This window comes from Macaca fascicularis, chromosome 3 (assembly GCF_037993035.2).
Source record: "Macaca fascicularis isolate 582-1 chromosome 3, T2T-MFA8v1.1".
Classification (NCBI taxonomy): Eukaryota; Metazoa; Chordata; class Mammalia; order Primates; family Cercopithecidae; genus Macaca; species Macaca fascicularis.
The window spans coordinates 84,613,848-84,902,205 of record NC_088377.1 but is presented as its reverse complement, the minus strand read 5'-3'; the positions used below and the strand labels follow the sequence as shown (position 1 = coordinate 84,902,205).

The 288,358-nt window shown below is 45.6% G+C and overlaps 2 protein-coding genes across 3 annotated transcripts; one reads left to right on the top strand and one right to left on the bottom strand.

Moving 5' to 3' along the window:
- The first annotated feature begins 117,338 nt into the window (after nt 1-117,338).
- On the top strand, nt 117,339-262,898 carry ADCY1 (adenylate cyclase 1). Of its 2 annotated transcripts, XM_005551302.5 has the most exons (20): nt 117,339-118,124; nt 136,337-136,486; nt 156,160-156,278; nt 170,256-170,367; nt 196,326-196,453; nt 205,104-205,262; nt 207,406-207,547; nt 210,655-210,810; nt 222,980-223,174; nt 223,277-223,374; nt 224,874-224,958; nt 230,341-230,430; nt 231,323-231,576; nt 231,884-232,010; nt 246,934-247,050; nt 247,157-247,303; nt 248,024-248,122; nt 252,347-252,461; nt 254,503-254,627; nt 257,010-262,898. In XM_005551302.5, exons 1-20 carry the CDS (start codon nt 117,486-117,488, stop codon nt 257,310-257,312), a joined length of 3,360 nt encoding a protein of 1,119 aa, XP_005551359.4. In that variant the 5' UTR covers nt 117,339-117,485; the 3' UTR covers nt 257,313-262,898. The 2 variants fall into 2 exon arrangements, with proteins under 2 accessions (XP_005551359.4, XP_045245033.2); XM_045389098.2 differs by lacking the exons at nt 222,980-223,174; nt 223,277-223,374; nt 224,874-224,958; ... (7 more) ...; nt 254,503-254,627; nt 257,010-262,898 and adding an exon at nt 212,876-213,262.
- Nucleotides 262,899-271,834: 8,936 nt separating this feature from the next.
- Nucleotides 271,835-283,991, bottom strand: CCDC201 (coiled-coil domain containing 201). Its single transcript, XM_045389099.3, has 3 exons — nt 283,926-283,991; nt 276,649-277,155; nt 271,835-273,789 (listed from the first exon to the last, which is right to left on the bottom strand). The coding sequence occupies exons 1-3, from the start codon at nt 283,941-283,943 to the stop codon at nt 273,703-273,705; spliced, it is 612 nt and encodes a 203-aa protein (XP_045245034.2). The 5' UTR covers nt 283,944-283,991; the 3' UTR covers nt 271,835-273,702.
- Between the last annotated feature and the right edge of the window lie 4,367 nt (nt 283,992-288,358).

Genomic DNA, 288,358 nt, shown 5'->3' with positions numbered 1-288,358 from the left:
TCTATAACATCAATATCAATATGCATGGCTCTTCTGTAAAATTTGAGTCTGATATGCATGTTCCCAGCAGAGGTCTAACAAGGTGACACTCTGCTTTCTTATATCAGCTCTCTTGCTAATAACGAGTGTCTTTAGCATGATCTATTTAGTGCCACTTTTTTTCTTTTCTTTTTTTGCATGTTTGTGCTTTCTGTTGGTGATTTTACTGTTTAAAATGCCTCCCAAGTGTAGTGCTGAACTGTTGTCTAGTGTCCCTGGGAGCAAAAAGGCTGTGATATGCTTTAAGGAGGAAATAAGTTTGTTAGATAAGCTTTGTTTAGGCATGAGCTATAGTACTGGTGGCTGTGAGTTCAGTGTCAATGAATCAACAGTACAATAAGCTGCATCCAGAAAAAGGAAAAGGAAATTGACCAGTCTGTATGTGAGGCTGTTCTTCGAAGTGCTAAAGTAACATCTAGACTGTGTGATTAAGCTAGGGAAAAGATGGAAAATCAGCTAAATTTGTAGATTCATGAAATGACAACCGACTTTTTAAAAAGTACAGTGGACTGCATTGTTGTGAGGCTGAAAGCCAAAGAAATTTATGGTCATGTTACTCGGGGAGAGGAAATGTTAATCCTTCTCAGCTAGTGCTGGCTGACTCACACATTTCAAAGGCAATACAGTATGAAAAATAAACTTGCAGGTGAGGCAGATTCTGCAGATTAGGAGGCTGTGGAAGGTTTTTTTTTGATACCTGCTAAGTATTATACTAAGAAAAAGATTGTATGGAAAATCAGGTTTTAAAAGCTGATAAGATTGTCTTGTTTTATGAGGACATTGGCAAATGAACCCATATAATACAAATACCATTTTGGTTGATGAAAATGTTGTGATCAGAGGCTCTCAGGAAGTGAACTGTATGTTTCTTAAGAGCAATAGTTTAATATTTTCTAATTCAGTGTTCACAATGACTTTACAGAACATAAATATCACAAATAAGGGGAATAGATATAGTTGACATGGGAGTTACATCCTATATGTATGAAGAACTCCTACTACTCAATAATAAGAAGACAGCACATTAGAAAAACAGCAAAAGACTTGAGAAGACATTTTAAAATCAAACACTATGACCAATAGACATATGACGTATGTCCATTTTATTAGAGATGTGGGAGATGCAAATAAAAATCACAATGTGATACCACCGTATACCCACCAGAAGACTAACAGGTCACCTTTTAACAGAATATTTAAAACAACCTAAATTTTCAACTTTAGGGGGAGGTTGCTGAACAAATTCCTGGTACAAATTCCTGGTAGCCATATTGAACAGCTAATAATATGTTTATTTCACAGAAGAAAGGCTGAAAAGAAATATATCAATATATTAAAAATGGTGATCTTTGGCTGGCAGGATTAGAGGTAACTTATTTCCTTTATATTTTTCTCAAATATTTCAAGATTCCTCACATAAGTATAATTATTTTTGTTTAAAAAATTACATGTGCTACTTTCTGAAAAAAGAATGACAATTTTATCATTCACATTTTTCTAACTTACAAAGATATCTCTTGTTTTTCTTTTTATGCCAATAGCCAATTTGGGTGTCTCTGCAGGGTAGTTGCTGGCATGGAAATTACTTTTCAAATTAAAATTTAAAATGCATTATGAAACGTTCTAAATGAATTCTGAAAGAAATTGCCTCTTAGTCAAAATAAACATTCTGATTTCTGTGTCGTAATTCTGAATAATAATAATCTCATCACAGAAATAAAAAGAAAATTGCCTCAGTCATCGAACTGATAGAATATAGACAATGATAAACCTCCTGGTATACAGTAGAACTAGACAATTGATCAATAATCAATATTGGGCACACTGCCAGGGTTTTATTACCATATTTTATTGGCAATAAATATTCTGTCTTGTCTTCTTGTAGGAAATGGAGAAGAAAGGTAAGAATACAAAATTCATATTTTGAAAATTCAGATGCATTAACTGTCATCGTCATTGCTCTAAAGGAAGCTGAATGGAGTAATTCAATGGTGCAAAAGTCAAATCTTAGCTCTTGAACTGTAGCATTAACAGACACTTGACTTTCATAAGTCTCCTGTGAGATGTTCCGTCATTGACTAGTCCCTGCGTTTGACAGGGGCCTAGGGCTCCCCAGAAGGTGGGGAGATCTTACTCAAGGCCCCCTGGCCGACCGCCTGTAGAGCATCTCAAGACTGCACAATGATTATTTCCTGATTTGGTGAATCTCACGAGGCCTGTCTGCCGAGCTCCTAACTGGCTGACCGGTGAAGGGTGAGGATGCTGGCAGAGTGCACCAGCTCACAGACAGAACAGACTCTGCAGACTCACTGGACCACATCCAGGAGGGAGAGGCCATGGGCTTTGCCATGCACCATAGGAAGCTCCCGGTTCTGGTGGTTGGGGGGGGCGGGAGAAGGGATGGGGAGGGATGGAAGCAAAGTATTTTCCAAGATGATACAAATGAGAATTATCAGTTTGTCCTGCGATCAAAAAGAAAATAAATCTGAGTGAAATTTTGGAAATAAAGATGTATGGTCCACTATCCAATGTGAGATGGCAGGGTGGCCATTGAGGCTTCAGAGAGGGAAGTCAGACAGTTCCCGGCTCAGCTCGGTGTAATGGCCATGGCGGGGAGCATCAGGATCCTCCTGGATTCAGACCACATTCTCTCTGGGAGGGCTTGAGCAGAGGGCTGCCCCTGCACATCCACCCTGCAGGGAGAATCAGCAGAACCCATGGTGCCACCTGCACATCCGGCAGCAAGGGTCCCAAGCTGCTGCTGCATGCTTGTGATCTGCAATTCTGCTCACACAAAAAGATGTCCAGGAAGGGTTCTGGTGAGCAGACATGGGCGTTGAGCATGGAACTCCTCCGGATCCTCTGATGCCCTCTCATTATCTGGAGAACCTCCCCATTTCCAGCTGTCCTGCTGGGGTCTCCTGCAGATGGAGCTGCAGCTCAGGGAGGAGGCGAGACCCCAACAGTTGGAGCCTGCAGCGTGGCCCCCATGAGGCCACAAGCTGTGGGCTGTGAGCTGGTCATTGTGGACACTGTAGCCACCTTCAGGGAGGCAGCTTCCCCCTTGGCCAAGAGCAGAGAATGTACCCACTCTGACCTGGGATGGTTGTAAAGGGTGAGCTGGCTCAGCCCTGTGTCTGCCCCAGGGATATACAGCCTTTGCTAGAGAAGACCCAGTGTGCACAGGACATTGGTGTGGTGACTTTTGGGCCTAATGTTCTAATTTTTAAGTTGAAATTATGTTCTGTGATGTATAGACCTATTTATCTAAGAGATGGAGGCCCATATTTTTAGAGGTAGGGGATTTTAAAAGGAGTGAGAGACACCAGAAAACAACCACACAAAGCTATTGTTTGATGAAGCCACGGATTGTATTTATCTCACATGTGCACTGCACTGAGAAAAGCCTGCAACAGACTGGGAGGGTTTTGCCCAGCACGATGATGTCAGGCCCAAGCTCTCCCTGGCCTCTGGTACTGTGCAGGCTGCTAGAAGCTTACAAGACAGTCACCCACAGGATGTACTTCTTTGAGGAGAAATTCTTTTTTTTTTTTTTTTTTTGTTGAGACAGAGTCTCGCTTTGTCGCCCAGACTGGAGTGCAGTGGCCAGATCTCAGCTCACTGCAAGCTCCGCCTCCCGGGTTCACGCCATTCTCCTGCCTCAGCCTCCCGAGTAGCTGGGACTACAGGCGCCCACAACCGCGCCCGGCTAATTTTTTGTATTTTTAGTAGAGACGGGGTTTCACCGTGGTCTCGATCTCCTGACCTTGTGATCCACCCGCCTCGGCCTCCCAAAGTGCTGGGATTACAGGTGTGAGCCACCGCGTCCGGCCGAGGAGAAATTCTTTAATTAAAATTTAAGAAATGATCTGAGTATTTCTTAATCTGGTATTTCTTAAATTCAAAATGACAATTCAACATTCAAAGTGAATGACAGAAAGTTACGTGCCTGTGTAACTTAATGTCAGAGGGGCTCCTGTGTCACACAAAGCATCCTGTTATCCTTGTATCCGACATGGCAGTGCTGAATGTACCTGAGCCTGTGGTCCTGGAACGCAGAGACAGATAAAGAATTCCTCCACCAACCCCTCCCACATCCCTCCCCCATCCCCCTACTCCCTCACCCAACTTTTGTGGCCACTAAATAAAAGCCCCTTCCCTATGTGCCTTAGATGAGACTGGAGGTGCCCCTTGTTCGCCTAGGACTAGGCCAGAGCCAGACTCTGCACATTTCCATCTTTGCTGCATAAATGCTTTGCTGAGCTGCTCATGCCCGCTGATTAGTCAGAACAAAATGATTTTTAACCCCATGTTGTTTCAGCTTCTGTCTTTCAGGCCCCTGCACCTCGCCCCCTCCTCCCCCACCTTAACTTGAACCACTCAGGGGCCTCCTGAGCACACGTGACCTCGGGTCAAACCTTCTCTGATCTATGTCCATATTTGCCACCCACAGCCCATTTTCCCAAAGCAGCTCCTTCTAGCCTTATTTAGTCCTCTCTGTACAAGAAAAAATGACTTGCCTAACCCTTGAGTTTGTTCTCACCAAGTCTGGATTTGTTTTTTATGTGACAAACTTCGCTAGTTCTATGGCCTGTGGAAGCCCCAGTCTTCTTCTCCCAGGTCAGGTCTAGCCTGAGCACGCAGTGTAGGGGGCACAGTGAAAACACAGGCCGTATGCAAATGTCTGAGATAAAAAGCAAGCTGTAAGTCAAGCCAGCAAACATTTAAACAAAACATACCCTCTTCTCACCTTCACAAAAAACCTTCCCAATGACCTGAAGTCCAGGTTTAGATTTAGAACAGTAGCACAGCAACATAGGGGAGAAACAGCTACTCTCCCTGACCCATGGGCTCAGGAGGCCCCTAAAAGGCCTGGCCTGCAGGGGTGTGGTCACACAGCTCATGTGCCCTTTGGACATCAGCTGGACACGGCCACGCATGGCCAGCCCCGTAGAGGATGGGCCAAGGGGTCCTGCAAGCCATGGGGCTGGCTCTGGTGGTGAGTAGGAATTCTGGGTTCAGTGCTCAAGCCGAGTACCTTGGTCCACAGACTCGCTGGCCGGGAGAGGGTAGGCGTCAGGGACAGTGGAGCCCACAGCGGGCAGCCGGGAGGGGCTCTGAGAAGGGCTTTCTCCAGGCTTCTCCACCTCCTGGGCTGTTGGTTCAGGCTGTCACTGCACTTGTCATATTGACCTAGACATAAAAATCACCCTCTTTGAATTGCAGAAGCTAATGGATTTCCTCAAACAATCTTTGACCCCTGGATATATAAACAAGCTTTCACAGAGGGGCTGACCAGTCACTGGGGACAGGAGCCTTCTTCAACATTGTGTCACCCTGGTGGTCAGGTCCTGCTGCTGGTCTCACCTTCTGCCCGGCCCACGGGCTCCAGGTTCCTCGCGCTTTGCTCCTCCTGCGGTTGCTCTCCCTCCATTCCAAGAGGAAGACGATTCCCTTTGCTCAGCCCCATGTGCAGTATTTCAGGCCTCTCTCTCCAGGAAAACCCAGTGCCAAGAGGAGCTCTCAGGGGCTGTGGGGCTAGGGCAGGTGTTCACGTTTGACCTCAGGCACTTCCAGGGCAATCTTGCGAAGAGAAGGCTTGGGTATGCAGGTGGGGGGATTTGTCCTGTTGTGGTAGAGACAGCTGCTTTTCAGATTGTAAAGCCCATGCTGTTCCTCACCTTGAAGCTCACTGCAGTCATGGGAAACGGGGTCTCACAGAGGAGGCACGCGCTCAGGCCAGAGAGGCAATGGCCAAGCCCACAACCCTCGCAGCGGGGGTCAGGACTGTGACTGAGTCAGCAGGCACTGCTCCCCTTCCCTTGCCCCCCACCCTTGGCTCGGACATGTTCTTCCCCGTTGGATGCCATAAGAGGATTTTACCAAGTTCTCCTCAGATTATTACTGGCCGATGCCTTAACCTCCCAGGAAGCCTCTCATTCCCAGTCAGCCAACACTAAACCACATGCAGCTAATGACTCCCCAGATATGGAATTACTCTCCGTCAGCTGCAGGCCCTACCTCCAACCCCACCCTCAACTCTCCCGTCTCATCTACCTCTGGAGAGATGATTCCTTTGGAGAAACTCCTGGCTCCTCACTTGATGGCTCCTTTTGCTTGGACTGAGTGATACCAGGGAGCTGGAAGAGGTCCCCAGATGCCAGGGGACCTCGCCCCAGCTGGTGTCCAGCTCTTGACACCATCGCCAGAAGGAATTCAAGGATGAGTCATAAAATAGTGAAAGTACAGAGATTTATTGCAAAGCAAAAAGTACACGCTCCAGAAACGGGAGCGTGCGCGTGCTCAAGACAGAGTCGCGCCATGGGGCCTGGGGCTGCTGTCTTTATGGGTTTCTTTAACCAAGGGATGGAATATTCATGAAAATTCCTGGAAAAAGATGGCGATTTCTCAGAACTGTGGTGCTGACTTGATAGCATCACAGCCTTTTCTGTAACTGCAGTTGACTGCTCCATGCATTATTTCCAACTGATCATGAAATCTAAAAAGCAATAAACAAGTACTTACCATCTACATGGGAAAGGAAATTCATTTGCAAAACCCTCTTTATTCCCATGACAGAAAAAATGTAAAGTGAAAGAGGGAGTATAAGATACAGCAAACCTCAGCGTAAGATGCATGTGTCTGGTGACAAGAAAGGAACACAATGAAAATCTAGCAGTGCCAGCTCCGTGGGTCACAGGGCTCCCATGGGGCACACACCGTGAATGTGCTCTGGGCAAGGAGGGGTCTAAGGCAGACACCCAGAGGCTGTGGGCTGGGGCTCAGCTACCACCTGCCAGCTGGGAGTTACATTGTCACCAGGGCCCTAAAGAGACTGCCTGCAGGGTCAGATCCACAAGATCCCAGCAGGGGCTGGTGGAGACAGCCTAGAGCAGGTGTTCACAGAAGGAGAGAGCAAGGGGAAGCAAGAGGAGAGAGAGTGAAACAAAAATCCACCCACTCCAAGGAGCCTGCAGTCTCAAATTCCAAACCAACAGCAGAGGCAGAGGTTAACAAATCCGGAAGGCAAGTTCATTAAAATAAAGTTGAGGTCCGTGGTCAAATGGGTTCTCTTTTCTTACACTCTATCCATTGTGCAAAATCTGGCCACACTGCAATTTGCTTTGTATGTTCTTTCTAGTATATAACATTTTAGCAGAGCTTTTTTTCCCTCTGGAGATTCTTTTCCTATTCCATTCTGAAAGAGTGTAACGTGTTTTGTCCAAACCATTTCTACCCACGGAGCCCCCTTCCCTCACCTCCCCGTCCCTGTGAATCAGCACTGCCTTCAGTGGTTCCCACTCCTCTCTGGACCTAGGGGCATACCCAAGGGCAATCAAAATCCCACATTTATTGCTTCCCTCATTTTCAAGGAACTTCCTAAGAAAGGGTGCAGGAATGACTTCATTTCTGAAGCTCCTGCATGCCTGAAAATACTTCAGTGGACCCTCATGGTTGATTGATGGTTTGGTGGCAGAGTTCTAGGTTTAACTTTATTTAGAATGTAGAATTACTAGGGTGCATTCTGATGCCCCTTTGGCTCTCATTCCTTTGCAGGTGAGCTGCTTTTTTCTATGAAAGCTTCTAGAAACTTCTCTTCATCCTTGACATTTTCACAGTCTATTAAAAATTCTAAACACGTGGTTCCATTTCAATCATCGTGGGTACAGACAGGTTCCTTGTAGGGTCGGCTGGTAGGAGCCCAGGAAGTGTAGGTAGGGCTTATCTGGTGCTACACCCACTGTGGAAGCCTTGGAGCTCCCAGGAAGGAAGGTCCATTTTTTTCAAGGAAGAGTCCTCAGGTTTTTTGCCACGGGGTAAGTACCTCTCACAGGTGCCTCTCTTTGCAGAGGTATTGGGGAGTTGCCGGGGGCTCCACTTGCTCCACAGACAGCTCTCGAGTGAACCCCACTCCTGGCCTCCACTATTGCCACTGACCTTGAGCTTGGGAGCTCAGGGCGGTTTCTGGAAGGGTGTTCACTGTGTCTTCCTTGGCTCTGTCTATCTGTCCACTTGTGCCCTTCCAGGTAGGTTTGCCTGTCTTAAGTCATCCATAAGCTTGGAGACCCCTTTTCTTGCTTTGCTGCTGTGAGTTTATTCTTTTCTGTGCATTTATAGGGTCATTCACTGGGGTTTCAAGAAGGGTAAAAGCAAATGCAATATTAACTTTTAAATTATTGCTGGAAGCATAGGTAACAAAAACCCATCTCTTTATTTTATATTCCTTTGCTTACTAGTGAAATTTCATTTTTATTATATACTCACTGGTCATTTGTATCTCCTTTGGGACTTCACTCTCTATGTTCCTTGACAACTTTGGGACTTAATAGTTTTCTTAATAATTTGCATGTACTCTTTATATATAAAAAGTTGTCTACCTCTGTCATAATGTTTGCTACAAATGTTTGCTACAAAAAGTGTAATTTCAGAACAGTGGACTCCAGGAGAGAAAAATGATGGCTGCCAATGCGCTCCGAACATTCTCTGCCTTATCTGCATTTTAGTTAGGACCACAGAGCCGTTCATATATCCCCCGGAATTCTTCCCAAGCTGCTTGAGCACATCATTTTGAAAGCCTCACTCCACCTCTTTCTGATTCAGCTGAGCAATACAGAAACCAGATTAAACGTGGGTAGTCTGCATTGCCCAGAGAGAATATCATGTGCTCCCTTTAATTACTTGTTACTTAACAACTTGATCTATTTATGTTTATAGGAATCAGGTGGTGCCAATCTGGTTCATGAAAAAGCCACTTGATGGAGTTCCATGTAATTGCACATGGGCTAATTACATAAATCAGCTATTTGTGTTCCAAATTGAGCTTTGGAAGCTGCTTGAACTCCTTCGATTGTTCCCCACAAGCAAATAGAATTATACCCAGAAAGCCAAACTGCCTAAACTATTAGAGAGGTTGCCACATCATTACAGCCTGGCTGTCTGCCCTAAGAGTCCACACCTGAGCCTGAACAGCCCCCTCTGTCAAGGTGGGGGATGCACTACCTTCCTCCCAGAGTCACAGGGTGGATTAAATGAGATGGCCCATTCATCAGCCTGCTAGGGCTGCTGAAACAGTACTTCATACTGGGTGTCTTCAACAACAGGAATTTATTCTTCCACAGTTTGGGAGGCCGGAAGTCAGAGATTAAGGTGATTGCAGAGATGGTTCCCTCTGAAGCCTCTGGCTGTAGATAGCTGTCTCCTTGCTATGTCATCATATTTTCTCCTCTCTGTACATGTCTGTGTCCTAATTTCCTCTTAATAAGGGCACCATTCATATTGGGCTTGTGCCCACACTGATGACCTGATTTTACCTTAGTTACTTCTTTAAAGACCCTATCTCCAAATACAGTCACATTCTGAGGTGCCAGGTGTTGGACTCCAGCCTATGACTTCCTGGGGGGACACAATTCAGTCCCTAACAGCCTGTGGAATAATTGCTTAATGGGATTTGGTGTGCAGTTTGTACACCATAAATGTCTGCGAATATTTTAGAAAGTCTCCTTAGAAGGATGATGTGAAAAACACAAAAGAATTATCAGGGTCCCTCTCTCTGCATCACGGCCTCTGGGACAGTGGTTGTTGTTGAAGGTTTACCCACTGCTGAGAAAGCTTGCCTGTGGCATTTGGGGAGATTATTTCCTCCATGTAATGCCGGCCTAAATATTTGCTTTTCAGTATTAATCATCATGGCAGCTCTGGAGAATTTCGAAACAGAATCATCCAATCTTTACTAAAAGTGCACCAGGCCAAAGAAGATACACTGGAAGATGTTATGACCTCCTGAAATTTGATAACAAGAAAGGCCTTTAAAGTCCCCAGGACTTTAGCTCCTTTGTGGTGGGACTATGCTTGAGATAGAAGGTGATTAGTAAATATTGATTGATTGAATGAATACATCCAGACAAAGAAGACAGAGCGTTTGGAATCTTGGCCCACCCTGCTCACCTCCCTAGCTCCCAGTCTGGTGTGTCTTCATCATGGGAAATGCTTGCTGCATTGGCCAGAATAAGCATCAGAACATGCAAGAGCCCAGGTATGAATTCTGTTCTTGATTCACTCACTGACTTGATGTGTGATTTTAAGGCAATCCCTTTCCCAGTGTGAGCCTTGGTATTCCCATCTGGAGAAAGGGGTTGTTGACCTCTGAGGGCTTTCTAGCACTGACCGGAGCTCTGAGAGGAGGATGTGCTGTCTCAAGACAGAGGGTCTCCTGCTAGCGTGTTCTGGCCAATATTGATCTTCCTGTCTCCCGCTCCTACCTCAAAAAGCAGAAGTGAGCGGGTAAATGTGATACCCACCAACTTCACAACAAGAACAGGAATTGACTTATGTCCCCTTCCTATTAGGAACTTGATAGTTGCCTAAGGGGCCAAAACTTTGAAAACCCTGGGGAAACTGCTTTTGAATAAACGACAGCTTTCTGATTTTATTTAGTAGTAAGAGAGAAATTTTCTTGTGAAACTTGGACTTTGTTTTAGAAGAGTCTGTTCAATCCAAAAATGAGAAATCCTTATTTCTCTTATAAAAGCAACACATACTATGTTTCATAGAATATGGCCGTGTGGTGGGAGCTGGGTAACCCTGACTTAGGAGAGCCAGATGCCAAATAGGCAGGAATCTGGGGAGCCAATTGTTCAACACAGACACTATCAAAACTTAAGTTATATAAATAATAAATAATTTTTTAAAAAGGCAAAACACAGTCAAACCGCATCACTTTCTAATGATTACATTTTAATATTATCTTGAGCTAACTTTCACCTCTATTGCATGCATAGTGGATATACCATGTAATGTATCTGTAAGACTATGTGTGTGTCTGTCTCTCTCTCTTTCTCTCTCCCCTTGTTTTTCTGAGAGCTGATTGTTCAACATTTACCAATACACAACTGATTATACTACATAAAAACTTTACATCACTTCCTTGCTTTGAAACTTCCATTGGATTTTCCTTGCTTAGGAGAGAGAAGTTAATTTCCTCATTGTTCATTCTGGAATCTGCCCATATTGGCTTTTACTTCCTCCCTGAGCAACTATCCCAACATTTTTCCTTCTCTGTTTATACTCTTATTCTAGTCCCATAAACCTCCAATTGATATTAACTTCTAAATCTCTATCTCCAGCCTGGCCCTCTCACTCAAGTGCTAGTTGACCATTTGATATGGTATCCCCATTTGGATGTTTAATAAAAATTTCAACCTTTTTGGCCAAAAGAAAGTTGATTTCAAAGTCACCTTAGCCACTCACCCCCCACACGTATCTCATGCCAACAGATGGCATCACATTCACCATTTTTTTAAGCTAGAAGTTTAGGAATCATCTTTGAATCTTTTATTTTCCTCACCCCATATACAAAATTCATCAGCAAGTTCTACCAAGTTTACCTAAAACATGTATCCTGAAAACTGTCGTTTCTCACCATTTTCAATGCCATGTTTGTAATCCGTGTTATTCACCTCTTTTTCAGTCTTATTCATGCCACACTCTTCTTACTTCGGTGGTTTCTAAAGAGAAGTCCAATCATGACATCATGAACTGGGTATTTTCTGACCCACTGCAATGGACTGAATGCTTATGATCCCCCTAAATTCATATACAATCCTAGCCCCCCACTCTAAGGGTGGTATTAGGAGGTGGGGCCTTGGGGAGCTGATCAGGTTATACATTCCCTCATGAACAGAATTAGTGTCTTTATAAAAGAGACCCCTGAGAGCTGCCTTGCCCCTCCCATGATATGAGGACCCAGCTAGAAGGCTTCATCTGTGACCAGGAAGCGGGTCATCACCAGACATCAAATCCGCCAGTGCCTTGATTTTGTACTTCCCAGTGTCCAGACTGTGAAAAATAAATTCCTATTATTTGTAAGTTTCCCAGTCTATGGTGTTTTGTTGCGGCAGCTCAAACAGACTAAGATACACACAAAATCATAAAGTTGCACATGCACAGCATCACTCCTTCATGAAATGAAAGTGGTGCATATGTGACTGGGCCTAAGCAGACCTTAAAATCACAAGTAAATGACAGGACAAAGTGGCCCCAATGCCCATGGTCCCGACTGCCTTTGCTCTCCCAGCCTGTAGCTATGGCCTCATGGAGAGCTCCCCATGATTAGTTGACAGAGGAAGAGATGACTCAGGCCTGGTTTACAGATGGTTTTGCTCCAGCGCCAACCACAAGTGGGCAGCTGCAGCATTACAGCCCCTCTATGACACATCCCTGAAGGACAATGGTAAAGGAAAATCCCCCCAGTGGGAAGAACTCTGGGCAGTGTGCCTGGGTGTGGACTTTGCTTGGAAGGAGAAATGGCTAGATGTGCAACTATATACTGATTTATGGGATATGGTCAATGGTTTGACTGGATGGTGTCAGGGATTTGGAAGGTGCATGATCGGAAAATTAGTGACAAGGAGGTCCAGAGAAGATGTATGTGGATAGACCTCTCCGCATGGGAAAAAAACATAAAGATAATATGTGTTCCATATGGATGTTCAACAAAGGATGGCCTCAGCAAAGGAAGATTTGAATAATCCAGGGAATAGAGTGAGGCATTCTGTGGATACCAGTCAGCCTCTTTCCCCAGCCACCCCTGTTGTCTCCCAATGGGCTCATGAACAAAGTGGTGGCAAGGATGGGTGTTATGCATGGGCTCAGAAAATGAAATGGACTTCCACTCACCAAGACTGACCTGGCTATGACCACCACTAACGGCCCAATCTGCCAGCAGCAGAGACCAAACAGAGCCACTGTATAGTACTACTCCCTGGGGTGATCAACCAGCTTCCTGGTGGCAGGTGATTAGATTGGACCCCTTCCATCATGGAATAGGCAGCATTTTTTTTGTGTGTACTGGAATAAACACTTTGGATTTGGTTTGCTTTCCCTGCATGCAATGCATCTGCCAAAACTACCATCTGTGGACTTACAGAATGCCTTCCCTACTGTGATGGTATTCCACAGAGCATTGCTTCTGATAAAGAAACTCACTTTACAGCTAAAGAAGTGCAGCAATGGGCCCATGCCCATGGAGTTCACTGGTCTTACCATGTTCCCCATCATCCTGAAACAGTTGTCTGTTAAAATTGTGAAATGGCCAGTTGAGAATACAATTACAGGGCCAGCTGGATGACAATATCTTGCAGAACTGGAACAAGGCTTTCCAAGAGGGCTGAGTAAGGGCCCAACATATGATGCCATATCGTTCATAGGCATAATTAATAAGCCCAGGAGCCAAGAGATGAAAATGGAAGTCTCACTTTTACTCCTAGTGATTCCCCAGAAAAAATTTTTTCTTACTGTTTCCTCATCCTTATGCTCTGCTGGCCTAGAGGTCTTACTTGCAAAAGGAGGAAGAATTCCATTAAGAAAAACAATAACTTCATTGAATTGGAAGTTAAGATTACCACCCAGCCATTTGGAACTCCTTTTGCCTCTAATTAATAGGCCCAGAAGGGAGTTCCTGTGTTGGCTGGGATAATTAATCCTGACTTCCAATGGGAAATTGCACTTCCTTACCACAATGGAGGTAAGAAAGAGTATGTCTTGAATTTAGGAGATCCTCTTAGTACTACCATGCCCTGTGATTAAGGCCAATGGAAAACCACAGCAACCCAATCTAGGCAGGACTACTAATGGCCCAGACTCCTCAGGAATAAAGTGTTCATTGTCTTTATTTGGATATTAAGTGTGGTTTAAGATGGAAAAAAAAGTATGGTTTAACGAAGTATGTATGCATGCCAAGTTGACTAGGAGTGAACAACAATGCTTTATTTTATGTGTCAACTTGGTTAGGCCATAGTGCCCAGTTGCTTTGACAAACACTGCTTTAGATATTGCTGTGAAGGTGTTTTTCAGATGTGATTAACATTTGCAATGAGTAGACTTTAAGTAAAGCAGATGACCCTTCATAATGTGGATAGGCCTCATCCACTCAGGTGAAAGCCTTAGGAGCAGACAGGTTTCCTGAAGAAGAAAGAATTCTGCCTCAAAAGACTGTAATACATAAATCTTGCCTTAGTTTCTAGCCTGCTCTCCTGCCCTTCAAATTTCAGACTTGCCAGCATCCAGAAACATGTGAGCCAACTTCTTAAAATAGTCATTTTATTCTCTCCCTCCCGTTTTGTCTTTCTCTCTTATATTGGTTCTGTTTGTCTAAATAACTCTGGCTAACACATTAAGGAAAAAATCACTAAACTTGAATGATGTCAATAGAAGCTTCCCAAATAGTAATACAAAAGAAGGAAGAAGAAGAGGGAAGAATAAGGAAGGAGAAGAAGAAAGAAGGAGGAGAAAGAAGAAGGAGGACGAGGAGAAGAAGGAGGAATAGGAACAGAAGAAGAGGAAGGAGGAGGAGGAGGAGGAGAAAAATAGTCATGTAAGAATGTAAGAACCATGGGACAATATCGAAGGTGTAACATATGCATAAATGGGATACCAGAAGGAGAAGACAGAAAGAGGAGAAGGCAGAAATATATTTGAAGTAATAATAGCCTGAAACTTTACAACGTTAATGACAGACACAAAAACCTCAGGAATTTCTGAGAACATCAGGCAGAACAGAAGGGGAAAAATCCACTTTAGCTACAGATGAACAAGTATAAGAATTAGCATGCAAGTTCTGTCAGAAAACATGCAAGCAAGAAGAATGAGATATTTAAAGGATTGAAAGAAACAAAACCACAAACTCAGAATTATATATCCAGATAAATTATTTTAAAAAATGAATGAGAGATATAAAGGGTTTCCAAGAGAAAGAAAAAATAAAGGACTCATCGCAACCAGGTATGTCATGTAAGGAATGTTGAGAGGCCGGGTGCGGTGGCTCACACCTGTAATTCCAGCACTTTTGGAGGCCAAGGTGGGCGGATCATGAGATCAGGAGATCGAGACCATCCTGGCTAACACTGTGATACTCCATCTCTACTAAAAATACAAAAATTAGCCAGGCGTGGTGGCGGGCGACTGTAGTCCCAGCTACTTGGGAGGCTGAAGCAGGAGAATGGCATGAACCCGGGAGGCAGAGCTTGCAGTGAGCTGAGATCACGCCACTGCACCCCAGCCTGGGTGACAGAGCGAGACTCCATCTCAAAACAAACAAACAAACAAACAACAAAGAAAAAGAAATGTTGAAAAAAGTTTTTCAGAGAGAAAAGAAAGTATTTAGGTCAAAAACTTGAAACTACATAGAGACAGGAGGCCCATTGGACAAGGAATACATAAAGGTAAAAAAAATCTATTTTACCTCCTCTAATTGATCTAAAAAACTATTTTTAATCCCAAATTATAGTAATGATGTATTGGATGACTAAGTGAGATGAATGATAGCAATGGCAAAGGGAAAGGAGAAAAAAAGTGCTCAGTGGCTGCACTACACATGAAGCAGTGGAATAGTATTTGAAGGTAGGCTAAGACCAGTTAAAAATGTATAGTGTGATATCCAAGAAAACTATTAAACATCTTTTAAAGTATAAATTATATGATAAGAAGGGATATTAAATCCAATAATATAAAATGCTCAATTAAAACCACAGAAGGAAGCAAAATAAGAAAAAGAAGCAAAATGAATGAAAACAGTTAAAAAGATAGCAGATATCAATCTAACTATGTCAATAATCACTTTAAACTTTAATGCTCTAAGTACACCAATTAAAAAACAGATTTTCAGAGTGGGTAAAAACAAAGTGAAAACCAACTGTATTCTGCCTGTAAGAAACACACTTTAAATATAAAGATTCAGGTAATTAAATTAAAGGAATGGAATGGAAAAATGTCATAAGACTATAACTTATCGAAAGAAAGCTAGAGGAAGTATATTAATTTCAGACAAAGTAGATCAGATATTATCAAGGATAAAGACTTACATTCATTGTATAGTAAAAGGGGTTGATTTTCTGATAACCCACAAAAATGCTACATATGTATGCACCTAATAATGAATCAAAGATGTCAAGATACATATGGCAAAAACTAACAGAACCGAAAAGAGAAATGTACAAATCCAAGGAGGCTTCAGCATCCCTCTGTTAGTAATTCGTAGATCAAAACAGGCAGAAAATCAGTATAGCTACAGGTCACCTTCAGAGTGCAATCAACTCACTTGATCTAATTGAAGTTTACAGAAGTCTTCAGCCAACAACAGAATATTATTTTTTCTCAAACTCACATAGGACATTCACAAAGATAGATCATATTCCAAGCCAAAAAAACACAACCAATTTAAAAGAATAGAAATCACACAATGTGTGTTCTCATAAAACAAAGGAATTAAACTAGAAGTAAATAAATAACAGAAAGATACCTTCAAAAGATTTTCAAATATACAGAGATTTCAAAATATTCTTGTCTCAGATGAATTCATTGGTCAACTCTACCAAACATCTGAGGAACAAATTATACCAATTCTTTACAATATCCTCCAGAAAATAGAAGCAGAGGGACTACTTCCAAACTCATTATATTAAACCAACATTATCCTAATACTAAAACAAGATTAAGACATTACAAGAAAAAAGGAAAACACTATACACCAACATCTTTCATGAACATAGATGCAAAAATCTTCAATAAAATATTATCCAATTGAACCAAACAACATATAAAAAGAATTATATACCGTGATCGTGTGGCATTTATTCCAGGTAGTTAAGACTGGTTTATCATTTTAAAATTAATTAATGTAATTCACCACATCAACAGAATAAAGAAGAAAAATCACAAGATTATATTAATAGATGTAAAAAAATCATTTGACAAAATCCACCACCCATCTATGATGAAAAACTCTCAAGAACTGGGAATAGAGGGTTGGACTGAATAAGGAACATTTACAAACAACCCAACAACTAACCTCATAGTAAATACTGAGAAATTAGAAGCTTTCTTGCTAAGATCAGGAACAAAGCAAGTGTGTCCCTTCTTACCACTTCTTTTCAACATTGTACTGGAAGTCCTAGCTATTGCAATCACACAAGGAAAGGAAATAAAAGGTAAACAGATTAGCAAGGAAGAAATATAACTGCCTTTTTTTTTTTCGCAGATGACATGATTTTCTACACAAAAAATCCCCAAAAATCAACAAAAAACTAAGCAATATTATCAAGCTTGCAAAATACAATATAAATATATAAAAGTTAATCACTTTCCTACATACCAGCAAAGGACAAATGGAATTTGAAATTAAAAACACAGTACTATTTACATTAGCATATGAAAATAAAATACTTACACATAAATCTAATAAAATAGCTGCAAGTTTTATTTGAGGAAAGCTATAAAACCTTGATGAGAGAAATAAAAAGAGAATTACATAAATGGAGAGATATTCCATGTTCATGGATAAGAAGACTCAATATTGTCAAGCTGTCAGTTCTTCCCAACTTAATCTATAGATTAAATGCAATTTCAATCAAAATACCAGAAAGTTGTTTTGTGAATATGAACAAATTTATTATAAAGTTTATTTGGAGAGACAAAAGATCCAGAATAGCAAACACAATACTAAAGGAGAAGAACAAAATCAGAGGACTAACACTAACTTCAAGACTTACTATAGGCTGGGCATGGTGGCTCATGCCTGTAATCCCAGCACTTTGGGAGGCCAAGGTGGGCAGATCACCTGAGGTCAGGAGTTCGAGACCAGCATGGCCAACATGTTGAAATCTTGTCTCTACTAAAAATACAAAAAATTAGCTGGGCATGGTGGCAGGCACCTGTAACCCCAGCTATTTGGAAGACTGAGACAGGAGAATCTCTTGAACCTGGGAGGCGAAGGTTTCAGTGAGCCGAGACTGTAGCACTGCATTCCAGCCTGGGCAACAGAGCAAGACTCCACCTCAAAAAATAAAATAAACAAAATAAAGACTCACTATAAAGACACAGAAATCAAGACAGTGTGGTATTGGTGAAAGAACAGACAAATAGGTCAACGGGCCAGAGTAATGAACCCAGAGATAGATTCACACAAATATAGTCCATAGATCTTTGAAAAATGAACAAAGGCAATACAATGGAGAAGAAAGTGCTGGTGGAACAACTGGACATGCATGTGCAAAAAAATGAACCAAGACACAAATCTTACGCCATTCACAAAAGTTAACTCAAAATGGATCATAGACCTCAATGTAAGATACAAAACTGTAAAACTCCTAAAAGATAATATAGGAGAAAATCTAGATGATCTTGGGTTTGGTGATGACATTTTAGATTCGGCACCAGAGGCACAATTTATAAAGAAAGTAATACGCTGGACTGCATTAAAATTAAAAACCTCTGGCATACATAAGACAATGTTGAAAGAATGAGAAAAGCAGCCATACACTGGGAGAAAATATTTGCAAAAGACATATCTGATAAAGTACCGTTATCCAAAGTATGCAAAGAACACTTAAAACTCAACAACAAGAAAATGAACAAACCAATAAAAAATGGGCAAATACCTCATCAAAGAAGATATACAGATGGAAAATAAGCATATGAAAAGATGCTCAACATCATATGGAATTGTAAATTAAAAAGAGATACCACCATACACCTATTAAAATGGAAAAAAGTCCAAAACACTGACAACATCCAATGCTGCCAAGAATGTGGAGCAAGAGGAACTCCCACCCATTGCTGATGGGAATGCAAAATGGCACAACCACTATGAAAAACAGATTAGCAGCTTCCTACAAAACTAAAGATAGACTTACTATACAATCCGGCAATTGCATTTACCCAAAGGAAGTGGAACTTACGTTTATGCAAAAACTTGTATATGGATGTTTATAGTACCTTTACTGATAATGGCCAAAACTTGAAAACAACCAAGATGCCTTTCAGTAGGTTAATGGATAAACTGTGGCACATCTAGACGGTGAAATTTTATTCAGCACTAAAAAGAAATCAGCTATCAAACCGTTAAGTATTAGGTACAACTATGCCAATAAGGCAGAGGAAACTTAAATGCATATTACTAAATGAAAGAAGTCAACATAAAAAGGCTACATACTATATGACTACAACTCTATGAAATTCTGGAAAAGGAAAACTATGAGAGTAGTAAAAAGATCAGTGGTTGTCAGAGGTTAGGGGGCTGTCAGGGGAGAGAGAGATGAGTAGGTGGAACACAGAGGTTTTTTAGAACAGTGAAATTATGCTATATGATATTACAATGATGGATTCTCATTATTACACATTTGTCAAAGCCCATAGCATGTACAACACCAAGAGTCAACCCTAATGAAAACTATGGACTTCGGGTGATGATGTGTCATTATAGGTTAATCAATTGCAACAAGTGTATCACTCTGGTGCAGGATGTTGATTGGTGGTGGAGGGGGTTGGGACAGAGAAATGGGTAGTTTGGAGGGGATATATGCTTAATTCTGCTGGGAACCTAACACTGCTCTAAAAAATAAAGTCTATTTTTTTTTTAACTTCTAAGTAACACATGGATCAAATAAGAAGTTTTCAGAGAAATTTAAAAATATTTTGAATTAAGTATAAATGAACATAGGATGTAGCTAAAGTAATGCTTGCAGGGGACTTTTTAAAGTGCAACATGCTTGCATAATAAGAAAATTCTCCTCAGATCAATAATCTGTGTTACTACTTCAAGAATCTAGAAAAAGGAGAGCAAAAACCATCACCACCACCACCACCACCACCACCACCACCACCACCACCACCAGCAGCAAATCTCAAAGCAAGTAGAAGGAAGGAAATAAAAGACAAGAGCAGAATCAATGAAATTGAAAACACAAAGGCAATAGGAAAAATTAATGAAAACAAAAGGTGGTTCTTCAAAAATATTAATAAAATTGATAAACCACTAGCCACACTAACCAAGAATAAAAGAGAGAACACACAAATTACTAATATCAGAAATGAAAGTGAAATCATCCTTACTTGTCCCATAGCCATTAAAAGGATCATATGGAAATATCTTTAATGGCTCTGTGACCACAATTTGATGCTTTAGTTGAAATGGACAAATTTCTTGAAAGGCATGATCCTAAACTTAGCTCCAGAAGGAAAAAATAATCTAACTCTCTTTGTCTCTGTTGAGAGAAATGAGTTGGTTTAAAAAAAAAAAACAAAAAACTTTCAAAAATAAATAAAGCATCATGGCTACATGGCTGCACTGGTGAATTTTGTGAAACATTTAAAGAAATAACATGAATTCTCCACAGTATCTCCTATAAGGTTAAAGAGCAACAGTTTCTAACTAATTTTTTGAGGCTAGCATTATCCTAATACCAAAAGCAAATGGAGACATTGTAAGAAAGGAAGAGTAAAGACCAATATCTCTTCTGAATTTAGACTCTAAATCCTCAGAAAAATCACAAATTGAATCCAGCAACGTACAAAAAAGACAACACATCATGACCAAGTGGGATTCACTATAGGAATGCAAGGGTAGTTCAGCATTCATAAGTCAATCTATATAACTCATCATATTAACAGATTAGGGAGAAAACCATATGTTCATATCAATAGATGCAGTAAAAGACAAATAGCAAAAGAAATGGCACATTAAGCATTGGACTGTAGTTAATAAAGTTCTTCCCCTGGGGGTATGTGTTAATAATTTTGAAACCACTATAAATATACACTGGAAATGAAAAAGTAAGAAATAAAGAGTGGGTGTTGGTAGCTAAGTTTGTTACTGTTGATTGGAAAGGGAGGTTATAGGTAAGTAAGAGAAAGTGGCCAGAATGGTTTATGTGGAGTTGGAGTAGAGTTAGGAGCTCATGGATAGCTTAATTTAGATTCAGATCAACACACATAGAAACATTTACAGTTACGAGTCTATACATGGGTTAATATACACACATTTATTCCCTTGCTGATCAACTGAGGAAATCTAAATACAATGAAACTCTAGTGGCAATGAGCACACTTGGTGCCTAGATTTTGTGTTTTATACTATTCTTAAATAAAAGGAACTAGGAATCCATAGAGAAATGTCTGATTCTAGAGCTGGGGCAGGCAATATACAAAGTGAGCCTGAAGCATCTCCTAGTGACGGGAAGCAAGGAAGTGCTAACAATAACAATAATGACCATAACAGTGGAACCACAATGATGGGGCATGTCAAAGGGACACAGGAGCCTACTGAAAGAGCTACCAATGGCCAAGACTGGAACAACTTGGGCAACAAAGTTAGTAAACTAGTATTGAATTATAACCCAAAGTATAAAATAAATATTCATGAGTATATGTATATGCACACATACATAATATATACACACACGTATAACTTGTGTATGTATATTTATATAAATAAATGATCAAATGAATGAACAGATGAGGAAGCACAGGGAAATTTCTTACTCAGAAGAATCCCACATAATTTATGTAGATATTCCCCACCTGTGTTAGTCAGGACACTCCAAAGAAGCAGAACCAATAGGATGTGTACATATTGAAAGAGATTTATTATAGGAAATCGGCTCCGTGATTACAGAGGCTGAGAAGTCCCAAGATCTGCAGCCAGCAAACTGGAGATGCAAGAGAACAGACAGTATAAGTAATAGTCTGATGACTAGTAAGCTCAAGACCCAGGAAAAACTGATGTCTCAGTCCCTGTCTAAAGGCAGAAAAAGACATATGTCCCAGCTCAAAGTGGATAGAGATAGTGGTTGCCAGCGATTCAGGGGAGATAGTTGAATGGGTGAAGCACAGGGTACCTTTGGGATAATAAAGATATTCTGTATGATTCTGTAATGGTAAATATATAATACTATGGATTTGCCAAATCCATAGAACAGGAGTTCCCTTTTAATCAGAGACAGTCACCCTTTTATTTCTGTTCAGACATTCAATTGACTGGATGAGGTCCACCCACATTAGAATGTGATTCAAATGCTAATCTCATTCAGAAACACCCTGAGAGACAAATCCAGGGTGATATTTGACCAAATATTTGGGTACTCCATGGCCCAGTCAAGTTGTCACATAAATTAACCACCACAACCCTCAAGGAGGAGGAGCATAACTGCCACCCTTAAGTCTAGACAATGAATAGTTACTTTCTTCTAAAATACACATCATGGAAAGAATGGGGAGAGGAACTTTACAATGGAGAAACCTGACAAACATGACCTCAGCCAGGTGATCAAGGTCAACATCAAGGGTCATAAGTCATGTCAGTAGTATGTGCTCTTGATATGACGTGATGGGGAAAATGATACTTACCTTTGTGGTCTTCCATATGTGTCCTCCAAGCTGGGTTCTTGATGTGCAAAAAGCTCACAAACAGTCTAGAATCAATAGCCTGGCCTTCAGGCCCATTTGCATATCACATAACAGTAGCTTACACAGCAAATCCCAAAATTCCCTCTTTATTTCCTCTTAAATTCACTTGCTGTAAATTTTAAGTCCTGCTCCCTAATGTCTCCCCCAATGGATTTGGTGGGCCAATAAAGGCCAGGATTTCAGAAAGGGAAAAGAAATTGCCTATGATGGATCTCGGAATGCCCTCCCATACCAGCCTGGAAGGACAGTCTTAGAAGAGACTCACACAAAATCTATTTGCCATTTCTGCCCTAGCACCTGATTTACAGAGCCTTCCGCACCCCTGCTCCCTCTGCTTTAAGTCGTCTGGCTCTCCAGTGTTCCCTCCAGTCCTCCAAGGCAGAGCAGCTCTGGATGATCTCTGTCCTGGGTTTTGGCATTGTGTTTCCATGGAGGTGTCCATGGCTGCTACAGCATCACTGATGGACACGCCACACAGTTACCTTTTATAGCCTTGCAATTCACAGAGTCTCCCACATCTTTTGTTAATGAGCTACTGTTGAGCCACGATCTTTTTCTTTACTCTTTTACTTTTCAGTATGAAATTTTTCAGAAATACAGGAAAGTGGCCGGGTGCAGTGGCTCACATCTGTAATCCCAGCTACTCAGGAGGCTGAGGCAGGAGAATTGCTTGAACCCCAGAGGCGGAGGTTGTAGTGAGCTGAGATTGTGCCACTGCACTCCAACTTGAGCAACAGAGTGAGCCTCTGTCTCAAAAAAAAAAAAAAAAAGAAAAAAAAAGAAAAAGAAAAAAGAAAAAAGAAAGCACTGGAAAGTGGAGTGAATATGAAAATGAACATCCATAGACTCATCACCTAGATTTCATGAACACATTGCCCTGCTTACTACAGCTATTGTTTTTAACCAAAGTATTTTAGAGTGAATTACAAATAATGTGGCATTTTACCCCACTTTTGTTTTCTCCTACAAAAATTGAGGACATTTTCCTATGTAATCCCAATCCTTTTGTTCACACCCAAGAATATCAGCAAGCATTTCTTAATATTATGTAATACCCATTCGAAAATCACATGTCTCCAATTGTCTCCAAGATGTTTTTAAAATGTGATTTGGGCAAATCAAAGACAAAACTTTTGGTTGTATGTTTTCATAGCTCTTTAAAGCTAATTAATCTTTCCTTCTGCAACTCTTTTTCATTATGTTGACTTGTTGAAGAGACCAGGCCAGTTGTCTCATATCGAGTCCCGCCTTCTCACTGTTGCCATTCGTTCCTGCTGCAGTGTGTAACTGGTTCCCTATCTCCTGTGTTGCCTTTAAACTGGAAGTGAGGACCCCAACGACCTGCTGTGATCTAGTCAAGCAATTTAGGCAAGAAGGACACATAGGGAATGGATCATATCAGGAGCCATGCATTGCCTGGTGGCTGAAAATAGCTTAAAATATGCTAAAATAGCTCTCCGGGTAAGTTGCCAAACTGCATCCTCCATTGCAACATTGTCTTTCCCCTGGGTGTTGGCCAGAAATCTATGGGATGTGCATCTGGAACCCTGAGAGTATCCAGCATCCCATCAACCTCCTTAGCATCCCTGGATGTGCCTTGCTTACATCAATTATTTTGCTAGGAATGTTAAAGAGGATTTTCTTACTCTATCAATTCAGTTTATTAGCTGACCTTATTCCATAAGGAAGAATTTTATCTCATCTGCTAAGCCTATTCAGTAACCACAAATATAAATTCTGCTGGAAAGGTGGCACAAGTGCTTCATTCTCCTAATTGTGAATTTTCAGAGGAAAGAGTTGGCTTAATACTTCATTCCAACAGGCACCAGTTAGGACAGATTGTTTTTGCTCTCTTCTTTGAGAATTAATATGGGGTCATGGATTTCCAGAAATTGAACACGTTTTAGTCAGTGACAGCCATTATTTTTTCTAATGCCCTTATTAACCCAACTTTGATAGGGGGATCCCTGTTGAGCTGTCTCTTGCTTCGTTTCTCCATACTTAGTATTTGTGATGTTGGAAACATTTTGGGAGCAAATCTCAAGACTTTGCATTTATTTCAGTCAAATAGGATCCCTTGCCCAAGATTGTTAAGGTATCATTTTAGATCTGGGGCTGATATCCACCTTCCATTGCCAATCCCCACGTCACCCCCAAACCAACCCAGCTACTATCATTTGCAAACTTGCTGAGTTATTTCAAGACAATCTCAAGAGAACAAGAAAATGCAATTCAAGTTTATTCACATTGTGCAAAACAGGTTCAAAGATATGATTTTCCCTCAGCATTGTGAGAACTATGAGGTGTCCTTCAGGGCTGATTTGCCCCCAGGCATCACAGTGTGTAAGTCAAGGTGACAGGGTCAAGGGTGGGGTTCTTATCAATGGAAATAGTCTTAATTTGTCACATGAGAGTCATTCTGAAGTATCCCCAGAGAGTAATGGCTTAGACATGTGGCCAATTTGCAGAAGGCTCAGCTGGAGCTAGCAGGAGAGCCGTGGATCGCACCTTGGTCCCGAGAACTGCCCCACAGGGGGAGGCACGGGAGTCACTGTGCTTCCGTGAGATAGTGATGAGCAAAGAAGCAGGAATAGCAAGGAAAACGGAGGGGATCTTCACCTGGGAGTAGACTACCACTCTCTGCTGAGAATCTGCTGCCATGTTTAGAGTGCCCGACTAGACGCTGATTATAGCTCAGACACTGAGGGTGATGTCACATAATTTTTCCTGCAATCATACAACAGCAGCACTGCTTTATCTCCATAGCATAAGTGAGGAAAGGAAGGCACAGACATGCTCAGTAACATGTCCAAGTATCATAGCCAGAGGGTGTGGCAGCCAGAATCACCTGGCTCTGCTTGTCCCAAACACCTGCTCTGAAGGCCTCCTGTTTGATTGATCCCCTACACCATCCAGAGCTGATTTGGTTATCAAGAGGAACAGCAGGAAAGAGGAAAAGGAGGCAGGAAGCACTGTCTCTGATCACTCCATGCAAACTCACTTCTCAGAATCACTGCACAAGGAAAATAGGATTTCTGTCAGTTAAGCACTAAAGCATTGCAGCTGAAGGCCATCGCCTCACACCACTACCAGTGGCTCAGTTCAGTCACCTCCTGAGGGAGCTGTGGCTCTCCCCACTGCCTGCTCACCCCTGCAGGGAATCGATGGGAAGCACTTCCTTTGCTGGATGGCTCAGGGCTTGTTTGCAGCCTGCTGAGAAATTTTAGTGTTCTTTTCTTCTCATTACAACTACATTATTAGTCCTCGTAGTCCTGGTGCAAGCTGGGAGGAGTTCCCCTGATTATAGGTTATAAAACAGCATTTTCCCTCTAACAGCTTGAACGGCTTTCACAAAAAGAATTAGGAAGTTTGTTATTTCACTTGATGTGCCAAAATATGCCCATTAAATTCAGCAAATTGATAGAAAAGATACCACACACATCATCCTGCAGTCTGCATTTACAACATCACAATATTTGTATTCTAAAGTGTTGCCTGGAACGCATTCTCCATATTTGACTTTCCAGACCCGATTATGCACTTCATTCAGTTTTTATTTCTACTTTAGTATCAAAGCAGTCTAAGATTTTAAAATTGAAGAAAATATGTTTTCAAGTATGTTTTGAAATGTCATTAACAGTTCCCTTTGAAGACTAAATATGTTTTTTAAAATAAAAAGGGTGTGCATTTTCCAGGACGCTAGCCAACCTGCAGAATTTATCCTGAGCTCTTTAGGGTCTCCACTATTTGGCCACTTATGTCACACCTTTTATCTTTATCCCTTACACAAGGACATGCCATTTTTCCAGACACTGGTGTTGCCCATGACCTGATGTTAGGCTCTGCAATATTTTCAGATATCCGTGAGAGAAGAGCAGCACTCGTGGCTCAAATAAACAAGAAGTCTGGGGCTTTGCGCAGCAGCTCAGTGGTGTCAGGGCAGTTCTCTTGGCAATCTTCTTGGTTTGTTTCTCACAAGCCACAGAGTAGCCACTGCAGCTGTAGCCATCACATTACCTTCAAGGCAGGAACATAGCTCAGACCTCTGTCTACCTCTCAGTGCTCTCCAGACTCTGTCAAGTGGCTCTCACAGCAGGAAGGGCTAGAAGGCAGGTGCACCATTCAACTTTTGAAATACATGTGTGTATATATATGTATACACACATACATATATACACATACATATATACACACATATACACACACTATGTGTATACACACATACATATACACACATACATACATATGTGTATATATATATGCATATGTAAGTAAAATATTTTCAAAACTCTTGAGTTTTAAAATAGAGAAGAAAAAACTTCTGTGTTATGGACTGAATATTTACGTCCTCTCAAAATTCATGTGTTGAAGCCCTAATCCCTCAACGTGATGGCATTTGGAAGAAGAGGTGGGGCCTTTGGGAGGTAATTAGGTCAAGAGAGTGGAGCTTCCATGATGGGATTAATTTGTGTTTTCATAAAAGAGACACCAGAGAGCTCTCTCACTTTCTTTCCACTATGTGAGGACGGAATAAGAAGGCAACTGTTAGGGCCAGGCACAGTGGCTCATGCCTGTAATCCCAGCACTTTGGGAGGCTGAAGCAGGCGGATCACTTGAGGTCGAGAGTTTGAGACCAGCCAGACCAACATGGAGAAACCTCATCTCTACTAAAAACAAAAAACAAAAAACAAAATTAGCTGGGTGTGGTGGCACATGCCTGTAATCCCAGCTACTCCGGAGGCTGAGGCAGGAGAATCACTTGAATCCGGGAAGTGGAGATTGCGGTGAGCCAAGATGGCGCCATTGTACTCCAGCCTGGGCAACAAGAGTGAAACTCCCTCTAAAAAAAAAAAAAAAAAAAAAAAGAAGGCAGCTATTTGCCAGCCAGGAAGAGAGCCCTCAACAAGAACCAAATCAACCAGCACCTTGATCTTGGACTTCCCAGTCTGTAGACTGTGAGAAATTAAGTTGTTTAAGCCACTCAGTCTATAGTATTTTTTGTTATAGCAGCCCAATCTGACTAAGATATTCTGCATATACATCTCAGGGAACAGTCTGTCAAACTTTTTATTAATTTTTCCTAAATTAGAAACTTTAAGAATAATTTCTGCTCACATTTTAGGAAATGGATAAAACTCATTTGATTATCAGTCATGCTTAAGAACAGATTCAGGCTATTTTTTTTTTTTCTTAATATAAAGGCCATGCTTGTCTCTAGAAAATGCAGTGTAAGGAGAGAGGTGAAATTGGTGAGTTCTGTCAGGGCAGGGCTGCTGGGCTTAGATCATAAAAGTATTGATATTCATTTAAGTTCTTTCTAATTAGCTATGTATATATTCATTGATATAAAAGAAACATATTGCATGGATATATTTATACTAAGAATTATTCATCATTTAGCTGAAGTAAATTATAAGAATCTAAGTTACATACCTCTCTTTTATTACATTTTCTTGATGATTTGGTTCTCCTTAGCCATTTCTTGTTTGTAGAACTTGTTTTAAAAATTCCTTGCAGTGATAGCTCATTTTCCGTTTCTATTGTAACATACCTTCTATGTTGGTCACATCTACTTTAGTCACTCTTCTGCCCACTGGCTATCATTAATGAGAACAACTGTGCAACATGAGCATTCTGAGCTGGCACACTGAGCACACCCCGGCATAAAGTTAGCAACTCTGAAAACCGCCCTTGGGGTTCGATTTGTTGTGGTGCGTAATACCACCTCTTTAGTACAGCTTGCTTTTTCACTCTTAGAGATTCCATTGTCTCTCTCATTCATCAACTTTTGAAGATGTGGTCCACCACCAACAACCAAAAGGGAAGTCAATTTTTATTCCCTTTAACATTACACATGATGTTTCTGCTTGTTCCCGGGTTGGAAGAGTATTAGCAACATTCATGTAAAAGAAAGGAATTCTTAAAGGGATGAAATCCATTTCAAAGATAGTTATGGCGAATGCCATAATAATTATCCACTTTGAGCCAGAATTTCCTTTTCTGCTCATAATTAATGTTGTCCCTTTGAAGAACAGCCATGACACTTAAAGGCATAAATATTTCTTTAATGGTTTCTTTAATGTATTCACAAGTTCCTTTAGGCAATAGAGTCCTTCAATAACACTGTTTGCTCTTCTCTCAATTTGCATAATCTTATTGCTAAGGGGATATTGAAAACTCTGAGCAAGAAATAAGTAGGCTCCACTCAGTAAATTATTTATAAAGTCAAGAAGAAATTTTAGTGCCTTTTCTTCAGAATTAGAGTATGATTTCAGTGCTTCAAATAAACTGAGGAGTCTCTCAACTGAATTTGTTGAAGAGAGACAACAGTTTTTGAATGTGAGTGAATTGAGCACTACAGAATGCCCAGAAAATTACCAAAGCCCTTTAATTACTCAGTTCAAACAGCATTAATGCTGAAATTAGAGAACAATTTTATGACAATTACTTTGATGTCAATAGAAAGAACATCAGCTGCTGTTTGAGCAGCATTATGCAGAATATGGGCAGGACAGCCAACCCTGCCACAGAAGCATTTATTATGCCACTTTCAATAAACATTGTCTTCTGCACCTTTACACAAACATCCAGCAAAATGTGTACTTGTATTATTTCCATGAAAAGAAGTACCTTTTTTTCATTAACCACTAAGTCAATAAGAGCATCTCTGTGAAAATCTGCTAACATTATTGATGTCTGCTCTGAAAGATATCTTACTTGGGACAGCCATAGAAGCAAGCGTTTTACAGGGGAAACATATTGTATGAGCAAAGGGAATTAATATTTTTGCATTGTGATTACTTGGTTTTGCCTCTGGGTCTGTGCTGTAAAAAGGTGAGGTAGTTGGAGCTTTGATAATCTCTGTGATAGTAAATGGAGTAGTTACATATTTTATTATTGCAGGAGATTTTGTGTTGGCACTTGTAAATTTTCTTGCAATGTTGGAATCAGAAAATACTTTTGGCAGCAGTACGTTAAGGCAGTCATTTGAGCTGAAAGACTGAAGGTGATATACAGTGTGGAAGTCATCACAACTTCTGCAATTATTTTATCTTCATGTGAATTCCTGTAAAGCAAAAAAAAAAAAAAAAAAAAAAAAAAAAAGGTAGTTTATCACTTTCTTTGGTACTAGTTGAGGAAATCACACATCTCTTATGTTTATCTGTTAGCCTGTGCTAGTTTATGTCTGACTTTCCACTCTTTCTATATTGAATGAACGATTGCATCCTGAACACAGAGTTTTGTGGGGGCCAAGGCCCTTGGTCCCCTGGAGGTTTGCTGAAAATCACTGACATGAGGTAGATTAATTAATAGGAGAAAAGTGTCGACAAAAAGGAGTCAAACTCTAAAATGTTTGAAGAGATTTATTCTGAGTCAGATGTGAGGACCATGAGCCATGACATAGCCCTAGGAGGTCCTGTGAACATGTGTTCAAGGTGGTTAGGTGACAGCTTGGTTTTCTATGTTTTAGGGAGACATGAGACATCAATCAATACATGTAAAATATGCATTGGTTCAATTGGTTCAGTCCAGAAAGGTAGGACAACTTGAAATGGTCAGCGGGGTGTGGGGAAGGGGGAGCTTACGGGTCATAGGTGGATTCTAAGATTTTTCTGATTGGCAATTGGTTGAAAGAGTTGAGTTATTACCTAAAGACCTAGAATCAATAGAAAGGAGTGTCCAGGTTAAGATAAGGGGAAATGTGTGTGGAGACCAAGGTTATTATTGTATAGAGTAGATGGCAAATGTCTCTTATCAGGACTTAAAAGGTGACAGACCCTTATTATCTCTCCTGGGTCAGGAAAAGACCTGGAAAGAGGACAGGACTCTACAGAAGATAGATTTCCCCACAATAGACAGCTTTACAGGGGCATTTAAAAATATGTCAAAATATATTTTGGGGTAAAATACTTCGATTTCTTTCAGGGCCTTGTATCTGCATGTGATGCTATACTATAGTCAGGTTGGAATTTGGCATCTTATTGCTAAAAATAGTCTGTTTTTTTTTTTTTTTTTAAAGGCCGAGTCTCACTCTGTCCTCCAGGCTGGAGTGCAGTGGCATGATCTTGGCTCACTGCAACCTCTGCCTCCTGGGTTCCAGCAATTCTCCTGCCTCAGCCTCCTGAGTAGCTGGGATTATAGGCGCATGCCACCACGCCCAGTTAATTTTTGTATTTTTAGTAGAGATGGGGTTTCCCCATGTTGACCAGGCTCATCTTGAACTCCTGACCTCAAGTGATCTGCCTGCCTCGGCCTTCATTTTTTTTTTAATCTTGGTTTATTTTATTACTTTACATCTCAGGGAGTTCTCCTATCTAGAGAACAGATAAATATTTGCCTATATTTTCACCTAGATTATTTTATTTCATTTTAAGTTCCAGAATATGTGCAGAATGTGTAGGTTTGTTACATTTGTAAACATGTGTCATGATGGTTTGCTGCACCACCTATCAATCTATCACCTAGGTATTAAGCCCAGCATGCATTAGATATTTTTCCTGACACTCTACCTCCCAGCTCACCACATCCCCTACACCAGGCCCCAGTGTGTGTTTTTCCCCTCCCTGTGTCCATGTGTTATAATCATTCAGCTCTCACTTATAAGTGAGAACATGCGTTGTTTGGTTTTCTGTTCCTGCGTTACTTTGCTGAGGATAATGGCTTGCAGCTTCATCCATGTCCCTGCAAAGAACACGATCTCATTCCTTCTTATGTTTGCATAGTATTCCATGGTGTATCTGTACCACATTTTCTTTATCCAGTCTATCATTGATGGGCATTTGGGTTGATTCTATGTCTTTGCTATTGTGAATAGTGCTGCAATGAACATACATGTGCATCTATCTTTATAATAGCATGATTTATATTCTTTTGGGTATATACTCAGTAATGGGATTGCTGAGTCAAATATTATTTCTGGTTCTAGGTCTTTGGAGAATCACCACACTGTCTTCCACAATGTTTTAACTAATTTACATCCCCACCAACAGTATCAAAGCCTTCCTATTTCTTCACAGCCTTGTCAACATCTGTTGTTTCTTCACTTTTTAATAATCGCCATTCTGAAAGGCATGAGATTGTATCTTATTGTGGTTTTGATTTGCATTTCTCTGAAAATCAGTGATGTCAAGCTTTTTTTCCTATGTTTGTTGGCTGCATAAATGTCTTCTTTTGAGAAGTGTCTGTTCATGTCCTTTGTCCACTTCTTAATCGGGTTGTTTGTACTTTTCTTGTAAATTTGTTTAAGTTTCTTTTGTAGATTCTGGATATTAGACCTATGTCAGATGGATAGATTTCAAGAATTTTCTCCCATTCTGTAGGTTGTCTGTTCACTCTGATGATAGTTTATTTTGCTGTGTAGAGCTCTTTAGTTTAATTAGATCCCATTTGTCAGTTTTTGCTTTTGTTGCAACTGCTTTTGACGTTTTTGTCATGAAATCTTGCCGGTGCCTACGTCCTGAATGGTACTGCCTAGATTTTCTTACAGCGTTTTTATAGTTTTGGGTTTTGCATTTAAGTCTTTACTCCATCATGAGTTAATTTTTGTATAAGGTGGAAGGAAGGGGTCTAGTTTCAGTTTCCTGCTTATGGCTAGCCACTTCTCCCAGCACTATTTGTTAAATAGGGAATTCATTCCCCATTGCTTGTTTTTGTCAGGTTTGTCAAAGAGCAGACGGTTGTAGATGTGTGGTCTTATTTCTGAGTTCTCTATTCTGTTCCATTGGTCTATGTGTCTGTTTTTGCACCAGCACCATGCTGTTTTGGTTACTGTAGCCTCATAAAATGAGTGAGAGAAGTCCCTTCTTTTCAATTGGAATAGTTTGAGAAGAAATGGTACCATCTCCTCTTTGTACCTCTGGTAGAATTCAGCTGTAAATCTGTCTGGTTCTGAGCTTTTTTTTGGTTGGTAAGCTATTTATTACTGCCTCAATTTCAGAGCTTGTTATTGGTCTATTCAGGGATTCAACGTCTTCCTGGTTCAGTCTTGGGAGGGTGTGCGTGTCCAGGAATTTATCCATTTCGCCTAGATTTTCTAGTCTATTTGCATAGGGGTGTTTATAGTATTCTCTAATGGTAGTTTGTATTTCTGTGGGATCAGTGATGATATCCCCTTTATTATTTTTTATTGTGTCTAATTGATTCTTCTTTATCAGTCCAGCTAGCAGACTATCTATTTTATTAACTTTTTTTCAAAAAACTAGCTCCTAGATTCATTGACTTTTTTGAAGGGTTTTTTGTGTCTCTACCTCCTTCAGTTCTGCTCTCATTTTCAGTATTTCTTGTCTCCTGCCAGCTTTGAGGTTTGTTTGCTCTTGGTTCTTGTTCTTTTAGTCATGATGTTAGGATGTCAATTTGAGTTCTTTCTAGCTCTTTGATATGGGCATTTAGTGCTATAAATTTTCCACTCAACACTACTTTAGTTGCATCCCAGAGATTCTGGTACATCGTCTCTTTGTTCTCATTGGTTTCAAAGAACGTCTTGATTTCTGCCTTAATTTTATTAGTTACCTAGGAGTCATTCAAGAGCAGGTTGATCAGTTTCCATATAGTTGTGTAGTTTTGAGTGAGTTTCTTAATCTTGAGTTCTAACTTGCTCGTACTGTGGTCTGAGAAACTGTTATGATTTCAGTTCTTTTGTATTTGCTGAGGCATATTTTACTTCCAATTAGGTGATCTATTTTAGAGTAAGTGCCATGTGGTGCCAAGAAGGATGTACATTCTGTTGTTTTTGGATAGAGAGTTCTGTAGATATCTATCAGGTCCACTTGATTCAGAGCTGAGTTCAAGTCCTGAATATCTTTGTTAATTTTCTGTCTTGATGATCTGTCTAATATTGACAGTGCAGTGTTAAAGTCTCCCGCTATTATTGTGTGGGAGTCTAAGTCTCTTTGTAGGTCTCTAAGAACTTGTTTTATGAATCTGGGTGCTCCTGTATTGGGTGCATATATATTTAGGATAGTTAGCTCTCCTTGAATTGAACCCTTTACCATTATGCCCTTCTTTGTCAATTTTGATCTTTGTTGATTTAAAGTCTGTTTTGTCAGAAAGTAGGATAGCAACCGCCACTTTTTTCTGCTTTCCATTTGCTTGGTAGACTTGCCTCCATTCCTTTACTTTGAGCCTATGTGTGTCTTTGCACATGAGATGAGTCTCTTGAATTCAACACACCGATGGGTCTTGACCCTATGCAGGTTGCCATTTTGTGTTGTTTAATTAGGCATTTAGCCCATTTACATTTAAGGTTAATATTGTTATGTGTGAATTTGATCCTGTCATCATGATGCTAGCTGGTTATTTTGCAGACTTGTTGATGTAGTTGTTTCTAGTGTCATTGGTCTGTGTACTTCAGTGTGTTTTTGTAATGGCTAGTAGTAATGGTTCTTCCTTTACATATTTAGTGCTTCCTTCAGGAACTCTTGCAGTGCAGTCCTGGTGGTAATGAATTCCTTCAACATTTGCTTATCTGAAAAGAATTTTATTTTTCCTTTGCCTATAAAGCTTAGTTTGGCCAGATATGAAATTCTAAGTTGGAAGTTCTTTTCTTTATGAATGTTGAATATTGGCCCATAATCTCTTCTGGCTTATAGGGTTTCTGCTGAAAGATCTGCTGTTAGTCTGATGGGCTTCCCTTTGTAGGTGATCAGGCCTTTCTCTCTGACTTCCCTTAACACTTTTTCTTTCATTTCCACGTCAGAGAATCTAATGATTATGTGTCTTGGGATTGGTATTCTCATGGAGTATCTTACTGGGATTCTCTGTTCTCTGGATTTCCTGAATTTGAGTGTTGGTCTGTCTTGCTAGGTTGGGGAAGTTCTCTTGGATGATGTCCTGAAGTGTGTTTTCTAACTTGGTTCCAGTCTCCCCATCTCTTTCAGATACCCCAGTCAGTCATAGGTTCAGTTTTTTCACATAATCCCATAGTTCTTGGAGGTTTTGTTCATTCCCTTTCATTCTTTTTTCTCTGATCTTGTCTGTCTTATTTCAGCAAGATAGTCTTTAAAATTATTTAATCTGCTTGGTCTATTTGACTACTGATACTCGTGGTTGCATTGTGAAGTTCTCATGTTGTGTTTTTCAGCTCCATAAGGTCATTTATGTTCCTCTGTAAACTGGTTTTTCTGGTTAACAGCTACTGTGATGTTTTATCATGGTTCTTAGCTTCTTTGCATTGGGTTAGAACATGCTCCTTTAGCTCAGTGAAGTCTGTTATTATTCACCTTCTAAAGCCTTCTTCTGTCAGCTCATCTATCTCAACCTCAGCCCAGTTCTGTGTCCTTGCTGCAGAGGTGTTGTGATCATTTGGAGGAGAAAGGGTACTCTGGCTTTTTCAGTTTTCAGATTTTTTTCATTGATTCTTTCTCATCTTCACAAGTTTATCTACCTTCGATCTTTGAGGCTGCCAATTTTTAGGGGGGTTTTGTGGGGACTTTTTTGTTGATAATGCTATTGTTTCTGTTTTTCTTTTAACAGTCAAGCCCCTCTTCCATAGGGCTGCTACAGTTTTCTGGGGGGTCACTCCAGACCCTATTTGCCTGAGTCCCTCCTGAACCCAGAGGTGTCACCAGAAAGGCTTCAGAACAGCAAAGATGGCTGCCTGCTCCTTCCTCTGGGAGCTCTGTTCCAGAAGGGCCCTAACTTGATGCCAGTGAGAATGCGCCTGTATAAGGTGTCTGGTGACCCCTGTTGGGGGTCTCACCCAGTCAGGATGCACAGGATCAGGGACCTACTTGATGAAGCACTCTGGCTGCCCCTTTGTGGAGGGGGTGTGCTGTGCTGGGGGGAATCCCACTCATTGGAACTGCCCAGATTCCTCAGAGCTAGCAGGGGAAAATATTAAGTCCACTGATCTGTGGAGACCATGGTCGCCCCTCCTGACAGGGCCTTCACTTCAGGGAGATCAGATTTCTCCTGGCTGGAGTTCCTGAAATCCCCATAGGGAGACCCTGCCCAGAGAGAAAGGATGGGTCGGGTCCGGCCTAAAGAGGCAGTCTGGCCAGGATCTGCCACAGTCACTGTGCTGTGCTGTGGGGAATTCCTCCTCCGTCCAAGCTGCCCAGTCTCCCCAACACCAGCGGCAGAAAACAGCAGACTGGAGCTGCAGTGATAGCAGCCTTCCCTTCCCCCGGGAACTTGGTAGTCTCCAGCAGTCTCCAGCCAAGTGGCCACCGAGAATCTGCACAGCTCTGGGCTTGGGACCCAAGGCCCTGGTGGCGTGGGCTCATGAAGGGCATCTCCTGATTAGCGGATTGCACAGATCCATGGAAAAGGCGTGGTTTCCCAGGTGGGGTAGCACAATCCCTCACTGCCTCCCTTTGCCCTGTGCAGCTCCCAGGTGGGTCGCTGCTCCATCCTGCTTTTCCTTGCTCTCTGTAGGTTGTGCCAACTGCCTAGTGAGTCCCAATGAGTGAACCTAGATACCTTAGTTGCCAGTGAGGATTCACTCGCTGTTTTCATTCTTCTTGGTGGGAGCCTCCAACCGCAGCTATTCCTAGTCGGCCATCTTGCCCCCTCCCTCACCTCTGTTCTGTCATTCTTAAGAGCTTGGTTTTAATGTTAATGCTGGTCAGTTGTGCCTGAAATTCCAGAGGGAGGAGGGTATAATGAGGCACATTTGACACCCCTTTCTCATCATACCCTGAACTAGTTTTTCAGGTTTCCTTTGGAATGCTCTTGGCTAAGAGTAGGGTCTATTCAGGTGGTTGGGGGGCTTAGAATTTTATTTTTGATTTACGAAAGGCATACAATTTAATGTCTATACACAGGTGTCTTCAGAATGAAGACCCAGCATCTCAATGAAGTACAGAAGCTTATATACCATTTTGAGGTTATAGAAAGAACAGAGGCTTGGATCCTGGCAAAACAGGTTACGGGAGTGGGGGAAGAGGAATTCTATTGAGGTGCAATAAATGATTATTAGGGAGAATGATTGGATGGGAAACAGAAATTAACTTGTAAATGGTTCTCTTTGGTATTCGAATGATCCTTGGGGACAGTCATTATCTTGAAAAAGGTCTCTTCAGGTGTGGTCACATCTTGGTCTTCTTCTCTGCGATAATGTGACAACAGGGAGGGGAAGATAAATCATTTGTTTTCCATGGTGGCTGTGAACTTTAGACAGATAAAGGAACTTCAGCTTCTTTGGGAGAGGTGGTGGGGGCAGGGAGGGAGGTCAGCGAGAACTTGAGGCTTCTTCAGTTCAGCATCTTAAAGTGCCATGTTTGGGGGTATCATTTTCTGAGCCCCAACAGATTCAAAGTACTTTTTTTTTCTGTTTAGTAAATGTTCATTGTTCAAATAAGTTATCACAAAATTTACACTTGTGTTTTGGCATTTTTGGACTTCAATACATAAATAAAACATAGACTAAAAAAGACTGAGCTTCATAACCTCACAGCTGCCTAGGCACATCTATTACTCACAAGTCTGAACTCATAACTAATCATAAACAGGAGTTTGAACAGATGAAACAAAATGATTATGAGCTCATGAACTAAAAAAATGTTGAACTTGATGTTGGATACAAAAATATGGGCACTTCCCATTTGCCTGGCGGGGAGAGCTGTGTTTTTAGGGCTTGGGCTCCCAGATTGAAGCCAAGCTGACCTCATCTAGGGTTTTGGGGACCGTGGGCTTGGGCTGGGTGAACTGGAAAAAACAGCAGGTTTCAGGACTGGGGTTTATTGGAAGTTTGGGGTATCACCAACATGCTTCCTTTCAGAAGCCTGGCCTTGGATAGGAAGCTGGTCTTCAGAGCACAAGGACGGACCTGAAGTTAGCGCTGATTAGTGATGGTGACTTGTTCGTGACTTGGGGCTTTGGCCAAACAGCAGTCTTTTCCTTTCTGGAATATGAAAAATAAATACTTTTAATTCTTAGCCCTTCCTCACCTCCCCCCACTCCCCCACCAGCCACCATCAGCCACACCCTCAGGCAAGCTGTAAGGCGCACTCAGACCTTGGTTGTGAAGGTCTGGCTTTCTGTGAGTGGTGCCATTTTAGTGATTCAGACCTCAATTACTGTGGTGGTAAATTAGCTCTAACTGCCACATTTTTGTAATTTATTGGAAAAAAAGAAAGCTGAATACAGGACATTTAGGGCATCCTGACAAAGCAATACAGGATGCAGGGCCAAAGCATTAAATACAGGACATGCCCTGTATATACAAGATGCCAGGTTACCCTAATTTAGGAGTCTGTGGAGCTGAAGTGGGTCATAGCTTTTTTTTTTTTTTTTTTGCTTCTACTCACTATTTTAAGACAAATGTGAAGTTTAACCATGAAACAGACTTTCAGATCCCTGATTTCTAAGTGAGCCATGATAGAATGGCTCCAGACAGTTGACTAGACAGTGGGGTCTTCCCTGAACATGCTGAAAGGTGATGAAAGGACACCATGGTTGCAAAACTCCACTAAACGTCTCTCTTAACGCGACTGCTCATCCCCAGGCATCAGCCAAACTCCTGTGGGCAGCATGGCCGGGGCCCTTCCCACAGAGAACGGGGCCAGCAGCGTTCCTCTGGGGATCTCTGCTTCTAGGAGCCCCAGAAGAGCACCTGGCAGTGTGTAGTCACAGAACCCTTTGTGCAGTTGGTGATGGGCAGGTGTTTCCCATAGTTTCTATAAAAACAATTAGACTGTGAGAGAGTTTAGAGAAAGACTAGCTTCATGGCAAATATGTCAAATAAAAAGCCCTCACTTTCCCAGGAACACCTGTCAGAGAGTGATGAGAAAAGCTATTCACTTGGAAACAGAAACAAAAAATACACAACGTGGATGAGAATGAGATTAATGAGAGCTGTAGGAGCAACCAGGGACCTTCTGGGAAATGTCAGGAGGGAAAGAAAACCGAGAAGAGAGAGATAGGAGACACGTTCAGGGACAAGAAGGTGGAACATTGCTAAATGCAATTGCTTTTCTCAAATTAACATGTGGGCTTAATGCAAATCCAGATCTTTGAAAGTATTAAAAGTATTCCAAGTGAATGAACATTTGAGAAAATAACCTAAAGAAAAAGACAAAGCATATGCACAAGATTATCAGAGATTCTGGAACCAAATAGAAGCGATAAAAAATTCAAGTGGCTATATAGATAGTGCTGTTGAATTAAGATACACAAGCAAAAGTATGGACACTTAGACTAAAGGTAAAGAATGAAAGCACAGCAGTGTCTGAAACTTGTCAGGGTAACTTTCTCAAAAAGGGAGAGGGGAAAGATTATTTAATGAATGTATTTGGAATTACTGGATCTCAATCTTGGGAGGGAGCATAATGGGCTCTGTACCTTCTATCATACACTAAAATTAAAGTCAGCTAAATAAAAGAATTCCCTGGAAAAAAATAAGGCTTTAAAAAGTAGCAGAAAATATAAAATTACAGTCTCATGGAAGACTAAAATTCCTCAGCCTTGAAGCAATGGGAGGGATCACACAGAAAAAGTTAAACAGTTTTTAAAATAAGGATGTTAAATTATATGTCATTAAAAAAAGCCACTGAAGTCACAGGCATAGTGGCTCGAGCCCATAATTCCAGCTACTCAAGAGGTTGGGGTGGGAGGACTGCTCAAACATTTTCCTATAGCAATGAGGCCTGGAATTGAGGGTGAATGATATAAAAACATTTACCCCAAAATATATTTATTTGACATATTTTGAGATGGCTGTCACAGAGCCAGCAGACAGAAGTAGCCCTGCAAAGCTATCTTTTGAAGGGGGAAATTTATATCTGTAGCGCATCTGCAGGAAGCAGCTAGGTCTTCCCTTGTCCATATCTAGGAAAGAGTGAGTTTGATACCTTACACATCTGAAAGAAACGTGCCATCTATTCTTCAAAGGATGCAACCAGTGAGGTTTCATCTACATAACAAGACTGGTTGGCAGCCAGGCCTCCTCTTCTCTCCCTCCCATTACCTGTTTTGCCATTATAACCTGATTTACCACCATAACATGTTTTTGCCTGTGCTCTGGACTCCCATTCTTTCTGTAACCTCAAGATGATATGGAAGCTTCTGCACCCCATTGGTGAGTTGAACAATCACTCTGTGGTTCTCCCTGTGTTCACATTAATAAAATCTATATTAATTTTCTCCAATTACTCTGCCTTCTGTGAGTTTTCAGTGAGACTTCAGAGGGTAAAGGAGAAGTTTTTCCCTTGTTCCCTACAAGGGTCAGGCAGGTTTGTTCAGAATATCTACCTAGGGAATTTTCAGAAGTTGAGTTTCTTCAGTCATGTCAGGAAGACAATAATCCCTACTTTCTTAGACTTGTTGAGGAAATGAACACTAATGATACATTAACCTAAAGGGAAGAAGCTGAGGCAAACAATGTAAGTAGAGAGTTTATTGGGACCAGGCTTAAGGATTGCAACCCAAGAGCATAGACTCAAGTTGCCCTGGATATACACTCCAATTAGCAGCACTTACAAGTGGATTTGTAAAGGCAAAAAAGGGGGTCAGGGAGTGAACTGATACAAAGTTGTTTGCCAAGAATTCTCATTGGTTTACAGAAATAACATTTATTAGTGGTTGGCTACACATTGCTATTCTACAAGGTGTGAGTTACAGTGTCCAGCTTGGCATTGTTAGGTTAATTTATAGCTACTTGTGGCAATAGCAAGCAGTTCCAAGAGATGAAAACATAGCTCAAGGGGGAAGTAGGACATGATTGCTGTCTCATTTTAATGTTTCTCTGGGTCTGATAATTTAAAAGGACTTGCATTTCTCAGATAAAAGTTCTTTTCTTTTCTCATAACAAATATAGAGCATCTGACATACAGATGCTAAAAATAACTCTGATTATCACTACCACAAACACGACACCTGAAGCATTCACTGACATTTTTTATGAGAAGAAAACTAAGGATATGAATAAATAAACTTATCCTTTCCCATTTATCTTTTCATTCAATTTTTTCCTTCTTTATCTGTAAAAGAAAAGTGTAAATAGCAAACAATCATCTGTAAGCTGATCCACTCTTTTAAGATTTCCTAACATACAATTAAAGCATCTTTGAGGATGGGTAGTTCAAATTTTTTAAAGAACTAAAAAGAATGAAAAATTCTTGACACTTGTATTAAAACCTGTTGTGTTAGCCTATTTTTGTATTGCTGTAAAGGAATACCTGAGACTGGGTAATTTATAAAGAAAAGAAGTTTATTCGACTCACTGTTCTGCAGGCTGTACAAGCATGGCACCAATATCTGCTTGGCTTCTGGTGAGGGCTCAGGGAGCTTACAATGATGGCAGAAGGCTCAGGGGGAGCAGGCACATCACGTGACAAGAGAGGGAGCAAGAGAGCGAGGGGAGAGGCACCGCACACTTTTAAACAACCAGATCTCATGTGAACTAACTGAAGAAGAACTCACTCATCATCAAGGGGAGGATGCTAAACCATTCATGAGAAATCCACCCCCATGATCCAATACCTCCCACCAGGTCCCACCTCTAACATTGGAAATCCCATTTCAACATGAGATTTGGAGGAAAACAACATCCAAACCATATCACCAGGACACATCTCAGCTACTATGTCCATTGTCCATTCACATGTGTCACTTCAGAAGCAAAAGGCAGAGGTCAGCAGAGTGACCAGCCTGCCAACAGCCTTATTGAGGGCCCAGAAAGCCCCAGGGACAGGGCTGGATGCTGTGGGTACAGACCCATCGCCCTGACTCTGAAGGCTTTATAATCTCGTGGGCCATGTAAGGGCAAATACAAATTTAAAATAAGATGCAGAGTCTCCTGTAAAAGTGAGGGAAGAGACACACCACCTCCTTCCCTTTCATTACAGTATCTACTTTCTCTGCCACTTTCAATGTAGATAAATCTGTTTAAAAGCTAAAAAGCCTCTTGCTGGTTTTACAACTGTGAACCAAAAATAAATCCTAAGCCCCTCAACTGACTGAATGGGCCCCCTTTTGGCCAACGGGACCCCGGAGAAATCTGAAAAACTAAATTCCAGGCCACGATGGGAAGGGCGATTGTTAACACTTCATTATTCCCCTCTCCCTTTTGGAGTTTAGGCACAACTGATTAGCATTAAGGTTAAAATAGAGATCGTAAGACTGACAAAACACACTCTTTCTGGTAATAACAAATTATAATTAAGACCTAGGGCCTTGCAAGGCAAGAGTTAAGTCACACCCTGTAAACCATAAAATCTTTTTAAATGAGTTTTAAAAATTAACCTAGTACAGGCCAGGTGCAGTGGCTCATGTCTGTAATCCCAGCACTTTGGGAGTGCGAGGCAGGTGGATCATGAGGTCAGGAGATTGAGACCATCCTGGCTAACACGGTGAAACCCCTCTACTAAAAATACAAAAATTAGCTGGGCATGGTGGCAGGCGCCTGTAGTCCCAGCTACTCAGGAGGCTGAGGCAGGAAAATGGTGTGAACCCAGAAGGCGGAGCTTGCAGCGAGATCGCACCACTGCACTCCAGCCTGGGCGACAGAGAAAGACTCTGTCTCAAAAAAAAAAAAAAAAAAAAAAAAAAATTAACCCAGTACAATGTGGCTTACTGTCCAAGCTGACTCTGGTATAACATCACATGACAGCAGACCCTGAAAGAAATCAAAATATTTTACCCCCAGATTTATTTCTTTGACATATTTTGAAATAACTCTGCAAAGCTGTCTTTTGTGGGAGAAATTTGCATCTGTAGAGAATCTCCATAAATGCAGCCAGTTCTTATATTAGCTGTGAGTCTGACACATTTAAGGTCTGAAAAGAGGCATTGACCATCTATTTTCTTTGAAGACTGCTGCCTATAAGGCTTCATCTACATAACAAGGGCCTTGGCCCCCACAACTCACATGTCTTAACTCAAGCTTTCTTTCTATTGATTGCAAGTCTTTAGACAAAGCTCAACTCTCTCAACCAATTGTCAACTAAAGAATTCCTAAAACCCATCTACGACTTGTAAGCCCTTACTTTGAGTTGTCCCACCTTAGCGGGTTGAACAACAATGTACACCTTCCATGTATTGATTGATGCCTTTGCCTGTAACTCCTGTCACCCTAAAATGTATAAAACCAGGCTGTAACCTAACTGCCTCAGGCACACTTACTCAGGACCTCTTGAGACGGTGTTGTCCAGGTCATGAGCACTCATACTGACTCAGAATAAACCTCTTTAAAATATATTACAATTTGGTTTTTCTGTTAACACAGCCCAGGAATGCCCTTCTCAAAGACCTGGGAGCCATCTCTTTGTAAAGTCAGCATCCAAGGGAGATAGCATCCTATCTCCCAGTTTCTGTGGGAGAGTAAGAGGCTAACACTGGTGGGCACTGGCTCCAAGTTGCAAACATACCTCCTGTCATGAAGATAGGAGTTTTTTTGTTTATTTTGTTTTTGTGTTTTTAGAAAGCCAACTGCTAACTCAGATTACCCTTGCAATTACCAGGTAAATTAGTATGAACTATGTGTGACAAGTGGTGCTGTCAAGTCCCCTTACTGGAGGACAATTTACAATTTATCTGGACAACATAGATAGAGTGGGTTGTCTCTGCCTGTCTATATTAGGGGACAAGCATTCTCTCTGGCTTCCCAATCTCTTGCTAGGTTGCATATTATGTACACCACATTGCGGTATAATGCTTATTCACTAATAAAACAGTTTTCTTTACTATCTATGTGGATGTTGCAGGACTTTCTCCTTAGTTCAGCTAAAAGCCAGGTTCTTGTCACACGGCCATGAAAGATTAGGCTCGCAGACACTTTGATGGGTGAGAAAAATGGAATTTATTGGGCAAAAAGAAAAAAAAAGGGAAACAGGAACTCTCAGCAAAGCAAGTCCACCCTGGAGCAGGAGAGGCCAGGCTCCTGTCCCCTGCAAATGGTGCAAACTTCCTGAGGCTCCACCCCAATGAGCACTCCTCCCAGTGTGCAGGCTGGTTGGAGGGTCTCTGGTGGGGGGACCCCATTATACTTGGCTGTTTTCACAGAGAGGTTTTATGGTTTGGAAGATTTTTTTCTTAATCGTATTTCTCCCAAGTCATGAAGGGGTGCTGGGTGAGTCATGGTGTGCAGTAAGCACAAGAGTGGAGGGTTGCATGGTCATCAGTGAAATGAGAATAACAGTGTTACCCCCAGTGTTACAACAATAATTTACTTAAATAGCATATGCAGATTCCAGAAGCTGGGCCTGTGCTCAGGACTTGTGTGTTCCCAGTCCTCACTCTAGTATAGAAATAAAGGAAGATGACCCAGTGGAATGAGAAGTTTGGTCATGTCCCTGGAGTGATGGAACATGTGGCTCAGGCCATGGTGACTCCAAAACATGAAAGGATTTGATGAATTGGATCGCCGCTGGGCCCCACCAACACAGACCTGCCAGGACAGATTTTACCTTGTACTTTTTTCACTGGTATGAGCCTCTCTGTGCCTAGCTGTGCTGAAAAGGGGAAATGCAACAAAATATGAGCAAGGGAGATATTTTGGCATTCTTTTCTAAGGAAGCCAAAAGAATTGCTGATTTTACAAGGAAACTTTGGTCTCTGAAGATTTTAATGCTAATTTTGCAGATTTGGAAATCTCATAAATGACTGGAAATCTCAGTCATTTATGGAGTATTTAAAGCAAAATCCCAAGTTCTGAGAATTATTGAATCACAGACTTCCAAGCCTCATGAACTCTGAGTGAAATCACTTTTGCAAAGATTATGGCATTGAGAGAAGTCTAGCATGGCTGACTCCACCTTGCTTGTAGCCTCACAGGCTGTCTGTCCTCGCTCACTCCTAGGCATAGGCCAAGCTAACGAGAAGAGGAATTCACTTTACAGTTTAACTTTGAAGCAAGGATATTAATAGTTCTTCCCAGCCTGGCACGGTGGCTCACGCCTGTAATCCCAGCACTTTGAGAGGCCAAGGCAGGTGGATCACAAGGTCAGGAGTTTGAGACCAGCCTGACCAACATGGTGAAACCCAGTCTCTACTAAAAATACAAAAATTAGCCAGGCGTGGTGGCAGGCACCTGTAATCCCAGCTACTCAGGAGGCTGAGGCAGGAGAATCACTTGAACCCGTGAGGCAGAGGTTGCAGTGAGTCAAGATTGCACTATTGCACTCCAGCCTGGGTGAGAGAGTGACTCCATCTCAAAAAAACAAAAATAGTTGCTCCCTAAAACTGATCTGCCCTCCTTGTTTGGGGGCCACAACCACCTTTGTAAGACTAGTGAAAGGCCACAAGGTCAGGATTATGGGAGGGGCCTGAACTCTGCTAAAATGTAGGCACAGTTTCTATAATTTCTTACTGCTCAGGAGTCACACGGCCAAAGGTTACAAGATTTGTGACTTCCCCAATTGCTCCTATAGATAGCGTCATCATTGTAAAAGCTAGGATTGGTCTTTTGAGATGTTTTTCAGACTGATCCCATCTGGACTCATGACTCATGAATCAACTCGTCCTGTAGCCCCCAACCCAGGCAGGCTCTGCACATGAAGACCATTTTCCACACCCCTATGATTGCATCCCAAACTAATCAGCAGCACTCATTTCCTAGATCCCTGCCCACTAAACTATCCTTGAGAAATTCTGACCTCCAAGTCTTCAGGGAGATTGATTTGAGTAATAACTCCATCTTCCACATGGGCAGCCTCAGGATAACTAAACTGTTTCTTTACTGCAATATTACAGTCTCAGTGAATTGGTTTTGTCTCTGTAGTGGGCAGGAAGAAGCTGCCAGGGGATTACATGAACAAGGCCCATATCTGGGGCCAGGATTCTCAGTGCTGAGGTGGCTGGCTGCTGGTGACAATCCAGAGCATGACCTACCAACCTGTCTGTTATAAAAAAGAGAGCCAGGTGCCAGGGACAACTGGGCTTAAAGGAACGCAGTAACATCTGTGGCCAAGGAGAGGGTACTTCAGAACCAGCTTCTGAATCCCTATCCCTGGAAACATACAAAAAAACCAAGGGAAAACAAAACAGGTGGAAACTTCACAGCCCCCAAAGTAGAAAAAAATGCCCAGATGCCACATGTTCCATGGAATTCCTGCTAGATGCACTAAAAATGGGGCCAGACCAGTGGCTGGTCACATCCCTTCCCAGGAGTTGGCATATCCAGGGAGGTGTGTAGAGAAGGGACTGCAGAGGTCCACTCTTGGTCTCTCATTTGGAGGGAGGAGGTCAGGAGCCTGGCTGGACCATGGGAAACACCAGCTGCTTGAGTAAGATGACGGGTCTGAATAAACAACTTGGAATCTATTAAATGGGATTTTCAAATAAAGGATGGTGGTGAGTCTAGCTTGTAAGAGACTCAAATGTGCAGCATCCTTGTGAGAAGGGCACAGCAGTGTATGCTAAGCATTCTTAAGGAAATTAAGGGCACCAAAAAAGATCAAAAGGGGGTCAAAGCAAATACCTTGAGATGACAAAGAGGACAAAATGTAACAGAAGGAGTGAGAGGTGACAATGGGCTAGTAGCCCTCACTCTCAGCGCCTCCTTGGCCTTGGCGTCCACTCTGGTGATGCTTGAGGAGCCCTTCAGCCCACCACGGCACTGTGGGAGCCCCTCTCTGGGCTGGCTGAGGCCAGAGCCTCCTTCCTCTGCTTGCCGGGAGGTGTGGAGGAAGAGGCGCAGGCTGGAACCAGGGCTGCGCTCGCCGGCTGGTGTGAGTTAAGACAGGCGAGGGCGGGGGGCTAGGCGGCCCGACACACGGAGCAGCAGGCCAGCACCGCGGGTCCAGGGCAGTGAGGGGCTTAGCACCTGGGCCAGTAGCTGCAGAGGTTGCCCCACAGGGTCTCCCAGCAGTGCTGGCCCACTGGCGCCACACTCAAACTCTTGCTAGGCGTTAGCTGCCGCCCTGAGGGGTAGGGCTCAGGACCTGTAGCCTGCCATGTCTGAGCTCCTCCCCCTGCGGTGGGCTCCAGCAGGGCCTGAGCCTCCCCAAGGTGCGCCACCCCATGCTCCGTGGCTCTGGGTCCCATCCACAACCCAAGGGCTGAGGAGTACAGGCACTGCTAGGGACTGGTGAGCAGCTCCGCCTGCAGACCGGGTATAGGATCCACTGAGTGAAGCCAACTGGGCTTCTGAACTGGATGGGGACTTGGAGAACTTTTATATCTAGTGGGAGGATCCTATGTGCACCAATCAGCACTCTGTATCTGGCTAACCTATTGGGGACTTGGAGAACTTTTCCCTCTAGCACTCTGTGTCTAGCTCAAGGATTGTAAATGCACCAATCAGCACTCTGTGTCTAGCTCAGGGTTTGTGAATACGCCAATTGGTACTCTGTATCTAGCTGACCTAGTGGGGACTTGGAGAACTTTTCCATCTAGCACTCTGTGTCTAGCTCAAGGATTGTAAATACACCAATCGGTACTCTGTGTCTAGCTCAGGGTTTGTAAATACACCAATCAGCACTCTATGTCTAGCTCAGGGTTTGTAAATACAACAATCAGTACACTGTGTCTAGCTCAAGGTTTGTAAATACACCAATTGGTACTCTGTATCTAGCTAACTCTGTATCCAGCTAACTAGCACTCTGTGACTCTGTGTCTAGCTTAAGGATTGTAAACACACCAATCAGTACTCTTTGTCAAAACGGACCAATCAGCGCTCTGTAAAGTGGACCAATCAGCTCTCTGTAAAATGGACCAATCAGCAGGATGTGGGTGGGGCCAGATACGGGAATGAGAGCAGGCTGCCTGAGCCAGCAGTGGCAACCTACTGGGGTGCCTTTCCGAGCTGTGGAAGCTTTGTTCTTTTGCTATTTGCAATAAATCTTGCTGCTGCTCACTCTTTGGGTCCAGGCTGCCTTTATGAGCTGTAGCACTCACCGCGAAGGTCTGCAGCTTCACTCCTGAAGCCAGCGAGACCATGAACCCACCGGGAATAACGAACAACTCCAGACGCGCTGCCTTTAAGAGCTGTAACATTCACCACGAAGGTCTGCAGTTTGACTTCTGACAGTGAGACCACAAACCCACCAGAAGGAAGAAGCTCCAGACACATCTGAACGTCTGAAGGAACAAACATCAGACACCCCACCTTTAAGAACTGTAACACTTAATGCGAGGGTCGGCGGCTTCATTCTTGAAGTCAGTGAGACCAAGAATCCACCAATTCCGGACACAGGAACATGAGGAAATAAATAATACAGAGCAGCACTAAAAGCTCATTGATGGAGTGAGATACAGAAGGCACTCTTCAGAGAAAATTGGTAATATGTAAATAAAGTCTGGGAGGTTCTTTGAGATGGTGAAGAAAATGTCAAAAGTACAAAATGGATGAGATAGAAGGTGAAAGAAAAGAAAACAGAACTGCTGAGATCTCATATTGGCTCTCTTTGTTTCTAGACAAAAGAAAGGAAAAACAACAGACACAATATTCAATGATAACAATAAAAAACATTTTCTTAATTTGAAAAGTGCAGTGGGGAGTAAGAGCAGGTGTGGAGATGATGACTGTGGGGCTGAGTGGATGTTGGGTGGCACAGCGGGGGCTTGGTCACCATAGTGGACACCGTGGCAGGGCCAGGTAAAATCCCAGGGCCTGGGCTTCTGTTCTCGGCCCCCCAACTCCTTTCCATGTGGAGTGGCAGGTTGAGGAGGCTTGGATGTCCTGTCTCCTGGAGGTGGAATCTGGAGGATGGAGTGAGGTAAAACACAGACTAAGGGCAGCACGGTGCCTGGCACAAGTGACAGCCCAAGCATATAGCTGCTGTGACTTTCTGTCCTGGACACTGCCTGGCACTGCCCCAACAACATGGAAGCATGGGCTCTGTGAGGATGCACATTCCCTTCCAGGTCCAGGGCCCTTCCTGTCCAGTTCCTCTTTCTGCCCAGTTCCTCTTCCTGTACAGTTTCCTTTCCTGTCCAGTTTCCCTTTCTCACTAATTCCCCTTCCTATCCAATTCCTCTTCCTCTCTAGTTCCTTTTCCTGTCCAGTTCCCCTTCTTGTCTAGTACCCTTTCCTGTCCAGTTCCCCATCCTCTCCAGTTTCTCTTCCTGTCCAGTTCCCCTTCCTCTCTAGTTCCCCTTCCTGTCCAGTTCCTCTTCCTTTCCAGTTCCTTTTCCTGTCCTGTTCCCCTTCCTTTCCAGTTCCCCTTCGTCTCCAGTTCCCCTACCTCTCCAGTTCCTCTTCCTGTCCAGTTTCCCTTCTTGTCCACACCCCTTCCTGTTCAAGCCCCTTCCTGGTCTAGGGCTCAGCCTCCTGATCCAAGGCCCATCTCCCGCTGCCCCATAATCACACACACTTGTGTCAGCTGATCCTCAAAAGCACCCACCTATACCAGGGAAAGTGACTCAAGCTGCCTTCTCCTTAGCCAGGGATCCCTTCCTGAAGATGCTGTGGCCTGGAGCCTACATGGCTTGGGTCCAGATGGCCAACATTTGTCGCTTTCTGCAGTTTGTAAAACTTCCTTTATCTGGCCCTGCCAATGTGTCCACAATGGTGGCCAAGCACCCACTGTGCCACCCAACACCCACTCAGCCCCAGTCATCATCCCCACACCTGCTTTTCTGCACATCTGTGGCTCATCTTTCTTTCTGTGGTACTGGGCCTTATCTAGCCCCCTTTCAAGAGGGACCAGGCCCCTGTGCTCATCCAGGGGTTCACAGAGGGTGTGGCGCTCCAGTCCTAGCCCCTTCAGCAAGTTCAGCTAGCAGCTAGTCCCTGGGGAAGCTTTGTGGCTGCCTGTTCCCTCATTGATAAGAGTCAAGCCCTGGATGTCTGGCTCCCTGGGTTTCTGTCCACACTTTGGAAAGTGGGAACTAGATTCACCTCTGCAGGGAATAAATCTCAGAAAAAACCAGAAAGCCAGAACCTGGGGCTTGGCCTCACAGACACTCAGCTCATGTACTATAGCTCCTGTACTGCTGTTGCAACCAGGGCTCAGGGTATTGTTCTTAACATCATCATTAGCATTCTCACTCTTTTTTTCCCCCTGGCTCTTTTAGTTGCAAATACATATTATCGATCTTAAAGAAGTATTTTTTAAATTCACTGTTTTTTAATATTAGCAGCAAGCTAGCACAATGCCCAGATATTCATTCTTTTAAGTCTTCAAATTCCATTTATGTGATCTTATTGCTTTAGAACTAACTCTTAAAGGATTATACCCATAGTGACCCTGTGGATTTCTTTAAGTTGTATGAAATTTTAAGAAAGTACTTGTGGTAGAATTGAGCATACTTCCTAAGGTTCAATTTTTTTAAGACTTATTTTTTTAGAGCAGTTTAAGATTCATAGCAAAATTGAGAGAAAGTTACAGAGATTTCCTGTATGCCCCCTTCCCCAACACATGCACAGCCTCCCCCATTATCAATATCCCCAACCAGAAAGGTACATTTGTTACAGTCAATGAACCCACATCAATACATCATCACCCAAAGTCCATATTTGTCTACATTACAGTTTATTCTTTGTGTTGTACATACTGTGGGTTTGAACAAATGTATAACGACCTACATCCACCATTATGGCCTCAGGCTGACTTAAAAATCCTCTGTGCTCCACCTGTTCATTGTTATCTTTCCCTAGCCCTTGGTAACCACTGATCTTTCTACTCTCTCCACAATTTTGGCTTTTCCAGAATGTCATATAGTCAGAATCATCCGGTGTACAGCCTTTTCAGATTGACTTCCTTCACTTAGTAACATGCATTTAAGGTTCCTCCATGTCTTTTCACGGCTTGCTAGGTCATTTCTTTTAGTGCTGAATAGTATTCCATGGTCTGGATGTACTGTCATTTATTTATCGAATCACCTACTGAAGGACATCTTGGTTGTTTCTAAGTTTTCACAATTATCAATAAAGCTGCTATAAACATCCCTGTGCAGGTTATTGTGTGGATATAAGTTTTCAACCCATTTGGATAAATACTGAGGAACACAGTTGCTGGATTTTGTGGCAAGAATATGTTTAAGTTTTTAAGAAACCATCAAATTGTCTTCCAAGGTGGCTGTACCATTTTGCATTCCCACGTTCCCACCAGCAATGATGAGAATTGCTGTTCATCCACAGCCTCACCAGCATGTGGTGTTGTCAGCGTTCCACATCTTGGTCATTCCGATTTGGCATTTAATGAAAGTGTTACTGAAATGCAGGGGTTTGATCTAGGTCTTATTGCTTGCTGCACAGAAAACCAATCATTGAGGCAACAAGTATTGCCAGGGAGGAAGGCTTTAACTGGGTAATGCAGCCAGGAAGAATGGAAAGTCTCAAATTAGTCTCTCAGACGGACTAAAATTTGGGGGTTTATTTAGTGGGGAAGGCAGGAAAACAGAAATAGGAAGGGGTAAGGAAGCAATCATGATGAATGAGGGTCCTGGATGCAGTGATCTGGTGAGCTTCAGTCCCTTGCCTGAGGATTGGTTTCCTGAGGAAGGAACTCAGATGAGACAAATGTGAGTTTCAAGTTTTAAGATCAGGGATGGTTCTCTGGGACAATATTAGTTCTCTGGGACAATTGAGCCAGTTTCAAACTAAGTATTGTTAAAGATCAAAGAGTGTGTGCATTTCCTAGGTGCTTGTCCACTCCCAGGTCCGGCCTGTCAGGCTTCTTGGGACCCCTCAGGGAACAGTGGCTGTGCCCTACACACTGGAGCAAGTATCAACTTACATCTTTCCCCAGGAAACTGAGTTCCATGAAGACATTGCTTATATGTGGGTGATGTAGAAAAGGAATGAAGACAGATTTGGCTGACTGAATGACACATTACTGTCCCTGCCCCACCCCCATGTGGACCATTGAGGCTGACTCTGGCACTTGCTGGTATAGATAGCATTTTAGTAAATTTTCAGGGCTAAATCTCCAGAAACATTGGCATCTGGTCCAAGCTGTGGCCGCCAGAGGAGTCTGAGGGCAGGCCTGAGCACAGGCTCTTGGCAGCAGGCCAACTTGGTTACTGTAGCCCCCAGGCAAGGGAGCAATGGGAGGCCTCACACCCTTGGTTAGAGGGTTTAAATGTTTAAATGAATCATTCAAGCTCACATAGTGTTAAATGAAATATGTTCCATTCTAATGACAATACTGGAAAATACGCACACAGGCCCAGGAAGTTAGCTACACAATGTCCTTTTCCCAGGGGTTGCACATGCGAGGTCCCCAGGGCCAGGCTTGGACCACGATGAGAGGAGCAGGTCAGGGGGTCACTGTGGGCTGCACCGGGTCAATGAGACTTGCTGCCGTAAGAATTCGTCAGAATTTTTCAGACGCAACAAGAATCTAGGTTTTCATGTAAAAACTCACAATTGTTAAATAATTGCTCAAAAAACCCCACAAAACTTTAGAAGCTATTTCCATGGGCTGGGTTTGGTCCACAAGCCTCTAGCCAGCAGCCTTGGCCTCATACCAGGTCTGAACGGTCTCCCTGGACACCTGCTCTGTGTCCTCCCCCAGTAAAGCCAGAAAGGTGGCCTAGGTCAGGGGTGACTCAGACAGGAGCTGCAGGCACAACACTGATCACCCAGAGCACATGTTTCTGGGAGCACTCCTCCCGAGGACAGGAGAGAACTTTATTATGGGAGGGAGTCTTATCAGCATGCCCTCCCCTAACAGATGGAGGGACAGTGGTAGGACTTTAGGCCTTGGCCTCCCTGAATTCTCTCCCTCTGAGATGCACTTCCTCACTCCAGAAGAAAGGAACGTGGGCTCATGACACTCTATATCACAGCGTCAGAGCCTGGGAGGAAGTAAAGTCAGCAAAGTTGAGAAATGGAGAAAAGATGCTGCCGGGACCTACAGGTGAGCAGCTGCATGCCCAGGTCTGCAGTCTCTCGGGCTCACACCGCCCAGGTCTCAAGCACAGGCTGAAAAGGCAAAACGCTGCTTCAGGTGCCAGGTTAGCCTTGAGGGCATACAGCTTGACTAATCCTCATAGGAAGAGGCTCTACTGATGGAACCGGGGCCATGGGAGGAGGCAGGAGCAGCTTTGGCTAGGGTGCCCAGGGAATGCAGGCTTCTGGGCACACTGGGGAATGCCGGCCTCAGTGTAATGGGAAACCAAGATCTCCTGATGCACCTAGGCCTCCTTGGAGTGACTGTGAGCCTCCCATCATTATTACTGTGTCCGGCCTGGCACATAGATGCCTGTACCATCTCCATTGCCCGGGAGACTGGACACGGAGGAGGAGGGGTACAGTAGAGACATGGGGTGGAGTGCTGTGGGAGAAAAGCAGGTAGGGGCGAGTGACCCGTGGGACAGCTGACCAGGTGAGGGTGGGAGGTGGGTATGGGGAACAAGGGCCTGCAGGGGCATCTAGTGGGTGTCTCCCGATCACAGTGGCAGCATGAGAACACCTTAACTTGCACAGCACATCCAGGGTTCATGAAGTAGTTCTTCATGAGAGCCTTGGAACTTGGCTCTTTTAATAGCTCACTGCCCTGTGCTGCCCCACTGTTGACATAAAAGCAAGGCACCCCATTCATCTCTGTCCAGAGCCTGGAGGACAAAGTGTCCTGTTTAAGCTAAGTGGAGAAAATGTGTGTGTTAAACATCTGAAAGAGGTAAGGTTAAGGACACTCCTGCCTCGGAGTGCAAGGGGACACAACCTAGCATCAGGTGGCAGGTCTGCACTTGGCCACCTCTCCTCCTTTGGCCCCAGGCTGAGTCACTTTGTCTATATGTTGGAAGGGCTGTGGAAAGAGGTGTGCTCACTGCTGTGGCCACTAGCCTAAAAGCCTGCTTGGTGCAGCAATGCCCTGCTTCTTTCCCACCTCCCCTATAAACTGGGGGCCTCTTTGAAGGTCAGGTGTCCATCGGAATCAGACCCACCTCCCACTCTACCACGGCTTCACAAGGTGCTGATCCCAAGGAGAAACTCAGTGAATTTTCATCAAATTGGGTTGAGCCCAGTGGTGATTTTACTGAATCTCCAGAAAACCTGTCTCCAAAAGCTATTTGCCTCTTGAGTTCTAGGACAGAACTATTTTTAGTGAGTGTTTTGTTTTCTAAGGTGAATGACTATGGCAAAAGCCAGCTGGGGGCTTATCTAATCAAGATGCTCTTGTAAGTGTTTGTTCTAATCAGTGCTACCAACCCCATCTATTTGGGGAAAAAACCCCTCAGCTCCTTCCAGCTCTGAGCATCCCAGATGTCTGCAAGCGGGTCAAGAAGCCTGGGCCTCGGGGTCCAGGCCCCACTTTCCACACTGGCATCTCCAGTCACATCGTATGCTTTCTTTCTTTAAATAAACCCTCTCATAGAATCTTCCCTACGGAGGGGCCTGGAGATATTCTTGCTCACTCCAGTTCCCAAAGTTTTCATGTTTTCAGAAATGTCTGGATTACTGAGTGATAGAGATATGTCTACTGGCAGACACGCACAGAGACATATTTGTAATTCTCTTTCTTACCTCATTTAAGGCTCCCAATACCGTGTCAATCCCAAGAAGAAACATTTGCTGTGACAAAGACCTTGCTTGAACAGACATTAGGCTCCTATGAGCCCCATTCTCCACTAGGCCTTGTCCTTGGGCTTTTGTCCTTGCCAGGTCTGGTTTTAGCAAGAATCTTAAGCCAGTTTAGAGAGAAGCCTCCCAATCTTGCAATCTGATCAGGTTCCTTATCCTCTACCATCCCCCACGTGATGTCTGACCACCCTGGCTGTCTTCTGCAAGAATCCTGCTAGGTCAGTTTAGCCAGATCCCTGCTACCCTGATGTTTCCTCTTGTGATTTTCCATCCACTGACCCTTGCAACCTGCTCTTTGGGTATAGGTTCCTACTTGTCCCTACTGTATTCAGAGTTGAGCCCAGTTCTATGCTGACGTTTCTTTTCCCCTATTGCAATCATTTCTGAATAAAATCTGTTTTTGCCGCTTCAGCTACCATCCAGTTCTGGTCTTTCTTAACAGCTGTTAGGGCAGACATTGTATCCCCTGAGCAACCATTATGCCTTTTCGCTCAGCGGCATGTGCTGCTTGTGTGTTCCAATACCAATTCTCCCACACCAGCCAGTGTCCGACAATTCAATTCAAACCTGACACCAAACACGTGGAGTTAGTGCAGCTCTCACAGGTTAAAGGATAAAATCTCCAATAAGGCTGCCCCAGTTCAGACACCTGTCACAAGTGGGGTCCCTGCTTCTACTTGCCCACTGCAAATTCGTAAGTTCCCACAACAACTATTAGGTTTGCGAATTTGCTAGAATGACTCACAGAATGGTGAAACATGCTTATTTTCCATTACCATTTTATTATAAAGGATATAGATGAACAGCAAGATGAAGAGGTTGTAGGTGGGGTCAAGGAGGGTCCCAAGCACAGGAGCTTCTGTCTCCACAAAGTTGGGGTGCCTTACCCTCCTGGTATATCTACGAGTTCACCAATCAGGAAGCTCCTTGAGCCTGATGTTCAGTTTTTATCCATGCTCCCTGACACAGGCAAGCTTGGTTAAATCACTGCCCATGTGATTAAACTTGGTGTCTAGCCCCCTTGCCTCCCTGGAGATGGATTGAAGGTGAAAGTTTCAACCCTCCAACCATGAGCTTGGTTTTTCTGGCCACCAGCTCCATCCTGAATCTACACAGGGGCCACCAAGCATCATCTCATCAACACAACAAAGACAAGACACTCCTGAGGCCGGGTGAGGTGGTTCACGCCTGTAATTCCAGCACTTTGGGAGGCCGAAATGGGTGGATCACAAGGTCAGGAGTTTGAGCTCAGTCTCGCCAACATGGTGAAACCTTGTCTCTACTAAAAATACAAAAATTAGCCGGGTGTGGTGGCATGTGCCTATAGTCCCAGCTACTCGGGAGGCTGAGTTGGGAGAATCGCTTGAACTTGGAAGGTGGAGGTTGCAGTGAGCTGAGACCGTGCCACTACACAGCAGCCTGGGCAACAGAACGAGACTCTATCTCAAAAAAAAAAAAAAAAAAAAAAGACAAGACCCTCCTGCCACTCAGGAAATTCAGTGTTCCCGAATCTCTGTGCTGGGAAGCAGGGATCAGATATATTTAAGATTTTAATGCAGTTTAAGAAAGAGATAAAGTGTAAATAAATCAATTGCACTCATTTTTTTCCTTCCTTTCATTTTTTAAAATCTTCCTCCCTCCTTTTCTTCCTTCCTTTCTACATGATGCTTTTGAAAAATCAACTGTCCCAGTTTGAGAGGTGAGAAGGGCAGATTGACATCAATTTGTAGGAAGAAGTTTTAGCAGGCCACTATCTTAATCAAACTGTGTGAAATAGTTTGCAAAGATTTAAATTGCCTTAATAGAAGAAAACCCTCTAGGAAATGGAGACGTGACCCACCGCTGTGCTCTGCATACATAAAATGAGGATAACAAAAGTCTACCTCATTGTTAGGGCCTGAATTGTGTCTCCCCCAAATCCACATGTTGACGTGGACTTAAGAATGGACCCCAGGACCTCAGAATATAATCATATTTGTGGGCAGGTTCTTTAAAGAGATGATTAAGCTAAAATTAGTTCTTCAGAGTTGACCCTAACCCAATATAACCAGGGTCCTTATAGCAAGAGGAAATTAGGACACAGACACGTACAGAGGGAAGACATGAGGATACAGCAAGAAGGCGGCCATCTACAAGCCAAGGAGAGAGGCCTCTGAAGGAATCAGCCCTGTCAACACCTTAGTCTCATACTCCCAGCCTCTGGAACTGTGAGAAAAGAAATTCTGTTGTTGAAATCACTCAGTCTATGGTGTTGGCTGACTAATATTCTCACAGACCATTATGTGACCTGAACACAACAGATATGACCTATGCAGAACAGAGTTTGCCCTTATCACACCATGAGATGCTAGATGTCACTATTCTGCTGCTGATGGTGTTGTCCCTCCTCCTTAAGAGAGACAGGGGCCATCTGAAAATCACTGAGATCCTGAGTGGTTGGTAAACCCTGCTGTGTGAGGACAGGCCCAAGGCATCAGGAGCACTCTTAGGAGAGTGTCCTTAGACAGCAGACGGTGTGCAGGCAGATCTGGAGCAGATGTTCTAGCTGCATCCAGCAGGTACAACTAGGGCCACAAGGGCAGAAGCCACAGGGAGGCAGATTTTGGTGAAACTGTAGGAACACTGTCTAATAAATAAATCCTCTCCACAATGGAATGAGCCCCTGGTGAGATGGTGTTTCCCCAGGATAAGAAGATAAGCCAAGTTTGGTGACTGTTCAGCCAGCAGGCTGTAGGGTTACTCCTGCATTCAGCATGGTCATTTGCATCTAAGAAACTATGACCTGACATTTACAAAGTCCTATGTTTGCTAAGTGGACTTAAATGGTTTATATTAGCTTACATCACTTAGAGATAATATAATATTGAAGATACGGTTCTATATGTTTTCAGCTTAATTTTATTTCATTTCATTCTCAAGAGGGTTTAAGACTCCATACTGCACATTTAAGTTTTAAGTGTTCCTTACATCGACAACCTACCTGAATTCTATAAACACAAACTGATTTATCCACTATACTCAATGTTGAAAGGTTTTCTTTGTTCTCTGGTTTCTTTCTCTCTTTTTCTTTTACAATCCCTAAGGAAGAATGCATGAGATTACATTTTAATGTGATTAAAACCCTGGAATGCAGCCAGCAGTTTCTTGGAGGTAATTTTCGTGAGAGTCAAATCTAGAAGAGGTCTCCATAAAAAGCTGAAAGCCAGCAGTTTCTTGGAGGTAATTTTCACGAGAGTCAAATCTTGAAGGGGTCTCCATAAAAAGCTGAAAATAGTGAGGATTTTTGTGTTTTGATTTTTGATTAGCAATTGATTGTCTTATTAATTTTCTGTGCTTATCTTTCCCATGTTGTTATTAAACATGTCCCGCCCCACCCCCTTCTTGACACTTCAACTGGGGAAACCAGTTTCCCTGTCCCTGGTTATCAATCTTATTTTGAATTTCCTCTTGTTTGAGCAAAGACACATTCATCTACCCTCAATCTCTGGCAGAGATTTTGGATTTGGAGGACAAATGGGTGTCTTTAACAGAGAGTAATCAAAGTAGGTGTGGTCTTCTACAGGACCTGGCCCAGCCCCAATTTCTGTCTTTCTTTCCTAGCCCAATTCTGTGTCTTGCAGATTATTAATCATGTGTATTCATATCACTTTACTTTAATGCTGAACATATACAGGTATGTTTGGCTTCTTAGGTCACTTTCCTTGTCATTTTTGGAACTTCCTTGCCAACACTTGAATAAAATCTTCCCAGTACCACCACACTGCCCCACATACACACATACTGCCTTTTCCTTTGTGTTTTGGAAGGTAGGTACATATGTACACCTTCTCTGTTCTATTTTCTCTTCTGCTTCATTGATCTATCTGTGATCACACCAGTAGCCCATCCATTCGTTGATTATTTATATATTATGGAAGGCAACCCACCCCACATACCATCACTCCTCTTTCTAAAAAAATTTCTTTGGTCAACTGAATTACTTATTGTTTTCCTAGCAAACTTCTAGACAACCTTGCTAACAACTTAAAAAATCTCACTGTCATTTTCTTTGAATTCATTAAAGTTACATGTGAAATTAATCCAAGGAACGCATGTGGAAAAAGATAAACTGTATAGTAAATTGTGTTGGAACATGGACTAGCCATGTTATACAGTTGGAATCCATGTCTTATAACATCACTACAGATTTCATAGGGATAAAGATTCAAATGTAAAAATAAAAATTAAAAAATGTTGTGTTTCACTTATAGGTAAGTGGAGGAAGCACAGTCTGGTTGTCTGTTCCACTGAATGCAGCTAGGATGCCTGGACAGAGTGCATGGAGCAGTGACGAGAACCCTGTAAAGCAAATAATAGCAGATGAATAGGGAAGTAGATGAGAATTTGAAGTACCACTAAACCAGTGATAGGTTCCTGTTCTATTTTCTGCCTTGATATCCCCAAACTAAATTCAAAGCAGCCGAAACACCAGAAATGGGCACTGAAATGAGCAGGGAGAACTTCAGGAGAAGCCCTCTAGCTCTGACTCAAAGAATGGAAAAAGAAACTATAACACTCAGAAAGAGTGGGTGAAATCTTTCTACCATTTTCCTTTCCTTTTTTCTACTCTCCCATGCTCCAGCCCCAATCAATCTTCTAGTGTCAGAAGTGGTAGGAAGGACAACCACCATAGTAGCAGCCACGGTGGCAGCAGGAGCATCAGGGTCCCCATGTGTTTAAAACTCTGTAGAAAGAAAACTCCCTCCCAAATCAGAGGAGCTGGTATCCCAAGAGAGTGGGGAAAACTCCTGCTACATCTCTCCTTGGTCTTCCAGGACTTGACCCAAGATGTCACAAGAAGTGCATGACAGAGCAGAATAACCACAGCGTCAGGTTCCAAAGTGATATCAACAGGGAATCAGAAAGTACCAGGGAGTTCACAAACAGGGAGAGATCCATAACATTGTTTGTGAGTTTTGTGAACTCCTGGGTTTACTCCCATGCTGTGCTTACACGGACCTGACTCTAAACAACATGCTGAAGATTCTGAGACCTGAAATACGGGATAAACCAGTGCCCAAAACCCAGCCTGGCCAGTGGATGGCACACAGGTGGGACAGATCAAAACAGCACCACAGAAGCTTTGAAAATATAACTGACACCAACAATATGACTCACTGAAGGCAAGTTGAAACTTGTGGCCTGAACCTAACCTAATTCCACATGTTCAGGATACACTCCAAAATTACTCTGCACACAAAGAACCAGAAAAAATATCAATTTATATATGAAAAGACAATCAACAGAAGCCAATGCCAAAATGACAGAAATGATTGGTATTATCAAACAGACTTGAAAACTGCTACTATGAAAATGCTCCAAGAAGTAACAGTAAACAATCTTGAAACACATCGAAGGAAAGAAAATCTCAGAAAAGTAATAAAATGTAAGAAGGAGAACTGAAAGGGAATTGTAAACCTGAAAAAATGCAGTAACCAAAATTAAAAAATACACTGGATAGCAGAGTAGAGATGAGAGAAGAGTCAATTTCTAACACTGTAGAGAAAAAAGACTGAAAAAGAAGATAGTACCAGAACCTCAGTGACCTGTGGGATAATGCTACAAGGTCTAACATTTGTGCCTTGAGGTTCCCAGAAGGGGAGAAGAAAGAGGGTGTTGCAGATGTATCTGAGGATATAATAGCTGAAAACATTTAAAATATGGTAAAAGATCTCAACCTACAGATTTAAGCAAAGCAAACTGCAAACAAAATAAGCCCATAGAAACTCAACAAAGACATATCATAGAGACACTAAAGACAAAAAATTTTTGAAAACGCTTGTGAAAAATGATGCAGTACCTATAGGAAAACAATGGTTTAAATGATATAGATTCCCACCAAAACTATGGAAACCAGAAATAAGTGGAAAAACAGATCTGAAAGAAAAAAACAGTCAATCCACAATTCTACATCAAAAGGAGAATATCCTTCAGGGATGAAAGTGAAATAAAGACATTCTCAGATGAAGAGAATCTAAGAGAACTACATGCCAGCCAACCCATTCTAATAGAATAGCTAAAGAAAGTTATTTACAAAGAGCGGGAAAGTTACTAGAAGGAAATAGAACATCAGAAAAGGAGGGAATAGGCATGGTGGCTCATGCCTGTAATCCCAGCACTTTGGGAGGCCAAAGCAGGTGGCTTGCTTGAGTTTAGGAGTTCAAGACCATCCTGGGCAATGTGGCAAAACCCTACTTCTACAAAAAATGCAAAAATTAGCCAGGTGTGGTGGCACGTGACTGACTTGGAGGCAGAGGTGGGAGGATCACTTGAACCTGGGAGGTCAAGGCTGCGAGCCAAGATTGTGCCACTGCACTCCACCCTGGGTGACTGGACCCAGAGCAAGACCCTGTCAAAAAAAAAAAAAAAAAAGAAAAGAAAAAAAAGTGGAGGAAGAGCAACACAAATGGTTTATAATTGGGTAAATATAATAGCTTATTTTTCTCTTGAATCCATTAAAATGTATTGACAAAGAGATAAAAAATTACAACATTTCTAGATGCAATTGTCAAAGTGTGTAGATGTAATTTATAAGACAACAACGTACAGGGGAAAGACAAATGGGTTTCTATCATGATAAAGATTCTGTATTCCAAATGAAGTAGTAAAATGTGGATTCTAAGTGGACTGGAAAAAGTTAATTATGCATATTGTAATCCTAAGAACAAATGCTACAAAATATACAAAGAGGTATAATAAAAACCACAACAGATAATGGATTATTAAAAATGTTCAAATAGGCTGGCCATGATGGTTCATGCCCGTAATTCCAGCACTTTTGGAGGTTGAGGCAGGCAGATTGCTTGAGCCCAAGAATTTGAGACCAGCCTGGGCAACATGGCAAAACCCAGTCTCTACTAAAAGAAACAAAAAATTAGCTGGGCATGGTGACACTCACCTGTAGTCCCAGCTACTCAAGAGGCTAAAGTGGTAGAATCACTTGAACTCTGGAATTTGAGGCTGCAGTGAGCTATGATCATGCCACTGAACTCCAGTTTGGGCAAGAATGAGATTCTGTCTAAAAAAAAAAAATGTTCAAATAATCTACATAAGGAGGAAAAGGGAAACAGAAGGATGAAAACCACAAGAAACAAACAAAACAAGAAATAAAATGATAGATCTAAATTCAAACCTAGCAATAATTACATTAAATGTAAGTAGCCTAAACACAGCAATTAAGTTGACAGAGAATGTCAGAATGAATTTTTAAAAGTGACCTAATTGTCTGCTGTTTGGAAGAAACTGGCTTTAAATACTATGGTATATTTAAGTCTAAAGTGGAAGGCAGGAAAAGAATATCATATAAAAACTTCAATTAGGAAAAATCTAGTGACTGTATTGTTTTCAGACAGAGCAAAGATATTACTGAGGACAAACAGTGGCATTACATAGTGATCAAAAAGGGTAAATTTACCAAGAAAATGTAACAATCCTAAATGTGCATGCATTTAAAAAATTACAGAAATTAAAAATATGTGGAGCAAAAATGAGTAATAAACAACCTTGCAATTACAGCTGGAGATTTCAACCTTCCTCTCTTGGTAACTTATAAAACAAATAGAAAATCAGCAAGAATTTAAAAGAATTGAACCACACAATCAACCAATGGCATCTAATTGATATATAAAAGACTCTGTCACAAAACAGAATAGGAGCTGAGTGCACTGGTTTATGCCTGTAATCTCAGTTGCTCAGGAAGCTGAGGTGGGAGGATTGTTTGAGCCCAGGAGTTTGAGGCTGCAGTGAGCTATGATCATGCCACTGCTCTTCAGTGGAGGTGACAAGAGTGAGACTCAATCTCAAAAAAAGAAAAAGAAAAACAAAACAAAACAGAAAAACAAAATAGAAGAATACATCATCTTTTCCAGTGTCTGTGAAACATTCACCACAAAAAATCATATCCTGGGTCAAAATTAAACCTTAACGAATTTAAGAGAATTGAAATCATACAAAGAATGCTTTCTATATATAATGATATTAAACTAGAAATACCATCGTGGCTAACATGGTGAAACCCTGTCTCTACTAAAAATACAAAATATTAGCTGGGCATGGTGGTGGGCACCTGTAGTCCCAACTACTCAGGAGGCTGAGGCAGGAGAATGGCATGAACCTGCGAGGCAGAGCTTGCAGTGAGCTGAGACTGTGCTACTGCACTCCAGCCTGGGCAACAGAGCAAGACTCCATCTCAAAAAACAAAAGCAAAAACAAAAACAAAAAACCAGAATAAAAAACAGAAATAAAAGAGGAAATTCTCTAAATACTTGGAAATTAAACAATATACTTCTAAATTATCCATTAGTCAAAGAGAAAGTCTCAAGGGAAACAGGAAAATATTTCAAACTGACCAAAATTTAAAACATGTTAAAATTTGTAGAATGCAGCTAAACCAGTGCTCGGAGGGAAATTTATATGATTAAATGATTATATTAAAAAAGAATCCAGATGGTGGTGGCTCACATATGTAACCCTAGCACTTTGGGAGGCAGAAGCAGAAGGATCACAAATTTAAAAATTAGCTGTGCATGGTGGCACGCACCTGTAACCCCAGCTACTTGGGAGGCTGAGGTGGGAGGATTGCTTGAGCTCAGGAGGTTGAGGTTGCAGTGAACCATGACTGTACCACTACACTCCAGCCTGGGTGACAGAATGAGACCCTGCCTAATCTTTCATATTAGGAAAGTAGAAAAAGAAGAGCGAAATAAACCCAAAGCAAGTATTTTCCAAGTTAGCCTTATATCTTTTGTAAAATTTTTGGTCCCTCCTTAATAATGTTTCTACTTCCCCATCCCTGTTTTTATACTGCATTAGTTAGAAAGCCCAGGAAAAGTTCAGAATTTATTAGTGGTAGCAGATATTCTTATCTTATTGCTGATTTTGATAAAAATGTCTCCAATGTGTCACTATGAAGTAAAATGTTAGAAAATCATTTGAAATGGATTATTTATTATGATAAGCAATGCTTTTCTTCTATTACTAGCTCAAGAACATTTTTGAAAATTAAGAATAGATATTGAATTTGATTTTATTTATATATAATTTATTTAATTTATTATTATTATTTTTTGAGACAGGGTGTCTCTCTGTCACCCAGGCCGGAATGCAGTGATGCAATTACAGTTCGCTGCAGTCTTGACTTCCTGGGCTCAAGTGATCCTTCCACATTAGCCTCCTGAGTAACTGGGACTGCAGGCATGTGGCACCATGCCTGGAGCATTTTTGTTTTTCATTTTTCGTAGAAATAGGGGTCTTGCTATGTTACCCAGGCTGGTCTTGAACTCGTGGGCTCAAGTGATTTATCCACCTGAGCTTCTCAAAGTGAAACACAGGTAAATGGAAAACAATTCTAATATTCTTCCTCATTAAAAGAGAAATGATTTTTTATGTCTTGAGTAGAGGAGAAGGAGAAGGTGAAATGAGATGTGAATGGGAACAGAAGAGAGGCTGTTATATTTACAGTAATAATTTTTAAAAAATCATTAGGACAGTTTTGTACTTAAACTTGGTAAGTCTATTTGTTGCTAAGAGAACCTGTAGAATAATCCCCAAAATGTACATTTTTCTTTAGAGAAATTTCAATACCAAAAGAACAATTTATATGATAATCTGTAGAGAAAGTAATTGAGAAGTCCATTTGTAAAAATGATTGCAATATCATCAGCCTAATTTATATATTCTTAATACTTCAAAAGGTAATAAGCAATACTAGCCATCATCTCAATTTATTTCTTTGTTCACTATCTTCAGAGTGGATAAAGTCAGGTGTGTTTCAGAAATAGTCACAAAAGAAAAGAAACTTTAGAAAATTCATGGTGCAAGGAAAATGCCAACAGTTGGTATGAATGCTTAACTGCATAACTAACTGCATGTCCTTTCCTAGAACACTGCTGTCTACAAGACAGAAGGTTATGCTGGATGTGAGAGGCTTGTCATGGAGTGCTGAATCAAGTGCACCCATTGCACTGCCCATCATAAGAACCTGACAATGGACTGCAGCTGCTCTGCCCAGGATGCCATTTGGTTGAGACCTCCAGGATGACTGTGGCGTGTCTCAGTTTATTTGGGCTGTCAAAACACCACAGACTGAGGGGCTTAACCAGCAGACATTTACTTCTAACAGTTCTGGAGGATGGATCCCAGATCAAGGTGTGGGCAGATTCCTGGTGAGGGCTCTCTTTTGGGCTTGCAGACAGCCACCTTCTCACTGTGTCCACATGGTGGAGAGAGCAAGGTCTGGTGTCTTTTCCTCTTCTCATAGGAATGCTAACCCATAAACATTCCATCCTCATTATAACTGGTCAACTCTCAAAGGTCCCATCTCCAGATGCCACCACAATGGGAACTGGGGCTTCAGTGTATGATTTTGAAGAAGAGGAACACAAATATTCATCCCAAAACACAATGCATGCCCAGAATAAGGGTGTGCAAGGGATGCAGGGTGTGGCCGACAGCTGTTCAGCCTCCATGGCTTGCACTGACCAAGCTCTTGACACTGGAGGAGTCTGGACACCCACTCCAGATACTCTGAGTTCTTCAAAGGTGCCTGCCTTGCGTGGGGTGCCATCCTTTGCATGCCTGCAATGCTCATGCATAATTTGTTTTATGGTAATTCTTGATATGCAGATGTGTGAGTTTGCTAGGGCTGCCATAGCGAATTTCCACAGACTTGGTGGCTTAGAACAACAGAAATTAACTCTCTCACAAATCTGGAGGCCAAAGTCTGGAATCAAGGTCTGGGCAGGATATGGCTTTCTCCAGAGGCTCTAGGGGAAGATCCTTCTTGCCTCTTTCAGCTTCTGATGGCTCCAAGTGTTTCTTGGCTTGTGGCTGCATCACTCCAACCTCTGCCTCCGTCGTCACATGGTCTCCTCCTCCCTGTGTGCCTGAGTCCAAATTTCCCTCCTCTTATAAGGACACCAGTCCTTATACTGGTCCTTAACTAGTTACATCTGCAAAGACCTGATTTCCAAATTAGTTTATGTTCTGAGGTACTGAGTGGACATAAATTTTGGGGAGACACTGTCCAACCCCTGTAATAGGTAAGAAATGTTAGTCTATACTTCACCTTTTCCTAGGAATTTGGTCTTAGGTTCCTTAACCCATTTAACTAAGGTAACATGAGTGTAGCAAGGTAATGAAAGGCAGGTTGTTGCATTTATCTATGAATTTTTATAGTGTGTTTTTCTCTTCTCACTTCTGAATAATTTTCTTCTTTTTAAAGCTCCATCTCTTTTTCCTATTCATGCCCTGCAATATTTCCAAGGCCTGAGCTGCCTCTACAATGGACTCTTCTCCTGGCTTATAGCCTCTGAGTGATATTCTAGAGAAGAGGCCAGCAGGGTGGATAACAGGCACTCTCCATGGGGAGGGAGCTGTGGGAAGAGGCATCCGAGAACAGTGGGTGGCCCATATGGCCCACGCTTAGGAATGGCATCAGTGATGGATGAAGTTGGAGAGCAGACCAGGGAGCTGGATTTTGCTCACAGGTCTAGGCAGTTGGAGTCCCTGGATTTTTCTGGGAAGAAGCCTAATGAGAACTTTGAGCTACAGTTCAGGATACCTGGTATGGAGCAGCAGGGAGGGAGGGGAGAAACTCAAAGTAGGGCTGGGTGTTTGGGGGTTATTTGCTTAGTCCAGATGAGAATTGATGAGTGTGCAAGGTGAGACCATGACACCAGAGCAAGAGGTAGGGTGATGGGTGGCAGTGTGTCCAGAAAGTGTAACCCAATATGATTTGGTTAGGATTTCTGGAGAAAGGGAGATGAAGGTACATCTGCAGCATGGAAACATGGTCTGATGGCCCAGGGGGATAGTGGCAGGAGTGGGGCAGGTAGCAGGGGACACCAGCGGGGGCATACAGAGCCAGAGTGTGAGGTTAAACCTGCTTCTCTACGCACCTGCTGCATGACCTTAGCCCCAGCCATCTGCTTGCCAGAGGCAGTGGTGGCCCTGTGCTATGCCACATCCAGTGACCGACTGATGTAGGGATGACAACCTGCTTCCTCAGCCCAAGTGAGACATCTGCATGGGGCCATGTGGATTTTAGCTTCCTGTGGGGGGCTGCTAAGGTTTTTACTGTGGGGCCCTGGTGCCCTGGGAGTGCTGCATGGATCCGTTGCTCCCTCCTTCTTGCTTTTCTTCTCCCCTCTGCCAAAAGCAACCAGCACATGAGTCCCCATCTCAGAAGCAACTTCAGGGGCCACCCAGCCTGCACCAGGGCCTGGTAGTGATAATACTTCCTGGAATGTTGTGAGGCGAAACTGAGCTAGAGTTTGTAGGATACTGAGAACCCCTGGAGATGTAACTGACCATGGGCATCATTTTCCAGGTAGAGCTCTGGAGTAGGCAGACGAACATTTAGTGTGGGGCCACAGAAGGAGGTCTAGGAAAGAGGTAGTGACTCCCCTCCTTATGAGTGGAGAGGGGGCACAGAGAGTGATTGCTTTATCTCCCAGGTGGCCAAGAACAGAAGCCACTGATTTTCTTTGTTTGCTGTAGATTTGCAAAGCAAGGCAAGGGCAAGCGGCAACCATGTTAGAGCCTGCGGAGAGTGCAGGGGGAGGCCAGAATTAGATTGCAGGTGGTCACAGAGCGGAGGCCAGCGGGAAGTAAGTGCCAAATACAACATGGGGATGTTAAAAAATACACACTTAATTGCTACAGAAAGTGCTGTGAGAATCAGAACTATATTTGGATTGGAATGACTTATTGGCAAAATATTGCAGCAGATGTGGGAAGGAGGCTTAATTGGAGGAGTCTGCCTGTTCAGTTCCCAGAGATTCTGAGTCTGATGCAGTTTAATCTTTGCAAAATATAACATCTTTTAAAAGGTTGAGAGTGACAATATAAGCCATTTATAGTTGTTAGAGCAGCATTTTTCTTCTTAAGATAATTTGAAATAATCTCTAATGACTGGAAAAGAAAAGTGGTTTCTGGGAGAGGGGTGAAGGCAAAAGAATGACTAGAAATGACGTGCTCCATGTTATTATTTAATTTACCCTTCACACTGAAACCCCTGAAAATTAAATAATTTTGTTTTCCTTTTCAAAATGAATTAGACATCACAGAGATCCGGTGAAGAAAATTGATTCTATAATTTCTGATGAGAAGAAAACATTGCACTTGCGAGCCATAAAACTCTCTAAGCACATTTGCATGCATCTTTACAGGATATGGCAGTAAAGAGTGGGTTGTCTGCCCTGCCCCAGTTGTTTAAGAATTGCTTCATCATCCTGAAAGATGGACCCCCGAGATTTTGCTTCCTGCCCCCAATCCCAGCTGCAGTTGGTTGGATAACTGGGAGGGGTGGCACCTGACCAAAAGTACAATCTCATTGTTTCTGCTGGGTGTAGAGAAAGGGACAGGGAGTCCACAGCAGCCAGACAATGAGACTGCAGTAAACATAAAAGAAATATAAACTCTGGTCTGAGGGGTCTTCTTTAGACCTTTCATAAACCCCGAGAAGCAGAGAAAAATATGGGTTGCAGAAAGAAAAGAGCAAAACACATGTGCAAAGAGAAAAAGGGCTGAGAGGTGAGGAAGAAGGTCCCTTGGACTCTGGCTGCCTCTTCTTGCTGGTTACAGTCCATCCCCAGTGCATTGCTGAGTGTCTCCTGAGTTCCTTGAGAAACCCCACTCTGTCTATAACTTCTGCCCTCAACACTTTTGCTCCTAAGCCTATTTAAATTGGATTCTAGAATTTAGAACTTTCCAAAAAAATTCTTTTTGGAGACAAGGTCTTGCTCTGTTGCTTACACTGGAGTGCAATGGTGTGATCATGGCTTGCTACAGCCTTGAACTTCTTGGCCTCAAACTATTCTCCTGCCTCAGCCTTCTGGGTAGCTGGGACTACAGGTGTCTACCACCACACCTGGCTAATTTGTTTTATTTTTTGAAGAGATGAGGTCTTGATATGTTCCCTAGGCTGGTTTTGAACTCCTGGGCTCAAGTGATCCTCCCAACTCAGCCTCCCAAAGTGTTGAGATTACAGGCATGAGCAACTGTGCCTGGCCCCAAAAATTCTTAACCAAGCCAGAAACCATTCTCAGGACTGGGGCTACAGTCTAGACCTTAAGAGAGGTAGAGAGACCTTTGAATTCCTCCTGGACAGCCTGACAAGCTCTCAGCCTCTATCACAAGGTGGTGAAGTAAGGACTCAGGCCACCTTGACAGCAAAGTGTGCTGGGTTCTTCCTGTAGCCTCCATAAAGCATAATGGAGAAGAGACCAGCTCAAGGGTAAAACCGCTCAATTGAAGGAAGTCAGAGGGAGCAAGGCCATCAAACAAGGTCTGCCAATGTCTAGATCTAAGAATATACCCTGATAAAGTGTCAGACTCCCTGCTCACCCCTTCCTGCAGATAAAGCTCCAGCAGGCACCTGTAAATGGGTGATCCTGGTGACTAGAAGGGTCACACACTGGAATATCTGGAAATGCTAAGGGGATCCCAACTTCTAAGCCACGGCAAAGCACCTCCCATTGCTGACCCTGTCTCAGAGTTGGCTTCCTGGAGACCCAACCTGCAATAGTGATTTGAGGTCAGAGGCCTTCCCAGTGTACCACAGAATGGCCTGGAGGGCCTGTTAAAAAACATATTGCTGGGCCCATCCTTAGAATTCCTGTTCCCGTTTGTCTGGGGTGTGGTCCAGGATCTGCATATCTAACAAGTTCCTAGATGTTGCTGATGTGGGGAACCACATTTGAGATTCACTGGTCTAGACAAATGTGATGAAGCTTTTGATTAAAAAATAGCAGTACAAATGATTAGCACAGAAATACTGTGTAGGAGCAAGGGAACATTCTAGAAGGGAAGAGATAAAAAAACAGTTCCTCTGCCCTGTCTGTGGCCTGAGATCAAGACCTAGAAGAGAGAAAAATGGCTCCAGGTGGGTAGGAATAATGACCTGCCCCTCAGGGAGGGTCCAGTCCTGGTAGTTTAGAAATTAACAAAACAAGACAAGAATTTTTCCTTTCCTTTTATTTTTAATGTAATGGATACACACATTTGTCTTAGGTGTACAGTTTGCTAATTATTTTACTTACATACCTTGTACTACCGTATCAGCACCCAAGTGAAGAGCTATGGAACATTTTTATATTTTATGTCTCATTCATGTTCCTTCATCTCTCCAAAACCAAGTTAACTGCTGTTTGATTAATGTCACCATCGATTAGTAGTGATTGTTCTTTGAGTTCTCACTAATGTAAGCATACAGCAGATGCTCTTTATGCCTGGCTTCTTTTGCTCAATATAATCTTCTGAGACACATCCATGTGCTGCAGAAGCCAGTAGTTTACTTTTATTTTTAAAAGTTGTACAGTGTTGGGTTTTAAAAAACTTTTTACTTTGAAATAATTGTGGATGGACAAGAAGTTGCAAAAATAGTACAGGGAGGTCTCCTGTACCTTTCAGCTGGTTTCCCTGCTTGCATCCCACCTGACTGTAGAGCAATATCAAAACCAGGAAGTTGACATTGGTACAATGCATGTGCACATAGTTCTGTATCACTTTATCATGTGTGTAGATCCATGTAAACATTACCACAATCAAATTATAGACATATTCCTTTATGGGGATGATCTTTCTGTGCTATCCCTTTTTCTGTGAGATCCCTTTAATAGTCACAACTACTCTCTCCTTCCCACAACCTTCCCTAAGCCTTGGTAACCACTAATCTGTTCCCTATCCCTATAATTTTGTCATTTTGAGAATTATATATATGTAACATAATTATACACTGTAATTATATATTATAGAAATGGTATCATGAAGAATGCGATCTTTGGGTATGCTTCTTTTTCACTTGGCACAATGTCCCTGAGATCTTGCCAAACTATTTCATACTTTTTCACTACTGAGTAATATTCTGTGGAATAGATGAACCACATTTAATTTTACTGGTCACCTGTTGAAAGACATTTTGGTTGTCTCCAGGGTTGCGCTATTACAAATAAAGCTAATAATATTCATGTACAGGTTTTTGTGTCGACTTAAGTTTTTATTTCTCTGGGATAAATACCCAGGAGTGTGATTGCTGGGTTGTATTTTAAGTGCATGTTTAGTTTTTAAAGAAACTACCAAACTATTTTTCAGAGTAGCTGTATTATTTTACCTTCCTATCAGCATCATGAGAGATCCAGTCTGCGTCCTTGTCAACATCTGTTATCATCACTACTTTTTATTTTAGCCATCCCGATAGGTGTAAAGTGACATCTCCTTGTGGTTTCGATTTGCATTTCCTCTAGTGTGTAGAGATATCAAACATCTTTATATGTGCCTATTTGCCTGTGGAGTATCCTCTTCCATGATATCCTACCTCTTCATTTCTTTTGTCCATTTTCTACTCTTGAGTTTTAAGAGTTCTTTTTATGTTCTAGATACTAGTTTCTGTCAGATACACAGTTGCATTTTTTTTTTTCTTTGCACAGCTTATAACCTGTCTTTTAATCCAACAGTCTTCTACAGAGTTAAGGTTTCTAATTTTTATTGTTAAATTTATCCATTCTTCTGTAATGAATTGTGTTTTTAGTGTCAAGTCTGAGAACTCTGTAACAAACCCTAGGTCCTAAAGATTTTCTACTAAAAGGTTTATAGTTTTACATTTTGCATTTAAGTCTGGATCCATATTGTGTTAATTTTATAGAGTGTAAAGTATGAGACTTAGGTCAGTGTTTATCATTTTGCCTGTGGGTGTATAATTACTTTAGCTGCATTTGTCGAAAATACTATCCTTCTTCTACTGGATTGCTTTTACTTCTTTCTCAAAAATTAGTTGGCTGTACTTGAGTAGGTCTATTTCTGGGTTCTCTATTCTGATCCATAGATCTATGTGTCTGTCTCTTTGCCAAGACCACACCATCTTCACTACTGTAGCTATTATAAGTCTTAAAAGCAGGAAGAGTGATTCCTCTTGCTTTAGTTTTCTTTATCAAAATTGTTTTATCTATTTTTGGTTCCTTTGCCTTTCCTCGTAAATTTTAGAATAATCTTGTCCATATCTAGAAAGTCTTGCTGAGATTTTGATAGAATTACATTAAACCTGTATATCACTTGGGGTAGGAGTAGCATCTTTACTATATTGAGTTCTCCAATACAAAACACTGTATGTCTCTTGATTTGTTTAGTTAGGTTTTCTTTAACTTCTTCCACCAGAATTTTGTAGTTTTCAACATAAATGCTTTGTACATGTTTTGTTACATTTATACATACCTATTTCATTTTAAAACAATTATAAGTGAGCATTGTATTTTTAATTGGTTTCTATGTGTTCATCGCTAGCATAAAGAAATACAATTGATTTTGCATGTTGATACTGTGTTCTATCATGTTACTAAAATCACTTATTAATTTCTAAGTTTTTTTCATAGATTCTTGGGATTTTCTATGTAGACAATCATGTCATCTGCAAATAGAAATAGTTTTACTTTTTCCTTTCCGATTTTCATGCTTTTCATTTGCCTTTTTTACCCTATTGCTCCAGGTAGAACCTCCAGCACTTTGTTGACTACAAGAGGTGAGAGCAGACATCTTTGGTTCATCTGTTCTGACCTTAACAGAAAAGCATTCACTGTTTCACAGTAAGTATAATGTTAGTTTTAGGATTTTTAAAAAATAAATCCTTTTTATCAAGTTGAGAAATTTTTTAAAAAGTTGATAAAGTTCCTCTGTGCCTGTAATCCCAGCACTTTGGGAGGCCGAGGCAGGCAGATCACGAGGTCAGGAGATCGAGACCATTCTGGTTAGCACAGTGAAACCCCGTCTCTACGAAAAATACAAAAAAATTAGCCGAGCACGGTGGCAGTTGCCTGTAGTCCCAGCTACTCAGGAGGCTGAGGCAGGAGAATGGCTTGAACCCGGGAAGTGGAGCTTGCAGTAAGCCGAGATTGCACCACTGCGCTCCAGCCTGGGCGACAGAGCGAGACTCCACCTCAAAAAAAAAAAGTTCCTCTGTACTTTTATTTTTTTAGTTTTTACAGAAAATAGTAATGTTTTCAAATGCATTTTTCCGCATTAATTAATATGATCTTGTGATTTTTATTCAATAGCCTATTAATATGGTGATTATATGATGGAGTTTTTAAATATTGAACTACTGTTGGAAATCTGGATTAAATTCTACTTGGTCATAAGGTATATATTTTTAATATATTGCTGAATTCTGTTTGGTAATATTTTGTTGAGGATTTTTTGCATCTACGTGCATGAGGGATATTCATTTATTTATTTATTTATTAGGTTTTTTGGGGGGGAAGGTACTGTCATTATCTGGTTTTAGTATCAGGTTAATTCTGTCCTCATAAAATTAACTGAAAAGAGTTCATTCCTCTTCTATTTTCTTTAAAAATTTGTGTAAAATTGGTGATAATTCTTTAAATATTTAGAAAAATTCTCCAATGAAACTATCTGGGCCTGGAAATGTCTTTGGTGGGGAAGTTTTATATTACAAATTCAATTTTATTGATAGCTACAGGGCTATCAAAATTATCTATTTTGTAATGTGTGGGTTCTGTAGTTTCTGGTTTTTGAGATCTACCTCATCTACATTTTTAAATTCATGTGTATGGAATTTTGTAGTACATATTACTTTCCTTTTTGAAGACTGCGAGATCTGTGGTGATCTCTTATGTTTCATTCTGAATTTGGATAATTTGTGTCCTCCTTTTTCATCTGTCTTGCTAGAGGTTTGTTAATTTTACTAATTATTCAAAGACCCAATTTTGATTCATTGATTTTCTCTTATTTTTCTGGTTTTAATTTCATTAATTTCTCTTGTTTTCTTTACTAGTTTCCCCTCTCTGCTTTCTTTGGGTTTATTTATTTTTCTTTTCCTTGAGGTAGGAGTTTAGGTGCTTGATTTGAGACTTTCCTCTATATCAATATAAATGTGTAGTGCTATGAAGTTCTCTTTCAGCACAGTTTACCCTGGGTCCCACGGGTATGAATACGTTGTCTTTTTTTTCATTTTCACTCAGTTCCATGTATGCTTTTATATCCTCTGAGACCTTTTCTTTGGTCCGTTATTAACTTTAGAAGTGTGCTGTTTAGTTTCCAAGTGTTTGGAGCAATTCCTGTTATCTTTCAGTACTGATTTCCGATTTAATTCCATTGTGGTCTGAGAACACATTCGTATAATTTTTAATTCTTTTACGTTTGTTAAGGTTTATTTTATGGCCTCTTCTTTAATAAGTGAGAGATTATTTTGGCCATTATATTTTTCTTGAATGGTAAAATTCTATCCTTTATTTCACAGGTTTCAGGGTGGTGAAGTGTGACCCCTCTCCTGGATGAAGATCAAACCAGAGGATGGACGTTCATCCCTAGAGAGAGCACAGTGTGGTCAGTCATGGTGCCTCAATGCCCAAAGTCTCAGCACTTTGGGAGGCCAGGGTGGGCAGATCACTTAAGGTCAGGAGTTTGAGACCATCCTGGCCAACATGGTGAAACCCTGTCTCTACTAAAAATACAAAAATTAGCCGGGTATAGTGGCAGGTGCCTATAATCCCAGCTACTTGGGAAGCTAAGGCACGAGAATCTCTTGAACCCAGGAGGTAGAGGCTGCAGTGACCTGAGATCACAGCCATTCTACTACAGCCTGGGTGACAGAGTGAGACTTCGTCTCAGAAAAAAAAAAAAAAAAGAAAGAAAGAGAGAGAGAGAGAGAGAGCACAGAGCAATGGTGGTAGGGCTTTGTCTGTGGATGTGACCTTGGACCTTGGGCTGATTCTCATTATGGAAAGGTGGACTCAATCACAGTTAGAGGTAAGATGGTTGTATCCTGTTAGGTATGAGTGTTCACAAGTGCAGTCAGGGTGTGGACTGTAATGTACAGTTAATTATAGGCGATTAGCTTAGAACCTCCCTCACACCGAATTGTGGTGGGCCCCCAGGTGCCATCTGTGAGCCAGGTGGCTCCTTTCTGAACCTTGGCTCCTTGTTTGCTCTTGGTTTCTATGAGATATACTTGAAACTGATAATGAAATCCTTTCCCCTTTTGTTTTTTACCCAACTTAATTTGAGTTGCTTCTTGTAACTTACAACCAGAGAATCTCAACTGAAACAGATTTACTTTTCGTGGCAACCTAGTGATGTAGGAAGGCCAAGTACCAGCCTTAGTGAGCTGCCAACACTCGCACAGCTTCTAAGAGGTAGATCAGATACTGACTTAAACTCCATCTTTAGCCTACCACTCTTGTTTTATAATACTAAGGTTAGAGGGCATTTGTATTGCTATGGGAGGCAAGCATGCATCCCTCCTTCCTCACTAAGATAATAATAGAGAAGAGAGACAAACTAAGGCACCAAATCCTGCTTTAGAAAGGATTATTAGATACCTAGGTTATCTCCATTATATTCATGGTAGTCCATAATAGTCATTTAAGTGTGTGTGTGTGTGTGTGAGAGAGAGAGAGAGAGAGAGAGAGAATGCCACTTTCTCCCTTTGGCTGTCTATTAATGCTTCCAGTCTGCATGAAATACTATTTTCTCACCTACTCAATAAATGCTACTAAAGTGAATTTATTATTGATTAGACCAATTTTTAGCTTTCAGCTCTCCCAGATGCCCAAAGTCTCCCAGGAACCCCAGTAGACCCACAGACTCCAACAGTTCAATGGGGATCTCACCAACCCCAGAACAAGGCTCAGGTACCTACTGGCTAAGAAGCTCATCATGCAAAGCCATGCTAGCTCACCTGGGTATGGTCTGTTCACACTTACAACCTTGCTAGATTGGCAGCTCCCTGAGGCCAGAAATTGAGTCTCATTTACCTTTGCATCCCAAAAGCTAATATAGGAGATATTGGAAAATGGGGAATGAATGAATTGATCAATGAAGTAACCAATTGATGGTCAGAAGCCTGTTTTCAAAGGAGAAAGATGTATTATCAGTGAGAGGAACTTGAATCCAGAATGTCTCATAACACAATATTAAACTAATGGCTTTATAAAAATTCACAGTTAAAATTTTATATATATTAATTCATTGAAAAATCTACTCTGTTAAGAAGTAAGTATTATTTCCCTGTTCTACAGCTTGGGAGTATGAGTATCAAAGAGATTAACTGAGAACTCAAAGAGAATTCAAAAGAGCATCTGCACTCCAGCCTGGGCAACAGAGCAAGATTCCACTGCAAAAAAAAAAAAAAAAAAAAAAAAAAAAAAAAAGAGTAACTGCTGACTCCAAAGGCTATGTTATTTCTATGTTCTATTTAATCATACACTTCTGTTTTTTTTTTTCCCCCTAGCAAAATATTCACATTCACTTCCACATAAAATGCTCCTTTTCACTGGAAAAACTGCTACTCATTCTTCAAAACCCAAGTTGAATGTCACCTCCTCAGGGAAGTCAGACTCTGCCTTAACCTTTTTGCAAACTTCTACTTAACTGTATCTCATACAGACTGGCTACCCATCTTTCTCCATCTTTAAGCTCCAAGCTTCTTCGGTTCTGAGTTATGATGGATGCCGGCAGTCACTATTTTTTTTTTTTATTAAATAGAATGAGTCCATATATAGCTGATTATGAATATGAATATGGCTTGCTGGGACTAGATGCTGAGACTAGAACCCCAAATGCAATATTAGGCTCTGCTTCTGGTGAAGGTGAAGAGGTGACACCATTTTTGGCCCTGTGGGGCAGCCACAGCAGGGGCCTTGCCGTCAGGTACTTTCTGTAGGGGCACTGCCAGTGGGAAGATTTCCACAAAATGGGAATTTGCTCTACCTTCAAAAAAGAGGGTAGGGTAGAAAAGAGAAAGAGTGTGCTTAAGAGAGAGAGAGGACTTGGGGTAGGAGACAGACACAGAGGCTTCTTCTCACTCTCACTGCTGCTTCCTGAGCTCTGGCTGTCCCAGGCCAACACTGGAAAATTTGCCAGGTAGAAGACAAGTCACCTCGTTCTGTCTGACTCTTTAAGGCAAAATTAGCTCCAGGGGTGGAGGTGGCGATGGGGGGGGACACAGAAGGTGGGGCTCTGTTTTGGGTAAGGAAAATTTTGTTCAGGGCGAATCTCCTGACCACAATGGGCCAACGCCTGGTGGCTTCAGGATCAGGGGCTATCAGCTGCGGGAGCTGCTGGGTCAGCATGACAGGTAACTTGTTGGGGGCTACAGGGCTCATACAGACACAGGTAAAGCTTCAAGGAACACCGCTGGTCTTCTCTGTTTCATCCAGTAAAACCTTAGACATCTTTTCATAGGGAATTTAGGGCCAGCTTTAAGGACAAAGTCCCTTTATCATTGTAATTTTCCTAGTCTATTTTATGCATCTGGCTAAATCAGGGCCATGTTTTATAGCTTAAGTGTTTTTCCCTTTAAGTAAGAATTCTAATTCTGTATTATATTTATGAATTGTTTATAAATCCCTGCCTCAATGAGATGAGATTTTGTGACCCCATTTTCCAGTGGAGATTCCCAAGGCCTAAATAACAGCCCCAGTCAGGGGCTTGGAACTAAGAATGTCAGAATGGGGCTAGAGCTGGGCTTCCAAATGCAACAATCGGAATTCCCATCTGTAGTTACAACCTCGAGCTTCAGACAAAGATCAAGACTGCAATTACTGGATCATTGATTCAAAGCAGCAATCCTTAGACTCCAAATGAATTTACCTGATTCTCTGGTCCAGCTAGGGGTCTGGGAGCTTGCAGAGCCAACAGATTCACATGTCATTTGGCTGTCCAGTGGAAAGATGGGGAGGCCAAGCATGCACATTGTTTCATTCTTATTTACAATTTACAAGATTCAAAGCAAAAAAATTAGTTCAAGCAACCATCTTATATGAAAAATGGAATAAATATAGTGGAGTCTTTTATGGTTACTTCTTGCTGACAATGCTTCAGGCACTGAGTGTAATGAGACTTCTTGAAAGCTTAAAAGAAAAGGAAAACTTAGACACCTCCCCTCAAGTGCTGGACCAAGTGCAGAGTGGACTCTTTTTGGATGTTGTAGTCAGACAGGGTGCATCTGTCTTCCAGCTGTGTCCCACCAAAAATCAACCTCTTCTGGTCAAGCGAGATGCCTTCCTTGTCTTGGATCTTTGCCTAGAGGGATGGTAGAGAACCGTTCTTATTCTTAGAGAAGTCGCAGCCTCATGGGAAATGAAGATATTTAAATGGAGGATGCTCCACCATAGTTAACAGTTTAATAGAAAGATATAACAGAATATTAACAACTATTATCTATTGAGCAGTGACCATTTGCTGGTGCTGTTCTAAGCAGGAAAACATCATTCCTCATAAAGATCCTTTGAGGTAGGCTATTATGACCCCATTTTGCAGATGGAGGAGTGCTACGGTTTAAATATGTACCCCCAAAAGCCAGTGTTGAAAACTTAATCCTCAATGCAGCTGTGTTGGGATAAGCGACCCAATGGGAAGTGTTTAGGTCAAGAGGAGTCCACTGATTATAAAAGGGCTTGAGGCTGTGAGTTTCATCTCTTGCTTTCTCTTGCCATGTGATGCTTTCTGCTATGTTATGACACAGCAAGAAGGTCCTTATTATATGCTGCCCCTCAAACTTGGACTTCCCAGCCTCCAGAACTGTGAGAAATAACCCTCTGTTCTTTCTAAGTAAACCCAGTGGTATTCTGTTATAGCAGCACAAAATGGGCTAAGACAAGCAGTCAAGGCTCAGAACAGTCAATCGACTCGTTTAGGGTCATTTGGCTACAAGGGTTGAAGGGGTCTTGAGCCAGGCAGCACAGCCCCATGGCCCACACTCTTGACCACTGAACGGGAGCTACTCTGGGAATAGAGCTTGGGTGTCTGTGAGTTGGGCTCAGAGGATGGGGATCATCCATGTAGAACTCCCTAAGGTGAAGTTTATAAGCCAAGACTTTCTCAGATAGAGAGTGGGGTGAGGGTAGTGGGCAGTGGAGAGGTTAAGCCAAAATGATAGGTGGAACCCAGAGCATGATTTCCCTTTTGGGTCTGCACCTGGGAGTAGGGGACCCAGGAGGTCATATAGATCGAGTACTATAGTTAGGTATATGAGTGAATTTAGGAAAAGAGAAGCAATTAACATAATTTCCAGAATTTTTTCTTGGGTAACTGAGTAGGTGGAGGAATGATTTACTAGACTAAGACAAAACACAACACAACACAACAAATTATAACAAAACAGTACAGTTTAGGGGAGACACATGGGATTTAAATTTTGCAGACCAAATTTGAGAAGTTTTTGAGTTAACCAGTTGAAGAGTCTTTAGACACGTCAGTGGAGCACGGAGCACAGTTGAGGAATCTTCAAGGGGTGGCAAGAGATTTGTCATCATAGCTGCTGAATTTTGTTCTATGTTTTGGATGATTCAGCTATGAAGATCTATAAAAAGCAAGAATAAATAGACTGGAGAACAACAACAACAAAAAGCATTAAAAACGATAGTGTGAGCCCAATATGAGTAAATACTTCAGAATAAATGGGAGTAAATTCTCTCACATGCTTGAAAGAGCCCCATTACCTGGTTACTGGAAATGTCCTTGGAGGTGGTGTGCAGAGGAGAATGTAATAGGAAGCATTGGCTCTGGAACACTTTGTCAGTTAATTTGACTTTTCTATTAACCCAGACTTTTACCAGATGAAAACTGATACTTGAACAGTGCCTCAGTGCCAGCAGGGAAGCCAGGCAGGATAGCCCCTGATTGACTTGAAAACATTGATAACTCTTCTGGCGTTAGGCACAGAACAGACAGACTTGGGAGTGGACATTTTGCTTAGGAAAGGCCGGGCAATGGGGGAATGCAGGGCCCTGGAGAGATCATTTCAAACAGACATTGGAAAATAAAAATAGATCTTTGGTTTTAAAATAAAGTCTCTTTAAAATAGTGGTTATTTTGGGGAAAGAATTAACTGGAGAGATGTGAGGGAGCCAGCTGGAGTGCTGGGAATGTTCGCTATCTTGATTTGAGTGGTGGTTACATGGGTTTATATAAGTAAAAATGAATCAATCCATATTCTTACTGTCTACACTTGTTCCTAAAGTATTTAAGCTGTTATGGGCTAAATTTTGTACCCCTAAAATTCACATGTTGATATCCTAATTTCCAGTACCTCATAATGTGACTTTATTTGAAAGTATGGTTATTGCAAATGTAGTTAATTTATACTTAACTAGTTATACATAGTCAGGGTAGGTCCCTAATCAAATATGATTGGGGTCCATATTAAAAGAGAACATTTGAACACAGGTGCACATGGGAAGAATGCCATGTGAGGACTGGAGTGATGCTGTCACAAGCCAATGGACCACCAGAAGCTGGAGAGAGGCTTGGGATATATGCTCCCACATGGCCTCAAAAGAAACTGGCCCTGCCAACAACTTGGTCTTGAACATCTAGCCTCCAGGACTGTGAGACAACAACTTTCTGTTTTTAAGCCACCCAGACTGTGATACTTTGTTGCTGTTACTACAGCTCCAGACAAATAATAAACAAGCTATACCACCAATTTTAATAATGTCTAACAGCTTCCAAAACAGCTCCCTCACCTTGCTACCTACAAAGACGTAGTAAAAGAAAGATATTAATTATCCATTAAATAACTTACTGAAGATTGAGTAGTCACCACATTGGCTTCTTTTTTAGGCTTTGACATATTTGGTGGATGTTTAATGTGGACTCTTATTCTTGGGAGGTGTTTAGGAGTTCTTTGGTGCCCCACTGAGAAAATATACCTACCTACATTCCAATTAAGTCATTGTTAAAAGCTAAATTCACAGAGGTAAACATTTACATATTCTCAGCATGGGTAAAGATTTCTAGTTATAAAAAATGGTAAATAAATTAAAAAGGAAGGTGCATATTTGGCTACTTAAAAAGTAAAGACACTTTATCCAACAACAGCAAAATACATGTTCTTCTCATATGCACATAAAATGATATCTAGACTAGACCATATATTAAGCTGTAAAACAGTTCTCAATAATTTCTAAAGGATTGAGATCAAAATATGTTTTCTGACCAAAATGGAATAAAATTAGAAATTGACCTGAGAAAGAAATTTGAGAAATTCACAAATATGTGTAAATTTAGACATATTCCTAAATAAACAATAGGTTAAAAAAATCACAAGAGAAGTTAGAAAATACTTTGATATGAATAAAAATGAAAATCCAACATATTGAAACTGACGAGATGTTGTGAAATCATTGCTTAGAGGGAAATCTATACCTGTAAAGGCCTATACTTAAAAAAATTAATAACCAAACTGTATCATTCAGGGTTCTTCAGAGAAATAGAACCAATAGGATGTGTACATATACATATATATGTGTGTGTGCATGTGTATACATATACATATAAGCACACAAACATACATATAGAGAGGGAGAAAGAAAAAAGAGAGAAATTTATTTAATCCAATTAACTCACATGATTGTGGGGGCTGGGAAATCCAAAGTCTGCAGGGTGGACCAGGGTGGACCAGTAGGGTGGACCCAGGAAAGAGTTGATATTGAAGTTCAAATCCGAAGGTGGCATAGATACAGAATTTCTCCTTCTTGGGGGAGGTCAGCTTTTTAAATTTCCCCTAAAGGTCTTCAACTGATTGGATGAGGCTCACTTACATTATGGAGGATAATGTGCTTTACTCAAGGCCTATGGATTTAAGTGTTAATCTCATCTAAAAAATATGTTCACAAAAACATGTAAAATAATGTTTTACCAAATTATCTGGTCTAGCAAAGTTGATACATAAAATTAGTCATCACCCTAATATTCCACTTCAATAAACTATAAAAGAAGAGCAAACTAAATGCAGAGCAAGAAGAAGGAAGGAAATAATAAATATTTGAATGAAATAGAGAATAGAAAAACGTAGAATCACTAAAATTGAAATTTAGTTCTTTGAAAAGATAAACAAACTGACAAACCTTTAGCTACAATGACCAAGAAAAAGACTTAATTTATGAAAATCAAGAATTGCAGGCCAATAAATTAGTTAAGCTGGATGAAATGAACAAGTTCCTAGAAAAACACAGACTGACACAAGAAGAAAAGAAAATCTAAATAAATCTATAACAAATAAAGTAATTGAATTAGTAACCAAAAAACTACCAACAAACAAAAGCCTGGTGCCAGATGGTTTTGCTGGTGAATTCTATTGAATGCTTAAGGAAAAATTAACACACATACATTGCAAACTTTTTGGAGCCACTATTACACTGGTACCAAAACCAGATAGAAAAAAGAAAACTAGAGACCAATATTCCTTATGAATAAGAGGCAAAATCCTTAGAAAAATACCAGCAAACTTAATTTAACAGCTTATAAAAAGGATGATGCACCATGACCAAGTGGGATTTATTCTGGGAATGCAAGGATGGTTCAACATATGAGAAAATCAAACAATGCAATATACCACATTAACATAACACAAGAGAAAAACACATGATCATTTCATAATTACAGAAAAAGCATTTAACCAAATACAACACCCTTTCATAATAAAGCACTTAACAAACTAGGAATAAAAGGAAACTTCCTCAATATGATAAAGGACATCTAAGAAAAAACCCACAGCTAACATCACATGTGATGGTGAAACGATGAATGTTTCTCCTCTAAGGTCAGAAATAAAACAAAAATGTGTGCTCTTATCACTTCTATTCAACATTATACCGGAAGTTTTAGCCAGGGAAATTTAGCAATAAAAGAAATAAAAGGCATTGAAATTAGAAAGAAAAAAGTAAAACTATACTCTTTATACTTTTTGTTTGTAGATACTATGATCTTGTATGTAGAAAATCCTAAGAAACACACACATGCACACACACATACACACACAAACTAACAGAGCTAATAACAAGATGAGCACACTTGTAGGATACAAAATCAATGTGCAAAATCAATATAAATAAATGGGAATGGGAAGGCATTCTGTGTTCATGAGTTGGAAGTCATATTATTGTTAAAATGCCAATACTCTGAATTATCTACAGATTTGATGCAATCCCTAGCAAAATTCCAATGGAGAAATCAACAAACTTATCTGAAAGTTTATACAGTAATACAAGGGTCCAAAATAGCTCTAACACCTTAAAAAAGAGAAACAAAGTTATAAGACTTATAGTTCCAGATTTCAAAAAGGTATTACAAACCTGTGATAATAAGGCCAGTATGGCACTGGCATAAGGACAAATATTTACATCAATGGGATAGAGCTGAGAGTCCAGAAATAGACCCACATGGCTATGGTTAATTGATTTCAACAAGGGTGTCAAGGTAGTTCAGTAGGGTAAAGAATAGTCTTTTCAATAAATGACACTGGAACAACTGAATATCCAAATGAAAAATAATGAATTTTGAGCCTTACCTTACACCATATACAAATATTAACTCAAGTGAATCAAACACCTAAATGTAAGAGCTAAAACTATAAAGCTTTTAGAAGAAAACACAGATGTAAGTCTTTGTGACCTTGAATTAGGCTGCCGTTTCTTATTTGTTGGGAGCAGGCCCCCCAAAAATTGGCCATAAACAAAATCTCTGCAGCACTGTAACATGTTCATAATGGCCCTAATGCCCAAGCTGGAAGGTTGTGGGTTTATGGGAATGACGGCAAGGAACAGTTGGCCTGCCCAGGGTGGACAACTGCTTAAAGACATTCTTAAGCCACAAACAATAGCATGAGCAATCTGTGCCTTAAGGGCATGTTCCTGCTGCAGTTAACTAGCCCAATCTATTCCTTTAATTTGGCCCATCCCTTAACTAAAATAAGGGATGCTTTTAGTTAATTTAATATCTATAGAAACAATGCTAATGACTGGTTGCTGTTAGTAAATATGTAGGTAAATCTCTGTTCGGGGCTCTCAGCTCTAAAGGCTGTGAGACCCCTGATTTCCCACTTCACACCTCTATATTTCTGTGTGTGTGTCTTTAATTCCTCTAGCACCTCTGGGTTAGGGTCTCCCCAGTCAAGCTGGTCTCAGCATTATTTATGCCACCTAAAGCACAAATGTCCAAAGAACAAATAGGTAATTTGAACTACATCAAAATTTAAAATTTTTGTGCCACAAAGGACATTATTAAGAAAATGAAAGTCCACAGAATGGGAGAAATTATTTGTAAATCATATACCTGATCATTGTCTAGTATCCAAAATATACAAAGAGTTCTTACAACTCAACAATTTAAATAACCCACCTAAAAAGGATTTTTTAAAAAAATTACAGAATACAGCATTTTTTGTATTTTTTTGTATTTTTAATTTTTTATACTTTAAGTTCTAGGGTACATGTGCACAACCTTTTTTGTATTTTTTATTTTTATCTATTTATTTTGAGACTGGGTTATAAGACTGGCTAATTTTTGTATTTTTCATAGAGATGGGGTTTCTCCACATTGTCCAGGCTGGTCTTGAACTCCTGGCTTGAGGGATCCACCCACCTCAAACCCCCAAAGTGCTGGGATTACAAACATGAGTCACCACACCTGGACTAAGAAAGGATTTGAATAAACAGTTTTCCAAAGAATGTATGCAAATGGCCACTGGATACATGAAAAGATGCTCATTATCATTAGTGATTAGGAAAACTCAAATAAAAAGCACAATGAGACACCATTTCACATTGGGATGGCTATAATAAATGACAAGTGTTGGTGGGAATATGGAAAATTGAAACCCCTATTTACTGCTGGTGGGAATGTGAATGATGAACTCACTTTTGAAAACACTTTGGCTCTTCCTGAAAATATTAAACATATGGTTACCAGAGGACCCAGCCATTCTACTCCTGGGTATATGCTCAAGAGAATCAAAAACACAAGTTCATGCAGAAAGTTGTATACACATGTTCATAAAAGTATTAATCACAACAGCCAGAAAGTGGAAGTAATCCAAATGCCCATAAACTGATGGAAGGATAAATAAAATGTGTTATATCCATATGATGGAATATTATTTAGGCATAAAAAGTAATGAAATACCGACACTTGCTACAAGCCAGATTAACTTTGAAAATCATGTGCTAAATGAAAGAAACCAGACACAAAAGACCTCAGAACATACAATTCAACTTATATGAAATGTCCAGGACAGACAAATCCAAAGACAGACAGTAGATTAATGTTTGCCAGGATCCAGGGGCTGGGGAGAACAGCGAATGACTGCTAATGGGTACAGAGTTTCTTTTTGGGGTGATGAAAATAGTATGGAATTAGTGGTGATTGCAAAACCTTGTAAATGTACTAAAAACCACTGAATTGTATACTTTCAAATGATGAATTGTATGGTAAATATACATTTTATGTTAAATGGTAAATATCTTTTTAAAAAGTAAAGACCAAGTAAAATTAAAATGTAAATAACAAACCAGAAAATTATTCACAATCTTAACAACAAATAAAATGTTACTATCCTTAAGATACATAGAGTTCTGTTGAATTTTGTCTTTAAAACACCATATCTTGGCAAAAGACAAGAAAACATAGCAAACATTCTTACATAAAATGAAAAAAAATTAAAGGGTAAGAAGTAGATAGAGAAATATCTGTCTCACTAGTAAATTAGTTCAAATTAAAAAGGGATATCATTGTGGATGTTCTTATAGTTCTCTATTTTTAAAAAATATTTTCTGCACTGTGTATTAGTTTCCTATTTTAGAATCAGAAAAGTTCATTTAAAAGATATATAATGCAGTTAACCTAAGCCCCTGGAGAATGTTCAGGCTGCGGATTCATCAGCAGGCAGGAGGGGCTCTGATTCTACATGCCCTGGTAGGTGCATTACACAGGCAGTTCCTTTTAATACTATAATAGTATATCAACCCTCTCTTTACAGGTGGAGAAACTGAGATCCATCTCACGATGGAACTCACCAAAGGCCACATGTCAATAACTGGTAAATAACCTGGAAAGTAGGTTCAACTCAGAGCCGCCAAAGTCATGCTCCTTCCTGCTCCAGGAAGCACCAGGAACACCCTTCTTCATTTGTGCTGACAACATAACCTTAGAGATGAGGAGTCTTATCAGAAACCATTTGAGTCCAGCCATCCCAAAAGCCTCCTGAGCTAAGGCCAAAGGATAGGACCCAGGCTGCTGGAGGGCTCAGATGTAGCCGAAACCTGGCTCCATGAAGATGAAGAACCCCATAGCCCCTCTCACAGTAATGGAGGTAGAAGATAAGCAATGTACCACATCAGCAAGGAAGCAGCCCTTCATGTGCACCACACAGGTGCAGAAGAGCCCAGGAGAAAACTGGGTGCAAAAGGCCCTCGCTCTAAGAACCCCAAAAGGCCAGAATACCCACCACCAACTGTGAACAGAAATATTGCAGGAAAGATTAGAGACCTAGTGGAGACTGCCAAGGTACAGTGGAGTGGGGTGCTTCTTGGGGGTGGGGGAGTGCATTTGACAGGGGAGACCCATCAGGAGGGGATATGGCTTCACAAGAATCCTCCTCCTTATGATTGCCAGACCATGTGTGTGTGTGTGCCTGTTTGGGTGTGTGTGTATGTGTGTGCATGTGTGTGCTTGCATGTATCCATTGGAACCTACATGAGAGCATGGGTGCATCAATGGCAGCTTTGCATCAGAACACAGGTTTCTCACTGTCTGCGTGGCCTTGGCAATATCCATTTCTTTGGACCTCAACTTACAGACCCACAAAGTGGGGCTAAGGCTACTCCATCCCAAAACCGAGTGTGGATCTCCTGGGGGCAGGTAACCACCTGCACAGTGTTGTTCTGGTGTGAAGGATCCCCTGTCCTTGGGCCAAGAGGCTAAGAAGGCCTTTCCTGACTCTGTTATTTGTCTCAGAGAAAAGTCCCCATGGAGATTACAGGCGTGAGACCCCGCACCTGGCCAGCATACTTGCATCTTTACAGTTAGCCACATTAAAAAGAGGCTGGTGCAGGAGTGACAGCAACAATGTGGGGCCTGGGCTACCACTGTGGGACCTTGGGGAAGTTACCTACAGCTCTGTGACTCAGTGTCCCCATATGCACCTACCTCCAGGAACACCATGAGGACAGCATGAGCTATGATATGAAAAGTGCTCAGAGCAGGGCTTGGCACGTAGTGCAGGCTCTAAGTGTCAGTGACTATGATTTTTACTTATTGGAGAAAACATAGACATCTATATAGGAAGTCATATCTTCTCTACGCTGGATATTTTAATGTGCTTAGACTCATACTGAGTGTACAATTTTCTTTTTCCTTTTAACATTAATTCATAAAAGCCTGTCTATATAATTAATAATTTTAAGACTCTTGATGCACCAAAAGCTCTACATTTTCATCCATATAAATATATGAGCTAGAAAGTGTTGGAAGAACGAGTACTTCTCCCATGGAAACTCTACTCATCCTGTAACTCTATAGTATAAAACTCATTTAAATCATCAACATGACTCTTTGGGGTTATGCAAAGTATTTAGGTAAACATTAAAGTCCTTTCTCCAGCTTTTAAATCAATTTAGTGACATGAATTATGAGTCCTCTGTTCATTGGTGGTTGTGTGTGTGTGGATTGGGTCATTACGGTTTAATCCCAGCTGACCTGCTCAGAATGAGAGTAAATACATATACCACTGGGAATTTTAATAGGAAGAGTTATTGCTTCTATAATTACATAGCTATAAATAGAACAGATTATGTCTATCAAATAGAATTGCTAATTTTTATTCCTGTTCAGCTAATAGAAAATGCAAATTTTAACTATTTAAAAATATTTTCCCAGCTTTTCAATTAGATTTTAGTCCTTCTAATCTTTTAAACAGAGTAAGGAAATAGGTAAGATATAGGCTCTTTAAGCAGAAAGTTTATAACAAATATAGTGGGGATTCTTAAAGCGGGGTACCTGGCATCATATCATCTAGGAGATATTCTCTGGCTCCACTGCAGACCAACTAAAAGAGAAACCTTGTGAGAGCATAGGAAGCAATTCAAGTTTTTGCATGCCATCTAGACGAGATGATTCTGATGCTGGCTCACATTTGAGAAGCACTCTGAATTACAGCAAAAAAATTGGGGTAATATTCTTGGTTCTGTGATTCCCAAAATACATACATACATAATATACACTCATATAATACATACACACATATACAGACATATATAACACACTTTCATACATACACACACACCCGCATAACATACACATGCATAATACATACACATATTCATGTATACACACATGTACACAATCATACATAATACACACATACAAAAATAGTTTAAGGGTCTCTTGAGACCTTCACAGAACAGGTTCAGTCTGTGAATGACAGCCTAAACTTTTCTGCAGCTCAGTTTTTTTGTCTGTAAAAACAGAGTCATGCCAACCTGTCAGTTCTCTAAGAAACTAGATTTGCCCAGATTTTGAAATGGAACATCACTGAATCCTGGGGTCTGACATTGCATGTTATCCCATTCAGCCCCAACCCAGTCTGTTACTGGTGACCTTCCACAGGGTTTTGGGTCAGCCTGTCAAAGGCGTTTGAACCAGAGCAACTCTGTCTTGAATACGGACTGGGTAAAACAAGGCTGAGACCTACTGGCCTGCATTCCCAGGAGGTTAGGCATTCTAAGTCACAGGATTAGACAGGAGGTTGGCACAAGAAACAGGTCATAAAGATCTTGCTGATAAAACAGGCTGTGGTAAAGAAGCTGGCCAAAGCCCACCAAAACCAAAATGGAGATGAAAGTGACCTCTGGTCATCCTCACTGCTCATTATAAGCTAATTATAATACATTAGCATGCCAAAAGATACTCCCACCAGTGCCATGACAGTTTACAAATGCCATGAAAAGATCAGGAAGTTACCTTACGTGGTCTAAAAGGGGGAGGAACCCCTTTTAAGGGGTTCCCTCAGTTCCAGGAATTGCCCAGGCATTTCCTGGAAAACTCATGAATAATCCACCTCTTATTTAGCATATAATCAATAAATAACCATAAAAATAGGCAATCAGCAGTCGTCAGGGCAGCTCTGCTTATGGAGTAGCCATTCGTTATTCCTTTACTTTCTTAATAAATTTGCTTTCACTTTATAGACTCATCCTGAATTCTTTTTTGTGAGAGGTCCAAGAACCCTCTCTTGGGGTCTGGATTGGGAGCTCTTTCCGGTAACCTCTATTCAACATAGTACTGAAAGTCTTTACCAGAGTAACCACGCAAGATAAAGAAATAAAAGGCATCTAAACAGAAAGAGAAGAAGTCAAACTGTCTCTTTTTGCAGATGATAGGATTCTATGTTGAGAAAACCCCATAAGCTCCTAGATCTGATGAAACAACTTCAGCGAAGTTTCGGGATACAAAATCAATGTACAAAAACCAGTAGCATTTCTATACACCAACAGTGTCCAACTTGAGTCATGGGTATTTCCTCCTTCTTTTGTTAAAAACATGTTTGTGCATGTACACACTTATACTAAGAAGATACCTTCATTTTATTTCCTTTATCATACAACATAAGATTTATTGACTTCATATCAGTATTTAAGTATTGTTAACCTTATCTAATAATATTTGAGCTGGGGATTGATGCATTTCTGGTTGTACGAAGGATAGTTGTGATAGTTGTATTATGTCAGGCATAATTATGACCTTATTGTTGTCTTTATTTGAAGATTATATATGATCTCAGGAGATGTATATGGGTTCAAGTTGACAAGGGGTGGACTTGTGATGGTTAATACTGAGTGTCAACTTGATTGGATTGAAGGATGCAAAATATTGATCTTGGGGTGTCTGTGAGGGTGTTGACAAAGGAGATTAACATTTGAGTCAGTGGGCTGGGGAAGGCAGACCCACCCTTAATCTGGTGGGTACAATCTAATCAGCTGCCAGCAAATATAAAGCAAGCAGAAAGATGTGAAAAGGTAAGACTGGCCTAGCCTCCCAACCTACATTTTTCTCCCATGCTAAATGCTTCCTGTTCTCAAGCATCGGGCTCCAAGTTCTTCAGTTTTGAGACTCGGACTGCTTCTCCTTGCTCCTCAAGCTTGCAGCCAGCCTGCTGTGGAACTTTGGGATCATGTAAGTTAATACTTAATGAACTCACCTGTATGTAGATATATCTATCCTGTCTGTTCTGTCCCTCTAGGGAACCCTAACTATTACAGATTTTGGTAACAGGAGTGGTTCTAGAGGAACAGAATATTAAGGATGGAGTTCTTTCATTGATTTTGGGGTTTCTGGAGTTGGCTGCTTAATATGATTAGATCCAAAAATGTTCTGATAGTTCTTGGCATGAACTGTTCAGAGGCTTATGCAAAATAAAAGTATTTGACACTCCTGATCGCTTGTGAGAGGCTAGGGGTTTAGTGCCTTTATACATAATACCTTTGACCATATGTGGAGAACCAAGGAACATAATGAAGCTGGTTGGTTGCTCCTAAGTTCAGTGGACAAAGTGATGAAAGAAAGTGATGAACTCAGCCAGGCGCGGTGGCTCACACCTGTAATCCCAGCACTTTGGGAGGCCGAGGCGGGCAGATCACGAGGTCAGGAGTTCGAGACCAGTTTGGCCAATATGGTGAAACTCTGTCTCTACTAAAAACACAAAAAAATTAGCCGGGTTTGGTGGCACACGCCTGTAGTCCCAGCTACTCAGAAGGCTGAGATAGAAGAATTGCTAGAACCCGGGAGGTGGAGGTCGCAGTGAGCCGAGATTGTGCCTCTGCACTCTAGCCTGGGTGACAGAGCGAGACTCCGTCTCAAAAAAAAAAAGAAAGAAAATGATGAACTCAGAGATTCTGTCTGTTGGCTTCAGAAGCAGATACTGAGCCTCAAATCTGCTAAGATTGCCTGAGTGAGAGTCTTATCTCCTGTAGAGAAATCGCTGAAATTGTGGAAAAACAGATACAAGCTCTTATGAGAGTGGCAGACCTGCAACGAAAGGTGCACACTCAGCCTTGCCAGGCATCTACTGTTAAAGTGAGGGCATTGGTTGGAAAAGAATGGGACTGTGCAACTTGGAATGAGGAGGAGGACCCTGAAGAAGCTGGGGATATTGAGTTTGTAAACTCTGACGAAACTTTTTTACCAGAAGAAATAGCTTCCCCATCCCCAGTAGTGGCTACATCCCCTCCCCGACCCATGCTGTCACCAGCCTTTTCACATCTGTCTGAGGAGATAAACTCTGCCCTGCCTAAGGCAACAGTGATGGCCTCCCCTGGCAACTCCCCATATAGTTACCAGGCAAAATAATGTTGATTCTCCTCAGAAGCCACCCCCAACTCCTCTGCTTGCTTCTAGACCTATTACTAGACTAAAGTCCTGGTGGGTCCCTAGAGGTGAGGTTGCGAGTGTTACCCATGAGGAGGTATGCTACACTCAAAAAGAACTGCTTGAGTTCTCTAATTTATGTAAACAGAAATCTGGAGAACAGGAATGCGAATGGATATTAAGGATATGGGATAATAGTGGAAGAAACATAGAGTTGGATGAGGCTGAATTTATTGATTTGGTTTCACTAAGTAGGGACTCTGCATTTAATGTTGCAGCTCAGGGAGTTAAAAAAGGTTCTAATAGTTTATTTGCTTGGTTAGCTGAAATATGGATGAAAGGATGGCCCACTGTGAGTGAGCTGGAAATGCCTTATCTCCCTTGGTTTAGTGTAGAGGAAGGGATTGAAAGGCTTAGGGAGATTGGGATGGTGGAGTGGATTAGTTACTTTAGTCCTACTCATCACAGCTGGGAAGGTCCAAAAGATATACCCTTGACCAATGCCTTACAAAATAGATTTGTGAGGGCAGCACTTGCATCTTTGAAGAGGCCTGTAGTTGTTCTTCTCTGTTTGTCAGAGTGGGAATTGCAGTCACTCAACTACAAAATTTAAATACAATGAGAATAATTAGATCTGGATGTGGCAAGAGCCAAGTAGTGGCACTCAACTGTCAAAGGCAAGGTAGGCATAGCTACCATAATGGATAGCAAAGACAAAACAGCAATCAGAATAGTTTGACTCATGTAGAGCTCTGACTTTGGCGAATTAATCACAGTGTCCCCAGAAGTGAAGTTGGTAGGAAGTCTATTGCATTCCCACTTAATTTATATATGCAGAAAACTTAGATTTAATGGACAAAAGACTACTTTGAATTATAAAAACAGAAAACCATGGCCCCTCAATCAATTTCCAGACTTGAGTCAGTTTACAGACTCAGAATTCCTTGAATGAAGGGGAGGCTGGGTCCCCGTGAGGAAAGACCCACTACATTACCAACAATTTATGGAGTGAATCTTTCTCTCATCCTTCCCCAAGAAGACCTCCAGCCTTTTACTAGGGTAATTATGCACTGGGGAAAGGGAAATGATCAGACATTTCGGGGACTACTGGACAGTGGCTCTGAGCTGATGTTGATTCCAGGCGACCCAAAATGTAATTGTCCCCCAGTTAAAGTAGGGACTTATGGAGGTCAGGTAATTAATAGAGTTTTAGCTCAGTTCTGACTTTTAGTGGGCCCGGTGGGTCCCCAGACTCATCCTGGGTAATTTTCGCAGTGCTAGAATGCCTAATTGACATAGAAATACTTAGTAGCTGGCAGAACCCCCACATTGGCTCCCTGGCTGGTAGTGTGAGGGCTACTATGGTGGTAAAGGCCAAATGGAAGCCATTAGAACTGCCTCTACCTAGAAAAATAGTAAATTAAAAACAATATCACATCCCTGCAGGGATTGTGGAGATTAGTGCCACCATCAAGGACTTGAAAGATTCAGGGGCGATGATTCCCACCACATCCCTGTTCAACTCTCCCATTTGGTCTGTGCAGAAGACAGATGGATCTTGGAGAATGACAGTGGATTATCAGAAGCTTAACCAAGTGGTGACTCCAATTTTAGCTGCTGTACCAGATGTGGTTTCATTGCTTGAGCAGATTAACACATCTCCTGGTACCTAGTAGGCAACCATTGACTTGGCAAATGCCTTTTTCCCCATTCCTGTCCATAAGGCCCTCCAGAAGCAATTTGCCTTCAGTTGGCAAGGCCAGCAATATACCTTTACTGTCCTACCTCGGGGGTATATCAACTCTCCAGGTTTGTGTCATAGTCTTATTCAGAGAGATCTTGGTCACTTTTCGCTTCTGCACGACATCACACTGGTCCATTACATTGATGACATTATGCTGGCTGGATCCAGTGAGCAAGAAGTAGCAAACAACTGGACTTATTGGTGAGACATTTGCATGCCAGAGGATGGGAAATAAATCTAACTAAAATTCAGGGTCCTTCTACCTCAGTAAAATTTCTAGGGGTCCAGTGGTGTGGGGCCTGTTGAGATATTAATTCTAAGGTAAAGGATAACTTGGTGCATTTGGCCCCTCCTACAACCAAGAAAGAGGTACAATATGTAGCAGGTATATTTGCATTTTGGAGGCAACACATTTCTCATTTGGGTGTGTTACTCCAGCCCATTTATCAAGTAACCTGAAAGGCTGCCAGTTTTGAGTGGGGTCAAGAATAGGAGAAGGGTCTGCAACAGGGCCAGGCTGTTGTGCAAGCTGCTCTGCCATTTGGGCCATATGACCCAGCAGATCCAATTGTTCTTGAGGTATCAGTGGCAGATAGGGATGCTGTTTGGAGTCTTTGGCAGGCCCCCATGGGTGAATCGCAGCAGAGGATTCTAGGATTTGGGAGCAAGGCCCTGCCATCTTCTCCAGATAACTACTCTCCTTTTGAGAGACAGCTCTTAGCCTGTTACTGGGCTTTGGTGGAAACTGAACGTTTGATTGTGGGTCTTTAAGTCACCATGCGACCTGAATTGCCTATCATGAACTGGGTGTTTTCTGAACCATCTAACCATAAAGTGGGTTGTGCACAGCAGCATTCCATCATCAAATGGAAGTGGCATATATGTGACTGGGTTCGAGCATGTCCTGAAGGCACAAGTAAGTTACATGAGGAAGTGGCTCAAATGCCCATGGTCTCTACTCCTGCCACTCTGCCTTGTCTTCCCCATCCTGCACCGATGGCCTCATGGGGAGTTCCCTATGATCAGTTGACAGAGGAAGAGAAGACTAGGGCCTAGTTCATAGATTGTTCTGCACAGTATACAGGCACCACCCAAAAGCGGACAGCTGCAGGACTATAGCCCCTTTCTAGGACATCCTTGAAGGACAGCAGTGAAGGGAAATCTTCCCAGCGGGCAGAACTTCGAGCAGTGCACCTGGTTGTACACTTTGCATGGAAGGAGAAATGGCTATATGTGTGATTATATACTGATTCATAGGCTGTAGCCAATGGTTTGGCTGTATGGTCAGGGACTTGGAAGAAGCATGATTGGAAAATTGGTGACAAAGAAATTTGGGGAAGAGGTATGTGGATGGACTTCTCTGAGTGGTCAAAAACTGTGAAGATATTTGTATCCCATGTGAGTGCTCACCAATGGGTGACCTCAGCAGAGGAGGATTTTAATAATCAAGTAGATAGGATGACCCATTCTGTGAACACCACTCAGCCTCTTTCTCTAGCCACCTCTTTATCGCCCAATGGACCCATGAACAAAGTGGTCATGGTGGCAGGGATGGAGGTTATGTGTGGGCTCAACAACATGGACTTCCACTCACCAAGGCTGACCTCACTATGGCCACTGCTGACTGCAAAATTTGCCAGCAGCAGAGACCAACAGTGAGCCCTCAGTATGGCACCATTCCTCGGGGTGATCAGCAAGTTACCTGGTGGCAGGTTGATTATACTGGACCTCTTCCATCATGGAAATGGCAGAGGTTTGTCCTCACTGGAATAGACACTTACTCTGGATATGGGTTCGCCTATTCTACACGTAATGCTTCTGCCAAGACTACCATCCGTGGACTCATGGAATGCCTTATCCACCATCATGGTATTACACACAGCATTACCTATGACCAAGGCACTTACTTTACAGCTAAAACAGTGAGGCAGTGGACTCATGCTCATGAAATTCACTTGTCTTACCATGTTCCCCAAAATCCTGAGCAGTTGGACTGATAGAATAGTGGAATGGCCTTTCGAAGTCACAATTACAACACCAACTAGGTAACAACACTTTACAGGACTAGGGCAAAGTTCTCCAGAAGGCTATGTATGTTCTGAATCAGTGTCCAACATATGGCACTGTTTTTCCCATAGCCAGGATTCATGGGTCCAGGAATCAAGTGGTGGAAGTGGAAGTGGCACCACTCACCATCACCCCTAGTGATACACTAGCAAAATTTTTGCTTCTTGTTCCTGTGACATTATGTTCTGCTGGCCTAGAGGTCTTAGTTCCAGAGGGAAGAATGCTGACACCAGGAGACACAACAATGATTCCATTAAACCAGAAGTTAAGATTGTTACCTGGCCACTGTGGGCTCCTCCTTCCTTTAAGTCAAAACGCTAAGAAGGGAGTTACAGTGTTGGCTGGGGTGATTGACCCAGACTATCAACATGAAATCACTCTACTACTCCATAACAGAAATCATTCTACTACTCGTGCATGGAATACAGGAGATCCATTAGGGCGTCTCTTAGTATTTCCATGCCTTGTGATTAAGGTCGATGGGAAACTACAACAGCCCAATCCAGGCAGGACCCCAAATGGTCCAGACCCTTCAGAAATGAAGGTTTGGGTCACTCCACCAGGAAAAAAACACAACCTGCTGAGGTGCTTGCTGAAAGCAAAGGGAATACAGAATGGGTGGTAGAAGAAGGTAGTCATCAATACCAGCTATGACTACGTGACCAGCTGCAGAAATGAGAACTGTAACTGTCATGAGTATTTCCTTCTTCTTTTGTTAAAAACATGTTTGTGCATGTAAACACTTGTGCTAAAAAAAAACTTCAATTTATTTCCTTTTCCTTTATCATGTGGCATAAGATTTATTGACTTCATATTAGTATTTAAATATTGTTAACCTTATGTAATAGCATTTGGGCTGGGGATCGGTGTGTTTCTGGTTGTACAAAGGGTAGTTGTATCATGTTAGGCATAATTATGACCTTATTATTGTCTTTATTTGAAGATTATGTATGATCTCAGGAGATGTGTATGGGTTTAAGTTGACAAGGGGTGGACTTGAGATGGTTAATACTGAGTGTCAACTTGATTAGAATGAAGAATGCAAAGTATTGATCCTGGGTGTGTCTGTGAGGGTGTTGACAAAGGAGATTAACATTTGAGTCAGTGGGCTGGGGAAGGCAGACCCACCCTTAATCTGGTGGACACAATCTAATCAGCTGCCAGCCAATATAAAGCAGGCAGAAAAACATGAAAAGGCAAGACTGGCCTAGCCTCCCAGACTACATCTTTCTCCCATGCTGGATGCTTCCTGCTTTCAAACATCGGACTCCAAGTTCTTCAGTTTTGAGACTTGGACTGGCTCTCCTTGCTCCTCAAGCTTGCAGACGTCCTATTGTCGAACCTTGTGATTGTGTAAGTTAGTACTTAATAAACTCTCATATATATATATATATATATATATCTAGGCTCCCTTATATATAGATATAGATATCTAGGATCTCTTATATATAGATATCCTATTAGTTCTGTCCCTCTAGGGAACCCTAATACAAGGATGCAATCAAATTCACTATTATCATAAAAAGAAAAAATATGTAGAATACAGCTATCCAGGGAGGTGAAAGATCTCTACAATGAGAATTACAAAATGGTACTTGAAGAAATGAGGGATGACACAAACAAATAGAAAAATATTCCATGCTTATGGAGAGGAAGAATAAATATTGTGAAAATGGTCATATTGCCCAAAGCAATTTACAGATTCAATGCTATTCATATCAAACTACCAATGGCATTCTTCACAGAATTAGAAAGAAACTATTTTAAAATTCATGTGGAACCAAAAAAGAGCCCAAATAGCCAAGGCAATCCTAAGCAAAAAGAACAAAGCTGGAGGCATCACATTACTGAACTTCAAACTATACTACAAGACTAAAGTAACGAAAACAGCATGGTATTGGTACAGAAACAGACACATAGACCAATGAAACAGAATAGAGAGCCCAGAAATAATGCCACCCAGCTACAACCATCTAATCTTCGACAAAGTTGAAAAACAAGCAATGTGGAAAGGACTCCCTATTCAATAAATGGGGCTGGGATAACTGGCTAACCATATGCAGAATATTCAGACTAGACCACACCTTTCTTACACCATACAAAAATCAACTCAAGATGGATTAAAGACTTAAATATAAAACCTAAAGGTATAAAAACCCTGGAGGGTAACCTACAAAATACCATTCTCAAAAAGATTTTATAATGAAGACGCCAAAACCAACTGCAACGAAAACAAAAATTGGCAAATGTGACCTAATTAAACTAAAGAGCTTCTGCACAGCAAAAGAAACTGTCAACAAACAACTGCAGAATGGGAGAAAATATTTGCAAACTCTGAATCCAACAAAGGCCATTTAATATCCAGAATACATAAAGAACTTAAATTAACAAACAACCAACAACCCCATTAAAAAGTGAGCAAAGGATGAAAACAGACACTTTTCAAAAGAAGACATACCCATGGTAAAGAAGCATATGAAAAAACACTCAACATCACTAATCACTGGAGAAATGCAAATCAAAACCACAATGAGATACTGTCTCACATCAGTCAGAATGGCTATTATAAAATTTAAAAATAACATGCTGGTGAGGTTGCAGAGAAAAGGGAGTGCTTATATGCTGCTGGTGGGAAGTATAAATTAGTTCAGCCATTGTAGAAAGCAGCTTGGCAATTTCTCAAAGAACTTAAAACAGAATTATGATTTGACCCAGCAATCTCATTACTGGGTATATACCCAAAGGAATGTAAATCATTCTACCATAAAGACATATATATGTATATGTTTATCACAGCACCATTCACAATAGTAGGCATGGAATTAACCTAAATGCCCATCAATGGACTGGATAAAGAGAATGTGGTACACATACACCATGGAATACTATGAAGCCACAGCCATAGAACAGAATGAGATCATGTCCTTTAGCAGAGACATGGATGGAGCTGGAGGCCATTATCCTATGTGAATAAATGCAGGAACAGAAAACCAAATACCATGTCTTCTTATTTGTAAGTGGAAACTAAACATTGAACACACATGGGCACAAAGAAGGGAACAACAGACATTGTGGCCTACTTGAGGGTAGAAGGTGGTAGGAGGGTGAGGATAGAAAAATTGCCTATCAGATACTATGCTCACTACCTGGGTAGCAAAATAATCTATACACCAAACTGCTGTGACACACAATTTACCTATATAAAAAACCTGCACATGTAGCCCTGAGGCTTTTTTTTTTTTTTAAAGCATACTGATGGCACAAATAAGACACATAGACCAATGTAACAGAATAGGAAACTCAGAAATAAACCCATGAATATACAGTCAACAAATTTTTGACAAGGTGTCAAGAATGCACAATGAGTAAAGGACAGTCTGTTTAATAAATGGTGCCAAAAAACTGGATATCCACAAGCAAAAGAGTGAAACTGGACCCTTATCTTACATCATACACACACATCAACTCAAAATGGATTACAGACTTAAAACAAAACCTAAAACCATAAAACTATTAGAAGAAAACATAGAGGAAAAGTTTCTTGACATTGGTCTTGGCAATGATTTTTTTTTTTATTTTTTATTTGACACCAAAAGCACAGGCAATAAAAGCTAAAATAAAAAATGGAACTACTTCAAACTAAAAAGTTTCTGGTCAGCAAGCAAAACAATTTTACAAAATTAAACAATCAACAAAATTAAAAGGTGACCCATGAAATGGGAGAAAATATTTGCAAATTATGTATCCAATAAGGGTTTAATATCAAAATTTGTAAGGAACTCATACAACTCAACAGCAAAAACAAAACAAAAGAAAAACAAGCCAATTATAAATGGAAAAGGTATCTGAATAGACATTTTTCAAAATAAGAATACAAATAGCTAGCAGGTATATGAAAACATGCTCAACATCACGAATCATCAGGGAAATGCAAATGAACACCACAATGAGATACAACCTCATGCTTGTTATCAAACAGTCAAAAGATAACAAGTGCCAGTGAGGATGTGGAGAAAAGGGGACCCTTGTATGCTGTTGGTGGGAATGTAAATTGGCATAGTCATTATGGTTCCTGAAAAAGCTAAATATAGAATTACCATGTGATCCAGCAATTTCACCTCTGAGTATATAGCCAAAGGAAATGAAATCAGTATCTCAAAGAACTATCTGCACTCCTGTTTCTACTGGAGTATCATTCACAATAACATGAAATCATTCACAGTAGATATGGAATTAACCTAAGTGTCCATCAACAGAAGAATGAATAAAGCAAATGTAGCATATGTACACAATGGAATACTATTCAGCCGTAAAAAGAAGGAAATCCTGTCATTTGCAGCAACATGGGTGAACCTGGAGAACAGTATGTTATATGAGATAAGGCAAGCAGAAAGACAAATATTGAGTGATCTCACTTATATGTGGAATCCAAAAATGTTGAACTTACAGATGCAGAGAGTAGAATAGTGGTTGCCAGGGGCTGGGGGGAAGGGGAAATGAGGCAATGTCAGTCAAAAGGTACAAAGTTTCCATTGTGTAGGAGGAATAAGTTCTGGGGATCTAGTGTACAGCGTGGTGACTGTAGTTAATAATAATGTATTATATACCTGAAATTTGCTAGGAGAGTAGATCTTGAGTGTTCTCACTGTACACTCAAAAATGGTGACTATATGAAGGGATGGATATATCAATTAGCTTGATTGTGGTAATCATTTTGCTATGTATATATATTAAAACATGTACACGTGAAATAGATACAATTTTTAATTGACCATTATACCTCAATAAAGCTAAAAGGAAAATTTGTTTACTTGTTTTCTATTTAATTAATTCAGACTTTTCTTTACTAACATGGTTCTCATATGACATTTAAATTTATTCTATAGTTCTTTAACCTCTGAAGTTGGGTTCTTACCTTTTTTATTTTTAGCCTTCTTTCTTCCTATTTAAGTATTGGAAACCATAAATTTCTTATTAAGTACTGTTTCCATTGCATCTTTTAAGTTTTGATATTTTTCATTTATTTTTGTTCAGTGTTAAGTATCTATGATTTTTCTGTTATGTCATTTTGAGTCACGATTTATTTAGAAATGTGTTTAAAAATTACACATATGTAGGAACATCTCAGCAATTTTTTTTTTTATACTTTAAGTTCTGGGGTACATGTGCATAACGTGCAGGTTTGTTACATAGGTATACATGTGCTGTGTTGGTTTGCTGCACCCATCAACTTGTCATCTACATTAGGTATTTCTCTTAATGCTATCCATCCCCGAACCTCCCATCCCTTGACAGGCCCCAGTGTGTGATGTTCCCCTCCCTGGTTCCATGTGTTCTCATTGTTCAACTCCCACTTAATGAATGAGAACATGCAGTGTTTGGTTTTCTCTTCTTGTGTTACTTTGCTGAGAATGATGGTTTCTAGTTTCATTCATGTCCCTGCAAAGGACATGAACTCATCCTTTTTTATGGCTGCATAGTATTCCATGGTGTATATGTGCCATATTTTCTTTATCCAGTCTATCATTGATAGGCATTTGGGTTGGTTCCAAGACTTTGCTATTGTGAACAGTGGTGCAATAAACATATGTGTGCATGTGTCTTTATGGTAGAATTACTTATAATCCTTTGGGTGTACACCCAGTAATGGGATTCAGCAATTTTTTTTTTAACAAAATACATTTTAATTTTATTGTGACCAGATAACTGGTCTGTAGGAATCTGAGCCTTTGAGAGTTTTGAGGCTTGCTTTGTAAGCTAGTATCACATTTTTGTAAATGTTGCATATATGCCTAGAAGAATGTGCATTCTCTAATTGTGTACAGCACAGCTCGTGATACACAATAAATAAAACAAATTTGTTCACGGTGTTGTTCAAATCTCCATTATCTTTATTAATTTTTTGTCAGCTATATCCTGAGTAATTGAGAGAGGTGGATTGAAATACACCACTCTAATGATAGGTTTGTCAGTTTATCTTTGTAATTCTAACAATTCTTACTTCATATACGTGGAGTTCGCTCTTAGCTTGAAAGTTTAGAATTATTATATCTTCCTGACAAATTGAAGCTTTGGTCATTATGTTGTGAATTTCTGTATTCTTATTTCATTATTAAAGTTGATTTTGCCTTGTACTAATATTGCCAGCCAGCATTCTTTGACCAGTGTTTGCATTGCTTTCCTGTTTCTTGACGTGCAACGTGTGTGCGTTATTATCTGTAGAGCTCTTGCAAATAATATATTGCTTAATTTTGCTTGTAGCCCTGGGTATTTATCTTTTAGTTCACTGTACAATACAGATCATCTTTCTGGGTTCATTTTATTTTCCTCTTGGAGTACTTCTTTAGAAGTTTCATTATTGTAGTGCAATATTTTGGTACAATTCTTTTGGTTTTTGATTTTCTTGAAATGTCTTTGTTATGTTTTACATAATTTATTCTGCAAATTGCACAATTCTAGGTTGAGAGGTATTGTTTTCTCAGTTCTTTGAAATTATAATCCATGTTTTATTACTTCTCTTTGTTGCTGTCAAAAAGTTTGTTTTCAGTTCACCTATTGCTCTTGCATAGGTGACAAGTCTTTCTCTTCTGACTGCTCTTATGATCTCCTGTTTACTACATTCTCTATTGGTGGTTCACTTTTGTAATTACACCTTTAGTTCCTTAAAATGTGATTCACCATTATCTTTTTTTTTGAGACAGTGTCGTGCTCTGTCACCCAGGTTGGAGTACAATGGTGCCATCTCAGCTCACTGCAACCTCCATCTCCCGGGTTCAAGCCGTTCTCCCACCTCAGCCTCCCTAGTTGCTGGGATTACAGGTGCCTGCCACCATGCATGGCTAATTTTTGTATTTTTAGTAGAGAGGGGTTTCACCATGTTGACCAGGCTGGTCTTGAACTCCTGACCTTAGGTGATCTGCCTGCCTCAGCCTCCCAAAGTGCTGGGATCACAGGAGTGAGCCAATGTGCCTGGCCTCACCATTATCTTATATTCTCTGTCTGATAATTACAACATCTTGGGTCTTTGAAGATCTAAATCTATCATTTGTTTTTCTGCTGGCTGTCACTCTCAGTAGTTTGTTTCCTTATATCTTTGATTATCTCTAGTGTGTTTATCTTAATCTGTGGAGTACTGGGGGCCTAAATTTTGGATGCTTTTCCACAGAGAGTATTTAGGTTTCTACTGATAGCCAAGGGTACTTCTGATCTGATTCTCTAAGCAGATTCTTTCCTTTCTTCCCTCCCTCTTCCCTTTCTTAACTTTTGACAGGAAACCTTTTTTTTTTTGAGACAGAGTCTTGCTCCATCGCCCAGGCTGGAGTGCAGTGGTATGATCTCAGCTCACTTCAACCTTCACCTCCCAGGTTCAAGAGAGTCTCCTGCCTCCCAAGTAGCTGGGATTACAGGTGCACGCCACCATGCCCAGCTAATTTTTGTATTTTTAGTAGAGATGGGGTTTCCTCATGTTGTCCAGGCTGGTCTTGAGCTCCTGACCTCAGGTGATTAGCCTACCTTGGCCTCCCAAAGTGCTGGGATTACAGCTTGAGCCACCATGCCTGGCAAAAACTTTCAAACATACCAAAAAGTGGAAAGAGTTTTCATTGACTGAACCAATTCCATGAAAGTTATAGACACAGTGAAACTTCATCCCTGAGCACTTTAGCATGCATTGTCTAAAAATAGGGACATCAGTTCATCCTCCCAGGATCATTATCCATCTTAAGAAAATTAAGTCCACTGACCACTTAGTCATTCTCTAGTATCATTCAAGACCAGGCCATGCTCACATTTCCATCACTGTTCCCCAAAGGCTCTATTATGGGCTTGCTTATATAAACTGGGATCCAATCAAGATTCTTGGGTTGCAACTGGAGGTCAGTATGTTTCTTTTATTCTATAACAGTCCTCATGCCTTTTTGTATAAAATAGAAGGTTTTCTTTCCCTTCACACATAATCATCCAAATGGAAGTGAGTGGTCCAGGGCAGGCTCACCCACCTACATCATGGAATTCCATTCCTGGGTCCAAAGTGGTGGCTCCAGTTGTCATTTTCTACAGACATCAGGCAGGAAGAAAGGAGGAGTGGAAGAAGCACCCTCCTGCACCCCCTGCCCTCCAACAGTGGGGCCAGTCCTCTCCTCCTGAAACTGCCTTTGCAGATTACAGCAGTGAGAGAAGGCTAGCCTGGCTGACTCTACCTTGCATCTAGCCTCACAGCCTGGCTCTCCTCGCTCACTCCTGGGCATAGGCCAAGCTAACTACGGGAGGAATTTAGTTTATAGTTTAACTTTGAAACAAGGATGATAATAGTTTCTGTCTAAAACTGACCCCCTTCCTGTTTGGGGAGTGAAACTACCTTTGTAAAACTAATGGAAGTCTACAGGATTAGAATTATGGGAGGGGCCTGAATTCAGCTAAAATGTAGGCAGAGTTAAATGATAACCAGCCATTGTTTTCTAGCTTGCTTTTCCATCATCCTTTGCTGCTAAGAAGTCATGTGGCTGGTGGTCACAAGATTGGTGACTCTCCTAACTGCTCTTATAGAGACTAAGATTGGTCTTTTGAGATGTTTTTCAGACTTTTGCATTATAATGGCCAACTGACTCCACCTGAACACATGACTCATGACTCAATTGGTCCTGTGACCCCCACTCAGAGGCTGGCTTAGTGCACAAGGACAGGTTTTCTACACCCCTATAATTTCATCCCCAACCAATCTGCAGCACCCATTCCCTAAACCCCTGCCCACCAAATTATCCATAAAATCCCTAGCCTCTAGGTTCTCAGGAGGCTGATTTGAGTAATTACTCTCACCCTTTCGTTTGGCTAGCTCTGTGATTATTAAACCTTTTCTCTACTGCAATGCCACTGTCTCAGTGAATTGATTTTATCTGAGCGGCAGGTAGGAAGAATCCATCAGGCAATTACCCTTCTCCCCATGCCCACTTCCCTACAGTGGGGCTCACCTTCTCTTCTTCCCTTCACCCACTCTCTTGCCCCCTCCCCCCAGCGGGGCTGATAGTCTCCTCTTCCCCTCCCCTACTGTTGCCGTTGCTGCAGCTGACCCTCTCCTCTTCCTATCTCCCACCCCTCTCAGTGGCTGATCCTGTCCTCAGAAGGCCCTGGCTGTGACAGTCTGGTTTCCCTCACTCCCCAGTCTCTCAGCACTTCCACAAAGGTCAATTAATCACTTCATTTGAGAGTCACGCTCCCCTTTACAGATGAAAAGGTTGAGACCTAGAGATTAGGGTCTCACCTGGACAGGTGAGCAGAAAGAGGGTGTGAAAGTAAGTAATTCAAAATTCAAGCTGTTAAAACTCTAAATTATTTTGATTATGGGGCCTGAGTCATGTGACAACACCTGTAACCTAGGCAAATGCAAACTTTTGTTCCTCTGATTACAAAATTAAGTCTTTCTATTACCTGCATTGTTTTGAAAAACATTGTAAACGGCCAAAGGGCACAAGGAAGACCCCTTTTCTCTCTGCTGCTGATTTTCATTGTGGATTAACCTCTCTCTTACCTTTCTCACCCAAAACTTCACGGCTATCACATTGCGTTAAGATAGAATGCTAAGGGAGCCACGGTGGCCCAGGACAGTTGCACTGGCACTTGGGGAGGCGAGGCTACATGTTTGAGGCCAGCCTGGTCAACACTGATTAAAAAAAAAAAATTTAAAAAAGGCCAGGCGCAGTGGCTCACACCTGTACTCCCAGTACTTTGGGAGGTCGAGGCGGATGGATCACAAGGTCAGGAGTTGAGACCAGCCTGGCCAATATGGTGAAACTCCATCTCCACTAAAAATACAAAAAAATTAGCCAGGCGTGGTGGCACATGACTGTAATCCCAGCTACTCAGGAGGCTGAGGCAGGAGAATTGCTTGAATCCGGGAGGTGGAGGTTGCAGTGAGCTGAGATCATGCCACTGCACTCTAGCCTGGGTGACAGAGTGAGACTCTGTCTCAAATAAAAAAAATGCTAAATATGCTATATAAATATGATATTTTAATTTGGAAATAAAATGAAAACCAGTTCTAAAGAAAACAAACCACACGGGGGAAAAAAAAAAAGCCAAACAATAACTAATCAGTTTGTTATAACTCATAAACCAGCCTTGTATAGAAAATGTCGTGATGCTATAAAATTTCTTCATCTTCTTCCTATATAAGCAATAATGTTGCTTTTAACTTTGGAGCACTGACCCCATTTATCTGGAGTTTGTGTGTCCTGTTGTGGCCATCTCCAGCTTTTTGCTTCAAGAACTCTTTAAGATGGGATTCTGGCCCTTTTGATTATTTCAGGTTGGCAAGGTCAAGGGCAAATAATAAACCTGTGGAGTGTGCACTGGCAGACACTGAGCTTGGCAGATTTTCATAAAGTGAATGCCCCCTCCAAGTAACTCCCTCTAAAACTAAGATACAGCACCCAGGAGCATCTCTAAGGCCTGCCTGGCATGCTCAAGGGCACAGGTGTGTGGCCCAGGGCCAGGGGCACAGGAGGCTGGGGTTTTGGGGCCATGTTTCTCCCACTCCACTAGCCAAGAGCCAGCATGATCTGATGTTGCTGCATGTTTCAGGCCATTCTTGCATTGCTATAAAGAAATACCCATGCTGGGTAATTTGGCTCATGGTTTTACAGTCTTTACAGGAGGAATGGTGCTGGCATCTGCTTCTGGGGAGCCCTCAGGGAGCTTTTACTCAGATGCAAGGTGAAGTGGGAGCAGAGACCATCACATGGTAAGAGCTGGAGCAAGAGTGAGGAATGGGTGAGGGTGCCACACACTTTCAAACAACCAGATCTCATGAGAAATTATTCACCATCACAAGGACAGCACCAAGCAATGAGGGATCCGCCCCCATGACCCAAGCACCTCCCACCAGGCCCCACTTCCAACACGGGATTACATTTCAACATGAGATTTGGAGGAGACAAATATCCAAACTATATTACTGCATCCTTGTCAGCACTTCTGAATTGAGCCATTCTCCTGGGCACACATGTAATGGCATCTCCTTGGAGTTTTAATTCTCCCACGATGACTTCAGTAGCATTTTGACTCTTGCAGTTTCTCCCTGTGAATGTTAATTAAGGAGCAATAACTAACCAGTTACCCCCTGCCTGTGTGAAGCACCAGAAGAAAAGCTGGTGAAAGAAAAGACAGAGACTTTGTCAGGAGAAGTTTGTCAGGGCTTGGCAAAGGTTTGCATGAGCCAACCCCACTGCTCTGGGCTTCTATTCCTTTGAGTTGCAAGTGAAAGTTTTCTGGCAAATGCAATGGTAAAAGTATGTGCGAATATTAATAACATATATATACACACACATATATGTGTGTGTGTGTGTGTGTGTGTATGCGATCTTGGATTATTGAAACCTCTGCCTCCCGGGTTCAAGCAATTCTCCTGCCTCAGCCTCCCTAGTAGCTGGGATTAACAGGTGTGCACCACGATGCCTGGCTAATTTTTGTATTTTTAGTAGAGACGGGGTTTCAACATGTTGGCCAGGCTCGTCTCAAACTCCTGACCTCAGATGATCCGTCTGCCTCTGACTCCCAAATTGCTGGAATTACAGGCGTGAGCCACCACGCCCCACAGAAATACATATATTTGGTCTCTGTCCACACATATGTGTTTCCTGGCAAACAGTTCCTAGAACCCTTGGAATCTCTGAAGTGGTAAGTGTCTTTGTATTCTGATGAGACTACTGGTGGCTGGGGACACCTATATAGCTTCAGGATGGGGACTGGTTGCCAGGGGAACCAATCCTGTAGTTAGAGGGTTGGAACTTTCAGCCCTGCCTTTGAACTCTGGGGAGGGGAGAGTGGCTGATGATTGGGTTGATCACCAATGGCCAACTGTGTAATCAATCTTGGTTATATAATAAAACCTCCAAAAGGACAGAGTTCAGAGAGCTCACGCACTGGTGAACAAGAACACATCCAGGTGCTAGAAGGATGGCACACGCCAAAACTCTACAGAGACAGAAGCTCCTGTGCTCGTGTAGCAGGACGAGCCACAGACAAAACTCCTCAGACACCGAGTTAAAGAAGGAAGCGGTTTATTCTGCCGGGGGCATCAGCAAGACTCCTGTCTCAACAGCCGAGCTCCCTGAGTGAGCAATTCCTGTCCCTTTTAAGGGCTCACAACTCTAAGGGCGTGAACGTGAGAGAGTCATGATTGATTGAGCAAGCAGGGGGTACGTGACTGGGGGTTGCATGCACCGGTAATTAGATGGGAACAAAACAAGACAGGGATTTTCACAGTGCATTTCTATAAAATGTCTGTAATCTATAGATAACATAACTGATTAGGTCAGGGGTCGATCTTTAACTACCAGGCCCAGGGTGCGGCGCCGGGCTGTCTGCCTGTAGATTTCATTTCTGCCTTTTAGTTTTTACTTCTTCTTTCTTTGGAGGCAGAAATTGGGCATAAGACGATATGAGGGGTGGTCTCCTCCCTTACTTGGAACCCTTCCAAACCTCACCCTTCAGATCTCTTCATCTGGCTGTTCATTTTTATCTTTTCATACATCTTTTGCAATAAATTGGTAACTTAATAAATACACTGTTTTCCTGGGTTCTGTGAACCACTCTAGCAAATGATGGAAACTGAGATGGGGGTTGTGAGGGGTTGTGAGAACCTCCAATTTGTAATCAAGTTGGACGGAAGGTGTGGGTGACCTGAGGGCCTATTACTTGAGATTGGTGCCTGAAGTAGTGGCAGTCTATGGGACCAAGATCTTAACTTGTGGGGTCTGAGGCCAACTCCAGCTAGATAGTGTCAGAATTGAATTGAATTGTTCCACTCCAGCTGGTGGTGTGGAAGAAAACTCATACATTTTGATAACCAGAAATATTTTGTGTTGAGTATAAATATACAGTTGGGAAAAATAGTGGTTTTTTCCTACATACTTTGCAAGGACGACAAGTGATTCGGAGGGGGCCCAGTCTCCCATGGAGAACAGCAAGGTACATATAGAGAAGGCAAGGAACAGATCAAGAGTCCCCAGTGGGGGATGCAGGTGACTGGAAGGCAGGTGTGCTGGGGGAGGGAGTGCCCGGGGCTGAGATAGCACTGTCAGGATTCCACCAGGATTCCCATAAGTGGGTTTCCTGGCTGCAGCATTCCTCCAATGCATTCAAACACAGCATTTCTTTTTTTAGGGTTTTCCCCAGGACTTGTGTGCTGTAAAAACACACTCTAGGGGATGCTTTGAGGCACTAGGAAGTCATCAATTTTTTTAGAGCAAGAAATGGATAAGACCTTCTCTACATTTTAGGAAAAATGTGCTGGTTACTGAGTGCTGGAGGGAGAGGAGGCTGGAGGCAGAGGGCAACTGGCGGCAGCTCCAGAGGTCCTGGCAGGAATTGGCGAAGACCTGAATGAAGGCAGCAGCGGTGGGCAAGGGGCGGAGACGCACAGGAGGAAGCTATTTCAGGATACATCTATAGGACTTGGTGACAGATTGGGTATGGGGAGGAGAGGGAGGCATGGAGTGTGGCTGCCGGGTTCCTGGCTGGGGTTAGGTGGTGTATGGAGATGCAAAGAATCCAGAATGGGTTGGCTGGGGTCCTGGCTCCTATTCATCACATGCTGACATGGGCATTATAACGAACCTTCTATGTGATCGGAGCTGCCACCCTTTCCTGGCTCTTTAGCGTGAGAAGGGTCAGTTTAGCCAGAACCCTGAAAGCAGCCAGCGGGGACCACGCTGGACACAGGTCCAGGGACAGGAGTGAGGCTCTGCCGAGCCATCTGCTGAGACGCTGGCCCTCTCCATGAACCTCACGGCTCATCTCTCAGGTCCCTTCAGTGCAGCCACTGCATTTATACAGTCTAAGTCCCTTTCCCTTAAAGGAGATGCAACATTTATTTTAAAATCTTTCTGAGGTTTTGGTTTTCCTCTTAATCCCAAATGGCCTTTTAAGCTTCTGGCTCCTATATTTAACCTATCTAATGAGATTTCTTTTCCAGTAATTCCTGAAACTGGTAATCTCTAATTGGGTCAAATTCTCTACCCACAAGCCAGCGATTCTATTTTTAGTGCAAATCCTCAGGCTGAAGCTCCTCCGGCCTTTCAGACGCAGCTGTCAGAGCCGACTTTCCGCCGTGCTCCGCTCTTCCGAGCCAGACCCTATTTTGAATATTTTCCCAGTGCATTTCAGAGTAGGCTGACTGTCCGGCCCTCCTGGCCTCCTCTCCATCTTCCGCCCCCAGGATGGCTTACACAAATCCACTTAGCGCTCATCAGCTTAGGTCTCCAGTGTTACCATAAATAACTGAGTCCAGGCGGCCAGCTTGGGGAAAGCACCTGAGCCCTCCCCATTCCTGTTGCCTTTTGTCCCAGTTGTGGGTGATCCACCTGGGAGAAGGACACGTAACACAGCAGAAAGACAACCCCAGCTTCTGTTACCAAGAGCGTTGTTGACCCTGAAAGTCGCTGGGGATTTGGAGAATTTCTTTCTGCCGTCCTCATTTGGCCAGGGGACTCCGCCCATTCTGAGGATGCCTGCAGGCCCCCCAATCCTGCCCGCAGCCTTCTTGGGTGCTTCCAAGTGGGAAGTGGCCCCTTTTCCAAGCCCTGATATCAGTGTCCTCGCCAGTGTCAGATTTTACCGCCCTGGGTGCTGCTTGCTCTCCTGCCTCCCCACCTCCCCCTCCCCCACCCCCCCCCCCGCCCCCGCACTGTGAGCTCCTGGAGGGCAGGGTGGGCCCTGCCTCTAGCTCTGTGTCTCCGCAACTGTGCACAGTGTGTCCTAGGCAAGTAACTGACCTTTCTCACAAGGCTGCCCTCAGGGGGCCTCTGCCTGGGGAGACCCTGGCTCCAGCTCCTGTTTGAGATGCACACATCTCAGCTCAGCTTCAGGGGCCAGGGAGAGCGCGAGTTGAGTTTGGTATGGGTGTGCACGTGACTAGAGTCCCCCATGTTGAGCCGATTGCCAAGGGGACCAGGGCCAGGAAAGCCCAAGCCCTGTTTCTTTAAAAGCAAGGATGCTGGTGAGAAGGGAGGCAGGCTCAGGGTGTCTGTGGTTTCTCATCCCCTGTCCAGCCTTTCCCCCAGTGTCTTTATCCCTCAGCAGTCTCTGCTAAGCAACAGCCCTCCTCTGGGCTGTGTCCACAATGAGACTCTGCTCTCTCTGGAAGTTTCTTTCCCACTTCCCACCCTTACAGAGACACTCAAAAGGACACCAGACCAATTTCACCTTCACCTCACAAACCTCAAGTCCTGGATTTGGGAAAACATTCCTAATTTCAAACAATTTGACCACTGGTAGTCTCTGGATGTGGCTTGATTTTGATTCACGAAAATAGAGTCACCATATCCATAATTTTTCCCTTCTGTTGACTTTTGCCAGACTTTCCATGATGGTTAAGGTTATTGTCAACTTGACTGGGCCACAGTGCCCAGGTAAATTTGTAGTCAGACATTATTCTGTACATTTCTGTGAAAGTGTTTTGGGAAGAAATTCACATTTAAATCAGTGGACTTTGAGTGAAGTAGTGTGCACTCCTTAATGTGGGTAGATGTCAGCTGATCAGCTAAAGCCTGAAGAGAACAAAAAGACCAACCTTCCCCAAGGAAGAAGGAATTCTCTCACAGATGGACACTAGACTTGAACTGCAGCATGGGCTCTTCCCTGGGTCTCCAGCCTGCCAGCCCGCCCTTCAGATTTTGTACTTACCAGCTTCCATAATTACATGAGCCAATTTGGTAATATAAATCTATTTTTCCAAATATATATGTGTGTGTGTGTGGGTGTGTGTGTATGTATACACACATACACACATACACATATCCTATTAGTTCTGTTTCTCTGGGATGCCCTGACTAATATACTCCCCCTGTCTGGCAGACTCCAGATATTACCATAAAGCGTCCTTCCTGAGAGAGCTGTGTGAACATTGTTCGTAATCAACCAGGAGGTGCTGGAAGAAAGCAGGCAAGTTGTGGCCTGGTTGTACAAATTCTCCTGAGTGATGTGATGCTCAGCAGGGAAGGACCCTCGGGCAGCTGCAGCTTCTCTCAATGCCACATTCCCTGAGCACCTTTGGGCATCCTGGTCATGCCTGCCAAGAAATTGCTGTCCATCGAAAACACACCCAAACAGGATATGTGGCAAAGACTGGGCACTACTTATAAAGTCAGCAGTCATTCCCAAGACCATCTGGGTCAAGGAAAAGCCTGTCCCAAGAATCCACACTCAAGGCTGACATCCTTGATGGAAACTTACATAGAACATGGACAGAGATGGACCTCAGGAAGCCCCCTGAGGGTGATGTCCCCCCAGCTAGCTCCACTTTTTGACTGGAGGAGTCCTAAACAGATATACATGCCATGATTTCTAATTTGCAGCATCCCAGGGACCATACACCATGTTTTCCACCAGACAGGAGAGCTCACCTTCACACTCAGAAGTGGAGAATTGCAGTTCCTTAGCATACCTGCTGTAAATCTAATTTCTTTTGAATTTAGTAGAAAGAAATTGCAATTAAAAAGAACAAGACCAAGATGCACCTGCTTTAGGCTCTTGAGTGGTGTGTGACATACATCAGGGAAGACAGCTCTGCCTTAGGAAAACCCGAGTGGGCATGGGTGGGCTGGAATTACCTGCTGTCTCCACCCAAGAGTTGAAACAGAATGGAACAGATAGGCTTCAGGGCTCTGCATAAGGATAGTATCGGGATGTTAAAGTTTTTGCTGGAAGTTAAAGAAGCTGGTGCATCAGTAAGCCTGAAATGGGGCGGGGGGGGGAAAAAGAAAGGGTCTCAAAGGGACTTGTGGGACATCAGGGTCCTAGTGCACTGGGGCTATAGAGTCCTGGCAAATGAAGTCTTAGGACTTCCGTATCTTACGTTCAGTTTGAAAATATCTCCCCTGAGCAGTGCTGTGTTCCCTCTTTCTCTCATCCTTTGTGAAGTTTGCTGTGCAGAAGAGTTTTGTTTGCTCTTAGAAGATAAAGGAATGTTAGAGGATAAAGGGATGAGGGGAAGGTGCATGGTGGGAGAAGACAGGAGTAAGAGGCCATCAAAGAAATGCAAGCCCCACCCATTCTTGCAGATGTTGGGGACACTGGTTTTCTTTCAACACAAGGGAAAATCCTCTGCTGGCCCCAGGGGAGAAGGTCATGTTGTAAACCAGCAGGACTGGGGACCACAGAATGCTGGCAATGGCTACTCATGGAATCCTGGAGATCAGTGCCCTCGTGCCACATGGGGCCTGAGGTTCCAGAGGCATCTCCAGCTGTGGGTTGAGTGAGATCATATTTACAGTAATCAATCCAATGTCCAGCACTCAGGCCTGGCCTGATGCACAGTCTCTAGCCTCCACCATGGTCCCCATCCCAGGGTCATCCAGACCCTTCCACCCTGGCCCATGGCTGACATCCACTGCTGTGAGACTACTTGTGGTCTCAGCAGTGCAACACAGAAATTTCACAGGGACTCCAGCTCCGTGTAGGAGGGGAGAGAAGCTTCTGCGCACCCAGTGTCAGGGTACCATGCCCTGCCCCTCTGGGAATACAGGTCTCCCTGCTGCTGTTCTAGCCCTTCCTTTTTGGGGCTGAGAACTCTCACAGAACACAGCATGGCCTTGATAACTTGCAGCTCCTCATGCACTGTTATCTCCTAAATCCATTGCTGCATTCCCTCAATTTGCACCGCCTTACCCTGGTGCAGCCCCCACCCCCCCACCTCCCACATTTGGACCTTGGCAATAGCCTCCTCATTCAGTCTTCTCAGAGAGCAGCATGAGGGCCAGATGCTGACCAGCTGCCACCTCACCATCATGACCCCTTTTCTGCATGTTGGGGTGCACCCAAGCCATGCCAGAGCCATGCTCTTCTGGCTCCTTTCTCTAGAAGAACCGGGTATATTTATGGTCACATATTTAGGATTCTTGGGTTAGTATCTGCCTCTCCCACATGGCCAGGGTTCCTGATAGAGTGGACCCCCACCTGCTCTGCTCAGTGCTGTATTATAAGTGACAAGGACCATACATAAACTTCCTTCTACCAACAAGTTCTCCCTGTAAGGCAGGACACAAAATCATGTTTATCTGACTCCTGATGTCCCTTAGTCCAGCCTGAGACCGGGGCATGGCATTGAGGACAATGAGACCTCCAGGACCCACGAGCATTACCCGCAGTCACATGGAGGTGAATGGCAGAGCCAGCTCTGAAGGCCCACTCAGTCCTCTCACTCAGTCTGCTTCCCATGATGCAAGGGAACTCCACACAGTGCAAAACCGTGATGCTTGGAGTGGCTGAATTAGTGAGACCAGATCTTGCTGCCCTTATGCACACCGGCTGCTGCTGACTCACCTTCCAGCCCCTTTACCCAGTTGTAGCTCCTGCCTTTAGATCCGGGACCCTTCCACTGGGTTCCAGCTGCCTGGGTGGTACCCTCCCTCCCAGGTTCTAGGAGTGGAGGAAATGGGTGACCAGCAATCCTCACCATGGTCATGTAGCCTGGCCAGACCAGGCAGGGTGACCTGGGCCAGTAGCAGGAGTCACCACCCAGTGGCTCTCCCCAGACGCCAGAGCTGTGGGTCTGACTGAGCTCAGCTGTTTCCTGCTGATTGTGGACGTGATTCTGCCATTGCTGGCCCTTCTATTATGACAGCCAACACAGTCATAGTTCTGGATTAAGGTAGTTTGAGTTGGCGTTTTCTGTCACTTTTTGACTGAAGGAGTCCTAAACAGATATACATGCCATGGTTTCTAATTGCCATCTACAAGGGAATTAAAGACCCCTTCATTTGTCCCCACATATTCCAAGAGGAAATACTCAGAAGGGCTGGGTCCCACACTGTGTCTTGCATCAGATGAAGTCAGGTGTTGGGAGCTGCCCCTATGAAGGGAAGAGTTGGCGAGGAGGCTGCATCTTAGGGCCTGATCTGTCTGGGCTGAGCCTCACTGATGTCAGCTGGTTTCCAGTGTTTCACTGTTTTGAGCCTGTTGTCTGGATCATTTGATTACCTAGAAAGTGCTGTGACAAAATTAACTTTACTGACTATCCTATAGACACAAATCAACAACCTCTTTCCTAAACAGCCTCATTTCCACAAGTGGCTCAGAGTTAATCGACCATATAGAGGCTGCTGTCTCTTTTACAAATTCACAAGGGAAATTTGTCCCAAAAGACAAAGCGGGAGTGGAGTACGATACACACTCATCTGGAAGCCAAATGTCTGACCAAAGTGAGTGGAAATCAATGGGCTTTCCCACGACAGAAGCTGGTTAGCTGGCTTCCCTGGCTGTCATGGCTGCTGTCCAGATGCCTAAATGGATATATTTCGCTCTAAGAGTTTGAATGACACTCACCCATTTCTGTCTACCCAGAACACTGAATTGTTAGAGGAAAAATTGTTGACAGGGCTGGTTGCTCTGCTTTGTACTTTGTGCATATAAAGTACAGGCTCTGTGTGCATGCGGGCCTCTCTTCCGATGATAACCCTGGGGGCTAGGTGCTAAATTCCCAACCTACAGAAGAGGAGAAGCACAGAGAGGTTGAGTAACTTGCTAAAAGTCACAGTTTGGAGGGGTAGTGTTGAGATGTTAGCCCAACAACCCACCTCAGGGGTCCACACTCTTTTAGCCATGATATCATGTAGTTTCCCCTGTGGTGGCTGTGAACTGGATTGGATGGGCTGAGGCTCCATGCTGGGCCCACCCTGCACCACCTCCATGATCTGGGCAATTCATTTAGTTTCTACAAAGGCCAGGACCTTCAACAGTTATGGGGCTCCAATGCAAAGGTAGACTAGAGAGATTTATAAATGGTGAAAAGCCACACCCAGTGGTGTTATTATAGCAAGAAGCACTGCACAGAAAACCAAATACCACATGTTCTTACTTATAGGCGGGAGCTAAACATTGAATATACATGGACAAAAGGATAAGAACCATAGACACTGGGGACTGCTAGATGGGGAGGGAGGGGGACATAGACTGGAAAACTACCTATTGGGCACTGTGCTTATTACTTGGGAGATATCTGTACCCCAAACCTCAGCATCGTGAAATATACCCATGTAACGAACCTGCACATGCACCCCCCTGAATCTAAAAAAATAAGTTAAAAAAAAAAAGAAGCGTTGCAGTTATGTCTTGAATAAGGCACCAGCCTCCCATATTGGGGAGAGAGGGGGAAAGAACTAGAGCCCCCACCATGTGAACAAGCAGGCTCAAATTATCCAACGAGTTTGTTTTTATTGAGGAGAAGTGTATCTGTGGCTATACGGAAGTAATTGCATGCCCATTCTCCCAGATGTGCAGACACAATGTCGCGAATGATGGTACCCTGCTATTTGCTGGCCTCTGATGAAGGAGGCAGGTGCTCCCCCGAAGAGCAGAATCGCTCACTGTGGTCCTCACAGCACTCCCCTCCCCCACCCTTGGCTGTTGTTCTTTATTTACCCAGTGCAACACAAAACCTTAGCCAGGGTAGACTATATGTTAGGTGTATTTGTTGGCTTGGGCTGCCATACAAACCCACTGCAGACTGGGTGGGCTTACACAACAGACATTTACGGTTTTGAAGTTCTGGAGGCTGGAAGTCCGAGATCAAGGTGTCAGCAGGGCTGGTTGCTCTGAAGGTTCCAGGGGAGCATCTCTCCTGGTTTCTGGCAGTTCCTTGGCTTGTGGCAGTATTACTCCAATTTTCACACGGTGTTCTCCCTGTTTGTCTGTGTGTCCACATTTTTTATAAGACACCAGTCATATTGGAGGAGGGGCCCACACTACTCCAGTGTAGCCTCATCTTAACTAATTACATTGGAAATGACCTTATTTCCAGATAAGGCCACATTCTGAGGTGGGGGTTAGGACTTCAGCATATGAATGATGGGGAGAGGGGACCACAACTCAACTTTTGACACCCACTAAGAGGACACCTTGCAATCACTTCGTTGTATCTCAGATAATTTCCCTGTTATGCCTGGTGCAGACTGCCCATTTGAAGGCCTTCTTCTTCCAACCTGGGAAATGCGGAGATAGTATTAACATATTTACAGCTCAAGTCCATACCACTGACAATAACAATTTTCAATTCTTACCCCTCCCAGGGTTTAACAACACGAGTTGGAGGACCCCCAGATTCCCACCAGAATCTGGTCCTCTCTATGCCTTGGGGCCAGCTCCAGAGCATCTCTAGATCTCTGCTTCTTCATCAACAAAATGAGGGTGATAAAATCTGCCTCCCAAGATGCCATGGAGCATCAATGAGAACTACAGACATGAGAATGACATGTAAACCACACCACACCATGTAGCCCTGGATCCTTTATCAGGACAAGCATGTGTGGCAATAAGCAAAGGGTACTGTACCTATGAGTAAACCTCTTTCCGTCCAAACCCTAATCTAAATCCTTATAACCTCGTTTGAAAGCAATTGCTGCCAATCTTGCCAATGATTTTTTTTTTTTGTTTTTAAGATCATGGTTCACTGGAGCCTCAAACTCCTAGGCTCAAGTATTCCTCCCACCTTAGCCTCTCTTAAAACTCATTTGCCGCTGGGAATACAGATACGTACCATCACACTCAGCTAATTTTTAAATTTTTTGTTGAGATTAGCCTCCATATGTTGCTCAGGCTGCTCTTGTATTCCTGGACTCAAATGATCCCCCTGCCTTCGCCTCCCAAAGTGCCAGGATTACAGGCATGAGCCACTGCACCCGTTTGAATGTCATTCTTTGAGTGAGGACAGAGTTGAGAGCCAAAACAGGTAAAAAGAAGGTGCCATTTATTTGTAAACTTTGCACCCAGATAACTTCATCATACGTTTTTCATTTTCATGTAGTTTGATCATTTTTGGATATTGTTTAGCTTTTCTTTAATAAAATTGTTAGGATACAAAAATATACCACACCACTTAACAAGAAAATCTTCACTTCAGTCTTAACACTTGAAAAGAAAAATCTTCAGACTTTGCTACTATTTGGGGATAAGCAGGGGACTAGTGGATAGAAGAAGGTGCCTTCTCAAGTCAGTGACAGAGGTTGGGCCATGCCATCTTTTCAGAGCCAGTGCTGCCCTCTGAAGGCTTCAGCTCAAAGAGGGGAGGAAGACAAATGAACTGAAAATGAGGCTATAGAGCGGTGGGTCTGAATTTTCCTGGAAGACTGGGACTGGGGAGAAAGCCATGGGCTGTGCCAGAAGGAACCAGAAAGGTTTCAGAAAGGATGTTCTGTTGGGGATGCTATTCCAGGAGGAGGGACCAGCTGTCATCAAGTGTCTGCTGGGGGCCTTTGGTGTGAGCTACTGGGGACAAGGGATGGGAAAGTGCCCCTACTCTAGACAAAACCCAGAGGTGTCATCATCTGCAACTATTAAGTTGAAGTATATGAAAGAGTTGACATGTGACAACTTTGGCCCTTTTACAAAAATGGCAATTTTGTATGGTTCAACCTGACACGGATTCCAGATAAAATGGAAATGCCTCAAATTCTAATCTTTGTTCGGTATAACAACACGTGGAATCCCTAAGAGTCACTGGAATCCCTGGGGCATTTCTAAAATAGACCAATGCCTGGGCGAGATCCCTTAAATCCGGGTTTCTGGGAGTGGGGCCTTCTGCAGGGGGCCTAGCTTCCTGGTCTCCATGATTTCATGGGATCCCAGTTCCTGGTCTAGCCATACTGAGGGGATGAGAAGCAGCCGGGTAATGGAGGAGGCAGGGGTTCTTGCAGTGGCTACTCCTCTCCAGGCCCCCTGGAGGGAGCTGATCATCAGGGATCCTCACTGTAAGGGGGATGCAGGCAGCCTAGGGGCCTGTACCCCAGAGGCCGGCTGAGCACCAAATGACATCATGTACTTGAAGCACCAGCACAAAGTTGTCTCCCTCACAGTGAATGAATGTAAGCAGTGGAATTCGACTTGCGGGTTTTAACCCCCATGCGTCAGCGGGTCCTTTTCTCCCAATTGTCGTGCTAGAAGAAAACGTTTCGCTCTCTCTTGGGCAACGCTCCTCGTTAAGGCAAACAGCAGCGCCCCTTTTCCTTTCATCTCTTGCCCCATCTCTGCACCTACAGCCTCAGACCTTCTTCCCAGGACACAGCACTGCCAGGACCCCATCCTGGTTCAGTTCAGTACCCACGAGGAACCCCTCGGGCCGACTCCCGGGACTTTGTTTCTTGGACTTCACGCCTCCCGCCGCCGCCCCAGCACAGCTCCCGCAGCCCACACCCGAGTGGCGGGGGGTGGGGGGTCCCGCGTGCGCGTGGAAGGGACGTACGCCCCAGGCCTCCACCTTCTTCCTGACCCCGGGGGTCCTTGGACATCGATTCCCTGTCTCGCAGGGGCGATGGCCCTGGGTTCGAAGTTAGACGCGGGGCCCCTCTCAAATCGAGTGGCCTGGTTTTATTGAGGGGGGAAGGCACATATTTTCCAGGATTAACTCCCCCCGCAACAGGGCATTTCGCAGGATTTCAGCATTTTTGACTCCCCAGGTGACGCCAAGAGGGTGGGTTCCACTGTGCACGGTGGGGAAACTGAGGCTTGGAAGGGACAAGGCAGGTACTCGAGGTCACGCGGCTCCTCCGGCGGGCGGGAACGCAGGACCAGGAGTTGGGGCGCAGGCTGTGCGCGCCCAGGTTCGCGGCTCCCGGGGCTCGGCTGTCGCAGCGCGGTCGCCGCCGAGGACCGCGGTCGGGGCGCGGGCGGGCTCCAGTGCGCAGGCGCGGCGGGCGGGAGGGGACGCGCTCCGGGCGCGCGCGCGGGGCAGCCGGCGCCCCATCTCCGCCCGCCCCGCGCCCCGGCGCCTCGCCGCCCGCCGCCCGCCCGCCCCGGCGCCGCCGCCCGCGCCCCGGCGCCCCGGGCCGGCGAGGGGCGCGCCCGCGGCCGCGGCCGCTGCATGGCGCTGAGATGGCGGGGGCGCCGCGCGGCGGAGGCGGCGGCGGAGGCGGCGCGGGCGAGCCCGGGGGCGCCGAGCGGGCGGCCGGGCCAAGCCGCCGGCGCGGGCTCCGGGCGTGCGACGAGGAGTTCGCTTGCCCAGAGCTGGAGGCGCTGTTCCGCGGCTACACGCTGCGGCTGGAGCAGGCGGCCACGCTGAAGGCGCTGGCCGTTCTCAGCCTGCTGGCGGGCGCGCTGGCGCTGGCTGAGCTGCTGGGCGCGCCGGGGCCCGCGCCCGGCCTGGCCAAGGGCTCGCACCCGGTGCACTGCGTCCTTTTCCTGGCGCTGCTCGTGGTAACCAACGTCCGGTCCCTGCAGGTGCCCCAGCTGCAGCAGGTCGGCCAGCTGGCGCTGCTCTTCAGCCTCACCTTCGCGCTGCTCTGCTGTCCTTTCGCCCTGGGCGGCCCCGCCCGGGGTTCCGCCGGGGCCGCTGGGGGGCCAGCGGCTGCCGAACAAGGGGTTTGGCAGCTCCTTTTGGTCACCTTCGTGTCCTATGCCTTGCTGCCCGTGCGCAGCCTGCTGGCCATCGGCTTTGGGCTCGTGGTGGCTGCGTCGCACTTGCTGGTCACAGCCACCTTGGTCCCCGCCAAGCGCCCACGTCTCTGGAGGACGGTAAGTACAGCCGCGCACCGCTCATCTGGTCTCGGACACACTTGCTGGGACGATGCTGGGATCGCCCGGAGTCGGGCGCGCTTTTTCCCATGCGGCGGGTGGGGACACTGAGGCTCCGACTGGGGGTGTGTTCAAGGTCACTCCAGTGAGTTGGGGACGCAGTCGGGGCTGGCATCCTCTGGCCAGGGCTCTCTTCAGAGTTACAATCCACAAAGCGCCCCTGGCGTGAAGTGTGGAGAGGGGAGACAGGTGTGGAGAGAGAAAGATTTGGCCAAGGTCAGGGAGCTGATGAGTGGCCAGACGGCGGCCAGAGGAGTCCGCCGGTCTTTTGCCGCACCCATCCCCACAGAGGGACTGAAAGTGGGCGAGGGGAGGAGACCCTCAGGGCGGGCTCCCAAGGCCGGCTCTGCGCGCAGCGCGGGGCTCTTCTCCTTCGCACCTAGAGCGCGTGCGGGGCTCGCCTCCCCGCCCTGCAGACCCGAGGGGAGTATATATGGGTGGTGGGAAAGGACTTCGCTTCTTCCAGCCTTGCTGGCAACCATATTGTGGACATGCCTCCGGCCCAGAAAGAGTGGGGTTTGCCAAGGTCAAACACAGTCTAGTCCCTGCCGCTGCCACTCGGCGGTTGCCCTGACCCTGCCTTCTCTGCGCCCGAACTTTGTCACTGTCTTCCCAGTCGGGCGGGCGAGATGGTTGCAAGGACTAAGACGCTGTCTGCCTCCCGCGGGCTCTTCCTGGGCCCTGGAGGAGCCTGCTCTTTCAACTGCCGGGAGGTGGACGTGGACCAGAGGTCTTTTGCCCCACGGCAGGGCTTTTAGAGCTTCCATTTGTGCCCATCTCCAACAGGCCGCGGCGATGGGGATGGGGAGTGGGGGATGGGGAGATTTGGAAGACCCTGAGGAGGGTTTTGTTTCTGCCTGTAGCTGCAGTTTAGCAGGGGGATGGTATGAATTCAAATGGGGTGGGGGAGCCCATCTCAGGAAAGGAAGCAGTGGTGGGAGCAAATTGGGGAGAGGTAAGGGGTTGGAAGGGAAGCTGAATCCAGGGAGATTAGGGAAGAATAACTGGGGGGCGGTGGTGAGGAGTCCCACAGCCTGGCCCCAGGGGACCAGCACCCAAAGATCTAAGGAGGTGTCCTTAGACGGTGATGCCAGGGGCAGCACACAGAGGAGCCATGAGATGCTGAACCTGGCACAGGTATAGACACATCACTGGACTTGTGTGTTAGGGTCAGAGAGAGACCAGCATGTGCTCAACCCATGGGAAGGGGCGGGAGGGAAGAAGACAGGAGTACATGGAGAATTGTCAAAGAGGGCATCGGAGGAAGAGAGGAAGAGAGGCAGAGGTGAAGGGCAGAGGCACAGAAGGATGGCTAAAGGCTGAGGAAAGGGGAAAGGAGCCAGAGGACTGCATATCCTGGAGGAGAAGGAGGCTGGGGTTCTTCCACAACCTCTTCCACAGCCTCCTGTGGGCAGCACGTGGGCCTTGCCTGACCATTCTCAGGGGGCATTCCTGTATCTCCTACCGCCCCCACCCCCCATCTGTTTGTGTTTAGCCTGGGCCTCGTGCTGGCCCCCGCAGCCAGACCTGCAACCGCAAGACTCCCCAATCTGACCAGATGCAGGGGCAGCTCGGGAATAGGGAGCGGCTGAGCTTGGTCCCTTCCCAGCCACACTGCATTCTCTCTGTGTTATTACACCAGGGAGTCAGCTGGTGTAATAAAAGGCTGCATTATTGTCTTTCTCTTTTAAAATAAAGACATTCCTATATAGCCTCTAGTCATTTCTTTTAGAGAATTAAAGATTAAAAAAGAGAGGGAGGGAAGAGAGTCTGTAAAGGAGTTTTTGGACACAGCTCTGCCCCTCCCCCTGGGATAAGATGAGTCCCTATGACTGTCACTGTAGTGGGGAAGGAAGCCCATCCTGGGAGCAAGGATTCTTAGGGAGCAGACATCTGGGTACTCCTGCTAGCTGTGACTCCCTGGGCAATCCAAAGCCTTCCCTCACTGAGCCTCAGGTTTCTCACCTGTGTAAAGGGCAGAATGGCCCCCCTGCAGGGTTGTAGTGAAGACAAGCACTTCATATTGGAAAAGCACATATTGGCCTCTTTAGAATGTTCTATTCAAGTCCACATGTCTATACAGGTGGTAGTGATATTGACAAACACATGGGGATCAGTGCAGGGAAACTTACAGTGTGGGGAATGGGGCAGATGATTCCCCAGGGATTCCGTTTTCCAATTAGAGAATTCCAGGAGCCTGTGAAATCTGTCCTTTATGAGCTCTGCAATTTGGTGCTTGAGATGGTGAAGAAGACGGCACACACATTTACACAGCATTGATGTTTCTGCTGCTCTTCACTGCTTTACCATCCACCTCCTATTCGGACCTGTGCCACTGTGCAGTGCAGTCACTCACTGACAGCACCTTGTCCTCCGTACTGAGTTTTGGGCAGGTGGTAGCCATGCTGGGCATGGAGTGGATGCCCCAAAGAGGATGAAAGATGGAGTGAATGAACGAAGGAATCTTTGCAGGGGATTTCCCTCACTGCCTACATAGCAGGATGCTGCTTCAGAGTATGAGATCTCCACGGTGATCTCCTGGTGCTGAGCCCAGTGACTAGTCAGCCCAGTGGGCTCCAGAGTCAGGTTAACTCCGTGGGGCAAAGGAGCTCCCTCCCTTGAATCCCACCCCTTTCTCTGAGACCCAAATGCCTTCTTGTCAAGGATAACCCCAAGGAGGCCTGGAAAAGGCCTCTGCTTTCTGAGGCCTGGGTTCAAGTCCCTGCTCTGAGCTATGGAGAAAGTTCTTGTGTTCTCTTTCCAGAGCCTTTGCCCCTCTGAAGCAAGACTCTCAGGGTTCTCTAGAGCATTCATGTTCCACTTCGGGTGCACAGGGCTCTGGGAATGCAGCCTGGGTGCTTTGGGGCATCTGGTTCCTCTCCTGTAAAGCCCAAGCTGCCCCAGGACTCTGGGAGGCAGAGGAGAGAACTCTGAAAGCTAGCGTGCATGACTGTTAGCACAGGTGGAACTGAGTAGCTAGGGCTTAGCTCCTCCCCCGGCGGAGTGCTTCATGCTGATGTCCCTGAGCAGAGAGGTCTTTAGGGGAACAGCCTTGTTCCTACCTGGGCCAGCACTGAGGAGGTACCCATAAATCTAAATGGACAGAACTGAGTTTCTTTCCTCTCCCAGCCCCTTGCTTTTGGGTCACTGATTGTACCTATATGAGATACAATTCATTTTTATTTAGCTGAGCACCTGTCAGAACTGAAAGCATCCTGTTCAAGACATCCATGGCTGCTCACAGTCAGTAGTGGGCAAGGCCTGCCAGGGTGGGCTGTAGATCATGCGGGTGGGGTAGGGGTGAGTGCCAAGGAACATGGGGGATGAGGAAGGCGGAGAAAGGGAGACACTGGATGTCTGGGCTTGGCCCCTTGTGATGCCATTCACAGACTCAGAGAGCCTCAGAGGGAGTAGCTTGGAATCTTGGGAAAGGGGGGCCTGGGCAGGGCCCCAGTCCTTCCCACAGGGGTCCCTCTCCCACCCTGCACCCTGCATTGCCTGGGGAGAACCAGGGTGCAGCACATGTGTGCAAGAGGAAGACCTGGTCTCTGCCAGCTCTGAGCTTCCTCTCGTTGCTACTTTACTCTGCATAGCCTCGAAATACCCGCTTTTTGACCAGTGTGAATCAGGATGTTGTATTTTTACTTAATTTTTTTCTGAAGTAGGGATCCATTGCAGTGTGCAAATTATATGCTTTCAATTTGGTTGCTTATCAATGTAAATGAAATACATTTCAGTTTCTGCCGAGTTCTTGGCTGTAGGCAGGATAACAGAAATCACGATTATCATGGAGAAATGGGAGTCAGCTGAAATTTCCCTGTGCAGCTCCAGTTATGTCTGAGCTCTGTTTCAGAACCATGGCTTGGTTGCTTGGAGGTGAAACAACCTAACCACAGCATGCAGAATCGTAGAGCGCAAGGGCCCTGGATGACCTGGTTGTTTATAGCAAAGCTCGCGGCATAGGTGTGCGCTGGTGACACCAATCTGCCAGCCCTCAGGCTGTGCCCCATAAGCCTTTGCGCTCCCTGTGCCCACTGCCCAACACGCTGTCTCCTCCCAGTTTACCCATGCTCTGCCTCCCTTTCCCCAGCCTCTCCCTCTGCTGGCCCTACCTCCCCTGCGGGCCCCTCCTCTGGCTGGGCCTTCCTCTGCAGCTGGGATCCTCCTCCCCCACCAGCCCCTCCCGCTGCTGGTCCCTCCCCTGGCTGGGCCCCACCTCCTGTGGCTGGCCCCTACTCCCCCACAGACCCCTCCTCCACTTCCCCTCCCACCCGCCCCCTTATCTTTGTGGCCCGCAGCCTGGTCCTGTCACCATGGAGTACCCATCTGCTGCGCATCCATCTGCCTTGGTGGAGCCACTGCCTACAGTGACAGGGCTAGGGTTAGAGCTGGGTCAGGGAGGGTAACAGGTGGGTTGCTCCTCCTGGCACAGGGGTCAGACTGTGTGAAGGCAGGGAGTGGGCTTCCCTGCCCCCTGCTGTGTGGCAGCCTGGTGACCTGAAGGTAGTCTCCTTGTCCTTGCCTGGACACTCTTCCTGAGGTCAGTTTTGCTGCTGTCCTGGGCATGGCCACCACGTTCCTGTGCTCGCGAGTCTAGTTTCAGTCCTGTCTCAGCTTTGCTGCTCCCTCCAGCTCCACATTGCCCCCAGACCTGTGTTTAGTGGTTAGGGAACAACAGCAGGGGATATCCATGCCCCTGGAACCTGCTCCCCCCTTTTTTCTCGTAGGGGTGGGTGGTTCCCCTGGACCATTTCCCTTCACCCCCCGGCTTATCCTCCCTCAAGGGCTGTTAACTTTAATTTAAAAAGCTTCCAGAATTGCCCCTGTCAGGGCAGCTGGGATGAGGGTGAGCAGGAAATGGGTCTGGACAAAAGAGAGGGAGAATGGTCCTGGACATTGGGCCAGGGGCTCCCATTCACTCCACCTCTGAGGTGGGCTGGAGGGCCCAGGGGCTTTTCTCTGCCCCTCCACAATGTGCCCAGCAGGGGCTGCACTGTGGAAGGAGTCCTAGACCCGTGCTGAGTCTGGTCGCACTGATGGACTGAGGGGCAAGGGGGCAGCTCCTTCACGGACCTGAGAAGAGCTGGGAGCAGACACAGTGGGTGGAGTCTGCAGCTGCTGGGGCCTCCCTGTCTCTCTTCGATGGTTCCCATGACCCCACAGTGTTTAGGTGCCAGGCTTGAGCTGGGGGCTGGTTTACCGGGGGAATAAGACCTCCCTTCCTCTGAGAAGCTGCAGTCTACTGGCGAGACCCTGGTCAATAACTCGGACTGTAATCCTGCAGGGGGGAATATTCAGGTGACCTTTGAAGGTGTACACAGGGGACAGACCAGGCCTAACCGCTTGAGGTGGCTTCCCTGTGGACTAGGCGCTCAGCCAGGATCACTGGACCAAGCACAGGGCTGTGAGCGAGCGAGAGTAGTGGGGCGAGTCCCACAAAGGCCCAAGTGGGGCAAAACCACACTGTGGACTTGCCCTTTCTCCCAAGAGCAGTGCTGAGTGTGGCCACAAGGAGGTTGGAGTGGGCTGAGGGCTGTGTGAGGACCCGAGGGGACCACTTAGACTCCAGTCGGTGGTGTCTGCTTGCCACTGTCACCACTGGCTTTTAGAGTTGTTTGCCTGCCCTTTTGGGGTTCATGGTGGTTTTAGGTCGATGTCCCTCTCCTGTCACATCTCTGAGGTTGAGAGGGCCAGGAATCAACTCCTTAGGTTCACAGGTTCCTGCAGATGCCCAGAAATGTCCTTGGACCATTTCCTGACTCAGACGGAAGAGGGTGGGCATGTGAGGTGGGTGACTCTCCTGGCATTTCAGTGGCTCTAGTGTATCTGTGTGACTTTGGGCTTGGGATGATCCCCATGCCTCAGTTTCTCCCTCACCAAAGGGAACAGTAGCTCCCTCCTGTGGTTTTGTAGAACAGATACATCCTCCAGTTAATATGAATGGATTATGCCTGGGAGGCGTTCCCTGTCCTCTCCACACTGTTCTGGGCCCAGTGAAGTGGGACCTACCCCTTACTGTCACTTACATACATAGCTGTATGTAGCTGATGACCTACTAGTTAGTCTCTGACTTAGTAAAACTGAATAGTTGCAGTGAGGTGCTGGTCTTGCTCAAATGTTCGGAGAGACCCCCAAAATGCAGGTGGCTGGCATAGTGTGTTCAGCCCAAGTGTTCTCTGCCAAACTGTACTAGTGGGAACACCCTGTGGAACAGCCCCAGTCAGAGGTGGCCATGCGTCCACAGTGGAGACAGGCATCCCTGTGGCCATGATGCCAGGCTGACCCCTTTTCAGCTGGGTTTTGAACCCCAAGCAGCATGGGGGCTGAAGTGGCAGGGGCAGGGGTTTGGGCAAGGGTTTGGTCAGGAGAAGCAGCCTGGCCACCTAGCCATGTCCACATAACCCCCTTGGGGAGTTCACACCACCACAGGTCCTCTCTTTACCCTGAGGGGCTGAGCAAGGTAATGGGAACAGACCTTTCCTGTTCTCCATGTAAGCATATGAGTTATATCCATCCCTCCTCTTTGCATGAACATATGCAAACACACATGGTCATGCATAAACACATGCTCATACACACACATAAACACACACACACCCATACATGCACGTACCCACACAAAAACCCTCCCAGATGCATACACTCACGCTTATTCTCCCCCCAAACATGCATGCACATAATCACACAGAAACTCACACTTATAAACTAGTGCATACTCACACATCCATGCCCACTTGTGTGCATGCACTTACATATTCACATGCACCCTCACATTCATTTTATACCTACACACTAGCTCACACACTCCCACAGTGCACTCACAAATACATGCATGCTCAGCCACTCACATAGGTTCACACACAAAGCAATGCGCATTTGCACACTGATACAGTAAGTGCACTGACATGCACACTCGTAAACTAATGCACACTCACATGCTCACGCTCACCTACGCTCACTTCACTGTTACTAGTATGTGGGTCTTATGAGTAGATGTGCCATCCTGGTCTCTGAGGGAGGGCAGCCTGTGCCCTGTGTCTCAGCAGCACCACCACAGAGACCTGGGTTGAAGCCCAGTTCCCGCACCTCCAGCTCAGTGACCTTGGCAATCCCAGAATCTGGCCTGTGAAGGGAAGCCAGGCTGCCAGCCTTACCTGCATCACGGAGGTGTAGTGAGGGCTGGTGGGAGGGCAGGCGTGTCTACATGGGACTTGGGAGCTCTGGAGGCAGGGACAGGCTAGGACTCTAAAGCCTTCCTTAGGGAAGGGAGTGGGGCTGCCTGCCACTTGGCTGTGCCCCTCTCCAGTGCAGGCCAGGGCAGGCACCTGGGGCTGGGGGGCGGGGTGGGAGGCCTGCCTCTACCACCCAGTCTTCCTGTTCTCCCTCCCAGCGTTTCTCCTCTGTCCCCTTTAACCCTTCGGCTCCTTGTGCCCTCTTCAGGCTGACCTGGGCTCTTTTCTCAGTGGAGCATGGGGTGTCTTCTGCATTATTTTGCTAAGGGGGTCCCATCTGTCCTTCTACCCCATGCGTGTTTCCTTCTGCTGTGCAGAGATGCTAGCCCCAGGAAGGATGTAGGAGGTGTGGGAGAATCCCTGGGGGCAGGGCAAGAAGAATAGGAGCCCACCGCCGCGGCCCATCTCTGGCTTTGTGCTGAAGGCAGCGCAGACCCTGGAACAATCCCATCTCCCTGGATTAAAGGGATGGCAGGAACTGCTTTGATCTCCAGGCTTTAGTGTTCACTCTGCCTTCAGTTTGGGTTGGGAAGAAAGCCTGGAGCTGAGAAGAGCTGTCTGCTTCCCAGAGCTTGGGTGTGACTTCATAGAGCCTGAACACAGCTCTCTGGGTGGGGCTTCTGTGTGGGCATGTGCCTGTGTGCACACATGTGCATGTGGATACGTGTGACTGTGTGTACATATCATGTGTGGATGTGTATGTTTGTGTGTCAGGGCATGCCCATGTGCATGTGTGCATGCATATGTTCTTACATGTGCATGTGTTTTCATGCATGTATGCTTGTGTGTGCATACAAGTGCAATAGCATTGGCAACATTCAGAGGAACCTGGGAGCAGGTGGACAGGATGCTGCCAGCAGTGTGATGGGGTCCCCAGAAATGCTGGGAGCCCTACAGTACAGCCTCCGAGCCCCATAGAGGAGAAAGTCCATGCTGGTGCACATTCTGAATCTGAGTACAACTTTTTGTTTTGATTCTAAAAATACAGAGCAGCTCTTTTATCAGAGTACAGTGTTTCCTTGTTTCCTTCTCCGAAGTAGACTCTTCTCTGAAGTAGATTCTTCAGCCTTCGGGAAGTGGCTCAGCCTGAGAAAATACAGATGCATTGTGCTTGACTGGCCTGGCTCCCCGGTGCTTGGCCATCTGAGTGTTCTTTTATTTTCCCCCTTCTTTTTTTTTTGAGATGGAGTTTCGCTCTTGTTGCCCAGGCTGGAGTGCAATGGCATGGTCTCGGCTCATTGCAACCTCCGAGTCCCAGGTTCAAGCAATTCTTCTGCCTCATCCTCCTGAGTAGCTGGGATTACAGGCATGCACCACCATGCCCTGCTAATTTTGTATTTTTAGTAGAGATGGGGTTTCTCCATGTTGGCCAGGCTGGTCTCGAACTGACCTCATGTGAACCACCTGCCTCGGCCTCCCAAAGTGTTGAGATTACAGGCATGAGCCACCACGCCCTGCTTTTATTTATTTATTTATTTATTTTTTTGAGACAAGGTCTCTCTCTGTAGCCGAGGCTGGAGCGCAGTGGCATTATCATGGTTTACTGCAGCCTTGAACTCCTGTGCTCAAGTGATCTTCCTGCGTCAGCTTCCAGAGTAGGTAGAGCTATAGGAGTGCACCATCATGCCTGGCTAATTTTATTTTTTGTAGATACGGAGTGTCACTATGTTTCCCAGGCTGGTCTTGAATTCCTGTGCTCAGGCGATCCCTCACCTTGGCCTCCCAGAGTGCTGGGATTACAGGTGTGAGCCACCATGCCAGGCCCTGAGTGCCCTTTTCTTACTGACCTGGTTCACCTGATTGCAGTCCTGCTGCATGTGGCACACCCTGGCTCTGGTGACCCCCACTTCCCAGGAGCACTGATGCTTCTGATGGATGGGGCATTGTTGTTTACACAGCAGGTGGCACGGGGCCCAAGGTATCACATGTCCGAGTGTGGGGATGTCAGACACCCACTGTGGACAAAGAGGATGGCCACTTCACAGCAGGGCTGTGCCTGGGACAGAGCCCCCTGCTGCCCCCTGCTGTATATCTCTAACTGTGGTCCTCTGGCTGTCTCTTGCCCACTAGCCCTAAGGACTCACTTGACCTCTTGTCCCTGGACATGGTCCTTCTAGTGCCCTTCCCTGGCAACTGGGCTCAGTGCTTTCTCGCTAAACCTGTTTAATACTGCATTCTTTAACCCCCATGCGCCCCACCTACCACACAGTCTGGAGTCAGGTCTAGGGGTCCCAGCCTGTGGCCAGCATCCGGTCTTTCCATGTGAAGCATCACCTGGTTACACTCAAGGAGGGCTTCTCTCCCAGCCTGTAGGGGCACCTGTGGGTTTTCTCAGCTCTACTGTCTAGTCTCTGGAAACAGCATTATTGTAATAAGCATGTAGCTGATGAGGGCGAGTCTGCTTAGGAGGATGGTGGAAAGTTCAGGAGATGCCAGGCAGTTGCAGGCATGCGCTGGGAGTCAGGGCAGCCTGCTCTGGAACATTCTGTTCCCCAGGGAGCATGTGTCAGTGAGCATTCTGGTTGGTCACCTCTGTGTGCACCATGTGCTGGCCAGTGCAGTGAGCCGGTGCTGGAGCCACGTTCAGTGGTGATGCTCCCGGAAGTCATGAGTGCCTTTGCCTTCATTCCCCTGTAAGAGGAATAGCCTCTTCTTAAGAGAACGCTTTGCCTTTCTGAAACAACCGTGGCCTCAAAAAGGGATCTTAAATACTTGTTCGTTGAACTTGTTTTCTGTGACAGCTGTTTTCTCAGATCCTACCTACCCTGCAGTGTCAGTAATTAACTGAAGGAACACATTTTAGGAAACATTGGCTTAGCCTGAGGATTTTGAAATACCTCTGAGAGTTAATTTTTAAAAATCTGTACCTGCAGACATCAGAAATGTTTTATGAGCGCTGATCATGTCCTGGTGCTAGGTGGGATCTCATCACTGGCAGGGTCCTGCTGGGTGGGTACATCTTTTTTTTGTTTGTTTTTAAGATGAAGTTTTGCTCTTGTTACCCAGGCTGCAATGCAATGGCACGATCTCGTCTCACTGCAACCTCTGCCCCCTGGGTTCCAGCAATTCTCCTGCCTTAGCCTAACCTCCTGAGTAGCTGGGATTACAGGCATGCGTCACCATGCCTGGCTAATTTTGTATTTTTTAGTAGAGATGGGGTTTCTCCATGTTGGTCAGGCTGGTCTTGAACTCCTGACGTCAGGTGATCTGCCCACCTTGGCCTCCCAAAGTGCTGGGATTACAGGCATGAGCCACCATGCCCGGCCCAGGTGGGCACATCTTTTAGGCCAAGCGCCTTGGCTTCAGTTTGTTCAAGGGTGAGAAATGGGCAGTGCCTGAGAGCTCAGCTGATGGTGTGGCTCCTTGTGGCTGGTGTCACAGGTGCTGTGGGTGGGAGTGGACAAGCTGGAAGTGGCGCTGTTCTGAGGTTCTGGTGTCACCCTCTCTGGGAGGCTCAGATGGTCACTGTGTCATTCATTGATCTTCTGGGCAGGGATGTATTGAGACATGTGGGGAGCGGACTGTCTTTGATGGGAGCTGTCCCCAGGGTGCTCTGCCGCCTGGGGGCTTGCATCTGTCTTACTAACTTCCCTGCCTTGTGTTCCTCACTTTCCTGCTAGTGTCCTCATGTCAGATTCTACCAATCTTTTCTCCCTCCTAAGCTGACCTCGCGAGTGTGTATGACCCGGGAGGGGAGACTGGGCTGGCTTGGAGAGGGGCACCATGGAGGAACAGGCTGCATGCGGCCCTAACGCCGCCTTGGAATTGAGGTGCCAGTGGTTACACAGGAAGCACCGAAGATGGCTGCTTTTCCAGGTCCCCGTGAGAATCCTTTCCTAGGTCTGGTGAACATAGCTTCACGCGTTAGAAACCTGATGATGGGAGCTCAGAGAGAGCCTGTCAAATTCTTTAAAAAAAAAATTGTGTTGTTTTATTTTTATTATGGAAAATTCAAATATACACAAAAGTAGAGAGACCAGCACAGTGATTTCTTGAGTACTCATCACTGGCTTCAACAATTATCAGCATTCTGCCGGCCCTGTTTCAGAGGATGCTAATTCTAAAACGCTTTTATTAATTCAAACACCAGAAGCTAACAAGCAATTACGTTAATTTAAAAACCCGCTTGTGTGAGACACTGAAGAAGCAGCCATGGTTTAAAGAGAATGGCATCACACCAGCACTGAGCCGCTGGTAAGCACCGTGGAGGGACTGGGTGGTGTCCACTGGGGGCTCAGTCAGGGAGGAGGGCAGAGGGACCACCCCACCATCCAGACACCTGGGAGATGGCAGGCTGATCGCAGTCTGGGAATTCACCAATGAGAACATGCCCAGTGCTGTGCAGGGAGCAGTTGTGTGGAGTCAGCTCCTTTGCTGGCCTGTGGCCCGAGTGCTGTTAGTTCATGTGAGAAAGCACTCCCTCCAGTAGGCCCCCAGACTGTGCCTACACTCACGCTCTGCTCAGGAGAGGCTGGTTTGGAGGACTGTCCTGCAATGGTTCTCCTGTCCCCATGGATTGTCTGAATGCCACCCAGGCTGAGGGACTGTGCTGGGGCAGCCCGGGTGATGGCACATTGAAAATGGGAGCAAATTCAATGGAGAGGTTTTCATACCCAATAGGAGTGATCTTGGGGTGAGAAGGGACCACCCAGACTAGTCCAGGGATCAGGAGGCTGCTCTGTGAAAGGAGGGAAAACCCTCTTGGCCAAGGGTGCAGTGAGGGTTGTAGGTCTGAGAGCATGCTCTGCCCAGAGCTGTGGCATGGCCAGGGCATGTGCTCGCATGTATGTGCATGGCATGGCAGACAGGTCAGAGGTGAGTACAGGGCTCAGTGGCTCTCTAGCGTGCCAAGGAGGTGGCGCTCCATCCAGTATCTGGGATGATGGGAGTATCTCACGGGGACTTTGACTATGGCCTGATTGTGGGTTGTGTCAGGCAATGGGATTAGAGAGAAGTTGGTGGCATAGGGGTGTCAGGGGCAGGACGCAATGAAGGCTTGAAAAGGACAGAGAGAGAAGATCAGGGGACTTGTGGGTTTGGCTTGGGCAGTGGCACCTGTCTCTGGAGGAGAGGAAGGACAGGTACCTGGGGGTGTGGGATGATGATGTCAGATTGGGATACTTTCTCCAAGGACTGTGGGACATCTTGGGTTGGGGGAGGGGCGCAGGGCTCCTCCAGGGTGCTAGTCTAGTGACCACGAGTGGTGTCAGCCCAGTGACCATGATGGATGCTAGTCCAGTGACCCTCCAGTGTCTGATGATTTTCTCTTGGTTAGACTGGGGTATTGGTTTTCAGCAGGAGGCCTGGGAGGACACACCCTCACTGCATTGTGTCAGGGCACATCTGTCAACAGGACTCATCATGGCCAGAGCTGGCGGTTACTAGCTGGCTAAGGTGGTATTGGCAGATTTCTCCTCCGTAGAGGTTTTCTCTTTTCTCTTCCTTTTCCATTTTGTGCTTTTCCGAAGGAAGTTACTGTGCCGAGCCCATACTGAAGGAGTGGGGAATTTACGTTCTTGAGGGCGGAGTAGCTATAAATGATTTGGAATGCTCCAAATTTTTGCCTATTCATCTGTTGTCCTTCATTTACTTTTTATTTAATCATTGATTTATATCAGTACTGATGTTTATTTTATACTTTGGGTTACAATTCAATACTGCTTTGTGTTGCTCAAATTGTTCCAACTTTGACCATTGGGAGCTCTTTCAGTTGGCTCCTGTGTCCTTTGACACTCCCCTTTCCCTTCATTTGTGTGTGTGTTTGTGACACTTGCTTTACTTTCTGGCCCTGCAAGGTGCTCCAGGCCCATCTGCTTGATTAGCAGATATTTTCTCTGCCTGAGCCCAAGAATCAGTCATTTCTCCAGGGATCCCAGTTCCTTTTATTGGAGAATTTTATTAAAGACCATTACCTGGCCTCCTGGTGTCCTCATTGCTCCTGGGGAGCCATTGCTTCTAGTTTTCTCTCATTAGGTAGAGCTAGAATGTATATGTGCACACACATTTCTTTTTTTTTTTTCTTTGAGACGGAGTCTCGCTCTGTCGCCCAGGCTGGAGTGCAGTGGTGCAGTCTCGGCTCTCTGCCAGCTCCGCCTGCCGGGTTCACACCATTCTCCTGCCTCAGCCTCCTGGGTAGCTGGGACTACAGGCGCCGCCACCAGGCCCGGCTAATTTTTTGTATTTTTAGTAGAGATGGGGTTTCACCGTGTTAGCCGGGATGGTTTCGATCTCCTGACCTCGTGGTCTGCTTGCCTCAGCCTCCCAAAGTGCTGGGATTACAGGTGTGAGCCACCGTGCCCGGCCTACACACATATTTCTATAAACATTTGCATAGGTACCCTCATGTGAATTAAGCCAAACACGAGTTCATTCTGGTGCCTCAGAGTCTAACCTGCCTCCTATAGCGAGGAGCCGGCCCTGGTGATGTTTTCAGGTGGTGCACAGTCAAGTAGAGATGCCCCAGGGTCTGCAGACAGGTCCTGTTCCTCCTGGTTGCCTTTTCCGTGCATGCTGGTGCTCAGTCCAGCTGATTCCCTGGGAAGCCCTTCTCTTCCCGGCTATCTGGCTGAGTTAATCTGGCCCATGAAGGTTTCTTCAGGGTGTTTCCAGGTGCTGGCTCTTTGGCCATTGGGGGCTCTTTCAGTTGGCTGCTGTGTCCTTTGACACACCCCCATCATTTCGTGTGTGTGTGTGTGTTTGCGTGTGTAATGCTTTCCTTTCTGGCACTGCGTGGTGCTCCAGGCTCACCCTGATACCTCAGAGTCTAACCTGTGTCCCACACAGTGTCCTTTGTTGGGTTTCTCCTTAGGTCTCCTTGATAACTTCATTTGGTAGGTACTACAGTTGCCATCAATCTGCCCATCTGTTGGATGGAGAGACTGAGGCACAGAGGTGGTGTGGGCAGCAGGCAGGGGTAGGGCAGGGTGTGACCCTGGTGAGGATACCTGGATTCCTGTCCTCACTTGCAGCCCAGCACAGCCCTTGCTGGGGTGAGGGCCTAAACGGGTGTCCATACTGGGAGACCAGCAGGCCGGTACCACCCAGGGCCTGGCTGGTGTGGGCAGCATGTGACTCTGGGGCACCATGTGGTCAGGGAACGTGGTGATGGTGTACAGATGGCCTGGGCTGGGCTGGGCTGGGCTTGCATCCTCTGCCCCAGGAGTGACCAGCGGGCTGTGGTGGGGAGGCCGCCTTTCCCCCTGCAGCCCCTGGAGCCCCCATCTCTGAGTAGCTCGTGGTGACCCGAGCCTGCCTTTCTTGTCATTGTGACATGTGCTAAGCCATATCATCATTGCCTTGCCCTGGGCGGGACATGCATCTTTTGGACCTAAATGCCCCTCTAACGGTGAGTTCAGAGAGCTTCATGGAGAGAATCGAGAGTTCCAGACCTTGGGGACAGGTTTGGAACTCTCAGTTCCAACACAGTGGATGCATTTGGTGGTTGAGGATGCTCATCTGGGAAAATGCGGGGGCATGGGTGTCTCGGCGGGTGAGCCCTGTGCTCATGGCGGTTGTGGAGCACTTGGCAGATGACACCCAGCCCTACTGAAGTGTCCTTTCTGCAGCAATCCCTTCTCAACCACCCTCCTCCTCCGTGGGGTTTTTTGTTGTTGTTGTTGTTGTTTTTTGTTTGTTTTTTGAAGGGAGGCAGTGTCCAGCTCATAGAGGACTGGGTTGTTTGATGGTGCTTTTCCTTTCCAGGGGTCACGGGGGTCTGAAGCTTCCAATGTGAGTGTTGGTTTCATTGATGACAGTGCCCTTCAGATAGCCCAAGGGCAGGTAGTGATGGTTCCCATTCTAGTGAGGACAGATTGTAGTTAACAGAAATGGGGAGGCAAGCTAATGGAAAGAGAGGAGCAGCTGGTTCCCTCTGAGAAAGGGTTCCCCGGGCCCTGGGAGGCCTTGCAGGCACACCTCCATGTAGAGCAGAGATGAGGGGGACCAGCCGCCATTCCCCCAAGCCTCCACGGGCTGCTACCCTACACGGAACAGCTCTGATACACATGGGGAGGGTCGGTCATCGTGACAACTGACCTGCCAGCTGTGCTATGTCCCCACCACCATGGACTCCTTGTCGTACACTTGTAATCTAAGCCCATTGTGCTCCAGGAGGAAACCAGGGGAGAAAGGAAGCTAAGATGTGGAAAATCTCCAAGGGAGGTTTTGTTGTTCCTAATTATCATTTTTGCTTTAAGGGCTGGAGTCCACCTGCCTTTCACTTCCTTTAGAAAGTGGGTGGGCTGGGCGCGGTGGCTCAAGCCTGTAATCCCAGCACTTTGGGAGGCTGAGGTGGGCGGATCACAAGGTCTGGAGATCGAGACCATCCTGGCTAACACCGTAAAACCCCGTCTCTACTAAAAAAATACAAAAAACTAGCCGGGCGTGGTGGTGGGTGCCTGTAGTCCCAGCTACTCAGGAGGCTGAGGCAGGAGAATGGCGTAAACCCGTGGTGCGGAGCTTGCAGTGACCAGAGATCTGGCCACTGCACTCCAGCCTGGGGCACAGAGCATGACTCCGTCTCAAAAAAAAAAAAAAAAAAAAAAAAAAGAAAGTGGGTGGTGGCCTCCTGTGCAGGCCCTTCTGCAGACCTCGCTGGCTTAGCTTTGGCAGCTCCAGTGCCCCACATGTCCTTTGGCCCCTGGGTCCTCCAGCTCCCTGCTCCGGCCCTGACCCTTTCCAGACATCCATGGTGTTCGGTGATTCTGAGCACTGAGCACACCCTAACATGCTTTGCATTTTGTTTGTGGAAAAAGCCAGATCTCAATGGTATCCACATCATGATGACAGCTCTGTCAAATGCACCGAGAGGGAAGCTAAATGGCCATGTTCAGGTACTGTGGAGATCTTCAGGGTCATAGTGGAGATTTCAAGGTCACCTTCTTGATACTGAGGGCCTGGGAGATGCCATCCTATTGGATGTCTTGCTGCCTTCTCTGACCCCACACAGGCGACAACTATCCCATTTCTGGCTTGCAGAGGCTGTGGTCAAGGTGGCGCTGTCCAGCAGGGGCAACTTCCTGCGTGTGCCTTTGCCAGTGAGTGGTGTTTAATGTCATCAGCCCCACAGGGTCAGGTGGGGGTGTGTCTGATGTGTGTGGGGAGATGTGCTGGGTGAGGGTCAGGTCCCCTGTGGAGGTGTCAGACAGAGGATGGCTGTCAGCTGGGGCCCTGCAGATTCGTGTTCCCCGTCCTCCCTCCCTGTCACCTCTTTGAGAGTGGCTCTGATGTTGTTTCCAGATTACATGTGACCATTGGTCCTAGGTTTGTTTTCCAGCCTCCTGATGGACATGCCTTTGAGGCTATGTCATACACCTCGGGTTTGAAGGTGCTCCAAATCTGTCCTCTCCTCTCCCTGTGGCCCCTGCCCCTGATCAGTGTCAACTCTTCTGCCTGCTCCTCAGTCCCAGCATCCAATAGGTGGCCAGGAGCTACCAGGTCTCCCACCTAAATCCGTCTGGGGGCTCCAGTCTTGCTGCCTGTAGCTTGGCCCCATCGGGGTGACACCCATCTCTACCGTCTCATGGTTCCACCTCCTGGACTCTCTTGGCTCCCTGTTAGGCGGCAGCTGCTCCCCACACTACTGGGTGAGTTGGTTTTTGATTTTAGTTCTGTTTCATAGTGTGTAGCACACATTCACATGTGGGGGTGTTTGTGGTTAATCCGTGTGAGATAGTGACAGCCGGAGCCTGCAGGTTTCTGCTCCCTGGGGCACAGGTAGAAATGCCTGGGCTTAATCAGACATAGAAATTCTCCAATTTTGCAAGTGACCAAGGGACACCCGTTTCATACAATACTTACAAACTGCAGCCCCTCTTCAGGGCCTCTGGCAGGACATGCCATAGCCCTGCATGGCTCGTCAGAGGGGCCTGTGTCCAGATGCAGTGGTCTGCAAGATGTAGAGACAGACCAGATGAGACCGGTGGCAGGCAGTGGGGAGCGGAAAATGATAGTGGAGGGGAAACCTGGGTCAGGCTGGCGCCAGGTGCCTGATGCTTGGGTCTGAGCCTGGTCCTGAGCCTGGAGCGTGGGTGCACTGCTAGCGCTGGCCTCTTCTCAGGCTGGCCCGTTCCTTGTGTCTCATCTGTTGAAGTTGAAGTGGGGACAGGACTGAGGGAGTGTGCAGAGACCGGGCTCTGGACACTGCGTTTCCCCATCTTGTGCTGGTGCTCACTGTATTCCCAAATCAACATCCGGGCTGGTCTTTTTTTTTTTTTTTTTTTTTTTTTTGGTGCGCTCACCTTTCCTGAGTCTTTCCAGAGGAGTTTGTGCAGGTGTTGTGGGAACAGCCACTCTACACATATGTATTCTCCAAGGGTCTTGGTTTTCTGAAGCTGCTATAACAAAGCACCACAGACTGGGCACCTTCAACAACAGAAACGGATAATCTCGCAGCCGGAGGCCGGAAGTCCACGATCAAGCTGTGAGCAGGGCTGGGCTCTCCCGAGACCTCGCTGCTGGGCTGCAGACAGCCGTCTTCTCTCTGTGCCCTCACAGAGTCTTCCCGCTGCCTGTGTCTGTGTCCTCATCTCCCTTCTCATAAGGACACCAGGCAGATTGGATTAGTGCCCACCCTGATGGCCTCATTTTAACTTAATTGCCTCTGTAAAGACCCTGTTTTCAATTAGTCACATCCCGAGGTCCTGGGGGTTAGGACTTTATGCATTTTGAGGGACACAATTTGGCCTTGATACTAGGCCTGGTTACTCCTTGTCCCCTGACATGCTGTCTCACGGCCACCCGAACAGGGTGAGGACGAGCTCCTGCCTAGCTGGCTCCCTGTGTCCCTGGCCCCACGCCATGGGTTTGGCCGCGGGCAGTGTGGCTTTTGAAGAGCTCTTGCTATGTTCTCGGGGCAGCCTGGGCCCTCTTCATGTGTGTGGGATGTCAGGCTCTACATGTTGCCTCCTTCTCTCCCTGCAGCTCGGCGCCAACGCCTTGCTCTTTGTCGGTGTGAACATGTATGGGGTCTTCGTGCGGATTCTGACTGAGCGTTCGCAGAGGAAGGCGTTCCTGCAGGCCCGGAGCTGCATTGAGGACCGACTGAGGCTGGAGGATGAGAACGAGAAGCAGGTCAGTGGCTTGGGCCAGTCAGCCTAGAGGGCTTGGCTGTGGTGCTGGGGAGGTAGAGGAAGCTGCCTTCCTGGGGCTCAGTTTACCTTGTGGTGACATGGGCCACAATTCCCAGTGGTACATGTTGGTATTTGAGGCTGTGGAGGAGATGCCCTGAGGTTTTATAGTTAGCAAATGGACAGGCAGGCTGGGTTTGCTGTCCATGGGATAGTGCTGGGATGGGGCTGCTCTGGGGACAGCATTTGGGCGCACTGACTTCCGGTTACAGCTGGAATAAGTCAGCTGCCCAGGGAGGACGAGGCAGGTCCTGGCTGGGCCTCGGGTGAATGTGACCGTGCAGGTGGCCGTGACCCACTGGCCTGAGGCTCCCACCAGCCCTGCCCTTGGCTCAGTGTGGCCAACCCCAGAGCATGCTGGCACTTGTGGAAGGCAGAGGTGCCCTTGTGCTGGCAGTTGTAGAAGGGTCACGGTGGTCATGATACAGCACCCACAGCCCTTGGGGTTGCTCCAGTGGCTGGCATCACCCCATTTTCAGGATGAAACAGCCACGAGGGAAAGAGCAGTGGCTTGGAGGGAGCCATGCTTAGGTTCCCACCGCCCTCTGTGACCCGTCTTCTGTGCTGCCTGTCTGCTGCCTGGGGCCTGTGCCCAGCATGTGGGCTTAGGAAGAACCATCTGGGAGCCCCTGGGATAAGCCTGGCACATTCCAGGTTCCTCCACTGGAAGGATCTAGACTCTTCCCCCAGACTTGGGGCTCACAGGCCTCTGTGACACCGAACTGCTGATGTCTCAGGCCTGTGGCTGACATGTAGGATCTCTTTCTCAACTATGTGAATACAAGATATTATACCAAATATAAATGTAAAAAGTTACAAACACATTTCACGTATAGACATTGTTGCGATCCCTAATAGTTACAATAAAAGTAGGATATAGTTGAGAAATAGATCACATATGTATGTTTAGGTGGTGTGTGCATTGCCGTGTATGTGAACATGTAGGAGGGCATGTCCATGTGGATGATATGTGGGCAGTGGTACACGTCTGTGTATATATGTACATGTGCGTCCCTGTAGAGATGCATGTGTGGATATGTGCACATTTGCCTTTGCCTCTGTACATGTGTGCATGTGTGTCTGTGAATGCCTGTGCTCATGTGTATGTGTGCATGTATGTGCCTGTCTGTACATCTGTGTGGTTGCATGTATGTGTGGTTTTGTATTCATGTAGATGTGTGTGTCTGTGTGGGCATGCCTGTATGTCTGTGTGTGTATGTCTGTGATATGCAGGGATATGTGTATATGCCCATATGTTGATGTGTTGTCTATGTGTGTGCATGAATGTGTTGGTGTGTGTATAAATTGAGCATCTTTCGAAGCTGAATCCTGAGCATTTGCTCTTAGACTGGAGTCGGTCACACTGGGAGAGATACCTCCTTTGTGCTTTGTGACAGGTGTATAGCCTTGTTTTGTTACCTCCATAAAATCCCAGAAATGAATCTTTGGAAGCCCTGTTCTCCCCTTAACTACATCCTCCGTAGTGGAGAAGGCAAAGGCTCTTTTCATGGGCCCTGCTTGTGTGCATTTCCGAATCATCCTTTTCTTTTCCTCTTTTATCTCCCTCCCATCTCCTTTTCCATACCTTCCTTTCCTGCTTCTGTGTAGGTCTTTTTTCATTTATTTTCTGATGTTTGCTGCCTCTCCTAAGGACTCTCTTTCCTCCCAGTACTGTCTAGTCTAGCCTTTGCTGCTTGATGTGCAGCATTTCACTGGGTTTTATAACAGCTCTGTGAGCAAGGGATTTTTTTCCTCAGCCCTATGGAGGAGGCAGTCCACACTCAGAGAGGCTCAGAGATGTGTCCAAGTTCTAACTGCAGAGCGTACGTTCTTAAGCAAGACATTTTCAAAATGTCACCCAATCCAGTTAACCCAGCCGAATGCTATTTATTGTTCAGATTTTGTCTTTATGTGTATTTTTCCCACGTGATTGCCGTTTTGGTGTGTATGTAATTTTATTTTCTGTCTTTTTGCTTATCATTTTGCACAGACATAGCTACTGATGTGATAAATGTGATTTAAAACATCTGCTTATTCTTCCCGTTAATGCATGTTCTGCAGTGTTCTCAGTGTCTGACATTTAGATACCACGTTCTAAAAGAGTTTTTTCTTCATGCATATGAAGTATTCACTGAGTAACATTTTTAGCAGTGTAAATATGTCATTTCTCTCCCAAGTTTCTGAGGTATTTTCCCAAACTTGTGCTCTTTTACATCTTTATAAGTGATGTCTGCTTACATTCTGCTGTCTATAGCAGCCCAGGCCAACGGGGAGCCTGTTAGGAATGCAGATTGCCAGGCCTCGCCCAGCGCTGTAGGTGGGTTGGGGATCTGATGAGCTGCTCTGCAGTCCCTGTCTTTCTCCCCTTCTCCCTCTCCTTCTGCCTATTGGTTTCCGCCTTTCTCCCTCCCTGCCTCCCTCTCTCTCTGTGAGGACTTGGCACCTCCTGTTTCCCCTGCCCCTTTCTGTTTACTAAGGCTGACAGCAACTCCTTCATGCTTGTTCACCTTCTGTATTTCTGTGTGACTAGTATGCTCCAACCCTCCATCCCGTTATATTCTGACTTTCCTGGCAGTCAGATGAAGTGCTCATTGTATAACAGAAACACTGATGCCTCATCCCCACGTTTCCCCAGGTCTGTTCCTCTAGCTTTGCTTTTCCTTGTGTAAAAATTCAATCTTTTGTGTTTTCAAATGGAGGGATCATCTTCCTTCATGATTTCCTCTGTTGCTTCAAAGCTGAGCTGATGTTTTGACACCTGAGCGCTGATTGAGGACATGCCTTCCGTGACTTTACCAAGTGTATCCTCAGACCTCAGCTGTCCTGACTTTTGCTGTATTTTTCCTGTCGATTCCCTTTGAGCCTGCAGAGTTGTATCTCACAATAACTGTCTGCCTAGATGGGCTGGTAATCAGCTTTCAGCTTCCTCCTGGCCACCTGCTGCCCGATGTCAGTGCAAGGAGCCTTGTCTCTTTGGGATGGCAGAGGGGAGCACTTGGGGCCCAAGAGGGCCCTGCCGGCTCTTGGGTCTCTCAGGGACACAGGCACTTTGTCCCTCAGCATCTGCCTGGGGACTGCCTGGCCATCCAGAGAGCCTGGAGGTGGCCATGGCAGCCCTGCTCAGGCCTAACTTGTGTCAGCATGAAATGCCAGTCTCCTGAATGACAGGTGAGGGAGCCTTACCATGTGGCTAGTTGTGAGCATCTGCCTTTCATGTTTTAATTCCATTCATGACACATTTCCGTTCAATACCTGTTCCCAGAGCCTTCCGCAGCCACTTGGACCATCCAGGCAACACAATGAGTGATAGGAGAGGATTGGGGGATGCCCTGAGGTTCTGAGAGGGGAGATGGGGGGATATGAACTGATTCTGCGGGGAGATCCAGGGAGACACACCTGGACCTGGGAGAGGATCTGGGTGTAGACACACGCTAGTCTGGGAGGGCTTCTGGGTGGATGTACCCTGGTCCTAAGAGGGGATCTGGGGGACACACCTTGGTTTCAGGATGGGATCTGTGGGGGACATACCCCAGTCCTGAGAGGGATTCTGGTCAGTGTACCCTGGTCCTGGAAGCTGAAGTGGGCATCACTGGTAGGAGGCGGTGGAACGCAAGGCATGTCCAGAGGGACTGGAAGATGTGGGCTGAGTGAGGTCGAGTCGAGGGGAGGCGTGTGGGCAGACTCTGAGCCTTATGCTCCCATGCACAATGCTTTGAGGGAAATCATTTCATGTCCTGTGGCCTCAGCTGGAAGGAGATGGCTCTGGCTGGTGGAGAGGGGTCAGGGCTGGCTTCTGTGTGTCTGTGCTCACAGAGGGGAGCTCCTGAGCCTAGCGGGAAAGAGACATCCTGAACACGTTTTGAGGGTCAGTGCACAGGCAAGGGCACGGAGGCAGGGGAGCAGACACATTGGGGAGTTCGGCGGTGGTTTTCTTTTTGTTTCTTCCTGGGGGATGAATGCATAACTCAGAGGCACCGTGGTCAGCGGCTTTGTGAGCAGGGAGAACATTGTGCTCAGTTCACAAAACAGGAGTTCGGCTCAGGAGGCTCAGAAAACACCTCCTAGGGATGTGCCTGTGGACAGGTCTGCACTGCATGGCCCGCGCTGACTGCCTGGGTTTACAGGAGAGCACAACGGGGGACTGCTATTCTGAAATGCAAATTCCTAACATTAAAACCTCTCATCCTGTCCCAGCTGAACCAGTTTTGATCCAGGATGGGAACTGATGGAACAGATGGAGATGGCTGTAGCAGCAGTGCCCTTGCTCCGAGCCTCCTGGCAGTGCCAGGGGTGGAGGCCGCCGGCTGTCACGCTCTTCTCCACTCTGTTTACACATTGGCTGCCTCTGTTCCCCAATGCCAGATCGTTCTTGCCCAGTTTGATAAGTTATGTTTCAACACCAGTAGTAGCGTGTGCTTCACCTTAAGCCCTGGGGAGCACCTCTTAATTTCCTGGTTTATGATGCCAGTGTTGGCTTTTACCAGCCAGGATGCATCCTTGGGTGCTCTGTGCCTACTTACTGCTAACTTTTGCAGCAACCCATGAAGAAGGTGACAACAGATAACAGCCAATAGGAGCTTTCTCCTTTCCCTCCTGTACTGTTTAGTTCCAGTAGCCTGCGGTTGCCCTGCAGAATCTTTGAGGCTTTAAGGGTCTGGTCTGCTCCTGCTGAGGCAGGTGCCAGTCTCAAGGGGCTAGGCTTCTGCCAGCATTCTTATGAGGGGAAATACTACAGTAGCTCTCACTGTCCTCTCCTCTACCTTCTCAGGGCAGCCCATAGAACAAGAGGCTCTGGAAGACAAGGGTGGGGTGGGGAATGGGGGCTTGCCTGTTTCATTGCACTACTTCCTGTCTGTCTGGAAAGTTGTCTGCTGTACTTAGGAAAGGTTTACCTGAATTGTCAGTGTGCCTGAGACTGATTCCTTTCGGGGGATTTGAATGAGCTAAAATGACCCCTTCTCTCAACACAGCAAAACAAAGAAACAGAACAAAGGGTCACCGTGGGCCCCTGCCCTTCATCTGTCCTTGCCTGCAGGGTCTGGGCAGAATAGAAGAAGGTCAAGGTACCAAGATGTTCTTTCTGAGTTGTCAGATCTCTTTAAAATTAATTTCAGCCCTCTGTATCATGGTTAGAAATGTAAGGACTTTATTCTGCTTAATAAATCTGAGAACTGTGTCCCTGAAAATTTAAATAACCCAGGAAAGATAACGGAGCAAATAACAGAGTCGCCAGTGGCAGAGCCAGGGTGAGCCCGGGATCTTCCAAGGAAAGCACGTGGCTGTTTCTTCCTTTAGTGGCCACAGACTTCCTCAGCTAAAAAATGCTCACACAGACGTTTTAGGCTTACAAATAACCCAGCTAAAATGCTCCAAAGGGGTGTGAAGGTTCTTTTAACAGGGCTTTTTCTGTTTCTGAACAAAAATGTCAAAAGTTGTTTTTTTGAAATAGAAAAGCCTTAGAGAGACTGATCAAGAAGAAAAAGAGCAGACACAAATAAGGAGCATGAGGGATGAGAAAGGCTGCAGATAAAGCAGGGATTAAAAATAGATAATGGGGAAATGCTGAGAATAATTTTATGCCAGTATATTTGAAGAGAGACAAAATGGCCAAATTTCCAGAAAAAGTGTGAGTTACCAAAGATGATCCCCAAAGAAAAAGAAAGCCTGAAAAATCCTGTAATTATTAAAAAGATTGATTCAGTAATTTATAAGCTCATCAAAAAGTAAACAGCAAGCCCAGATGGTTTTACAGATGAGTTAGACAGAACTTCAAGGAAAACGCAATTCCAATTTGATCAGTCACAGCGTGGAAAGCTCGCTCTCTGAGCCCAGGTCGAGCTGGCTGGTGATTAGGGAGGACAGAGCTCGGATTCCCACATCTCACAGAGGCCTGTCACGTGGATGGCAGGGAAAGCCTCTCTCTCAGTCCTGTTTTCATTAGCGGTTTGGCTTCTTGGTGTTGAAGTGGATTGGGTGGGCGTCGGGTGGACGCTTGGTCCCTGCCCTGCTGCTGTTTCATGCACCAGGTTCTAGGAGCGAGGGGCAGGGCATGCTGCCTGGTCGGGGCGACGTGGCTCCTGTGTGCTGTCAGCCCTCTGCCATTGCCAGGACACCCATGCAAGTGGAACTGAGGTCCAGGGTGTCTGTGATCAGTATCAGAGGCTCTAGAATGCTCCCGGCTCCCAATTTGTTGGTCATATGCTGGGTAGTGGAGGTGACCTGCTCCATGGCCTTCTGGAGCAGCCCCTGCCCAGCCTCCTTCCTGCCTTGAATGCCAGCATCACTTCTGGGGCCGTCAAAAGTGGTACTGGAGGCATCCCCCTCCTGCATGGATGTCACACATCTGGCTCCATGCTGAGGCATCCTGTTGCCCTGTGGCTGGCACAGCCTGCTGGGTTCTTCAGTCTCCTTAGCTCTCCAGGAGCACCACATTGGGCCCCCCAGTCACCTCCTTCTGCTTGGTTTTTGTGGCTTGTGTGGCATAGTTTGCTCTGTATCAGCTCCGGGAATCCCAGAGTCTCCTCCCTGTCATTCTGTGGCCAGTGCTGCAATATTGTCGAGGAAGATGCCGGAGCTGGTTGTCGCCTTGGACTGTCTGTGGGAGGCTCTCTGGCATGTCCTGGGGGACTGTGAGGAGGTTTGTGGGGACCTAGTTGTTTGCCACATGTGTCTGGTTTTTTTTTTTGCTTGTTTGTTTGAGACAGAGTCTCATTCTGTCACCCCGGCTGGAGTACAGTGGCATAGCTCGACTCACTGCAACCTCTGCCTCCCGGGTTCAAGCGATTCTCCTGCCTCAGCCTCCCGAGTAGCTGGGATTACAGGCATGTGCCACCATGCCCAGCTAATTTTATATTTTTAGTAGAGATGGGTTTTCACCATGTTGGTCAGGCTGATCTCAAACTCCTGACCTCCTGTGATCTGCCCGCCTCAGCCTCCCAAAGTGCTAGGATTAAAGGTGTGAGCCATCTTGAGTGGCCTTGCCACATCTGTCTTTTTCCTAGTTTGTTTGAAGTCTGCATGGCAGATGGAGGTGGTGGCCAACGTGTGGCTCCTGGACACACTGGTCTTCTTGGTTCTCCCTGATGGAACAGCCCAGGCCCAGAAGCCACATGCCAAGGTATAGAGCCCAGGTGTGGCTGGGAGAGGAAGGGTCCCTGAGCCTACCAGGGCCTACCTCCATGCTGATGAGGACATGGGATCTGCTGTGCTGTGGGCATCTGGTAGTCTGTGAGGGAGAGAGCAGATCTGCTACATGTGCAGCCTGGCCCTCTGATGACTAGGGAACTGGGCCCAGCTATGTCTAGTATAGTGACATGAAGTGACCCATGGAGGGGACCTCTGACAGGGTGAGGGACTCGGCACACACAGCTGCAGGCTGCAGGGAGCTTTGCAGTTTCCCACCGGGCTTTCCTGGAAGAGCCCGGGGAGCAGAGCCGCAAGTGGGGGAGAGCAGCAACGGGAAGGCAGGCTCTGACCCCGCCCGCTGAGGAAGACAGAGCTCAGAGAGCCTGTCTGGAGTAAAGTGGCCCCTTGGGAAAGCACGTCAGTTAGAATATGGTTTGGCTGCTAGTAACTGACCTGGAAAATGGTGGCTTAAACAAAACAGAAATTGTCTTTCTCATGGGCAGAAGTCTGGAGGGAGGCAGCCCGGGGCTGGTGTGGTCAGCTCAGGCTGCGTAACAGAGACAGGGTGGCTGCAGCAAGAGAAGTGTATTTCCTCACAGTTCTGGAGGCTGCAGAGTCCAAGATGAAGGTATTGTCAGGGCTGGTTCCATCTGAGGCCCCTCTCCTTGACTTACCGATGGCCATCTTCTCCCTGTGTCCTCACATGGTCTTCCCTGTGTGCACACACCCTTGGTGTCTCTCTGTGTCTCCTAATTTCCTCTTAGGAGGAGAAGAGAAATGCAGCCACATTGGATTAGGGCCCACCCAATTACCTCATTTTAATTTAATACCTCCCTAAAGGCCCTGTCTTCAAATATAATTGCCACATTGGGTGTTAGGGCTTCAACCTATGAATATGGAGGGGAGGGTCTATTTAGTCCATAGCAGCCACAAAACAACATGTTATTTTATTTCAAATAAAAGTCAAGTGTATGATTTAAAAATAAGGAGATGCTGCATGTGAGTCCTGGATGAGTGTGCCTGGAGTGGTGAGTGCACAGCTCTGGGCTCCCTGGATGGCCAAGTGCAAATAGAAGTACACATCGCCACCCGTGTGCAGCTGGTGGACAAGCAGGCCTGGGCTGGGGGACGGCCCCTTCCTGCTGGGTTTCCTCCCTTTCTCCTATCCCCACTCTTACTTGAGCTGCACGTGGCAGGAGGCAGGAGAGAGGATCCTGCCAGATTCTCAGCTGGCTCTGATGGACTGTGGCTGGGCAGCTCCCTGACTGGCTCCAGGCCTCGGATCCACCAGCCCTGAGTGTGGCTGGTTGTGGGTGATGAGGGGCAGTGCTATCTATACCTGACCACACTGCACCCTTAGCCTGCTCCTCTGCTCAGGGCCTGCTGTCCACCCTGGAAGGAGACTCCTTTTTGCAGCACTGCCACAACTTTAGAGGCCGTTATTGTTTATTTTTTTCCAACCTCCTTCTGGTTTGTCTCGTTGGTGATTTTACCTTGCAGAACGATGGTTGGTAGAGGCGCAGTCATGAGTCCTCGTTAATAGGTGTGTAGTGAATGAATGCGATAGAGTGTGATTGGGGAATTGATCCTGTAGCTTCCTTGGCCCAGCACTCCCAGCAGTGGCCTCTTTGTGTGTGCATCTCATGCACATGCTTTTGTGACCTTGCCAGTCAACTTGGGGGTGAGAGGTATGGGTGAGGACAAGTGGAGATGGCCCTCACTTTCCAGAAGTGTCCTGCCTGGAGTTGGTGCTAGGAGAAGGGAAGGGCCCTGAACCCCACCAGCAGTGTGGATGGAGGACACCATGGCTGAGAACACTCACCAGGCTTGGGGCAGCGTGGAGGGTACCAGGCTTGGGGCAGGGCGGAGGGTACCAGGGCTGTTCTGGCTGTAGAGATGCTCTCAGAAGTGACCAGTGCCAAGGCTTCAGGAGGCGGCCTTGACTGAACTGAATAGGGACGTACTATGGGGAAGAACAAGAATGATCAGGGCTTTGAGGGACGTGTAGGGATTTGCCAGGTAGAGGCAAGGAGGTGGGAACTGAAGGAGGCATTCAGGCAGCAAATTGAGGTGGAGGTGGTCACAGGTCCTCGTTTGGTGAGCGTGAGCTCTGCCTTCCTTCTGCTTGGAGAGGATGGGGATATGGGCTGGAAGTGCAGCTCCACTGTGTGGTAAAGACCACTTGGGGGCTTCAGGGTGTTCATGGCCCCCAACAAGGGCCTAGCCTGAGGTCTGTGTCTTTCACAGCTGGAGAGCACAGGGTGAGAGGCATAGGAGGTCACCCTCAGCGTCCTCCTCCTCTGCCTGCACCCTGTCCAGGAAGCCCTGTATCCCTGAGTTCAGCTTCCTCTTCCATCATATGGAGCTGGCCCCTCCCAGAGCCCTGGCTGTTCCTCAGATGCCATTATTAAATCAGAATTCCAAAAATAATATGCAGCTATTTAAAGCACACACTCAATTTGTTATCCTAACAAGGTAAATGGAACAATTTTGAGTTCTCATCATGTGAAGAAATTTATCAAGAGAAAGAAGACTTCCATTTAAGTGATGCAGTATGGATTTTTAAACAGGGCTAGCCCACGGACAGCACCTTCTCAAACCACTACAGTTGTGATTTTTTTTTTTTCCATTTTTTAAACATCTTTATTGAGTTTATATACCATAAAGTTCAATTAAATAAACTTTGTTCAATTGAATAAAGTTCAGTTAAATGCTATTTCCTGTATTTTAGAGCTATTATTATATAGAATTATACAAGAATCTTAATCTTATTACACCTTAATCTTATTTCATACATATGTCAAATGATCTTATGAAAGAAAATTAGTATACAATAATCTAAATTTAGGATATTTTTATTATCCCCCAAAGATACCTTGTATTCATTAGCAGTCATTCTCCATATATAACCACACCTACCCTCCAGCAAGACGTAGGCACCCGCTAATTTATTTTCTGTGCAGTCACTCTCCATATATAACCACACCTACCCTCCAGCAAGACGTAGGCACCCGCTAATTTGTTTTCTGTCTCTATAGATTTACCTGTTCTGGACCTTTCATACAAATGGAATCGTATAATAGGTGATCTTTTGTGACTGGCTCCTTCCACTTAGCATAATGTTTTTGAGGTGCATCCAGATCTTAGCATGTTTTAGTATTTCATTCTTTTTTATGGACAAATAATATTCCACTGTATGGATGCATCACATTTTATTTATCTGTTCACAGTTGATACATATTTGGGTTGTTTCCACTCTGACTATAATAAGTAATGCTGCTATAAAAAATCACGTGCAAGTTTTTGTGTGAACACATCTTCATTTCTTTTGGATAAATACCTAGGAGTAGAATTGCTCGGTCTTGTGGTAACTCTATGGTTAGCATTTTAAGGAGCTGCTCGACTGTTTTCTAAAGTGGCTGCACCATTTTCCATCCCTACCAGGAATATGCAAAGCCTCTAGTTTCTCCATATTCAGAGTCTTTTTTTGTTAGTTAAAATTAAACTGTTTTTATTTTCAACTACTTGTAGATTCACATGTAGTTGTAAGAAATAACACAGAGAGATCCCATGTGCCCTTTACCCAGCTTCCCCAATGCCAACATCTGCGGAACTGTGGAGCGATATCACAACCAGGATATTGACATTGGGACAGCCAAGATATGGAACATCCATCACCCTGAGGATCCCTCTTGTTTTCTTTAAATAGCCACACTCACTTCCCTCCACAACACCTTCATTCTGAAGACCTGGCAATCACTAACCTGTTAACCCATTTCTATAAATCTGTAATTTCAAAAAGTTCATATAAATGGAATCATACAATATGTAGACATTTGGGATTGGCTTTTTTTCACTCAGCATAATTATTTGGAGATTCATCCATATTGTTGAATATATCAATATTTGTTTCTTTTTATTACTAAGTGGCATTCTGTGGTGTGGTTATATCACAGTTTGTTTAATTGTTGGCCCATTGAAGAATGTCTTGGTAGTTTCCAGCTTTGGCCTATTAGGAATAAAGCTGCTATGAACATTCATGCACAGGTTTTTGAGTGAACATAGGTACTAATTTTTCTGGCACGAATACCTAAAAGTACAGTTGCTGGGTCATATGGAAGTTACCTATTTAGTTTACTGAGAAATAGTGAAACTTTCCCAGAATGGTTGTACCATTTATGTACCCAGCAACATATCCATGTCTTTTGCCTACTTTCTAATTGGATTTTTAAAATTGCTGGGCCTTGAGAGTTCTTTATATGTTCTAGATAACAGTACTTTTTTTGGATATGTGGTTTGTGAATATTTTCTCAAAGCTTGTAGTTTATCATTTCATTCTTTTAGTAGAGTCTTTTTGAGAGCAAATATTTTTAATTTTGATGAGGTTTAATTCACCAATTTTTTCTTTTGTACTTCTGGTGTCAAGTCTAAAGACTTTTTGCCTAGCCTTAGTTCTTATGTGTTTTTCTAAAAGTTTTATATTTTACGTTTAAATCTATAACGTATTTTAATTTAATTTTTGCATAAGGTATGAGGTTTAGGTGAAGAGTCATTTGTTTTTGTTTATGAATGTCAAGTTGCTGTAGCATTTGTTGAAAAGACTACCCTTCCTCCATTGAATTACTTTTGAACCTTTGTCAAAAATTTGTTGTGCATATTTGTGTGGTCTATTTGTAGATTCTAGATTCTGTTTTATTGTCTTATGTGTTATCTGTCAACCAACTTCACACTGTCTGGATTATTTTTGTTTTATAACAAGCCTTGAAATCAGGTAAGCTGATTTCTTCTACCTTATTGTTCATTTTCAAAATTATGTTAGGTCATCTTATTCCTTTTCCTTTACATTTAAGTGTTAGAATAATTTTGCCTATAGGTACTAAAGAATTTGCTGGGATTTTGATAGGATTTATATTAAAACTGTATATCGATTTGGAAAGGGTTAACATCTTTACTAAGTTGAGTCTTCCAATCCATGAACATGGTATGTCTCTCCATTTATTTAGATCTTCTCTGATCTCTTTAATCAGTCTTTTACAGTTTTTAACATACAAGTCCTATATATGTTTTGTTAGATTTATACCTAAGTATTTCATTTTTGAGCAACAGTAAATGATATTGTATCTTAAATATCAGTGTCCATGTGTTTATTACTAGTATATAGAAATGTAATTGACGGCCAGTGATGATGAGCATTTTTTCATGTGTCTGTTGGCTGTATGAATGTCTTCTTTTGAGAAATGTCTGTTCATATCCTTTGCCCACTTTTTAATGGGGTTGTTTGTTTTTTTCTTGTAAATTTGTTTGAGTTCTTTGTAGGTTCTGGATATTAGCCCTTTGTCAGATGAGTAGATTGCAAAAATTTTCTCCCGTTCTGTAGGTTGCCTGTTCACTCTGATGGTAGTTTCTTTTGCTGTGCAGAAGCTCTTTAGTTTAATGAGATCCCATTTGTCAATTTTGGCTTTTGCTGCCGTTGCTTTTGGTGTTTTAGACATGAAGTCTTTGCCCATGCCTATGTCCTGAATGGTACTACCTAGGTTTTCCTCTAGGGTTTTTATGGTATTAGGTCTAACATTTAAGTCTCTAATCCATCTTGAATTAATTTTCATATAAGGAGTAAGGAAAGGATCCAGTTTCAGCTTTCTACTTATGGCTAGCCAATTTTCCCAGCACCATTTATTAAATAGGGAATCCTTTCCCCATTTCTTGTTTCTCTTAGGTTTGTCAAAGATCAGATGGCTGTAGATGTGTGGTATTATCTCTGAGGACTCTGTTCTGTTCCATTGGTCTATATCTCTGTTTTGGTACCAGTACCATGCTGATTTGGTTACTGTAGCCTTGTAGTATAGTTTGAAGTCAGGTAGCGTGATGCCTCCGGCTTTGTTCTTTTGACTTAGGATTGTCTTGGAGATGCAGGCTCTTTTTTGGTTCCATATGAACTTTAAAGCAGTTTTTTCCAATTCTGTGAAGAAAGTCATTGGTAGCTTGATGGGGATGGCATTGAATCTATAAATAACCTTGGACAGTATGGCCATTTTCACGATATTGATTCTTCCTATCCATGAGCATGGTATGTTCTTCCATTTGTTTGTGTCCTCTTTGATTTCACTGAGCAGTGGTTTGTAGTTCTCCTTGAAGAGGTCCTTTACATCCCTTGTAAGTTGGATTCCTAGGTATTTGATTCTCTTTGAAGCAATTGTGAATGGAAGTTCATTCCTGATTTGGCTCTCTGTTTGTCTGTTACTGGTGTATACAAATGCTTGTGATTTTTGCACATTAATTTTGTATCCTGAGACTTTGCTGAAGTTTCTTATCAGCTTAAGGAGATTTTGGGCTGAGACAATGGGGTTTTCTAAATATACAATCATGTCATCTGCAAAGAGGGACAATTTGACTTCTTCTTTTCCTAACTGAATACCCTTGATTTCTTTCTCTTGCCTGATTGCCCTAGCCAGAACTTCAGAGAAATGCAAATCAAAACCACAATGAGATACCATCTCACACCAGTTAGAATGGCGATCATTAAAAAGTCAGGAAACAACAGGTGCTGGAGAGGATGTGGAGAAATAGGAACACTTTTACACTGTTGGTGGGATTGTAAACTAGTTCAATCATTATGGAAAACAGTATGGCGATTCCTCAAGGATCTAGAACTAGATGTACCATATGACCCAGCCATCCCATTACTGGGTATATACCCAAAGGATTATAAATCATGCTGCTATAAAGACACATGCACACGTATGTTTATTGCGGCACTATTCACAATAGCAAAGACTTGGAATCAACCCAAATGTCCATCAGTGACAGACTGGATTAAGAAAATGTGGCACATATACACCATGGAATACTATGCAGCCATAAAAAAGGATGAGTTTGTGTCCTTTGTAGGGACATGGATGCAGCTGGAAACCATCATTCTTAGCAAACTATCACAAGAACAGAAAACCAAACACCGCATGTTCTCACTCATAGGTGGGAACTGAACAATGAGATCACTTGGACTCGGGAAGGGGAACATCACACACCGGGGCCTATCATGGGGAGGGGGGAGGGGGGAGGGGGGAGGGATTGCATTGGGAGTTATACCTGATGTAAATGACGAGTTGATGGGTGCTGACGAGTTGATGGGTGCAGCACAGCAACATGGTACAAGTATACATATGTAACAAACCTGCATGTTTTGCACATGTACCCTAGAACTTAAAGTATAATAATAATAAAAAAATATATTATAAAAGATTACTGTGAAAATTTTACTTGTACCCTAGAATATATATGAACAAAAAATAAAATTTTAATTAAAAAAAAAAAAGAAATGTAATTGACTTTTGTGTATTGATCTTGTGTCCTGTGACCTTCTGAACTTAATTACTTATTCTAGGAATCTTTTTGGTACAATTTTCTTTTGTTTCTGCTTTTGTAACATCCATTGTATTTCCCATATAGACCATCATATTACTTTTATTTCTTCCTTTCCAATCTGTATGCCTTTTCTTTCCTTTTCTGAACTTACTGCACTAATAAGACTTTCCCATGAGATGTTGAATATGAGTAATGGGAGCCAACATCCTTGCCTTGTTCCCAGTGAAAGCATTCAATGTTTGACTATTAAGTATAATGTTAGGTGTAGGCTTTTTCTGAATATTCCTTATCAAGGAGACGAAATTTTTTTCTATTTTCATTTTTCTGAAAGTTTTCATCATAAATAGATGTTGAATTTTGTCAAATTCTTTTTCGATATCAATTGCTATGTGTTTTTTTTTTTTTATTCTGTTGATGTGGTGTGTAGCACTGATTGATGTTTCAATTTTGAATTAGCATTACATCCCTGGATTAAACCCCATGTGTTTGGGGTATATACTTCTTGTTGCATATCACTGAATTGCCATCTTGTAAAAGATTTTTATATCTATATTTCTAAAGTGCATTTATAGTTCTTTATTTAGTCATTCTTATGATGGTTTTTTTACAGTCTTGATTAGTTATTTTGGCATCTCTGTCTTGGTATTGATGTGTGTTGACTGTCTTTGTTCACTTGATGAGCTTGTTCTAGTTCTTGGTATGATGAGTGATGGTTTGCTGGAACCTAAGCATTTGGAATGTTATGTATGAAGCTCTGTATGTTATTTGGACGTTTTGTTTTTGATGATTTTCTGTGACATGACTCTGGCTGGGAAAGGAGGGCTGCTGTCTCTTTACTGCCAGATGGAGTTACAAGTTTAGGCTCCACATTGGGCCTCTGTTGACACCATGTGGGGAGGGCTCCTCACTGCTGAGCAGGAGTGAGGGTTCTAGTCCCTCATGGTCCCCACTAATAGCACCTGGCTCGTGGGAGGAGAATGAGATCCCCTTGGTTCCCACTGACTCAGAGCTGGGGGATGCTTGTTATCAGCAGGTGGAGAAGAAAGGCTTGGCTCACTCTGGGAGTGGGTGGGGCTGGGGCACAGAGTTTTCAGTGTCTCTGGCCTGGAGTAGGTAGGTTTATGTCTGAAAGTTTTCTTCTTGTGAGGCTGCCCAGTCCTGGACCTTTGGCTGAAGAGAGGTGCTTTTGTTGTGTTTTCCTTTGGTCTGTGCCTATTGGTGTTGCTGACTTGACCACCTTCTCCAGCACTCAGTCTGGCATATGTGAGGCTACAGAAACCTCAGGAACTCACCTTTATGTCATTTCTTGGTCTCAAGATTTCTGCCTTCTTCCCTCTGACTTTTAGTCTTGCTTGTTTGATGTGTAACATCCAGGACTTTCAGTTGTGTTCAGCAGGAGGAATAGGGAAAAATACTTCTCCATGTTCCCAGAAGTAGAATCTTCACAATTGTCACTGAAATATCTAGTTTTTGTTAAGAGTACATTTAAGTCAGTCACATTTTGATAGTCAAGATAAATGCGTTAAGATTTTTATATAACCTTCATAGGACACTGGGGTACTTTGTATGACCCATAGTCATATTAGCTTTTATACTTTTGATTTCTGGGTTTTTAAAGTATTTTGTTGGCTAGAGCTTATTGACATGATCTGTTCTTGGCACTAATGTTTACTGCTGCTTGGGCCTTGAGGGTTTTGAGATTGGATGTGCATTTCAGGTGGAATATTTATAATGTGAATGAGCTATTTCATCTTTTTTTTTTTTTTTTAAATCAGAAATGAATGCTGAGTCTTATCAGATGGCTGCTTGCTTCCTGTGGGAAAGGGTTTGTACCTTAGTCTGTGGTTATTAACTTATATTGGCTTAGGTGCTGCTGCAAATCCAATGGACGGAGCTAATGCTGAGCCCTTGGTTGGAAATGCAGTTGTCCTTAGGAATGTCATGTGACAGTGGCTTACAGAAGTGACATAGCTCTTTTTGTCTTACATATACATTCCAGGGTAGGCACTTTATGGTGGTGCGACAGGTGTGATCCATGAAACCCTCAGCAGTCTCCATCCAGCTCACCACCTGTGTCCCTAGTGTGTTGCCTTCGTCTTCCTAAACCAAGATGGTAGGTGGAGATCTGGCTGTTACGACTGTGTTCCCAACAACAGCAGGAGAAGAAGGGAAGAGGGACAAGCTGTTTTTTTTTTTTTTAATTTTACCCTTCATGTTAGATTGAGGGTACATGTACAGGTTTGTTATGTGAATGTACTGTGTGATACTCAGGTTTGAGGTACGATTGATCCCATAACCCAGATACTAGTACCCAATAGCTAGTTTTCAACCTTTGCCTCCCTCCTTCCCTGTCTCCCCCTTTTTGGAGTCCCCAGTGTCTGTTCTTCCCATATTTATGTCTATATGTATCCAATGTTTAGCTTCCACTTATAAGTGAGAACATGTGGTATTTGGTTTTCTGTCCCTGTGTTACTTCAGTGGCCTCCAGCTGCATCCATGTTGCTGCAAAGGACATCATTTCATTCTTTTTTATGGCTGCATAGTATCCCATGGTGCATACGTACCACATTTTCTTTATCCAGCTCACCATTGATGGACACCTGTGTTGATTTCATGTCTTTTATTGTAAATAGTGCTGTGATATACATACACATGTATGTGCCTTTTTGGTAGAATGATTTATTTTCTTTTGGATATGTACCCAGTAATGGGATTGCTGGATTTGATGGCAGTTCTGTTTTAAGTTCTTTGTGAAATCTCCAAATTACTTTCCACAGTGGCTGAACTAATTTACGTTCCCACCAGCAGTATATTCCCACCAAATGTTCCTTTTTCTCTGTGGCTTCACCAGCATCTGTTGTTTTTTGACTTTTTGATAATAGCCACTTTGACTGTTGTGAAATGGTATCTCATGGTGGTTTTGATTTGCATTTCTGTAATGATTAGTGATGATGAGCATTTTTTCATGTTTGTTGGCTCCTTGTATTTCTTCTTTTGAGAAGTGACTGTTCATGTCCTTTGCCCAGTTTTTAATGAAGATTATTTGGTTTTTGCTAGAACAATATGTTTTTAAGGAACATTTCCAAAGTTTCCACATGACCTTTCAAGTTATGTCTCCTTGGCCATATCTAGCTGCATGGGAGGCTGGAAAATATGATCTTTATTCCAGGTAGCCAAGAACCCCAGTGAAAATAAGGGGCTCTCTTGTGAGGCCAGCAGTGGAGCAGGGCCACTGGGGACAGCCAGCTGATGGCTGGGTAACTCTGCCACAGCTGGTTCTTGCAGCACCCTATGCCACGGCTGAATAGTCCACGTGAGCTCCAGTCTCCCATGCTGGGGGCCATGTGCAGGAAGTTGGGGTGTGTGCCAGGGGCTTCCCAGCAGCCTTTCTTTCCTTCCTGGGATCAGCGCTTGTGACTCTGAATGCTCCCCCATCACCTGTCACATTTTTATTCTCCTTGGAGTTCAGTATTTTGCATTTTTCAGTTCCTCAGATATTGTCATCCCCTGAGCCAAGGTGGGCGCCAAGGTGGAGGCCACGTGGTGGCTGCGGCAGAGCTTCATGGGAGCTACTTGGGGGCTATAGTGAGGGCTCGGGTGGGGACTGCAGTGGGACCCTTGGTAGGGGCAGGTTCTCAGTGTAGACCTTGGCTTTGCTTAGGGCACACCTCCAGGCCACAGACTCTGGGGCCAGGACTCAGGCAGCTGAGACATAGACTTAGCCCCACTTGGCATCAGGCAGGGCTGGACCTGGTCTTTCTCCTCCGGAGTTTATGTGGAAGTAACTTACCAGGGGAAACTTCAAGTGTACCAAATTTGTTCTCCCATTGTAAAATGGGCTGTGCACATGGAACGCTATCTGCCATGTGGAGCAGAGGGGTGGGGCCCTCATGGCCAACTGGGCTTTCGGGATCTGGGTGGCTATTTTCATTGTGGCTGCTCCTGTGGCCCCTGAGTGTGAAGGTGTCTGGGCACCTGTGCTCCTTCTGAAAAAGTCACACAGGATGGCGGCTGCTCCTGGGTCAGGGATGTAGCCTACGCAGGAGAGACTCCCAGGGCTGTGCCCGGCAGGCCTGCGAGGCTGAGGATGGAGAGGAGGCGGAAGCGTCTCAGTGCTGGGTGCCTGCGTGGCTCCTGCTGAGGCTCCTCAGAGGGAGGGAATGCTGTTGGCACTGAGCAAGGCAGGCCGCTGTGGAGGGGCTCGGAGCCGGAGGGCACGATGGGAGGGGTGGGGCTTCTTCCCCTCTCCAGCCTGTTTCCTCGCTTGTCAGTGGGATGTTCTACCTGATTCTACGTAAGATTTAAACTCTGCTCTTTTGCTTTTCATTTCAAAGCAGATGGGAGGGGCATGGGAGGGACTGAGGGATGAGTCGGGGACCCTCACACCATATTTCTGGAACATGGTCTCTCAGACATAGGGGTGTGCCCAACAGGTCAAGGGCCAGCTGGGGTTGGGGTCAGGGAACATCCAACTGGAGGATGAGAATCAAAGTCCTACTTATTCCCTCAGTCCAGACAAGGAAACTGAGGCCTAGGAAGGGGTAAAGACTCTCCAGGATGGCATAGTTTGTTTTGAAAAATCCAAACATTTATTCTTTTCTCTTGGGGGAAAAAAGAAAATGCTTGACTTACACAGCTAAGGGAGAAATAAGAAGACAAAAACCAAGAAAGAATGCCACATGGTCCCCTGGGCCGCCTATCTATGTAAGAACAAGGGGACTTTCTGGGTACCTCAGGAGGACAGCTTGTTTCTTTAAGCCAATGTGGAAGACTCTTTCTGGGGTGTTGTTGGAGCAGTAGGGGGAGGGAGAGAGACCAGGTTGGGGCCCTGGTGGAGACAGCAGTGTTTTCGCAGCTGTAACCCTGCTGTTCGCTGAAACATAGGTCAAGACTCAGCAGCGTGCCCAGGGAGTAACGTGAGGGGCGCAGCAGGGAGGCCTGGGTGTTGGGGAGGCTGTGCCAGCCCTGGCTAGTGCTCCTGGAGGGAGTTGCTTGTTCAGTGGCAGTCCAGGCCTGGACGTGGGCCTACCCAGGCTCAGAGGCCAGGCACCCTTACTAGGGAGGGTGAGGTGAGGAGGAGTGGAGGGAGGGGGCCCTGCTGTCTAATCCGGTCCCTTCTCTTCTGTCCAGGAGCGGCTCCTCATGAGCCTCCTGCCCCGGAACGTTGCCATGGAGATGAAGGAGGACTTCCTGAAGCCCCCTGACAGGATTTTCCACAAGATTTACATCCAGAGGCACGACAATGTGAGGTAGGGCTGGTGCTGACCCGGCACAGCGGGGAGCCTGGGAAACTGAGGTGTGGAGGTAATGGTGAAGGTGGGGAGGTAATGACAGAAGTGGGGAAGGAATGGATGGAGGTGGGGAAAGAATGGGGGTGTGGAGGTAATGGTGGAGGTGGGGAAGTGATGTTGGAAGTGAGGAGGTGATAGGTGGAGGTGAGGAGGTAATAGGTGGAGGTGAGGGGGTGATAGTGGAGGTGTGGAGGTGGTAGTGGAGGTGAGGAGGTGATAGTGGAGATGTGGAGGTGGGGAGGTGATGTGGGAGGTGATGGAGGAGGTGAAGGGGTGATGGTGGAGATGGGGAGGTGATGGTGGAGGTAAAGGGGTGATGGTGGAGGTGAGGAAGTGATGGTGGAGGTGAGGAGGTGATAGTGGAGGTGTGGAGGTGATGTTGGAAGTGTGGAGGTGATAGTGTAGGTGTGGAGGTGAAGGGGTGATGGTGGAGGTGTGGAGGTGTGGAGGTGACGGTGGAGGTGTGGAGGTGATGGTGGAAGTGTGGAGGTGATAGTGGAAGTGTAGAGGTGAAGGGGTGACAGTGGAGGTGAGGAGGTGATGGTGAAAGTGGGGAGGTGATGGTGGAGGTGAAGGAGTGATGGTGGAGGTGGGGAGGTGATGGAGGTGAAGCGGTGTTGGTGGAGGTGGGGAGGTGGTGGTGGAGGTGAAGAGGTGATAGTGGAGGTGGGGAGGTGATGGTGGAGGTGAGGAGGTGATGGTGCAGGTGTGGAGGTGATGATGCAGGTGAGGAGGTGATAGTGGAGGTGGGGAGGTGATGGTGGAGGTGGGGAGGTGATGGTGGAAGGTGAAGAGGTGATGGTGGAGGTGGGGAGGTGATAGTGGAAGTGGGGAGGTGATGATGGAGGTGAAGAGGTGATGGTGGAGTTGGGGAGGTGATGGTGGAGGTTAGGAGGTGATGGTGGAGGTGGGGAGGTGATGGTGGAGGTGGGGAGGTGATGGTGGAAGTGTGGAGGTGATAGTGGAAGTGTAGAGGTGATGGTGGAGGTGGGGAGGTGATGGTGGAGCTGGGGAGGTGATGGTGGAGGTATGGAGGTGGTCTTGGAGGTGCGGAGGTGATATTGGAGGTGTGGAGGTGATGGTGGAGGTGAGGAGGTGATGATGGAGGTGGGAAGGTGATGGTCGAGGTGGGGAGGTGATAGTGGAAGTATGGAGGTGATAGTGGGGGCGTGGAGGTGATGGTGGAGGTGGGGAGGTGATGGTGGAAGTGTGGAAGTAATGTTGGAGGTGTGGAGGTGATGGCGGAGTTGGAGAAGTGATAATGAAAGTGAGGAGATGATAGTGGAAGTGTGGGGGCTGATGGTTGAGGTGGGGAAGTGGTGATGGAGGTGATAGTGGAGATGATAGTGGAGGTGCAGAGGTGATATTGGAGGTGTGGAGGTGATAGTGGAGGTGAGGAGGTGATGGTGGAGGTGGGAAGGTGATGATGGAGATGGGGAGGTAATAGTGGAAGTATGGAGGTGACGTTGAAGGTGAGGAGGTGATAGTGGAGATGTGGAGGTGATGGTGGAGAATGGGAGGTGATGGTGGAGGGGAGGAGGTGATGGTGAAGGTGAGAAGGTGATGGAGATGGGAGGTGATAGTGGAAGTATGGAGGTGATGTTGGAGGTGAGGAGGTGATAGTGGAGGTGTGGAGGTGATGATGGAGGTGGGGAGGTGATAGTGGAAGTGTGGAAGTGATGGTGGAGGTGTGGAGGTGATGGCGGAGTTGGAGAAGTGATAATGGAAGTGAGGAGGTGATAGTGGAGGTGTGGGGGTGATAATGGAGGTGGGGAGGTGATGGTGGAGGTGTGGAGGTGATGGTGAAGGTGCGGAGGTGATATTGGAGGTGCAGAGGTGATGGTGGAGGTGAGGAGGTGATGGAGGTGGGAAGGTGATGGTGGAGGTGGGGAGGTGATAGAAGTATGGAGGTGATGATGGAGGTGTGGAGGTGATGGAGTTGGAGAAGTGATGATGGAAGTGAGGAAGTGATAGTGGAGGTGGGGAGGTGATGGTGGAGGTGATGGTGGAGGTGGGTAACTGATGATGGGAGTGAAGAGGTGATGGAGGAGGCGAGGAGGTGATGGTAGAGGTGGGAAGGTGATAGTGGAAGTGTGGAAATGATGGTGGAGGTGTGGAGGTAATGGCGGAGTTGGAGAAGTGATAACGGAAGTGAGAAGGTGATAGTGGAAGTGTGGGGGGTGATAGTGGAAGTATGGAGGTGATGGTGGAGGTGTGGAGGTGATGATGGAGGTGTGGAGGTAATGGTGGAGTTGGAGAAGTGATGATGGAAGTGAGGAGGTGATAGTGGAGGTGTGGGGGATGATGGTGGAGGTGGGGTGATGGTGGAGGTGATGGTGGAGGTGGGTAACTGATGATGGGAGTGAAGAGGTGATGGAGGAGGCAAGGAGGCGAGGAGGTGATGGTGGAGGTGGGGAGACAGGGGGAGTGTGTACAAAGGGTCTCAGTTGTGAAGGCAGATGTGGTCAGGAGGTTCAGGTGGACAACTGCCTAGCAGGGAAACAGGTCCCACGTGTAGAAGGGCTGTTGGCTTCTTGGGTGATGCATGTTACAGTTATCTTTCCCATTTCTTATTTCAGTATGCTTACACTTCCTCTGTTGACTGGAGAGGGTAAAAAATATCTGTCCCTAAAACTGGCTTTGAGCAGTGACATTTTGGGCTTCAAATTTGCCATGTCAGAATAGTAGCTGAGCATTGAGCTAGTTGGTGCCAGGTCTGGGATATGTGTGCTCTTCTGTCTTACTCTATTCATTTCCTGATAGCCCTAGGAGGCAGGGATTGTTCCCATTTTATAGGTGAGGAAACTAAGCCTTCAGAGTGAACCAACTTGCTTTAGACACTCTGAGGCTTGTTTGTTTTTAAAGATTCTGTTTAAAAGTATTTATTTTATTAAATTGTGAATTCCATTTAAAAATAATTTTCATGCAAGTATAATGTGCTTAGAATGGTCGAGTGTTGCCTATTTGGGATTAATGCTTTACGTAAATATCACTGAGGTAGGAGATGATGTTTGAGGGACCTGAAGCACTTTCCTTTTCTGCTGTTTTTTGCTGGCCCTTCTGGGTGTTGGTGTCAGGCCTCTCTGCCCATTTGGCCTCTGAAGATGCAAAAGGTCCATAGAAACTCTCATTCTTTCTTATGTTGAGCACCACAGACTGGGTCCCTGCAAACCAGCCCTCATTCATTGGAAATGAGTTGAGGTTTGTGGGTCTATCAGAGTCAGTCGTCGTTGTATGCCAAGCCAGTATGGCTAATTGCTGTCTCGTTGAGAGCTCAGCAGTCACTGTTCTGAGCACACGTGTTCACTGCCCATTGTCATGCTGTTAAGTAAGGACCCGTGTTGTCCTCCTTTTGCAGAGGAGGATGCTTAAGCAGTGTGGGGTGAAGGCCCAAGTGGGTGGAAAGTAGCTGAAGAGCCAGCATTTGAGCCCAGCATGACTGCAGAATTTGTGCTCAGCAGCTCTCTGCTAAGTACTTGGTTCTGTTTAATATCATCATGCTTCTGTGAACTGCTGGCATTGTCACCTCCATTTTATAGATGAGGAAATTTAGGTTCAACAAAGTGAAACGTATGTATGACTCCCTGGCCAGTGAGTGGCAGGCTGGGACAGGACCTGGGATTAGCTGACACTAATGTCTGCCTTGACTTTTCTCATTTCTCTCACTGCCTCTTGTTACAAAATAAGGAATGACACACTGACCGAGTCCCCTGATGGGAAGAACAGACCACCAGAATAATCCTGGGAGCACCTCAAGGGGAGCCAGAGCCTCTCCATACTGCAGGAAAGGCATCAAAAGTCAAGAGCCTTTTGACAGCTAGAGCTGGCAGACATCACTGACCCTTTCCCCTGCTCAGCATAGAGTGAACTGATGAAAAATCTCAGCTCTAAGCTTCCCTCTGGGGAGAGAAGGAGTCAGTGTGACCACTGCCCCAACTTTTATGGGGCTGCCCAAAGAACAAGCATCTGTCTCTCCCCTGGATCTCTTGATAGGTCTTGTACAGTCGGGCTACCCAGGAGAGAACAGAGGTGGTAGTTTGGGGTGATAGATACCATAGCTTCCCCCCGCCCCCCGCTCAACACAGAGTGAGCAGACAAAGTTAACAGCTGCCTGCTTTTCTCTCAGGAGAGAAAGGGTTGGTAAAGCACCAGAATCTGTGGGTGATTGGTGAGAGTCTTCTCCTGTACAGGGCCAGCCCATGAAGACTGAGAGAGGTACCTGCTTTGTCTAAATCTCAAGGCACCAACACAGAGTTAAGGAAGATTACGAATTAGACAAAGATGTTCCAAACAAAGGAATGAGATAAATATACAGAAACTGACTAATGAAACAGTTATATAATTTACCTGATAGATAATTTAAAATAACTCCCATAAAGATGCTCATTGAGGTCAAAAAAATAATGCATGAACAAAGTGAGAAAATAGAAAATATTAACAAGTGCCAGAGAACATGGAACTGAAGATCACAATTACTGAACTGAAAAATTCACTAGAAGGATTCAGCAGAATAAAGAACCAATGAACTGGAAGACAAGTCACTGGACTCACTGGAAATAATTCTGTTAGAGGGGCAAAAGGAAAAAGAAATAGAAAAGACTGAAGAAAGCTTAAGAAAGTTATGGGAAATCATTAGTGGACCAATATACACCTTATGGGAGTTACAGAAGAACAGTGAGCAACAGGACCAGAAAGTTTGTACACACACACACACACTTTATATATATATATTTTTTTTTCATCATATATTACATATATGATGTAAAAATGTATTGTTAAATATGAATATATATACACACACAGTGAAAATTTCCCAAATCTGGTTAAAGAAATGGACATGCAGTTACAAGAAACTCAGATGACACCAAATAAGATGAACACCCCAAAATTCACACCAAGATACATTTATCCAAATTCTCAAACGTCAAGGACAAAGGAAGAATTTTGAAAACAGAGAGGAAAAAGTGACTTGTCACATACCATACAGCCAGCATAAGATAATGGATTTTCCAGCAGAAACCTTGCAGGCGTGAAGGGAGTGGGATGATATATTTCAAGTGCTGAAAGAAAAAAACTGCTAAGCAAGAATACTATGCCTAGCAAAAGTCTCCTTAAAAACATGAAGGAATAAAGACCTCCCCAGACAATTAAAAGCTGAGGAAGGAAGTTCATGACCCCTAAACCTGCCTTACAAGCAATACAAAAGGGAGTTCTTACATTGAAATGAAAGGATGCAAAACAACAACACAATAGCATAAGAAAATATGATACTTATTGGTAAAGATTTATACATCAACAAATATAAAATACTGTATTACTGTAATTGTAGTGCATAAATCACTTTTCATTCTAGCATAAAAGTTAAGAAAACTAAAGTATTAAAAATAACTGAAAGTATCTTAAAATACATACTATATGAATAAATAGAAACTGTGACAACATAAAATAAATTATGAAGAAGTTAAAGTGTAGTGTCTGTATGTGATTGAACTTGTTATCAGCTCAAAATGGACAGTTATAGTTTTTATAAGAACCAAGGTAACCACAAAGAAAAAAATAGCTATAGAAACTACACAAAGGAGAAAGAAAAAGGAATCAAAGCACATCAAAGCAAAAAATTAACATAACACAAAGGAATTCAGAAAGAGAGGAAAAAACAAATAAAGAAATCCAAGACAAATAGAATACATTTAACAAAGTTACAATAGTAAGCCATTCCCTATCAATACTTAAAGTGTGAATGGATTAAACTCCTCAGTCAAAACACATAGCATGGCTGAATGGATAAAAACAAAACCAAAACCAAGCCTAACTATATGCTGTCTATTTAAGGATGTACATAAACTGACAGTGAAGGGATGGAAAGAGATAGCTCATACAAATGAGACCCCAAATAGAGCAAAGATGGTTATGCTTGTATCAGAAAAAAAGGGACTTTAAGTCAAAAACTGCCAAAAGAGACAAGAAGTCTTTATTATGATAAAAGGGTCAACTCTCAGGAAGATAAAATAATTGTAAATATGTATGCATTCAGCATAAAAGCACCTATGTATATAAAACAATCATTGACAGAACTGTAAAAAAAAACAATAGTAGTAGGAGACTTCAATAGTCTACTTTTGATAACAGACAGAGCATCCAGACAAGATCAAAAAGAAAGCAGAGGATTTCAATAGCACTATAGACTAAATAGACCTAACAGACATATAGGGGACATTACAAAACTCAAAAAGCAGAATACACATTCTTCTCAAGTGCACTTGGATCTTTCTCCAGGAAAGGTCGTATGTTAAGTCACGGAACAAGTCCTCACAGTTTTAAGAATTATATCAGATATCTTTTCTGATCACAGTGGGATGAAACTAGAAATTAATAGCAGAAAGAAAACTGAAAAATTCACAAAAGTGTTGAAATTAAAAACACATTCTTGAACAATTATTTGGTCAAAGAAGAAATCAAAAAGGATATTAGAAAATACCTCCAGGCTGGGCATAGTGGCTGACACCCGTAATCCCAGCACTTTGGGAGGCTGGGGTGGGAGGTTTGCTTTAGCCCAGGATTTCAAGACCAGCCTAGACAACATAATAAGACCTCGTCTCTACAAAAAAATTTAAAAATTATCCAGGCATGGTGGCATGTACCTGTAGTCCCAGCTACTCAGGAGGCTGAAGTAGGAGGATTGCTTGAGCTCAGGATTTCAAGACCAGCCATGAGCTATGAGCACACCTCTCTACTCTAGCAGCCTGGGTGACAGAGAAAGACCCTATCTTAACAAAACAAAACAAACAAACAAACAAAAAAACCTGAAAATACCTTCAAACAAAAGAAAATGAAAACACAACATACCCAAACTTAAGGGATGGAACAGAAGCAGTAATAAGAGGGAAGTTCATAGCAATAAATGCTTACATTAAAAAAGAAATATATCAAAGTAACAATATTAACTTTGCACCTCAAGAAGCCAAAAAAAAGAAGAACATATTAAGCCTAAAATTATTAGAATGAAGGAAATAACAGAGATGAGAGCAGAAATAAATGAAACAGAAAATAAAAAACAATATTAAAAAATGTACAAAACCAAGAGTTGCTTTGTGAAACAGTAAATAAGATTTTGACACGTTCTTACCTAGACCGAAAACAAAGAGAGAAAACTCAAATCAAATTGTAAATGAAAGAAGAGATATTATAACTGAGGCCACAAAAATGAAAAAGGATCATAAGAGACTACTGTGAACACCAACAAACTGTATAACCTAGGAAAATTTGAAAAATGTCAAGAAACACAACCAACCAAGATGAAGTCATTAAGAAGTAGAAAGTTTGAACAGACCTGTACATAGTATGGAGATTGAATCAGTTATCAAAACCCAACAAAGAAAAGTCCAGACCCAGATGGTTTCACCAGTAAATTCTACCAAACATTTGAAGAATTAATGGCAGTCTTTCTCCAAGTCTCTGAAATTGAAGAGGAGGGAACACTTTCAAACTATGAAGCCATCATTGTCCTGATACCGAAGTCAGACAAGAACACTACAAAAAAAAAAAAAAAAAAAAAATAAATTATAGGAAAATATCCCTGATAAATACAGATTCAAATATCCTCAGCCAAAATACTAGCAAATGCATCCAGGATCACATTGAATGCATCATACACCATGATCAATTGAGATTTATCCCTGGAATGCAAGGATAGTTCAACATGCAAAAATCAGTTAGTGTGATAACAACATGTTAAGAGAATAAGGAATACAAATCATGTGATCATCTCAATAGATGCAGAAAAATATTTGACAAAATTTGACACCCTTTCATGATAAAAATTCTCAACAAATTAGGATTAAAAAACCCCTCAACAAAATAAAGGCTATATATATGACAAGCCCACAGCTAGGATCTTACTCAATGATGGAAAACAGAAAGCTTTCCCTCTAAAATCAGGAACAAGACAATGATGTCCACCCCCACCACTTCTATTCAACATAGAACTGGAAGTCTTACCCAGAGCAATGAGAAAAGAAAGAACAGCAACAAAAAAAGGCCTCCTAAATGGAAAGGGGAAAACTAGGAAGCAGAAGGAAAACAGGCAACCCATGGGAGGGGTGAGTGAGAGTCTTTCTGCAACCCAGTTTCCCACTGGAGATCCAGGCAATAGGAGGGCACCTTCACCCTCCTAAGTTTTGAATCCATCTTAGGAAGCAGCTGGGAGGCCATAAGCAGGAACTGCTCCAGGGAGGGAACTTGCCCTGGGTCCCACACCCATTCTACAACCTAAGTGGCTACAGCAAGATGCCATTTTTTAAATCCTAGCTTTTAGCAGAGTGTGCATTGTTTTGGGATCCAGCAGTGCCAGTCATAGGCATTCAGGAAACTTGGGCTATTTGCTTGTGGAACTGGAGCAAAGCAGGGGTGGGCTCCTGCAACTGTAACTGAGAAGCAATCATGGTGTGGTCTGCAGCCACTGGCACTGGCAAGCAGGCACCACTCCTGGGGCTTAAGCAGGATGTGAATTGCCACGGAGTCTTGGTCTTGAGTTGCGTAGGGGCTCGTATGGCCTGGGGCTGAGTTGCTGGCTAGGCATGGACTGCCCGGGTCTGAAGGGTTCAGCTGTGACAGGTGGGCCTGGGATGTGAGAGGGATGTGTTTACCCCATCTGCTGGCCAAGGCTGTGACTGCTGGGGCTGACCCCACTTTCCCCATGGCAGGACCAAACTCAGAATTTGATAAATGAATTCAATCAAGTTGGAGAACAGAAAATCCATGTACAAAAATCAGTAGCATTTCCATACACTAGTAATGTATGAGCTGAAAAAGAAGTCTAGAAAGCAATCCCAATTACAGTAGCTACAAAAAATAAAATAAATATAAACAAGGATGTAAAAGATTTCTACAATAAAAACTGTAAAACGATGAAAGATATTAAAGAGGACACATAAACATTGAAAGACATTTCACATTCATGGATTGGAAGAATATTGTTAAAATGACCATAATACCCAAAGTGATCTACAGATTCAGTGCAATCTCTATCAAAATGTCAGTGACATTCTTCACAAAAATAGAAAAAAAAATTCCAAAATTCATATGGTACTACAGAAGACCCTGAATAGCCAAAGCAATCTTGAGCAAAAAGAAGAAAGCTGGAGTCATTGCATTACCTGGCTTCAAGATATACTACCAACCTATATTAACTAAAACATCATGGTACTGGCATGAAAACAGACATATAGACCAATAGAACAGAATGGAGAACCCAGAAGTAAATCCATGTAATTTTAGCCAACTGATTTTTGACAAAGATGCCAAGAACATACATTGGGGAAAAGACAATCTGTTCAATAAATGATGCTGGGAAAACTGGGTATGCATATACAGAAAATGAAACTAGACCCCTATCTCTTACCATACACAAAAGTAAACTTAAAATGGATCAGACATAAATATAAGACCCAGACTATGAAATTTCTAGAAGGAAACATAGTGGAAATACTTCAGGATATTGGTCTGGACAGATGTTTTATGGCCAAGACCTCAAAAGCACAGGCAATGAGATAAAAACTAGAGAAATGGGATTATATCAAACTGAAAAGTGTCTGTACAACAAAGGAAACGATCAACAGAGTGAATAGACAACAGGAGAATGGGATAAAACATTTGTAAACTATTAATTTGACAAGGGATTAATATCCAGAATATACAAGGAACTCAACTCAATAGCAAGAAAACAAATAATCTGATTTTAAAATGGGTGAAGCATCTGAATAGGCATTTCTCAAAAGAAGACATCCAAATGGCCAATAAGTATGTGATAGAATGGTCTACATCACTAATCATCACGGAAATGCAAATCCAAACCACAATGAGAATCATCTCACCTCAGTAAGATTGGCTGTTATCAAAAAGACAAAAACAAATGCTGGTGAAGATGCAGTAAAAAGGGATCTCTTGTACTGGTTGGCGGGAATGTAAATTAGTACAACCATTGTGGAAAATAGAGTAGAAGTTTATTAAAAAGTTAAAAATAGAACTATCATGATCCAGCAATCTCAGTACTGGGTATATATCCAAAAGAAAATAAATCCGTATGTCAAAGAGATATCTGCTCTCCCTGTTTATTGCAGCACTATTCACAATAACCTAGATGTGTAATCAACCTAAGTGTCCAACAGCAGATGAATGGGTAGAGAGAATGTGGTATATTTACAGGATGGAATACTATTCAGGCATAAAAAATGAAATTCTCTCATTCATGTCAACATGGGTGTGCCTGGGTGACGTTATATTAAGTGAAATAAGCCAGTCATAGAAAGGTAAATACTGAATGTGAGCCAAGATTGAGCCACTGCAATCCAGCCTGGGCTACAGAGCGAGACTCCGTCTCAACAACAACAACAAAAAACAAAAACAGAAAACAAAAAACAAAAACAAAAACAAAAAAACTACATAGTCTCGCTTTTATATGGAAGCTAAAATAGTTTATCTCTTAGATGTAGGCAGTGGAATAGTGGTTACTAGAGGTTGGGAAGAGTAGGAGGAAGGAAGCCATAGGGAGAGATTGGTTAATGAGTACAAAATTACAGGTAGATAGGAGAAATAAGTTCTATTGTTCTATAGCATGTAGGGTGACTATAGTAAACAATAATTTATTGCACTTTTCAAGTACCTAGAAGAGAGGATATTTGAATGTTATCAACACAAAGAAATAATAAAAATTGGAGGTACTGGATATCCTAATCACCCTGATTTGATAACTGCGTGTTGTATACATATATTGAAGTAGCACACCATAACCCATAAGTATGTACATTTATGTGTCAGTTAATATATATATGTGCATATATACAAATATGCAACACATATAAGTAACAAAAAAGAAGGAAATCTTGCCATTTTCAACAATATGTATGGAGCTGGAGGACATTACTGTAACCTAAGTAAGACAGAAATATCTGCATGATCTCATTTGTATGTGGAACTAAAATAGTCAAATTCATAGGAGCAAAGTAGAATGGCGGTTGCTAGGGAATGAAGGCAGAGGAAAATGGGGTGATGTTGGTAAAAGAATACAAAATTTTAGTTAGGCAGCATGAATAAGTTCTGGAGATCTAACATACAGTGTGGTCACAATATTTAACAATACTGTATTGTATACTTGAAATTTGCTCATGCACAGGTAGCTGTGCAGAGGTAATGGCTATTTTAATTACCTTGATTGTGTCAATTATTTCAACCTATGTAGGTTTATCAAAACGTCAAATTGTACACCACATATACACATGAGTAAACACAATTTTTATGTCAGTGATATCTCAATAAAGGTGTTAAAAGAAAATGTGTTATGTACATAAAATGAAATGTTGTTAAGCCTTAAAATGGAAGGAAATTCTTCAATATGTGACAAAATAGATGAAACTTGAGGACATTATACAAGTGAAATAAGCCAGTTACATAAAGACAAATACTGCAACATTACACTTATATGAGGTATTTAAAATAGTCGAAATCATATAATTAAAGAGTGTCTTTGTGGTTATAGGGTCTTGGGGGAGGAAGAAATGGGGAGTTACCAGTCAGTGGCCATGAAGCTGTAGATATCTGCTGTACAATATTTTACCTGTAGTCAACAATAATGTAGAGTACACTTTAGAAAGAATTAGTGAACTTGGTAGCTCAGTTGAGATTATCCAGTCTGAAGAACAGAATGAAAAAAAGGATGAAGAAAATGAAGAGAATGTCAGAGACCTAAGGGACACCATCAATCGTATCAGTACACACATATTGAGAGTCCCACAGGAGAGGAGAAAGAGAAAGGGGCAGAAAGAATATCTGAAGAAATAATGGCCATAAATGTCCCAAAGTTTTTGGAAAACATTAACCTATACGTCCAAGAAGCTGAGTGCACTCCAAGGTGGGTAGACTCAAAAAGACCCATACTGAGACATGTCATTATCAAACTGTCAAAAACCAAAGACTTGAGGACAATTTTGAAAGCGGCAAGAGAAAAACGACTTACCATCTACAAGGCATCTTCAACAAGGTTATCAACTGATTTTTCATCAGAAACCAGGGAGGCCAGAAGGCAGTGGAATGGCATGTTCAAAGGTTGAAATAAAAAGATAATTCTGTATCCAGCAAAAATCATAAGAGCAGCACCTGCTGTTACCATCACGCATAATCCTCTTCTCCCAGTGTCTGTGTGTCCCTTTCCCCCGCTCCCCTCCTTCAGGACCCCCATGAGCAATCCTAGTTGACATATACACAGGTCCATATCTGACTTCCCTGCTTTTCCATAGTTAGTTACATGTGTCACCTTTGATGCTCTCTGAATGTTTGCTCCTTCCCTGAATAGAATGGAGTCTTTCTGAGGGCAGTGAGGTTTATTCAGATCCTTTTTTTTTGAGATGGGGTTGTACTGTGTCTGCCAGACTGGAGTGCAGTGGCATGCTTCGGCTCACTGCAACCTCCACCTCCCAGGCTCAAGCGATCCTCCCACCTTAGCCTCCTGAGTAGCTGGGACTGCAGGTGCACGCCAACACACCTGGCTAATTTTTGTATTTTTTGTAGAGATGGGGTTTTGCCATGTTGCTCAGGCTGGTCTTGAACTCGTGGACTTAAGTGATCCACCTGCCTTGTCCTCCTAAAGTGCTGGGATTACAGGCATGAGCCAACATACCCTGCCATGAATCTTATTCACTGCTAAATCCCAAGCACCTAAAGCAATGCCAGCACATATAGCCCTCAATAAATATTTGTTGAATAAGCAAGTGAATAAATGAATTAGAATACTTAGAAAGTATTATAAATGATTATAAATAATCACTGAGCTCTTACTAGGGGCAAGGTATGACCTGAACTCTAGTCTTATTTCCATTTTACATGGCGGACATGCAGAACAGTTGGATAAGTTGCTGTCAGTGGTGAAGCTGGATAGTGCCCTTTGGAGTCCAGGCTCTGAACCCTGTCCCCCTCCTGCCCCTGCTGGCTGGCCCATCTTTGGAGATACCCTGTGTTGTGAACAAAATAGGTCATTTTCTTTTACTTTGCGTTTATTTCCTATAGTGGTGCTGGGGGCGTTCTGGGTTCAGGAAGCCTCAAAGTTACAGAAAAAGCCGAGAACACTTTGAAAAAATGTGATTAAATGATTGGGACCCTGTGGAGAGATATCTTAAAGCTACAACATTTTTACAGACAAAAATATACAATTAAATTTTTTTTCTGATATTTTCAAAGAGCATGTTTTAATATTGCAAGAAGAGAAAACAATTGGAAACATCTTTTTAAAGTCTTATTATTCCAGAAAACATGAAAGTTCTGCCCTGTGGGTAGACACTGTGTTGTTTAGGGCTCACCCCAGTGCTATCATAAATAGACACTCAGTACATAGAGGCTTTGATGCAAGACAGTGTGTTTCCTGCTGTCATTGCAGACTGAGGGGGCGGCCCCTTTGCCCAGGAATTCGGGGACTCCCTCCCTTTTCATTGTAAAGCATTGACACCACACTCGGGGCCCGCGAGTTTCCTGCATTCAGGGGGCAGAAGGGGAATATAGGGGTGTGGAGGGGCCCACATGCTTAAAAGCACATCACTTCTGCTCGGTGCCACTGGCCACATCGTAACCTCCTCAAGAAGGAGAGGCAGGTCTAGCAGAGGGGAGATGGGCTTTCCCTATGTGGTGTGAGGGGTCAGCATGGGGGATGGCGAGCTGTGAATGGCCTCAGCATTTACTCCCCCGGTGGCCAGGCATTCTGTGGCTTTTCTGAGCCTCAGTCTTCTCACCTATATGATGGGAACCAGGAAGCCTTCATTTCTAGTCTGCATTGAGGAATAAATGGGGTGATTGATTCTACAGTGATTTGGAGATGTAAACGTCGATATACTTCTAGGAATTATTTCCTAAGTGACTGGGAGAAGGGCAGCCTGGCACCCCTTTCTCTTGCAGCATCCTGTTTGCTGACATCGTGGGTTTCACGGGCTTGGCATCCCAGTGCACGGCCCAGGAGCTGGTGAAACTCCTCAATGAGCTCTTCGGCAAGTTTGACGAGTTAGCCACGGTAAGTGCAGCGTTTTTCTTTGTTCGAATTAAATTAGAATTGCTTCTGGAGTGATGATATGCCAGTGGATTCTCTGTATTTGGACCATGAACTAGACTGATTGCTAAGCATTTCTTCCAGCAAGGTTATAAATCACCTGTTGTTTTTAGCCTCACCATTCATTGATTCCTTTCCTTGGACCGGAACCTTGCATTTACCAGATAAGAAAATGCTTGCACAAGCACGGCCAGCATGCTGTCGAATCGGGACTTCCATGCAGAAGGCTTCGTTGTGCAGGCCATATGTAGATATGGGTCTGCCCTGTGCACCATCCTGCTGCCATTGTGTCCCACTGCAAACAGAGCTGGTGATTGCAACCCCTCGTTCTGGGCTCTACTGGAGCAGGCCTGATGCTGGGTCTGCCACCCTCCTGGGATTGAAACTTGTCTGCTGGGGGCCCAGTTGCTGATGCCTCCTGATGCCCGGTGCAGGCAGTGACCACCCTTGCGTGCTGGGGTTTTGAAAGACCTTCCTTGGATCAGTCACATCTGGCAGCCACGTTCTGCTGAACGTTGGGCCAAGGCCATACCAACAGCCTTGGCTTGTAATGCGCATGTTTGGAAGCAAAGATGAGCAAGCCAGCCAAACCTCCTTGTACAGAGGTTTGCGCTCCTGGGACTTAGTCACATTGGCCATAAGGCTTCTGAGGGGCTGGCACTGTCACCCTTTCTCCCCACAGAATGTGCTGTGTTTAGAGACAGGACATGTGGGACTGGGATCTGAGCTGCAGAAGCCAACAGATGTTGCAGGCCCAGGGAGAGCACATCTATTGCATGGCATTGATATCCTACCCCTCCTTTTCCTCTGCTGCCCACGGGTACATTGTACTGCTCATCAGTCATCAGATTGAAAGCTAGAATGTGCCCTGGTTGCATGTGATGGAACTTCCCCTCTTGCCATTCACCTGGCACATCCTCCCTGAGATTTTCACGCCCAGCCTGTGCAGGAAGGGTCGGCTTCTGCAGGACGGCTGACCGTGGACACAGAAAGTCTCCTCTTTCTAAGGGGGAAGGGGAGGAGGGAGTCTGGTGTCAGGAGAGCCCAGGATGTGATGCTTTTCAGGGCCACTGACCCACCTGAGTTTCCTTGGACCCCAGACACCTAGCATCCCTGCCCTGTGAGGGTGTGAGAGGAGCACAGTGAGATGGAGCCAAGTTCAAGTTCACCTCTTGTCCAGCCTCCAGGTGGTCAGGGAGGGGCGCTGAGGTCAGTGTGAGAGGAAGGGGCAGTGAGCTCTGTTCAGCAAGGCAGAACCTTTTCAGAGGAGGTGGCAGTGAAGCGTCTTGGGGGAAAATGTGGATGCTCCCTCAATGAAGGAGGGGAGAGGAAGGCACCTTAATAGGGGGCTGGCTTGTGCAGAGTCCTGAGGGGCATTCTGAGCACAGGGCAGGGCTGGGCAGGACAGAGCCAGGCGGTAGTCACATGAGCTGAGGCCATACTTGCCATACGTGGCAGCAGTTAGGGGGACCCACTGGAGGTGGGAGAAAACTTGGGAGCCTGTTGCAGACACCTGATGAGGGAGAGAGGTTAAGGTAGGAGGGGTAGGGGGGAAAGAGGGTGGGCATGCGGGATTTTGGACACTACTCCCTTTGGAAGATCCCTGTGGGGAAGAAAAGATCTTGAGATCCAGTTGTAAAGTCACTGTTTAGTTTTCCAGTAAACAGTGGAAAAGATCCGCACCTTTTACTTTTCCAAGAAACAGTGGAAAAGTAAACTGACTTTACAACTGGATCTCAAGACCTTTTTTTCCCCACAGTAATCTTTGTGGGCAGTGACACCCCGTTGATAGCCTGGGCCAATGTTCCACAGCAGCCCGTTTGGGAAAGCCCACTTCATCTTTCTGCTGGGCAATGCCCTTGCAGAGCTTCTGGTCTGCAGTGCCCTTGCAGTCTTATCTGGGCCGTCCACTAGGCTTGTCCCCTGGACTGTGCAGCCAGTGTTGTGTCCTGGGCCTGCTCCTGCTTCCCACCCCTTCAGCAGGAAGCTGGTCATCTTGGGAGCTTTTCTCTGGAGGGTCCCGCTTGGCCCCACCTGGGCCTTTTCTCTCTCACTGTGCTTGGAGCTGGTGCTGGGTCCTCCACTTCTACCATCTGATTCTGTCTTCCTGGCAGTCCTGAGATCAGTACCTTTGTCCGTGAGGGGACAGGACCCACGTTGGGCCAGCGCAGGCCCTTTGCAGTCCTGCTGTAGACTCCCTAGGGCTCTCGTTCTCTTATGAGGCACCTTATTTCAGCCCAGTTGCTTTGCAGTTTCTTCCTTTGATAAAGAAGTGCTGGCTCCTAGGAGAGGCTGAAGGTGTCACGGAGAGCTGCCTGCTGCTCATGGTGCTGGGCTGTCACCCTGGTCCCAGGCCTTGGCATCTGCTGTTCCTTTCTATCTGTGCCACTGTCCAGGGTGTATGGGTGGGGGCTCTGGGCCTGTTTCGAGGCATCATCACATGCTCTCTCATCTAGTGTTTCCATGTTCCAAGTGACTCCTTGAAGCCTACTTGGCTCTTTCGCCAGGATACTGATTCATGCCTGGGATGCTGGCTTACATACTTTTATCAAGAAGAATGTGCATGCATCAGAGAGTGGGTGATGTACATGGTGGAGAGGCCTGATGGGTCAAGTGGAGTGAGAGATGTGTTGAGATGTGTGTGCCTGTACATACGTGTGTGATTGTGCACATGTGTGAGCATGCATGTGCACACGTGTGTACACATAAATGTGTGAACATGGGTGTGCATGTGTGGGAATGTATATGAGTGAGCCTGTGTGCCTGCAAATGCATGTGCGTTATGTGTGCAGGTGTGTTACATGTGTGAGTGCTTACATGAACACACGTGTGTACGTGTGTAGGTTAGCATGCATGTGATATATATATGAGTATGTATGTATGTGTGTACCTGTGTGACTGTGTATCTGTACATGCATGTAAGTGCCTGTGTGTCCCCTGTGGGTCACCACCTTTGGTTGGGAACATTCTCCTGGAGTCCTTTGGCAGCACGGAACACTGTCACCTCATGAGAAATGGGGACTAAGCTGACATGATTTTGTGTCAGGGGATTCTGTCCTCTTGACTTCCCATGTGTGCACAGATGTGTGTATTGCGGACACCTGCTGCAGCACAAAGACCTGCACTCTGCTATCTGTTCCTCCCAGTGACCATGCAGGATTGTGGTGTTATCCCATGTCCAAGAGAAGGAGACAGGGTCAGGGAGGACCAACTACTTCCTAGAGGCTTGGTGGCTCTGGACCCAGCAGCCCCTAATGTGAGGCTCTCTGCCTGGGGTTAGCTGACTAGGTCTGTGAAGGGCAGATAGTAAATATTTCAGGCTCTGTGGGTTACATATGGTTTCTGTTGCAACAACTCAACTCTGCGTTGGAGCATGGAAGCAGCCACAAATACTTAAACAAATGGGTGTGGCTGTGCACCAGTAGAACTTTACAAAACAAGGAGTGGTCCACGGCCTCAGCGTGCCAGCCTCTGCTCTAAACCATGACACCTGAACAGTGTTACGTTTAAAGACATCCATGCGCCCTGTCTTTGCTGTGTGGCTGCCCAGCAGCTGGGCAGTGGCTGACGTGTTGGCCTCTGGGTGGTGGAGTGTCCTGGGAGTCAGCCCCATGGAGCCTCCAGGTTGTACTGCTGGCCGCCTTTGTTCTTGGGGGCGCTGTTTCTGCATAGCAGGGCTGACAGTGCTGGCAGAGGTTAGGATATCATTACAGCTGCAAGGTGCCTTCATGTAGCCCTTGAATTCCTCCAGCTGAGAGCTCCAGGTGCCCATGAGGAGCACAGCAGAGAGAACTGGACCAGCAGTCCCTGCAGCAGCATAAATAGCATCACCCCCAATAACTACAACTCTGGTGTAAAGTGGCTGCTCAGTCCCAGCAACATTTGAGTCTGAGCTGAAGAGAATATTTTCTGGTTTCTAGGAACACATTATTGTAAGTGGGATCCATCTGGATATGAAGCCCTTGATCACGTGGGAGCAGACGGGGGCTCGATTAGGGATCTCGCCAGCCAGGCAGGAAGGAGGATGGGGCCTTGCCCTAGTGCACTGATGCCATCACAGAGTGACAGCCTTGGGGTGTAGAGGGCTCGGCAGTGTGTGAGTGGGGGCACATATTGACCAGCAATTGTTTTATAGCACTAGAGGGCCAGAAGGCGATGCTCCGATGTGAGCAGATACAGGCACAAGGGGCTGGGCCTGTTTCTTTTCTTGACCCTTGCCCTCAAAATCAGGGTGGAACTTTAAGAGCCTTAGTTGAAAGTCTTGAGTTTGGCTGAACTGTGCAACATGAGGAGACAAAGGCCAAGTTGGTGACCTCACAGAAGTCTTTGTAACATTCTGGCCAGGACATGATGTCATCCTCATTCTAAGAGTGAGCAGAATGAGGCTCATGTGATAAAGCAACATCCCCAGAGCCACAGCCAGGATTGGAAGCGGTGTCATTATGGCTCCAAAGCCTGTCTTCCTAGAAGAGAACTCCTACTCATCCTTGAAAGCCCCAAAGGCCATCTTTTCTCTAGGTCTCTGCCCATTGGGCCTCTGACCTTTCACCAGCCTTCTGTGAAATGGGTGCATCCTGTCCAGCTAACCCTACTCGTTCATCACTGTATGGCGGTTTTCCAGGGAGGTACTGGCCTGTGGACAGCCCATACACATGTCTGAGTTGGCACTGAGTCCCAGTGCTGACCATGGAGCCTGGCACACAATGGCTATCCCTGCCTGTTTAAGTGGGACGGTGCCCTGCCAGTGTGTCCACTCCAGTGGATTCTAGACTCCTTGGCCTGTTACCTGAGGCTGGGGAACCTCTGATGGGGTCCACATATGAGAATGGCCAGAGGAGGGGCTGGGGTGGCCTACAATAGGCACTTGTTGGCAGGGAACCTCATTTGGAGAAGCTGAGTTGGGCTGGGAGCAGGATCAGTACCTGGGAGAGCTGGCTGTGGGTTTATTAGGGCTCAGCTATCTGCGCATGATGGCTCTGAAGAGCACCGGCCACTCCTTACCCTCCCCGTTGCTGTAAATAGGCTCCAGAATCCACTCGTGGAGAGATGCATCTGCAGAGCAAGCACAAGTCTGACTGGCTGTCACCAGGTGGTAGTGAGTGCCCTGTGGGGATAGAGGGAGGATGCCAAGCTCTCCAAGACTCCCGGCGCCCACTTCGCATATGCACAGCTGTGGCTGAGCATGAGGGTGCCCCTGGCAGGCTCCTGGTGAGGTGGTTCTTTGCTGTTTCTCAGCACATGATTGAGAAGCAAGTGTCATGTCACCTGGGACACCTTAAGGTGGATTCTTGGGCCATATCCAGAACCACTCATCAGAGTCCTAGGGATAAAGAATCTGCATTTTGCTAACTGCCCTGGATTTTGCAGGCCAGAGGCTGAGAGCCACTCTCTAAAGCTTATGCTCATATACAGACCACTGGGCCTCAGAGGTGGGTCCCTTGGCATTCTCCAGTCTGACCCCATGGGTTTTCCTCACACCCCAACCTTCCAGCCAAGTGAGCCTGTCGCTTTCCCTGCATGAAGACCTCGGTTTCCACCATCCATCTCCATGCTCCTGCCCCTACTAGAGCCCCTCCAGGCCCCTGCACAGTTTACAATGAGCAGAATGGAAACGCACATTTCTTCACACAGCAGGGAAAGTGTTTCCCTGTCCTGGGATCCTTGCGGAATGACCTGCCCAGACCCTACCAGAGGTGGAGGGTGAGTGGTTTCTGGGGGAAGGGCGGTATATGAGGAGGCACCCCCACCCTTCCCCAAGGCAGGACAGCCCATGGGCCATGTTTTGGTGTCTTTAGGAAAATTATTAAGAAAAGTTCTCAAATGTGTTTGGATGACTTTTTGAAGACCAAGTGAATCTGTCAGTTTTCCTAGGAAAGGTTTACATAACACTCTGTTTTCAGCAACCTGGCATGCTGCTTTCTTCCAACAAACCGCACTACGTGTGGCCTAACTAGTGCCCGCCTTCCAATAATGTGTGTGAGTTCTGTGGTTCAGTACCTCTGGGATATGTTACACCTCACCAGGATTTCCATAGCAGCTCCTCGTGGGGTGAGCACGAGGAGTTCTGCTTCCTGTTTCAAATCTTTCCTCGGCTTCCCACTGTCCTTAGTGGCACAGAGGACTCCTTACTTTGCAGGTATGATTGACTGATAATGAGCTGCATATGTGTACGGTTCTGTTCGTTTGGGCATATGTACACATGTGTGAAGCCATCACCACAGTCAAAATGCTGAGCATATCCTTCAGTGTTTCCCAGACCCTTTGCAATCCCTCTCTCCTCCCACTTCTTATTTTACTCTCTCCCTGTGTCCAGGCAACTACTAATCTGCTTTCTATCACTACAAATAAGTTTGAATTTTTTAGAATCTTATATATATGGAACAAGGCAATATGTACTCTACTTTGTCTGGCTTTTCTTCACTGAGCATAATTGTTTTGAGATTCATCCAATTTGTTGCATGTGTCTGTACTTCATTCCTTTTCGTTGCTTAGAAGCATCCCATTTTGTAGCTGTACTGAAGCATGTCTGTTTATTCACTTTTTGATGGGCATTTGGGTTATTTCTAGGTTTGGGTTATTACAAATAAAGCTGCTATGAACATTCATATACAAGTCTGTGTATGGATATTCAGTTCTCTGGGGTAAATACCTGGAAGTAGAGTGCCTAAAAAACATGGTAGATGTATGCTTAACTTTTTATGAAACAGACACAATGTTTGCAGAGTTATTGTAGCATTTCACATTCCCATCAGCAGTGTATGAGTTCCAGTTGCTCAACATCCTCATCAGCACTTGATGTCAGTCTTTTTAATTTTAGTTTTTTTCTAATAGGCATGTGGTGCTATTTTATTGTGGTTTTAATTTCCTATTTTTTAATGGTTGATGTGGTTGAGCATCTTTTCATTGCTTATTGGCCACTCATATATCTTTTTGGTGAAGTGTCTGTTGAAACCTTTTGACCGCTTCCTTTTATTTGGGTTGATTTTTTTCTTTTTGTAAAGTTTTGAGCATTCTTTATATGTTCTACATGCAAGTCCTCCATCAGATATATGATCCCTCAGACTTTGGCTTGTTTATTCTCTTAACAGTGTTGTTTGAAGAGCAGAAAGTTTTAGTGTTTATGAAGTCCAATTTATCAGTTTTTTTTAATGCATTGTAACTTCTGTGTTGTGTTTAAAAAATCTTTGCCCAAAGTGCTATAACTGTGCGTTGGCTTCCCAAGGCTACTGTGGTGCATTACCACAAACTTGGTAGCTTGAAACAAGAGAAATTTCTTTTCTCACAGTTTTGGAGGCCCAAATTCTGAAATCAGTATTGCTTGGCCAAGATCCAGATATTCGCAGAACCATACTCCATCCAGAGGTTCCAAGGGAGAATTCGTCCCTTAACTTTTACATCCTCTCTTGGCTGTTGGAATTCCTTGGCTTGTGGGCACATCACTCCAGTCTCCCTCGGTCTTGATATTGCTGCCTGCTCCTCTTCATTCTTCTATTTTCTCTCTTTCTCTGCCTTTTCTCCCTCCCTCCCTCTCTCCTTCCCTTTCTCTGTGTGTGTGTAAAGTTTCCTCCTGCTTCATTTTTATAAGGATACATGTCATTGTATTCAGGGCTCATCTGGATAATCCAAGATGGTTTCCCCATTTTAAGATCTTTAATTTATTACCTTACAAAGATCTTTGTTTTTGTTTGCATTGTTTTGTGTTTTGCCATCTAAGTTTACATGTACAGATTCCAGAAATTTGACTATGGATGTCTTTGGAGGGCTGGGGAGGCATGGAATTTCAACCTACCACACCCTGTGAGCAGCCATCCAAAATCTCTCTGGATTTCAGTCTCCTTATTCAAAAATGAGACTAAATATGACTATTTCGATTGGTTAGTGAGAAGTAAAGTAATGGAAAGAAAAATAATAAAAAGTCTAAAGCCTCTAGCACAGTGCCTAGGATAGGGTTTACACTCAATGTATGATCATTACCATTGTTACCAGGAAAGCTGTGATCAGCGGGGTCAGTGTTTTTAAAACTATGCGAGTATTTGAAAATCCAACTTGAAAATCATTGAGACCCTCCAACATAAAGATATGATAAACTCATTTTAAAAGTCCCATCAAGTTCTTAATTATATAACCAGATAACATTTGATGCTAGAAATTGTCCGTTTATCAGCTTTGTCTGTTTTAGAGAATTGTCAAATAACGCTGTCCTTATTACCATTATAATTCAGTTGGATTCCATTTTAACTCTGCAAATGTCCTCTCATTCTGCTGTGTGCAGGAAACTGCTAATCACTGGTACGTGCATATGTAAGGAGAATACAATCTGTGACTTAGTCTGCCTCACAATCCAGCAGGGGAACAAAAGTTTTCCTTAAATACTTGTTTTATAGAGCACATACTGTATCACAAGTAAATTGAATACTATTTCACTTATTCACCATTTTATAAGCTCTGCGTCCAAACTTGAAAACAAACATCGTCCACAAAAAGTCAAAGCATTAGATGCAATTATCAGATTAATGTTTAATAAGGTATAAACACAACATAGTGTATTCATAATTTTTGTGCGCCTGTGAATTTCCATAGCTTTACAAGTACACATTGTCCTAAGGAAAACTCACATGAGAAAGATACGCAAATAATCACAGTCATTTGTTTCATTTGCCAGCTATCTAAGCCAAGCCTGCATATCCCTTCATCTCAGAGTAAGGTTGTAAAGTAAATAAATATATACTTACATAGAATAAAGTAAAAATCTTTGCCTAACCAAAGTCATAGATTTTCTCCTGTGTTTTCTTCTAGGGGTTTTATAGTTTGAGGTTTTACATTTAAGTTTATAATACATTTGGGGTTAATTTTTGTATATGTTTCGAGGTATGGGTCAAAGCTGGATTTTTTTTGTTGTTATCTTGATATCTAATTGTCCCAGAATCATTTACTGAAAAGACTATCATTTCTCTACTGAATTCCCTTTCCAAAATGTTAGAAAAATCACTTGTCCATATGTAGTTGAATGTATTTCTGGATTTAAAAAAATTCTGTTCCATTAACCTATGTGTTTATCTTGACATCAAAAACCACATACCCTGGCCCTGTAGTTTTATAATGTTTAGTCTGGAATCAGGTCCTGTGTTTTATCCAACTTTATGGTTCTTTTTCAAAGTGATTTTGGCTATTCTAGGTGCTTTGCTTTTCCATGTGAATTTTATAATCAATTTGTCAGTTTCTGTAACAAAGCCTGCTGGAATTTTGTTTGGGATTTGTGTTGAATCTATGTTACCAATCTTGGGAGGATTAACATTTAAAAAATAGTCTTCTGATTCACGAACACCATATGTTTATTTAGATTTATTTAGATATTCTTTGATTTTTTTCTCAGAAAAAATATATAGAAAAAAATTCTATGCATTTCTCAGAAATGTATAGTTTTCAGTGTATATGTAGTTCTTTTTTCGTGGTTTTTTTTTGTTTTGTTTTGTTTTTTTGAGATAGGGCCTCTTTCTGTTACCCAGGCTGGAGTGTAATGGTGCAATCATAGGTCACTGCAGCCTCCACCTCCTGGGCTCAAGCAATCCTTCTGCTTCAGCATCCTGAGTAGCTGGGACGACAGGCACATGCTATCATGCTCAGCTAATTTTTAATTTTTAATTTTTTTCTTTTTTTTGTAGAAACTGGGTCTCATCATGTTGCCCAGGCTGGTCTCGAACTCTTGAGCTCGAGAGATACTCTTGTCTTGGCCTCCCAAAGTTGTAGGGATTACAGGCATGAACCACCATGCTCGGCCAGTATATATGTATTTTATGTATTTTATCAGATTTATTCCTAAGTAGCTCCTAGTTGTTTCTTTTTTAGATGGTAGGTCTTGCTGTGTTGCCTAGGTTGGAGTGCAGTGGTGTGATCTTGGCTCACTGTAATCTCTGCCTCCTAGGTTCAAGTGATTCTCCTACCTCAGCCTCCAGAGTAGCTGAGATTACAGGCACACACCACCATGCCCAGCTAATTTTTGTATTTTTGGTAGAGATGAGGTTTCACCATGTTGTCCAGGCTGATCTCGAACTCCTGGCCTCAAGTAATCCGCCTGCCTTGGCCTTCCAAAAGTCCTGGTATTACAGGTGTGAGCCACCGCGCCCGGCCAATGCTATTGATTTTTAGCTTTTAATTTCTGATTGTTCATTACTAGTATAGCAAAATACAGTTGACCCTTGAACATCATGGATTTGAACTGTGTGGATCCACTTATACATGGGTTTTTTTCAATAAATATATTGGAAAATATTTTGGAGATTTGTGATAGTTTGGAAAAACTCACAGATGAACTGCGTAGCCTAGAAATATTGAAAACGTTAAGAAAAGGTTGCATATGCCATGAGTGCATAAAGGATTATATATGTATTTAGGTTGGTACAAAAGCAATTGTGGTTTTTAACTTTAAAAGTAATAGCAAGGCCGGGCACGGTGGCTCACACCCGTAATCCCAGCACTTTGGGAGGCCGAGGCAGGCAGATCATGAGGTCAAGAGATCAAGACCATTATGGCCAACGTGGTGAAACCCTGTCTCTACTAAAAGTACAAAAATTAGCTGAGTGTGGTGGCACGCACCTGTAGTCCCAGCTGCTTGGGAAGCTGAGGCAGGAAAATCACTTGAACCCGGGAGGCAGAGGTTGCAGTGAACTGAGATCGTGCCAGCCTGGTGACAGAGCGAGACATCACCTAAAAAAAAAAAAAAAGAAAAGTAGTAGCAAAAACTGTAATTACTTAAATTACTTATAGCAAAAACCACAATTACTTTTGCACCAACCTAAATAGATACTAGCTTATTTATGTGTTAATCAATTGTTAATATTATTGGTAAGGTTTCTGCTCAATGGTAGCTATGTTTTCGGGGGTAGTCAAAAGTTATACATGGATTTTCAACTGTATGGGGGTTGTCACTCCTAACCTGTGTTTTACTCAAGGGCCAACTGTACAGTGGAGTTTTTGTATTAGTAAACTGTTCTGAAACTCCGCTGAACTCACTTATTTCTAGTAGGTTTCCGTATACATACATTTTCTGCATAAATCATCGTGTTGTTTGCAAATGAAGACAGATTTTCTTCTTCCTTTCCCGCTTGGGTGCCTTTTATTTCTGTTTTCTTGCCTTCTTTTACTGCCTAGAACCACCAGTACAATGTCGAATAGGAGTGTCAAGAGCAGACATTCTTGTCTTGTTCCCAACATTAGGGGAAGGCATTCTGTCTTGCATCATTAAATATGATATTACCAGTTGGATTTTTTGTGGATACTTTTTATCAAGTTGAGCAAGTTTTCCTTTTATTTCTAGTTTGCTGAGTTTCTAATTTGCTGAGTTTTTTTTTTTTTTTTTTTTTTGAATCAGAAATGGATGTTGAAGTTTGTCTAATTCTGTTGCATCTATTGGAAGGATCATATGGTTTTTCTTTTTAGTCTGCTCGTAGAATGAATTACATTGATTGATGGTAGGATATCTAAACATCCTTTTGTTCCTTGGACAAGCCCTACTTGGACATAAAGAGGGTCCCCGACTTATGATAGTCTGACGTATGCTGTTTTGACTTTAAGATGATGGGAAAGTGATACACATTCAATACAAAGTGCCTTCCTCATGTGATACTGGGAGGCGGCAGCAAGCCACAGCTCCCGATCAGTCACACAGTTTTGACTTTCAATATTTTCAACTTACCATACATTCATGGGTTGTAACCCCATCATAAGTTGAGGAGGATTTGTTTTGTATTATCCTTATTTATTGTTGGCTTTGCTTTGCTAAAATTTTGTTTAGAAAATTTTTCATTTATGTTACTTAAAGATATTAGTCTGTGGCTTTTCTTATTCTGTACATGGTGTCAAGATAACACTTAACTCATAGATGAGTTTGGGAATATTTCCTTTTGTTGAATTTTTTGGAATAGTTTTTGTAGAAATGGTATTCTTTCTTTCTTAAATGTGTGGTAGAATTTACCAGTGAATCCGTCTGGACCTGATATTTTCTTTGTGGAAAAGTTTTTTTTTTTTTTTTTTTTTTTTTTTTTTTTGTGAGACGGAGTCTCGCTCTGTCGCCCGGGCTGGAGTGCAGTGGCCGGATCTCAGCTCATTGCAAGCTCCGCCTCCCGGGTTCACGCCATTCTCCTGCCTCAGCCTCCCGTGTAGCTGGGACTACAGGCGCCCGCCACCTCGCCCGGCTAGTTTTTTGTATTTTTTAGTAGAGACGGGGTTTCGCCGTGTTAGCCAGGATGGTCTTGATCTCCTGACCTCGTGATCCGCCCGTCTCGGCCTCCCAAAGTGCTGGGATTACAGGCTTGAGCCACCGCGCCCGGCCCGGAAAAGTTTTTAACTATAAATTTAGTTTCTTTAAATAGAGCTAGTCAGGTCAGTTTTTTTTTTTTTTTTTTTTTTTTTTTTTTCTTAAATAAGCTTGGTGGTAGTTCTTCATAGTATTTCCTTGTTTTCCTTCTAATGTCTGTAGAATTTATAGTGATGTCACCTCTTTTATCCATGGTTTGGGTAAGTTTTGTTTTCTCCTTTATCTGATCATTTTGGCTAGAGGTTTATCAGTTTCACTGGTTTTTTTTTAAAATAACTGCTTTTCATTTGATTGATTTCTCTATTTTTCTATTTAGTTTCTTTTCATATCTCTGTTATTGTGCTACTTCTGGTTATTTTGGGTTTAATTTGCTCTTCTTTTTGTAGTTTCTTAAGGTGGATGCCAAAACCATTAATTAAACATTTTTTATGTCTTTTAATATAAGAATTTATTGTTGTAAACTTGCCTGAAAGTATTACTTTAGCAGTATCCCACAATTTCTGGTATGTTGTGTGTTTTTCTAATTCTGTTTAAAATACTTTCTAATTTCTCTTGATTTTTTTTTTTTTCTTTAGACCCATGGGTTATTTAGAGAGATGATTCAGGGATATTTCAAAGATCTTGTTTTTTACTTCTAATTTAGTTTTTTTGTGGTCAGAGAGCATACTTTTTATTATTTGAATCCTCTTAAATTTATGGCCCAGAATATGGCTTACTCTGGTGGGTTAGTACTCTTGATTTTGTAGAATTCTATTGTTAATAGTGTGTTCAGTAAGTACCAATTAGGTCAATTGGTTGATAGGATTGTTCATGTGTTATTGATTTCCTGGCTACTTGTTCTCTCAATTATTGAGAGAGGAGTATGGAAATCTCCAACATAATTGTATATTTTTTCTTTCAGTTCTATTTTTACTTCATGTATTCTTAAACTGTTATTCAATTTTTAAATATTTATAATGGTTATGTCTTCTTGATGAATTGACTATTTTATTATTAAGAAATGACCTTCTTTATTCTGGTAATATTTTTTGCTTTGTAATCCCATTTGTCTGATATTAATAGAGCCATTTCAACTTTCCTTTGACTATTGTCAGAAAGAATAGTTGTTGCTCGATACTTACAGGGCATTGGTTCTAGGACTACCTCTGGATGCCAAAATCTGGATGCTCAAGTCCCTTATAAAAAATGGCATAGTATTTGCATATAACCTTTATACACATCCTCCTGTATACTTTAAATCTTCTCTGAATTACTTATAATATCTACTACAGTGTAAATGCTATGTAAATAGTTGTTATGCTGTATTGTTTGGGGAATCATGACAAGAAAAAAAGCTGTACCTGTTCAGTGTAGATGCAGCCTTGATAGACCTAACTACATTCTATCATCTGCAGTTGATTGGATCCATAGATGCAGAACCCATGGATGTGGAAGGTCTGTGTCTTCTTCCATCCTTTTATTTTTAGTCTGTTTGTGTGTGTTCATTTGTTTGTTTTTGATTTTTAGGACAGAGTCTCGCTCAGGTTGGAGTGCAGTGGCATGATCTCGGTTCACTGTAACCTCTGCCTCCCGGGTTCAAGAGATTCTCCTGCCTCAACCTCTTGAGTAGCTGGGATTACAGGTGCCCGCAACCATGCCGAGCTGATTTTTGTAATTTTAGTAGAGAAGGGTTTTCACCATGTTGGCCGGGCTGGTCTCGAACTCCGAGCCTCAGGGAATCCATCCGCCTCAGCCTCCCAAAGTGCTGGGATTACAGATGTGAGCCTCCATGTCCGGCCTGTTTGTCTCTTTTTATTTAAAGTTTGTTCCTAGTTAGTTTTGCTTTTATTTTATTTTATTTTTACCTGAGGTGATAATCTCTGCTTTCAACTGGGGTATTTGGACTATTTGTGTTAGTGATGCGGTTAGGTTTAGTCTGTCCCCTTGCCATTCGCTTTCTGTTTGTCTCATTTGTTCTTTATTCCCTTTTTTGTTTTCTTTGGCCATTTTGCCAATTTATTATGTTTTATGATTCCATCTCACTGCCTTTATTGGCTTATAACTCTTTGTTTTGTTATTTTTGTGGTTGCTTTAAAGTTTATAATAGATATTTTAACTTTTAGCAGTCTACCATCACATGATTTATTAATTACAGCATAAGAAACGTACAATTGTATACATCTGTTTCTTCCTTCTTGGCCTTTATGATGTTGTTGCTGTACATTTTACTTTTTCTTGTGTTATAAACTCCATTTTACATTTTATTTACACAGTTCTCTTTCAAAGCAATTTGAACAATAAAAATATCTGATCTGTTTATTCATGTAGTAACTATTTCCTTTGCTTTTCATTCATTTATGCAGTCAATATTTCTTTGTGTTTTATATTTCTGCCTAAATAATTCCTTTTGGCTGGGTGTGGCTCATACCTGTAATCCTAGCACTTTGGAAGCTGAGGTGGGAGGATCACTTGAGGCCAGGAGTTTGAGACCAGACTGCACAACATAATGAGACCCCATTTCTACTGAAAAAAAGAAAAAAAAAACTTAACTGGGTGTGGTGGCACATACCTGTAGTCCTACTTATTTGGGAGGCTGAGGCAGGAGCATCACTTGAGCCCAGGAGTTTGAGACTGCAGTGAACTATGATGACATCACTGCACTGCAGCCTAGGTGACAGAGTGAGACACTGTGTGTGAAAAAGTAAATAAAAGAATTTTAAAAAAGCATTTCTTATAGCGCTGGTATGTTGGTGATGAATTCTTTCAGTTTTTATACTTCTGAAAGACTCTTTTTTTTTTTGCCTCAGTTTTAAAAAATGTATTTTCACCGCATGGAGAGTTCTAGGTTGATAGTTTTGCTTTGTTTCCTTCAGAACTTTGAAGATGTTGTTCTAGTGTCTTCTCTCATGTTGTCTCCGACAAGAAGTCTGCCATCAACTCTCTTCCTTTGTTTGAAATAGGTCTTCTCTGTCTACTTTTTTTTTCTTTTCATCACTAGTTGTAAGAAATTTGATTTTCATGTGAATTTGAGTTTTCTTCATGTTTCCTGTGCCTGCAGTATGTTGAGCTTGCATCTGTAGTTTTACAGTTAAATTGGTTAAAAAAAAAAAAACCAAAACAAAACAAAAAACCTGGGTGATCCTTTTTCAAATACATTTTATGGCATCTTCTCTTCTTCCTTCTGGGACATCAATTCCACATGTATTAAGGAGTTCCACTCTTGAGGGAGCCTGCAGCTCATTGGTGATTTTCTTCAAAATTTTTGGATTCTTTTCCTTTCTATTTCATTTGGATAGTAGCTATTTTCTTGTGTAGTGTATGTCCCATCATTAATTCTATCCAGTATAGTTTCCATCTCAGACACTCTAGTTTTCATCTTGAGAAGTTCAATTTGAATCTTGTTTCCCCTTGTTGAGGTAACTGCCTAGAAGTTCAAAATTGGAATGACCCAGTTTGCTCCTTTTTTTTTCTTTTCTGTATTACTTGTTTGTATTTTCTTTGTGCATTGATGGTGTTACATATTATTCAAGTGTATGTTTTACTCTAATCTGCATGGGTCAATTTTTGAGGAGCACGTAGGAAGATGTGTGTGCCTCGTGTGTGCTGGTGTTGTGTGTGACTCCCTGGTGTTGGACATGCAGGTGGCCCCTGTGAAGTAGGAGCATGTGAGATGCGTGTCCCTCAGATGTGCTCACGTTATATCTGGCTGTATGGCAGCAATGGAGCATGTCTTTTAAATGCCTTGGTCTCCATAGGGGCATTATATGCAGGAAAGAGTTGCCTTTCTTTCTAATGGTTTATAGTGAGTCGTGGCTGCCAGATGTCCATGCATACTGAAGCCCTCCACTGGTAGCCAGGCTGGGTCATGTTTAGACTCTAGGCTCCAGGTTGTATAATTGATGGCTGCAAGGGCCTGTTTCTGAGTCTCTGGTGTTGGAGATGCAGGTGGCCCCCATGAAGTAGGACCACATGGGATGTGTGTACCACAGGTATACTTGTATGTCTGAGGCCCTTGTGTTGGTGATGCAAGTGGCCCCTGTGAAGGGCAGGCTTGGAAAATTACACACAGCTGCAGTCCAAACCTATCTTTCTCTATGAAGGCCTCTGTGGGAAGTTAAACAAACACAGAACATGTTTGCCTTAGTCTTGATAGTAGCTGATGGTTTATTTATCTCCTTAGCCATGGTTGATAGTCACAGATGTGAACAATATTTTTGACCTTTTCCCCATTTATTGGATACTTGTTAGATTTACATTTGCTTTAATACCCATGTATATTTGGGAGACTGGCCACACCCCTTTGTATTAATGAGAAACACCTGCCAAAGCCCAGTCTCACTCTACCTTCACCTGCAGAGGGACAGGGCCCCTTCTCCGGATGTCAGTTTTCTTAACGGGAACATGAACTGGTTGAACTAAGCACACAGTTCCTTCATCCATTTCCAGAAGACTGTGGGGCAGCATGGAGGGGTTCACTGTGTGCCATCTGCAGAGATAAGACAATCCCAGCTTGGCCGGTTATCAGCTGGGCCGCCTGGGGCTCATCCTGCTCCCATTCCTTAGGTGGATGGGAACACAGCCCCTTAGTTGTGGTCATAACTCCAGGAACCCTTCTGGGAACGTTTTTTCCCAATGAGAGCACCTCACATTGTTGTAAGTTCTCAGCCCCACAGTGACTGTTTCCTGGCGCATGCCAGACGTGCATTCAGATTTCAGATGGTACAAGCAGGTCCCTGATGGGGATCAGTACAAGAGTAGACTGGTCAGTGTGGTGAGGTTAGACAACCCCCATGAGACATTCCCATTCCCTGGACTGGGCTTGAGGCTACCTGGATCTCAGTAATCCTGTGGGACATGCTGAGGCAGCTGATGGCCTCTGAAAGCCTGTGCTGACCCCAAACATGGACACATCAGTAGACATTCTGATCCATGGGGACCCAACACAGGAGTATTTGAGCAATGATTTCATGAGTGTTTAAGTTAGGATCACTTGCATTCATATAATTTGCTTTAAGGGAATATAGGACAAGTGTCATGCCGGGTTTAAGAATCCTCCTACAGGCTGACACAGCTCTGGGCCTCCTGGTCACAGATGACGAGGCAAACATGCATGGCTTTACGGTGCAGTTGTTACTCAACTGAGCCTAGGTGTGATTGCCCAGCACAGTAAAGCCAAACTATCTACATGGAGGGAGAAATATCTACAGCAGGAAAAAGAAGGGCCTTCATTTGCAGGGTGCCAAGGAAGGAGAATTGAGCAGCTCCCGCTTAAGACAGAACCTCTCCAATGGCTTGCAAGCAAGGTTTTTGAAGGCGGGGGTAAATTTCAGGAAAGCAGAAGTTACAGACAAAATCGTAAATCAATACGTGGTAATTATACACTGGTTTGGCCTAAAAAGATAGGATATCTTGAATAAGGATATCTTAAATAGGACTCCTAGGTAGAATCAAAGATTTTCTGATTTTTAATTGGTTAAAGAAGAGAAGTTTTGTTTAAAATGTCGGAGTCCACAGAAAAGAATGTCAGCTCTGGCTTGTGGGTGTGACTTCCTCCAGGCCCTTAAGGAAGAAATTTAGGACAAAGATTGGCAGTCAGAGTTCAGTCCTCAGTTCTCCATTATTTGAGGTTGCCAGCATATCCATTTGGGGTCTAGGTTTCTAAAAAACAACTCAGGGACATATGTTAAGATGTTATCTTTATTTTCTATAGGGAACCAAACATCCTGTGACTTTAACTTCCTTGGCTATTGTTTTAAGCTACTGTTAACCTTCTTGCTTATCAAGTTGCTCATTTACCTCTCAGGGCTAGCTGGGAGCCTGGAATTTCCCTTGAAGGAACTCAGGATTTTCCTTTATTTCCATGCTTGTGGGGTCCTGCAGACCCCTAAGAGCGGTCCCTCCTCTATCTCACAATCTGACCATTTCGTTCAACCTTTAATTGCCAAAAGATGACATTATTATGTCTTGTGTTAGTGAGGTCATTATTTTTCATTTATTTTGTGTCTACTCTGGATATTTCCAAAAGGGACTTATGGAAGCCGACCCAGGAGACAGAGCTGTCCCTGTAAAGTCTCAGGCTCATGGAGCTGTGTATTCACTTCCATACTTCCTGAGCCCCTCCCAGCCTTTGCTCTCCTTGTGGATCCTTTCACTGGGCTTGATTCCGAGGCCAGGAATCACCAGGCAGCTGCAAGGACTACGCCCACGTCGTCCTTACTTCTCATGTCTTGGTTTCTGTGACTATAAAATGTGAAAAGGACACTGGAGAGTCTGTACATCCTTTGCTGCTCCCACACCCCAGTTCTGTGAGCTGCTAAAAAACTGGCCACACAGGAGGCCTGAAGTGAATTCTCACCCGTAATGTAGCTCCAGCAATTGTTAATGTCTGGTTAGTCTTGTTTGGTCTCTACCCTCTGCCTTCCCTCAAATCCTAGATGTCATCTCACTTCCTCCATAAATCCTTTAACTCTGTCATCTGAGAACATTTCACCTGGCACCACCACGATATCATTATCATACCCAACCAAACTGATGAAAGTTACATCATCTCTAATCCCAGTCTGGGCTCAGCTCACCCTTGTGTCTCAAAAATGTCTTTTCATCCTGGCTGATTTGTTCGAACCAGGATACAAATGAGATGGGCATATGTCTTGATTGTCTTGCCAGATTTTAATATTTGGAGGTGACTGAACAATGACACAGACAGGCCGTGTCGTTGACGGAAGTTTATTACTCACAGCCTGTAGACCAGAGGGCATTCACGCCATGCCAAACAGGGCCACACAGTGAGCACCCAGGTCATCAGCAGGCAGAAGGAGGAAGGGGACAGTGTGGCCTTGAGCCTTCATTGTGGTTTCAGGGGAAGGAAGGGGTGGGGCAGGTTAAGCAGCTTATCAGGTTTAGGATTAGATAGTTTGAATAATGTGCATGGGCTCTGGGCTATAGGAGTGGGCCCTGGTTGGTACCTGGCCAGTGGGTGATTTAGGGCAGGTAGGTGAGAGTTAGATTAGACAAAGGGTGGTTAGGGCATGGACTGGGGATGGGTTGGTTTGCAAGTGAAAGTATTTACTGTTTCTAGGAATTAGCTAGTCTTGGGATTTCCCTTTTAATCTTTAACAGTGCCACTCCCGTTTTGGCCCCCCATCCTCTGTGACATTTTTTTATGTGCTCCTCCTGCCCTCTCCTCGGCTTCTGTGAACTGGTAGATCTTCAGGAGACTTAGTAGTTTCTTGGATCTGCTTTTGTTGTTGTTGCTGTTGTTTTAATAACCCTTTCCTGGGTGGCTGTGCACTTCTCATTGCTTCTCTCTAGCAGGTAGGTGCTGGCTGCTTTTCTTCTTGCCAGGTTGAGATTGATGGTGGAGTGGTTATCCGTGTGACCTGTCCATCAATGGTCTCCCATCCACATTGCACCCAATGGTTTTATAGCAGCTGCCTTGCAAGCATGGCTGACATTTTATGTTGCATTTACTTTGCAAGATGGAGGTTTTTAATTCCCTAATTTCTTCAGCATTATTAGCTCATGATTTTTTCTAAAAAAGAATACTTATTCAGCTACTGGGTTATTCTCAAAAATAGTAAATGTTTGATTACTTTTACTATCAGTTTTCAAAATAATAATCAGCACCCCGTTATGAAGTCATGGATTTTACAAAATTTGATGTGTTTTGATCGATTGCCATCTTTTTTTATTTTTGGTGTTAACTTTCCTGTTTTGGCAAGTGGGAGCCTGTTCAGGTTACTTTCTGTTTTCTGTCTTTTTTTTTTTTTTTTTAAGGTCAGTCATCTCTGAGCAGCATCTTCACACTAAGCATTTTTCTAGAAGTCCTGGTTTCTTTCAGTGGGAAATGGTTTTTCAGCCCTATAATCTGTGTTGTAATTGGTCCGAGGCTTTTTAGGGCACTGAGATAGGATTTTTTTTTAGGAAAATAAAAATAAATTATGAGTTTATATTGATATTTCCAATTCACTTCACTCCTTGGATTTTTATATTTGTATCTTTTTGGTGATGCTGAAAATTCTAATGACAGTAATATTATTTGTTTCATCCTTCTATATATAGTAGGCTCAAAATAACATTGCCAATATTATTTTCAACAATAAGTCTGCTGAATGCAATTGGAGATTTCTTTGTGGTTATTTTTGTCCTTGCATTATATTCTGCCAGACATACAGTCAAATATGTGTTTTCTCATCGCTTGGAATAATTCTTCTCTCTGTGATCATGCTGGTAACAGGTTTATTTCATTTTGGTTTTGATCTTTTAGGTATCACTGTTTTTAAGTTTTCTTTTTAGGCACGTAAAGTAATTGCATGGTTCGTTCTACAGTAAAAAACTGAAGTCGAGGTACATGGAGAAACCCCTCCCCTGCCCACTGTTCGTCCTGCGTGTATAGTTAGACGTTTGTGTTGGGTTTCCCTTTGCCCCTCCATGGTTCCTTTTTGTTCCTTTTTGATGCTGGTAGTGCATTCACTGTGAAACTGTTCCTGGAGAGCGCTTCCCAACAGGGCATGCTGATTCTTCAGTCCTCCCCTGAGGCGGGGAGGCTTCCGGGGACCTGATTTGATCCTGTTGATGGACAGGTGTCTGCAGAGTTCTTATGTTTCAGCTCTTCTGCCCTATTTCTGTAGCAGGAAGCTTCCTCTAGAGTTTTCTAAAATTTCTTATTTCGTTTTTCCACTGAGAGCCAAACACTCCAGTCTTACAGAGTTAATTGGACTTGGCCGGTTTGGGTTTTGGATGCGGTCACTTTCAGGCAAAAACTGGATTGATTCAGGCTTCTCATCCTCTCCTTCTCCCAGGTACCTGTTTTCTCAGAATTGGGGTGCAGTGTGTGAGTCCATGCGTCGTCCTCTGGCCTCTCTGGACTCTACTGTTTTAGAACTGGCCCTAGAGCAGCCTGGGCATGTCAGAGCTCTGGAATTGGCAGTGGATCTTCCTGAGCCACCGACTCTCTGCTTTCTTTTAGACGTTACCTCTGTGCCCTTTTGGGATGGGTCCTGGGGCTGGGCAGGGTCAAAATGTACTGGCCTATGTGAGTTCTTGTTGTTCTAGACCCTTCCCTGTGGCTACCTGCTCAGACCCTTAAGACCATGATGGGCCCAGACTGTCTGTGAGCTGGCTGCAGCCCTTTAGGCCACACCTGGAGTGAATCAGGAAATTTTCCTATCTGAATTCTCCTGTAGCCACTCTGTTGTACTGAGAAGCTTCTGTTGTCACATCACCTGCCTGCAGTCCTGTCCCTTTCAAGCCTGGGAGGGAGGGGGCAACTCTTGTCCCTTAGGGCTGAACATGCTTCTGAGCCCCTGCCAACCCTCCATCTCATCTTCTTTCTTCTTTTGGAGAAGACACAACACTTCCTGTGGTGCTTATTGCAGTGGACTCTAGGTGCTGACTTTGCATATTTATACAAAAGAGTCTAAAATCAGAAACACTAAAACCAATTAGAAATACCTTTTTTGATCTCTTAAGCTTGCTAACAAAAGCCAGGGCCTCTGAGATTAAAGACAAAATAAAGCAGTGTATTCAACATTTGTCCTAAACTGTCTCCACTAGTGCCAGCGTGATGCAGGTGGGTGGGAAAGGGACACCATGAGGGCCCAGGAGGGTCCTCAGCTTTGCATCTCAGAACAGTTTCCAGAGACTCATGTGTGATGCTGGGTGAGCTGGAATTGTGCACACGTGTGTGTATAGTATATGTTGTCCAGGTTCCAGGAGAGGATTGCTGTTCTAAAGACAACTGTTCTGGACAATTTCTTCAGAATACACAAGCCCTCATGTGCTTGTAAGGCCTTCCACATGACTGTGTGCATGTGGATAGTCTGTGCTAGATGGCTTTGCCCTTGGTCCTCATGCAGAGATAGGTTCTCCCCACTCACAGCTCGCCCACACCATGCAGTGACGGTCACACTTGAGGCTCCGTGGGTGTCTCTTTGGCCTTCATTCCCATGTGCTGTTTATGCCTCCTTTTACATAGGACTCCTGTAGGGATGGTAATTGATGATTCCACCCCAGCCAGCCCCACAGCAATGGCCTTTTCTGCGGTGGCCATGCCAAGTCTTGGTGTCAAATAGGATAGTTGGGTTGACAGGGTGGGCTGTTTGGAGCAGCTGTACTGACAGGCCCCTCCTTTGCCTTTTACCCTGGAGCCCTGCTACCATCAGATCTGACTGGCCTGTTCACTCATGCACACTCATCCCTTTAGCAGCCTTGTCCTGCAACCTGTCCCACTCCAGGAATAGGCTTGTTCTGGACTCACAGAGATGACCAGGAGGCCCTGGTACCCATCAGACCCTGGAAAGATGCTGGAAACACAGCTCAGAGCTGAGGTGGGGGCAGGGACACTGGCAGTTGCCCACAATCCCTGAGTCCACTCCTGCGCATGAGATGCAGGGATGATCAGGGACCCGCATCAAAGTCCTCTCGATGCAAGAGCACAGGTCCTTACAGTTGGGGATTGGCAACCCTTCCAAAACCATGTGCAAGAAGAGTTCCAACAGCCAGTGGGCATTGTGGCTCTTGTGGGCTCCCAGAGGGGTCTTGAGCCCTCCTTTGGGACCTCTGAGAAGAAATCCTGATGTGTCAGGGCCATCGTCACAGGTTGTGAGTGCTCACGGGGTTTCTCATCTCAGGGAGGGGGTGGGAAGCGGCAGGGCTGGGCGGAGGAAGCCTGAGTGTGAGGGGTGGCCGCTTCTCCTTCCTGGCAGGCCTCGTGCATTCAGGCCTGCTTCTGACCGTTGGGGACATTTGGGGGATGTTTGGAAGCAGGCCTGAATGCACGGGGCATGCCAGGGCAGTGCCACTGGGGACAGAGCAGTGTCCTAGGAGGGAGCCCAGAGCTGACTGTGGGCCTGGAGGCTCTGGTGAGGATGGCTTGAGAAGACTGGCCGGTTGCATCCCTAGTGAGGGGCCCTGTCTTCAGTTTTGCAGGACAGAGACTGGCGCTGGCAGCGCACCCTGGGGTCCAGTGAATGGTCATTCAGGCTGGGCCTTGAGGGGCTGGCACTGGAACCAGGCAGCAACCCTGTGTCCGGGTCACTTTTGTGGCTTCTTGGCTGCACCTTCTCTGGGACAGGACACAGTCCCTTCTGTGAGCGCTGACTGTGGTCCCAGGCCCTGTCATTGCTGCAGTGACAGTAACCATGGTGCCAGCCACTGCACGGAAACCCTTGCCCAGATCATCACTGGTCCCCACAGCTAGCCTCCAAGCAGGCACATCCTGACCCCTTTGAAACATTTGGACGCCTGGGAAACAGCAGCTGTTGGGCCAAGAAGCCTGCCCTTGGGTGGAGTGGACCTACCTACCCAGCTCTGAACTCGTGCTCCCAGGCCCCTGACACAGGCTCATGTCAGCTGCAGCTCAGCCTGCCAGGGGATGAGGGCAGGTGGGAAGACCCCCTTCTGCAGATGAGGCCAGGGTTCTAAGGGCTAAGTAGTTATCACAGTCATGCAGAGATGGAGGAGACACTAAGCGGCCAGACCCTGGACGTCTTTGGACTATCACCAGCTTCTCTGTGACCAGCTCCCTGTCAGCAGGAGGAGCCTGTTGGGCCCTGACGGAGCAGACTCGTCCCCTGGGCTTTACAAGGCTGGCCTCAGTGTCCATCTTACAGACTGAAGTCTCTGATCACCTCCTCCCCTTATCTCCTGTCCACAGTCTTGGAGTGCTGAGGGAGGCTCAGCGGTGGAAGGAGCTGGGCACAGAGCCAACTGTATGCCCAACAGTGCCCCCGTCTCTGATGCTGGGCAGTGGCCAGGATCATCTCTCAAGGTCCCTGCAACTCCGGGCCTGAGGGCAGCTCAGGACAGCAGCAGGGTCATCAGCTGTCTACTCAGCTCTGGGAAGATACTTCCGTGGACAGGCCATTCAGCTGCTGGCCAATCCCTGCTCAGCCTGGGAACTGGGGCTCCCAGCGGTCGGTGTGGCCTGGCCCTGCCCTGACTCACTCTGTGTTGGCCCTGGTTCCTCTTCTTTAAGAATGTGGGGCACAGGTGAGCACAGGGATCATGAGAGCTGGTAACTCTCATCCCAAATGCACTTGTGTTAACTCAGCATTCGAGAGGACCTGCGGCCCCAGTCATTTGTAAGAAACCAAAAGATCACATTAAATATAAGCCACCGATGTGTTCTCAGAGTGGCTGGAGGAGTTCTGTGGCCTCATAAAACCATCTCAGGGGACTTGTGAGGTCCTTCCTCATCCAGCATTGTGCTTGTGTGAGGCTGGTTCCTTCCCGGGCATCTGCAGAGACAGCACAGCATGAAGGCTGGATGCAGAAGTGGGTCACAGAATCCACTGTCTGCCCTCGAGACGGCGGCGCCACAGAGGCTCGCAGAAGTGAACTGCAATTCTGTGCTTCTCACTCATTGTCTTTTGTTTGGGGAAATGTCATAATTTTTCATAAAATGTTACCTGTGTTAACCTGCAGTGGATTCACTATTATTTTAAATGCATTTGTACACGAAAAAATTCTTATTGTTAAATGTCAGTAGCTATAACCCACCTACACAAAAGATTTTTGTTTTTAGTGAGTCCTCAGTGATTTCAAGACATAAAGGGGTCCTGAAATGGAAATGTTTTAAAGCTGCTGTTTTAATGTTGTCCCTGAAATAAACACAACAGTCGAGGCCGGGCGCGGTGGCTCAAGCCTGTAATCCCAGCACTTTGGGAGGCCGAGACGGGCGGATCACAAGGTCAGGAGATCGAGACCATCCTGGCTAACACGGTGAAACCCCGTCTCTACTAAAAAATACAAAAACCTAGCCGGGCGAGGTGGCGGGCGTCTGTAGTCCCAGCTACTCGGGAGGCTGAGGCAGGAGAATGGCGTGAACCCGGGAGGCGGAGCTTGCAGTGAGCTGAGATCCGGCCACTGCAGTCCAGTCTGGGCGACAAAGCGAGACTCTGTCTCAACAACAACAACAACAAAAAAAACACAACAGTCATGATGATAATCCTAGTTGACACTGATTGATCCAAGTAAGACAATACAGGGTCTTAGAGTTAACTCTCTCCACCTTCCACGTGCCCTGCAAGGCTGGTGCTGCTGTTCCTATTCATACCACTGTACAGATGAGCAGATGGACATTCGGCTTTGGCTAGTGTCTTCTGCCTCCGGGGAGTGTGCCCTATGGGTGGGGAGGTCAGAAGCCCCAGGGACACCCAGATGGGTGAGAGGTCCACCCTTCCTGGGGAGAAGCAGCTGCTGGGGGGAATCTAGCACGTTCTGGAGGGCTGTCCGTGATGGTCTGCATGGCGGTTAAGGGAGGTGCTGTGGGAATAAAGGGAGTTGGGGAAGATGCGCCTTGGAGGTGGCATTCCAGCTGGACCTTGAAGGATCATCCTGTAGAGTTGGCTCAGTGAAGCAGACAGGAGGGATGGACCCCCCAAGGGGAAAGAGGCCATATGTGAGGTATGGGGAAAGGGAGAAGGAGATTGATGTGAGCCTGGTCCCAGCCCTCAAGACTGTGGTGACCACACAAGGGTGTGGCCTGGGTGGGAAGGTGTTGGCCGAGGTGCAGTGTGTCTTGTCAGTGCTCTGTGGCCACCAGTGTCTAGAGGTGGTGGAGCCAGCAGAGGTGCTCACAGCCACTGCAGTGCTGTCTTCTTACCGTGTGCCTTCCCCTTCCCTGAAGGAGAACCACTGTCGTCGCATCAAGATTCTCGGGGACTGCTACTACTGCGTGTCAGGACTCACCCAGCCCAAGACTGACCATGCCCACTGCTGCGTGGAGATGGGGCTCGACATGATTGATACCATCACGTAAGTACACCATGGGGCTGAGAGGAGTGACCTGGGGCGTCTACACATCGAAATCCTGGAAGCTGAGCCACCTGCCCTGTGTGGGCTCCCCTCTCAGGGCCTCGCTTTGTCCTGGTGGGTCTGAGGCTGTAGAGAATGATGCCAGCGTTAGGAGGATGCCGGGTTCAGGAAAGCGTGAAAGGATGCTTCCATGATTCCCCGCCTGTACATTTCATGTGTGACTGTATTTCTTTGTCCACAGGAATTCTGCGTATTGTCAGGTATGCATGAGTCATGCAAAAATAAATTCATTTTTAGCTTAACCAGATAAGACATTCAGAAAGGTTTGACCCCAATCTAGCTGAATTCTCTATTAAACGGAAGTAAATGTGTATGTTTCTCTTCACTCAGCAAGGTGACTGGGTCTCGGGTGCTCTCTGTGTGGGGAGACAGGCTTGGGATCCGGGCAGGTGAGTCTTCATGGGATGAATATTACACCTGTGAGGACAGGCCTGCCCATTTCTTGGTCAGTCTTATGTTGTCATTGTCCTTATCAGAGACTGGGATGAAGACATAGATGTTTTTGTCAAGTTAGGGAAGGTGTGGAGCTGGAAGGCTGAGCTAATGTATGGAGTGTAGATCCAAACAGACATCTCCAAATGTGGAGAAGTGGGTATGCTCCAACGAGATGGGGCCAACAGGGATGGGGCATAGCTTCATACCTGGAGTGGGAAAGTAGTAGCATAAGAATCGTGTAGGGAGATGATGGGTAGCTGCGGGTGAAAGGATGCACAGGCAAACACCCAGCCAGTGAGGCTGAGAGATGGGGCGAGACTGCTGGCTCCCTGTGCCTCATCGCTGCCTCGTGGGCTGCCCCGTGGACTGCCCCGTGCGGTGCTCCTGCAGACAGTGTGACTGGAAAGAGGCTGTTGGGAGGAGGCCAGCACCTTGAGCATTGCGCCCACTTCTGGCATCTGCATGTCAGGGACGTGTGAGCAAAGCCGAGCCCTCCGGGGCAGCGGTTCTCCGATATGGCTTCGTGTCAGAGTCGCCTGTGAGAACCAAAGTCCCTGATGAATCAAAGAGCCCGAGGTGGCTGGTCTGGAGTGTGGTCTAGGACTGAGAGTAGAAAAGCCCCCTCAGCTGACCTCAGCACACAGCCTAACAGAGAGCCATTGTCCCGGAGAAAAGCAGCCTGGCTGGAGGAGATGCTGGGCAGAAGCAGGAAGGAAGGAAGGATGCCTGGCTTGGAGAAGACTTAGAGGTGATGACCATCACTTGTTCTCTGAAAGCATGGGACATTATCACAGCACATCATATATATTGTATGTTGCATCTTAGATGACATCATACATCACCTTACATCATGTATCACTTGTAGATCATATGTCGTATCATGTCATATGTTACATGCCATGTTGTGTTTCATGTAATATAACATATCACATATCACATCATCTACCATATAACGTCACATGTTGTATCAAATATCACACATCGTATAATTGTCTTTCATATTTCATCATAGATCACATCATCATATCACATTGTCATAAATCACATTATGTCACATATCATATCATATGCTATTTGTATATATATAGATCATATATCATATCACATCTGGTTTTGTGTGATCTCCTTGGGCGAAAATGAGGCTCTGTAGGTAGATGCACTAAGGAGACAGATGTCAGTCCATTTGCTTAGTAAATATTTGGGAAGCCCCCATTCAGTGCTGAGCACAGACACAAGCAGAGTTGAATGATGTGAGCTGACCTGGCTGACCAGGTGGCTTGAGGAGTTGAACCGGATGGCCTTGTGCCCTTGAAGGTTGGTGACCCTGCCTGTGCCGACCAGGGTCCTCCTGAGGGGGTCTGGTGCTCCTTGCTCCTTGTTGGCCCCTGGTCTCTTCACTTGGCTGCGAATGCTCCTGTGCTCAGTGACACCCCATCTCCTGCTTGAGGTTCTGGGCCTTAAAGGCTGCTGTCCTTCCTTCTACTCCTGTTTCTGCCTTGCTCGATGTGCATGTTGATGGGTTATAAGCTGTTTCTGCGGGCACGCCTCTTCCTGGCTGCTGCCCAGAAGCCCGGCGTCTGCCCTCTGGTTCTGCACCTGGCCTGGAGCTGCCTGGAGCTGCAAACTCACCTGGTTTACTCCACTTTCTGGTTCACTTGCTCCATGAACCTGTGTCCTCTTGGCCGGCTCTCCTGGCATTCCAGCTGCTGGCTCTCAGTCTGTGAGATTCTCCAGGCTTTGGTTCCCCCAGCTCCACATCTCTGGCCCTGCTACCTGAAACTGGTCTACTGTAGTGCCAGGGGCATCTTCCTGGGCCTCCTGTAGCTGCTCTCTGCTTGGGCTCCTGATTACCAGAGTGTTCCCAGGGCCTCAGGAAGCTCTACACACCGGAGTTCCTGTCACTCAGCTTCTTGGCTCTGGACCAGAAGAAAAGCCACCAAAGACTGAGTGCGGAAGATGCCTCCCAGCCAAACAAACCCTTCTTCCTCCTCAGACTGTCACAGACCCTGGGACCCACCAGTGTGTGCTCTGCATGGCCGGCCTTCTACTGGGACCATCTAGGCATCTGGGGCATCCCTTGGCAGCCACATTGGGCTGTGTGTGTCCCTGCCTTGCACATGCAGGATAGAATATGTTTATCAACAGGGGGAGTTTGCCCAGGCAGAGGAGGACACTTTATATAATGTCTTTCTCTTCTTCCTACCTTGGAATGGAGTGTTTTATTTGAAACTTTGGAAACACAAAGTTTCAGGTGAACAGGTAAAGTGACCAGAGCTAACCTTTCCCCTCAGGGCCCATGCTGAGCCTCACAGTTGTGCACACTGGTTCTGTTTGCTCCCTGCCACTCCTCAGTAGTGAGGTCTGTACTCTCAACTGCATTTTTTTCCTGTCTTGAGTCTGATTCTGTTCCAGAAAGCCCTTTCCATCTCCAAGGGAGCGGGCTATGCCCCAAGACACTAATTTCAGCGGTTACCCACTGACTTCCTCTTTTGATAGAGCCCTGGGTGGCAGGCTCAGTGCCTGAGTGACCAGGAAGGAGAGGGGCCTGCAGGTCAGATATGTCCCTTTCCAAGGCCCACAGAGAAGTCTGTTCCAGGCTTGGGGAATTCTGAGTGGGCAGAGGAAATCCTAAGGCACATAAGGGACGTGTATTGCATTAGTCTGTTGTCACATTGCTATAAAGAACTACCTGAGACTGGGTAATTTAGGAAGAAAAGAGGTTTAATTGACTCATAGTTCTACAGGCTGTACAGGAGGCATGGCTGGGGAAGCCTCAGGAAACTTACAATCATGGTGGAAGGCAAAGGGGAGGCAAGCATGTCTTCTTATGGCTGCAGGAGAGAGAGAGCAAAGGGGAAAGAGCTACACACTTTCAAACAACAAGATCTTGTGAGAATTCACTCACTATCATGAGAACAGCAAGGGGGAAATCCGCCCCCATGATCCAATCACCGCCCACCAGGTCCTTCCCCCAACATTGGGAATTACAACTGGACATGAGATTTGGATGGGGACGTACAGCCAAATCATATCAGGATGGTTTGGCTGGTTGGAAGATTCTTGAAGCATCTGATGCAGACTCCGTGGTTCCAGAGGCTTTTCTGATAGAGGGTGAGGGTTGGGGCTCCATTGTCAGCCTCTTTTCAGGCCAATGCTTTGCTGGTAGCACAAGTAAGAAATTGCTGCAGGTGCAGGCAAGCATGCAGCCAGAGCTGGGTCTTGATTTCTGAGGCTGGAGAAAGTCTTTCCCTTGTTGATCAAGTGGGAAAGATCTTGTTTTATCACTTTGAAGAATGTTTATTCCTATGGGAAAAATGGATAGATATATTTTCCTTTTCTGATCTCTAAACCTAGGCCTCCTCCGCTTAGCATCTAGTCCTTTTTCATGCAGATCAGTCATTTGGGAAGAGTCTGGGACCCATTTTGTCAAATGCCTATGGGCCTAGTGAGGCTCCAGTGTGAATCCAGGTGGGGCTGAGAGAGGCCCTCTGAAGTGCAGGGAGGGGCATCTCTTTGTAAAGACAAAGTGAAGAATGCTGGACTTGAAAGTGGGATCCCAGGGCCAGTACCTTCCTCAGCTACCCAGCTTAGCCAGCCTGGGCCCGCTGGGAGCCAAAGCATCCAGAGGCCAGAGCAGTGGGCTGGGGCATCTCCAAGGCTCTGGGCTCCTGCAGCTGGCCCTGGGCAGTCTGGCCCTGCCCCTAGCTTACTTGGCCTGACCTCCATCACTAGATCAGATCCCCCTCTCTCTCAAACTTGGGCTTTATTTAGGAGTGTGGTATACTATTTTAAGGAAGTGCCCATTAATTTTTATTGGTATGATTCTTAGTGAATACTTTAAAAGTGATATACATTCCCTGTTTGGGCCAGGTGGTTCCTGTCTATAGGAGAGATGAAGATGGGATGAGAAATATCCTAACTGTCCAGCGAGTTTGGTGACTTTGCTGGTCTTGCTCCTGAAGAGCTGTGTGACCCTGGACATGTCCCTTTTGTCTTGGAGCTTCAGTTTTCCCCCTCTGTAAATTGGCCTTTTCCACCTCATGACATCCTGTCTCTGAGCCCACAGAGCATTGGAAAGATGAGGGTGGCAGGACCAGTCTCCCAGCTGCTGCAGCCAGGCTGACAAGACCAGGCCCTGTGTCCTGAGGTTTGGGACCAGTCCTTGACCTTGAATTTCCAATGGGATTTCTGCAGGACTCCCTGCAATGCCCAGGCTGCAGGGACACAGGCAGTACATCAGTCCCTGTGTCAATCTCTGACCTTCCATGCGATGAGAGGCTCAGTCTGAGGCTTCCCAATGCTCCCTCTCTGTATTACATACATGGAAGTCATGTGTGACACTCTTGGGGCAGAAAGAAGGGGGCGTTTTCTCCTGCTGGTGAAGTCAGATGAGGCCTGAACCCCTCCCTGGGGCCTGCCTTGGGGGATACTCAGGTTTGAGTCCCTCTCCCCCACTGAGATATTGCTCTGTGTGAGGTCTGTGCTCACCCACCTTCTTCTGCTTATATCCCTCTCCTCTGACACACACCACCAGCTCTGCTCCTCTCCCAGAGATGCCCTGAGTATTAGGTCACCGTGGCAAGTTGCTCCTAGCCAGCCAGTTCTGGCCTACCAAAATGGCCTTTCGTATGGTTTCAGCCACCTCATCCCCAGCTGCTGTGTTTCATGAGTGGGCTGAGGGGCGTCTGATTTCAGGAACCTGCCAGATTCCTGGCTCCCATACTTCAGGCGATGCTTCAGGTTCCTCGAGTCCTTAATTTTCTTTGCAGTAAAATGGAGAAATAGTGTTTGCATCTCTGAGTTGTTTTGTTAATTTAATGAGATCTCAGATTAAATGGGCCTGCATAGACTGGGTTCTAGCAGCCGCTGCAAGTATTGATTCATCAACTCCCAGAAAGAGGGAGCCGGTGGCAGATTCTGTAGGCTTCTGTCTGAAGCCACATGGTTCTGTGTACCCATAGGAATGTGGATTTGTCTGTCCACTTCATGAGGGAAGCCTTGTCCATCACAGGTGATAGGCAAACCGTGAATCAGATTTTGAACAGGAACCTCATTATTCCACATGACCACCAAGTGTGCAAGCCACAATTTTTGCTAAATAGACTCAGTTGAGATGCCTTGCTGGCAGTGTGTATTTTTGGTTTACTACGTTGAATTAAATTAGAAGTAAATGGCATGTGCTTTTCCTCCCTGACCCACTTTTGAGCTGCTAGGTTCAGCTTGTGTGTGCTGCAGTCATCAGTAGAACTCGATTGTCCCCCAGCCTGCATCCCTGGAGGTCGTGTGAGAAGGGATGCCTGCTAACCTTATTTGCCTTGCACTTGGGCTGTCCCCAACAGTACCTTACTTTTTAACAAGGGGGCTTGTGTGTGAGCCATGGAGCATGCTTCAGTTTCTCAGCACGGAGAAACTTGGAGGATTACTTCCTCTAATTATTGGATTCTAGTTTTCAGAGCCAGACCTGTTGGTACATTTAGGGATGGATTTTCTGTGGGAGAGGTGATGCCTGTGTGCATACTTCTACACCCACCACACATGGTTTTCCCTAAAATTTTAGGGGACATGGAACTTCTGAATCTTTATATTCTAGATTGAGAAGCTCATTTTTACAGATGGGAAAACTGAGTCTTAGGTGGGGAAGGGAGGAGCCCAAGTTGAGGGGATGAGCTTGAACCACCTGAGGCTGAAACCATTTGCCCCACCCTTCCCACCACACAAGGATGGGGGCTTGGAGGCTGCTGCAGGCGTGTGTGTTGTTGTTATTTCTAGAAATTCTGCCTAGGTGATGGTAAATCAGCCTCTATAGTGTCCTCTCTCCTCTTTTTTGCCCCTGTTGTATGCACAGCTATAGCTGCAGTGCTTGAAATAATGGCTGACGCTCAATAGACGTTCATTGAACAAATGAATGAATGTGTGCTCACCTGTCCTTTCACTTTCGAGCTTCAGTGCAGCCGTGACTAGGTTTCAGCTCTGCCAGAATTTACTCATGCCAAGGGGCCAACAGTGGCCCCCTCTGCCCAAGATGGGCCACTTCCTCTTTTCCTTCCTGTTGGGGTCCAGCTCAGAGGACCAAGGTCATGGCTGTAGGCGGTGGGCAAATGTCAGACTTTTCCTCTGCCTAAAAAACACGTGTGATAAATAAGAACCTGAGAGCACAAATAAAGAAAAAACATAGTACAAATAAAGCCAAGAAAGTCCGTGGAAATTCTGTTCCTTGGAAATGAAGTTAAAGGTTCTGTTGGATTTAGACAAAGCCAACTTGGGCATCCCAGGAATGGTGAGACCAGGAGGAGTTACTATGAGAGCAGTTCTGGATGCATCATTCTTTTAGAAGTAACTGTTCAGTTAACTGCAGATTTGATGTTACCAAGAATTGAGATATTTGAGGCAGAACCTACTGGGAAAGATGGAAGATGGAGAGTATTGGTAGAACGTGGTGGCGTGGATTTGGTTGGAGGCTGGCCGAGGTGCCACTTGCTGGGAGCCTAAAGCTTTGGTGAGCTCAAGGGGATCTGGGGATGAAGGTGGGCATGGGTCCCAGAGGTCTCTTTGCCATTTACCGTTTCATGGCTTCAGAGGTACAAACACTTACCAGTGCACAAAAACATTATTAGTATGTTTTGTTATTTACATTTTCCCATACTCATTTCCTTTTGTGAATTTTGAAAAATAAATTTTTATTTCAGCGTTTGGTTTCAGTGCTCAAAGAAGATTGGCAAACAACTGAAAAAAAGTTAAATAAAAAAGTATATTCAAAATATATAAAACTACATAGGTATTAAAGATATATCAGTAGTCTAACTTCCACATACTGTAAATCGGTGGCATGCATACTTCTGAGTTTACTGAGGTTTCTGAACTCAGAAATCTGCGCTGGGACTTGTGTGATTCTGTGGTCTGGGCAGCCATCTGCCTTGGAGTGGCTGCCAGGGCCTCCAAGTGCTGTGGTTTTCAAGGACAGGCCCTTGTAAGGATGAAGTGGGTAGTGACGGGCGGCTGGCAAGGGTTTCAGTGGAGGCCGGGGAAGCAGTGGGGTTGTGCTGAGCAGGTGCTTCCTGAGCCTTGGCTGGAGCTCCAGGAGGAAGGCCCCAGTGGGAAGTCGGAGTGAAGGTAAACCACATGCAGTCTTCTCGGGTGGGTGGCACAGCCATGCCTTGCACGTACCGTGTTGTTATTGACAAATGTGATACACAGAGGCCTCCAGAATGGGACTCCAGGCTGAGCTGGTTTGCTGTCACCACATGATGGCCCGCCCCTCAGTCCTTCTTGGAACTTTTGTTAGTATTTCCATCCCGGATGGAATAGAAAGAGGAGGTTGGCCTCTTAAGCCTTAAGATGCACTGGGTTAGAGTTTAAATGATTTCAGAGCTTGTCAAAGTGAATTTAGCTGGAACTGGGTTTACACACGAGGAAACTGAGGCATAGAGATGGGCATCTAGATTCGGCCAGGCTGGCCTGGGGTTTCCCAGAAGCCTTCAGTTCTCTCACCACCTGCTCTGTCTCTGTTCCCTTCCCTAATGCCCCTTGCCGCACTCTGTTGTCCCCACCCCGGCTCCTGGTGAATGCCCCTCATGTCACCAGGCTGTCATGTCTGGATGTGGCGTCCAGGCCTTGACGATAAGTTTGTATTGAGGCCTAAGGTCGACTGTGCGTCAGGAAGGGGTGGGAAGCCTGATGCCTGGGCTGCAGATTCTGTGGATGTTTCCAGCGGATTGTTATCTGCATCTGGCTGGCAAGCAGGCATGGGTCCCTGCGAGGGAGCAGTGGCCTCACAGAGCCCTATGTTAATCTGAACTGTCATGATGCCACACTCCACGGTAATGACCAGGTCCACCTGGGATTTGGGGACTGCCCTGGGCAGGGAAGGCCCTCTAGGAGGCCATGAAGGGAACTCATGGGTCTGGTGTGGACATGGTGTGAGCTGGCTGGGAGCTTGGGCCAGAGCCACCCCTCCTGCCTAAGGCCCTCAGCTGACAGGTGGGCAGGAAGGCACTGTGTCCACTGACTATGCCAGGAGACCTCCACGCTCAGGCCACATGCAGCAAGGACAAGGCCCCAGCTTTCATGGTGCTCACAGCCTAGCGATGCAGAGCAAGGTGGCGCCTGGGTGGATACAAGGTGGGCCCTAGCCCCACGCTCTGTGTCTGTGTTGCAGATCCGTGGCTGAAGCCACCGAGGTGGACCTGAACATGCGTGTGGGTCTGCACACGGGCAGGGTCCTCTGTGGTGTCCTGGGCTTGCGCAAGTGGCAGTATGACGTGTGGTCCAATGATGTGACCTTGGCCAATGTCATGGAAGCCGCTGGCCTGCCAGGGTAAGTCGGGGATGGGGTGGGGAGGGGAGGGAGGTGGGTGGTGGCTGTGCACCCCTGGGCTAAATCCGTGCTTCAGGTCCTGGGCTGTGCTCTTGAGGGCACTTGTGTGAGTGAAGCCTGCCTGTCCCAGCCACACCTGCCAACCAGTCTCCCTGTGGTGGGCGTTCCACCCAGCCTGGCTGCCACTCTGTGCTGGGCCCAGCTGAGCCTGGCGCACATCTACAAAAAGCTGTCATGGGACCAGAAGGCTAGAGCAGATGCGTGTGGGGACCTCTGCCCATGGTATGGTGCTGTCCTCATGGCTTATTGTCACTGCATCACTTCTCTTTTTGCTGTCTTTGGTTTCATTTTCTCAAATATGCAAATGGAAAGTGCTGGGACTTTAGAGCTCCTTCTCCACCCCCAAGCTCCACACAGCCATCTAGGAGCTCATGGACATCTGGGTCACAGATGATGCCTTCTTTGAGCTCTCTGAGAAGTGCTGCGGGCTGTTGACGGCTGTGCTCCATGGCAGGCTCAGCCTTATCTTGAGGAAGATTTCCATGCACCCCTCTGCCACCCCCGGGTCCTGTAATCTCCCTTTTGTATGATCTCGCAGTGGCTACCATAGCAGGCAGCTTCTCCAGAACGCTGGCTGCCCCTCAGCAGGCAACTTTTGCAGAACACTGGCCGCCCCACAGTGTGCCCTGGGCTCAGCATAAAGTAGGGGCTTCATTGAGAACTGGCGTTTTCCTCTCCCTGTTGGCTCCTGAGGCCGGGCTATGCAGCTGCTATCTCCATTGCTGATGAGGCATCAGCTGAACACAGGAATGCACAGACACTTGCCTTTCTGGAGACTGTGGTGCCTGGAAGTTTCCAGACAACCTCGGTGACCTTTGTTTTTCAGGGCCAGGCTGATGGGGGTGACGGTGTCCCCAGGTGCTTCCAGGGCCCCTCCAGAGGGGCAGGAAGCAGCAAGGTTGAGGCTTTCCATGAGCGCCCTGCTTGCCCTAGGCCAATGGGAGCTGCTGATGGGGGCACCCAGAGAGCATCCCAGCAGGGACTGGGCCTGGGGATCCAAGCACTCTGAGTTGATGGCAGGAATCGGTCCCTGTAGATGGGGCAGCCCAGGACGAGCTGAGGCTGGAGTCAGAGAACCTGCCTATGCTGCCCTCTGGCCCCTTTGCAACCTCTCCTCTTCCTGGCCTGGCAGTCCCTCCCTGTCCCTCCCTTTCCCACTCCCCTGCTCCTCTGGGGATCCTGGTGGAGCCACTACTGGGAAAGGCCTCATGACCTCTCGAGCCCTGTCCTCACCCTCTCAGGATCCCAGTGAGCATGGCAGCTCTGCCTTCAACCGCCTCCCATCTGAGCCAGGCTCCCTGCTTTCGTCCTCAGCTAGCCTTAGAGTTTAATTATGAATCCCAAGCTTTTCCCCCGCGAGGAGTTCAGAAGGTTGTGCGGTGAAGTGAAGAATTGGGTTTGCGGGGAATGGTTTTGGAAGCTGAGGAGTTTGCTTCTCGCCCCATAAACCTGCGAGCTCAGGCGTTCCCTGCTAAGGAGCAGAGACTGTGGGTATTCGAGTTTTCTGCTGAGACAATGCCAACTGTGGGGGAATTTCCTGCCCTCACCAGAAGATTGGTTGGGGAGGCGTGAACGCCTGGGCTCCACAGCCTGTTTCTCACCACCCTGCTTCCCACCCCACCTCGTGTGTGAACACCGTGGCCACCCCTGACTTCTTGCTACCCAGTGGGGTCTGCCCACTCCTTGTGCTGACCAGACCAGACCGTGGTTTGGGAGGGACTCCCATGTCTCCTCTCCTCTTTCTCTTCTTCAAATCATTGCCACTTTTTCCTCAACTTCCCTTATAAGTCCTGACATATTCTTTCTCTCTCCCTTGCTTCCTCTGCTCTCCCTCTGGCCCTGTGTCCCCCACCTCAGTCATCCCTGCTGTCCTGCTGGGCATGGTTCCTGATGGCCCTGCTGTATCTCTGCCTGGGCCCTCCCTCCTGGCATGGACGGACTTGCATGGGAGCGTGAATACTCCCTGTGGAGCCCGCCCTGGTGCAGGGAAGCCTCTGCCTGCGCCCCTTCCCCTCTGGCGAGGCCCTGCAGATTCTGAACAGTGGCTCCCCACTCATCCGGCCTCTGCCTCCTTCTTTTGTAGGAAGGTTCATATCACAAAGACGACCCTAGCGTGCTTGAATGGGGACTACGAGGTAGAACCAGGTTACGGACATGAGAGGAACAGTTTCTTGAAAACTCATAACATTGAAACCTTTTTTATTGTGCCATCCCATCGCCGAAAGGTAGGCACCAGAGCCCCCCCTTACTTGGTTGATCCTTAGCTGCTGGGCCTGTGCAGAGCTTTACAGATGTGACTCCTCCTGCTTCCTCTCCAAGCACTGCTTCTCCGGGCTGTGAACTTGCTAAGATGGGGAGAGTTGTCCCCACTAACACTGTCCTGGGCCTTGTTTCTTATGGTGTGGGGAGGGGTCTAGGTAAGGGAGCTGGAACCCCTAGTCAGAGATCTGGGGTCACCTCAGGGCAGGCCATTCTGTGTCCTCCTTCCCCTCCCTGGGCCTTCACTGCCTCCCCTGCAAAGTGGGCATGAAACCCTGCAGGGGGGCCAGGGATGGGGAGCTCTGTGAACCGAGCAGTGCTGGGCACAGAGGTAGGCTGTTACCGTCTTACATGGGGCACTTGAGGTCACCCTGCCCAGAGAAAAGTGATCTGGACATGATCAAGAGTGATCAAGTCACTTTCAGGGTCCATGTGAGGGGTCAGGCTCAGGTGAGGGTGCAGGATTCAGGTGAGGGGATCAGGCTCAAATGAGGTGTTCAGGGTTCAGGTGAGGGGTTCAGGGCTCAGGTGAGGGGTTCAGGGCTCAGGTGAGGGTTCAGGGCTCAGGTGAGGGGTTCAGGGCTCAGGTGAGGGTTCAGGGCTCAGGTGAGGGGTTCAGGGCTCAGGTGAGGGTTCAGGGCTCAGGTGAAGGGTTCAGGGTTCAGGTGAGGGTTCAGGGCTCAGGTGAAGGGTTCAGGTGAGGATTCAGGGCTCAGGTGAAGGGTTCAGGGTTCAGGTGAGGGTTCAGGGCTCAGGTGAAGGGTTCAGGGTTCAGGTGAGGGGTTCAGGGCTCAGGTGAAGGGTTCAGGGTTCAGGTGAGGGGTTCAGGGCTCAGGTGAAGAGTTCAGGGTTCAGGTGAGGGGTTCAGGGCTCAGGTGAAGGGTTCAGGGTTCAGGTGAGGGTTCAGGGCTCAGGTGAAGGGTTCAGGGTTCAGGTGAGGGGTTCAGGGCTCAGGTGAAGGGTTCAGAGCTCAGGTGAAGGGTTCAGGGTTCAGGTGAGGGGTTCAGGGCTCAGGTGAGGGGTTCAGGGTTCAGGTGAGGGTTCAGGGTTCAGGTGAAGGGTTCAGGGCTCAGGTGAAGGGTTCAGGGTTCAGGTGAGGGGTTCAGGGCTCAGGTGAGGGTTCAGGGCTCAGGTGAGGGTTCAGGGTTCAGGTGAAGGGTTCAGGGTTCAGGTGAGGGTTCAGGGCTCAGGTGAGGGTTCAGGGTTCAGGTGAAGGGTTCAGGGTTCAGGGTTCAGGTGAGGGTTCAGGGTTCAGGTGAAGGGTTCAGGGTTCAGGTGAGGGTTCAGGGCTCAGGTGAGGGGTTCAGGGTTCAGGTGAGGGTTCAGGGCTCAGGTGAGGGGTTCAGGGTTCAGGTGAATGGTTCAGGGCTCAGGTGAGGGTTCAGGGCTCAGGTGAGGGTTCAGGGTTCAGGTGAAGGGTTCAGGGCTCAGGTGAGGGTTCAGGGTTCAGGTGAGGGTTCAGGGCTCAGGTGAGGGGTTCAGGGTTCAGGTGAATGGTTCAGGGCTCAGGTGAGGGTTCAGGGCTCAGGTGAGGGTTCAGGGTTCAGGTGAAGGGTTCAGGGTTCAGGTGAGGGTTCAGGGTTCAGGTGAGGGTTCAGGGCTCAGGTGAGGGGTTCAGGGTTCACGTGAGGGTTCAGGGCTCAGGTGAGGGTTCAGGGCTCAGGTGAGGGTTCAGGGTTCAGGTGAAGGGTTCAGGGTTCAGGGTTCAGGTGAGGGTTCAGGGTTCAGGTGAGGGTGCAGGGCTCAGGTGAGGGATTCAGGGTTCAGGTGAGGGATTCAGGGTTCAGGTGAGGGATTCAGGCTTCAGGTGAAGGGTTCAGGGTTCAGGTGAAGGGTTCAGGGCTCAGGTGAAGGGTTCAGGGCTCAGGTGAGGGTATAGGGCTCAGGTGAAGGTGTAGGGCTCAGGTGAGGGTGCAGGGTTCAGGTGAGGGTGCAGGGCTCAGGTGAGGATGTAGGGCTCAGGTGAGGATGTAGGGCTCAGGTCAGGGGTTCATGGCTCAGGTCAGGGGTTCATGGCTCAGGTGAGGGTGCAGGGCTCAGGTGAGGGGTTCAGGCTCAGGGGAGGGTCGATGGCTCAGGTGGGAGTGCAGAGCCATTACTGTGTTGGCTCTTTTTAAAGGAACAATTTATGGGAGCTAGTCATTGTGCACCCCAGTAGATGCAGGCCCCTGGGCTCTGTCACATTGACAGAGACACTAGCATCCAGTCCTGTAGTTTGAGGGTGAAAGGGGGTGACAAGGTAGGTACAGTATACAGCCCCACTTTAGAGAATCTTGAATAGTGGGAGGGGAAGAGTGAGAATGCTCAGAAGAAGGGGGTTTTGTTGTTTTGAAGAGTGGAGATTTGTACCTACCTTTAGGGGCCAGAGAAAGTGAAGTTGAGAGGTAGGCAGTGAGGCCAAGGAAGGAGTACCGCATTTCTGGAGAGGAGGTGGGGTCAGAGCTGCTGTGGGGGTGCAGAAACTTTGGCCTCCCTCAGAAGCCAGGCTGGCCAGGAGGAGCAATGACAGTGGGGCATTCATGGGGTCCCACTTTCCTATCACCTCATTTGACCTTGAGAAGGCCCCCAGGGGTGAGTGAGTGATGTTCATCCGATTTTACAGATGGAATTTCACCCAGAACATGAGGACTGTGAGGGAATTGAGGTTCTGAGCCTCAGCTGGGTGCACTGCGCAGCCCTCCCCATCCTCCCCATGCGATTTATTTCCGTGTCCGTAGAAGGGGATATACTGGAAGCTGAATGAGGTAGCAAAGACCTTTATTTCAAGCCCTGGTTGTCTTTCCTGACCAGGGCTTCTAGCCTCCCCCAAATTTGCTTCAGGATTCCATGCATCACATTGGCTTTTAGAGGCCTTTGGTGTGGTTTGAGAATCGAACCTTTTGGACGTGGGTTGTGGTTTTGTTTGCTGCTCTATTCTTGGCACGTTCCCCTTTGCCTGGCGTGAAGTAGGCACCGAGCAAATGAATCCCAGTGCCCTGGGGTGGCTGTAGCTGTCAGGATCGCATTCCCAGCCCGAGAGGCAGAATGTGTCTCATTCACAGCATTTCTTCTTGCCCCTTGTGTGTTTGAACAGATATTTCCAGGCCTGATTCTCTCAGATATAAAACCGGCCAAGAGGATGAAGTTCAAGACTGTCTGCTACCTGCTGGTGCAGCTCATGCACTGCCGAAAGATGTTCAAGGCCGAGATCCCCTTCTCCAATGTCATGACCTGCGAGGACGATGACAAGGTAGGAACCAGGGAACCTGCCATGCTGGAGCTGCCAGGGACTGATCTGTCTCCTGCCCTCCCAATATGGACCCTGTGCGATTTGGCTAGATCAGAACTCCCTGTTTACATGTGGATAATCTTGTAAATGCTGCTCAGAGCTGAGCTACTTTTTATTTCCTGCAAAAGTCATTATAGTGTACTTTTTTGCTCCTTGGCATTCTTTGTATTTATCCATAATCTATGTATTTATTTGTGTTTATCCATAAATCCAAGCTAAAATTCCCCATCTGCTGTCTAAATGGCCTCTGAGGGTATTCATTCTGGGCAGATGTGCTGGACCCTCCCTCCTTAGGTGGATGTCACACTAAGCCTGGCCCTACCCACCTGTCATCCTTGCCCCCAGCGTCCAAGCCTATGCCTCATCTGTCTGTGCCTGTGCGGCTTCCTGGCTCCCTCTCTGTGCAGGAGTGCACTGCCTGCAGATGGCCTTCCCCTGTTACTCTCGGTCTGCAGCCCACCCAGGACGTCCAGATGGGCAAAACACCAAAACACTGTCTTCTCAGCAGTCTCCACCTCTGACCCCTTGCCCACAGCACCTGATTCCCTACCCCTGGACTCCAGGTTTCCCAGCTTTGCATCAGGTGCTGTGGGCAGGGCGAGTCTGGAAGCCTGGGCTTTTACAGTTCCAGTGTCACTCCTTCATCACCATCTGCCCCCCAGACAGGGCTCCCTACTGCCGCTGCCTTGTGATGAGTGAAAGCAAGTCAGAAATGGGGAGGAGAATAGCGTCTCCACTGCAGGAGGCATCAAAGGTGGTGATGGGGCACGACAGGCAGGTGGTCTCTGCAGGGATGTCTGCGGTAGTCCCAGTAGGGCGTATGCCTAGGACGAGAGGAATAGGTGCAGTCTGTGTGCACACAGCAGTCCCCACCTGCAGCAGTCACCCTCTGCGGGCGTCCGGGCCTGTTACCACTCTCTTCTCTCCCCCTCTGCTACCCGCACCTCCAGACTCAGCCCAGGCCTGCCAGTGTCAGCGTTTGGTGGAGCCCAGCCTTGGAGCTGGAGTTAGGCGTCAGGTGGGAGAGTGCGTTGTGCCATCTGTGACCTTGGCGCTGCTTTTGTGAGCACGCGTGTCCGGAGTTCAGGGGAACGGCTTGCTAAGGCTCTTGGACAGACTGGGACCACCTCAGACTGTCCTCTTCCTCAGGGTCCCTGTTCCCCAGCTGTGCTCATTCCGGGGTGTGGGAGCCAGGGCAGCGGGAACTGGCCTCTAGGTGGCGGTGTTGCACAAGGGCCCAGTCTCTGCCAGGAGGGCAGGAGCTGTTAAAGAAAATTATTTGACCAGCTTGGTGGGCTCGGTGGCTCATGCCTGTAATCCCAGCACTTTGGGAGGCTAAGGTGGGTGGATCACAAGGTCAGGAGTTCGAGACCAGCCCGACTCACGTGGTGAAACCCCATCTCTACTAGAAATACAAAAATTAGCCAGGTGTGGTAGCGCGTGCCTGTAGTCCCAGCTACTCCGAAGGCTGAGGCAGGAGAATCGCTTGAACCCAGGAGGTGGAAGTTGCAGTGAGCCAAGATCGTGCCAAGGTACTCCAGCCTGGGTGGCATAGTGAGACTCCGTCTCAAAAAAAAAAAAATTATTCAATGACACTTGCTAAAACACAGACAGTCTGTATGTGGGACCATAGCTATGGCATAGGAACCCCAGCAGTGGCAGTGGAGTTGTGCTATTGAGGGGAGAGGCTGGACTCAGCTCCTAACAGAAGGAGGGTAGTGAGGGTCAGTGGATGGAAAATTTCTGAGAGGAAACATAGGGGTAAGGGGATTCTGGCCAACTGACCTAGCACGATTCTTGCTGAAGACAAGTCTAGGTGATCAGGCCTCCCCTGGGGGCTGGTGGAGGGTGAGGAACCTGATCAGATAGGAGGGGGATAGGATATTGAGGGTGGGGTGTTCCTGCTAAAACTGGATTTTATAAGGAAGTGCACCACTGGGCCTAGGAGAAGTTTCAGAGCCTGGCTGAAATTTGGTCAAGCAGAGAAAATGTGTCAGACCCCACACATCTGATGCCTCTCCTGTAGGTTCAGATCCATCCCTCACTGAGTGGCCTGGACGTCCTCCTGGGGATTTGGTCTCCCACCCTGCAACGGGGGCAACTGTGCACGTAGCTTCAGGTCCTGCCCAACAGCCACTGTCACCAGTGCTGCAAGGATGAGCTCCTGCCATCAGCCCTTACCCCCCAGGGCATTCACGCCAGCTGTTTCTTCTCTCAGCAGTTTCTCCTGATCGTAAACATAATCGATTATGGAAAATATGGAGAAACACAAAAATGCACAAGGGAGAAAATGAAAAGCATTTATCTGCAATCCTACCATCCCACAAAAAAGCTATCATGAACATTTTGTTCCTTCCAGTTTCTTAAGTGTGTGTGTCTGTATTTTTTAAATAAAGTTGATGATACACAGGCAGTTTGGTTGCTCGTTGTTTTTTTTTTTTTTTTTGCTTGCAAATATATCATAAACATTTTCTTATAGTATTAAATACTTATCATAAATATGATTTTTTGGTCCTTATTTTACTTTATAAGTTCTGGGATACAGGTGCAGAACGTGCAGGTTTGTTACGTAGGTATACATGTGCCATGATGGTTTGCTGCACCCATCAACCCGTCATCTAGGTTTTAAGCCCCGTATGCATTAGGTATTTGTCCTAATGCTCTCTCTTCCCTTTCCCCCACTCCCTGACAGGCCTCCATGTGTGATGTTCCCCTCCCTGTGTCCATGTATGCTCATTGTTCAACTTCTACTTGTGAGTGAGAACATGCGGTATTTGGTTTTCTGTTCCTGTGTTAGTTTGCTGAGGATGATGGTTTCCAGCTTCATCCATGTCCCTGCAAAGGACATGAACTCATTCTTTTTTATGGTGGCAAAAAATATGATTTTAAAAAATCATTATATAGATTTCCAGCCTAAAGAGAAACCATTTACTTAACCTCCATTGATATTTAGTTTATTTCTGTTATGTTTAAATGAAGCAAATCATGGACAGAGCTTTTGGTCATGAAAGTACGTTTACTTCTCTGATGGTTTTGTGTAGTGGAATCCAGAGAGTCAAGTGTCTGCCTGAGTGTGTGCAGCCTGTTAGGGTTGTTATGCTCATCGCCCACTGGGCTCACCAGGTGGGGAACATGACATTGCCTGCCTGAGTCAGCGTGGGACACGCCTCTATTCCAGTTTCCTAATACCTGGCAGCACAGTTGTCTCCTCTAATAGGTACACCCAGAAGCCTCCCAGTTCGGTCTCTCTCTCTTTTTATTGAGTGCTGCTTTTGTTCTTCTCTTCTTAAATATTTAAGCTTGAATTAAAAAATAAAAGCAACATCCACACATGATACAAAAATCAAGTCCTCCAAGATGTTTGCCATTTTGTATTTCCTTCTAGAAAAACAATTTGGGTGTGCACCAGAGATTAATGCAAATAGTTTATCATTTTGTCGTCCATGCTCTTTTCACTAGGTGACAGACTTTAGAAATCTTGGAGTAATTTCTAAGTGGCTGGATGGCCTCCCGCTGCAGGAGGGAGGGAGGGATGTGACTTCAACACTGGCTTGTTGGTTGGTGGGGACTTTTATTTCTAGAAGTTGGTCTCATGTCTACTGGTGTCGTGAACATCCTTTTTTCACAAATGTCTTACTACATCTTACGAGGATAGCCTGGGGTATTTCTTTGTACTGGAATTGCTGGATTAAATGGTGTATCTGTTTTAATTTCGGATAGCTGTTGCCAAATTGTTCTCTCTCAAGCACTTGCTGTGCTCGCTCCCACCACCGATGCACCTGAGCCTTGGTTTCCTTAATGGAGTCAGCTCTGTGTTTTAGCATGGTTTAAAAAATCACTGGTATGCTCAATGCTTAATGTCTTTTCTTCTCTGTTTCTGATCCACCTAGGGGCTCTCCTACCCCATCTCCTGGGCATTTTGTTTAAACATGGCTAGGAATTTTTAAAAAATATAACTTCTACCATATCTATCTGAATTTAATGAAGATAAAATTTCAGCTTGTTTGGGCCACACTTTTTGAAACTGATTGCAATAATGTTTTACTTAATTCTGTTGCATTTTTTGGATCTACAATAGTATGTTTTTCAAATCGTGATAATTTTGCTTTCTCTTTTTCATCCTATGTTAAATGATTGCAGTAGGGTGGGCATTCTTTTTTGTTCTGGCTATAATAGTTAAATAGGGTTTTACTACTAATTGTGATGCTTTGGGTTAGGAGTAATAGTATATGGCTAATTATTTCAAGAAAGTGATCCCTTTGAGTTAGCTTTTGGATTTTTTCTTTTGATAAGTGGATGTTGAATTTTAGAAAATACTCTTGAGTAGGTATTAAGATGCTTAGCCTGGTGGTTCCCCCTCTGACTGTTAATATGGTCAGTGATATCACTGCATCCTCCAGGATTCTTTTGACATTGTAGGAGCCTCACCTTCCTGTCCATCCCTGTGGCCTTGGGCTCCTCCTGGTACACTTTCGGAGATGTGTGTATCATCTACTCACTGAAGGACAGCCACTTTCCTGTCAATGTGTTGGCCATTCTCGTGGCTGCCCGTCACAGCCCAGGACTGTGATTTATGACTGTGGAGGACAGTCAGTAACCCAGGACATAGCAGGTGAGCTGACAGGCAGAAGATGCTGGGTGGTGACAGGGTTTGGAGGTGTGACTGACCTGAGGGTGGACCAGCGTCTATCACTCCTGACTTGAGGGAGGATCCATGTCCCTTAGCACCAACCGGAAAATGGACCTGTGTTCATCAGCCCCGACCACAGGGAGGATCTGTGTTCCTCAGTCCCTGATCTGAGGGAGAACTCGTGTCCATCAGCCCCTGAACTGAGAGTGGACCTGGATCCATCATTCCCTGACCTGAGGGTGGACCTGTGTCCATCATTCCCTGATCTCAAGGTAGACCTGTGTCCATCATTTTCTCACCTGAGGGTGGACCTTTGTCCATCGGCCCTGACCACAGGGAGGATCTGTGTCCCTCAGTCCCTGACTTGAGGGTGAACCTGTGTCCTTCAGTCCCTGACCTGAGGGTGAACTTGTGTGGATCTGCCCCAACTGGAGGGTGGACCCATGTCCATCCACCCCGACTTAAGGCTGGACATGTGTCCGTCAGCCCTGACCTCAAGGTGGATCTGTGTCCATCAACCTTTCACGTGAACTCTCAGAACTATCAGACCAGGGAGCAGTTGATACTGACCATTGGTCTTCTGAACAAGCCCAACCTCAGGTAAATAACCAGTGACCGGCAGGAGACTCAAGTCAAGGTCTGCTTGTCTGGGGTTGTAGCCTGAATGGGCAATGAAAAAGCTACTGGGTGCAGCAGAGATTTGCACTGGCAAGGACTCTGAGCATGGTTTCCTCATCTCCAGCTTCAGGACAAAGTTTCCGCTTGAATATGGAGGTTTTTACCTGGAATCATCCCTTTCAATGGAATCATACAGTATGTGACCTCTGAAGTTGGCTTTTTCTTCATCTAGCATTATGCCCTTGGGATCCATCCAAGTTGTGTGTGTTAATAGGGCCTTCCTTTCATTGCTAAATAGTCCTTCATGGTATGGATAGACCACTGTTTGTTCAGCCATTTGCTTGTTGAAGGACATTTCTGTTTCCAGTATTTAACTTTCACAAATAAAGGTGCCATAAACATTGCTGTGTGAAATTTTGTGTGCACATACACGTTAACTCTTCTAGGATAGATGCCCAGATGTGTGATTGATGGGTCATGTTTAGATTTTTTTTCATAAACTGCCGAACTGTTTTCCAGAGTGTCTATTTTATATCCGCATCCCCAGTGTATGAAGGATCCAGTTCCTCTGCATCCTCACCAGCATTTGGTGTTCTCTCTCTCTCTCTCTCTCTTAAATATAGCTATTCTAATAAGTATGTTGTGATACTTCACTGTGATTTTATTTTTGCATTTCACTGATGGCTACGGATGTTGAGCATCTTTTCATGTGCTCATTTTTTATCCATATGTTCTCTTGCCTTTTGGTGAACTGTCTGTTCATGTCTTTTGTCTGCTTTCTAATTGGATTATTTGATTTTTTTTGTGCTGTTCATTTTCGAGAGTTCATGGTATATTCTAGAAATGATTCTTTTGTTAGAGATGTGGTTTGCAATTATTTTCTCCCAGTCTGTAGCTTGTCTTTTCATAGAACAGATGTTTTCAGTTTTGAAGATAACCAATGTATTGATTTTTCTCTTTTATGATTCATGTTTTTGGTGTCATATCTAAAAACCTTTTACATAGCCCAAGTCCCCAAATTTTGACATACATTTTACTCTAAGAATCTTACAGTTTTACATTTAATAGTTAAATCTATGATCCATTTTGAGTTCATTTTTTATAAGGTGTGAGTTTCACTTATTTTTTAGATTTTATTTTTGCTTATGGATGTCTGGTTGCTCCAGCACCATTTGCTGAGAAGCTATCCCTCCTTCATTGAATTGCTTTTGAACTTCTGTCAAAAGTCAGTTGGCCATACTTATGTGAGGCTATTTCTGGGTTCTCTATTCTGTTCCATTTATCTATTTATCTGTCTGTCTGCCAACACCATACTGTCTTGATTAATGTAGTTGTATAAGTCTTAAAATCAGGTACAGTGATTCTTCTTACTTTATTGTTTTAAAGAAAAGTGGGCTATTCTAGTCCCTTTTCCTTTCTGTTTGCATGAATGTGGTATGCCTCTTCATTTGTTCAGATTTTCTTTGATTCCTTTCATCAGCATTGTGAGGTGTTCAGCATACGAGATCTCGCCATGTTTTGTTAGATTTACATCTTGTATTTCATTTTTCTCAGTGATTATAAATGATACTACATTTTAATATTGGTCTTCCTTTTTACATCACTAGTATAAAGAAGTACCATTTTTTTATGTTTATCTTTTATACTGTCACCTTGTGGAACTCACTAATTTGTTCTAGGAGATTTATATATATATATATGTGTGTGTGTGTGTGTGTGTATATATGTGTGTGTGTGTGTGTATATATATATATTCCTTGGGATTTTCCATGTAGATCATTATGTCATCTGAAACTAGAGACAATTTTCTTTCTTTCCCATCTGTATGCCGTTTACTTCCTTTGCCTTATTGCACTGACTGGGGTTTTTAGCACTATGTTGAATAGAAGTGGTGAGAACCAACATCATGTACTTTATCCAGATCATAGAAGGAATGCGTTCTGTCTTTCATGATTAAGTATGATGTTAGCTACAGGCATTTTGTAGATGTTCTTAATCAAGTTGGAGAAGTTCCCCCTCAATTCCTAGTTTTCTGATAATTTTTATCATGAATGGGTATTGAATTTTGTCAAATGATTTTTCTGTATCAATTGACTTTCCTCTTTAACCAGTTCATCTGGTGGTTACATTGATGTTCAAGTATTTAACCAGCCTTTCATCCCTATAATTGTTTATTCTATAAAATTCGAATTATATATTGCTGAATTTTATTTGCTAATATTTTGTTAGATTGTTTTATATCTACATCCATGAGGGATATTGGCCTGTAGTTTCCTCTTTTGTACTATCTTAGTTTTCTCTTTTGTACTATCTTTGTCTAGTGTTGGTATCAGGGTAATACTGACTTTATAAAGTGACTTGGGAAGTGTTGCTTCCTCTTCTATTTTCTGGAAGAGATTGGTTAAAACTGGTGCTAATTCTTTAAACATTTGCTAGAATTTGTCAGTGAAACCATCTGGGCATGGAGGTTACTTCTTCAGGAATTTTTAAATTATAAAGTCAATTTCTTTAGAAATTATAGGATTTTTCAATTTACCCTTTATGTTGGATGAGTTGTGGTAGTTGTGTTTCAAAGAATAGTTCATTTGATCTAAGTTGTCAAATTTATGTGTGTAGAGTTGTTTATAATATTCCTTCATTAACCTTTTGATGCCTGCACAGTATGTAGTAAAATTTCATTTTATTTCTAAATTTGTTAGTGTCTTTTCACTCCTATTTTTCAGCCTTGCAGTGATTTGCCAACTTTATTGATATTTTCAAAGAACCAGCTTTTGGTTTCATTGATTTTCTCTTTTTTTTTTTTTGTTTTCTTTTTATTGAATTCTTCTCTTTGTTATTTCCTTTCTACAGTTAGCTTTGAGTCTATTTTGCATTTCTTTTTCTAGTTTGTTAACATGGCAATTAAATTATCGATTTGAGACTTTTTCTTTTTTCTTATATAGGTATTTAGTACTATTAATTAGCTTTCAGCACTGCTTTAGCTGCATCCCGTAGATTTTGGCATATGTTCATTCAGATGAGTATATATATATGTCTGTATTTTTTTTCCTTGAGACTTCCCCTTTGACCTATGGCTTATTTAGAAATGCTTGGAAATTTTCCTGTTATCTAACTTACTAGTTTTAGTTTGACTCTGTTTTGGTCTGAGAGTACATGATGTGTATGATTTCAATTGTTTTAAATTTGTTGAGTTTTGTTTTATGGCCAAGGTCTCTTAATACATACTCTTGGGTACCTGAAAAGAATGTATTCTGCCATTGTTGCATGGAGTATTTTATAAATGTCAATTAGATCTTGTTGTTTGATGATGTCTTAGCTTATTTTATGTCTAGTTGTCCTACTGCTTGTTCAAGAGAGATGTTGACATCTCCAACTGTAATTGAGAATTTGTTTATTTCTCCTTAAATTCTCTCTCTCTTATTTTTTTCTTTTTTTTTTTTTTTTGACGGAATCTCTCTCTGTCAGCCAGGCTGGAATGCAGTGGCGCGATCTCAGCTCACTGCAACCTCTGCCTCCTGGGTTCGAGCAGTTCTCTGCCTCAGCCTCTCGAGTAGCTGGGATTACAGGCACCCTCCACCATGTCCAGCTAATTTTTGTATTTTTAGTAGAGGCGGAGTTTCACCATTTTGGCCAGGCTGGTCTTGAACTCCTAACCTTGTGATCCACCTGCCTTGGCCTCCCAAAGTGCTGGGATTACAGGCGTGAGCCACCGCGCCTAACTCTTTCTCCTTAAATTCTATCAGTTTTGGCTTCGTGTGATTGAAATTTCTATTGTTTTATGCATATACATTTAGGACTTCTATGTCTTCCTTTTACATTGACTCTTTAATCAGTTTGTAATGTCTCTCTCTATCCCCGGTAAATATTTTTTGCTCTGATATCTACTTTTTCTGTTACCACTACAGCCACTCCTACTTTCTTTAAAGTTTGCACGATGTATAATTTCTACTCTATTAATTTCAACCTACATATATTGCTATATTTGAAGTGAGTTTCTTTAGACAGCATATATTTGGATCATATTTGTTAAATCATTTAGTACAGCCTCTTTTAATTGGTATATTTAGAATATCTACACTTAATGCAATTATTGATATGTTATGGGTAAGTCTGCTGTTTAACTTATTTTTTGTTTTCTGTTTGTACCTTCTGTTTTTATTTCTGTTTTTTTTCCTATGTTGCTGTGGTTTATGTGAGCAATTTTTAGAATTCCATTTTGATTTATATATAGTGCGTCTTGTTGCATACAATTTTTTGTGGTTTATCTAGATATATATTATTTTTACATAACATTACAGCTTACTGATGTCAACATTTTAACAAGTTTAGTGTAGAAACCTTACCTCTCTTTAAGTCCCTTTATCCTTCCCCATTTATAACATAAATGTCACAAATATTTCCTCTATATATATCAGACAATTCATAATCTTTGGTTCCACCAGAAAACATGTAGAAAATTCAAGAGAAGAAGGAAAGTATATTGTATTTACCCACATTTTTATCCTTTCTGTTATTTGTCTTCGTGATGTTCCAACATTCCTTCTTTTACTATTTCCTTTTTTTTGTTTCAAGAATTTCTTTTTGCTATTCTTAGGTTGATTATAAAGTCTTTCAACTTTCCTTTATCTAAAAATATTATAATTTTTTTTCACTTCTGAAGTATAATTTTGCTAGATATTGAATTCTGGGTTGACGGTTCTTGAGCACTTGACAAATGTTTTCCCACTTTTTTCTGGCTTCCATGGTTTCTGAAGAAATGACACTATCATTCTAATTTCTTCCCCTCCCCCCAAAAAATCAGATATCAGTTTTCTCATGCTGCTTTCAAGAATTTCCCTTTGTCTTTTGTTCTTGGAAGTTAATTGTGATGTGTGTTGCCATCTGTTTCTTTGAGTTTGCCCTGTTTGAGATTTTCTCACTTACTTCAATCTGTAGATTTATATCTTTTGCCAAACTTGGGACATTTTCTGCTATTATTTCTTCTAATATTTGTCCAGTCTCATACCCTTTTTCTTCCTTCTGGGACTCTGATGACATGAATGAATGTTAAAGCTTTCATTTTAGTTCCACAGTTCCAAAGACTCTGTTTTTTTTTTTTTTTAAAGTCTGGTTTCTTTTCATTGTTCAGATTGGATAATTTCTGTGGCTCTGTCTTCTAGGTCAGGAATTCTTTACCCTGTGCACTTCAGTCTGCAGTTCAGCTCATCCATTGGATTTTAAATTTTGATTATTGTATTTTTCAGGTCTGTAATTTTTCAGGTCTGTAATTTTTATCTGTTCTTTCTTATGCTTTCTTTTATTCTGAGACTTTCTATAATTTGTTTCAGGTGTATCCATAATTACTTATTGAAGCATTTTTATAATGACTGCTTTAAAATTCTTGTCAGATAATTTTAACAGCTCTATCATCTTGAAGTTAGTATCTGTTGATTGTCTTTCTCATTCAAGTTGACATTTTTTAAAGTTTGATATTACGAATTTTTTTTTCTTCATATCCTAGACATTTGGGTATTATGTTGTGATACTCTGAACCCTATTGAAATCTCTTCAGACTTTACAGCATTGGGGCAGTGCAGGTGGAATTCCAGGTTTCCTACTCATCCTCCATGACAGCCTGGCATTTGGCACCAAGGTGACACCTGGCACCTTGTTACTGTTGAGTAGATATGAATGTTCAGATTCCTTGTTTGGCCTCCACTGACAATGCAAGTGGGAGCTCATTACCACTCAGTGGAGACAAACATCTCCACTCCCTATTCAAGTTTCTCTGGCACTGTGTCAGTGGGGCCTTGGGTGTGCCTCCTCACAGCCTAATAAAGATCAAAGTCGAGGCTCCCCACATGGTCTTTGCTGGCCTGGGTGGAGCTGGGGCCACAGATTTTTTTTTTTTAATGGTCTTTGGCTACAATAGGGTGGTATTGTCTAAAAGTTTTCTGTTTTGCTAGGTTGCCTTTTTTTTTTTGGCTGGAAAGAACAGGCTTTTGTGTGGGGGCCACTTTAAAAAAGTTTTTGGATGCCGGCTTCTCTGGTTTCTAGTCTGGGATAAATAAGGCAGAAAGAAACCCCAACGGACACCACCCACCCCACACTGTTTTCCTTTGAGTTGCAAGGTCCCTGAGATCACCTCCTTCTTTCCACCTTTCACAGTCTATGTGTTTATTTTGTATGTATTGTCAGTGTTTTTACCACTCAGTAGGAATAAAAACAAGTGTGTTCATTTCATCTTGTCTGGAACCGCATGGCTAGCCTGTTTTAATATTCTTATTTTCTTCTCAAGTGTGTTAAGTACCAGAGGTTCTGTTTGTGAAGCAGTGATAGTGAGCTGATGGCAAGTGGTTTTAAATTAGACTCTACTTTCCTTTTGGCAAATGGGTGCTTTCTTGAATCCCTCATGTGACATGTGGAAGCTGTGGAGGAGAGGCTCACTCTCTGTTCCCATCAGCCCTGGCCAGAGTGAGAGATTGGTGAAGCCACTCCTTTTGCCACCGTTTCTCTGTCTTAGAAGGAGGGGGTTGGACTCCTGCTCTTGTAACTCTGGGGCATCTCTTTCTGCATGTGTTGGGGTTTTATGAGTTTAGGAACCTGCTCTTACTGAGTGCTGTTCTCCGCACTGCACACGTGTTTAATCACGTAATCCTTGCTGCCATGCCATCACGCAGGGGCCATAAAACCCCCATTACAGGTGTGGGAACCCCAACACTGGCTGCTGAGATGACTCACCTGCCATCTCACCACCAGCAGGGCAGAGCCATGATTATTAAATGTCAGATTCCCAAACCCGACCCTACCCTGCAGCAGATCAGGCTGGAGGGAGAGTACAGGTGCTTTTCTTCAGTAAGTGGAGAATTTGATGATATTCCTTTATTTCCATGATGGCTCCAGCGGAGGGCGTTGAGAACAGCCTCAGAAAAACTCAGAAACCGCTCATCTTTTTCTACCAACGTTGTCTACACCACCCCGGGCACTCGTGTCAACAGGTACATCAGCCGCCTCTTAGAAGCCCGCCAGACAGAGCTGGAGATGGCAGACCTGAACTTCTTTACCCTGAAGTACAAACATGTCGAACGGGAGCAAAAGGTAAGCAACTCTGGTTTTCGGCTCCACTGGTGCTGCTTGCGAAGGCGCTGCGTGGCTGGAGGAAGCCTTCAGCCATGATGGATTGACTTCTCTCTTACACAGTACCACCAGCTTCAGGACGAGTATTTCACCAGCGCTGTTGTCCTCACCCTCATCCTGGCTGCCTTATTTGGCCTTGTCTACCTTCTAATATTCCCACAGTGAGTATTTCTGTCAACAAGGTGAGGAACTCAACAAGAAGTCCTGGTTTCTGGGGTTCGTGATTGTATTTCTGTTATGTGCTCAAGCTTCGTCTCCCACAGTTACTGTCCCAATGTGCTCAACATTTCAGGGAAGACATTAGCCAGCCATCATTTCCTCATTTTCTCGTGTCAGTAGTGTAACAAGCCTTGATGGCATATGGCATGGGACTGGTCACTTTCCATTTTTAAATTCTGAGTTTACTTAATTCTAAGACACCACATAGTTTCATGTTTTTTCATCTATGCAACATACACCATTGCTGTAATAATAGCTTTCGGCTGGGTGTAGTGGCTCATGCCTGTAACCCCGGCACTTTGGGAGGCTGAAGCAGGAGGATTATTTGAGGCCAGTAGTTCGAGACCAACCTGAGCAATATAGCAACACTCTATCTCTACAAAAAATAATAATAATAATAATAATTAGCCGGACATGGTAGCACTTGCTTGTTAGTCCCAGCTACTCAGGAAGCAGAGGCAGGAGGATGCCTTGAACTCAGGAGTCTAAGGCTGCAGTGAGCTATGATCTCACCACTACACTCCAGCCTGGATGACCTAGTGAGACCTTGTCTCTAAAAATAATAATAATAATAACAATAACTTTTGAGAAGAAACGGCACTGAATGAGCTCATTGGCTTCTAGATCTATGTTATTTTCAAAAACTTAAAATCAGGAAAAGTGGCCTCTTAAAAGGAAGAAAAACAGTAATTTAAATAACATTTAAACATCATATAAGTCAATGTGAGTTTGGCAGCTTTTATTTGTTTTTTATGTTTTTGCAAGAAAGACACCACTAGGTCTGTACTTGCCACTTTACTTTCAGGCGTACTCATCTCTTAATAAAAGCTACCTACGGGAATACTACCTCCTCTGAGTTTGAAAGCGCATGGAGGCCACCCCACACCTGCGGAGGAGGAGGGAGCTCAGCCCTGGGTGCTCTGCATCCTGCCCAGCCCACAGACACTGAACTCAGCAGCCTGCCTCCTGGGCCTGTTTGGGATTTAAGCGTTTTCTAAAAACGTCCTTCCCAGACAAAGCCCAGCTAGAGAATAGCTCTGCAAAGTCGGGGAAACTCCTGTCTTTCCATCATGAGGAAAAAGGCTTCCAGAAAAGTTCAGTGATTCTCAGCCTAAGCTAGATCTCTGCGGTGGGGGTAGGAGAAGTGGGAGGTCAACTCAGGAGGGGCCCCCTTCTCACTCAGGAACCCCAGATGCCCTTTCCTAAAAAAGAGAACCAGCCATGTCAGTCCCCAGAGACCCGAGTGGCAGGCCCTCTCCTAAAATAGAGAACCAGCTGTGTCAGTCCCCAAAGACCTGAGTGGCAGGCATCCAGGTTAACGATGCTGCTTCCTCCTGAGGGCACAGGGGATGTGGAGGGAGGGGCCAATTCTCAGCCATCTCTTGGGTCCACCTCTCCTGATCCCCACCTATCAGTGACCCTCATGTTTTCTGTCCCCCAGGAGTGTGGCCGTCCTGCTCCTGCTAGTATTCTGCATCTGCTTCCTGGTGGCCTGTGTCCTGTACCTGCACATCACCCGGGTCCAGGTATGTGAGTGGCCCGTGTCCTCTACCTGCATATCACCTGGTCAGGTATGTGGGTGGCCTGTGTCCTGTACCTGCATATCACCTGGTTCAGGTATGTGGGTGGCCTGTGTCCTGTACCTACATATCACTTGGTCAGGTATGTGGGTGTCCTGTGTCCTGTACCTGCATATCACCTGGTTCAGGTATGTGTGTGGCCTGTGTCCTGTACCTACATATCACTTGATCAGGTATGTGGGTGGGGTGTCCTGTGTCCTGTACCTGCATATCACCTGGTTCAGGTATGTGGGTGGCCTGTGTCCTCTACCTGCACTTCACCTGGTTCAGGTATGTGGGTGGCCTCTGCCTGCCCACTGGGTGGGATGGGGTGGAATGGGGTGGGTTGGGGGAGGCAGTTCGGTTCCCTTATCTGCCTCGACAGGAAGAAAGAGTCTGCTCACATAGCAGATGCTCATGAAGACCCAGTTCTGCACTGGGCACATGCACTCCTCTGGGAGTATGCCCGGCGGGCACAATAGACTGGTGATTGGTACTGATTAAACAAATGAGCACAAGATACCGATCCTGTTCTGGAATGGAGAGTCTAGCAGCAGGACAGAAGAGGGATGTTTATTCTGCGTTTATGTCGCAGACTTTGGAGAGGGGTGACATTTTCCAGGAACATTGTGCTATCTGGGCCCTGATGCCTCATCTGCTTTGTCCTGTGGGCTATTGCAGGAAAGACCTGAGCTTTGCAGCCTTGTACTATCTGTGGCTCACTTGGGAGGACTCTGTAGTTCCTAAGCCTTCATTCCTTCATCACATTTCCCACCTTCATTTCTAAACGGCTCGTTTCCCTCAGCCGACCCCGGGGTGTCACTTCTGGCAGACCCAGTGTTATTTTTGCATAATTATTGAAAACAGCAACTTTTTGAAAAGATTAAATATAGTTTCATTTATTTAACTTTGTCATTATTCATAGGTACTATCTTGAGTTTTTAAATTTAAAAAATGCTAACTATTAAAACTTCATTCCTGTTTCTTAGACTTTTATAGATTAAGTGACATTTGGTTTGGCAAATTTTAAAATTTACCACTTCAAGTAAGATTGCTGTTTTTCATATAATTTCAAGTGAATGCAGGATAGATGGATGACAGTTTTTAAAGCCTATTCCTTTGTCCTCAATGGTGGGAACCAGTGTGCCTACCCGATGGTGTACAAATAGTGTAAGATATGCAGAAAATGTGAAAAGCCACTGGGCAAGAAGAGTGACCACAAAGCAGAAGCCAAGGAATGCACCGGCCTGGAAAGCTCTGGTCAGAGGTCCCAGCCCAGGAATACTGGTTCTTGTGAGTGGATGTACACTGCTTTCTGTGACTCCACGAGAACCTCGCAAGCCAGGTGGTGAGACGGGTCAGCCCCTTTCCCCCATGTGAGGAAAGCAGGCTCAGGCAGGCTAAGGGATGTGCTCATGAAAACAGGAAGTAAAATCTGCACCCAATCTGTCCATAAAAATAATATTCAAATTTAGAAACCCCTTGGTTCTAAAAAACACACGATCTGTGGAAGTGGGGCACTGAGACATCATCCCCCTTTTGTTAATAAGGGAGCTGCCCTCATGGCTGGGAACTTTGGCCAGAATACTTCCAGGTGCCGACGTTAAAAGAGGCTAGCCTGCAGTTATCCCATGAAGCTTCTTCTGTATTCCAGTGTTTTGTTCTCTTGGTGGACTCTGCCCTGGATGCCACTAGCTCCTTTCCTTCTGAATATTCACTCTCTCTTCTCACCCTCTTCTGTGAGCGAGCATAGAGCATTTTTTTCCTAAGTATGCGGTTTGGAAGTGCCAGGCTCGAAAAGCAGTGGGGGTCCAGCTTTCCTGGGAGCACCATCAGTGGTGCTTACAGCTGATGTGGAGGAAGCAGAGCAGAGACTGAGCACCCAGACTTGTCAGCTAGGACAGGAGAGGGGATTCAGCTCACAGCCAGTGTGTACTGGGTCAGGGTTTGATTGAATCACAAGTGTTTAGGCTCCTGTTCACAGGGTCTGCACTGGGCTCTGAGCATCCCTGCTGACCCTAGGCCAGAGAAGAGGCCTGTGCGAATGGCTGTGGGGATGGAGGTGAGGGAGGTTTGCAGGAGGCCAGCAGGGGGTAGGTCAGGGCCACCCAGCAGAAGGCCATTGTGGCCTGAGTGGATGTGGCGGGTCATGCAGACAGAGTTAGTTCCAGAACACATCCCCAAGAAGGCTGAGTAGAAATGTTTCCCTCCCTGACATTGACAGTGTCCAGAGCCAGGGTGCCCAGGGCAGTGTGGCAGCTCCATGGCCCCTTGGGATCTTCACCCCTGTCTGGTTTCCCCATCCCCATCCGTCGGGGATGTGCCAACTCCAGGCTTGGGCTCCAGTTCTCTGGGCCCAGGGTTGCCCTCTGTGAAATGGCGGTGATGATGGCCCCCACCTCACTGGCTTGACATGAGGAGTCAGTGAGCTCATTTGTACAGTCTGTGGAGCAGGGCCTGGCAAGCACACGCTCAGTTGGTGTGTTCTGAAGTCAGATGAGACAGAGAAGGCTGAGTGGGGGTGGGGCAGTGGGTGGAGTTCATCCTGGGAATCAGGATGGGGAGGTGCCTAATCCTGTCCGTCTTAACAGTGGGGAGGGCATGCAGAGTCCGTCTTTGTCATCTGTGGAGGGCGGCAGAGTTGACCCAAGGGTCCTGCTGAGAGTTGAAAGGGAATATCTGGGGCAGGATGTGGACTTTTTCTGTCCGGGTTGCAGGCTGAGGTTTGGATGGCTGGGCTGGAGAACATCAGGAGCGGGCAGAGGAGAGGAGGAAGCCTGGGAGGTGCACACTGGCTGGACCCCGGGTGCTGCAGGTGGGGCAGGCTGAGGTCAAGGCGTCAGGCACATTCAGAGGCCCTTGGCAGGACCCTGGGGACGTGGGCACGATGTGGTCCACAAGGTGGCTGGGTGTGCCTCGGATAAGCTGCTCGCACTCCTCCCACCCTGGCCTGGTGCTCACGGACCTGCATTTAAGCCCTGTTTTCCGGACCTGCATTTAAGCCCCGTTTTCCTTATCCTCCTTCTCGTCTTCCTAGAGCTCTAAGGGAGGCGGATGGGACAGGCTCAGGAGCGTGTTGCGTGCACCCAAGGCTGGCTAGGGTAGAGGCCACATCCCATCATAGGTCCCCAAGCCAAGGTGTGGAAGGTGGGAGGTGGTGGAAGGAAGATTTCCTCCAGTTATGATACTCGAGTTAAACAAGATGACTTTGAAGAAAAGAGAGAACCTTGGCAGAGATCCTTAAGTTGGGGGGAAGGGAGCCTCGCCGCACAGAGGGGAGTGCAGCACCACCAGAGACAGCCCAAGGGCTTCATTCTAGCCCCTGTGAGTGCAGACGGTCAGGAAATGGTGCCTGCTTTTTCTCCCTCTCATCCTCAGGTGACATCATCTCCCGAAGTGCCACCATGGCCAGTTTGTCCATGAGCCCACTGGGATGACAGGAGTGGCTGAGGAAATAGAGTGACTGGTGTCCACAGTAGGGGTCGTCCTATCCACTGGATTTGAATTCTTCCCTGCTGAGGTCACCCTTTCGCGAACGTTTACATGGGACAAAGTATCTTAACATTTTTCACCCACTCGGAGAGGTTTATCTACATACTTTTTCCCCAGACCCCCTTGTCACTAATTTTCCAACCATGTCTTTCCCAACTCCCAGACCATCCAACCAAACCGTTGTCCACAGCTCATGAATCAGTGTATGACTGTACATCTCGCCATTTCTCCTTGGAAGCAAAGTGCCCACCCAGGACAACTGCCCAAAGTTCTGCCCACTGAGAGGATTTCCCTTCACCATTGTCCCTCAGGGCTGTGTCACATGGACTGAAGTGTTGCAGCTACCACAAGGCCTGAGCTTCTCTTACTCTGTCACCTAATCAGAGGGAGCTCCCCATGAGGCCATAGGTGCAGGCTGGGAGAGAGAAGGCAGGGTAGCAGGACTGCGGACTATGGTCATTGGGGCCACTTTGTCATGTCACTTACTTGTGCCTTAAGGGTCTGCTCGGAGCTGATCATATATATTAGCACTTACATTGGATGATGGAGGGCTGCTGTTCACACCTAACTTTATGGCTTGGTGGGTCAGGTAACACCCAGTTCATGATGGGCAGCTCAGGTCATACGGTAACTTGGTGGCCCACAGGTAAGGGTTCAGGCTCTACTTAGGCCCAGCAGCAAGCCAAGAGCATTTCTCAAAAGGAGAATAGTTACCTGCAAAAGATGGCAGGATCTTGCTCCAAAATCTTGTTCCCAGGCCTGTGGTATGGCTCCTGCATGGGGCCGTGCCAGTGGCTCTGGTGGCTTCCCTTAGAACACCGAGCTCACACCAGGTGGAAGTGGGGGAAGCAGATGATGGGAGGCTGCAGTGAGGATCAAGGACTTGCCCCCGCGTCTTGCCCAGAGGCCAAGATGGGACCGGGAGGGAAGTGCAGTGAGCCATGGTCAGTAAAGTGTTTGAGCCTCACACCACTGCAGAGCAGCAGTTCTTCTGAGATCAGCAGAGACCACTGGGTTGGTGAAATACCCAGTGGTCTCTTGGGACTTAGGAAACCTAGAACTGGATCCCAGATCCATAACCCACCAGCTGGGTGAGTTGGGACACACTGCCCTGTCCTTTTCCGTAGAAGCAGTGATACTGGACTGGGTGGCAGTTGTGCCACCTTTTTCTCAACTGTAGAGCAGAGATAGTAATGATCTGACTTCATGTGGGGGTTGAGGGAATAACCGTGTAGCCCGCCAAGGGCACCCCAGCTAGTCGGGGACTCTAGCAGGGTGAGTTGTTTTCTGTAAGGCCCCTGTGGGTGTTAATTTTAGTTTATATTTATACTTTCAGAAGTGTTAAGTGTAAAAAGGACTTCTTACTTTTATCCATGAAATCACTTTTTGATGATTTCAAAATGTCTTTATAATAAATAGATTTAAAATAAAATTTCTAATAACAAGAACTCTATAAAGCCTATGTGAGCAAAATAATAAAATTTATTTAGAGCATATCAAAGAAGACGCAAATGAATGGAAATTTGTACCATTTCTGAAATGGAAGAATTCAATATAATGAAAATACCAAGTTAATCTATCCAGTTAACTTCAGTGCCAATCAAAGTTACAATGCGGGTGGAAGGAAGGGAAGTATTATTCTTTGTAATTTAAAGACTTATTTTAACTTTGGCAAGCTTTTCACCTGGGAGAATAAACAAATGAAAACAGCCAAGAGACCTGTGAGGAGGGTGAATAACGGGTGTGGACCTAGCGGCTTGCAGGTCATCTGCACATTCCACTGTAGGAGGTATTAACTGTGCACGTGACTCACCTTGGTAATCAGAGGGTATTTGCTAATTAACATTTCTTATTCAGTGTTTTCCAGGGTGCCTGACGATTCAGATTCGCACTGTCCTGTGTATTTTCATAGTGGTCTTAATCTACTCAGTAGCCCAAGGATGTGTGGTGAGCATCTCCAGCTTGCAGCATGCACTGGCGTGGGAGAGGGCATGGCATGGAGGACCAGCCCAGAGGCCAGGACCCAGGGCTGCAGAGACAGGGAGTTCAGCAGAGCCCTCTGGAACAGGCGTGGGGCCCCGAGAAGCGAGGGAACAAGAGACTTGACTTAGCAGAGGAAAATGCAAACTCTCCCTAGTGAAAGGAGCCTGGCTTCTTCATACAGTGCAGAGGACAGAAGCAGCGTGGAAAAACAGGACAGAGATGGGGCAGCAGGAACAGGATGGAGCTGGGCCAGGAGGAACAGGATGGAACTGGGGGTTGGAGTGAAAGGATTGAAATGGGCGGGAGTAACAGGATGGAATTTGTAGTGGGAGTAACAGGATAGAAGTGGGACAGGAGTAACAGGATAGAAGAAGGCAGGAGTAACAGGACGGAGCTGGAGGCAGGAGGAACAGTACAGAGCTGGGGGCAGGAGGAATAGGATAGAGCTGGGGGCATGATTAACAGGACAGAGCTGGGGGCAGGAGGAACAGGATAGAGCTGGGGGCAGGAGGAACAGGACAGAGCTGGGGGCAGGAGGAACAGGTTGGAGCTGGGGCAGGAGGAACAGGTTGGAACTGGGGGCAGGAGTAGCAGGTTGGAGGCGCTGGGCTGGGGAGCAGGCAGGGCTGATCCCACCTGGTCCTCCCTGGAGCCTCTTGCCTGCTCTGGCAACCAGTGGGGAGCCTTTAAGTGCTGCGAGTTGCCATGAGGTCTGCAGCTTGGTGTGGTGGCACTGGGGGTGGGTCTCAGAGCAAAACCTTGGGAGACCTGCTTGAAGAGGGACACCTGACCATGCTTAGAGGCTGCAGGTCCTCACCCGCCCTCCCCTAAGCCCCTGTGACCCCTCCCTTCCCAGGTGGGCTGCCTGCCCTGGGCCTGGAGCTCCAAGCCCAACAGTTCCCTGGTGGTCCTTTCATCCGGGGGCCAGCGCACAGCCCTGCCCACCCTGCCCTGCGAGTCTACGCACCATGCCCTGCTCTGCTGCCTGGTGGGCACCCTCCCGCTAGCCATATTTTTTCGGGTGTCCTCCTTGCCAAAAATGATCCTGCTGTCCGGGCTCACCACGTCCTACATCCTCGTACTGGAGCTCAGCGGATACACCAGGACTGGGTAAGTGTGTGGCTCCTAGAGAAAAAGGCCTAAGCAGAGGTGCTACTGAATCTGTGTGTATAGATATGCATTATAAGCTTCTGATTTCAGAACTAGTCAAGATGAATTGTATACCATTTTTTTAGTTTGGTGACGGTTTCTCTTCAACCCAAGTTCTAGCAAGTGATTCTTGGCCAAGGTAAATGCCAGCAAGCTGTTTTTGGTGTCACCACCTGAGGGTCACTCTGAACGGTTCTTGGGTTTGGTGGCAGAGTCTTGCCCTGGAAGCTTGGCACTCACTTGGCTTTTCTTCCTCATCTTCCCCCAGGGGTGGTGCCGTCTCCGGGCGCAGCTATGAGCCGATTGTGGCCATCCTGCTCTTCTCCTGTGCGCTGGCCCTGCATGCCAGGCAGGTGGACATCAGGCTGAGGCTGGACTACCTCTGGGCCGCACAGGCAAGACGAGCCCTTTCTGCTTTCTGGCGGTGGGGGATTTGGAGGAGGAAGCAGCCTCCAGCAAGCATCTGGCGGGGGCTACTGCAGACACCCACACACCGTATGGCCTTCAAAGGGCCCTCCTCAGCAGCGTGCAAGGCCAGGCACTGTCCGGGGATGGAGGAAACCTGTGCTGGGGGGTGCAGGGAGTGGGAGCCACACCCTGTGGGAAGACAGTTCAGAAGGTTGTGGGGTGCATGTGATGGAGACCTGCCTGATGGTCAGAGTGCGGCTCTTTCTCGAGGCAGTGAGTCCCGCTTCCCTGAACAGTGTGTGCAGTGGTGGTGCAGAGGGGCTCAGCCTCTGCAGGGCTGCGTGGTGGCAGCAGGTCTCATCGGGGTCATTGGGAAACACAAGAAAATGCCAAAACTCTCACCACCTACTCCAAATTTAGTAGGTCAGCAGGTGGGGGCTGGACGTCTATATTTTGACATGTACCCTGTGGGAAATTCTGATGCAAGAGGCATAAGCACCCCTCTTTGGGAGACTCCATGGGGTAACAAACATGTGAGCTGGCCTCAGGTCCCGAACATCTGGGTACAAGGCTGGAGAGGAGTAACGCTTACCTGAAGTCAGTAGGTAGCTTTCTGTTTGGACATGATCCTGGCAGTGACTGCCAGATATTCACCTTGAGTTCCTGCCGCAGAGCCACAGCAGGGGCGTACCTGTGTCCACCCCATGGCCAGGGGCCAAGGCAGCGTGTGGGGGCTGGTGTGAGCATCTTCACACTAACTCCATACTCCACAGGCCTCCGGACAAGCATTCAGGACCAGGTTACCTGGGTTCAAATCCCATTTGTGGGATTTGCAAACTGTTTCACCCTGGGAAAATTGCTCCTCCTAGGTTTTCTCCCCTGAAAATCGGGAATGAAGGCTGATGAATATCAGCTTTAGCAAGAGATAGTCTTATTTTGACACCTTTAGAATAGCTCTTCACTGTTGGAGCTATTTGATCTCATTCAGTGTTCAGAACAGCACTGCCTAGGAGCTGGAATTACAGACAAGAAAGCAGGGGCCACTAAAGTAACATGCCAGAGTCAGGCAGCCAGAAGGTGGCTGAGCTGGGATCTGGCTGCCATCTGTGTGACCTTTGGGTAGGCTCTGAACCCGTGGAGAGCGCTGTGTCTGGGGCCAGGCAGGACAGGAGCATTTTCACCCTAGGCCTACTCTGCAGCCAGTACTGAAGGCAGGCACTGCCCAGAGTTGGGGTGCAGACACGAGACAGGCACAGCCCAGAGGGTGGCCAGGAGGAAGCGTGGCCAGGACCAGCTGAGGGCTCACTGTGGGAGCAGGACCAGCTTGCTGCTGGAGTCGGGAAGCCTGTCAACTTCTTGTCTTTGTTCCTGAGGCTGACTGGGCATCAAGCCATGCAGTTAAGTGACCAAAACCCTGGTCAGCAGTAGCAGGGGTGACAAAGGTTGGGCCTGGCATCAGGTAGTCCTCGTCCTGAATTCCGGCAACTCCATGTAGGGTCTGTGTGACTTTAACCAGTGATAGGTCAAGCTGTCTTTCTGCTTCAGCAGTAAAATGGGGTGAGAACCCTAATCCAGGTGTGCAAGAAATAACTGAAATTCTCTTCCTAATGTCCTTGGCCACAGGCCTTGTGCAAAGTAGGTGCTTGGTGAGGCTGAGCAGCCCTTTGTCTGGCAGCCTGTTACTCTGTGGTGAGCCATTTTTTGGGGGATCTCTTTCTGGGAGGGAGGGTTAGAGTAGGGTGAAGGGTAGGCGTGAGGAGCATCCGGAGGCAAGTTATCACTCATGAAAAAAAATGAACACAGTTGTTTCCTCTAGTTTTATTCATCTGGAAAAGACAGAAGCATCTCAGTGGGTTTATGTCAGCATGACAGGGCAGGATGCATATTTAAAGTGATGGAAATTAGGTTGTTGGTTTGAGGAAGCAAAAGAAAGAACATATACATACATCACACACACACACACACAGTCTGTATGTGTATCTAGATACATGTGTTCACAAATGCTTGGTGAAAAACATGGCTTATTTTTTCCTTCACTGTATAATAGCTTTGTTGACATATATTTCACATAACACAATTCACCTGTTTAGTGAACAGTGGTTTTCAGTATACTCACAGTTCTGCAACCATTACTATAATCAATATTATAATATTTTTATCTCTGTCAAAAGAAACCCATCCTCATCAGTTAACACTCCCCATTTCTCCTCAACCCCCAAACCCTACGCAACTACCAGTCTACCCCGTCTGTGGATTTTCCCATTTCAGTTATTCTTCAGCCTGTGTATTAAGTTAGTGCCTGTTCTGGGCAGAAGACATTCCTGTATCCTACTAGATGGAGCTCTGAGCTAGCCTTGCAGGTGGAGAAGACCCAGATTCCCGAGGGACTCATGATCTGGCGCTGTCTTCACTGCATTCCTGAATTCCAGGTTCCGGAGTGGGCAGGGGTTGCTGAGAATCCTTGCCCTTTGACCCCTCCTGGGGAAGTGCTGCTGTGTGGTTGGCTTGCTGTCAGCAGGGCTGTCTGGACAGAACAGGCCCTAACTCCTGCTGTGGAGTGGGAGGGGACCCTGGTGGGGGCATAAATACATCTGCATTAAGCTGTTCTTGCACTGCTATAAAGGAATATCTGAGACTGGGTAATTTATAAAGAAAAGAGGTTTAATTGGCTCACAGTTCTACAGGCCGTACCAACAGGCACCAGCATCTGCTTGCCTTCTGGGAAGGCTTCAGGGAGCTTTTACTCATAGCAGAAGGCAAAGCGTGAACATACATGTCACATGGTGAGAGCAGGAGCAAGGGGTTGTGGGGGAAGGTGCCACACACTTTAAAACAACCGGATCATGCGAGAACTCTTGACTATGGCGAAAACTCTATCGTGAGGATAGCACCAAGCCATGAGGGATCCGCCTCCATGACCCACACACCTCCCACCAGACCCCACCTCCAGCACTAGGATTACATTTCAGCATGATATTTGGCGGGGACAGGTACCCAAACCGTATCAACATCTGAATCTGACTTATCACCAGAAGAATGCAGGCTGTGGCGGGAAGTGAGTCCTCACACCAGAAGGCCTGACTTCGGCCACAGTGGATTTGTGAGGAAGCAAAGCCAGGCATACTGGACAAGAGCCAGTGTTTCTCTGGGCCTTGTGCGATGCTTCAGATTCAGCTACGGGAGGATGAGGGATGGGGTTGAGGGGAAAGGGACAAGGAACATGGCAGAAAGAGGGAGTTCTTCAGCAAAAACTGTAAGAGGAGTCAGAGCCCAATCACAGGGGCCATTGCTCCCTCCAGGCCCCCTGTGGGCAGTAGAGCTGCAAAGGGAGGACGATAGGCCCTGATCCCTGTCTCCAAAGGTGGTCTGACAGTGGAGTGTGACACAGAGCCCAGGAGGCAGGTGGGAGTCCTGTGACCCACAGGGGCCCTGAGGAAAGCAACTTGCATGATCAGGGGTTGGCAGGAGGGCACCTCAGAAGTGGTCGTATGGAGTCTGGCCACAGTTGGCCATCAAGTGAGGGTGCAGAGTGGGTCTCCAGGGGGCTGTGCATGTATCACAGCCTGGGCTGACAGCAGAGGGCACACTCTAAGGGGGTGAGTTCAGGAGCCCTGATGATGCTTGGACTATTTGAAAGACAGGGGCAGGCACAGGAGTGCCCCAGGCTGATGTGGCACCCGGGGCAGCCACAGTGGGAACGGGCCCTAGAATCAGGGAAAAGGGAGGGCTGCCTGACAGGATTCACCACCTTCAGCCGAGAGACACAGCCAGTCCACAGCAACCATGCCAAGAAGAACCGGGAATGCTCTTCTCCCTCGCTACTGGCCCCTGCTCCTGCTCCCCATTGGCCAAACCTGGCCGGAAGTAGGAGGCCCAGGACCCTGTTGGTAGAGTCCTTGGACTGGCCTCCCTGGGACAGAACCGGTGGGGAATGGACTGCAGATACAGCACATACTTGCCCTAGAAGGGAGATCTGGCCAGCTGCAGTTTGCTAAAGCCACACCAGGTAATGGGAAAAGAGCCTCTTTATGATGGGCTGTGTTGCTGAATTTGGTCTTAGTTTGGCTCCGGCTGGCTATCCAGGGTGATCCAGCTGGCTGGTCTGAGAGGATATGTTGACCCAGCCGTCAGCTGGCCTCTCGGGTTCAGATCTTTTAGTCGCAAAAACCTACTCAGAGCTTGAGAAGAATGGACTTGGGATGAGCTAGAACGATTGGAACAGCCTGGGCCCATGAGATCTGGGGTTTCTAGGTTATTTACTAGGGTGCCTGATTGGCTCCTCTCTCAGACAGCAGAGTTGGGCCTTGGCTGTGACTCTTCCAGTTGAGGGATACTTCTGGGAGAGACATTTTCTCTCATCTGGGTTGACATGGCTTTTTCTTGGCTTTGGTGTTCTTTTAAATGTTATTAAATGCAATATTTGACCCTGCCATGTTGTTCTCCATCCAGTGACACCCCCTAGCAATGCCCAGTGAGCATACCAGTAATTTTAGGGCTAGAATGCATTCCTGGGCCTTGGGGTAGCCCAGGCAAGTCTGCGGATCTTTGTGCATGCGTGTCACAAGAAAGGGTTGCCCAAATGGAGTCCACTGCCATGTTTGTCTGCAGATAGGTAACAACAAATGCCACCTGCTTTCCCATAACCCTAGCAAAACACAGAACTTTCTAGACTTTGCCTGTTTGCCCTTGGACATTTAGGTATGTAGTACAAACATTAGAGTGCCTCAAACTATTGCAAAATTGCCAGGCCAAACACTAGGTAGGTTAATTATTTACAGAGACTGGATTGGTTGGTCAAACCTGCACAAACAGGCTTTTCCCTTGGGAGGCATCTTCAGCCTCTTTGCCTGTAACTTTTGTATGCTTTTGTTCCAGTGTCATTTCTTTCTTTGCATTCAGTAGATAATCATCATGGCAATTATAATTTCAATGTTTATGCTATTTAGTATAGAATGCAGTTAAAACAACTTATTTCTCTACCAATAAATGCTTAATTCGATGGTAATTCCCATTTTGCAGTTGCCATTATGAACATTTAGAGGGAAGGTTTCCTAAGATGTGGTCATGGCACAGACATGGAATTCCTGGTGGCAGAAGCCAAGTTAGAGACCTGGTTCCACCTCTTACTCTGGTCACTTGTCTTCACACATGTGACAGTAACACTTGTCTCAGGGGGTTGTGGAGGAGTTTATGTCATATAAAGCCATGGTCATCATGCTTCTTGGATCCCGAAATGTTGTACGCTTGTTAGTCGTCATCTTGTTCTCTGTCACTGCCCATAGGTTTCACATCTGGCCTTTGGGTGAGTACATCCTCACAAACAGCTTTTATGGAGGGACAAATGGTTCCAGATGTATCCCAGCTGCATCCTGCAGCACACTTCTGTGGAAACCCCTAAGGAGCCAAACCTTGGTGTGTAACCTCAGGACCCCACATCCATCAGGCCCCAAGCCCACCGGAAGCACACCCTTTGTCCATCTGAGAGTGCACCCTCAGCCTCTGGCAGGCATCCACTCTGGACCTATCTATGCACATAGTGTTACCACCTGCCTCATCCAACAGGTGCTTATTGGGCACCAAAGTAGACCTAATCCTGTGCTGGGGATGCTCACATGGTTGAGGTGTAACCCCCGCCCTCAGGTGCTCATGGGCTGTTAAAGGAATCAAACACAAGCCACAGAAAATTTCAGTACAGTGAAGGGCGTGCCATGTAAAATGTAGACAGGACCCTGATGCAGGCAGGTGGATGTGATATCATTTAAATATAATATCTCACCCCTGAGGCTTAAAGGATGAGTAGGAATTAGCCAAGGGAAGGGTAGAGTGCTAGGTGGGGTAAGTGTGTCTGTCTCCTGAGATGCTTGTTTTTATTGTTATTTTAAAAAATCGGTTCATAATACTGTATTGTGTACTTGAAATTTGGTAAGACAGTAGATTTTAAGTGTCCTCACTCCCCCAACCCTGGACACACACAAATGGTAACTGTGGGTGGTGATAGATGTGTTAAGTAATTTGATTGTAGTAGTTGTTATGCAGTGTATACATATAGGAAACCATCATATTGCACACCTTGGATATATACGGTTTTTGTTTGTCAATTAAATATTTCAAAATAAAAGAAATACTAAGCACACAAAGACTTACCAAATCTGGATCTCAAGAGCAAGAAATTAAATGTTGGTCAAAGGGAAAAAAGGGTCTTTCAGTAATGTTAAAGGGTAATAAAGGGGTCAATTTATCAAGAGGACATAGTCCTAAATATTTATGTACCTAAAACAGATCATCAAAATACCTAAAGTAAAAATTGATAGAACTGCAAGAAATTCTTCTATCTATAATTATAGTTGGAGTTTCCAACATCCCTTTCAAAAAGCAATAGAATTGCTAGACAGAAAATCAGTGAGGATTACAACACTTAAGAACACTGTCAACCAACTTGACTTAATTGACATTTATAAAACATACCGTCCAACAGCAACAGAATATGCATTCTATTCAAGGACACATGAATATGAACAATACAGCAAATCTCAAGAAATTCAAAAGGATTCAAATCATACAAAGTATGTTCCTTAACTACAATATAGTTAAATTAGAAGTCCGTAACAGAAAGATCTCTGAGAAATCCTCAACTGAAGAATGTACTTCTTAATAACTTTTGGTTCAAAGAAGAAATCAAAAGGAAAATTAGAAAGTAATATGAGCCAAATGAAACTACATATGAGATCAACATTTGTGGGGTTCAGCTAAAGCAGTACATGGAGGAAAATGTATAAAACAAAGCACCTATATTAGAAAAGAAGAAAGGACTCTCTCAAATCACCTTAAGAAGCCAGAAAAGAGGAAATTAAACCAAAAGTAATCAGAAGAAATTAAATAATAGAGACCAGTTTCTATAAATGTTTAAGGAATAAAATAACAGGGAAGTATTATAATTAGTTTTATCTCAATAAAATTGACAACTTACAGGGAAGGATACAGATTCTTTGGGTCTTGCTTTTCGCCTTTGTTAAGAAGAACCAGAGGAGCATTAATTCTCAGACTAATTGTGTCCACTCCTGAGGCAACCAGACAAGCATTAATTGTTAGACTAATTTTGTCCAAAACCCTTGGATATATACGGTTTTTGTTTGTCAGTTGAATATTTCAAAATAAAAGAAATACTAAGCTCACAAAGACTTACCAAATCTGGATCTCAAGTGAGTGCTAATCAGTACTCAACTAGAGACTTGAAGAGACCCGAACACTTTGTTCTCTCTGGTATTTTCCCTTTGAACTCAAGCTGCCTTGGGCTTCCAAGCCCCCTAGCCTTGTCAAATCTGGGAGACCCCCAGGCTCCACATGCACTGCCTCTATCTGCGGCCTGGAAACTCTCCCAGCAGTATACTGGGCCATTGTAGGCCTCATCACTTATTCCCATCACTCAAGGATCACTATCTTTCATTGCCTCCTGTCCAGTATTTGGAAAGCTGCTGTTTTGTATAGTTTGTGTGGTCTGCTTGTTGCTCCTAGGAGGGCAAATTGAATCCCCGTTACTCCATCTTTTCCAGAAGTGGAACTTCATGTGGCCATTTAAGTGTCTTTGACCCCAAAACTGGTCATTATCCCCATGTAACAGGTGAGGGCCAAAGTAAATGGCCAAAGGTCAGAACCGAAATCTGCCAAACCCTAAATGGGCACTCTCATGGATGCCATGCAGAGCATGTCTCAGAAGCCTTCTCCTGCCAAGTTAAGTACCATCCAGAGTGGAATGGCTTTCTGGTGAGAGCTGTCTTTAGGCAGAATCCTGTGAACGCAGCCAAGAATTAGAAGTCCTCAGCTCTGAAGCCTATGCTTCTCCCTCCACAGCAGTCAAGATTTCATATGCATTTGTGGGTGGAGGGTTTCTCTGAAAGGTTAGATCTGGGTTAGAAGGACCCAGCGTAACTTCAACATAAAGCAAAAGCTCCAAAGACCCCAGAAGTTGCTTTCTGCCCACAGTGTGGACTGTTTGTGGAGAGCAGTGTGGTAGCAGTGTGGCAGTCACCGTGCAACAAGAAAGAAGATGTCTGTGGTGTGTCTCAATGCCGTGTTGGGCTTGAGCATGTGAAGTTCACGTGCAGGCCCTAACTTGATCGCAGCACAGTTTTGCTCATCTATGACCAGCCTACAGAACTCAGTTCTGCTAATGCAGGCACCTCAGTGTTCTCAAGAGTGTGGAAAATAGCACCTCAATTCCTTCCTGGTTCGAAAAGATAGAGAAATGTGGGGAACTCCAGACTTTCTGATGAGGAAATGGATCCTTCTGCTTTAAGGTACCAGAGGCTGTCTGAAACAGCAGACCCACGAGACATCCCCTAGGACATCTCTTCATCACGGCGTGTGGCTGCTTTGCAGTTTTTTCTGTATGTGTGTGCAATGAAAAATCCAGATTTTCTATAACAGTTTGTGTTACATTTGTAATCACAAAGACACACATGTTTAGCACAGTTAGTGTCCATGTGGAGTGACCAGGGCCACTCTTGCCTGGCTAGTGGTTGTGGAAACAAGGGAGCTTGTGCTGGCAACATGTGCTCAGGGCCAGGCTGTCAGCCCTCCCCAGGACCTTTCAGCTTCAGAGTGCTCCCCTGTAGGATGGCCTCCCTCACATTCTGAGTGGGTAAATTCACAGTGGCCTCCTCAGCTCTGAGGCCTGTGCTTCTCCCTAGGCTCTGCTGCATCTTGCAGGTGAGTTAACACAGACATGCCCACAGGCTGCTGCTGCTAGTCAAGGGAGGAGAGGAGAGGAGACTCGATAAGGAGAGTGGAAGACAGAATGCCATGAAGACCCTGGGCAGGTGTTTTTTGCTCCTCAGAAAGGAGTAATTTATTCTAATTAAGGGGCTGAAGGAGGACTTCCTGGAGGAGGTAGCATTGGACCAGGCCTTTCACTGTCCCAAGAAATGCTGACTTTTCTGTAAAGGATAATTTCGGTAATTCTCTGGTTTCAATGTCTGACGTTTTACCCTGGAAACTTCAGTCACTGAAACTGAGCTTGATCAGTTTCCGGCAGATCCTATCCCCACATTTTATGTTGGCGTAAGTGGAAATTCAAAGCTAGGAAAGAGGACTCTCACAGGGCCTTCACTTCGTAGACAGACAGTGTGTCTTCTGCTTATGGAGGCTGGATGCTGTCTTCCCAGCCTTGGTTCCCTCTGTGTACAGTGAGGGTGGACCTCGTGGATCACTGAGAGCAGATCTCCCAGGAGCAGGACCAGCTGTGCCCACTGCAGCCTCATAGCTTCACTGTTAGCGCGAGCTCTCTTTACCTTTTTTTTTTTTTGAGACGGAATTTTGCTCTTGTCGCCCAGGCTGGAGTGCAATGGCGCAATCTTGGCTCACCGCAACCTCTCCCTCCCGGGTTCAAGTGATTCTCCTGCCTCAGCCTCCCAAATAGCTGGGATTACAGGTGTGTGCCACCACGCCTGGCTAATTTTGTATTTTTAGTAGAGATGGGATTTCTCCATGTTGATCAGGCTGGTCTCGAACTCCTGACCTTAGGGGATCCACCCACCTCAGCCTCCCAAAATGCTGGGATTACAGGCGGGAGCCACTGCGCCTGGCCCTCTTTACCTTTTAAAGTGGCATACCCATCTTGCTTCCTGTCTGAAACACTGGACACAGCCCTGCCTTTAACTACTATGTTGACTCATCCTAAGAAATGAAGAACTACCAAGCATTTCAGCACAGCAAGACTTTCAGCTCAGAAGCTCATTAGGAGTAAAGACTTCATTGTCAGAAACAGAGCCAGCCTCTGCATTCACCACCGCCGGCTTCAGCATTTCTGTAGGGGGTGGATGTTGGATAGTCCTGGTATATTAGAGCTGATTTGCCATGCAGCTCGTGAACTCCAATTCCCCCAGCTATGACATCACCACAGCCTCATTTACACCACGGGGCCATGAATGGGACAAACACATCATGAGGGCTGTGGTCTGCCTTTTTATTTCTTGGAAAGAGAAATGCAACAAGATGCTAAGTATTTTATAGAAACCACACATGCATGTGGGCATGCACACACAAACACACATACTTTACAGACACACATACACACACACACACACACCACTCATGGACTTCCCAGGGCAGGGTGAACATGTCCATGTGCATACCTGCATCCACACATTGTAACTACAGCATTTGAAGGTTTATTCTCTCATTTTCTAATTAGAGTCAGGGATAACATTTTTAATCCATTTAATTGTTCAAATTTAAAATTGAGATTTCTCTTTAATGTAGTAGAATAATGTAAATCACATTTCTCATCATGAAGCCTTAATGAAATGCATTTTTGATCTAAAAAGAGCTTTTCATCTGTTCTATGCTAAAAGGGAAGTGGAGCTGATTGGAGCAGCAGGCAGCAGGGGCCTGCATAAGAGGCCTGGGGTTAGGGGATGGCATTGGCAGGACTTGGTGGGTCTGAAGTGCTGAACTGGGTGCTGGGTGAACAAGGACGCTGGCTTGGAGGCCCTGGTGTTCAGCTTAAGAACACCTGCACCACACTCAGCCTGCCCCATGCTGTAAACAGTGCTTGTAAAGTCTGTGCGCTGGCTGGAAAAATAATTAGTGAGAAGCAGACATGTGTTCATGATATGTGGTCCCTGAGGTGGCCGCACAAAGCTCAGTGGGAGCTGAGACCTCTCTCCATGCCTCATCCTCCCATCAAGCTGGTCATTTTCGTGCATGACCATGGTCCTACGGTTTGAGAACACAGAGCTAGGAGCTGGCCCTAGAGGGACCTTGGTAGGCTCAGGTTCTGTGCTCACTGCAGCCGCTGAATTGATAGAAAAAAACTGCACAAAATAAAACAACGGTCATTCTGTGTTTAAAGTACAGTCTTTTGAGCACAGAGCAGGGACAGCCGGTTGAATACCAGCTCATGGTGAGAGGCCTGGGGAGTTTGCTGGGAGCCCTACATTTGGCTAAAGCCTTGCCCAGTGCCCTGCCTAGGAGAGGCCTTAGCCACAGCCCAGCTTGCCTGGACATCCAGGCAGAGAGGGACCTTCAGACCAGTCACCAGTAAGAGGAGTGACCAAAGAAACTGAAAGTAGGACGTAAGGTGAGGCCTTTTCAGTCCTCCCATCCTGGTACAGCTGGTCTCTGGAGCACACTGAGGACAGAACCAGGGCCTCTGGACAGAAGATCCAGGGAGGGAGATTTTCATTCAACGTATGTTGTCCAGCGGCTTGAGAGTTTGAGGCTGGATGAAGCTGACATGTACAGTAGTGAGTCCGCCATCTCTGTGAGGTGTTCAAGGAAATGCAGATAACTGCTCAAGGAGATGAGGTAGACTGGATTCATTAATTACTTTAGAGGTAAGATTACCCCTAAAAATGCTTCTTGGAATACTGATATTTGAGGGAGATATCAAAGCAGCCTCCCCAGCAGCCAGAGGGAGAGCCGCGGACAAGGTGGAGAACATGTGGTGGTCGTGCACCTCTGCTGGGGAACGGGAAGGTGGGAGGCTGGTAGTCGATAGGGGCACATCAGGGACCTAACTACATGGGAGGGAAGGAGAGTGGAAAAGTGGGAAATATTCCAGAGTTCAGCGCTGTAGAATTGCTGCCTACTCCTGGCACTCTGAGTTGGGCTAGGTTGCCCTGCAGTCGCAGGTCTGAGGGTGTCAGTAGTGTTCATCAGAGAGGGCGAGTCCTCTTCTCACTACATGTCTGGTGCAGTTCAGCGAGAGGATCATGTCATCGTTGTCCTCCAAGAGTCAGGCCCGTGGACACTGGAGCTTCCTCAGTCCCGCAGTACAGAAGGGGGGCTGTGAAGTCGAGGCTGGCCACGGAGGGTCCAGCTGGAAGCCCCCCCTTGGTCTCCCTGGTCTTCAGGGGCTGGGTCTGCACAATCCTCTTGGTCCCTGAAAGTCAGTGGTGAGCCTTAGAGACTTCTACCCCAGAGCCCTGCAGGGAGGAGAGAAACCACTGGCATCCATTCCGGGGAGACTCACTGGGTCAGGGCATGCAGCTCTACCCCTCTGGTGTTTCTGCCCGCTTGGTGACAGTTATGGGGCCACTCTGGACACATGCACCTTGCCCAGCCTGCCCAGCGCGGGCCACCCTGAATCTAAGGATTCATCCATCCTTGGAGCAGTGACACCATGCAGAGATGTGCATCACCTCTTACTTGCTTGCTCTGATCTTCCTGTGTCCCGGTGGCATGGGTCACAGAGTGCCTCTTGCTTAAGGGAAAACCAAGTGTCAAAGAAGCTGAACATGAAGCATTTCAGCCCCAAAGTTAGAGACTAAGTTCCTCTAACCTGAGGGCTGAAGACTATTGTCTTAGCTGCTGCTATGCTTGGAGAAGTTCCTTTCCCTTTGCACTTTCCCAAAAGGAGGTATTTGTGTACCCTGGGATGCCCGCAAAGAGGGGTGTGTGCACCTCAGGACACCAGATGGTTCAGTGAGGTTTGGGGAGAGGGCATCAGAAAGTCTACTTATAGTGATTGTATCTGAGAATTAAGAAACGTTCTTTCCTGATGTTGAAGAATGAACTGGCAGTGCTGACCTGACACTGGCCACATGCCCTGTGTCACTTGCAGGAGGGAGGCAGGGACATCACTTCCGAGACGGAATGAGGACAGGACCACCCTCCCTTGGCTGTTCCCTTGTAGGAAACACGTTATTGATTCCAGGTTCTGGGGTTACTGGTCTTGTTAGTTAGATAGAAGACTCTGTCAGGATGACTGTGGGAGTCACTCATAGCACATGTCGGCACACGGGGAGTTGCCAAGTTATGCTGTTTGTTATTTTGTTCTCTTTTCCAAATGACAAGCACTGTAGGCTGTGAACTCTCTGAGGCATCATGTAACTATCACTAGAGGCATCCTGGTCAGTGATTTCTGAAACAGAAGGACACTTGAGAAGGGAAATGCCTTTTGAAAGAAACTGCCATAAAGAGAACATTCTGAATATGGAGGTTGGATGGACACGTGATTTTGTTGACAGGAATAATGTGTGGTGCCCACTACTCTTTCTTAAAAATAGAGTTTCCTGGTGGGAAAATCTTATAGACTGAGAATTTCAGTGGATTTTCATCACATTTGTTAAAATATATAACAATACAATTTGTGCTTGGTTTATGAAAATAAGTGGCACAGGGAAAGATGGATGTTTCCCAGTCAAATTTCAACAAAGACCTTTGCATTTGTGGATGGATTAAGAGATATATGACAATTTCGGAAGGACAGCAGCTCTGACAGCCCATTAATCCAAATGTGGAAATAAGCAGAATGTAGATGCAAATTTTTTATTCACAGTGCCATAAACTTAGATTATGGTTTTTAATCAAAGCATATTCAGTTACATTGTTTTCACTAAAGTACTATTACTGTTAACAATGGTATTTTGGAGAGAGCAGAAATTTTTGTGCCACTAATAAATAAAACAAAGCTATTATTTAAGAAAATATTCTTTACTTTCTGTTTATGTCACCCTTTACAAACCTTTCTTTTGTGTATATTGGAGCCTGATGTGTTAACACGTAATTAATAATGTGGGTCCTATAGAGAGGTGTTTGTCCAGAATGTCATTATTGATGGGAACTTGAGTTGAAAGCAGCGCCAGAGACCATCTGAGGCTGGAAATTGAAGGTTTCTGACCTTTGAGCATGACCCAGCATAAGTCAGCACCATGCCCAGATAGCCGCTGCGTGGGCAGAGTCCGGCTCCAGCCCATCTGGGCAGCCAGACTGCAGCTCTGGTCTGACCGGGAAGGTTATGGTCCCTCGGTTTCTTTTTTCTTCATCTGCTTCTTCCTTATCTGGTCTACGCTCCTTGAGGGACAGGAAGAAACAGCTGGCGCCGTCTGTCTCCATGGGTCACCCTGATTCACTGGCATTGTCTTCCCAGAACACACTTGCACCAGGCTTGCCCTGCATGCCCTGCCTGGCTTCACACACACCCCCATCCTCGTACCTGGCCCTCAAGGCTCGGGGCCTCCTCACCTCTATCCTTGGAAGCTGGTGGAATCATTGTGTGCAGTCTAGTGGCATGTTCTTGGCCATCTCAGCTCTGATAATATCAGTACTGCAAAAAGCAGCTGTGCTCTTTAGGCTTACTGTGGGGCGTGCTGTCCCCTCATCCCTTGTTAAATACAACCCTACAAGTATTCCCTCTAAAAGTGGGTGTGTTACACCCATTTTACAACAAGGAAACCATGGCACAGTGAGGCTGCATCTGCTGGCCGGGTCACCAGTCACCTAGGGGCACATGAACCAGGGGAGCTGGCCTCCAAACCATGGCTTGCAGTGGCCAGGCCATGGGCCGCTCCACAAGGGCAGTCATTGCACAGTTTTTACTACATTCAAGAGTTTGATGCCTCCATAAATTCTAACACATACTTAGAATATTCCCCAAGCTTCACTCCTTACAGAAGTTGGATTGCAGGGTTCTACTTGTCTCAGTGCCCAGAGGGATGTGGGCTCTAGTGAAGACCAGAGAGATTCCAGAGGGAACAGGAGCCTTAGGAAGGTGTCTGCCCCACCTGGGCATGAGGCATTCTAGGACAGGTGCCCTGCAGGGCACATTGGGAGCTGCCTGGGGGCTGGTGGAGCCTGTGGATGGGCATGTGCCTGAGAAAGAGTTGCTGTAGCATCTGGTCCCTAGGAAGTAGTGGAGGGCAGGGCAGACCCTGGAAATGAGGTGAAGCCGTAGTTTGTCCTTTGGATATTCTGGCAGATGAGGTGGTGACTTAGGCAGACATCAGCAGATCTTCCCCACCCAGTAACATGGATCTAGTCTTGCATCCAGTGGGGAGGAGGGACAGGAGCATGTGTGTAGACCATCAGCACACCTGGAGTCCAGTTTGGATGTTTAGAAAGAAGCGTGCGGTGGGGACAAGTGAAGGCAGCATGAGTGGATGGGACTAACGGAGGCTCATGATGCCCCAGGCAGAGGAGGAGCGAGAGGACATGGAGAAGGTGAAGCTGGACAACAGGCGCATCCTCTTCAACCTCCTGCCAGCCCACGTCGCCCAGCACTTCCTCATGTCCAACCCTCGGAACATGGTGAGCACCCAGCCTGCGCCTGGCCAGCACTAGCCCAGCACTACTCCCGCCACGCCCTCGGCGCTTGCCTGGCTCACCCTTCCTGACCCATCCTTTGAACTTCCAGGACCTCTACTACCAGTCCTACTCCCAGGTGGGCGTCATGTTTGCCTCCATCCCCAACTTTAATGACTTCTACATCGAGCTGGACGGCAACAACATGGGGGTGGAGTGTCTGCGGCTTCTCAACGAGATCATTGCTGACTTTGACGAGGTGAGGCCCTGCATCGCCATCCTGACCCCACATGGGTGTGCTGGTGCATCCTACTGACAGGTGACCAGGGTACCCCTTCACCTAATTAAATCCTGCGTGTCTCAAAATATGTCACATTCTTTGTAGTTGGAATGAGAGAAAGCAAATCCCAGGAAGAACAGGCATTCTGTCTCCTTTGGGATCCAGACCAACTCTCACAGGAGAGAAGGGGGTCTTGACCCTAGGATGGGGGACCAGGGCGACCGGGTGGGGCTGAGTGCTTGTCCTCCATGTTGTGAATGTCAGGGCTGGGACATTACAGTGGCCAGGGCTGGGCAGCCTCATCTACAGATGGACAGGCAGGTGGGCACCTCTAGGCCCTTGTCTACAGATGGGCAGGCAGGCGGGCACCCTTGTCTACAGATGAGCAGGCAGGTGGGTGTCTCCAGGCCCCCACCACAGCCAGCCAGGCACTGTGGCAGCCCCACCACCCCTTGTCGTTGGACCCGATTCTCCTGGTGGCTGCGAGCTCACCTGTTGGGGACAGGAACGTGTCCTGTACCATCCTTACTCACCTCTTCTTGCCAGTGTAGTCCTAGAACTTGTCTGCCCAAAGCAAAGAAGACACATTGCTTTCCTGAATGTGTTCACTGGCTCTGCTGTTCCTCCTGGTGGCTGATGGCTGCGGCAACTTTTCTCAAATGTTATGTCATATTTAACAGTTTTATGTTTTAAACAAAGCTCATGGAAAAAGACTTTTACAAGGACATAGAGAAGATCAAGACCATTGGGAGCACCTACATGGCCGCTGTGGGGCTAGCGCCTACTTCGGGGACCAAGGTGAGTATAGCTTGGGGCTGCCTGCTTGGGGACTGGGTCCCAGCCCTGCCCTAAACTGCTTTGGGACCCTGGGTAGGTTCCACACTGGGGTTTGTTTGCCCTCTGTGTTGGATTATGGGAGCAGCTTGAGTGCTGTTTTTGTCTGTGGCTGGTTCTCTCCGTGGCTGGTTCTCTCCAGACACAATCTCCTAGGGAAAGTCAGCACAGAAGGCTGCTCACTGGAGCTTCCTCCAGCCCCAGCACTGCCCTGCTAGACACCTCCCCCAAGAACCCTCACCCTGCCTCTCTGCTCCATTACCCTCCCCACTGGCCCACCTCCTCAGCAGCCCAGTCCCTCCCCCACCAGCCCCCACCTTCCTCCCTAGTTGCCCCCTCTCTTCTTCTCCCGTCAGCCCTGCACTCTCCTTTTCCACAGTAGAACTGTGAATAAATACAAATAATTATTCTGAATAGATCTAGATTTATTAACCGATAATTAATAATCTTCTGAAACAGAAAGCACCAGATCCAGATGCATACACTGGTGAATTCTACCAAACATTTAAGGAAGAAATTACACCGGTTCTCTACAATCTCTTCCAGAAGACAGAAGCAGAAGGAACATTTTCTAACTCGTTCTGTAGGCCAGCATTACCTGAATACCAGACCCAGACGAAGACATTATAGAAAAAGAAAATTACAGACCAGTATTTCTCATGAATATAAATGTATAACCCCCCAACAAATATTAGCACATTGAATTCAGTAATGAATGAAAAGAATTATATACTAAAACCACATTGGATTTTTTCCAGATATACAAGGCTGTTTTAGTATTCCAAAATGAATTCATGAAATTCATCGAATCAACAGGATAAAGAAGAAAAATTATATAATCATATAAATTGATGCAGAACAATTATTTAAGTCTAACACCCATTCCTGTTTTTTTTTTTTTTTTTAAACTCTCAGTAAACTGGCAATAGAAGACAACTTCCTCAGTTTGATTTTTAAAAATTTGCAAAATACCCACAGCTTAACATACCTAATGGAGGGAAACTAAATGCTTTCTAAGATGAGAACATAGTGAGAATACCCTTTCTCACCATTTCTATTCAACGTTTTACTGGAAGGTGGTAAGACAAGAAAGAAAATTGAAGGCATACAGACTGGGAAGGAATCTGCTTGCAGATGACATGACTGTATATGTAGAAAATCCAAAAGAATTAATAACAACAATAACAGAAAAAAGCCCCTGGAACTGTAGCAGGACAAGCCACAGATAAAACCTCTCAGACACCGAGTTAAAGAAGGAAGGGGCTTTATTCAGCTGGAGCTTTGGCAAGACTCACATCTCCAACAATCAAGCTCCCTGAGTGAGCAATTCCTATCCCTTTTAAGGACTCACAACTCTAAGGGGGTCTGCATGAGAGGGTTGTGATCGATTGAGCAAGCAGGGTGTACGTGACTGGGGGCTGCATGCACCAGTAATTAGAACGGAACAGAACAGGCCAGGGATTTTGATAGTGCTTTTCTATACAATGTCTGTAATCTATAGATAACATAACCGATTAGGTCAGGGGTCGATCTTTAACTACTAGGCCAAGGGTGTGGCGCCGGACTATCTGCTTGTGGATTTTATTTCTGCCTTTTAGTTTTTACTTCCTTCTTTGGAGGCAGAAATTGGGCATAAGACAATATGAGGGGTGGTCTCCTCCCTTAGAACTAAGAAGCAATTATAGTAAGGTTCCAGGATATAAAGTTAATATATAAAAGTTCATTGTTTCTCTATATGCCAGCAATGAACAATTGGAATTTGTAGTTACAAACAAAATGCCATTTATATTAGTAGCCAAAAAATGAAATACTGGGCATAACTCTAACAAACTATATACAAGATCTATATGAGTAAAACTGTAAAATTCTGATGGAAGAAATGAAAGATCTAAGTAACTGGGGAGTCACTGTTCCTGCATAGGAAGAGACAGTATTGTTAAGATGGCAGTTCTTCCCAATTTGATCTGTAGATTTAACACAAGTCCAATCAGAACTCCACCATGATATTTTGTGATGTTGACAAAATGATCCCAAGTTTATATGGAAAGTAAAAAGATGCAGAATAATCAACACAATATTGAAGTGGAAGAACAAAGCTGGAGGACTGACACTATCCAACTTCAAGACTTAAAAAGCTATAGTAATCAAGACAGTGTGGTATTGGCAAAAGAACAGGCAAATAGATGAGTGCAACAGACTAGAGAGCCCAGAAATAGACCCATAGAAATATAGTCAGCTGGTTTTTGACAAAGGAGCGGAGGCACTGTGGAGAAAAGACAGTCTCTTCAACAAACAGTGCTGAAACAACTGGACATCCACATGCAAAAAAATATATATATATATTTATATAGATATATATAGATGCAGACTTTACACCCCTCACAAAAATTAACTCAAAATCGATAATAAGCCTAAATGTAAAATGCAAAGCTACAAAACTTTTAGAAGATAATATAGGAGAAAAATCTAGATGACCTTCAGTTTGGCAATGACTTTTTAAATACAACACCAAAAGCATGATTCATGAAAGAAAAAATTGGTAAATTGGACTTCATGAAAATTAAAAACTCCTACTCTATGAAAAATATTGTTAAGAGAATGAAAAGTCAAGTCACAGATTAGGAGAAAATCTTTGCAAACCGCCTATCTGATAAAGGACTTGTATCTATAGTACACAAAGAGCCATTACAATTCAACAAGAGAGAGAAAAAAACCCAACAGTTAAAAAGTCAGCAAACAGTTCAAACAGGCACCTCACCAAAAGAGATGCAGATGACAGGCATATGAAAGGATGCTCAGCATCTTATATTTTTAGGGATTTGCAAAGGAAAACAACAATAAAATACCACTAGATACCTGTTAGAAGGGCTGAAATCCAAAACACTGACAAGACAAATGCCGGTGGGGATGTGAAGCAACGGAAACTCTCCTTCATTGCTGGCGGGAATGCAATATAGGGCAGCCACTGCGGGAGAGAGTTGGATGGTTTCTCACAAAGTTAGACATAATGTTACCATATGATCCAGCAATTGCACTTTTGGTATATATCCAAATGAAATGAGAACTTATGTCCATGAGTATTCATAACAGTTTTATTCATAATAAAAACTGGAAGCAAACTAGGTATCCTTCAGTAGGTGAATGGATAAAGAAATTCTGGTATATCCATAGGTAGAATATTATTAAGTGAGAAGAAATGACCTATTAAGTTATGAAAAGACATGGAGAAACCTTAAATACACTTGGCTACTTAAAATAAATCAGTCTGAAAAGGTTACATACGGTATGATTCCAGCTATATGAAATTCTGGAAAAGGCAAAACGGTAGAGACAGTAAGAGGATTAGTGGTTGCTGGGGTCAGGGGAGAGGCGGGATGAACAGACAGCAGGGAGAATTTTCAGGGCAGTGAAACTGTTGTGTGTAATACTGTCATAGCGGATACATGTCATGCATTTAGAATGCATAGAATGGACAATACCAAGAGTGAACCCTAATTAAATTATGTACTTTGGTTAATAATATATCAATATTGGTTCATCAGTTGTAACAAATGTGTCACACTTACGTAAGATGTTAACAACAGGGGAAACTGGGGAGAAGGGATATATGACAATTCTGTATAATCTGCTCAACTTACCTATAAACCTAAAATTGCCCTAAAAATAAAATCTGTTAATTTTTAAAAAGCATTAGTTTCCTGATGGTGAAGACTAATAAAATTCCCTTTAAAAATAAAAGTTAGAGACTTTACAACTGTTACTGTTTCACAAGAGAAAGGACCTTGTCACACATGTACCGGAGGATATAGCCTCAATCTCAAGGAAGGAAGCTGCCTACTCCCTGGCATGCGTCTCTGTCCTTGTTTTGCTCATTTGCAATGGGCATTAGCAACGCTGTCCAAGCAGGAGAGTGAGCACCTGGTCTCCCACTCAAAAGGGCTGCCCCACCCCATTCCTGCAGGCAGCCTTCGGTGGGCCCTGTCTCTGCCCCTCAGAAGCTGGGGCTTGGCCAATACCTTGCCTCTCCCTTAGTCTCCTCCCTGTAGAATGGAATGATAAATGTGCCCATAGCCAGGCACCCAGAATGCCTGCCCCTGAGAGTGCGGCTGTTGGCCATTGCAGGTTGGTCCTTGGCTCCCTCTTGCCTAGTGCCCCTCAGATGTAATGACCCTGTCTGTTTATATCTAGGCTAAGAAGTCCATCTCCTCCCACCTGAGCACGCTGGCAGACTTTGCCATTGAGATGTTTGACGTTCTGGATGAAATCAACTACCAGTCTTACAATGACTTTGTCCTCCGAGTTGGTACGTGACTCTAAACCTATCCTGTCCATCCATGTGGAACACCTTCCTATACCCACCTAGGGGTGGGATCAGCTGATGAGGTGCCCTGGTCTTACAGGAAGGAGGGTGGTGCTGCCCAGGAGGGCATGGGGACCTGTGTACGGAGTTGCCCCTGGAAGCTGCTGGTGGAAGTGGAGATGCTTCAGAAAGTAACTTAGGACTTTGAAGATTCATCGTCTGGCTCAGGAAACACATTAGAAATCTTGATTATCCTGGAGACGTTCAGATGCTCCTGCAAGTCCACACTTAGCTGAAGTAAAATGCCCCTTTCCCTGTTCACCAGCCACAGCTGCATAGTTGAGGCCACATGGGCTGTCCAGAAAGAGGCCTTGACGGGAGCCCCACTGCGTGGACTCCGGCCGCCCTGTGTCTTCTCCGGGCTCCTTCCCTCACCTGTGTCGTGAGGAGGAAAAACCACTGGATGCCCTAGTTCCTTTCTAGCTTTTATAAAACTTTGATTTGTTTTTTTTTTTTTAAATCATAAATTCACGTTTTCTTGAGATGTAGACAGTTTACGAGAAAAATTCTACTAGTCCAGGATACAGTTAAACTAGAGGTTCGTGGTTGTTTTAGAATTCAAACATCCAGTAGCCTTAAAAACAAACCTTGGAGCCACGTGTGAGTGTGAAGGGTGGTGGTTGATCCACTTAGAGCACGTGGAGTTCTGATGTCCTGAAAAGCAAGCTCGGCTTCAGGCATGGTGTCTGGCCACAGAGCAGGGGCAGAGTGAGCCAGCTGGGCCCTGGGCTCTGGTCAGCAGAGCTACTGATGTACCTGGAAATCGATCTGCTGGTGAATCGGGGAAACTCTGCTCCTCACTTTCCAATGACAGGACCGGCTGGCAAGCCCGGCCCTGCACCTCAGTGTCTAGTCATGCAGTGGGGCTGGACAAGGATCTCTCGGGGCCCTTCTGCCCATCAGGCTGGTGCTAGCCTGGTGTTCTTTATGTGGGTGGGGCGTCTGGGGTTAGCAGAGGGTGCTCGCCAACTCCCACCAGCTCCAGCCATCTGGGAAATGGCCCTTTGGGGTTCTTCTCTGAGTTTCCCATGCCCACCTTCCCCAGCTCACACCACTGTGCCCCCTGCTCTCATGCTCCTCCATGGCATGCCAGCTCCCCACTGCCCAGAACGTCGGAGGAATTTTCTAGGACAAGCTCAGAAAAATTAGTCCACAAATACAGAAGGGGAAGATAGGAAGTGGCTTCGGTCGAGGCCAGAAAGCCCCAGTTGCAGGCGTAACAGGAGAGCTGACAGCAAGCTTGGTCCCTCTCTGTCCTGCCGAGGACGGGCCGGGCGTCACAGGCTGGTATGTGCCCTACTTACAGGGGAGGAAGACCAGGCTCAGAGAGGGTGAGTGCTTTGCGGAAAGTTGCACAAGGAGTGACTCAAGTTCGGGTGTGCCTGGGTTGTTGCAATGCTGTCCAGCTGGTCTGCAGCTGTCCAGAGGCCAGTTGGACACTGAGCTACAAAAAGAGAAGGTACTCCCTCTCCTCCCTTCAGAGCATTCTGCACCATCTTGCGTAGTTCTGGGACCCATACTCTAAAATAGCCATAAGGTCACATTCCGAGAACAGGTCCGGAGCCGCTATTTTTCTGCAAGAGAGGATGCAGTTGGGGATACACCTTGTAATCCCAGATACTGAAAGGTCACACTTCTGAGTGGCTCCACTAGCAGGGTTCAGCACAGAGGCTGCTATTCCAGGAGAGGGGACTTTTCTTCAGGATCAGGACTCGTTTTGAACAGCCAGTGCTGTTCCCCAGTGCAGTGGGCAGTGTCGTGAGGGGACCCTGCCCAGGGGAGCCTGTGCAGCAGGGCAGCTGCCTCTCTGTTGTGCTGTATGTGATGCTTCAGGAAGGAGCCTGGTGCTAGGTGACCCCAGGAAACAAAGCCCTGAAAGGAGCAACCTTTTCTCCACCAGGAGCGGCATCAGGTGCATTTGGTGGCCCTGGTGGGGTGAGTTACACTTTTCCCACTGACAGGTCATGCGCTGGCTGTTTTCTAGGCATCAATGTTGGCCCCGTGGTGGCTGGAGTGATTGGCGCTCGCAGGCCCCAGTACGACATCTGGGGAAACACAGTCAACGTGGCCAGTCGGATGGACAGCACAGGGGTCCAGGGCAGAATCCAGGTCAGTTCACCCAGAAACCCCCAAGGCATGGGTGCCCATTCTTCAGGTGAGGAAACTGAGGCACAGAGGGCCAGGATTGAATCCCCAGTCTGCAGCCTGTACGTGGCAGGGCAGAAAGAGCTGCATATTTCAGTCTGTCTGCTCTGGAGGGCATCCTGGCCCGGGCATCTTGATTTTGCTGTCTGGTTTGTCATTTAGTCTCGGGGGCTGGCTCCTGAGTGACCAGGTGCAGCGGTGGGAGCACTGAGTCACTGGGTCCCACTTCTGGTCCCAGCAGACTGGCGGCTGTCATTCACGCTGCACGTCCCAGGACTCCAGCCTCCACCGGCTGCCATGGGAAGGAAGAGCTTCCTTGTGTGTTTGAAGGGAGGGTGCTACGCGTGTCCACCTCATCTGAGGAACCTGTGGGCAGCTCAGGTGGGCTGACACCCTCTAAAAGCCATGGAAAGGTTTAGAAGGCAGCAGCCTCTGCTTTTCCTCAGTGTGGAGGAGTGTCATTCGGCTTCTGGGATTTCCCTGAGAACAAATTTGAAACTTGATTCGGTCTTGAGGACCACCAGAATGAAGCCCTTACAAGTAAGATGGAGCCTGTGAAGGGCCACACAGCCCTGCAGCCACCCTCCCTGGGAACTGCAGGCCTCCAGGGGCCATGGAGGGAGGGCTTGGCCCCCAGGCATGTGACAGCAGCTATTCACAGGGGCAGTTTAAGGGACAGGTAGGCCAAAATATTCATGGAGCTCTCCTCTTCTGCTCAGAACGTAGACGGGGCTTCCGTGGAGCAGTGCTGCACTTCTGCATTCTCTTTTTCAAAATTTCTTTTATCACAGTAAGGTATACATAGAATTTGTCATCTTTTTGCTAGGTGTACAGTTGAGTGGCATTAAGTATATTTACATGGTTGTGCAGCCATCACCACCGTCCACCTCCAGAACTTTGTGCTGTATACACACACACACACACACACACACACACACACACGGTTTTGTTGTTGTTGTTGTTTTGTTTTTGTTTTTGTTTTTTACCATGACTGTATCCTGCACTCTTCTGCAGGATTCCCCCAAAACCGGACTTGCCAGGGGAGAACTTCATGGTAGCCCCATCCTGCCCACCCCAGCCTGGCCCCTGCCCTGAACCAACATTGCATTTTTAAGTTTCTAAAATCAGATCTGAGCCTGCCACTGTCCTATCTTGCCCCTGCCTCACGCACAGACTGTTCACTCGTGACCTCTGTCCAATCCCCCGCCAGGTGTCTCCTGGCTGCCCAGGATGTCACCCTTGCACTCACAGGGCCTCTGTCCTGCCTCCCCTGCCACACTGACGGGGGCCACCCTGCCCCGCTCTGGGCGTTAGAAGGTGGGCTTGGCATGGATTGAGTTCTTTTAACAAAAGATGCCAGGGCTTGAAGGGACTGTGTGTAGGAGAGTGAGGAGCAGCCAGGGAGACAGCGGGGAGAGGAAATTCCAAGATCACACCTCCAACATAACGCAGAGATACCAATCGTGTCCTCTATTCACAGGACTGATTGTATCTAGTAGAAACTATTTTCTCACCCTTTATCTTTTTCCTAACTTTGCGAAGCAGAAATTCTTTGAGCCTGTCAAGAAATGTCCCTGTTTTCTCTGGACGGTTTGCCCGCTGCCCTCCATATGCTGGTCCCTCCCTCCCCTGACTCAGGGTTGCAGAGGCAGCTGCGCTGGGGTCCTGTGAACTGTATGGTTTGCACCCCCACCGACACCGCGCTACTGCCCCCAGCAGTGAGTTGGAAGTCAGGCTTTGCCCTGGACTCTACTCTTTGCTGCCCCTTCCAGCTGAGGGGTGTACCTTTTGCCCCCTATATTCTGTATGCCCTACTTGTAAATGTCCCTGGCTGCTGAGGTGCCAAGAGCCCTGAACCCAGAGAGTCAACCCTGCTCTTCTCTGTTCTAGCATCTGGAGCTGTGTCCCACGCAGCCTCTGGCATGGAGTACACGGAGCCACCATGGAAGCTTACATCCAGACCCTGGTGCCAGGTCCCTGCAAGCCCTGTCCACCTACCTGCCTGTCTGGGCGCTCCCTGGGCCACCCTTTCCGGCTCATTGAACATTGCCTCCTCCTATTGTCCAGGGAACAGGCTGTGAGACTCCCCTGGGGCTGGTCCCTCAGACTCCTCTGAGTCCCCTGGGTTGTCTTTGCAGGGCAGTGTCTTTTTTACATAGTGACCCAAGCGATTTCAGCAAGAGTAGGGGCCCTGGCTGCCAGGCTGAGCTGAGAAAGCCACATCCCCGTGCCAGGGTTGGGCAGTCAGGGTGGACAGCAACAGATGCAGGATGGAATGTTTTGGTCTCTTCCCAGAGGAGTCCCCCTCATTGCCCTGGAATAATGCTCCCTTCTCTCCATCAACAGGTGACTGAGGAGGTCCACCGGCTGCTGAGAAGATGCCCCTACCACTTTGTGTGCCGAGGCAAAGTCAGTGTCAAGGGCAAAGGCGAGATGTTGACATACTTTCTAGAAGGCAGGACTGATGGAAACGGCTCCCAAATCAGGTCCCTGGGCTTGGATCGGAAAATGGGTCCATATGGGAGAGCTGGCCTTCAGGGCAGACGTCCCCCGGTGTGCCCCATGCCTGGCGTCTCAGTCAGGGCTGGGCTCCCTCCACACTCCCCAGGCCAGTATCTGTCCTCTGCAGCAGCTGGGAAGGAGGCTTAGTGGAGCCCATGTGGGCCTCTGGGGTGCACTTGGGGTGGGAATGCTCCGGGGGCGACACAGGCCACGGTGGCTCCAACCAGGACCAGCCAGACCAGCAGAGCATGGAGCCAGCGGCCAGGGTGGAGGAGGAGCATTGTTCAGGCGTGGCCTGTGGCCCGAGGACCAACCACCCAGCAGATGCAGCACAGCAGTTACTCGGTGAGGGGAGGACACCCGACTGCACACACTTCCAGGCCTCCCTGGAGAGGTGTCACTCCATCCCTCCCTCCGTGGCGTAAGGAGCACTGTTTCTTTCCAGAAGGCCTGTTCAGGTTTGGCCAGGTCAGCATCAACGTCAGGACCTTCAGAGCATCCACCAGGGTTACAGCAAGAGCTGCTGAGGTGTGGCTGTCAGAGCGACCGAGGAGCTCTGCAAGAGTGTGCTGTGAGACGGTCCTGTCCAGCCTGCCTAGGTGGGACCTGACATACAGGTGGCTCCAGCCCTGGGCAGAGGCTTCAAGAGCCAGGGTGGAAAGTCAGGCCTCTCTGGGAAGGTCACAAGGCCTGGGGTTGTTCACACCACGGGCACAGTACAGAGCTGTCCACACTTGAACTGGACGGTTTGGGGAGAATTGAGAAGCTGCCTCTCACTGCATGGATAGTGGTGGCTGCTGGCTTTCAAGCGTGGTTTTTTGCTAAGAGCCAGAGGCAGGTCTTCTGGAGTTCTCAGGGGGCCCTGTGACCCCCTCTCCACAACCATGGCCAGCATCGGCTTCTTGCTGCACCTGTGCATTCTCCACCCCTCCACCAATGGCTTCCAGCTCCTAAAACACCTGGCCATTCCCCATCCTGCACCGGCACTGTGTTTGTTCAGAGAAGACGAAGGGTGTCATTTCTTCCCTTCCCTGTGGCGTCTTGGATCCTTTACATTTAGCAACAACAGTGTGAGGCTCCACTTCTGTTGAACATGAGCGGCCCTCACACCCATGATGGAAGATGCTGTTTCTCCAGCAGAACCAACCCTCCAGGACGAAGTTTCAGAATTGGCTGATGTGTGTGAGTGCAGGTGTCCCTGTTGTAATTTGCAGGGAAATTGACTGCAGGTGATCGTGTTGACGTCTGACAGCCTCCCACATGCATGTCTAAATAGTCACAGTGAAGATGAAAATGAGGATGAGGGGGACAGGGGTCCAGGAGGGCCAGTGGGAAGGGACTATCCAGTGGCGTGTAGAAACCTTGGATCTCGGTCACAGGGAGGAAGGTGGCTAGAAGTGGGAGGGAAGCTTCTGGGTAGGCACCATAGTAGGGGAACATCTAAAGACCCACTGCTCTGAGGTGTGGTCAGAGAGGTTTCCGTGGACTGCACATGAGGCTTGAGCCCTGCCTCTGCTCAAAGCCAGCAGGGTTGGGGGTCCCCCTCCTCACTGCTCCTCAACAGCTGTAACCCTTTCCTGAGGGCCCCGACTTTTCAGAATAGGAGCAGAGAGAAGCCCAGACTTCCTTCCCTGGAGTGTAGACCCGTGTGTGGGACCTGCTGCAGGCTAATCCCTGTTCGCACAGGTGGGTGATATCCTTGGCTGCTACCATCAGAGGCAGACCCCTGCACAGGGAGGGCCTGACCCTGCCTCAGCTGTGTGGCTGTGTGGGGGCGGCAGGTGCCTGGGCCATAGCTGGGGGAGGCTAGACCCTGGGGGCTTTGCAGGGTGGCCAGTGCAGTGATGCCTGGCACTTCCAGCTGAGACAGGAGTCCAGACAGAGGTGGGCGGGGTGGATGATTTTAGGCAGGGGAGGTGGGTAGAGGCTGCATGTAGGGGCCTCCGTCTGCCTGTCCTTAGGGTGTGGACTAGGTGTCTAGACAGGGTTGTAGGGAGTACTGTCCACCCTTCTTTCTCTCTGGTCAGGGCTGTGGCCTCTGTGATGGTGCAAGAGGCAGGATGGTCTCCAGACACCTTCTTGCAGAGTGATTTTGACCAATGCCTTTCCAGCACCTTCCCCTGGCTATGACAGGGAGCTCCCAGGCCAGGCCACATGACCCCACAGGTAGGCTGAGCCCATGGCCCCACTGGAGATTTTGAAGGCAGAGCTCGGGCGCCTTTTACTTTCCTTGGGTGGTCCTCATGTTGCTGCCCACTCACGTTCCTGGTGTTCTGGCATCATCTTGTGCCGCTGGGGGCTGGGCTCCTGTGAGGTCCTGGGGCAGAAGGAGGTGCTTGCAGGGCCTCTAGCTGCTATTAGGGCGTCCACAGGACCTTATGTTTATGTGGAATCTCCAGGCTGTCATCGAGGGCTCCTGAGGGCTCCTGAGCTCATCCTGAGGACCCAGGGTCCTTCTGAGCCGGCTGTGGGCTGAGAACCTGGCTGGGGCACTGCTGTCAACCCCTCCTCCAGGCCCTGCCTTGTCCCTGCTCCAGTGCTTTCCCCTCTTCAGGACAAATAGTTTGTCCTTATGGTCCCCTTTCCACTAGGATTTTCTCATCCTCCTCTGTCTATCCCAGCCGGATTTGAAGCAGTCAGTTCAGACAGGAGCCACAGGGAGCCCATGAGGGTGTAGTTGCGGTGGTGGTGAGTGTGGCCACCCTGGCTCCCCCGGCTCATCGTGCTGCTGTCCTTGACCCACGAGCTGTTGAGAAGGGCGCAGAGCCCCTGGCCAGCCAATCCTGTTGCCCCCAGTGCCGCTGCCCACCTTTGGCCATCCAGGTGGTGGGTAGACAAGAGGTGTGAACCCTAAGGGTGTCCATGCCCCAGTTCTAAGCCCTGGGGCCGGGTGCTGTTACACAGCAAAGGGGACTTTGCAGGTGGAATTACAGTCAGGGATCTAAGGATGGGAGGGGAACTTGGATTATCTGGGTGGGCTCGGTGGCCCCTTGGAATGGCTGAGGGAGGCAGGAGAGCCAGGAAAGATTCGAAGTGTCACAGAGATGGTGCCATTATTGCTGGCTTAAAGACAAGGGGCCAGGAGCCAACACCAGAGGCTACTCGACAACCCCAGCCCCAGTCAGCGAGGAAGCCGGGTGTCGCTCACACAACCAGAAGGAGCTGAGTTTGGCAACAACCCAAGTGAGCCTGAAGCAGATTCGCCCCAGAGCCTCCAGGCGTGAGTGGAGCCCAGTCCAGCGACACCTTGGTTTGGCCTGTGAGACTGAGAAGAGAGCCAGCCACACTGTGCCGTGCCTGGGGTCCACAGAGCTGCGAGGTCACACATGTACATCCTGGAAGCTGCCCAAGATGTGGCCACTTAGGGCAGCAAGAGGAGGCCATCGCGGGGACCATGCTCCCGTCTCCGGGCTCACGACTGTTCTGGAAAGGACCCCATGGCAGGCTTGGCAAGGTCTCCACTTCAGGGGCAAACATCTCCATCATCAGCAACTCCAAACCCCAGCCACCTCCTGGGAGTTCAGGAACTGTGTTTAGCCATAATGTTCCTTGGGGTTTGGTGAAAAACAACTTCCTTTTTATTTGTGAGAAAACTGTATTATATTGCCTTATTTATTTTTAATCATGTACAATATTCATGTACAAATGTTAGAGCCATTCGGGTAGGATTCTCTCTAAATTATTTATTGAAGAGGCTTTGTAAATAGTGCACCAGTTACAGGTGCTGCCTGTTTACTCGTACCAAAAATGAAGACAAGCCCCACACCCACCTCAGCCCCTGCTTGGCCATGCTGTGGCCCTTTGGAAATGACCCTGTGTGCTCCCCTCGCAACCCTTGCATGCCTTTCACGCCTGACGCCGTAGAGTAGAACACAATCCTGGAATGCTTCCAGTCACTTGCAGGGACCATGCCGGCCCGGGTGGTCCACGCCTGCGGGGTGTCTGTATCCTGCAGGAGGACGCCCCCACAGACCCAGCAACCCAAGTTGGCAGCCCGTGTTTCTCAGACTTTAAAGCCACCAGGGCTTCTGGAACACCTGTCATAGAAGCAATAACTTTATACTGCAGAGATGAGTCTGGTCTGAAGCAGATTGGTAATTTAGAGATAAGCCACGCATGCAAGTTTGCCCCATTCTCTGGCTTGGGGTGGTGGGAGGCGGGGAGCTGCCACTCCCAAAGCCCCCACCCCTTCCCAAAGACCCGGCTCTGAAACCTCAGTTCCTGTGGGTTGGGCTGCCCGGACTGGTCCGAGCTCAGCACCCCAGGGCTGGTGAGCAGACAGAGCCGGCGTTAAACCCCGGTCAGGTCATTGTCACCACACCCTTGCTTGGATGAGGAAGGAACGAGGCAAAGGCACCCACTCCATCCAAGATCTGTTCCGATTGATGAGTCTCAGTACTGGCCTCACACTGACCAACGGTGGTACGCTGCAGTTGGTTGGTGCAGAGTCTAAAGGATAACATATCAAGGCTTACCTGTGATAGGCCATTTTAAGGAAATGGTGGCACTCTGAAGGCTGTCCCCATTCACCTTCCACAACACTGGTACCATCCTGGTAGAAGAGCCCCCTGAACAGGACACCTGTTCAGGCCTGGGGTCCCCATGCTAGGCTTACCTGGGTGTGAGAAGGTCAAACTGGATGGTTCAGGCCTTCAAATTGAGCTTGGGGGTGACCAAGAGAGGGGTCACATACCCCAAATAACCATCGGTGCACAAATCATTCCATGCTCTTTGGTACCAGGCAGGAGATGCTGCAGGCAGGTGCCCATAGTTGGCGAAAATGGGCAGTAGGGGAAATAGAGTTGCTTCAGCCTTTCTCAGTCCTGGCCCTCACTGCACCCACCAAGTCAAGCTGAGCTGGGTGGGTTGAGACCAGCGTTCCAGCTGGACTGAACCTGTGGGGAGGAGCTGGAGCCAAGGAGCCCCCTTGGGTGGGGGCATCAGGAGCAGGGGCAGGGCCTGAGGACTGCTCCCGTGGCATGGAGGGCAGGCCAGGATGGAGCCCCGGGTAGACTTTGAAGAAGGCTCAGTGGGCTCAGCAGAAGGAAGGCTCTTCTCATAGTTGTGGTTTTCTACAGATGGATTTGGGTGATCTGAGTGTGGTCAGGCCCTGCCATTGGGGAATGAATGCCACACAGGATTCGTCTGTAAGCTGCAGTGTCTGATTCTGTGTGAACTGACAGCAAGGAGTTGAAGGGCAGGCCCTGCCCTTGGGAGAGAGCACGGGCGTGGGCCGCTGGATGCAGGGCTCCCAGGGCTGTGAAGGCAGAGGGGTCCCTGGAGGCAGACAGGGCGGGCTGGGGGACAGCAGCAGGGGGCAGAGCCCCAGCCAGGGCGGCTGCTTCCTGCACGTAGACATTCTTCCCACACAGGGCCAAGTGCCCATGAACACAGCCCCAGACAGACACGGTGGGGAGCCTGGAGCCCTCTGCTCACCCAGGGGTGCCCTGGGGCACACACTGGAACGTGTTCTTGGGGCTTCCTGCCTTATCCTTCTGTGTGTTCATACACTTAGTGAAAGCAGATCCTGTACTAGGATGTGAGGATATCTGTCACCTCCGTGGTCCATTCCATAAACATCAGATTCAATTTCAGGTGTGCCACACATTTTGGGGCTAGACTTCCCTAAACAACATGCCATTGTGAAATGATGCATATATTTGTATTTTTAAATTTCCCTGAAAATTTATTCTGTTCACTACCTTAAAAAATAGATACTCCACTAGAGGCCATGCTTAATGTGTGTGCCTGCATTATGTGTGTGAACGCGTGTTTCTGTCGTGTGTGTCATGCACATCTGTGTGTTGCGTAGCATAAGCCAAATGAAAATTAATCATTTGTTCATGGGATTCATATGAGGAACAAAATTAAATTTGAATACAGTCAGATAAAACTGCCGCGCAGGGCATTTGGGGAAACCATCCCCGAGTGCCCTGATGTGATTTCCCTCAGAAAATCCTTGCTGTTAGAGGAGAAGGTCTGGGCAGGGGCAGCAGCATCTCAGACATCAAGTCAACTTTATCATCTCCTACATCAGCACTGAAGTCCAGGGGCATTGAGGCACTAACTAGGTTCCATTTTCTTTGGTTTTGTTGGTTATTTTTTTCTTTTAGGTTATCGGCGTGCACAGAGGCTGTAGAGAGAGCCTCAGGGTGATCACGGCTGCAGGAATTCGGGCTTCCAGCTCCCCTCCAGTTACTGGGAGCCAATTTGGAGGCCAGGCCTTCCCAGCTGAGTGAGTGTCTGTCAGCTTCCGTCTCTCTCAGTTGTTGCAGTGGAAGAGCAAAAATAGACAGGTGGCCTTCTTGGATTGTGCTTCACAATGGACTGGGAAAAACATCTTTGAACTCAGAAAATCAGGCTGGGCGCAGTGACTCATGCCTGTAATCCCAGCACTTTGGGAGGCCGAGGCAGGTGGATCATTGAGGTCAGGAGTTCAAGACCAGCCTGATCAAAATGGGGAAACCCCGTCTCTACTAAAAAAAAAAAAAAAAGATTAACCGGGCATGTTGGCGGGAGCCTGTAGTCCCAGCTACACAGGAGGCCAAGGTGGGAGAATCGCTCGAACCCAGGAGGCGAAAGTTGCAGTGAGCCGAGATTGTGCCATTGCACTCCAACCTGGGTGACAGAGCAAGACTCTGTCTCAAAAAAAAAGAAGGAAGGAAGGAAGGAGGGAGAGAGGGAAGGAGGGAGAGAGGGAAGGAGGGAGGGAGGGAGGGAAGGAGAGAGAAAGAAGAAAGAGAAAGAGAGAAAAGAAAAGAAAGAAAGAGAAAAAGAAAAGAAAATCAGAAAATTGACCACAGTGGCAGCCACCTGACCTAACGCTGTATCTTTTGTACCTGACGGGTCACTCATTTTAGGTACAACTCCTTCATTCTTTGTGAAATTAGTGAATTTCCTTCTACCCGTCACTAGATTCAATATGTTCTATTAATACATCAATAACCGCAGGGGAAGGGCGCTCATGACTCTCCCGCCTGGTTACCACAGTCTCTGTGGGCCTTTTGCTGTGACCACCAATAAAGGAAACACTCGTCATTAGTATCTAAGTCGGGCTTTACAGTAACTGCACCTTCTGTGTGCTTCACCTCACTCTCTACTTCAAACAGCCCATGAAGGAAGGTACGATTATACTCCTTATGTTGACAGTGAAGAATCTGAGGCCCAGAGAGGTTAGGGACTTGAGTAAAGTCACACAGCCCTGAGAAGCAGGATCAGGGTTCCATTCCTGCTCTATCCAGTTCCAAGGCCTTGTGTTTTTCATTATGTTTAGTGCCTCTTTGCTAACAGCAACATCTGCAAAATTTGTGTTGGTTTTGATGGAGAACTCTAGCTCATCCACATGCAAGGGGCCACCTCAGCAGGTGGGTTCTGAATGCAGCCAAGGCTGTCCCCGTGATGGGTGAGTTGCTCCAGCTGCCCGCCCTCAGAGCAGGTGCCCAAGTCCTCACTGGCACTGGCAGGCCTTGCCTCACATTGCTAAATTAAAGCAATGCAATTCCTTTTGGGTAAAAGGAATTCCTCCTTCTTTAACAACTGATCTCCAGCAAGGAAATAAAAATCCCTACTTTGTCATATCAGACTATATTCTAAAACTATATTTGAGCGAAACCTGTCATTGTGTCTAATTTCACATACACAGGATCTCCTTAAGGAGAGCTGTTGCCATCTTTTTCTGTAAGGCCTCTCTGACATCAAATGGGAAGAAATGGTGTCACCTCCAGACACCCTGAAACTACACACCATTTCTTCCCTGCTCAGTTCTGTGAGCTATGGGAAGGTCCTTGGTTGGATTTGCTACTTCTACTTTCGTCTTCCTCTGCTGTAGGCCATTTAATGTTATTGTCATATGCTACTGGTGACAGTAGGTATAGGTGGGTCCGGGTGCCTTCCCAGGGATTAGAGGATGTTCAAAGGGTCGATTTCAGCAGGAGTGTTCAGAAGGCAAGAGAGGGCTTATGATGAGATATTTGACAACCACCAGAGCACATGTGCTCTGACCCTCTCCTGGGCATTGGTTCCTGCTGGTACCGGGCGGTTCAGACCTTCAGATAGGTTGCTTTCAAAAGAGCTTTCAGACACTTACTGAGAATTAATGTTTAAACAGAGATAATAGCCTAGACGAACTCCCGAGAGATCTATCAAATCTTGTGGACTGAGTAAATATCTCATGCAGGACTGTGCAACAGTAGCCCAGAGAACCCTGCCTGTGGGCATCCACCTCCCAGGTGAGCGCAGTGGGAAGCTGGCAGCCAGAACTTGTTTCTCACCTCCCACCAGCAACCCCCCACCCAACTCTGGGCCCCAGGCACATGAAGCACAAGTCTCAGGGGACCATTCCCACATTGGGGGATCCTGAGGGAGCCCATCGCCACCTCTTGCATACAACTGTCCACGAGGAGGCACACGCCCAGTGTGGGAGAGATGTATGGTCTTGCCTTCCACCTGTAAAAACTACACATATGCAAGCCATTTGCACTCGGGAACTGCATGCCGTGAAAACTCCTAATGGTGTGGAACTTAGTTTGAATTTGAAATCACACCTCATGCACAAAGGGACAGGCCCAGGCCCGACCTCAGGTCATCTGCCCACTGGCTGCAGAGCATCCCCAGGAGCCATGGCGAGGCCCATGGAGCCTGAGCTTTGTGTAGCTCGTGCACTTATTATGCACCACCTCCCTTCAGTCATCACTCCTCTTCCTCCGCCATCTTCATTTATACTGATTGCACACCCCCCACTCAAACAATAATGTCCTTATTCTGACCATCTGGTAGTGGTAGATTCCATTCCTATTTAAGGTAAGCCCAAAGCCCACTTCTGGATTTTCTCGACTGTCTGAGAGAAGTTGTGTCAGCGCCTGCGTCCTTCTGGGTTTGGCCGGATAGGGTTGTGTCCCTCTATGGAATGGAGAGTGATGGGGGCAAGGGTGTCATTTTCTCGCACAATACAACTCACTGAGGATGCTTCTGTAGAAGTGAGAAACACGATGACTACATTCAGAATTACAATAACTCACTCTCACTGGGTAACTTCTCATGATAGATTTGTATGATCAATACGGGTCTATTTTTATGTCAACTGAACACTGTAGAGTACCTTCCAGTCTTTTTCAAGATTGTTAAATTGAGACAAGTAATTGAATAATTTGTCCTATTTTTATTTTAAAAAAGTGAATGGACTGAAATGTTAAATGTGAATGTACATTTCTTAATTGCAACTTTTCTACTGAGTGTTTGCACTATACTTTCTGGAATCTTATTTAACAAAAATAAAGGAAAAAAATTGCTTGACTAAACTCTGTGGCCATTTCAGTTGAAAAATAAATGGTTATGTGGATGTTTTGAAGATATTCTTGCGTGTTTCACATACCTTCTGGGGGAAGTTTTACTATTTAAAGTATTAAATACTATGTGACCTCACTTAGACTAAACCACACATGAACTGTTAACCCCCGTTACATACTATTCTTTTCTTTCCTTTTTTTTTTTTTTAGACAGTGTCTGGCTCTGTTGCCCAGGCTGGAGTGCAGGGGCACGATCTCAGCTCACTACAACCTCCACGTCCCGGGTTCAAGCCATTCTCCTGCCTCAGCCTCGCAAGTAGCTGGGATTACAGGTGCATGTCACCATGCCAGGCTAATTTTTGTATGTTCAGTAGAGATGGGGTTTCACCATGTTGGCCAGGCTGGTCTCGAACTCCTGAGCTCAGGTGATCCACCCGCCTCAGTCTCCCAAAGTGCTAGGATTACAGCTGTGAGCCACCATGCCCAGCCCGTTACACGCTATTCCTATCCAATGTTTTTGTCCTGTGCCTTTTTGAATCTCACAATTACATTTTAGATAATATTTAAAATGTAATATAGACTCTCCATTTTACTAGTCCTTCTTGTATCTTAGAATATCTTGCTGAGATAGTATTGCTTATTTGGTCTCTCAGAAGTTACTGTAGCTCAGGATGCAATGATAAATTCATTTTACATTCATCTGTAAATACTTTATTTCATCTCCTGTCTTAAAGGATAAAACTGATTACACGATCAGTTGAAAATTTTTTTTTAAAGTTTGATAATACCATCCCATTCAAGTTTAGTTGAATGGTGAAGATGGCTTCCATTGTTGTCACTGAAGAATCTTCTATCTGCTTGTTTTTCCTTTGTGTGTTTTCTTGGGGTTCTTCAAAGAAACAGAACCAAGAGGGCATGTGTGTGCTATCAGAAAGAGAGAGGGGGCAAAAACAGGACAGAGAATTTAAGGAATTGGCTCACATGATTGTGGGGCTGGCAAGTCTGAAGTCTATAGGAAAGGCCAGCAGGCCAGAGACCCAGGGAGGGGTAATGTTGCCTCTTGAGTTGGAAGGCTGTCTAGAGGCAGAATTCCTTCTTCGTTTGGGATCTCAGTCTTTTTTCAAAGGCCTTCAACTGATTGGAGGAGGCCCACCCACATTGTGATGGTCTATCTGCCCTACTCAAAGTCTACTGATTACAAATGTTCATTGCATCTAAAAGATACCTTCAAAGCAACATCTACTCACAGGGACATCTACCGCTGTGTTTCATCAAATGCTGGGACCCATGGCCCAGCCAAGCACATACAACATTAACCATCATATGTGGTCTATAGTTTTTCTCTGATTGTCTCTTCAATTTCAAATGAAATCAATTCCTAATAAAGAGAAGTAAAAAAATCATGATGAAGACTGCAATAGTCCAGTAGAAAAATATTCAAAAAGCACATACGGAATCGTAACCACCTGAGGGTTCTTCCTGCCTGCTGCATAAAGACAGTGGCATTGTAGTAGAGAATGAGTTTAAAAGACCCAACGCTAGTCATGCCACATGGGAGACAGCGTTTGCACTGGAATCATCTCATGCTCACAGGTTAGAGGTTTTTCAAAGGCAGTCTGGGGAAAGAGGTAGGGATGGTGAGGTAACAGGTACTTGCTGCTGATTGGGACACAGATGAAATCACAGGGGGTCAGAGCTGTCCTCTAGGCTGAATGGATTCTGGGTGGAGCCATAGGAACAGGGTTGGTGGGTCCAAGTGGAGCCATGGATGTCAGACATGCAAAAAAAACCTGAAAAGATACTCTTAAGAGTCAATCTACAATAGTGGTGTGATTTGCAGGGGTAATTGGGGAAGGTGCGTATCTTACAACCTCCAGAATAATAGCTGACACTCGTTTATGTCCGCACCTTAGCAGGACCTGGGTTCTTCTCCTCACCCCCAGCCTGATGGCCTCCCATTAGCTTTACAAAAGCAGCTGAGTTTAGGGGGAGGCCTATTATCATTTAAAGTATAGCTTAACTGTCTCTCGGCCAAGCATGGTGGCTCATGCCTGTAATTCCAGCACTTTGGGGGGCTGAGGTGGGTGGATCACCTGAAGTCAGGAGATGGAGACCAGCCTGGCCAACATGGTGAAATCCTGTCTCTACTAAAAATACAAAAAATTAGCCGGGCATGGTGATGCAAGCCTGTAATCCCAGCTACCTGGGAAGCTGAGGCAGGAGAATCGCTTGAATCCGGGAGAGAGAGGTTGCCGTGAGCCAAGATCGCGCATCACAGCACTCCAGCCTGGGTGACAGAGCAAGACTCCTTCTCAAAAAAAAAAAAAAGAAAGAAAGAAAGAAGAAAAAAACCACATCTCTCAGAGTTAGCTTGGCCCAATAGCCCGGGAATAATTAAGGGAAAGGCAAGATGGGGTGTGGGTTAGCTCACATCTCTTTCACTGTCATAATTTTCTGACAGAATTTTCAGAAGCAGTTTCAGAATTATCAGAGAAAGAAATACAACTAAGCAAAAAACATATGGACATATATATGTTCAATGAAACTGTTAAATGCAAATTGAAAACAATGATGGACCACAGTCATCTTTCAATGTGCCAAATGTTTTAAATGTATTATGTTACAGGAAAGGGGTCCCCATCCATCCAGACCCCAAGAGAGGGTTCTTAGATCTTGCGCAAGAATTCAGGGCAAATCCATATAGTAAAGTGAAAGCAAGTGTATTAGGAAAGTAAAGGAATAAAAGAACGACTACTCCATGGATGGAGCAGCCTCAAGGGCTGCTGGTTGCCTATTTTTACGGTTATTTCTTGATTATATGCTAACTAAGGGGTGAATTATTCATGCCTCCCCTTTCTAGACCAAATAGGGTGACTTCCTGACATTACCCTGGCATTTGTAAACTGTCATGGCCCAGGTGGGAGGGTGGCAGTGAGGACGACCAGAGGTCACTCTTGTGGCCATCTTGATTTTGGTGGGATTTGGCTGGCTTCTTTACTGCAACCTGTTTTATAAACAAGGTCTTAATGGCCTGTATTCTGTGTTGACTTCCTGTCTTATCCTGCGACTTAGAATGTCTTAACTGTCTGGGAGTGTAGCCCAGCAGGTCTCATTTTACCCAGCTCCTATTTAAGATGGAGTTGCTCTGGTTTAAATGCCTCTGACAATAATGCTGGCGAAATGACAGTGAGGTCACACTTGGACACTGCTCCTGGGACCATATTGAAACATAACAGGGACCATAAAGCTTTCACATCCTTTAACACAGTCGACTTCTGGATCCTATCTAACAAAATTGGTAGACACAAGTACGAGGTTTTCTAATGCAAAGGTTATCACTGGTATTTAAAATGAGGAAAAATTGGGAACTGTGCTGGACAGAATTTTAAAGACACTCCTCTATATTCCACGCCCCCAGTCTCCAGAAGCTGTGAGTGGGATGAGACACTACCACTTCCAACAGTGCAATGGGCTCTGTGATCTGGCACGCTGGACCTCTCATGAGCCCTTAAAGGAGAGAACGTTTGCTGGCAGCAGGAACAGCCAGTCAGAGGGATGCCAACCCTGAAAAGGTTTTGTTCAGCCCCTGGAGACTTGAAAATTGAGGCAGTCAGGTGATGAGGAATGCAGCGGCCTTCAGGATCTGGGAGCTGAGCAGCCCCCAGCTGACAGTCAGCAGGGGAACAGGGAGCAGACCTCAGTCCTACAACCACAAGCAACTGGATCCTGCCAACCTGAAGGAAGCTGGAGATGGATTCCTGCCCAGATTCTCCAGGTAAGAAGCCACCGTCTCACCTGGAGAGAGCCCAGGCAGAGACCCAGCTGAGCCATCAGGACTGTGAGATAATGAATGGATATTGTGAGTGCTATTTGTGGTCATTTGTTATGTTGCCGTAAAAAATTAAAATGTAACAGAAACACTAATAGAAAGTAGTATACAATAGAAAACTGATAGTTAGATGATTTAAACACATAACATAGGTGTGTCATATAATGCAGTGCTGGCAGTGCCCAGAAATCAGGTCTTTGAACCACACTTGGCTACAAGGAGGCAGAAGGGTTCAGGCATTGTGCGTAAATACGATATTTATTTTAGGGAAAAAGGGTTTGATATCAATAAAGATAAGAGGAATTTGTGGGCATTTTAAGTTGAATAGAAACTGTACAAGAATGCACTTCCTTTCCTCATAGGTTTTGTCACGCGCATCCGTGTGAAGAGACCACCAAACAAGCTTTGTGTGAGCAATAAGGCTGTTTATTTCACCTGGGTGCAGGCGGGCTGAGGCCGAAGAGAGAGTCAGCAAAGGGTGGTGGGATTATCATTAGTTCTTACAGGTTTTGGGATAGGCAGTGGAGTTAGGAGCAATGTTTTGCGGGCAGGGGGTGGATCTCACACAGTACATTCTCAAGGGTGGGCAGAATTACAAAGAACCTTCTTAAGGGTGGGGGAGATTACAAAGTACATTGATCGTTAGGGTGGGGCAGAAACAAATCACAATGGTGGAATGTCATCAGTTAAGGCTATTTTCACTTCTTTTGTGGATCTTTAGTTGCTTCAGGCAATCTGGATATATACGTGCAGGTCACAGGGCATATGATGGCTTAGCTTGGGTTCAGAGGCCTGACAGGTTTCAAAATCTCATTTTCTGCAAAATATACGGGTTCACATACACAGTGAGAGTTAGGATCTATATTATCCCAAATAAGTGCTGCAAGTTACATTATGCTTACCTCTAAGTGAGCATTGTGGGTGTCATTGCCAGGGCTATTGTTTAGCTGTTTATTATTTTCCTCAAAGATGATCGTTAATTTAGAAATCTTGCCTTATGTCTAACATAAGCAGGCAGCACTCATTTCCCCAAGTCCCTCAGTCTGAGAATGCCCTGTCTCCAAGTTTCTCGTCTCCTGTCCCCAAGAATTTGGAAAGCTTTGTAGCAGCCAGAGACTCAGTTCCATAGGCATGTCTAGGCGCTGGGGCAGCAAGACTTGTTCTGGCTTTAACTGCTTCCTGTAGGTATCTTCCCATGGATGGAACATGCGCTGTGCACCATCTTATTTGTGAAATATCCAAGAGATTGCATTTTGAACACTTTAGAGTGCCTATGGATAACTGCATATACTCCAAATATGTAAAAACATAGTAAGTACATTTTGCTAATACGTAGAAGATGCAGGATGTGTAGGAAATCGTCTTATATGTGAAAACATTCTTCTGAGTGCTGGTAATTCCCCATCTTTCAAGGACACACTTCCCCAGAGTCACTCACATTATTTTTCTTCCTCCAGTGTCTCATTTTGAATTTGAATTTCATTCTTTGAAAAACGAGATAGAATTCACATGACTACATGCCTGAATCACTTTGCATCAAACACAGACCACGGGAATAGTTCTCATGAAAACAGTTTATTTTTAATAGTAAAGACTGTAAAGAATTACTCTGATGCATGTATCTCTATGGTGTGCAATTATAGGCAGTTTTTTTTCTGCTTCTTTGTACTCTTTAATTTATAAAATAAACATTTTTTAAATGAATAATTTTATAACCCAATAGTCTATAATAGTTATAAAAAAAGAAAAAAGTAAACTAGTTCATAAAACTTAGAAATGTTTAAACACACTACATAGTAAATAAATTTTTATCACTCATATAGAACATCCAATGAAATGTGAAGTTACTATCTAATTGCAGCCACTATATCTAATCCCTCCTGTGAAGAATCTCGTTCTCTGTTGGAAACCTCCAAAGAAATGTGGGTGTTTCCAGGGAGAACCCAATTATTGATCAGGAATATTTTCTACCCACATTGCAGATCTAAACTTTTCACCTGTCTCTTAAAACTGAACATCCTAGAACTCACATGCCCTTAGAATCTATTATGTCCCATCTTTTAAGCCAGTCTGAGATTTCATCTAAGGGTTGCCCCCCTTCTCACTTTGACTCTAAATGCCAGCCCACCTGCCACACATTTGAAGGGAGGCAGTGTTGGACTAGGCTGGAAATGTATACATTCTTTTTAGGAAGAAAAAAGCAAACATTTTAGAGTAGAGGATGCAAACATTTATATGAATAAACACTAGCTCTGTATTTAGTAACCATAACATGTCCACACAAACAGGTCTTGCTAAGATGCCTGTACTTGGGAGATTTGATGCTGGCTTTGTGTTAAACTGAAGCTGCCTGGACATCTCTTTCTTCTTCCTTACAATATGTATTACCTTCATATTACTGATCACTTGGGTGGGACCCTGATGTTAAGCAGGGAGCAAGCATTGGAGAGGGAGAGTGTAGGGGGTTGGCCCATGCAACTGCTAGAGGTTAAGTTCCTCTAGCCCCACACACTAAAACAAGCACAGCCAGCATCCTCAGATTTCCAGAATGCCTTCCAGGTGAGAATTACGGTTTCGGGGCTTTCCTAGAGTAGCATTTCAGGCTCACTAGAATACCTACCCTGCCCCTGATACCAGGTGTGGTGACTCCTGAAGCCTTCCCATCCATGCAGTGTGGGTGGACTAGCCTCTGAGTTCCCCTGAGCTTGTCTTTATCTACAAACATCCTGGGATCCCATAGTCTGGTTTCTCCTACAGCCTATTGAGGAAAGAGGTAGGTACCCTCCATGGGTGGGACTATGGGCACACCCCTCCTCTCAAAACCTGGTCCCTCTCCACATAAGGGAAGGAAACATACGTCCCTCACCATTGGTGCTCCGATGAGACCACCGTGACCATAGGGCTGGAAACCCACCATCCAGTGCAGAGATTTACTTTCCAGTTCCTGCCTCGGGCCTTCAATCCTGCTATCCCAAATATGCTCACAGGGCATTGGCCCAACTCTTTCCTGAGAGGGCTGAGTGGCTACGGCTGCCATCGCCTAGACATCAGTTCCACACTCTTTTCATCAGTCTGGGATGGGGTTTCCTCATGTTTCAGGTAAGGAAGCTGAGGCTCAGACAAGCAGAGAGTTGTCCCCAAGGCTAGAACTGGGCAGTAGAAAACCCAGGGCTCAAGTTATACACCGTGCAGAGCTCTGTCTTCTTTAACCTGCCACCTCTGCTGACCCTCCTCAATGTCAGTGCCTCCCACAAACACATTTATAATCTAAGTAACAGGATCTTCTCAAACCCATTCTTCTCACCCTACGGAGAAGGGCAGCAACACTGGGGGCCAGCCCAAGGAGGGCACCATGTGGACGATTAAGCCAGCCCGAGGCAGGCAGCTCTGGAGCACCCTGCCTTCCTGTCCTGGCACCAAGCACTCAGTCGTCTTCGATGGTGAGCTCGTGCTGGGTGGCTTCCTCGATGTTCTGAAGCACGTAGATCTCCCAATGTCGCACTCGCTCCATCTGTTTAAAGGAAAGGCATCACCCCATAGCAGCATCCATCTTTACTGGAGACAAGCTCTTCTGCTGCAAAATGTGCTTTAGAAAATAAATGCCTGCTCAAGGTCTGCAGCTGGCCCAGCCAACCCTATATAATTCTGCTTATGTGCTTCAAACATACTTCATATGGGGTACTGTGCCACCCAGAGGGCCCACGCTTGGTGTGGAGACAGATGAGTGTATAGATGAATGGGGTAAGGTACAGATGAGGTGTCTGACAAAGGAGGGGACAGGAACAAAAAGTGCCAGGGATGGGGCAGACAGGCTGCGAGCATGGAGTAGACAAGCCTGCATGGGAGCAGGTGCATAGGTCAGTCTAGATGGGATTTTGTAACTGTGCTCTCTGGAGCCCCCTCTTCTAGGAGGGTGCTTAGGGCAGCTGCACAGGGAACAAAGGAGGCCTCCCCAATTCAGCACAGGGAAGACGAGGATGGGTAAACTCCTGACACTAAACACAATGCCAGGATGGAGTAGAGACTGGAACCTGGGGATTTCGGATGACTGAGCCAGATCACATGGAGTGTGACTGGGGTCCACTGGTCAACAATGGCAGGCCCACCGTGGGTCAGTGGTCAGCATCTTTCTAATGCCCCCAAAGTGTAAGACAGAAGCAAACCCACGGGACTGAGAATAAGGAATGAGAGGAGCCTCCAGAGGGCCAGCTGTAAGAGCTGAAGGCCTGAGCCCAAGCCAGTAGAAGCCACCAGGGGGCGTCCTGGAGCAGAGATGGAGTGGCCAAGGCTCCAAACACTACTGCTGGCCGGCAGAGAGGGCCAGGCTGGGGTCTGCAAGATCAGGTGATCATCTGGTAGGAGGACCAGTGAATTCCCAGTGCCCCCCCCCCCCCGAGGTGGGGGCTGCCTTCCTGGTGCCCAGCGCTCATGTCCGTCCACAGAGGGTGACCTCCAGGGAGGCTGCTGAGAGCTGAGGCTCTCAGAGGGCTGTGTGGTACAGGCACTGCCTGTCTGGACTCCCAGAAACTCAGTTTGTCACAGCGACTGAGGAAGAAGCAATAACCTCTGATCATACAGAGGGGCCTCGTGGGGATCCAGGCTCAGCTGGGGGCAGCTGGGATGCTCCATCGGGAGCATCCACAACATGGGTTCCACGTGAGTTGTTGTTCCCCACAAGCTCTACCCATGGTGAAACCTTCAGACCCCTTCTTACCTTCAGCTCCCAGAATACCCCAGCCAGTCCCACCTCCCCTGGCAGCATGAGGATGCTGACTAGCAAGAGGTGGCAGATACGGTGCAGTGAAGAAGCAGTTAACCCCCGGGTGGCCCTTGGTGGACAGTTCCCACTCAGAAGTCGGGACTTTCCATCAACTCCCACCCAGCCCCGTGATGGCCTCTCCAAATCGGGAGGCAGCAGCCAGGCACAGCCACAGGACAGCAGGGCATGGAAGAGAGGCTGGAAAAATCCACTGCAAAATCAGCACCCTCAGAAGGTGAGAGAAGACAGCAAGCAAACCAGGGTAAAGAACGTGGGGGAGTGCGGCGAGGAAGATACCCCAGAAAATAACATCACCACGCAGTAACTTTGGAAGATAGAACTGAGCAACTCTCCTAAAAAGTAGAAGAAAGGGCTAAATAGCAAATAGAAAACAAACTCGGAGAATTAATCAGGATGTCCAACATCCAACTGCAGAGGATCACAGACAGAGAAAGAATACAGAGCCCGAGGTTAGGAAGGAAAAGTATGGGAAGGTCTCACAGAATCAGACGGGCCCAGGGAGTGTCCAGCACCTGAGGCAAGACTACTCACTCCAAAATGAAACTCAGCACCACCAAGAACCACAAAAGGGACCTGGAGAGGCTTGGGCAGGTGGGAGTCGGGGACAGGGGCACACAGGGCCTTCCGGTTCTGAGAAAGGGCTCCCAGCCTGCTGGCCGGGAAAGTGCCCCTTCTCAGGAAGCTACCAGAACAAGGTCAGAGGCTAAACCAGCAACTGGGCGAGGAGGCAGAATTCTGCCAGGAGAGGGCCAGCGCACCTCCCAACTGCCTGCTACCCTGGGGATCAGAGCCCTTGCAATCATCTTCTCATTGGGTCATTTGAGCTTCACAGCATCTCCAATCAGCAAAGGAAGAGGATGGCCTCTGAGAGACAAAAGTGGGTCTCGGACAGTGTGTGCCCTGCTAGTTCTCCAGCTGTGGCAAGGGCCTACAAACCTGGCTATGGTGAAGGTGGGACATCCCTGTCACAGTGGCCCCCGGGAAGACACCAGGGCCACCCTAGCCAGGGCCTTAGAAATGCAGAAGTGCTCCAGGAATGTTAACAGCTCCCTCTTCAAAGCATAGGAAGATGCCCAGAGACTCAGCACAGCGAGGCCGAGTTTCTCTAGAGTAGGCTGTTTTCTGCTACTCTGTAACAAAATGACATATCAGGCCTTCCCTGTCACCCCGATATGTCTGCAAAGCCCCCAAAGCTGAAAGAGTCACCACCCAGACTCCTGTGAGCTAAAGAGCAATGACAAAGCAGTCAGCCAGTGGCAGCCTGGGTGTGGATGCCAGACCACGAGGCCAGGAAGCTCACGTTCACCACAGGCAGCATCAGTCGCAGGGGCCCTCAGAGCCGAAAGCTATCTTGGGACAGGGCAGCAGCAGGTGTCAGAAAGGCTGGACGACCTTGGTCCTGTCCCAGGTGACCTCATGTGCAGAGTATGAGTGTGTTGGCCCCTGGTGCCACGTCATGGGAGCATTAATTGGGAGAAGGAGGGTGTTGAGCGCTCCATGGCCCAAGCAGTGCCCCCTCTCCTAATCTTTCACAGGAACTCAGAACTCCTGGGGGTAAGGGATGGGGACAGGGACAGGGATAATGCATACCGCAGCTGCCCGCTTCTTCGGGTCTCGTCTCTTCCTCCCAGTTGTATTCAGGATCCCAGGCAATCCAGGGTTTTGATGCCAGCTCTTTGCCCGGAGGGACTCTTGCTGCTGCTGCTGCTGCTGCTGCTGCTGCTGCTGCTTCTGGTTCTGCTTCTGCTTCTGCTTCTGCTGCTGCTGCTGCTGCTGCTGGGCTGACGAGGCTGATGTGGGCGTCTCTTCCCCAGGAGCTGAGAGATCCAAGCTGGACTCCTTGGAGGCCCAGATAGTAGAAAGCCTCCTTTTCCTGACAGTGGCTGGAGGGCTGACCCCTGCCGGGTGGGATGCAAGGCCCTGAGAGAAGTGTGCAGGCACTGGGGACCCACTGAGATAGGAGGCACCTCCTGATGGTCTTGTGGTCCCACCCAGGGCTCCCTCCTCAGGGGTGCTGTGTTTCAGGGGCTTTCTCAAGGTGGGGCTGCTGGTCGCTAGAAAGAGGCTGTCATCCTCGGAGGAGCTCAATCCTGGATCCTGCAAAGTAAAAACAGAGTTTTGAGTCCTAGAAGGTCGTGGGGAGCCTTGAGACAGGCATTAAACTCTGACCCCAGGCACATTCTCACTTGAGTATGACGGCCCCATGAGGCAGACCTGAGTTGTCACCCAGATAAGGGAGTGTGCAGAACACAGGGGCAGAACTGCAGGCCCTGAGATGGAACCCTGCACAGGGCTAGACCACACCCCTCTGTGCTTGCCTTTTCATGGATGTTATTGTCAAAACAGTAAGCGTCAGAGATGTATTTTTCAAGAACAGGATTGAAGCATTGATAACATTCTGGTAAAAATTTTTTTCCAACAGGAAAAATCTGTAAGTCGTTGTCAATGAAATCATCCTGACTTGTCAACTCACAACATAAAAAGGTAAAACTGCTGACAGATATTGTAGTATTTTTATGAACAGGTGAAGCTCATTGGGCAGGTGGCTCGCAGTAGGTGGTATATGCCCTGGAGGTAACATCCCAACCCCGAGCCCCAGGAGGGACTGTAGCAATTCCATCACAGTCAATGTTTTCTTCCAAAAGAATGCCTTAAGTGGATCATGCTCCTGCACTCACACCCTTTTCTCAGATACTGATGAACTATACCCGGCAAGCACATTTGTGTTCACCATAAGGTATGTGCCTCTGCAGTGCCCCTTGAAGTCTGTCCATGTCAAAGTGACCTGACAGCAGATTGAGTTGTCCAATTGCTTTGTAATGATCTCTCGGTGTCTCAGACACACATGCACGCTCCTAACTGGCATCTCTGCACATCTGGCTGATTTACTACCAATTGAGGTAACTGCCAAAGCAATACCAGGTTTTTCATTTTATGTTTAATCCCACTTGAATGGAACAATTTCCTGCATTTATTTTTTGGTAGTAGGAGTAACAGTGCCCAGTTACAATGTCTGCTGCAGGCAATGACATCCTAAATCTATTAAGGAAGCCACTGTCATTCAGGGTGTAGAAAAAACTGGAACTTTTCTAAAAGAAGAGAATGTTAAAAATGGAATGATTTTGACATTTCCTGGTGCATGCCTGCCAATAGTGTATGATTAGCAAGTGCATGTCCATTGCCTGGACAGAGCCAGCAATCACAAGAATGCAGAATGTACCTGGGAGAGACTCAGAAAAGCACATCAGCATTCCTGAAAACAGGTCCACTCCAGTCTAAGGTAAAAGCCTGAGGACTGCACCTAGGAGTCTGCCTGCTCAGGACTGGCTTGTGGCTTCTTCCCGGGCTGACACCTGTGTCATAAGTTCAAGGACATCACCACTTTGCTAAATTATTGTACGCATTTGTGCACAGAGAGGATTATGTGGTAGTTAATTTTGGGGGAGGCACAGCTAGAAAGCATTTTAATGATGGTGAAGTAATAGAGAGCTAAGTTCCTCTTAGAACAAAGAGATAGATGAGCACTTGCTTTAAACCTGAGATGGATTAGGAATATTCATCCAAAGTGGTGGGAAAGTCTATTAGTTATTTACTGGGTAACAAATACACCAAAACTTAGTGACTTAAAACAGACATCTGGGTGCCGTGGCTCACACCTGTAATTCTAGCACTTTGGGAGGTCGAAGCAGGCAGATCATGAGGTCAGGAGATCGAGACCATACTCGCTAACACGGTGAAACCCGTCTCTACTAAAAAAAATGCAAAAATGTAGCCGGGCGTGGTGGTGAGCGCCTGTAGTCCGAGCTACTCAGGAGGCTGAGGCAGGAGACTGCTGTGAACCTGGAAGGCAGAGCTTGCAGTGGGCTGAGACTGCACCACTGCACTCCAGCCTGGGCGACAGAGACTCCATCTCAAAAAAAACCAAAAAATAACAAAAACAAAAAAACCAAAAACAAACAAAAAGAAACACCAGACATCTGTAATTGTAATTTCTATGGGTCAGGAATTTGGGAGCAGCCTCTCTGGGCAGTTCTGGCTTGGGGTCTCCCATGAGGCTCTCATTGAGGTACTGGCTTCATTCATTTGAAGGCCTGACTGGGGACAGAGGGTCTATGCCAAGGTGGCTCACTACCCACATGCCCTGCAATTTGGTGCTAGCTATTGGTGGGAGGCCGCAGTTTATTTCTGCCTGGCCTCTCCAGGGGCTAGTTGAGTGTCCTCCAGATACAGAACTAGTCTCCTCCAGGGAGAGTGGGCCAAAAGAACACAGCATGGAGGCTGCAATGTGTTTGTAACTTCAGAACTCACACTGAACTTCAGAAGTCACACTCCTTCATTTCTGCTAAACCTATTGCTTGCACTAGTCAGTTTTCTTCAATGTGGGAGAACCCTACACAGGTATGACTACCAAATTGTGATGGTCACCGATGGCCATCTTAGGGACTGGCTGACATAGAAGAGATAGTGAAAATTGCATTTAAGGAGAAGCCAGAGTCCCTGGCCTGTGACTTCCCCTGCCTCACCCCCAATGTGAGGCCTCAGGGCTCCCCTCACTCTTCAGAGCACAGATAGCTGGACAAAGAATGGAAAGAGTCTGACGTCATCCCAAGAGATGAGTTCTGTATACTTCAAAGCCAGCACTCTGACATGGTTTTTGCATCCACTCTTGGGGGACCCTTCCTCAACCACCCTCCCCTCAGCTTTCAGGGGAAGGGGCTGCAGCACTTAAACACAGCTCTCATTTTCTACGCGAATCATCTTGTTAAAGTCAAACAATATAGAAACAAACAACTTATACTAGAAAGTCCAGTTGAAAGTCCAGTCTTAACCTTTCTCCAGTCCTTCTCCCTCTAGGTAGCTTCCTTTAGCAACGTGTTACCTCTCCTTCCAGCATATTTCCGTGTAAGCAAATATGATACATGCATTCCACATATAAAGTAGAAAACTTAGGCATCTGCATAAATGGAATCATAATACACGTTGTTACATAGTTTTCCACATCTTTGATGATTTCCCACTGACTCTTGTGAACAAAACAAAACAAGCACAATAGAATATTTGGATGTGGCATAATGAGACAGTATAGAAAGAGCTATGTGTTTAACTTCCCACCAAGGCCTTAGAATGAGGCCAGGGCAGAAGAGGTTAGAAAAAAAATGTGGTCTAGGGAAGGTTCTTCCTGGAACCATCTATTCAGTACAGTGTGCTGGAACATTTAAAATCTGTTCTCATTGATTTCTTATAGCATTCTTATGAGGTAAGTATGATTGTAGTCAAGTCACCAAAGGAAATACTCAAACCCAGAAGGTTTATTGGCCTGAAACAGAAGCAGCAACAATGAGGTGTGAACTGGAGTTGGTGAAACCAAGGCTTCCCCAGGAACAACTGTTCTGTGGAGGTCTGGTTTCACATCCCAAACCCCTCAGGCTTGGCTGGAAAGGAGGGAGGGAGTGCCTCCTCCTTTTGGGATGATGAGTTGATCATGACCATTTACAGAGCTTCTACTGTGTCGCTCTTGGGGGTATGTTTATTTTGTACATTGTTTCCTTCAGCAAAACCCTTAAAAATGGATTTGTGTGAACTCCGAATAACCTGAAGGATAGGATTTACTCCAGAGCATGAGTCAGCATCAGAAACTGCCAAGCTGCTTTCCAGCATGCCTGCACCATGCTTCCATCCCACCAACCAGCACCCCTTACATTGCTGGTGGGTTGAAACAATGGTACAGGCAAGTTGAAAAACTGCTGCTTTACAGTTTAGTTGCTCCACATTTTATTATTATTATTATTATTTTGAGACAGAGTCTCACTCTCTCACCCAGGTTGGAGTGCAGTGGTCATAATCTTGGCTCACTGCAACCTCCTCCTCTTGGGTTCAAGCGATTCTCCTGCCCCAGCTTCCCGAATAGCTGAGATTACAGGCATGCACCACCACACCCAGCTAATTTTTGTGTTTTTAGAGATAGGGTTTTGCCATGTTGGCCAGGCTTGTCTTGAACACCTGACCTCAGGTGATCCACCCGCCTCAGCCTCCCAAAGTGTTAGGATTATAGGCGTGAGCCACCGCAGCCGGCAGTTGCTCCATGTTCTTACCCACATTTGGCACTGCCAAGTTTTAATTTTTAAAAAAGTTTTCTGACAGGCGAGTAGTGGCATCTCATTTGCACGAGCAGCATCTTGCATAGTGGTTTTGATTTGTATTTCTGTAATGAGTAACGAAGTTGAACATCTTTTCACATATTTATTTACCATCGATATGACTCCTTTGGTAAGCTAAAAGAACTAAAAGCCAAATACATTTGTCATGTTAATAAAAGCAAACAATAAATTCACCTATTAAAACACTGAGATTGGATTAGAATGCAAAATCCAACTACACATTGCATACAGTGAGACATATCTAAGACAAAGTACTGCAGAAAGCTTCAAAGTAGAATTATGGGCAAAGATAATGCCATAGAAGTACAAATGAAAAAATGTGGACATCAATATTTATATTGGAAAAGGTTGAATTTATGGCAAAATACACTAAACAAGACCAAAACTGGAAGCATAGTGTAATAAAAACAAAATGCATAGCTGTTATGATTACAACAGACAATACAGCATCAACATTCATAGAGTGAAATCCTAGGAAAAAAATATAGAAAAACAGAAAGCAGTAACTGAGACTAATTCACCTTTTTAAGCCCATGCTAGATCACAGGGAAGAAAAAAAAAAAAATCAAAATCCCATAGAAGATTATCTTGTTACTTGGAGGATAATCAGCACTTGGAAAGACTTTAAATTCTTCAACTTCAAAAAAGAGATCGAGATCTCAGAGTAAAGTTAAGAAATGGGGGTGAGAAGACAGACTGGGACTTTTATCAAACAGAAACTGCAAGGTAATACAAGTATATTTTTAGTAACAGAAACTACTTTTAACTAACTTATTTATAAAAGTGATCTAAAAATAATTAAATGTTGATAATTTGATGTTTTCTGATAAAATATTGTAATATATTGAAAGCTTACAGAGAAAACCATTTAGTATTGTTTTATAAATACATGCCCAGAACAGATGACCCAGACATGCATACGATGTCATTTGGCAAAAGGTACATCTCAAATGATAAGAATGTGTTTTTGTTCTCTTTCATCACATGCTCTTTCTGGCTGGTTGGCCACTTAGGAAAAAAAACAATAACAGCAAAGCCAAGTCCCTCTAACTCATGGCTTACACTAAAATAAATGACAAGGAATCTAAGATTTTAAAAATTCACAAATTACCAGAAAAAAAAAAAAACAAAAAAAATTTAAAAATCTGAAACAAATTCAGGTTCTTAGTGGATTAAAGACTTACATGTAGACAAGAAAGCCATAACAGTATTGGAAGGAACTAGCAGTGCATTATCTATAAACTTATGTAAGGCTTTGCTATGACTCACAACATAGAGGCCATAAAAGAAAAGAATTGGACTACATATAAACTTACAAAAACTTCTGCAAAAAAAAGGAAAGAAAAAAGATACACCAATGCAAAGATAAAAGATGAACCACAATTTCTATAAAAGATAAACAAGCAGTGAATCTTCCTATTTAGAAAAACATCCAACAACCTGATGGATAAATCCACAGTTTCTTAACAGTTCATAGAAACTGGTCCTTCAGTGTACACATTCTGAACCTCATTCTCAGTAATAAAAATGCAGATCAAAATGAAACCAAATTCCCATTTGTTTTTATCTATTGGACTTCAAAAATTTAGAAGTATGAAAACTTTAGATAACACAGAGAGGAAACTGGAACATCTTCTGTGGAAGGCAATTGGAAAACTGAAACATCTTCTATGGAGGGCAATTTGGTAGCACTCGAATTTGTAAGTTAGTATTCTATTTGGACACCAAGTCCCCTTCTAGAGAGTTACTCTATAGAAGGATATTGGAAGCAGCTAAAAACAACATTTCCTTATGGTGGGGAAAGGGCTGGAGGACAGCAGCGGTCAGTGTGCATTTTATGCTTTTGAAACTTTATGCTCTTATACTTTTGATCACTTTTGAAACCCTACACGTGCATTTTCTATTTATAAATAAAAAATAGAAAAAGAATCCCTACTTCTCTGACGAAGAAGCCCAGACACAGGGAGACTAGGAATGGGGTGCCTAGGGCGGCTGGGTTGGGAGAGGAGTTACTTCTCCATCCAGCAGGTGGAGCTGTAGGCTCCAGAGCTGTTTGCAACGCAGGGTGCTAAGGACAGGTTTTAACTTCAGGTCGGATTGTGATCTACTTCTGCAGGACGGCATTTCCTTTTGCATCTAGAGCATGAGGTGTCCTGTCACTGTGCCCTGGGGCTGCTGGTCCCCTTGGTGGCCTGGCTTTCCCTAAGGGCTGTGGCTAAGGTGGTTCTTAATGCTGAGGTTCCAAAGGCCTCATGAGACAGACCAACGCAGGAGATGGAGGAGAACCAATGCCCAGTGTCTCAGGACAATGCCTGACCCCACCTGATGTCACTGAGATTGTGCATGGGCTCTGGGGAACCTGGAGGGCCTGGGACACACCTGGGGCCTCAGAGCCCAGGCTGGGGAGATGTGGAGGCCCAGAGGCTCTGGCAGAAGATCTCTCTTGCAGGCCATGACATGGGCATCAAGAGGAGACTCTGGGCAAGGCTCCCGAGGCCCCCAGGGTGTTAGTGCCTGGCCTGCCCAACCCACAGGCAGGCAGGACCAGGCCACAGCTTTGTGCCAGCTCAGGACAGGGCCAGGCCTAAAGCCAGTCCTCACCCAACCTCTTGCTCAGGCAGCCTTGTGTGCCTTCTCTTCCTACTCACCTACCACCTCTTACTGTATTCAACTAGATCTCATTCCCAGGCTGCACGCCTCCCCACCTACCTGCACCCCAGGCTCCATCCTGCTTTGCCTCTGGGGCTGGCTTCCAAGTGGGCAGTTGTAGCGCTCACCCTGTGGCCCTCAGCGCTGAGAAATACCTGCTGTGTCCCCACTTAGGCCCAGGCAGGTGTGCAGCAGCCCACTTGAGCCCGAGTTAGCCTGATGGCCACGCCATTGCGCAGGTGTGGGGCAGGTTTTCCTTGCCCTCTAGGCCTTCCCCTTGTTGGTTTCTGTTGTGTGCACCTGAGCCTGCGGGAAGTGAAGGCTGGCTGGGCACTTGTGGCCCCCCCGCCCAGCCCCCAGCAATAAGCCACCTGTGCCAAATACTGTTTGATGTGCATCATCACAACAACCTAAAGGAATGGCAATAACCACCCCAACTCAATCCACAAGGCAACTGAAAAAAAAGAAACACATTTCCATATCAAGAAAAGCTGAGAGGACCCACAGCCATTTATGTTTCTCTGCAGAAGACTGCTTACCAGTCCTTCATTCAGTGCTTCTGAAACTTGAGCTGCTCAGAACCCTCGGGAGGGGAGGGCGGGTTAGAGCACGGAGCGATGGGCCAGCCCCAGTTCCTGATTGGGCAGGCCTGCGCAGGGACCCGTGATTGGTATCACCTAACGACTCTCAGGTGCTGCTCTGTTGCAGGTCCACTTAGGAACCACTGCATGAATGAAAGGCAACACGTGCCACAGAGTAATGGTAAATTAATCTTTGCCAATCTATACTAAAGCTGATCTATACTAATAGTAATCTCTAACCATGCCTTACGTTTTTTGGAGGATAAAACTAAAAAGAGCAATTCAGAAGCTTAGTAATGACTAGAATGATCTGTGGTAGTTTGTTCTTAGACATAATCTCAGTTTTCTAACAACCCCAAAGCAAAATGTTTAGTAGGCCTATGTTATTTTATTATTCATTTACTTACCTTTTTTTTTTTTTTTTTCTTCAGACAGAGTCTTGCCTTGCTCTGTAACCCAGGCTGGAATACAATGTGATCTCGGCTCACTGCAACCTCCGCCTCCCGGGGTCAAAGGATCCTTCTGCTTCTGCCTCCCAAGTAGCTGGGACTACAGGTGTGTGCCACCATGCCTGGCTAATTTTGGTACTTTTTTGTGGACACAGGCTTTGCCATGTTGCCCAAGCTGGTCTCAAACTCTGCGTGATCCACCCGCCCCGGCCTCCTGAAGTGCCAGGGTTACAGGTGTGAGCCACCATGTACGGCCAGTAAGCCTGTTTTAATAAGCCCATAGTTGTGGGGCAAATTGCTGGAGCTCACCTAGTGGTATTTAGCAGAACCAAGACAAGAACCCAGGACCGTCTGACTCCAAAATAAGTGCTTTCTAACCCTTGCTACTCTGGATTGTTTTTCTAAATTTTGCCACTAAGTTGCCGTGTGATTTTGGTGAACGAATGCTGTCTCTGGCTCTCTCCTTTCTCTGTAAAATGAAATACTATGTGAGGGCGTTCCCAGCTCTGAAACATCTGCACATAGGAACCTGAATGAGGAGGCACGGCTGCAGAGCTAAGGGGCTCTCAGCACGCAGGCCTGTGTGCAGCGTGCAGAGCTGAGGCCTGCAGTGGATGCTCACCATCACCCTCTGACTGTTTGCGTTCAGAACAATAAGTGGCAACAGAGGTTGAGATCCCTGAATCATGGGTTCTTCCTGAGGCTTCAGAGAGCGCTAGAGAGGGTTTGTCAGAGAGCAGACCCCAACGAGACCCATCCCAGCTTGTCCTGGTTGGCACGGAGCAACACAGCCGGGTGACTGGCCCCAGGTTCAAGTGCTGAGGGTGGCTCGAAAGTCTTCTACCCTGGGGGTGGGGCTCTTGGGGTACAGCCTTTCTGGAGTGCAAGTTGGTGTTAACGTATGATACACTTAAAAGTATGGATGGCCTTGAACCAGCAACTCCACTTGTATGAGTATGTCAGGAGATAATCAAACTGAGTCGTTCCCTATTTCCTGTTACTGGTAGCCATGGAGTGTTACCTTTAAGAGCTCAAGTAGATGCAGGGTGCAGAGCCAGGAAAAGCACACTGATGAAATAAATTAGAATGAGGCCAAGACGAGTGGATCATCTAAGGTCAGGAGTTCGAGACCAGCCTGGCTAAAATGGTGAAACCCCATCTCTACTAAAAATACAAAAATTAGCCAGGCATGGTGGTGTGCACTTGTAGTCCCAGCTACTCAGGAGGCTGAGATACGAGAATTGCCTGAACCTGGGAGGAGGAGGCTTCAGTCAAAAAAAAAAAAAAAAAAAAAGAACAAAATCGACACAGGCACATATGTACACACATATACAAAAAGAGACACACAGAAATGGTAGCATTGGTGATATCCAGATGGCAGGATGATGGATAAACTTTAACATCACTTAATTGCTTCACATTTTTCTAAAAACAACACCTAATGCATAAGAGTTTTTGAAAGTAAAGCTCCCTTAGCACAGTCAATTCATTTTCCAGATGGGAACCTGAGGGCAGCAGAAGGGAGAAGCTTGTCCAGAGAACTGGAGTGAAGCAGCAGGGGCTGCTTGGTCCCGGTTCCTGCTCAGGTCTCTGTTCCCTGCACTGTGCCACCTGGGAGTGACTGAGGACAGAGTGGTTTGTTCTTAGACTGGAGTCCTGAATTACTTTTGAAAGTGTAGGAGTCGAAATTCCCTGTCGTAAGACCTTAACAGTCCCAGGCAAGGATGAGACAGATGCACTTGGAAAGTATTTGTCAGAAGTATCACTTGGCCCCAGAACAGTGGCCTGCAGAGATGACCATGCCCCATTCCCCTGAACCTGTGAATCTGTTCTGTCACATGGGAAAAGAGACTTTGCTGATGGAATTAAGGGTCAGACCTTACAATTGGGAGAGTATGCTGGGGAGTCAGAGGACAGCAGAGTGTGTCCTGGTTAGAAGGGGTCAGAGGGCAGGAGAGAGGGGCAGATAGCATCAGAGAGCCATCAGGGTGAGGCCATGTTGAATCTTGTAGAGGACAAAGAAATCACAATGACTTTCCCAGAGAGCCCTCCTGAGCACAGGGCTGAGTCCAAGGAAGAAAACAGGATCTCAGATAACTACCATGACAACCCTCTTCCCCGGTGAGGAACCCTGACCTCCCATAGTGTAATTATTTTCTATCACAAGGACTGATACAGAAAAATTTGCTGTGGCAGGTGCTATTCCATTTGCCAATGGGAAAACTGGGGCACAGAGCTATCAGGCAACTTGCCTGAGATCACACTGCTGCTAAGGACCTTGCCCGGACCCCATCTCATCTCCCAAAATACAGCACAAAACTAGCCAGGCCACCCCCAGGGCCCCTTCTGCCCATCAGGCCAACCCCAGGGTTTTCTGACCTCCAAGTCCCCAGAGTTGCCTCCTGACTCTAGGGTTGCCCTGACCTCCTGATTTAAGGGTCGCCCTGACCTCCTGAATCTCAGGTCTCTGTGATCTCCTGGCACATAGGTATCCTGGTTTTGGCATGGTGTAAGGATATTTTGTTTGCGTATGGGAATAATATAATTGAGAAACCAAAGTGTGTTTCCACAGAGTGGTGTTAACCTGGCACTGGGTGGCAGCTGTCAGCTCCTGTCATGGCCATGATTGGATAGCCACCAGGGGAGAAGCCATGCATGTGCCTGCAAGCTCCCGGGTCCGAGCCTAGAGCCCGACACTTTCTCTTCATTGGATCCCAGGAAAGCTCTGCAGCACAGAATCCCAAACCCCTCACTGCACAAGACATGTGGGCTCTGAATTCATATGCAATCCAAGTCCAAGCTGCCAGTTTGGGTATGGCTGTTAGTCAGCCATGTTGAAACCCCATTAGGGTTACATACAGTGGCTTGTGGCAGTGGTGGCAGGACTAGGTTCAGAGCCCAGCTCTTGTCATCTTGCTGACATGGGCCTTGGAGGGGACACACAACCCTGGACAATGAGAGCCCCTTGCTGGGTCTTGTGATAAGGTGTAGAAAATCCTCAAGACAGTGCATGGCATGTGGTAAACTCAACAACTTTTAGCACCTTCTGTCACTACATCTTCTACTCACATTGTTACAGTTATGATTTTCCACCAGCATTTCCCTTCTCTGCCCCCATTTCCACTGAATATGTTTTTGTGGAAACTCCACCACAACAGATAACATGTTGTTTTCTACACAATCAGCGTGCTCTAGGTTGCTTTTGACCCCAGGATGTAAACAAGTGGCCAGTACTCTTTGTAAAACACCACAGGGTGGGGAAAAACTATTGTATTAGTCTGTTCTCACACTGCTATAAAGAAATACCTGAAACTGGGTAATTTATAAAGAAAAGAGGTTTCATCAGCTCATATTTCTGAAAGCTGTACAGGATTCTGCTTCTGGGGTCATCTCAGGAAACTTACAATCATGGCAGAAGGCAAAGAGGAAGCAAGCACTGTCTTCACATGGTGGAGCAGGAGAG

Excerpts from the sequence above, each read along its gene's own strand:
- ADCY1 (XM_005551302.5), top strand. The coding sequence starts at position 117,486 with ATGGCGGGGGCGCCGCGCGGCGGAGGCGGCGGCGGAGGCGGCGCGGGC. Across the intron at positions 207,548-210,654 it reads TGCCATCCCATCGCCGAAAG|ATATTTCCAGGCCTGATTCT; the intron begins GTAGGCACCAGA and ends GTGTTTGAACAG. Across the intron at positions 248,123-252,346 it reads CGCCTACTTCGGGGACCAAG|GCTAAGAAGTCCATCTCCTC; the intron begins GTGAGTATAGCT and ends GTTTATATCTAG.
- CCDC201 (XM_045389099.3), bottom strand. Across the intron at positions 273,790-276,648 it reads CGAAGAAGCGGGCAGCTGCG|ATGGAGCGAGTGCGACATTG; the intron begins GTATGCATTATC and ends TCCTTTAAACAG.